At 64.8% G+C, this 272,137-nt stretch overlaps 14 protein-coding genes across 34 annotated transcripts in view; 5 read left to right on the plus strand and 9 right to left on the minus strand.

Annotated features, from left to right (window-relative positions):
* Positions 1–6,239: 6,239 nt before the first annotated feature.
* On the minus strand, positions 6,240–93,357 carry SBF1 (SET binding factor 1). 11 transcript variants are annotated; one of them, XM_071803579.1, is made up of 43 exons: positions 93,203–93,357; positions 51,438–51,523; positions 45,138–45,275; positions 44,842–44,994; positions 41,104–41,214; positions 37,071–37,176; positions 36,200–36,332; positions 34,189–34,297; positions 33,006–33,119; positions 32,393–32,470; positions 31,518–31,631; positions 29,156–29,284; positions 28,870–28,968; positions 27,866–28,070; positions 27,421–27,533; positions 26,814–26,963; positions 26,633–26,701; positions 25,584–25,742; positions 25,145–25,404; positions 24,236–24,408; positions 23,427–23,500; positions 23,132–23,327; positions 22,640–22,767; positions 21,349–21,524; positions 20,449–20,526; positions 18,053–18,189; positions 16,289–16,496; positions 15,557–15,753; positions 15,319–15,456; positions 14,150–14,242; positions 13,826–13,903; positions 13,110–13,294; positions 12,177–12,353; positions 11,404–11,505; positions 11,134–11,319; positions 10,369–10,495; positions 10,159–10,289; positions 9,371–9,604; positions 8,859–8,969; positions 8,471–8,682; positions 8,274–8,361; positions 8,048–8,179; positions 6,240–7,897 (listed from the first exon to the last, which is right to left on the minus strand). In XM_071803579.1, exons 1-43 carry the CDS (start codon positions 93,255–93,257, stop codon positions 7,799–7,801), a joined length of 5,841 nt encoding a protein of 1,946 aa, XP_071659680.1. In that variant the 5' UTR covers positions 93,258–93,357; the 3' UTR covers positions 6,240–7,798. The 11 variants fall into 11 exon arrangements, with proteins under 11 accessions (XP_071659680.1, XP_065695293.1, XP_071659684.1 ...); XM_065839221.2 differs by having other exon boundaries at positions 44,842–44,970; positions 93,203–93,354; XM_071803583.1 differs by lacking the exon at positions 33,006–33,119.
* Positions 93,358–101,850: 8,493 nt separating this feature from the next.
* On the plus strand, positions 101,851–107,988 carry ADM2 (adrenomedullin 2). Its single transcript, XM_065856061.2, has 3 exons — positions 101,851–102,039; positions 102,189–102,305; positions 105,507–107,988. Exons 2-3 carry the CDS (start codon positions 102,208–102,210, stop codon positions 106,117–106,119), a joined length of 711 nt encoding a protein of 236 aa, XP_065712133.1. The 5' UTR covers positions 101,851–102,039; positions 102,189–102,207; the 3' UTR covers positions 106,120–107,988.
* Positions 107,989–109,721: 1,733 nt separating this feature from the next.
* Positions 109,722–114,385, plus strand: MIOX (myo-inositol oxygenase). Its single transcript, XM_065855681.2, has 10 exons — positions 109,722–109,892; positions 111,041–111,103; positions 111,439–111,519; positions 112,411–112,573; positions 112,656–112,723; positions 112,792–112,901; positions 113,017–113,084; positions 113,240–113,289; positions 113,950–114,062; positions 114,136–114,385. Exons 1-10 carry the CDS (start codon positions 109,737–109,739, stop codon positions 114,242–114,244), a joined length of 981 nt encoding a protein of 326 aa, XP_065711753.2. The 5' UTR covers positions 109,722–109,736; the 3' UTR covers positions 114,245–114,385.
* A 136-nt stretch (positions 114,386–114,521) lies between these two features.
* Positions 114,522–124,432, minus strand: LMF2 (lipase maturation factor 2). Its single transcript, XM_065862098.1, has 14 exons — positions 124,301–124,432; positions 122,574–122,827; positions 120,639–120,667; positions 120,231–120,427; positions 119,842–120,020; positions 119,601–119,739; positions 118,988–119,122; positions 118,776–118,881; positions 118,050–118,146; positions 117,763–117,945; positions 116,657–116,825; positions 116,242–116,353; positions 115,928–116,036; positions 114,522–115,430 (listed from the first exon to the last, which is right to left on the minus strand). Exons 1-14 carry the CDS (start codon positions 124,395–124,397, stop codon positions 115,032–115,034), a joined length of 2,205 nt encoding a protein of 734 aa, XP_065718170.1. The 5' UTR covers positions 124,398–124,432; the 3' UTR covers positions 114,522–115,031.
* Positions 124,433–124,488: 56 nt separating this feature from the next.
* Positions 124,489–137,209, plus strand: NCAPH2 (non-SMC condensin II complex subunit H2). 4 transcript variants are annotated; one of them, XM_065843053.2, is made up of 21 exons: positions 124,489–124,563; positions 127,065–127,348; positions 127,514–127,615; positions 128,056–128,111; positions 130,388–130,463; positions 131,626–131,700; positions 131,900–131,979; positions 132,378–132,517; positions 132,713–132,796; positions 133,057–133,166; positions 133,287–133,343; positions 133,507–133,573; positions 134,159–134,266; positions 134,985–135,038; positions 135,794–135,864; positions 135,983–136,064; positions 136,174–136,248; positions 136,440–136,492; positions 136,612–136,713; positions 136,790–136,939; positions 137,019–137,209. In XM_065843053.2, the coding sequence occupies exons 2-21, from the start codon at positions 127,241–127,243 to the stop codon at positions 137,154–137,156; spliced, it is 1,788 nt and encodes a 595-aa protein (XP_065699125.1). In that variant the 5' UTR covers positions 124,489–124,563; positions 127,065–127,240; the 3' UTR covers positions 137,157–137,209. The 4 variants fall into 4 exon arrangements, with proteins under 4 accessions (XP_065699125.1, XP_071659694.1, XP_071659695.1 ...); XM_071803593.1 differs by having other exon boundaries at positions 136,177–136,248; XM_071803594.1 differs by having other exon boundaries at positions 131,629–131,700.
* Positions 137,210–137,962: 753 nt separating this feature from the next.
* On the minus strand, positions 137,963–139,418 carry SCO2 (synthesis of cytochrome C oxidase 2). 2 transcript variants are annotated; one of them, XM_065848911.2, is made up of 2 exons: positions 139,277–139,418; positions 137,963–138,727 (listed from the first exon to the last, which is right to left on the minus strand). In XM_065848911.2, the coding sequence occupies exons 1-2, from the start codon at positions 139,416–139,418 to the stop codon at positions 137,976–137,978; spliced, it is 894 nt and encodes a 297-aa protein (XP_065704983.1). In that variant the 3' UTR covers positions 137,963–137,975. The 2 variants fall into 2 exon arrangements, with proteins under 2 accessions (XP_065704983.1, XP_065704992.1); XM_065848920.2 differs by lacking the exon at positions 139,277–139,418 and adding an exon at positions 138,843–138,896 and having other exon boundaries at positions 137,963–138,796.
* Positions 139,419–139,509: 91 nt separating this feature from the next.
* On the minus strand, positions 139,510–145,555 carry TYMP (thymidine phosphorylase). Of its 2 annotated transcripts, XM_071803592.1 has the most exons (9): positions 145,354–145,555; positions 144,692–144,894; positions 144,521–144,619; positions 142,329–142,458; positions 141,891–142,009; positions 141,633–141,795; positions 140,969–141,199; positions 139,810–139,950; positions 139,510–139,709 (listed from the first exon to the last, which is right to left on the minus strand). In XM_071803592.1, the coding sequence occupies exons 1-9, from the start codon at positions 145,478–145,480 to the stop codon at positions 139,510–139,512; spliced, it is 1,413 nt and encodes a 470-aa protein (XP_071659693.1). In that variant the 5' UTR covers positions 145,481–145,555. The 2 variants fall into 2 exon arrangements, with proteins under 2 accessions (XP_071659693.1, XP_071659692.1); XM_071803591.1 differs by having other exon boundaries at positions 144,521–144,894.
* Positions 145,556–145,591: 36 nt separating this feature from the next.
* CIMAP1B (ciliary microtubule associated protein 1B) lies at positions 145,592–148,693 on the minus strand. 4 transcript variants are annotated; one of them, XM_065855544.2, is made up of 6 exons: positions 148,582–148,693; positions 148,277–148,480; positions 148,093–148,194; positions 147,376–147,497; positions 146,509–146,649; positions 146,236–146,432 (listed from the first exon to the last, which is right to left on the minus strand). In XM_065855544.2, the coding sequence occupies exons 1-6, from the start codon at positions 148,688–148,690 to the stop codon at positions 146,355–146,357; spliced, it is 756 nt and encodes a 251-aa protein (XP_065711616.1). In that variant the 5' UTR covers positions 148,691–148,693; the 3' UTR covers positions 146,236–146,354. The 4 variants fall into 4 exon arrangements, with proteins under 4 accessions (XP_071659697.1, XP_071659698.1, XP_065711616.1 ...); XM_071803597.1 differs by having other exon boundaries at positions 145,608–146,649; XM_071803598.1 differs by having other exon boundaries at positions 148,093–148,480.
* A 9,879-nt stretch (positions 148,694–158,572) lies between these two features.
* LOC136115400 (C-type Lectin CRL-like) lies at positions 158,573–161,637 on the plus strand. Of its 2 annotated transcripts, none has more exons than XM_065861510.2 (6): positions 158,573–158,673; positions 159,049–159,122; positions 159,885–160,015; positions 160,188–160,325; positions 161,066–161,180; positions 161,444–161,637. In XM_065861510.2, exons 1-6 carry the CDS (start codon positions 158,642–158,644, stop codon positions 161,509–161,511), a joined length of 558 nt encoding a protein of 185 aa, XP_065717582.1. In that variant the 5' UTR covers positions 158,573–158,641; the 3' UTR covers positions 161,512–161,637. The 2 variants fall into 2 exon arrangements, with proteins under 2 accessions (XP_065717582.1, XP_065717589.1); XM_065861517.2 differs by having other exon boundaries at positions 158,586–158,673; positions 159,052–159,122.
* A 1,447-nt stretch (positions 161,638–163,084) lies between these two features.
* On the minus strand, positions 163,085–165,211 carry LOC136100536 (dromaiocalcin-1-like). Its single transcript, XM_065835747.1, has 5 exons — positions 165,145–165,211; positions 164,328–164,422; positions 164,108–164,251; positions 163,268–163,379; positions 163,085–163,164 (listed from the first exon to the last, which is right to left on the minus strand). The coding sequence occupies exons 1-5, from the start codon at positions 165,209–165,211 to the stop codon at positions 163,085–163,087; spliced, it is 498 nt and encodes a 165-aa protein (XP_065691819.1).
* Positions 165,212–170,010: 4,799 nt separating this feature from the next.
* CPT1B (carnitine palmitoyltransferase 1B) lies at positions 170,011–183,855 on the minus strand. Its single transcript, XM_065856275.1, has 19 exons — positions 183,739–183,855; positions 181,612–181,771; positions 181,388–181,527; positions 180,528–180,699; positions 179,178–179,279; positions 178,964–179,101; positions 178,060–178,137; positions 177,871–177,978; positions 177,596–177,680; positions 177,311–177,506; positions 176,366–176,551; positions 176,193–176,298; positions 175,488–175,604; positions 174,727–174,891; positions 173,335–173,469; positions 172,495–172,647; positions 171,344–171,457; positions 171,053–171,145; positions 170,011–170,135 (listed from the first exon to the last, which is right to left on the minus strand). Exons 2-19 carry the CDS (start codon positions 181,750–181,752, stop codon positions 170,046–170,048), a joined length of 2,319 nt encoding a protein of 772 aa, XP_065712347.1. The 5' UTR covers positions 181,753–181,771; positions 183,739–183,855; the 3' UTR covers positions 170,011–170,045.
* A 1,888-nt stretch (positions 183,856–185,743) lies between these two features.
* On the minus strand, positions 185,744–189,816 carry CHKB (choline kinase beta). Its single transcript, XM_065858913.2, has 11 exons — positions 189,641–189,816; positions 188,749–188,857; positions 188,439–188,552; positions 188,161–188,294; positions 187,820–187,924; positions 187,452–187,510; positions 187,251–187,335; positions 187,068–187,176; positions 186,859–186,965; positions 186,642–186,723; positions 185,744–186,514 (listed from the first exon to the last, which is right to left on the minus strand). Exons 1-11 carry the CDS (start codon positions 189,799–189,801, stop codon positions 186,458–186,460), a joined length of 1,122 nt encoding a protein of 373 aa, XP_065714985.1. The 5' UTR covers positions 189,802–189,816; the 3' UTR covers positions 185,744–186,457.
* Positions 189,817–195,633: 5,817 nt separating this feature from the next.
* Positions 195,634–209,076, plus strand: MAPK8IP2 (mitogen-activated protein kinase 8 interacting protein 2). Its single transcript, XM_065858103.2, has 12 exons — positions 195,634–195,970; positions 200,893–200,998; positions 201,535–201,771; positions 203,392–203,488; positions 203,642–206,155; positions 206,648–206,723; positions 206,829–207,001; positions 207,094–207,203; positions 207,315–207,434; positions 207,572–207,642; positions 207,856–207,954; positions 208,276–209,076. The coding sequence occupies exons 1-12, from the start codon at positions 195,906–195,908 to the stop codon at positions 208,346–208,348; spliced, it is 3,741 nt and encodes a 1,246-aa protein (XP_065714175.1). The 5' UTR covers positions 195,634–195,905; the 3' UTR covers positions 208,349–209,076.
* A 14,172-nt stretch (positions 209,077–223,248) lies between these two features.
* Positions 223,249–272,137, minus strand: part of SHANK3 (SH3 and multiple ankyrin repeat domains 3) — a 410,126-nt gene continuing 361,237 nt past the window's right edge. For both annotated transcript variants that reach the window (XM_065860718.2, XM_065860710.2), the window contains exons 22-23: positions 251,927–254,252; positions 223,249–223,872 (exon numbers count right to left, since the gene is read on the minus strand). In XM_065860718.2, the coding sequence (XP_065716790.1) occupies positions 223,329–223,872; positions 251,927–254,252 (2,870 nt within the window). In that variant the 3' untranslated portion in view covers positions 223,249–223,328. The remainder of the gene's footprint in view (positions 223,873–251,926; positions 254,253–272,137) is intronic.

Raw genomic sequence — 272,137 nt, forward strand, 5'->3', positions numbered from 1 at the left:
GTGTTCTGTGCAGACAGGCGGGTGTGCGGTGCAGACAGGTGGGTGTTCCGTGCGGACGGGCAGGTGTGCAGTGCAGACGGGTGGGTTCGCCATGCGGGCGGGTGTGCTGTGCAGACGGGTGGGTGTGCCGTGCAGGCGGGTGTGCCGTGCAGGCGGGTGGGTGTGCCGTGCAGGCGGGTGTGCCATGCGGATGGGGGGGTGCTCTGTGCAGACGGGTGGGTGTGCTGTGTGGATGGGAGGGTTCACCATGCGGCCGGGCGGGTTGGTGCGCCGTGTGGCCGGGCGGTTGTGCCATGCAGACGGGCGAGTGTGCGGTGCGGATGGGTTCATCGTGCGGCTGGGCGGGTTGGTGTGCCGTGCAGACGGGTGGCTGTGCTGTGCGAGTTGGTTTGCTGTGCAGATGGTTGGGTTTGCTGTGCGAATGGGCAGGTGTGCCATGCGGATGGGCGGTTGTGCCATGCGGACGGGCGGTTGTGCCGTGTGGACGGGCGGTTGTGCCGTGTGGACGGGCAGGTTTGCCATGCGGACGGGCGGTTGTGCCATGCGGACGGGCGGTTGTGCCATGCGGACGGGCAGGTTTGCCATGCGGATGGGCGGTTGTGCCATGCGGACGGGCGGTTGTGCCGTGCGGACGGGCGGTTGTGCCGTGTGGACAGGCAGGTTTGCTGTGCGGATGGGCGGTTGTGCCATGCGGACGGGCGGTTGTGCCGTGTGGACGGGCAGGTTTGCCATGCGGATGGGCGGTTGTGCCATGCGGACGGGCGGTTGTGCCGTGTGGACGGGCAGGTTTGCCATGCGGATGGGCGGTTGTGCCGTGTGGACGGGTGGTTGTGCCGTGCGGACAGGCAGGTTTGCCATGCGGATGGGCGGTTGTGCCATGCGGACGGGCAGTTGTGCCATGCGGACGGGCAGGTTTGCCATGCGGACGGGCGGTTGTGCCATGCGGACGGGCAGGTTTGCCATGCGGACGGGCGGTTGTGCTGTGCGGACGGGCGGTTGTGCCGTGCGGACGGGCGGTTGTGCCATGCGGACGGGCGGTTGTGCCGTGCGGACGGGCAGGTTTGCCATGCGGACGGGCGGTTGTGCCATGCGGACGGGCGGTTGTGCCGTGCGGACGGGCAGGTTTGCCATGCGGATGGGCGGTTGTGCCGTGCGGACGGGTGGTTGTGCCGTGCGGACGGGCGGTTGTGCCGTGCGGATGGGCAGGTTTGCCATGCGGACGGGCGGGTGTGTGCATCGAACCAGGGGATGGTGGGCGCGGGTGAACCAGGGCAGCGCTGACCCGGCCTCACCGTGCGGCTGAGCGCCGCAGCTCGCCGGGCGTTCTGCGTTTCCACATCAAACACCGTTCTGTACCCATTGCTGGTTTCCCCAGGGAGGTAAAGCTGAGTTTTCAGATCCGAGGGTGTTGTTCATTTTGGCGTTTTTCTCATGGAAAACACAATCGTTGGTTTTTTCACTTTGTTCCTTGTCTGTCGTTGCCTTTTGTATCCAAACAGTTTGAAATTCAGGTGAGTGGCTTCACTTGAAATGCAAAGTTCTATAGGAACCTCTTCCTTGGTCTGATGTTCTGTAAAGCTTTTCTTTAACACAACCCAAGAACTGGCACTGGCCGGGTTTGGCAGCACTTCAGGCCATCGTCTCATATATATATATATATGTGTGTGTGTGTATGTGAACATGCACACATATATACACAGAGTGGCTGACGTACTATTGCACATGACAATATCCACGGGTCTGGTGTTTCCTAGCACAGGCTGTATCTGCTCAGACAACCAGAACCTTCCTTTCCAGGCTCAGCTCTTTCCCAGCTCGACCACCGCTGACCCGTTCCCTTGCGCTCAGCGCATTGAAAGCAATCAGAACCTTCTCTCGGTCCATGGTCTGAACCGGAGCTGCTGGAGTTGCCCTCGGGTGTCTGACCGGAGACGTTTGGCTTTTTGACTGTTAGTAAAACCACCCTAGAAAACCCACCGCCCGCGGCCGAGGGACCCCAAGTGCTGGTGTAGAAAGAAACTGAAACGGGGGGGTATTTTAAATACTTAGGATCTCCAGGAGCCCGTGGAGCGGCTGGTGCGGCCGCGGTGCTGGGAGCGGGGTTGAGCTGGAGCCGGGGACGTGGGGATGGGAGTGGGACGGGAGTGGGACCGGCCGGGCCCCGAGAACGGGAGGTCAGAGCCCCTGGGTTACACCAATAGGGTTACACCGCGGAGATGGGGTGTTTGTGTGTTACACCACGGAGATGGGGTGTTTGTGTGTTACACCACGGAGATGGGGTACTTGTGTGTTACACCATGGAGATGGGGTACTTGTGTGTTACACTGCGGAGATGGGGTGTTGGTGTGTTACACCCAGAGCTGGGGTGTTTGTTTGTTACACCACAGAGATGGGGTGTGTGTTACACTGCGGAGATGGGGTGTTAGTGTGTTACACCATGGAGATGGGGTGTGTGTTACACCGCGGAGATGGGGTATTTGTGTGTTACACCATGGAGATGGGGTGTGTGTTACACCGCAGAGATGGGGTGTTGGTGTGTTACACCCAGAGCTGGGGTGTTTGTTACACCACAGAGATGGTGTGTGTGTGACACCACGGAGATGGGGTGTTGGTTACACTGCAAAGATGGGGTGTGTGTTACACCATGGAGATGAGGTGTTTGTTACACCACGGAGATGGGGTGTGTGTTACACGGCGGAGATAGATAGGGTGTTGGTTACACCGCAGCCTTGGGGGGGGTGTGTGTGTTACACTGCGGCGATGGGGTGTGTGTTACACCATGGAGATGGGGTGTGTGTTACACCGTGGAGATGGGGTGTGTGTTACACCGTGGAGATGGGGTGTTGGTTACACCGCAGCCATGGGGGGGGTGTGTGTGTGTCACCCCACAGAGCCGGGTGTGCAGCGCTCGGTCCCAAAGCCCAGCTCCGATTCTCAGCAGAGCTCCGCTCCCCTCCTCCTCTCCTCTTCCAGTCGCAGCCGTTCTGTCGGGTGTCCCAGGGCCGTGTTTCCCGGACAATCCGCCCGTGCCCGTCGGGGGGTCCCGGGGTCGGGGGCTTGGGGGGGGTCATGTGAGCCGGGGCTGAATCTCTGCCTTTCAAACCCAATCCGGGGCGGCCGGGGTGCGACGCGCTCTGTATAGCAATAAGAAACTGCTGCCTGCACAGCGGGGTCGGGGCCGCGGTGACGCCGAGGGACGAGCGGGGCCACTGGGACCCCATCCCCCCACGGGGAGGGTTTGGGGGCGCCCGCCGGGGTCAGGAATCAGTGCAATGATAGGGGAGCCTTTTTCTCATGATGCCTACTGCCCTTAAATGTTGAAACCGGGTCTTTGTACGCGATGTCTGTGTATCTATGTGTATATACGAGGGACGGATTTTGAATTACTGCCTTTTTTTCCCTGTTTATTTTTCTGAGTGATTCCAGATGTACTTCAGTCTCTCTACTGTCAGAACTTTTATATTGTAAATCTGATGCTGGTGGCTTTGGGTTATTTTGGTTTTTGTTTTTGTAAAAAAGAAGGAAAAAAAACCAACAAAAAAGAGAAAGAACAAAAAGTCTGCACAGTCGGTTCAGTCTGCACAGTCTGCACAGTCGGCTCAGTCTGCACAGTCTGCTCAGTCTGCACAGTCTGCACAGTCGGCTCAGTCTGCACAGTCAGCTCAGTCTGTACAGTCTGCTCAGTCTGCTCAGTCTGCACAGTCTGCTCAGTGTGCACAGTCGGCTCAGTCTGTACAGTCTGCTCAATGTCCACAGTCTGCTCAGTGTGGACAGTCGGCTCAGTGTGCACAGTCGGCTCAGTCGGCTCAGTGGGCTCAGTCGGCTCAGTGTGCACAATCGGCTCAGTCTGCACAGTCGGCTCAGTCTGCTCAGTCTGCACAGTCTGCACAGTCGGCTCAGTGTGCACAGTCGGCTCAGTGTGCACAGTCGGCTCAATCTGCATCCGTGTCGTCAGCTCGGGGCTGTAAATTCCAACTATCAATAAAAGCTCAAAACTGACGTGCCGGTGGTGGATTCCTCCATCCTGCAGGACCCGCTCAGTCCCCTGAGCTGCATCCCCATCCTCCTGTCCTCCTGTCCCCCGTCCTCCTGTCCCCCATCCTCCTGTCCCCCGTCCTCCTGTCACCCATCCTCCTGTCCTTTCATCCTCCTGTCCCCCATCCTGTCCCCTGTCCTCTCATCCTCCTGTCCTCCCGTCCTGTCCCCCATCCTCCTGTCCTCTCATCCTCCTGTCCCCCATCCTGTCCCCTGTCCTCTCATCCTCCTGTCCCCCATCCTGTCCTCCCATCCTGCACCCTGGCCAGGACTCTGCCACCTCACCCTCCCCATGCCAGGCGCCTTCTGTTGGAGCGCGTTACCTGCATTCCAAGAAAAGGTCAGACCTGTGGCTTCTAGTGCCAAAATCTTCGCATCCTCACCCCGAAGAGAGCGGGTGGTGCCACTGAAGGCTGCAGGAGCTGGAGCGGGGCTGGGGTCCCACGCACTCCCACCCTGTTGGCATCTGCGCAGCTTGGGCCACGTTTTGGGGCTTGGTGCTGAGATGGGGGTTTCTGAGGGTCCCGGTCCTGGCGGCTGCAGCACCAGGAGCAGGTTTGGGACGCTGTGCAGCGGCAGCAGGGGGTGCCCGGGGGGGCTGGCCCAGGGGAAGCAGCCGCAGCGGGCAGGGGGCGCTGGGCACTGGCACTGCTGGGTTTGGTTTGCGTCCAGCTCTGCGCTGGTGCCCGTCCCTGCTGCAGACTGCGTGGTTTCCATGCGCGTTGCTCCGTGCAGCTCGGCAGGACCCGTCCTGCACCTGGGGGCTGGCGCTGGGACCATTGGTTTGCTCGGCAGGGACAGACACGGGGGAGCTGGGTCAAGGTCGCACTGCCTCCCCGGGGCCGTTCCGCTGCAGCACAGAGCCCGGGCAGGCACCAGCACACCCAGCAAACCTGGGCTGAGCCGCGGTGACACCGGGCTCGTCAGACCAGAGGGACCTGGGGACCAGCAAAACCTGCTGGAGCGACAGGAGCGGGTGGGACAGCGCAGGACAAGGGTCCATGTGTGTCCTGGGGAATGGGGGCTGTGCCGGCACGGGAGCTGAGACCCTGCAGTTCCCGAGCACCGGGATCGGCTCATAGCGGGATCGGTTCATCCCGGGAACAGCTCAGCCCAGGATCAGCTCAGCCCAGGATCAGCTCAGCCCAAGATCAGCTCAGCCCAGGATCAGCTCAGCCCAGGATCAGTTCAGCCCAGGACCAGCTCAGCCCAGGATCAGCTCAGCCCAGGATCAGCTCAGCCCAAGATCAGCTCAGCCCAGGATCAGCTCAGCCCAGGATCAGTTCAGCCCAGGACTAGCTCAGCCCAGGACCAGCTCAGCCCAGGATCAGCTCAGCCCAGGATCAGCTCAGCCCAAGATCAGCTCAGCCCAGGATCAGCTCAGCCCAGGATCAGTTCAGCCCAGGACCAGCTCAGCCCAGGACCAGCTCAGCCCAGGATCAGCTCAGCCCAGGATCAGCTCAGCCCAGGATCAGCTCAGCCCAGGACCAGCTCAACCCAGGACCAGCTCAGCCCAGGATCAGTTCAGCCCAGGACCAGCTCAGCCCAGGACCAGCTCAGCCCAGGATCAGCTCAGCCCAGGATCAGCTCAGCCCAGGACCAGCTCAGCCCAGGATCAGCTCAGCCCAGGACCAGCTCAGCCCAGGATCAGTTCAGCCCAGGACTAGCTCAGCCCAAGATCAGCTCAGCCCAGGACCAGCTCAGCCCAGGACCAGCTCAGCCCAAGATCAGCTCAGCCCAGGATCAGCTCAGCCCAGGACCAGCTCAGCCCAGGACCAGCTCAGCCCAGGACCAGCTCAGCGCAGGACCAGCTCAGCCCAGGACCAGCTCAGCGCAGGACCAGCTCAGCCCAGGACCAGCTCAGCGCAGGACCAGCTCAGCCCAGGACCAGCTCAGCCCAGGACCAGCTCAGCGCAGGACCAGCTCAGCGCAGGACCAGCTCAGCCCAGGACCAGCTCAGCCCAGGACCAGCTCAGCGCAGGATCAGTTCAGCCCAGGACCAGCTCAGCCCAGGACCAGCTCAGCGCAGGACCAGCTCATCCTGCGCACAGGGAGCCAGAAGGGCACGTCTTTTTTTTTTTTTTATTAAAGTCAGTTAGTTTTCTCTTTATATAATAACCTTTTCCTCTAGGCACAATACAATACAAGGACTCTGTATGTTTGACACAATGTACAGAAACGTCAATAATCTACAACTGCTCAGGTAAGTTACAAAAACCTCCATGTTACACCAGCTACCTGCCACAGCCATTATTGTACAATAAAACAAAGAGGGGGGCTGGGGGTTAAGACTGTACAAAGGGCTCTGCACTGAAATAAAACATTGTACTCCTTAAAAACAAGACAGGTAGACGAGCTGGCCGGGCGCGCGGAGGCGGCGCTGCCGGGGGTCCCGTCGGCAGCGGCTCCTGAGCCTCCTCGGGGCGCCGCTTTGGGCTTCCCGGGCGCGGGGCCACCGTCCCCCGCGGCCGCAGCAGCGCGGGGACGGCCAAGGCGCTGCAGGAGCCGTTTCTGTACCGAGCGTCCCCCTGCGCACCGACACCGTGACAGCGACAAGCGGGGGGGCAGCGGGATGTGCAGCCCCAGCGACACTGCGCTGCTGCACCGGGGCCGCGGGCAGAGCACGAGCACGGGGGACGGGACACAGGGCAGGGAGCCCCAGGGTGCGGGGACACGGGCAGCGCTGTGCGGAGCCCCCGGGTGCTGCCCCCTCCTTCCCGGGGGGCGGGAGGGCTCGGGGGTGACCTGTGCAAAGAGAGCGGGTGGCGCCTGCCAGCACCGCTGTGCCCAGCCCTGTCCCAGCCCCGGTGCCACAGCCCATGGGACCCGTGGCCACAGTGGCCACGACTGCAGCCCAGCGGGACCTCTGGTCCTAGAGCCCCTTGTCCCGCTCAACCTGGTCCCCCAACCACGCAAGGGGACAGAAGGAACCGAGGAGGCTGCAGCATTTGACACCTCCCTCGGGGAACGTGCTCCCACCCAACAGTGGAGGTAGCACCTGTGCCCAGGACAGGGAGCCCCTTTGTCACCGCCTAAGCAGGGACACAGAGGCCACATCCCCGTCCCCCCTGAGACACAGAGCCCAGCGCCTGCGGTGACAACCCCAGCGTCCCCAGGCAGCCGCGCTCGTTGCTACACGAGTGGGACACACACGCGAGGGCTGGGACGCCGTGCGCTGCTGGCGGGGGCAGCGGCCGAGCAGGACGGTCCCTCCACGAACACCCTGAGCTGCAGGTCCCGAGCCGGTAAGACACGATGGGAGCGAAGCGCAGGATGCGCGCGGGGCGGTGGCACCGGGGGGGAACGGGGCTGGTTCTCCACGCGGATGCTCGTGCAGATGTGAAGCCGTGGGGGAGACTCCAGCAGCACAGGGGGGTGGGAGGTTTGGGGCTGCCGACCCCCCCGCTGCCGCAGAGCCGGAGCGAGGCCGCCGGCGTGGGGGCTCAGAGGACACAGTAATTACAGGGCTCAGACAGCCGGGGAGGGCAGAGCAGGACAAGCTCCCGCCCGCGCCCCCGCCTGCTTCAACGCGCGGAATTGCTCACGCCACAGTCCTACCACAGTGCAACCCCCGTCCTGCCCCGCTGCCACCGGGGGTGCGTGGCCGGGCCCCCAGCGCCGCACACCCGCGGCAGAGGGGGAGGACGGCGCCTCCTCCGCTCCGTCAGTCCCAGCGCGGCTCAGACGTGAGCCCGGGCTCAGCTGCTGCTCCATGGGCCGCGGCTCTAACGCCGTGCCTGGAATCGGCTCTGCTGAGCCGGGCTCACGCGTCCGACAAGCAGCTCTGGATGCGGTCGATCCACTGCTGGGCCAGCTGCACGTCCTGGGCGCAGAAATTGTAAACTCGTTTTGTCGTCTTCAGCTGCAGGAGAAAAGCAGAAGGGGGTGAGGGGGCTGTGCCTGGGGGGCCAGCGGCACCGCGGCCCTGGTGCTGCCGGAGCAGCCGCCGAGCTCCGCGTGGGGCCACGGGTGCCCAGCGCCAGACACGGAGGCTCCGCTCGGCTCCACTCACATCGAAGAACGCTTTCTCGTCCACCGTCTTGGGGGCCCCCATGGTGGGGGTTCCTGGGGTGATGGACTCCACCTCGGCCAGGTCGATGACCCCTTTGCACTCCGTGTCCATCCGGCTGTCATAGTACCGCAGCTGTGGAGAGAGCGGCCGCGTCGGCGTCAGACAGACGGACAGACAGACAGACAGACGGACAGACAGACCCCGGGGCGCACCCGCCCCTCGGTACCTGGTGTTTGGTTTTATCCAGCACGAACCAGCGAGGCTTCCAGGGCTTCATGAAGGCTCCTTTCTTGTACAGCGACCCCTCGTAGGACCTGCCGGAGCCGGGCAGAGCGTCAGGGGGGCAGGAGAGCGATGGAGCCCTGCGCTCGGCACAACCCCCACGCCCCGCCCCCCGAGAGAGACCCCCGAGCCCCCGCCTGCCTGTTCTCGCTCTCCGACATCTGGAACTGGCTGTAGAGCGTGCTGGTGCTGCGGCGCCCGCCCTGCTTCCCGCTCGACGGGGTGGACGTGCTGCTGGTGTCGCTGTCCAGGCTGAGGTTGAGGGTCGAGCCCACCCCGCTCTCCTGCAGGTAAACGCCCAGCGAGCGCCGGTGGTGGGACAGACCGGAGGACATGAGCAGCGAGCTGGGGGTCTGTGGAGCACAGGGCACAGCGTGAGGAGAGGAGGGGACAGCACCCGGGGCACAGCACCAGCGCCCGGAGCCCAGCACCAGCGCCTCCTCACCCCAGGCTGCGGGAGCAAAGAACTGCATTGCTCAGGGCACCCTTGGCAAAGCCAAACCCCCCAGCCCCGCACAGCCCCACGTACCCGGCTGCCCTCCTGCCGCGCCTCGCTGCGCTGGGACGCCTTCACCTTGTCCCACGTGTCCTTCCAGCGCTCCGGGACCTGCCCCAGCTCCACCTCCAGGTTCTGCAGCTCCTGAGGAAGGTTCAAACTGCACATTAGGAAACGTTTCTTCCCCAAAGGGCTGTGGGGCATTGGAACAGGCTGCCCAGGGCAGTGCTGGAGTCACCATCCCTGGAGGGTTGGACAGACGGACAGGAGGTTCTCAGGACACGAGGTAGGGACAGGGCTGGGTTACAGTTGGACTCCATGAGCATGAGGGGCTTTTCCAACCCAAATGATTTCATGATTCTACGATTCAGGCATCACCCAGGAGGGGACAAGACCCCTGGGATCCCTGTCCCTGTCCCAGGGCTCAACCGACTGCAGCCCTGAGCGTACTGGGCAGTGTCCCCAGGGGACACAACGGGGAGCCCAGGCCAGGGCCAAACGCAGCGGGGACGCGCAGACGCCGCCGCTGCTGCCGCCACGCTCACCTCCAGCAGTTTGGAGATGGCGTCGGGCTCCACGCGGCTGCGGTTGTCGTAGCAGGGCCAGATGATCTTGCGCTTGGTCTGGGGCGCGCCGGCGTCCTGCCGATCCGCCTCCTCCACGTGCTCCGGCTGCCCCTGCGCCAGCTCCCAGTCGTAGGAGGGGCCCTCGGACAGCGTCTCCTCCGTGTAGTAGTCCCACACCTTCAGGTTGGAAATGTTGCTGTACGGCCTCAGCACCTGCGGAGGAACCAGCGGCGCTGGGTTCAGATGGGCAGGGGCTGCCTGTCCACACCGTGCAGCCACCACCACCCCATGAACCCCGCTGGAAACTGCGACCATAACGATACGTAAATCCTCGGTTTTAGGTCAGTCTGTTCCTCTAACAAAGAGAAGAGGGACTTGAAAAACTTGGAATCGCAAACTACAGCCACTGCTGCCCTTGCAGCTTTAGACATTTTGAAGCCCCACAATTAGTTGAGTCTTGCTTTAAAACATTATCTCAAGACTGCTGGGTAAAGTGTCCTTTAGCTGAATGTTGCTCATTATACACTAAAATGATTATATAACCAATACGCAAATGTGCAAGAATTGGCTCTTTAGGATCTGAATGTAGTGATAAGATTTTGTATAGCACGGCTGTTACTGTTATGCTGGCTTATTGCAGCATCCAGACTTGCCCAGCTCTGTAATAAACAACATCCCGTCTCTGTGTGCTACATTTGTCCCATCTGCATGCACGGCGGGGAGGAAGAACCTGCTCTGGGACCCTGGGGCAGCAGCGGAGCTCTCACCTCCCCGTCCTCGGGGGCGTACATGTAGTTGAAGAAGACGGGGGCTTTCTTGTTCAGCCGCTCTATGTAATCCCAGATGGACTTGTAGACCTGCTGGCTCTTGCGCTCGCCCTTCTCCTCATACAGGAGCCCTGCGGGGAGGAGGGGATGGGGCGTTACGGGGGCCCGGAGCTGGGCCGGGGTCCCCAGGCGCCCCCACGCCGCCCTCACCCAGCTCGATGCGCTCGTAGTCCGAGTCCAGCAGGAAGGTGCGGAACCGGTTGGAGATGTAGTGGTAGCTGAGGAACTTCAGGTAGTACTGGCTGAACTCGAACTCCATGGGGAACTGCAGGTGGATCTGCGAGGAGCAGCGGGTCAGAGCGGGACACACACCGGTGGTTCTCAGCACACGGCGCTGTGAACTATTGCCTCAAAGCTCCATGAAATAATATGAATTATGGTCCCCAAGCCTGCTTGCTCTGGGGAACTGGACAGGAACGTGCTCACTCGTGGTGCTGGCTCTTTGTGGAGAAAGCTTACGTGAACTCAGAAAACGCGTGATGGCTGTGAGTGGCTGAAACTCAGAAAATGCTTAAAGCTTGCGTAAGCTTCAGTGAAGCTCAAGCTGTATCAGCCACCGACATCTGGGACGAGACCGGAGGTTTGTCCAGGCAACGCCGGCCACCAACTGCATAAAAAGCCCCGTGATAACACGTTTGTGTGGTCACTCACCACTGGGACCTGGAACCTGAGGGACAGCAGACAGCGCTGGATCCAGGTGCTGCCTATCTCACGCTTACCTTCTTGAATACTTGCTTCATTTTCCTCCTGAATTTCATTACTCTCTCCCTCACTACATTCTGCGTAATTGTTGTATTGAATAAACCAGCTTGCTTGGTGGCGTTTAATCTCATTTGTGTCTTAATCTCACTCTTGGGATAATTTCAAAACCTTCCTGAACCCAAAACGGGACCCCACATGGTGCTCGGAGCTCACCTGATGGACACAGTCCAGGAACTGCAGGAAGATGGGGGCAAAGCCGCTGCTCTGGCCGGCCAGGGTCTGCGCCCCGCGGTGGCTGAAGCGGTGGCCGAAGGACAACCACTCCTTCTCCACCAGCAGCCGGAAGCCCTCCAGCGTGCGGTAATATGGGTCCGACAGCAGCTGCACCAGGGACACCACCTGTGGGGACAGGGGGGCTCGAGGTGCTCATGGGGGACAGACGGACGCGGCAAGCGCGGTGTTGGGTGGTCGTGGGGCTCCTACCTGCGTGGTGATGTCCCAGCCGTCCTCCAAGCTGACCAGCACCGAGGAGCCTGTGTCCAGGAGCTCCACCACCAACACCGAAATCTGCAGGATCTTATGGATCTGCCAACGGAAGGGCGCAGAGTCATGGGGGTGCAGGGAGCTATCAGGGTGCAGGGAACTCATCTGCTGGACGCTGTGCAAAACCGGGCTGAGAGAGCTGGGGGGTTCAGCTGGAGGAGAGAAGCTCCGGGGAGACCTCAGAGCCGCCTCTGGTACCTAAAGGGACCTGTGAGAAAGCTGGAGAGGGACTTCTATAAGGGCAGGGAGTGACAGGACAAGGGACAATGGCTTTGAACTGAAAGAGGGGAGATTTAGATCAGATCTAAGGAAGAAATTGTTCCCTGTGAGAATGGTGAGGTCCTGGCCCAGGTTCCCAGAGAGGTGGTGGATGAACCATCCCTGGAGACATCCCAGGCCAGGCTGGACGGGGCTCTGAGCACCCTGAGCTGCTGAAGATGTCCCTGTCATGGCAGGGGGGCACTGGATGGTATTTGAGGTCTCTTCCAACCCAAACCATCCCACGATGATTCTATGATTCTCCTGGAAGCAGCATTTGGGGCTATTTATCCTCATTCCTTACATTAACCTTGCTCCGTGCCAGTGATGCTCTGGAGGGGGCACCCAGACCCCCCTCGCACTTTGCCATTAGGTTAAAGCAGATGGCCTCGAGCGACAGCCACCGGCAAAGGCTCCTGCCATGGGGACGGACCAGGCCTTGGGTGACAACTGACCTGGGACAGCCACTCGGACTCCTCCAGGGACCGCAAATAGGCGACGCTGGGGTCAGTGGAGGGACAGCCCGGCACGCAGGCCTTCATCAGCTTCTTGAAGCTGGCCTTCACCTGCCGCACGTCGAACACCTCGATGGGAACCACCTCCCAGTGCTGCAGCGGGTCCGGCTTCACCCCCTGAGGGAGGAGAGCATCGCAGAATCATAGGATCGTTTTGGTTGGGAAAGAACCTCCAGATCCCTGAGTCCACCCATAACCCACCCTGTCCCTGCCCCATGTCCTGAGAACCTCACGTCCGTCTGTCCAGCCCTCCAGGGATGGTGACTCCAGCACTGCCCTGGGCAGCCTGTTCCAATGCCCCACAGCCCTTTGGGGAAGAAATTGTTCCCACATCCAACCTCAGCCTCCCCTGGTGCAACTTGAGGCCGTTTCCTCTGCTCCTGGTGCTTGTTCCTGGGGAGCAGAGCCCGACCCCCCTGGCTCCAAGCTCCTTTCAGGCAGTTCAGAGATCAGAAGGTCTCCCCTCAGCTCCTGTTCTCCAGCTGAACCCCCCAGCTCCCTCAGCCGCTCCCATCACACTTGTGCTCCAGCCCCTCACCAGCTCCGTTCCCTTCTCTCCACTCACTCCAGCACCTCAAGGCCTTTCTTGGCGTGAGGGGCCCAGCACTGCCCCCAGGATTGGCGGTTTGGCCTCCCCAGCTCCCAGCACAGGTTCGGTCACTGCCCTGGGCCTGCTGGCCACACCAGTGCTGGTCCCAGCCAGGATGCTGTGGCCTCTTGGCCACCTGGGCACACGCTGGCTCATGTTCAGCCGCTGGCACCAACACCCCCAGCTCCTTTTCCAGCCACTCGTCCCCAGCCCGTAGCAGTGCTTGGGCTCCATCCTGAGCTGCCCTGCACAGCCCCGCCACCACCCTGTCCCCCATGGGTCACCTTGAGCTGCGACTTGTCCCCGATGATGTAGAGCGAGGCGCGGTGCTGCCGCAGGAAGCTGGCCTCGGCGGGGGTGCCGTTGTGCTGGGTCCCCAGCAGGTCCTTCCCTGCCAGGCGCGACCCGATCTCCATGTTCAGGGCGTAGCTGCTCATGCGCCCGCTGGCGCGGATGCTGCCCCACTTCCCTGCGAGACACCCGGCGTCAGGGGGGGGTCCCGGCCGACTCGTGGGCTGCACCGGCACCCATGTCTGGGGACAGCTCGCCAGGAACGTGGTGGCCGAGCCGCCGTCACCCCCCAGCCCAGCGCCCCGGGAGCACATGCCAGGAGGGTGCTGGGAACCAGGTTTGCTTTTGCTCCTTCTCCTGGCTGGGTGCTGGGGGAATCTCCTGCCTGGGGAGTGTGGAGACCAACCCCGGTGGCTCCACGTCCCCTCACCGGGCTCCTGCGCCGTGACCTGCCCTGCCCTGCCAGCCCCGGCCACCGCCACCAGCACCAGCAGCCGCGCAAGGAGCCCAAAGCAAACCTGAGGGGACGCGGGGAGCAGCTGGGGACAGCCCGGTACTCACCGCTGGCACCGCGAGCCGGGCGGCCAAGTGGCGGAGGCGTTAGTGGGCGGACGTGGGTGTTACTGGGGCATTAGTGGTGTGAAGGGTGGGGGTGTGTGGGGTCAGTCGGGCAGGTTAGCACCCGTGTGGGGGGCAGGCGGTTCCGTACCTCGGGGCGTCTCGCGGCCCTTCGGCGACACGCACTTGGGGGTGGAGAGGGTGATGACCCGAGCTCTGTGAGCGAGCCCTGAGAGCACAGGACGGAACAAACCTCAGCGAGAGCCCGGGGAGCGGGATGAGCGACCGGAGCGATGATGGGGACGGGAGGATGAGGGCGAGATGGCTGTGGGGTGCTGCAGCGGGTCCCTCCCGCCCCCCTGCGGCTGCCCCGCGGCAGGAGCGAGCGGGGAGCTGGAAGTGTCTACTCTACGGCTGCTGCCCGAGCCGGGGCCCGGCGAGGCCCGTGGCGCAGTGCTCGCTCGCACGTCCTCACCTCCGCGGCTAACAGAACCGGGCCCTTCGTCCTTCCCTCCCATCACCTGCTTCATGAGCGATCCCAGCTTAGGCTGCCTCTTGTCGGAGAAATCTGTAGCACCAACACAACGTCAGCTCCGGGCATGGCTGGGCTGCTCCGGGGGGCCCTCCCGCCGTGTTCCCCCCGCCAGGTGCTCGGGAGGGAGGGGAAGGGGCCAGACGGCGGCAGCAAGCGGGAGACCAGGGCACCAGCGTGCGGGAAACACCTCCCAGCCACCGCAAAAAGGCACCTGGTGCGGCAGCGTGAGGGGGCTCGGCCCCCGCAGCTCTGCGCCGCGTGTTTGGCAGCAGGGGGCATCGCCCAGCAGCCCCGCAGCCCCTGCGGCTCTATGGACTCCACATGTTGGGTCATCGGCTGCTCTGACCCTCCCGCCTTCAGCCACAGCCCTGGGCACATCCCCTGACATCTGGGGAGAGGCCCTGGGGGCTTTCGGCAAGTCCTCTCCTCCCCAGGCTGGGGGGAGCCCCGGCTGGGACCCCCACGGTCCCTCTGGCCCTGGTCACCTCTGCAGCACCCACAGGGTGGAATGGCTGGGACAGATGATGGGTGACAGTGGGACATGGTGGGGCAGCCACAGGCGGCTCTGCCCAGAGAGCGAGGGAGGCAGAGACTTACCGAGGCGTCCTGGGACAGACTGCGGCACCGCTGGCACGGACAGTGCCGAGATCCCGGTTACCAGGGCCCGTCCCCCCAGCACCGGGGTCCCAGCTCAGCCGGGAGCTCCCAGCGCTCGCAGCTGCAGGGCTTCCCAAAACCCATCCCCACCACCAGCCACAGCGGCCCAGCTGGCACTGGGAGCTCTGGAGCGCGCGATGGGAGCTCCGCAGAGTGCACTGGGAGCTCTGGAGCGCATGGTGGGAGCTCTGGAGCGCATGGTGGGAGCTCCGGAAAGCGCACTGGGAGCTCCGGAGCGCATGGTGGGAGCTCCGGAGAGTGCAGTGGGAGCTCTGGAGCACATGGTGGGAGCTCCAGAGTGTGCACTGGGAAGGTTCTGCTGCTTCCTCCAGCGTGGGGGACGGGGACAGCAGCTCACCTGCCTGCCCTGGCTCCGAGAGGGCAGCAGGACTCACGGCTGAGCCCCACACACCAGCACCAGCCCCGTGACCCCCCGGGACCGCGCTCCTCACCTGAGCTGCTCATGTGCGCGGAGGTGAAGCCGCTGAGCGTGTTGCGCCCGCCGGCGTCGGCGTAGTGCGGCATGGAGTTGACCACGGCCTGCAGGTACTTCTCCTGCTCCAGACTGGTGGAGTCGGTCTGCGAGGGGCCTGCCAGCACAGCCACCAGCGTCACCGCGCTGCCACCGCCACCGGACCCGGGCAGGGGTCTGCACCCCCCGGCGCTGCTGGGGGTGGGGGCGACGGGCACCTGCGGTGGGAGCGTTCTGGGACTTGAAGAGCCCCACGACGCCCTTGCCGTGCAGCCCCCCCGAGCGCAGCAGCACGGCCTTGGTGCGCGAGTTGCGCCAGCAGACCACGGGGAAGCGGTTCTGGCGGTAGCAGCGGGAGATGCGCTGGATCGTGTTGTCCTGGATGCTCTGGGGCACGATGAGCAGCCCGGGGTAGCTGCGGAGAGAGCAGAGGCTCTGCAGAGCCTGGCGGGACCCAGCGCCAGCCCTCCCGCTGCTCCACAAATCAGGAACCACGGAGTCACAGCTGGTTTGGGTTGAAGGGACCATCCCAGCTCCCCCAGCCCCCCTGCCATGACAGGGACATCTTCAGCAGCTCAGGGTGCTCAGAGCCCCGTCCAGCCTGGCCTGGGATGTCTCCAGGGATGGTTCATCCACCACCTCTCTGGGAACCTGGGCCAGGCTCTCACCACCCTCAGGGCAACAATTCCTTCCTCATGTCCGGCCTGAATCTCCCTCCTTTAGTTTAAACCATCACCCCTTGTCCTGTCACAACAGGCCCTGCTCTAAAGTCTGTCCCCATCTTTCTTCTTGACCCCTTTTCAGTCCAGAAAGGCCGCACTAAGGTCTCCCCAGAGCTTCTGTTCTCCAGCTGAACAGCCCAGCTCTCTCAGCCTGTCCCCAGCAGAGCTGTTCCAGTCTCGGATCACCCTGGTGGCCCTGAGGACCCCCTGCTGTCCCCTGGTGCTCACCTCCGGCAAATGGCGTACATGCGGTTGACGGTGGAGATGCGGAAGGGCTCGTTCTTGGAGCGGGTGAGGCTGCTGCTGAGGGTGCCCAGCCCCAGGCGCTGGTAGTCGCGGCAGCAGGCTCGCTCCACCAAGTGGTTGATGGTCATCTTGTCCGAAGGTTTGATGGTGGTGGTGGGGGTCAAAGTGCTTCTGTCCATCTCTTCAGACACTGCGGGGACAAAGGGGGGTCTGGGTCTGTCCTGGGCACAGACGCGGTGTCCCCGTGCAGCCAGAGGGGACGGCTGGGCTGGAGGGACCTCCTGACGGCAGAGATGGGACAGGGCAGGGACCCCATCCCACCACTGCCACATGGTACGGGAGCGCTCGGCTGCCCCATCCAAGCGTTGGCACCAAGCTTTGGGGCTGGAGCCTCACTTGGGAGGTTAAAAACACCAAGCAAAGGCATTTGCCTTGGTAGTGATGCTAGAACGGGTTTATTTGGTGCTTTCACACCACTTGACCCCACTGAGAGATGAGGAAGAACCCAGCACAGGTCTGGCCCCAGCTGCTCCATCACACCGGTCCCAGCTCTGCCCTCGGGGGACAGCAACCTCCAGGAGAGGGGACAACATGGGCAAGGGCTCGGTCCCCACTAGGTGACACAGCCTGCAGGGACTGCCGTCCCCAGCCACTGCCCAACACTCCTGACGCATCCCCAACGCCAGAACCGGAGGAGAACAGCGGATCTCAAGCATCTCCAGGTCTGAACGCAGGTGATGCTTTTGCTGAGAAGTGAAACGAGGGGCAGAGCGGAGAGTCGCGGGTTTGGGGCAGATGTCGAGCTGCAAAGTGCTGCAAACAAACCGGGGAGCAAACAGGACGAGCAGAATCCAAAGTGTCTCAGTGCACAGAAGGCACAACATCAGCCGTGTCTGATGGACCAGCCCCATGCGCTGGAGCGAGGGGTCCCCACAGGCACCGCTGCCCAGTGACACCATAAACCCATCCACCACATCCTCTCCAACAGGCCAGCTGGGAAGGGTGACACCTGCAACGCGAGGACTCCTGTCCCCTCCAGTCCTGTGTGACTCTCAAACCAGTCAAGCTCTTCTCATATCTGACCTAACCTGCCTCGTGCAGCTCCAATCTGTGACTCCACCTGAGGAGCTGAATCACAGAATCGCCTTGGATGGAAAAGCCCCTCCAGATCACTGAGTCCACCCAAAACCCACCCTGTCCCTGCCTCGTGTCCTGAGAACCTCCTGTCCGTCTGTCCAGCCCTCCAGGGATGGTGACTCCAGCACTGCCCTGGGCAGCCTGTTCCAATGCCCCACAGCCCTTTGGGGAAGAAATTGTTCCCACATCCAACCTCAACCTCCCCTGGCGCAACTTGAGGCCGTTTCCTCTGCTCCTGGCGCTTGTTCCTGGGGAGCAGAGCCCGACCCCCCTGGCTCCAAGCTCCTTTAGGCAGTTCAAAGAGTGAGAAGCTGAGGCCGCAGAGCATGGAGCTCCCTCCTCTCCACCCGGTTCACCAGGTCTTGGGGCTACGTGGAGCTGCTGAGCAGCCACCAACAGCAGCCGAGAGCTGGCAGAGCATTGAGGACCAAGAGAGGGGACCATGGTGACAACCCCCTGCTCCAGGGACACTCCCACACCTGCTCCCTGCAGAGCGATGGCCGAGAGGTCTCCCTGCTGGAAGATGCTCCTGCTCCAACAAACACCTGTTCCCCATGGCTCCTGTCCCCGTTCCCCATGGCTCCTGTCCCCGCTCGGGGTGCTCCCAACCTGAGATCTCGTCCTCGTCCTCGGGGAAGTGCTGGCTGCTCCGCTGCTCCCACATGGGCGGTGTGTATTTCTTTCGCGTCACGTACTGGCGGCCGATGGTTTTCTTGGCGTTTTTCACCAGGTTTTTGGAGAGTGTCCTGGAAGCAGAGCAGCAGCTGAGGGCTGGGGACACCACCTCCGGTGACCACAGCCCAGCACGGCCAGCAGAGCAGCCCCTGAGGGGCAGAGACACCGAGAGTCCGTCACACCCAGAGCGAAGCAGAGACAGCAGCGTCCCCACCACCGGCTGCAGGCGCGGGGTCGAAGCCACTGTCACCACAGGAGAGAAGATGTCACCTGCGGCCTCCCCAGCAGGAGGAGGGGGCTCCTGGGCTGCAGGAGGGCACCGAGCCCACAGCACCTGCCCTCCCTGGGGGCACCGGGAGGCTGGACGGGGCACCCAGGGGTCCCCTCCCGACCCGAGGGGACAGCAGCCTTGTCCTGGGCTCTAACGCCATCACCTCCACATCGGGGCTCCCACAGGCATGTCCCTGAAAGAGGTGGGCTCTGGGTCACTGCAGGGACCAGGGATCCACCGCAGGGACCAGGGACCCGCTGCGGGGACCAGGGAGCCACTGTAGAGACCAGGGATCCACCACAGGGACCAGGGAGCCACTGTAGAGACCAGGGATCCACCACAGGGACCAGGGAGCCACTGTAGAGACCAGGGATCCACGACAGGGACCAGGGAGCCACTGCACGGACCAGGGATCCCACAGGGACCAGGGACCCACTGCAGGGACCAGAGGACCCACTGCAGGGACCAGAGGACCCACTGCAGGGACCGGGGATCAATCGCAGGGACCAGGGAGCCACCGCAGGGACCAGGGAGCCACTGTAGAGACCAGGGATCCCACAGGGACCAGGGATGCAGTGCAGGGACCAGGGACCCACTGCAGGGACCAGGGACCCACTGCAGGGACCAGGGACCCACTGCAGGGAAGCTGCCAGGCTGGCCGGACAGGGGGCGGCTGCTCCCCGGACAGAGGGGACCTGCCCCGTGCTGAGTAAGGGACAGGGACAGGGCAGCCCAGAGAACACAGGGAAGGGACCGTCCAAAACCCACGGGGGATTATCACAGAATCACAGAATGATCGGGCAGAACAGGCTGCGCAGGACGGAGCTGCGGAGAGAACTCCTGGGGGCAGGAACAGCCACCCGCACACAGCACCACCCGTCACCGCCCCGGTGACCCCGGGCTCCAAGGGGAACACATCACCCGTCACCCCTCCAGTGACCCCGGGCTCCAAGGGGAACACATCACCCGTCACCGCCCCGGTGACCCCGGGCTCCAAGGGGAACACATCACCCGTCACCCCTCCAGTGACCCCGGGCTCCAAGGGGAACACATCACCCGTCACTGCCCCGGTGACCCCGGGCTCCAAGGGGAACACATCACCCGTCCCCTCCAGTGACCCCAGGCTCCAAGGGGAACACATCACCTGTCACCCCTCCAGTGACCCCAGGCTCCAAGGGGAACACATCACCCGTCACCCCTCCAGTGACCCCAGGCTCCAAGGGGAACACATCACCTGTCACCACCCCGGTGACCCCAGGATCCAAGGGGAACACATCACCCGTCACCCCTCCAGTGACCCCAGGCTCCAAGGGGAACACATCACCCATCAGCAGCCTGGTGACCCCCGGGCTCCAAGGGGAACAAACCAAGGAGACATGGGAGATAGAGCAGCCAGGAAAGGGCCGCATCCAAGCAGGAGAACAGCTATGCTGATGCAGATTGTTAGGAATTCCCCATACCAGGATGGGGACAGCGAGCCCAGGAGGTGTCCTGTTCTGCTTTGCAAAGCCTATGGTGAGAAAATCCAACCCTCCCTACGTTTACCAGGGGAGGGAGAGCGTTGGGACCGAGGAAGAACAAACCCTGAGAACAAACGCTCAGGTCCGAGACTGGGAACAGGGGGAAATTCTACCCAGGGGAACAAGTTCTGCAGACACTGTGTGGCACTAAAAGCGGACGTGGAGGGGGTGACACAGCACATCTTGCAAGTTGGGACAGACTCCGTGACTGTCCCCAGGCCGGAGCTGGGCTCGGCAGCTCCAGGCTCTCTGGAGGTCAGCGGTACTGGCACAGCTCCCTCGCCATGTCCTGGGCTCCACGGAGTGCTGCGGAGCACCAGGATCACCCACCTGCAGTGCTGCGGTGCTGAGAACCCGCACCCCAAACCGGCCCAGCCGTCTGCAGCCCGGCACGGGCACCCTGGTGCCAGCCCAGCGCCCCGGTGACAGCCCAGCACCTGCGCATGCAGAGCCGGCGAGCAGCCGCCCCGGCAGCGGTGACGGTCACAGCTGCACCAACGCCACCGTGCAAGCCCCCGCCCAGGCTGAAGGCATCTTACGTGGTTGAATGGCCAAGGTGCCCGAGGGACATGACCCCCACTGTCAGGCCCTGGAAGATATCGGTGACCTGCTGGGAGCTGAGTCACAAACACACGGAGAGACGCTCAGTCGGGCACAGCAAGCACCAGCAGCCACCGCAGCGCCACAGCATCGCCGACCCCGAGCGCACAGCAGGGCCTGGCCAGGGCAGCACCACAGCTTCCCCGCGGCCCCCGGCACGGCACAGCCCGCCCGCCTGCCCGCTGGAGCTGCTCGTGCCATAAACATCTGCAGGGTGGGTGTTAGATGGAGCAGACTCTGTTCAGTGGTGCCCAGCGCCAGGGTGAGGGGCAATGGGCACAGACTGAACCACAGGAGGCTCCATGTGAACATGAGCAGAACCTTGTTTGCTGGGAGGTGCCAGAGCCTGGCCCAGGCTGCCCAGAGCGGGTGTGGAGTCTCCTTCTCTGAGCCATTCAAAGCCCTGGGATCCTGTGTGATCTGCTCTGGGACCCTGCGTGAGCAGTGGGGCTGGGGACCTGCAGAGCTCCTGCAGCACAAACAGCCTGGGGGCCGGGGTTCTGTGAACCTCTCCCTGAGCTGCCTCCTCGGCCCTGCGCTGGTTTGGCGTGGGCAGGGGGCAGGGAACACCACGGGAGCAAACACCCGGCTCTGAAGTTTCAGCAGGGGGTTCGGAAGCTGTGTCTGGCCCCGCAGCATGTCCCCTCCAAAACCAAGGGGAGATCTCACACAAGGAGAGGTCTGAGCCACGGGGGCTCAGGGACCCCCACCTCCTGCTCAGGAGCCTGTGCCCCAGCATGTCCCGGTGTCCCCCACTCTGCTGCTTGCTGCCGAGGGGGAAGAGGAGCCCCGTGGTGCCTGAAAGGTCAAGTGCATCCCAGGGCTGTTCCCCACGGTACCTGAGCGACGGGTTCTTCTCCTTGGCCTTGGGCTGCATGGCTTGCTTGGGGGACTGGCCCACGGTGAAGGCGAAGGTGCCGCGCACGTGCTGGGGGTAGCGCAGCTTGTGCAGGTGCTTCCTGAAGATCTCGGCGCTGTCCGAAGCCACCTCCTCGTCGAAGGCGATCTTCAGCAGCTGCGGGGACAGCAGGGACAGCCTGACGGGTCGGTCACGGCTGGGCCAGGGGATGGGGACAGGATTGTCCCACGGCACAGGGCAGAGCTCGGGTCCTGGTTGGGAGCAGGGACAGCACCGGGCACAGGCTGCCCTGTCCCTGCGTGCCAGCTCCTCCATCCAAGCTCCTTCCTCCTGGGCACAGCTCTGTACCCGGCACCGCGATGTCCCCAGAGCCCGGGCACTGCAGCTCTGAGCGGTGGTGCTTTAGGTGCTCTCCTCCGAGCGCTGCTCCATCCCCACACGTCCCTCAAGCATGCAAAACGCTTAAAACCCGCTCCCATTGACACCTCTCCCTGCTGTATTTCTCTCCCCAAAACCTGCTACAAGGTTTTGCAGAACCAGCGCCCAGGGTGACGCATGGGGACGTCTCAGCCCCTCGGGCTCCAGCCGACACTGGAGCAGATGGAAAGGAGCCTCCAGATATTGAGAGGGAACGTGCTCCTGCGTACAGCAGGACTGCGAGGGGAGCTGCTCTGCTGGGGGACGGGTTGAGAGTTGGGGTGTTCAAATGGGGGAGAGAAGCTCTGGGGAGACCTCAGAGCAGCCTCTGGTACCTAAAGGGACCTACAGGAAAGCTGGAGAGGGACTTTTACAAGGGCAGGGAGAGAAAGGACAAGGGACAATGGCTTTGAACTGAAAGAGGGAGATTTAGATCAGATCTAAGGAAGAAATTCTTCCCCCTGAGGGTGGTGAGAGCCTGGCCCAGGTTCCCAGAGAGGTGGTGGATGAACCATCCCTGGAGACATCCCAGGCCAGGCTGGACGGGGCTCTGAGCAACCTGAGCTGCTGAAGATGTCCCTGTCATGGCAGGGGGGCTGGGGGAGCTGGGCAGGTCCCTTCAACCCAAACCATCTGTGATCCTCAGACCAGAGCCTGCTCCTTCCTCTGCAAGGGGCCTCCAGCCCTGTCCCCTGGGGTGCACTGTCCCCTGCTGCACAGGTTGGCTTTGGTCCCCCCAGGAGAATCACCCCCAAACCTGGGTGACGGTGGCTGCCACGGCCACGTACCCGCTGTGTCCCACCACCAGCGTGCTCCTCAACCAAAGGAGCAGCCCCAGCCCCGGGGCGTCTCACCTGGAATGTGCAGGAGCGCAGCTGCAAGCCCTCCTGGATGAACTGATCCACCTGCGCCTGGACGTTGATCTTCTTCTCTTTGGTCAGCGAGGCGATGGGGAAGGACCGGATCACCACCTGCTCCCCCACTGGGGACAAGCATGGGGACAGGTCAGCCACGTCCTGCTGCCCAGCCCAGGCCAGCGGGACCATCTTGGTGGTCACGACCAGAGAGAGCCCGCGGAAGGAGGTGGCCAGGAACAGGCTGGACACGCTCCAGCCAGCCCATGGCGACTTGTAGGTGACAGCTGGGACAGGCACCAGTACTTCAGCAGCCTCCCCTTCTGCAGCACTGGGAGCAACCACCGAGCTCATGGTGGCTGCAGCAGCCCCAGCACAGCCCAGTGCTGCTCACTCCCCCAAGGCTGGAGCCATTGCCACCAACTCCTGCTCCCACCACCCTCGCAGGACCCCCGCCCTGAGCACGGGGACACACGCACACCAGCCGCTCACCCAGCGGGTCGGTGGGAGTGCCTTTGAAGATGATGCGGTACGTGGTGAGGAAGATGGCTCCTTCGGCAGGGAGGAGGGGGGGACCCCCGATATTCCCTCCGGCAGCTTCTTCCCGCCCGTCAGGCATGAGGTACACGCGCAGCCCCTCCATCACACACTCCTCACCCACCAGCAGGTTGGGGCGCAGCAGCTTTGGCTACGGGGAGGGACGAGAGGAGGTTGAGGTCCATGCAGCCCGCGGCAGGGGCCCCACACAGCACTGGAACCCCCCCAGTTGCCACGGGCCCATCTGTACCTTCTGGATGGGAGGAAGCCGCTTGCTCTCCCTGTGCACGGCATCCAGCGTCTCTATGTGCATCTGCACAATGTCTGCAGACAAATGACAGAGTCATTTTGGAGGGAAGAGACTCTCCAGATCACCGAGTCCAACTGTTCCCGACCCCTGGCCCTGCCCCATGTCCTGAGAACCTCACATCCGTCTGTCCAGCGCTCCAGGGATGGTGACTCCAGCACTGCCCTGGGCAGCCTGTTCCAATGCCCCACAGCCCTTTGGGGAAGAAATTGCTCCCACATCCAACCTCAACCTCCCCTGGTGCAACTTGAGGCCGTTTCCTCTGCTCCTGGCGCTTGTTCCCGGGGAGCAGAGCCCGACCCCCCTGGCTCCAAGCTCCTTTCAGGCAGTTCAGAGATCAGAAGGTCTCCCCTCAGCTCCTGTTCTCCAGTTGAACCCCCCAGGTCCCTCAGCCGCTCCCATCACACTTGTGCTCCAGCCCCTCACCAGCTCCGTTCCCTTCTCTCCACTCGCTCCAGCACCTCAAGCTCTTTCTTGGTGTGAGGGGCCCAGAACTGCCCCCAGGATTGGCGGTTTGGCTCCCCAGGTCCCAGCGCAGGGGGAATGTGAAGTCAGACACCACAAGCAAAGCCCCGTCCCACATGCTGCCCATCGGGCACTAACCCGTCCCATAGCACTGTGTGCACCTTCTCCTGGCATTCCCACCGCTTCCTTCCCACCCTCCTCCTGAGCAGCCCCCGTGCTGATCCCTAAGGATCCCCAGAGAGATCCCACAGCCGCCCACACCCCAGAGCTGACACATGGCGTCCTACCAGGGATCATGACATGCAGCCCCTTGAGGTGCTCGTTGGTGACTCCGCTCTCCGTGCAGACTTTGTCCACAAAGCGGTTGATGAATCGCACCACGTAGTTGGCCACGTCGGAGCTCTCGGCATCCTCAAAGCCGCTTTCTGTGTCGTAGCTCTCTGCCACGCTGCCCGCGATGCTGCCGACAGGAGCAGGGCTGTCAGCCCAGAACACCTCTGTGCTGGGTCCCACCCAGCAGAGCCCGGGGGACTTTCCACTCTCGGTATGAACCCCGAGGAGCTTCTACTCTTGATATACGACACCCCTGGTACTGCCACCTGCATTGGTCCTGAGGGCAGCTGGACACCCCGGGTACAGGAGCTCCTGTCCCCAGTTCAGGTTGCTCTGGTGTCCCTGTGGCATGGCCCTAGCAAGGGTTCCAGCCCTCACAGAACCACAGAGTGCCCTGAGCTGGAAGAACCCACAGGATCACGGAGTCCAACTGCTGTCCCTGCCCAGGACACCCCACAGGTCACCCCGTGTGTCTGAGGACGCTGTCCAGTCTCTGCTTGAACACTGTCAGGTTGGGCCGTGACACCTCCCTGGGAGCCTGTTCAGTGTCCAGCACCTCTGGGGAAGAACCTTTGCCTCATGTCCCACTGACCCTCCCTGGCACATCTGCTGCCGTTCCCTGGGCTCTGTCACTGTCACAGAGCAGAGCTCACCCTGCCCCTCCTGCTCCTGCTGAGGAACCTGCAGCCCATGGGCTCTGCCCTCAGTCTGCTCTGCTCCAGCTGAGCAAACCCAGGGACTGCAGCCGCTGCTCACACGGCTTCCCCTCCAAACCTTCACCAATTCATGGCCTCCCCTGGACACCCTCCAGCACTTTATCTCCTTTCTATCCTGTGTCCCCAGCCCCGCAGAGCCCTGCTCACCTGTTGGTGACGAAGCTGTTGCTGACGCTCTCCACGTCGCCCAGCCCCGAGCTGCGGAGCAGGCGGTTCTTGCTGGTGTCCAGCGGCAGCAGCAGGTAGCTCATGCGGTTGGCATAGTGGATGGCCTGGCTGAACACCGTGCTCTCCTCCTTCTGGATCAGCTCCTGCTGCTTCTCTCGGCTCATGGTGGGCCAGAGCCTCAGCTGCTCCGACGCGATCTCCAGGGCAGACTTGGCTTCCTGGGGGCCCTCCGTGCTCTCCTGAAGGAGCGTGAAGGAGATGTCAGTCTGCATGAGCAGGAGGCCACCAGCCTTCACCGCGCCGTTCCCACAGGCACCTCCCAGCACCAGCTACGCGGTTCAGCTCCGTTATCAGCCCGCGGACCTTCGGGCAGAGCTGCTTCTGCAGAGCTCCAGGGACGCCCCTGCCACCTCCTCACCTCGTCCGCGTGGTTCTCCTCGTTGTTGTCCAGGTACAAGGCTCGGATGTGGTTCTGCACGTCGCAGTAGAACATGGCCTCCCAGAACTGGATGTTGGTCCACACCACGTGCTCCTGCACGCAGCTGTAGGCGAACTGCGTGATGCCCGGGCTCAGTTTCTGAGGAAGCAGAAGGTGGAAAAGAGTTTCAGACAAACGTGGCCTCTGTGCCAAGCTCTCCCCTCCCGCTGGTCCTCGCTCTGGCCTCCTGCTGGGAAAGGTGACATTCCCTGGGGCAGGACGGAGGGACCTGGCGCCAGAGCTCCTGCACCAGTCCTTGCTCAGCACCCACCAGAGCCCCATGGGGCCTCACTGAATCACAGAATCACAGATGGTTTGGGTTGAAGGGACCTCCCCAGCTCCCCCAGCCCCCCTGCCATGACAGGGACATCTTCAGCAGCTCAGGTTGCTCAGAGCCCGTCCAGCCTGGCCTGGGATGTCTCCAGGGATGGTTCATCCACCACCTCTCTGGGAACCTGGGCCAGGCTCTCACCACCCTCAGGGACAATGATTCTTCCTTCCTAGTTTGAACCTCCCTCCTTTAGTTTAAACCATCACCCCTTGTCCTGTCACAACAGGCCCTGCTCTAAAGTCTGTCCCCATCTTTCTTGTCGGCCCTTTCCAGTCCAGAAAGGCTGCACTAAGGTCTCCCCAGAGCTTCTCTTCTCCAGGTTGAACAACTTCACACTACAGGCACTTTTGGGAGGCAGAATCTTCTCTCAGCCCGGCTTGACCAACAGATCAAACCGGCACTTGAGAGCAGCCCCCATTTCCGAGCACCCTCCGCAAGGGTGTTCCAGCCACCTGGGGAGCCCAGAGACCAGCACAGCCAGCCTGGCCACGCTGCCAGGGGCTGGGGGCTACTGGGCAGGACCCCGTCACTCTGAGGAGCACCGAGGGGACAACCTGCCCCAGCCCGGCCGCCGTGCCGGCTCTCAGCCTCCGTGGCCTCCAGGGAGCCCCGAGTTGGCGAGGGCCGTACAGGGGGTGGGGACGGCGTGGGGACTCACTCGGCAGAACGCGGTGACCAGCGGCAGGAGCGCGGCTGCGATCCCGTGCTCGTCCATGGCCGTGCAGTCCTGCGGAAGGGAGCGGAGGTCACGGGAGGATCCACCGCAACACCCCAAATCCCGCTGCGGTCCCACGCGGGGACACGCGCTCCTTCCCAAGGGACGCCCCGGCCCCTCCTACCTGCAAGCAGCAGTTCATCATGCGGATGATGAAGTCAAACTGCTGGTGGTCCAGCACGGCCCGGTTCTGCTGCACGTGCAGGTTCAGCTCCTGGGTCAGGCAGTGCCGCGCCGCCCGGCCCTTCATGGCGCGCAGCACCGCGGGGAACAGCTGCCGGGGACAGGGGACGTCACCGCGCGGAACAACGCGGCCCCGCGGAGCTCCGTCCAGACGGCGAGGTCAAGGGCGGCCCAGCGAGGGGGTGCGGCAGGAGCTACACGTGCTGGCTGACCCCAGGGTGTTCCCAGGACAGGGCAAACCAGCGCAAAGCCCCGTCTGGGCAGCTGGAGCTGAGCCCTGCGGTCCCAGGGAGGTCCCCGGCCCGGTCACCTCCGCGGGACAGACCCCGAGGGGCAGCGGGAAGTGCAGAATAGTGCTAAGCTGGCACAGCGGGGCCACCAGCCAAAAGCCCAGGGACACACAAGGAGAAACAGCAAACGTGAACATGTGGGAATGGAGCTGGTGAGCACAGACCGGGACACGGGGGGTGTCCCCTCCAGCCTGTCACAGCAGCAGAGCAACCCCCTGCTCCTCCCCCCAACCACCAACTCCTCAGGACCCCCCTCACCTTTTTGGCTTCTAACATCTTGTTCTCGAAGACGTAGGAGATGCAGTTCCTGACGACCTCCAGGCGCCGGGCGCTGTTGGCCAGGGCGTTGCCGTTGCGCTCCATGATGGCAGCTGGGGAGAGAAGCGCCCGTCAGATCAGCCAGGGCAGGACAGACGGGTGTCCCCATCCCCGCTCCGCGTGGGCAGGGCTCGGGGCTCCAGGAGCTCATGCTGGAAGGAAGGACACTTTGGGGGCTCCAGCTATCCCCTTGTGCTGGCTGGTGGGCTCCAGGGAGCTCTAAGCAGCCCAAGGGGCAGAAGCTCATGGAGACAGAGCTGCTGCTTCTCCAGGGCAGCAGCACGACCCACACTTTGCTCACACGGACCCTGGGATGTGAGAAAGAGCCCGCACCGCCACGGTAAGGCTCCCCCCAGCAGCGTTTCCCACCGCAGGGCACACCTACCGATGGGGGGTCCCGATGGCACCATGCATTTCTTCTCCGCCTTCACAGCCGGAGGAGCCGTCTGCAGCTTGGCGGTGGCCTGGTCGATGATCCACTGCACCATCCCCTCATCCAGACGGGGAAAAGGCTTCTGGTGGAGGCGCAGGTGACAGCCTTCCGTGGGCTTCTGCACCTTGTGCATGGTCACGGCGGGGTACGGGTTCTCCTGGAGCGGCGGGAGGTTGTGTTCAGTCTCAGGGCCATCACGCGTGCCCTCCCAGCCACGTCCTGCGGCAACCGCTGCTGCTCCGAGGGCCAAGGCTCCCCCAGCCCGCACCTACAACCCCTGGGACCCGCAGCCCCGCGTGCTGTCCGGGAGCAGCGCCAGCACCATCCGCTCCCAGCAGCCACGAGGACTGGGAGATGGGCCAGAGGAGGCCATGAAAATGATCTGAGGCTGGAACAGCTCTGCTGGGGACAGGTTGAGAGTTGGGCTGTTCAGCTGGAGAACAGAACTCCAGGGAGACCTTATGGTGGTCTTTCTGTACTTAAAAGGGCCCATAAGAAAGATGGGGACAGACTTTTGAGCAGGGCCTGTTGTGACAGGACAAGGGGTGATGGTTTAAACTAAAGGAGGGAGATTCAGGACAGACATGAGGAAGAAATTGTTGCCCTGAGGGTGGTGAGAGCCTGGCCCAGGTTCCCAGAGAGGTGGTGGATGAACCATCCCTGGAGACATCCCAGGCCAGGCTGGACGGGCTCTGAGCACCCTGAGCTGCTGAAGATGTCCCTGTCATGGCAGGGGGGCTGGGGGAGCTGGGAAGGTCCTTCAGCACAAACCATCTGTGATTCTGTGCTTCTATGAACCCTGCTCCTGGGAACAGCTCACGCCAGCCCAGACACTTTCTGGAGCATCAGCAGGTGCCCCACCGCACCCAGCAGCGTGGGTGGGATGGGATCGTGCACCATGAGTGTCAGCTCCAGCCAGAGTGTCCCCATCCCGCACGTGGTTCCCCCGGACTCACGTTTTTGTAGAGTTTCTCCGCCAGCTCCTTGATGTGCCGCAGTATTTTCTGCTTGTTCCCCTCCTCGGCGCGCATCCGCTTCACCTCGTAAGCCACGAGCTGGGGGAGAAGAGCCGGCTGAGAGCGGCACCTGGGCAGGATGCGGCCACCCTCCCGTACCCCAGCTGCTCCCCAGGCACAACGCAGCGTCGCAGCAGGTCCCCAGCTCCGTCCCTCGGGGGGACGGGCGAGCTCAGCAGAGCAAAGGGACAACAGGACAGGGGATGGCTCCCAAACGGTCGCTCACCTCATCGAACAGGTCGATGGAGCGGTACGGGGCCCCTCGCTCGGTCACGAAGCCGGCGAACGCCATCCCCTCCAGCACCTTGGTGAGGAAGTCGTCCTCCGTCAGCCCCCGCTGCCCCAGGAAGGCTGCCTGCAAGGGGGGAGCAAACCGTCAGCAGCCATGGCCTGCGTCCTGCTGAGCCGGCAGCGCAGGTGACACTGATACCGCAGCAAGGGACAGCACCCGCGCAGCAGGGGCACCGCGGCACCTCCTTCCCCGTCCTGTGCAAGTGCAGGGACAGGGTTTGTGCAGAAACCTGCAGCTCCGGCCCGCGGCAGAGACAACGTCTGCAGCAGGGACCAGCAGCGGCCAGCGAGGAGCTTCAGCACCCGCCCCGGTGCACACAGGGACACAGCGGCCACAGGACTGTGCTGGCACCTGTGACAGGGACCTGAGGGGCCAGAGCAGCCCCAGGAATGACCCGAGGCTGGAGCAGCTCTGCTGGGGACAGGTGAGAGAGCTGGGCTGTTCAGCTGGAGAAGAGAAGCTCCAGGGAGACATTAGTGCGGCCTTTCTGGACTTAAAAGGCGTTGATAAGAAAGATGGGGACAGACTTTAGAGCAGGGCCTGTTGTGACAGGACAAGGGGTGATGGTTTTAAACTAAAGGAGGGAGATTCAGGCTGGACATGAGGAAGGAATTGTTGCCCTGAGGGTGGTGAGAGCCTGGCCCAGGTTCCCAGAGAGGTGGTGGATGAACCATCCCTGGAGACATCCCAGGCCAGGCTGGACGGGGCTCTGAGCAACCTGAGCTGCTGAAGAACTCCCTGTCATGGCAGGGGGCTGGGGGAGCTGGTCCTTTCAACCCAAGCCATTCTCTGATTCTATGATCCCGAACAACACTTGTTTATCCCATTTCTTCCCCAAATTCGGTTTTCAAGGAGCCTCTCACCAACACCACAAAGGGAGCACCAGGTTTCTTGTGTTGGCAGAAAACCCACAGGCCCTTCCCCTTGGCCGATGAGCTGGGGGCGCCTTCAGGAGCAGCTGTCCTGCCTGTTCTGAGCAACCTGGCGGTGCTGTGGCCACGCTGAGCTGCAGCGCTCAGGTCCCTCTGCTCCCCACGTGCCGCCTTCTCTGCTCCCCAGGAACAAGCGCCAGGAGCAGAGGAAACGGCCTCAAGTTGCGCCAGGGGAGGTTGAGGTTGGATGTGGGAACAATTTCTTCCCCAAAGGGCTGTGGGGCATTGGAACAGGCTGCCCAGGGCAGTGCTGGAGTCACCATCCCTGGAGGGCTGGACAGACGGACAGGAGGTTCTCAGGACATGGGGCAGGGACAGGGTGGGTTATGGTTGGACTCCATGAGCTCGAGGGGCTTTTCCAACCAACGTGATTCTGTGATTCTCCTGTGTGGAGTCTCCTCCATGGACATCCAAAAACTCCAAGGTTCTCCCCGCTCCCCCTGCCCTGCCAGCCTTTCTGCTGCACCAAACACTCCAGACATGTTGGGGAAGCCTGGTCCTGCCTTTTCTCTCTTCCAAGATCTTCAGACAATTCCCAGCTTCAGGCCAGGCCATGTGGACACCTCATGTGAGCCCCAGAGGCTGCTGCCAGCACACGGGACAGCAGCTGTGCTGCATCGAGACACACACGGGCACGAAGAGGGAAGAGACATCTGACCCACCAGACCTCGGGATGGTCAGAGACAAACAAGGGATGCAGGGGGACCCGGGAGTGGAGCAGGAGAGGTCCCAGAAGCCCCCCGGGCTGTTTGTGCTGCAGGAGCTCTGCAGGTCCCCAGCCCCACTGCTCACGCAGGGTCCCAGAGCAGATCACACAGGATCCCAGGGCTTTGAATGGCTCAGAGAAGGAGACTCCACACCCGCTCTGGGCAGCCTGGGCCAGGCTCTGGCACCTCCCAGCAAACAAGGTTCTGCTCATGTTCACATGGAGCCTCCTGTGGTTCAGTCTGTGCCCGTTGCCCCTCACCCTGGCGCTGGGCACCACTGAACAGAGTCTGCTCCATCCTCTGACACCCCCCCTGACATATTGACCATTGATCACATCCCTCTCAGCTTCTCTTCTCCAGCTCAGCAGCCCCAGCTCTCCCAGCCTTTCCTCACACAAAGATGCTCCAGACCCCTCAGCATCTTCCTGTCCCTCCCTGGACTCTCTGCAGTGACTCCTTGTCCTTCTGGAACCGGGGAGCCCAGCACTGGGCCCAGTTCTGCAGGTGGGGAGGAACAACCTCCCTGAGCTGCTGCCCGCACTCTTCCTCATGCAGCTCCCACCGCTCCAGCAGCACCGTTTTCCCTGGCACTGCCTCCCCTGCTCAGAGCCCCGCGGTGCCCCCGCCCCGCACACCGGGGCCGTGCCGGTGCCTCACCTTGTGGAACCGGATGACGGGCTCGGGATGGATGCGGATGATGTGCAGACACCAGCGGTAACCCTGCAGCAGCTGTGCAAACAAGCGGAGGAAGACGGCGCGGATCTCCTTGTCCTGACAAGAGAAGGACAGCACGGTCACAGCGCAGTCACGGCATGGTCACGGCGCGGTCACGGCGTGGTCATGGCATGGTCACGGCGCGGTCACGGCATGGTCACAACGTGGTCACGGCATGGCCACAGCGTGGTCACAAGTGTGGTCACAGTGCGGTCACGGCATGGTCACGGCGTGCTCAGGCAGAGGGTGCAGTCGAGCCAGCACACAGGGACACGGGTTAGTCCCAGGTTTAGGTTACGGTTGGACCCGATGATGTTAAAGGTCTCTTCCAACCAAAATGATTCTGTGATTCTATGACTCTACGCCCAGCACAGAGGTGAGGGGATCAAACCACGTGTTGGGGGCAGCATCTGCTGAGCAGGGCAAAGATTCCAGGGAGAAGGGGTCGTGGCAGCCGGGGTTCCCTGCTGTGTCCCCCTCCCCAGCAGCCTTGATGGGGACATGGGATCTCACAGTCCCCAGGTTTGCTCAAGCCCTCAAACATTCGGTGTTTGCCCCCAGCACGGCAGCAAACCCACAGCCCCATCCATGGGCCGGCCCCTGCCAGGCCCTGCCGGCCGCCAGGCCCCGGTGTCCCGGCAGGGACGCCTCTGCCTCTTCACCTCAGCAGCACCGAGATGGACACAGGCCTGGAACCACACCGCCATGCCCAAGGAACGGGGTGTCTGGCCGGGACTGGATGGGCTTTTGAGGTCCCTTCCAACCCGTAACATTCTGTGACTCCGTGAGGGGCTCCCCTTCCTCCCCACTCCACTCACCTGCATTTTGAGAGAAGAGGCGGAAATGGTCGAAGGGGGGAACGCGAGATCCGCCACCTCCAGCTCGGGGTCCAGGACCTGCACAGATAACGCACAAAGCTCCCTCAGCCTGGGCTGGGGGTCTCTGTGCTCACAGCTGGAAAAGGGGAAGCAGCATCCCCAGTGGGGAGGGGGAGCTGCTCCTATGGGGACCTGGGGGCTCAGCACCATGGGGCTGCGGCAGAACCAGCCCCACCGCTCACCACAGCCAAGGAGCAGAACCCAAGCTGTACAGGGTTGGTTTGGCACGGCCGCCCTGGGCCTGCTTTGCACAGTCGGTGACCTCCAGGAACAAGCGAGGGGCCAGAAAAAAGCCCCAGGGATGCAGCTGCTTCCTGCGCATGGGCCGGGAGCCAGCGCTGGGTTCCCAGAAACCGCAGGAAGAACCAGCCCCTCCGGCACCGCCACGGCCAGAGGCCACCAGGATCAGGAAGGGTGTCCTGCGAGCGGCGAGTGGGACCACGACACACGGACCTCCGCTACCAGAGGAGCCCCCAGCGCTCCGTTCTCACGGGAGCGTGCGTCTCTCCCGAGGTGTTCACGCCACGGGACAGGGACAGGCGGTGGCACTCACCATGGAGAGGGCTTCCCGCGTCTGCTGGAGCAGCGGCTCGGGGAGCAGGGAGATGTGCACGCACTCGGGCACGTTCACCGTCCCGCCGTCCAGGTCTGCGATAACAACATCGAGCTGGAAGCGGCAGGACAGGCGTGAGGCGAGGCCGGGCTCCCGACACCCTCCCACAGCTCCCGGGGCGCGGGGCAGCGCGTTTGGGAACGGCAAGGCTCCTCTCCTCCTCTGGGAGTCCTCAGTAGTTATTTTCCCCCATCCACTGTCACCAAACCCAAGCTATGAGGGATCCCATCGCTCCCGCAGCGAAGGTCGGGGTGGGCCAGCCCGGCAGGAGGGACTTTGTGGCATCCAGGCCCTCGCACCTCACCAGCCCAGCTCTCAGGGAGAGCACAAATCTGGCCCGGCACGGAGCCCGTCCTGCCCAACCACCACGGCACGGAGCAGGGGGTGCAGGGGGCTGCACCGAACCCCGTTCCAGTTCACATCGCACTCATTTAGGGCAAAAAAGTTGGTGAAGGTTTGGAGGGGAAGCCGTGTGAGCAGCGGCTGCAGTCCCTGGGTTTGCTCAGCTGGAGCAGAGCAGACTGAGGGCAGAGCCCATGGGCTGCAGGTTCCTCAGCTGGAGCAGGAGGGGCAGGGTGAGCTCTGCTCTGTGACAGTGACAGAGCCCAGGGAACGGCAGCAGATGTGCCAGGGAGGGTCAGTGGGACATGAGGCAAAGGTTCTTCCCCAGAGGTGCTGGACACTGAACAGGCTCCCAGGGAGGTGTCACGGCCCAACCTGACAGTGTTCAAGCAGAGACTGGACAGCATGGTCAGACACACGGGGTGACCTGTGGGGTGTCCTGTGCAGGGACAGCACTTGGACTCTGATCCCTGTGGGTCCTTCCAGCCCAGGACATTCTATGATTCATTACACTTTGATTTAAATCACTTTCTGAACTGATGCCAGCAAGGCTCCAAACCCCATCGCGGGTGCACCCCGGGGGTTCTGTGCCAGCTCTGCAGCCCCGGCACCGCGGCCTGGCCAGCCCTGCGTGGCCCGAGTGGCACACGAGGATCACAGCCCGGGTTGGTGTGCTCAGCCCGCGGCCCTGGGCACCCCCTGGACAACGTCTGCCACTCAGAGGGCCGGAATGGCCCTGGTGTCACCTCGCACCGCCCCTGCCCCGGCACACGCGTCTCACCAGCTCCTGCGTCTCCGACTGGAAGATGGAGTGGACGCCGATGATGAAGGGCGTTGGGGTGCTCAGGACCTCCAGCAGCTGCGCGGGCAGGATGGGCACGTACGTGAAACTGCAACCGAGACAGAGCATCGCTGCAGGTGGCCGAGCCCCGTCCCGCTGCGGGGGACCGTCCCAGGACGTCCGGCCTCCTGCGGGCACCCTCGGCCCCTCACAGTTCGTGCCCTGCAGCTGAGCAGTTCCTGAGTGCTCGGGGACAGTGACTGCGATAACCTTCTGGCCCTGGAGCTACAACCCGAGCCTGCCTGAGGGAAAGGTTTCCAGCAGAGCCATTTAACTCCAAAAAGAGCTTTCTGCGGAATACAAACAGCCTTTCTGCAGCCTGGGGCATGGAAGGCCACGTGGAAGCAGCGCAACAGGATCCAGCAGTAACAAGGGCCCGTCTATCCCTGCCGTCCCACTCAGATGTGCAAACAGTCTGTGACCAGTGTCCCCTCCCTGGCCCAGCTACTCACAGCGTCCCCAGGTCCCTGACACTGGGGCGAGTGGGGTGACAGGGCCCCACAGGAGTCACCACGGTGGCTTGGCCACCAGCAGCCCCCAACAAAAGCCCTGTACGTGTGTGGCCCTTTCCAGGGTGGGCAGAATTCACAGCATCACTTCCTGGAACGCTCCCAGTGTCCAGCATCCCCGTTCAGTGGGACTCTGTGCCCGAGGTGGGATGCAGGGCTGCTGGGGGACACGGTGCGCCCAGGCTGGGATGGGGAGATGCCGGCAGACACGGTGCGCCCGGGCTGGGATGGGGAGATGCCGGCAGACACGGTGCGCCCAGGCCGGGATGGGGAGATGCCGGCAGACACGGTGCGCCCGGGCTGGGATGGGGAGATGCCGGCAGACACGGTGCGCCCAGGCTGGGATGGGGAGATGCCAGCAGACACGGTGCGCCCAGGCCGGGATGGGGAGATGCCGGCAGACACGGTGCGCCCAGGCTGGGATGGGGCGATGCCAGCAGACACGGTGCGCCCAGGCCGGGATGGGGAGATGCCGGCAGACACGGTGCGCCCAGGCCGGGATGGGGCGATGCCGGCAGACACGGTGCGCCCAGGCCGGGATGGGGAGATGCCGGCAGACACGGTGCGCCCAGGCCGGGATGGGGAGATGCCGGCAGACACGGTGCGCCCAGGCTGGGATGGGGAGATGCCGGCAGACGCGGTGCGCCCAGGCTGGGATGGGGAGATGCCGGCAGACACGGTGCGCCCAGGCTGGGATGGGGAGATGCCGGCAGACACGGTGCGCCCAGGCTGGGATGGGGAGATGCCGGCAGACGCGGTGCGCCCAGGCTGGGATGGGGAGATGCCGGCAGACACGGTGCGCCCAGGCTGGGATGGGGAGATGCCGGCAGACACAGTGCGCCCAGGTTGGGATGGGGAGATGCCGGCAGACACAGTGCACCCAGGCTCTGTGCTCTGTACAGGCTGCAGCGCAGCTGAGAGAAGGGAAAGGGGATGGATTCTGGATAGAAAAGCACCTCTGGCATCTCCCCCACACACCATCGGACCATGTGCCATAGCCTGACGGGTTTGTGTCCCTCTGCCAAAGGCCACTGTGGTTAGAAACTGTGTGTGCCAGTGGCTCCCGGAGCCACAGCCACTGCTAAGGCCTCGCTCCCTGCTCCAAGTGCCAGAGCCCGGCTTTGCCCTGGGGAGGAGGGAGGCGGGGGAGGAAGGTTCACAGCCCTTAGCTGCTGGGGACACTCTGGAATTACGTTGCTGTGCGTACCAAAGGCTTCAGAAAAGGGGATTTCAGCACCACCAAGGCCTGTGGGCATTCATCCACCTGTACCTGCACCAGCAGCACCAAAACCACAGCTCCTTACCAGGAACATGGCCATGAAACCAGGAGGCAGTGAGGACATGGGACAAGGGGCGGGCAGGACGGGCAGGACGGGCTCAGTGGGCAGCTCCAGGCTGCTGTAGGGGGCTGTGGGACTCGGGGAGCCCTGAGGTTCCCTCACCTGTACTTGAGGGGGAACATCAGCGCCAGGAGAGCCCGGCAGGCGTCAGTGAGCCGCTGGTAACTGCTGGAGAGAAACAGGATCTTGTGCTCGGTGAGCGCCGCGCAGAACAGATACAGCACATTGGTGATGCCTGGGAGAGGGGGAGAGAGTGCTCAGAAATGGGGGTTCCCCTCCACACCCCGCCAGAGACTGTGAATTCCCCCCCAGGCTGGATCCCACTCCCCACCCACAGGTTCTGCACAACCGAAGAGCTCAACATCCCCCAAAGAGCCACTCTGGGGTCACCCAGGTACGTCCTCCCCAAGGAACCCCCTTTCAGAGAGGTGTCAGCAGTTCGGTTGAGCACCAGTGTCCTTCAGTTGGGGGCACAAGGGCAAGGGTAGCACCTCATAGAACAGTTTGGGTTGAAGGGACCTTCCCAGCTCCCCCAGTGCCCCCCCTGCCATGACAGGGACATCTTCAGCAGCTCAGGGTGCTCAGAGCCCCGTCCAGCCTGGCCTGGGATGTCTCCAGGGATGGTTCATCCACCACCTCTCTGGGAACCTGGGCCAGGCTCTCACCACCCTCAGGGCAACAATTCCTTCCTCATGTCCAGCCTGGATCTCCCTCCTTCCTCCAGGCACCCTCTCCCACCACCCGGACTGCTCCCCATGAGACGTGGCCACATCCCTGTGTCCGTGTGGGCAGAGCTGCCCATCTCCTGCCCTCCTGGGGAAGGCAAAGCGGGGCCGGGGGGGTCGATCCGAGGCGGCCGCGGCTGGAGCAGAGCCCTGAGCTGGGAGGCGGCGTGCAGGGAACCCAAGCCCAGCAGCCGCCAGCTGGCTCGGGGAGCGCCCCGGTGGGGAGGGGACGTGGGGACGAGTCTCACCGAGCTGGCGGAAGAGCAGGGCCACGCTGCAGCTGCTGACGGGGAGCGAGTCGTTGATGGGGGTCTGGATCACCTGCCTGTCCCCGGCTCCCAGAGAGATCGTCCTCTGCAAGAGAACACACACCCGGTTGCTGGGTGTCTGCACGAGCGAGGGCTGAGCACCAGCACCCAGGGGAAGGCAGTCACCTCGCCGAGCCAGTGACACCCCCAGTGCCCCCGGTACACAGGGACAGGGTGACCATGTCCTCGGCACAACCCTTGTACCCATCACGGCAGCGTGTCCGGCCGCGGCACAGAGGCACGGCTGCTGCAGCACGAGGAGTGAGAGCATCCTGCACCAACACACATCGTGCGCTTGGCTGGGGCCGGGGGCTGCGGGCAAGAACGAGACCTGACCAAAAAATGGTGGTCCCGGCCAGCACAGGCAGCTCCTTCACAGCTGATAGAGTCACAGAATCATGTTGGCTGGAAAAAACCCTCCAGATCATGGAGTCCAACTGTTCCCCAGCCCTGTCCCTGCCCCATGTCCTGAGAACCTCCTGTCCGTCTGTCCAGCCCTCCAGGGATGGTGACTCCAGCACTGCCCTGGGCAGCCTGTTCCAATGCCCCACAGCCCTTTGGGGAAGAAATTGTTCCCACATCCAACCTCAACCTCCCCTGGTGCAACTTGAGGCCGTTTCCTCTGCTCCTGGCGCTTGTTCCTGGGGAGCAGAGCCCGACCCCCCTGGCTCCAAGCTCCTTTCAGGCAGTTCAGAGATCAGAAGGTCTCCCCTCAGCTCCTGTTCTCCAGCTGAACCCCCAGGTCCCTCAGCCGCTCCCATCGCACTTGTGCTCCAGCCCCTCACCAGCTCCGTTCCCTCCTCTCCACTCGCTCCAGCACCTCAAGGCCTTTCTTGGCGTGAGCGGCCCCGAGCTGCCCCCAGGTGGCACAAGCCCCCAGCACAGTGGACCCCACAGCCGGGGGGAACTGCCCTCTGTGCCACTAAAGGAGCAGCCCCAGTGCTGCAGCTGCTCCCATGGTCCAGGCAGCGTGCACGGGCCCTGACGGCTCCTGGGAAGGACAGAACGGGCACAGTCTCCCTGCTTCTTTCCAGTACAATCTTTCCTTAGATCTAAGCTCATTCCCATTGGCACAGGGAAGCCTGGATGTCCCCAGTCTCTCCAGGCTGCAGAGTTTGGAACGACCTGATCACCACCCCTCTTCTCCTCTTGCTGCACCTCTCTAGGGAAAACCCTCCCGGCCCCCCAGGCTGTTTGTGCTGCAGGAGCTCTGCAGGTCCCCAGCCCCACTGCTCACGCAGGGTCCCAGAGCAGATCACACAGGATCCCAGGGCTTTGAATGGCTCAGAGAAGGAGACTCCACACCCGCTCTGGGCAGCCTGGGCCAGGCTCTGGCACCTCCCAGCACACAAGGTTCTGCTCATGTTCACATGGAGCCTCCTGTGGTTCAGTCTGTGCCCGTTGCCCCTCACCCTGGTGCTGGGCACCACTGAACAGAGTCTGCTCCATCCTCTGACACCCCCCTGACATATTGATCATTGATCACATCCCTCTCAGCTTCTCTTCTCCAGCTCAGCAGCCCCAGCTCTCCCAGCCTTTCCTCACACAAAGATGCTCCAGACCCCTCAGCACCTCCCTGTCCCTCCCTGGACTCCTCCTCTGCAACCTCAGGTTTCACCACAACCCCCTCCCCGCTCAGCCCCCGCAGCCACAAGAGCCAAGGCCCCTGTATCCACCAGAAATCCGCTCCTCAATGTTCCATCCTGCACTGCAGAACCGACACCCTGAGCAAGGTGTCCCCGCAGGGGCCACCGTGTTGTCACAGCCCCAGGGCAGCGCTCGTGGGGACGCAGAGTGCAGGGATGGGGGATCCCACCCTGCCCAGGCCTGGGGACACGTCCCCCCTGTCCCCCTGTGCCACACGCAGACACACGGACACCCCGGGGTGCCCCTGAGCAGCCGTGCCCGGGCCCCGCCGCTGCACCTCGCGCCACCTTTGGGGACAATAAAAGCGTGGTGGCTAATGAGACAGACCCAAGGAAAGAAAAGGTGTGCGTACCGCTGCTTCGTCCTCCGCGTCAGGCTGAGATAGAGACAGACAGAGACAGCACAGTCAGTTAGAGACACACAGGGACAGCGGGAGCGACAACACGGGCTGAGGCCAGCGACAAGCAGGGACCGGCACGGCGGGGAGGAGAAACGCACACACACACATACATGGGGCAGGAGCAAGAGCTACGACACTGGGAAAGAGCGGTGGGACACAGTGGGAGGACAGGTAGAGCATGGCGAGGGAAGTGCCACCAAACTGTCCTCCCTGGAGCACGCTGCTCGTTCCCACAGCGCAGAGCCACCCTGCCACAACCGGGAGGTGACCACCAACTGTGCCCCAAAGCGCTGTTCGGCGAGGCACAGCGGCTCGAGGCTGTCCTGGTGCCAACAGCCTCTCCTGGCCCGTGCTGCCGCGTGCGTGTCCCCCGGGAGGGACCAGCTGCGGTGGGACAGGCCCGGGAGATCCACAGGGACGCTCCCGCGCTCGCCTGGGACAGAGCAAACCCGGGACACCCGGCCCGGAGCCACAGCCCTGGGTGCGGGCAGCACCCGATCTCTGCTCCAGAGGACGGGACATGACGGCACCGTCCTGCTCCTGCAAACATGGGGAGCGCTGCGGGCCCTCCCGGGGATGCGTCGCTCTGGGTTATCAGGGGAAGCACCAAACCTTTCACAGAATCACAGGAGGGTTTGGGTGGGAAGGGACCATGATGAGCAATGAGCAGGGACATCTTCAGCAGCTCAGGTTGCTCAGACCCCGTCCAGCCTGGCCTGGGATGTCTCCAGGGATGGTTCAGCCACCACCTCTCTGGGAACCTGGGCCAGGCTCTCACCACCCTCAGGGACAACGGTTTCTTCTTTTCCCTCTGACGCCCGTGACGCAGCTCAAGGGGCAGAAAGCGCCTGCAAGCAGCCTGCGCAGAGACACGGGTTCAAGGCAGCACCTTCCGCAGGGTCACGGCTGCGGTGGGGGCAGAAACCTCTGTCTGCAGGGACCTGTGGTGCTGCCCGGCCCTGCAAAGGTTCCTGAGAGAAGGAGATGGTATGTTTTGGCGAGGAAAGCAGAGCTCAGCTGAAGGGGAAGAGCCCCTGGAGGAGACAAGCGCCCGTCCATGGCTGCGCTCCACGCATTAGTGCAGCACAAGGCTCCAGGACGTTTCGCTGCCTCCTGTCCCCGGGTCCAGCCGGGCTCCCTCCACTCCTGCCAGCTCCACCAGCCCGTCCTCACCCGTCTGTGGTCACACGAGGGGACAGGGCCTGGCTGGAGGCACCCACGGCTCCGAGGGACAACGGGAGGGTTTTCTGACAGACCCAGCCCTGGGCGCACGTGAGGCCGCTGCTCCTCAAGCCCCATCCATGGGAGATGGAGGCCACGCCAAGCACCGGCCAGGGTTGTGAGGACAGAGCTCCAGGCTGCTCAGCCGGCACAGGCCGGCCTGGCCTGGCCAGTGTCCCCAGAGCTGCCCCGTCCTCGCTCTCACAAGTGGCCCGTGACCACTCCTGAGCAGCTCCCCGGGCAATGGGACAGGCGTGAGCGGAGCAGCGGGACCTCCCCGAGCAGGAGTGACCAGAGACCGTGGCGATTGTTTGCACAGACCCATCGGTGACCACGTAAAGCAGCTGCTGGTCAAATCCCCCCACGCTCCCTCCTGGAGGGGACGAGGGCCCAGACCACGCTGCCCGGTCACAGCAAGCTGCAGCGAAGCGAAGCAGCAAGATCTCAGCTGATGTGGTGCTGAGCGGCTCCAAACCCCAGAAGAGGTCTGTTGTTTCTACTCTTCAGCGCTTGGGAAGGCACTGCCTGCGCAGCCATGCAGCCGTGCCCTGCGGCGGCTCCTCCGGCAGCGCCGCGGTGAGCCGGGCTCTGCCATGGCCAAACAGCCCTGCCCTGCTCCCCCAGCGCAGCAGAACCAGACAGAGCCCAGCAAACACCCCGCTCGGGGGCAGCAGCAGCGGGGGGGGGAAGGGGCCGGGCACCCACCTGCGCTCCCCCGGTGATGGGGATGGTGCACGTCAGCAGGTTCCCGATGACGTTCTCCAGGGACACGCTCAGGCCGTCCACGTAGATGGTGTAGATCAAGCCCAGGCTGTTCTGGAGAGGGGAGCACAGCGCAGCTGAGCACCGGGGTGCGGCTGAGGAGCCCCACTGCACGAGTGGCTCCCAGGGCTTGTCACCAGGCTGTGACAGCCACCTCTGCACAGAAACACGATGTGAGGGATCGGAAGGGCCCTGGAAAGCTCATCCAGTGCAATCCCCTCATGGAGCAGGAACACCCAGCTGAGGTTCCACAGGAAGGGGTCCAGGCGGGTTTGAATGTCTGCAGAGAAGGAGACTCCACAACCTCCCTGGGCAGCCTGGGCCAGGCTCTGACACCCTCACCCCCAACAAGTTGCTTCTCATATTCAAGTGGAACCTCCTGTGTTCCAGTTTGCACCCATTGCCCCTTGTCCTGTCACTGGTTGTCACCCAGCAGAGCCTGGCTCCATCCTCCTGACACTGCCCCTTTCCATATTGATCCCCAGGAATGAGTCCCCCCTCAGTCTCCTCTTCTCCAGCTCCAGAGCCCCAGCTCCCTCAGCCTTTCCTCCCACGGGAGATGCTCCACTCCCTCCAGCATCTTGGTGGCTGCGCTGGACTCTCTCCAGCAGTTCCCTGTCCTTCTGGAGCTGAGGGGCCACAACTGGACACAATATTCCAGGTGTGGTCTCCCCAGGGCAGAGCAGAGGGGCAGGAGAACCTCTCTGACCTACTGACCGCCCCCTTCTAACCCACCCCAGGTCCCATTGGCCTTCCTGGCCACAAGGGCCCAGTGCTGGCTCATGCTCACCCTGCTGTCCCCAGGACCCCCAGGTCCCTTTTCAGCGCTCTCCAACAGGACACTCCCCATCTTATAATGGTACCTAGGGTTGTTCTTGCCCAGATACAAGACCCTACACTTGTCCCCCTCTTGGTTCCAGTGCTCAAGGTCTTCCCCCCAGACCTGCCGTGGTGACTCCTCATCAGCAGGACAGGATAATTAATCAGCCAGCGCTCAGTTTGCCACCAGCCAGCAGCACCGAGCCCACCAGCGCCATCCCAAACGTGTCCCTGGGCCAGAGCTGAGCAGGAGCAGCAGGGGGTTCAAAACCTCCTGGTCAGAGGTGCCTGAGAACAGATGGGTTTCCCCGCACCCCTGAGCACCCCGCTCCCTGCGGGTTCACATCGAGTCTCACAAAAACCCCATGCGAGGGATGGGAAGGAGCCCAGGGCTCCACCGAGGCTGGGCCCGCTCTGCTCGGACAGGGCCCTTCACAACACCCTTAGCTGCTGGTTAACAAGCCGGGTGGTCAGCGTAGGGCCCTTCCAACTGAAATAGCCCATTCTGCTCTGTTTGGGAAGCAAGACCAGCTCCAGCACAGAGGCTTTGGAGAGAATGGGCCGGGCAGCTCCTGCTCACTGGAGTAACGGAGTGAGGAGGAAGGTCATGAAGAGAAGGAGAAGGAGAAGGAGAAGGAGAAGGAGAAGGAGAAGGAGAAGGAGAAGGAGAAGGAGAAGGAGAAGGAGAAGGAGGAGGAGGAGGAGAAGGAGAAGGAGAAGGAGAAGGAGGAGGAGGAGGAGGAGGAGGAGGAGGAGGAGGAGAAGGAGAAGGAGGAGGGGAAGGAGGAGGGGAAGGAGGAGGAGGAGGAGGAGGAGAAGGAGGAGGAGAAGGAGAAGGAGAAGGAGAAGGAGAAGGAGAAGGAGAAGGAGAAGGAGAAGGAGAAGGAGAAGGAGAAGGAGAAGGAGAAGGAGAAGGAGAAGGAGAAGGAGAAGGAGAAGGAGAAGGAGAAGGAGAAGGAGGAGGAGAAGAAGAAGGAGAAGGAGAAGGAGGAGGAGGAGGAGAAGGAGGAGGAGGAGGAGAAGGAGGAGGAGGAGGAGGAGAAGGAGGAGGAGGGGGAGGAGGAGGAGGAGGAGAAGGAGGAGGAGGAGGAGGAGGAGGAGGAGGAGGAAGAGAAGGAGGAAAAGAAGGAGAAGGAGGAAGAGAAGGAGGAGGAGGAGGAGGAGAAGGAGAAGATAGAAGAAAGGAGAAAGGAGAAAGGAGACAGGAGAAGGAGAAAGGAAGAGAAGCTCCATGCTCAGAGACCTCCTGGGGACACCCAGTGACATTCTGGGGTTTGTGTCACAGCTAAGGGAGAAGTGGCCCAGATCACCAGGCCTGTAGAGCTCTTGTCGCTCGCCTGTTCCTCAGAACTCACTGAGGTGAATCACTCAAGCAACCGAGCGCTGCAATCAGGCAGCCAAATGCGCAGTGCCAACGTGACCGGGCCTCCTCAGGAACCAGCCAGGGAGGATGAGCCGTCCCTCCCTGGACTCTCTGCAGTGACTCCTTGTCCTTCTGGAACCGGGGAGCCCAGCACTGGGCCCAGTTTTGCAGATGGGGAGGAACAACCTCCCTGAGCTGCTGCCCACACTCTTCCTCACCCCCCAGGTACCACTAGTCTCTGGGCACATCGCTGGCTCGTGTCACCCTGTTGTCACCCTGTTGTCCCCAGAGCCAGCAGCTCAACCAGCTTTGGCCCAGCAGGAGAGCGGCCCGGCCGACCTCGCTCTGCTGGAGACGACGAGCAGCTCCTGCGATGTAGGGAATTCCAACTCCACGAAGGCCATCCAAGACGGGAGGACAACTACACGATCAACGGTTTGCAACGAGGGAAATGTGGTGGTGATCCAGGCTCATTTCTACTCGTATGCACCTGTGCTGTTAAAAGCCACCGCCAGACACAGAGCTTGACCCCATCTCAGGCAGCTTTCCCCACAGAACACCCCGGCTTTCTTCCTGGGAGGGTGGGTGAACACTGGCACCGGTTCCCCATGAGCTGTGCAGCCACCATCCTCAGAAATGACTCAAACCCCACGTGGACGGTCTCCAGGACACCCTGCTCGAGCAGGGCTGGAGCAGGTACCTCCAGAGCCGCCTCCAGCCTCCATGACCTGCTTTGGGGTGTGAGTCCGCAAGGCCCCAAGTTTGTGCTGTTTGAAGCGGCTCCAGGCCAGAGAACAGAGCGATACAGTGATATTTCCACCCTGACAGTTATTAATGCCTGGAGCCCGCTGCGGCTGAACGCCCCGAGGGAACAGCATGTGCTCCCATTCACGGAGCTGGCTGCGAACAGGAGGTTCAAGAACAGAAGGGAGCCCAGAGGCGACGTCCTCGCCGCGGGAGGGAACAGGAGGGACACGGGCTGGCCCGCTGGAGAACGCTGCCCTCTCGTGAGCCCAGCGCCCGGGCGAGCTCAGGAGAGACTCCCGCCCTGCCCGGGACCGGGGGAGCAGCCGGGGGGGCCCACACGTCCCCCTGCAGAGCCGCGGACACAATGCGCACCGAGGCCGTTTGTAAAGACGCCAGCTCACAGCCCGGGCCCTCACCAACCCTTTACAGCCACATAACGCAGCGCGTGTAAAGAAAACAGAGATGGCCAAGATAAACGCCCCGGCAGGAACGGGCTGTTCTCCACAGGTTTGCCGTGAACAAAACCGGGTCGAGGCCGCCAGCTGCCGCGTCCCGGTTTGCCACCCGGGTTCACTGCGCAGCCGCTGACCTGGCTCGGGGGGCTGGCTGGGGATGGGGGCCGGGCAGCTCTCCCCACGGGTGCTGTGCCAGGCGGCTCCTGCTCCTGGCAGCCACTGCGCAGCTCCTGGTCGCTCCCAGAACCCGAAAATCTCCACTAACGTTGCTCCCCCAGCCCCAGCGCCCACACTCACCCGGAACACCTCGGCGTGGTCCAGCCGTGACACCAGCACCAAGCTCTTGGGAGCAAAGAGCTGTGCGGGTTGAACAGGAGACGATGGCTCCTCTTCCTCCTCCTCGCCATTCCTGGGGTGGCTCTGAGGCTGGGGAGACACGTCAGCCAGGTCCTGGGGTCACAAACAGGCTGATCCTCTCTCTCCCAAACCTCTGACATGGGGGCCAGGGTTCCCCCGACACGGGGAGAGCAGGAACCACCGGCCCACGCCAAGGGCAGCCCCGTGCCGCTGCCCAGCCCGCCCGGCGCCGGTACCTGTGCGCTCTCCACGGCCTCCCAGAAGGTGAAGCAGGCGCAGTAGTGCCGCTCCGAGTTGATGTCGGTCAGCACGGCCACGAAGAAGGTGGGGGGGTTCCTCTTGGTGAAGAGCTGCCAGCCGCTGGGCTGGCAGAACTGCAAGAGACGGCAGGGATGGTGCTCAGGGGGCTGAGCTGCCCCTCGTCCCCCGGCATCGCCGTGGGGCCGGGGGTTCCGCGGGCTGGACGGTGAGAACACAAATCACTGGGTACCGACAGCGCTCAGTACCGGCTGCGGGGACAGGGAGCTCAGGGTGGCAGCACCTCACCTATGGAGGACTGAGGGAGATGGAGCCGGGCACCCTCTCCGGCACCCGTGGCTCCCAGGGCGTGGGGGGAGCGCCGGCCAGAGGCTCTACCCTGCTTTTGGCTGGGGTAATGTTAATTTTGTTCTCAGTACAGTTAGTGCTGCGTTTGGATTTCTATTGAGAGTGATGTTGATAACGCGCTGATTTAGCTGCTGCTGAGCAGTCAAGGACTTTTCAGCTCCTCACGTTGTGCCAGGGGCACAAGGAGCTGGGAGGGGACACGCTGGGACAGCTGACCCCAGGGACGCCCCACACCATCGACGTCACGCTCAGTATGGGTATGGGGAAGGAGCAGGAAGGGGACATTCAGAGTGACGGTGTCTGCCTTCCCAAGTCACCGTCACCTGTGACGCATCCCCACTGTCCTGGGGACGGCTGAACGCGCCCGCCATGGGAAGCGGGGCACGAATTCCTCATTTTGCTTTGCTTGCGTGTGCAGCTTCTGCTTTACTTACTACATGGGCTATAACTCAACCCACGAGTTTCTCACTTTTACCCTTCCGATTCTCGCCCGTCCCACCGGCGGGCAGTGAGCGAGCGGCTGCGTGGGCTCAGCTGTCAGTTGGGGTTAAACCACCCCAGGCTCCTGGTCCCTCTCGGTGGGGACAGCAGGACAGGTGACGGGTGACAGGACACGGGCGCTGCCCCGGGAGGTGACACCGCTCCCTGGGGCCGGCCGTGGCTGCACCAACACCCACTTCAGGCAGCTCCGAACACGGCTGTACGGGTTTCTGGGGACTTTCCAAACGCCCTCCCCGGGCTGGTGGGTAATTCCAGCCAGCGGCCCGAGGACTCCCCCTGGGTTTCGAAGCCTCAAGGGATTTTTCTCTATTTCCTCAGTGTCTGCATGTGGCTGGTAGAATCACAGAACCACAGGATGTCCTGGGCTGAAGGACCCACAGGATCATCAGTTCAACTGCTGTCCCTGCACAGGACACCCCACAGGTCACCCCGTGTGTCTGAGGACGCTGTCCAGTCTCTGCTTGAACACTGTCAGGTTGGGCCGTGACCCCTCCCTGGGAGCCTGTTCAGTGTCCAGCACCTCTGGGGAAGAACCTTTGCCTCATGTCCCACTGACCCTCCCGGCACATCTGCTGCCGTTCCCTGGGCTCTGTCACTGTCACAGAGCAGAGCTCACCCTGCCCCTCCTGCTCCTGCTGCGGAACCTGCAGCCCATGAGCTCTGCCCTCAGTCTGCTCTGCTCCAGCTGAGCAAACCCAGGGACTGCAGCCGCTGCTCACACGGCTTCCCCTCCAAACCTTCACCACTTCATGGCCTCCTCTGGACACCCTCCAGCAGCTTTTTATCCTTTCCATCCTGTGTCCCCAGCCCTGCACACAGTGAATGCCCCAGGTGAGGCCGCAGCAGTGCGGAGCAGAGCGGGACAGTCCCTGCCACATCCGCCCCTGCAAACCTGCGTCCCGGGGCCTCTCCCTCCTGCTGCCGCTGTCACATGTCACCCCGCGCTGTCCCCTGCCTGCTCCCCAGGTGAGTGCACAGCGCTCTCTGCCAACACCAGAGCTCCTCTCCCCCTGGGCTCCAGAGTGAGCCCACAGCTCTGTGCAAACACCCCCAGAGCCGGCAGGAAGCAGAGCACAGCACACCAAGCGCTGCCTGCGGGACATGGGGTCCAGCGCCTCCTGCTGCTGAGAGGGATGGACGGACGGACGGAGCGGCCGCAGCTCCAAGCCTTCCCGGCGGGGACTGTCACATACAGGCCAGAGTCGGGGCCAGGGGTGCTCATCCACAGGCCTGAGCCATGAAGTGTGGACCCCCGGGGCTGCTCCTCCAGCAGAGAACCCCGGGAGGACATCGGCAGGCACTGGAACAGGCTGCCCAGCGAGTGTGGAGTCACCATCCCTGGAGGGGCTTAAAAGGCATTGAGATGAGGTTCTCAGGGACGTGGGTTAGTGCCAGAGTGAGGTTATGGTTGGACTCGATGATCCTGAGCGTCTCTTCCAACTGAAATGATTCTGATTCTCTAACACCATCGCTCTCTGCTCCGCTCTCCGGTCACACCAAGGAGCCGCAGCCCATTCCACAGGCAATTACACCACCGTTAAATGGGCGCAGGGAAACGATGGCACAACACAACCACGGACACACCAGCACCTCTTCACTCGGGTCACAGCTGCCCAGCCGAGGCACGGCTCTGTCACCCCCTGCCCTGGGCCCAGCGGGACCATCGCAGCCCTCGGTCCCCCACGGGACGGACAGGAGCTCCAAGCAGCCAGCGCTCTGCCATGGACACAGGGAGATCCATCAGCTCCCTAAACCAGCGCTGCGGAGAGGACAGGTGACTGCGAACCACAGCAGGGGACACCCGGATCGGTCACAGCGCTGGGGCAGGCGGCTCTGCCCGTCTGTGCCCTGGAGCCGCTTCAGCCCCGTCTGATTGCACCCGCTGCTCCCTGAGCCATTTATCGCGCAGCAGGCACACAAAGCAGCCACCTGTTCATACAGCAGGAGGCACTCGCATGTCTGACCGCCCCAGCCGCTGCCCGTTCAAACCAGATCCTCTAGGAAGGACAAACGTCCCCCGTGACAGACGGGCGCACATTGGCTGAAACAAGAGCCCTCCAGAAGCAACCCGACCATGGTCGATGGTGGTACCGTGGCGCCCTGCAACACTGCGGGTGACACAGGTAAAGCAGACTGAACGATGGACCCCATGCAGAGCTGAAGATCTGTGTGTGCAAGAGGGAGCTCGTCACCCACCCCTGCCCAAAATCAGCCCCGGGGTGGGAGGATGCTCACCCTGCACCCCTGGGGAGCGACTGTCCCCTGGGATGGGGACCTCGGATCCTGGGGCAGTTCTGGGCCCCTCACGCCAAGAAAGGCCTTGAGGTGCTGGAGTGAGTGGAGAGAAGGGAACGGAGCTGGTGAGGGGCTGGAGCACAAGTGTGATGGGAGCGGCTGAGGGAGCTGGGGGGTTCAGCTGGAGAACAGGAGCTGAGGGGAGACCTTCTGATCTCTGAACTGCCTGAAAGGAGCTTGGAGCCAGGGGGGTCGGGCTCTGCTCCCCAGGAACAAGCGCCAGGAGCAGAGGAAACGGCCTCAAGTTGCGCCAGGGGAGGTTGAGGTTGGATCTGGGAACAATTTCTTCCCCAAAGGGCTGTGGGGCATTGGAACAGGCTGCCCAGGGCAGTGCTGGAGTCACCAGCCCTGGAGGGCTGGACAGACGGACAGGAGGTTCTCAGGACATGGGGCAGTGCTGGGGTGCGTTATGGTTGGACTCAGTGATCTGGAGGGGCTTTCCCAACCAAAATGATTCTGTGATTCTGTGATTCTATCCTATGACACAACCACCCACGAGCAGCCTGAAGACCTGGGCACCCTCATGCTGTGTCACACAGATCGGTGGCACTGTGGGACAGGGGGACATGAGGACCAACCCAAACAACACTGTGACCAGCACAGGGGTGGGATCCAGACAGGGAAGGGGGATCCACCAGCCCTCAGTGGAGCACAGAAACCAGCACAACCCACGGGCCCCAGTTTGCGCTGGGATCTCCGTCCCACCGCACGCCCCTCAGCCGGCGCCACCGCGGGCACTGCAAGCAGTGACCCTGGACGTGAGAGCCGCCGGTCACAGCCCGAAGCGGGGTCCCTGCCTCGGTTTCCCTGCAGTAACACCCAGCTCTCCCAGTGCCCCAAGGCCTGGAGACCCCCAGCGTGTGGGGCTCGGGGCTGTGCGAGGGGAGGACGCTGCAGCAGAGTCACGTTCACACCCCATGTCTCTCCGCAGGAACTTCCACCCACTAAAATGGGCTATTTTGTTTGGAAACGCTGTCAGACTGCGCAAGGGCAGAAGCTACAAATTCCTGCTCCCTGCACGCACCAGAGAACCTTCTCCCCCAAAAAGCCACTAAAAGGAACAGAGCGGTGACCGCAGTGTGATGTGCAACCCAAACCCCCGGGGCAGGCTCTGCCCGATTTTCAGAAGCTGCTGTGGCCTGGGCGCAGTCCTGCTCAGCCCGGACCCTCCGGACAGCCCCCGGCTCCCAACGGGACACGCTCCCATTGCTGGAATTCCAGAGATTTTTTGGCTGGACAGTTTGACCCTTGGGAAAAGAGCAGCTTTCCTCTTTCCTTGGGACAGCTCCCAAGTCCCCTGCAGACAGGCGGGAACACTAACCAGACCTAGAGTATGTGCTTCTGCCTCAGCCAAGACAGCGCAGAGCAGTCCCAGATTGCGCCGGCGTCAGGGTGAGCACGCGATGGGGAGGTGAACCGGCCACGCTCACCCGCGGGCACGCGGCACGATTTGGTGGCCACGGCGGTGACTGCCGAGGCCACGGCCCTGGGACGGGGCAGAGGGATGAGATGGGGACCAGGGACGTGTCCAGCTTGACACCCTCCGCTCCTGCCACCATTTAAGGCAGGGTTTTGGTGAAGCCCGACACGAGAGCTTTGGATGGCACACGGCACGGTGCTGCTCAGCCTCCAACAGGCACGGCTCGCGTGGGAGCGCCCCGCACCGAAGGTGGGGTGACACCAGCTGGGGACAAGGCCACAGAACGGGGCAGGAGCTGAGAGTCCGGACGGGCAATGGGGGTGGCCGCAGATCCACCACTTGGGAAACCAGCACTACATCACTCAGGGAACTTGCCCAGGCCACAAAATGAGTGGCCACTGGGCCACCACCCCTTGGCTACCCAGAGACTGCCCAGGCCAGCGATCCCAACGCTCGGTGACATGTTCTAGGAACACAAGCTGCCAAGGCCACTCTCCCAGCTGGACGTGATGACCCTCACAGGTCCCCTCCAACCTGAGCGACTCTGTGATCCTGTCCTGTGATGCACAAAGCCCCAGGGACGTGCAGGGACCTGGAACGCCCTTTGCTGCACCAGGCACCCCGGGCTCCCTCGCCAAAACACCCCTGGCCAGGGCTGATGCTCGGACGCCCTTGGGTGAGCCTTCCTGGCCGGTGGCTCGGGCTGGCCTGTCCCAGCGGGAGGTGACACCTCCGGGGGCACGGGGGCTCTCGGCTCTCCCTGACTGTCACACTCCGGCCCCGCAGCACCGGCACCTCCCGGCACAGCAACGGCACCCGCGAGGCCGTGGGGAGCAGCGTGGGGAGAGCCCCAGTGCGGCACGGACGGGACTCCTGAAGCCTCGTCCCTCTCTGGTTTTGTCCTCTGCTGTACTTCAGCTGGAAGCAGGGGTGGAGGAGGAGAGAAGCCTGAAGGGGGCTCAGTTAAGGAGTGCAAAGGGTCTGGAGAAGCAGCAGCCTGAGTCACTCGCCCTGGCCGCAGCGCAGCAGCAGCTCGACTCCTTCAGAGCTCCCGGCAGCACCACGGCGGCAGGGACGGTCCGAGAGGAGCTTCTGCTCAAATTTAGCAACGAGAACAATCCCTTGATCCTCGATCAGCTAAAAAGCTGGTTTGTGAAGAACCCACAGCATGACCAGTTCCACTGGGTGTGTCGCTTCACGGGCACGACCCGGCAGCATCGCAGCCTCCGAGGGCTCCCGGCAGCTGGGGAGCGTCTCCCGAGGGCTGGGGAAGGGACACGGGGCCGGCGGCTCCTCATGGGTGGATGCAAACAGAGCACACCCAGCCCTGCGAGGGTGGGGAGGGCAAGGAGGGCGAGGAGGGCGAGGAGGGCAAACTGCTGCCGCCAGCCCGGGGAGCAGAGCGGTTTGCTGTGTGGACAGGTCGGACAACAGCAGAGCCCTGCTTCTTGTGATGGGGACATTTACACTGATGCTCTCGGAGCGCTCCAGCTTCCGCCGGTCCCCGAGGAGGGGAGCACAGCGGGCAGGAGAGCAGCAAGCGCCGGGCAGGGCGAGCGGCAGCGACCGTCTGGGTCCAAACGTGTTCAGAGCTGTGCTGGGGGCAGGTGGGAACCCCCGTCTCATGAGGGTCAGACCCCGTGGTGCCCAGCAGGATGTGTGCACACAGTGTCACCATCCCCGCGGTCCCGGTCCCGAGGGACAGCACACTCACCAGCTCGATGCCCTGGGGAAAGGGGTTGTCCTCCCAGTCCTTCTCCGGGAACCGCTGCAGGATCTGGCCCTGGCCATCCCCGCTCCCTGCGGAGACAAGAGCGGGTCAGCGGGAGCAGCACCGGCAGCACCACAGCCCCGACGCGCTGGCACGCGTCACCGCGTCACCTCCACGGGTACGGCAGCGCAGAGCGACCCCGGCCCCTTCCGCAAACACGGCTGGGTGGCAGCGCTGCCCACGCCAGCGGGAAAAGCGGCGATTTCCATCCAGTCACGAGCAAACAGCTCGCAAACCCCTTATCTCGAGCTGCGTCAGAGGCAAAGCAGAAGTGCAGCTGATCGCAGGTCGTAGGCTTCGTTCCTCGCGTTGCTAACGCACATCACACACACAGATTTGGAGCCACGTTCACTGCTCGTTATCTACAAGCTGGCACTTGACCTTTTCTCCAAACAATGGCACGGCGCTGCTCGGCGTTATTTTCGGGCTCCCCTGGAGCTGCCGTTTCCCTGCGGTTTCACGGCGGCTGGAGCGGCGGCGCTGCTGGGGGCTCCCACCCACGCCTGGCACCAGCCCCAACACAAACCTGCTGTGCACCGGACCCGGCCCGAGCCAGCCGGCTCTCCTGGAGCCACCAGCTCACGGGACAGCCTGAAGTGACGGTCAAACCAGCCCTGGAGCTCAGGTCGCTCTGGTTGCACTCACAGAGCCTGCAAGGGGGAAAAGCTTCTACATCAGCCACATCCCATCAGCGACAAAGCTGCTCACGGTAAAACCTGCCCCGGTGCAGGAGGCTGCGAACTGGGAGTGCTGAGAAGGGTTGAGCTTGGAGCCAGGCTGGGCACAGCCGGGAAGGCAGTGGCCCCAGGAAGCGGGACCTCAGTCCCCACAGAGCTGCCAAAGGACGGCTGTGACCACCCAACGTCCCGGGGGACGACGGCCTCTGATCATCCAACCACAGGATGGGGTGGAAGGAACCTTGAAGTTCTTCCAGTCCCCCTGCCATGACAGGGACATCTTCAGCAGCTCAGGTTGCTCAGAGCCCCGTCCAGCCTGGCCTGGGATGTCTCCAGGGATGGTTCAGCCACCACCTCTCTGGGAACCTGGGCCAGGCTCTCACCACCCTCAGGGACAACAATTCCTTCCTCATGTCCGGCCTGAATCTCCCTCCTTTAGTTTAAAACCATCACCCCTTGTCCTGTCACAACAGCCCCTGCTCTAAAGTCTGTCCCCATCTTTCTTCTTGGCCCCGTTTCAGTCCAGAAAGGCCACTCTAAGGTCTCCCTGGAGCTTCTGTTCTCCAGCTGAACACCCCAGCTCTCTCACCTGTCCCCAGCAGAGCTGTTCCAGCCTCGGGTCATTCCTGGGGCTCCTCTGGCCCCTCTCCAGCAGGTCCATGTGTGTCCTGTGCTGAGGACCCAGAGCTGGACCAGCACTGCAGGGGGGTCTCAGCAGAGCGGGGCAGAGGGGCAGGATCCCCCACACCCGCTGCCCATGGGGTTGGTGACACAGCCAGGACACTGGTCCCTCACAGCAACACCTGCTGCCTGCGGGAGCACCAGGACTCCGCTCCCCCTGCGGCACAGCCGGATTTCGGCCCTGGGGGGCAGGAGGAGCCTCCCCAGAAGCGGCACCACCACGGGGCTATTTTGGGCACCCAGCCCTATTTCCAGCGCCTCGCTCACCACCAGCCGGCCACAGCTGAATTTAGCAGAACAAGGCATCAGAAAAAATGCCACTTATAGTCTGCAGCCCAAAATGGAAAGGTCAGTGCCAAGAAAACACTGTCAGGTGTTGGGTTAACCAAATCCCCCCCCGTGCCCGGGCAGGTCCCACGTGCTGCTGACAGCGTCGGTCACCGCACGGCGCTCACAGCCAAACCTGCCTTCCCCAAGCACCATGGCCTGGCTCAAGTGTCACGGACAGGGAAATCCTTTCAGACACACGTCAGACCTGTGGCTCGCTGGGCGCCCGCGACACCGGAGCCCCGTCCTGAGCGCACGTCTGCACCCGCTCGCAGGGGAAACAGATACGAGGTCATGTACTGTGATTATTTAATGGCTGGACTCGATGGTGAAGGTCCCAGAACCGCGGCCCCCAGGCTGTTTGTGCTGCAGGAGCTCTGCAGGTCCCCAGCCCCACTGCTCACGCAGGGTCCCAGAGCAGATCACACAGGATCCCAGGGCTTTGAATGGCTCAGAGAAGGAGACTCCACACCCGCTCTGGGCAGCCTGGGCCAGGCTCTGGCACCTCCCAGCAAACAAGGTTCTGCTCATGTTCACATGGAGCCTCCTGTGGTTCAGTCTGTGCCCGTTGCCCCTCACCCTGGCGCTGGGCACCACTGAACAGAGTCTGCTCCATCCTCTGACACCCCCCCTGACATATTGATCATTGATCACATCCCTCTCAGCTTCTCTTCTCCAGCTCAGGAGCCCCAGCTCTCCCAGCCTTTCCTCACACAAAGATGCTCCAGAGCCCTCAGCATCTTCCTGTCCCTCCCTGGACTTTCTGCAGTGACTCCTTGTCCTTCTGGCACTGGGGAGCCCAGAACAAAGCTGACTCCTCACCGTCCCAGCCTGGGAACACACGTGTCCCTGTCCCCCGCCGCCCCAGCCTTCCTTCCTGCCCCCTGTCCCCCAGCGCACCGACCCACGGCGACACCTGCCCACCGCTCCGGGGCAGCCGGTCACCATCTGCATTAGCGCTCAGCTATATTTGGACGTTTATGAGATGTTATCACCATACAGGAAACTCTAAATAAGCAAAAAGTTAAACACTCAGCTGACACCAGCCAAGCAGGCGACCTTAACCCCAGGCAGGCCGGTGTGGGGAGCGCGGCCATGCTGGGAACAGCCGGTGCTTGGGCTGGGGGGTACGGCCAAGCCAGAGACTCCCCATCACCCTCCCGTCCTGGTGCCACAGGCCATGCCGGTCTGTGCCGAACCACTGGGACACCACTGGGTCCGGCCAGCGAGGAACCAACCGTGCAGTGGCTCAGCTGGAGAACAGGAGCTGAGGGGAGACCTTCTGATCTCTGAACTGCCTGAAAGGAGCTTGGAGCCAGGGGGGTCGGGCTCTGCTCCCCAGGAACAAGCGCCAGGAGCAGAGGAAACGGCCTCAAGTTGCGCCAGGGGAGGTTGAGGTTGGATGTGGGAACAATTTCTTCCCCAAAGGGCTGTGGGGCATTGGAACAGGCTGCCCAGGGCAGTGCTGGAGTCACCATCCCTGGAGGGCCGGACAGACGGACAGGAGGTTCTCAGGACACGGGGCAGGGACAGGGGTGGGGAATGGTTGGACTCCATGATCTGGAGGGGCTCTTCCAACCAACGTGATTCTGTGATTCTGTGATTCTGTGACTGTCCAGCACCTCAGGAGCTGGATCATCTCTGTGGAGCTGCTGCGACAATGGAGGGAGGAGAGGTTTTTTCGGCAAAGCACCTTGTTCAGAACAAGCCCCTTCCCAGCCCTCCCAGTCGAACCGCTCTGCTCTCCGGTTACCGGAACACGGGGGTGTTTCACCACGCCACACGGCACAACCTGTGCTGTCAGTGTCAAGAAACGAGCGCTCCTGCGGGTCTGACACAGCCCCATGGCCCCAAACCTCGACCATTTGCCGTGACGAAGTTCAGGGGAACGTGGGGCTCGCGAGTCCTCAGCACAGGAACACGAGCTCCAGCACTGACAGATCGCGGAGTCCTCAGCACCGGAGCGCAAGGAGCTCCAGCACTGACAGATCGCTGAGTCCTCAGCACCGCAGCGCGAGGAGCTCCAGCACTGACAGATTGCGGAGTCCTCAGCACCGGAGCGCGAGGAGCTCCAGCACTGACAGATTGCGGAGTCCTCAGCACCGGAGCGCGAGGAGCTCCAGCACTGACAGATCGCGGAGTCCTCAGCACCGCAGCACGAGGAGCTCCAGCACTGACAGATTGCGGAGTCCTCAGCACCGCAGCGCGAGGAGCTCCAGCACTGACAGATCGCGGAGTCCTCAGCACCGGAGCGCGAGGAGCTCCAGCACTGACAGATCGCGGAGTCCTCAGCACCGGAGCGCGAGGAGCTCCAGCACTGACAGATCGCGGAGTCCTCAGCACCGGAGCGCGAGGAGCTCCAGCACTGACAGATCGCGGAGTCCTCAGCACCGGAGCGCGAGGAGCTCCAGCACTGACAGATCGCGGAGTCCTCAGCACCGGAGCGCGAGGAGCTCCAGCACTGACAGATCGCTGAGTCCTCAGCACCGCAGCGCGAGGAGCTCCAGCACTGACAGATCGCGGAGTCCTCAGCACCGGAGCGCGAGGAGCTCCAGCACTGACAGATCGCGGAGTCCTCAGCACCGGAGCGCGAGGAGCTCCAGCACTGACAGATCGCGGAGTCCTCAGCACCGGAGCGCGAGGAGCTCCAGCACTGACAGATCGCGGAGTCCTCAGCACCGGAGCGCGAGGAGCTCCAGCACTGACAGATCGCGGAGTCCTCAGCACCGGAGCGCGAGGAGCTCCAGCACTGACAGATCGCGGAGTCCTCAGCACCGGAACGCGAGGAGCTCCAGCACTGACAGATCGCGGAGTCCTCAGCACCGGAGCGCGAGGAGCTCCAGCACTGACAGATCGCGGAGTCCTCAGCACCGGAGCGCGAGGAGCTCCAGCACTGACAGATCGCGGAGTCCTCAGCACCGGAGCGCGAGGAGCTCCAGCACTGACAGATCGCGGAGTCCTCAGCACCGGAGCGCGAGGAGCTCCAGCACTGACAGATCGCGGAGTCCTCAGCACCGGAGCGCGAGGAGCTCCAGCACTGACAGATCGCGGAGTCCTCAGCACCGGAGCGCGAGGAGCTCCAGCACTGACAGATCGCGGAGTCCTCAGCACCGGAACGCGAGGAGCTCCAGCACTGACAGATCGCGGAGTCCTCAGCACCGGAACGCGAGGAGCTCCAGCACTGACAGATCGCGGAGTCCTCAGCACCGGAACGCGAGGAGCTCCAGCACTGACAGATCGCGGAGTCCTCAGCACCGCAGCGCGAGGAGCTCCAGCACTGACAGATCGCGGAGTCCTCAGCACCGCAGCGCGAGGAGCTCCAGCACTGACAGATCGCGGAGTCCTCAGCACCGGAGCGCGAGGAGCTCCAGCACTGACAGATCGCGGAGTCCTCAGCACCGGAACGCGAGGAGCTCCAGCACTGACAGATCGCGGAGTCCTCAGCACCGCAGCGCGAGGAGCTCCAGCACTGACAGATCGCGGAGTCCTCAGCACCGGAGCGCGAGGAGCTCCAGCACTGACAGATCGCGGAGTCCTCAGCACCGGAACGCGAGGAGCTCCAGCACTGACAGATCGCGGAGTCCTCAGCACCGGAGCGCGAGGAGCTCCAGCACTGACAGATCGTTGAGTCCTCAGCACCGGAGCGCGAGGAGCTCCAGCACTGACAGATCGCGGAGTCCTCAGCACCGGAACGCGAGGAGCTCCAGCACTGACAGATCGCGGAGTCCTCAGCACCAGAGCGTGAGGAGCTCCAGCACTGACAGATCGCGGAGTCCTCAGCACCAGAGCGTGAGGAGTTCCAGCACTGACAGATCGCGGAGTCCTCAGCACCGGAGCGCGAGGAGCTCCAGCACTGACAGATCGCGGAGTCCTCAGCACCGGAGCGTGAGGAGCTCCAGCACTGACAGATCGCGGAGTCCTCAGCACCAGAGCGTGAGGAGCTCCAGCACTGACAGATCGCGGAGTCCTCAGCACCAGAGCGTGAGGAGTTCCAGCACTGACAGACCATTTCAAACCCAGGTGTCCTGCCAGTTCACCCCAGGCACCCACACACGGGTCTCAGCTTCACGGCTGCTGCGAGTGCTGGTGGCAGAGGCTTCCACGAGCTGCTTGGCATCTCAAAGCACAAATTATTTAACAAGTTTAGCTGCTTTAAAGCATCATAAAATACTTTATGCTGCAAAGCAAAACAGTATTAACCCAAAAAGCACCAAGGCATGAAACGCAACCTTCACGGGGACCTGAAGCTCCTGCCGAGAGTGCTGCGGTGAGCGATGGGCACACCGAAGCACATCAAGGCACACTGAGGCACACCAAGGCACACCAAGGCACACCAAGGCACACCGAAGCACACCAAAGCACACCAAGGCACACCAAGGCACACCAAGGCACACCAAGGCACACCAAGGCACACCAAGGCACACCAAGGCACACCAAAGCACACCGAAGCACACCCAAGCACACCCAAGCACACCCAAGCACACTGAAGCACACCAAAGCACACCAAAGCACACCAAAGCACACCGAGGCACACTGAGGCACAGCGAGGCACACCGAAGCACACCCAAGCACACCAAAGCACACCCAAGCACACTGAAGCCTGCGCCATGGGCTGGGAGCAGCCCTGGCCCTGCAGTGGGTCACTGATGGTGCTCATGGAATGACCCGTGTCACCCCGGCAGGATTGCAAGGGCTCAGCACCCGCTCCAGAGCCGCGGGAGTGCCGCATGGACCACGGTCTGACCACGGCCTGACCACGGCCTGAACCACGGCCTGACCCACGGCCTGACCACGGCCTGACCACGGCCTGACCACGGCCTGACCACCCACCGGCACCGCGGGGACGGGAAACGGGCGGCAGCAAGGAACGGGCACTGCGGAGCCTGCGGGAAACAAGCGATCCGACCAGAGACCGTGACAGAGATCCTTGTATCTATGACAAAGCAGGACCCGACTACCCAGGATGGCTGGAATTCAAATCAAATGAAATAGATAAAATAAAATCCCACAAACAATGACCCACCAGCACCACATGCAGCTGCTGTGACAAACTGAGGAGTCACAGAATCACAGCTGGTTTGGGTTGAAGGGACCGCCCCAGCTCCCCCAGCCCCCCTGCCATGACAGGGACATCTTCACCAGCTCAGGGTGCTCAGAACCCCGTCCAGCCTGGCCTGGGATGTCTCCAGGGATGGTTCATCCACCACCTCTCTGGGAACCTGGGCCAGGCTCTCACCACCCTCAGGGCAACAATTCCTTCCTCATGTCCGGCCTGAATCTCCCTCCTTTAGTTTAAACCATCACCCCTTGTCCTGTCACAACAGGCCCTGCTCTAAAGTCTGTCCCCATCTTTCTTATGGGCCCCTTTTCAGTCCAGAAAGGCCGCACTAAGATCTCCCCAGAGCTTCTGTTCTCCAGCTGAACAGCCCAGCTCTCTCACCTGTCCCCAGCAGAGCTGCTCCAGCCTCGGGTCATTCCTGGGGCTCCTCTGGCCCCTCTCAGGCAGGTCCAGGAGATGTTGTTGGGCCCACATTGATGTGCAGGGTGAGGTTGGGGGTCAGGTCCCCACGTTACCCCTAGTGCTGCAGTGCTGGGGTGCAGCACAGCCCCGCACCCGCCGTGGCCGAACCACAGCCAGATCCCGTTGATCCCACCAACGGTGACAGAATGAAGGGTGATGGTTTTAAACTAAAGGAGGGAGATCCAGGCCGGACATGAGGAAGGAATTGTTGCCCTGAGGGTGCTGAGAGCCTGGCCCAGGTTCCCAGAGAGGTGGTGGATGAACCATCCCTGGAGACATCCCAGGCCAGGCTGGACGGGGCTCTGAGCAACCTGAGCTGCTGAAGATGTCCCTGTCATGGCAGGGGGGCCGGGGGAGCTGGGAAGGTCCCTCCAACACAAACCATCTGTGGTTCCAGACCCCGCCTGGCCCGAGCAGACCCGCTCACGGGACGGACCGGGCCCAGCAGGGCTCTCCCCTCCACACGCCAACCAGGAAACACAATTTTATTGTCCGCTCTAAACCCACAGCTGCTGTTTCGCTTTCAGATCTCAGCACTCCAGCCAAGTCCGTGTGTCTCTCCCCGCTCTTCCCGTCACGCCTCTCCCAGGCAGCGCTTTCCCAGCAAACCCCTTGTCCCGCTCCTTTCTCCCATTCCCAGTGCGAGAGAAGCACCTTTGAGATCTTCCCCGGTTGTGTGATCTTCTGTGTTCATCCCACTGGCCTCCAGGTTTCCTACGGGAAGCCTGGTGATGGGAAGGGCGGGAGCACCACTGCGCACCCGTTAACTGGGGCTCAGTTAACTGGGGTCAGCACCGGCAGGACGGGAAGCTGGGATACTGGGATATTCCAGCTCCTCCTGCCCGGCGAGCAGCGGGAAGCTCTGGGGGTTATAGAACAAGAGAGAGAATAAGGCAGAAAGAGGGATTGAGAACCGCGGCAGCCCCATCCCCAGCCTGCCGTCCTCCCCCCCACAACCCCAGCGCACCGGGGGGCACGGCCGCCCCAGAACAACAGCCGAGTGTCTGCCGGGGGACAATGGCCGCACTGTTCGCTCATGACATATTTATGAACGGAGCACCAAGAATGGCTTTTCTATGGGGAAAACAAAAGGGCTGTGTGTGGGGCTGGCCCGCTGCTCCCGGCCACCGCCGCAGCCCCACGGCTGCCACCGGCCCCAGCCCTCCCTGGGGACCCCCGGCTCCGAACCCCCAGTGTGGCGGCATGGTGCCCGCCCCTGTGACACCGGGGGACACGAGCAAGAGTCACTGTGCTGCCATGGGGATGGGAGGTGGCACTGACCGGGCTGCCACTGTCCCCCAGGAGACCAAGTCCCTGCTGCGGGCACAGGGGCCAGCGAGCCAGGGGAGTAAACAATCCAGACACACAAATAACCCAGGCAAACACAGAATCCAGGCAAACACAGAATCCAGACAAACACAGAATCCAGACAAACACAGAATTCACACCTTCTCCTCCACTTCATGCTTCAGTGCAACTTCACACAAGTTGGGGAGGAGCCGGAGCTCGACGTTCGGGGACACGGGCCCAGCAGCCAAACCCGCGGCACCGGGGATTGAACCAGACACAGAACCCGCACCTGCAGCGCGTCTGTGGGACGGCACGGACACCTTCGGCTCTTAAAAACACCCCTTTGAGGCAAAAATCCCTACAAACAGTCCAAGTTGCACTCAACGCCAATTCCTGTCCCGAGCACATTAAAAAAGAAAGGGAAAAAATGAACTCATTCTGTGTTTAACGATCGCCTTGGTGATGTTTTGAGGACGTGTTTGGCTTTCTGTAAACACGAGATGATAACGATCAGAAGGACAAACAGTTTGGGATGGGAGCGAACGCAGAACTGGGAGGCAAAGCAAACTGTTCACATGCAACTCCCGTCAGAACGCGACCAGCGGCGTCCCCATCGGAACACGGACAACGGCGTCCACATCGGAACACGACCAACGGCGTCCACATCGGAACACGACCAACGGCATCCACATCGGAACACAACCAACGGCGTCCACATCGGAACACGGCCAATGGCGTCCACATCGAAACACGACCAACGGCGTCCACATCAAAACACGACCAATGGCGTCCACATCGGAACACGACCAACGGCATCCCCATCGGAACACGGCCAACACCATCCACATCGGAACATGGTCAACGGCGTCCACATCGGAACACGACCAACGGCGTCCACATTGGAACACGGCCAACGGTGTCCACATCGGAACACGACCAACGGCGTCCACATTGGAACACGGCCAACGGCGTCCACATCGGAACACGGCCAACGGTGTCCACATCGAAACACGACCAACGGTGTCCACATCGGAACAAGACCAACGGCATCCCCATCGGAACACGACCAACGGCGTCCACATCAAAACATGACCAACGGTGTCCACATCGGAACACGGCCAACGGTGTCCACATCGGAACACGGCCAACGGTGTCCACATCGGAACACGGCCAACAGTGTCCACATCAAAACATGACCAACGGTGTCCACATCGGAACACGACCAACGGCGTCCACATCGGAACACGGCCAACGGTGTCCACATCGGAACACGGCCAACGGCGTCCCCATCGGAACACGACCAACGGCGTCCACATCGGAACACGGCCAACGGCGTCCCCATCGGAACACGACCAACGGCGTCCCCATTGAAACACGACCAACGGCGTCCACATCACAACATGACCAACGGCGTCCACATCAAAACACAACCAACAGCGTCCCTATCGAAACACGACCAACGGCGTCCCCATCGAAACACGACCAACAGCGTCCACATCGAAACACGACCAACGGCGTCCCCATCGGAACATGACCACCAGTGTCCTCATGGAAACATGACCAACGGCATCCCCATTGAAACACGACCAGCTCTTGTTGGGAAATTCCTTCCAATGGCCGAGGCAGGCAAACCCTGCACTTCGGGTCACCCATCCTGCAGCTGGGGGTCAGTGCCTGGCCAGCGCAGGGTGACAAGGACCTGCTTGTGTGTCCCCAACACCGCGATTCCACGCAGTGTCCCAAGCGGAGTTCGCTCCAGATGGGCCGCTCAGCAGTGAGGTGTTTACAGAAGAGCTAAAATTAACCCCCGGAGAAGCAGCCGGCGCTGCTCTCGCAGAGCTTGCCACCGTTCTATTTTCACCCCGCTCATCCCCAGGCCCGGCGCCCATCCCGAGCTGTCATTACCTGCCTAAACCTGCTCTTACTCTCAAATTAAGTGTCTCAGCACCCACCCCAGAGCAAACAGCTCAATGGGGAAGGAAAGACCCTGGGACCGGGTGGCGAAGGAGCGGCCAGCCCAGCAGGACCCCCCGGTCAATACCCCACCCCAGGCAGGGAGCTGGAGAGGAGGATTCAGCACTGTCTGCCGAACAAACCGCAGATGTGGAGCCCAGGCACGGGACACGCGGACACGGAGCATCGCTGCGCTGTAAAGCTGTGCTGTTTCTTGAGCAGATGCCAAGGGGCGAGCTGTATTTATCTTTAGAAACATTAAGGCATAAGAGGAAGTAATTAAACATAAAAAAACCCCGTCTGTTTCCGAGAGCCCGTCCCAGGAAAGCGCTGCTGGGGCCCGGAGGTTCCTGGCAGGGGACAGAGATAAGGGTTTACAGCCACTCGTGCACCCGCGGCCTTTGCTGGAAACGCTGCTGCCGCTGCGTCACGGGAAGCTTTTCAGCAATGCCCCGGGCTTGGCGTGACCGGCAAACACAACCCACCGCACACACCGTCCTCGGCCACCGGGAGAGCAGCCGAGCCCAGCACCGCACCAGAGCAGCGCCGAGCACAGTCCAGAGCCGCCGCGGGGCACGGGCACGGCAAAACCAGCCGGCCACACAAGCGCTGGGGTGAAGGGACCGTCCTGGCTCCCCCAGTGCCACCCCTGCCATGACAGGGACATCTTCAGCAGCTCAGGTTGCTCAGAGCCCCGTCCAGCCTGGCCTGGGATGTCTCCAGGGATGGTTCAGCCACCACCTCTCTGGGAACCTGGGTCAGGCTCTCACCATTCTCAGGGACAACAATTTCTTATATCCAGCCTGAATCTCCCTCCTTTAGTTCAAAACCATCACCCCTTGTCCTGCCACAACAGTGCCGGGTGCTTAGAGGGAGAGGACGCGATGGTGTCCGGGGTTCCTGCACAAGCAGAGTCCCAGGAGCAGCACTGGGAGCGGTGTCCTCTGTGCGGCACCACCGACCGAAATCGCTCACGTGAACTGTGGCTCTTCTCCTCTCCCGAGGGAGGAGCTGGTTCCCAAGAGCTGGTCCTGGCTGCTCGGGCTGGGTGTTCCACCTGTGCAGGTGACAGCCGCACCCCCAGGGACGGGGCAATGGGACACAGACCTCCCTAGAATCACAGAATCATGTTGGTTGGGAAAGCCCCTCCAGATCATGGAGTCCAAGCATAACCCACCCCAGCACTGCCCCATGTCCTGAGAACCTCCTGTCCGTCTGTCCAGCCCTCCAGGGATGGTGGCTCCAGCACTGCCCTGGGCAGCCTGTTCCAATGCCCCACAGCCCTTTGGGGAAGAAATTGTTCCCACATCCAACCTCAACCTCCCCTGGCGCAACCTGAGGCCGTTTCCTCTGCTCCTGGAACACAGCGAGACTCCCCAGCCCCCCCACTGCAAACGGCCCTGCCCGGCCCTTCCTTTGCAGGCTGCTCAGATCTGCACCCGAGCTCCCAATCTCCACAATCCAGAACCCAAACCCCACCGTTTCAGTGAAAGGACAGGGAGACACGGCTGCAGCAGGGGCACAGGGACACGGGGGCTGGAGGGCAGACACCTTCTCCAACTATTTACCATAACAGGTATTTTCGCTGAATTGCTGACGTTTGGAGCAGACGAATGCCGTGATTTGCCTGTGTTCCTGATCCAACACTCCAGGATCCTCCTCAAGCAGAGCTGCCTCACTGCCACCCCTCAGGGACACTGGTGCCTGGACCCCGTCTGCCCAAAACCTACACCCGCTTTCAGTGGGAATCATTCCAAAATCCACCAACGAGCCTCATTAGCACAGCGTTCAGTCTGACCCCCACCCCTCCCGGCGCAGAGCAGCGCCCACCCAGACAGAGGAAGCGATGGGACGTGCCAGTGGCACCTGAGCCGCCTGGTTCTGTTTCACTTCCTCCTCGGCCCAGAGAGGCTGCAGAGCGATGCTCGGTGATGCTCAGTGATGCTTGGTGATACTCAGCCATGTTTGGTGATGCTCAGTGATACCTGGTGATACTCAGTGATGCTCGGTGACACTCAGCCATGTTTGGTGATCCTCAGTGATGCTCAGTGATGCTCAGTGATACAGAGCCATGTTTGGTGATACTCGATGACGCCCAGTGATTCTCAGTGATGCTCAGCAATCCTCCACGATGCTCAGCAATGCTCAGTGATACTCAGCCATATTTGGTGATGCTCAGTGATGCTTAGTGATGCTCAGCGATGCTCAGTGATACTCAGCAATGTTTGGTGATGCTCAGTGATGCTTGTTGATGCTCAGCCATGTTTGGTGATGCTCGACCATGCCTGGTGATTCTCTGATGCTCAGCAATGCTCCACGATGCTCAGCAATGCTTGATGATGCTCAGCAATGTTTGGTGATGCTCAGTGATGCTCAGCAATCCTCCACGATGCTCAGCAATGCTCGGTGATATTCAGCCATGTTTGGTGATACTCAGCCATGTTTGGCAATACTCAGTGATGCTTGGTGATGCTTGGCAATGTTTAGTGATGCTCAGCAATGTTTGGTGATGCTCAACCATACCTGGTGATTCTCAGTGATGCTCAGCAATCCTCCACGATGCTCAGTGATACTCAGCAATGTTTGGTGATGCTCGGCACCGCTCAGTGATCTTAGGTAATGCTTGACAATGCCCAGCGATTATCAGTGATGCTCAGCGATGCTCAGTGATACTCAGCGATGTTTGGCAATGCTCAGCGATCCTTGGCGATGCTCAGCGATCCTTGGCGATGCTCAGCGATCCTTGGTGACGCTCAGTAATCCTTGGTGATACTCAGCAATCCTTGGCAATTCTCAGCAATGCTCAGCAATCCCTGGTGATGCTCCACAATGCTCAGTGATCCCTGGTGATGCTCGCAGCATCCAGACGAGCTCAGTAGAGCTGCGGGGCTGCTTCGCGATGCAGGACGCTCCGTCCATGCCCCTCCCTGCCCTCGCGGTGCCCGCAGAGTGCCGGAGCGGTGCTCAGAGCTGGGGCTGCACGTTCGTGCTCCTGCTCACACCCTCGCCGTGGAAGCTGCAGCTGAAGTTGCAATATGGGAGCAGCATGAGAGTCAAAATGGGTCACAAAAGGCTGCGCTAGACAGATCGCTCTGTCTGGAGGTCATGGGCAGCCCAGTAGACGCAGGGTTACCTACATGAAACTGGCCCAAAACACCGCTCTCCTTTGCAATACAGGAATCCAAGGAGATTTTCGGGCGGACGCACCAGCACACATGGCTCCCGAGCCCATCAGTGTCTAATTACACCGGGTCACAAGCACGAGAAGACCTCGCTGTGTATAACCCAGGTCAGTCCTTCCACACTCACGGCAGCACACGGTTTGCAAAGCCCGGTGTCTGAACTGGCATCGGATCCCACAACAACCCAAAGGTTTCTCTGCGGAACCGAGGTGCTGGTTGGATTTACCGCAGGGCTCCGGCTGAGCCGGGCGGCACCGCGGCTGCACCCATAGGGGCCCACGGCACAGGACCCACAGCCCGGACTGCCCTCCTGCAGCAAACACCGCCTTGCTGAGGGCGACGTGATGGAGCCGGGGCAGCGCCAGGCGGCCGCTGCTGCTCGACCCCCCGAGCAGGGACCCAGCGCCTGCCGGGAGCTCTGCCCCGGAACGCGGCTCTGGATGCAGGACAGAGCTGCTTTCCTTTGCCCCAATTTTAGCACCCGCGGCGATCCCCGGCCATCGCACGGGGCACACAGCAAACAGCGCGGCCCACGCGCGGCTCGGCGGGCACAGAGAGCTGCTAAAAGTGTCCTGGGGAGGAACCTCTTCTATTTTTACCCTGTCCCGATAATTACAGGGCCACGCCACCAACATTTACCCAAGGCCTAAAAACAGCCGGCGCTGCGCCGATGGCTCCTGCTGCCCCGCCACAGCCCGGCAGCGCCGGGGACCCGCCGGTCCCTCCGCAGAGCCGCACCGGCGGGACACGGCCGCTGGGCACCTCCGGCTCATGGGGCAGACGGGGGACACGCGGCACGTCCGTCACCCACCATTACGTGCAGTGTGAGGCTTTGGGACGTCACAGCCCCGCTGGCAGCGCGGGACGACCCAGCACTCCCTGCACAGGGGCCTGGGAAGAGTCCCAGAAAACAGCGTGTTCGCCTCCAAAACTGCACCGGAGCCGTTCTGCTCCCAGGGAACAAGCACCAGGAGCAGAGGAAACGGCCTCAAGTTGCCCAGGGGAGGTTGAGGTTGGATGTGGGAACAATTTCTTCCCCAAAGGGCTGTGGGGCATTGGAACAGGCTGCCCAGGGCAGTGCTGGAGCCACCATCCCTGGAGGGCTGGACAGACGGACAGGAGGTTCTCAGGACATGGGGCAGGGACAGGGTGGGTTATGGTTGGACTCCATCAGTTTGAGGGGCTTTTCCAACCAAAATGATTCTGTGATTCTATGACCAGGGGCTCTGCAGAGTCCAGGACAGCGATGGGGAGCGCAGGACAGGGCAGACGCCGCCTGCCGCGCTGGGCCAGGACAGAACCGCTGTCCTGCTGCAGCTCCTGCAGGGGACGCAGGACCGAGCTCACCTGTGCCAGCCCCACTGAGAGCGACCCAGGACTGCGCTCCTCCCTAAACTGGAATTCATTTCATTGATCCAGTTCTTCCCCTGTCCCGAGTCACACCCCATCCCCGGGGGCTGAATCACCCCCAGGCGCCCCAAGCAGCGGTAGCAAGATGGAGGGAGCCGGGCACAGTGCAGGGTTCAGGGGCAAAGCCGGGGTACGGCACAGGGTTCAGGAGCGAAGCCGGGGCTCAGCGCAGGGTTCAGGAGTGAAGCTAGGGCACGGCACAGGGTTCAGGAGCGAAGCCGGGACACAGCACAGGGTTCAGGAGCGAAGACAGGGCTCGGCACAGGGTTCAGGAGCGAAGCCGGGGCACGGCGCAGGGTTCAGAAGTGAAGCCCGGGCATGGCGCAGGAGTCAGGAGTGAAGCCAAGGCACAGCGCAGGGGTCAGGAGGGGCGAAGCCAGAGCATGGCGCAGGGTTCAGAAGTGAAGCCAGGGCATGACGCAGGGTTCGGAAGTGAAGCCAGGGCACAGCGCAGGGGTCAGGAGGGGCAAAGCTGGGGCTCAGCGCAGGGTTCAGAAGTGAAGCCGGAGCACGGCACAGGGGTCAGGAGGGGCAAAGCTGGGGTTCAGTGCAGGGTTCAGAAGTGAAGCCAGGGCACGGCACAGGGGTCAGGAGGGGCAAAGCTGGGGCTCAGCGCAGGGTTCAGAAGTGAAGCCGGAGCACGGCACAGGGGTCAGGAGGGGCGAAGCCGGGGCTCAGCGCAGGGTTCAGAAGTGAAGCCGGGGCACAGCGCAGGGGTCAGGGGCGAAGCCCGGGCACAGCACAGGGGTCGGAAGGAGCGAAGCCGCGCGGTTCTGCAGGAACCTCTTGGTATGAGCCCCGAGGGGGAAGGGGCTGATGCTAAAGAGAACTGAAAACACCGTCAATTCCAGACTGCTCGAGGATGGAGAACTAACATTTCCCTGAGCCTCTCGCTTCCTCCCCAACAGTTCCGCAGCGAGGCAGGAACGCCCTGTGAGCAGCAGAGCCCTCCCAGGAGCAGCTCCTGCCCCACGGACCCTGCAGCCTCACGGAGCAAGAATGGTTGGAACAGGAGGAGAAGGCCCGCGGAGGGGCTGAACCACAGCGGGAAGCCTGGAGGAACGGCCGCAAAGCCACCTCAGCTCCCGGGATCCAGGTCACAGATCCCCTGCCCTCTGTCCCACACTGTCCCACCAAGGCCGCCTGCCTCCCCACACCACTTTCCCATCCATTTCTCCTCACTAAGCCCATCCCACCGCTCCAGACAAGGATTGCCATGGGGGTAACGAAATGCAAACCACAAGTGATATCCTCTGAAGCCCTTCCACCAATGCTCCATAAAGCACCGAACACCTGGGCACACTCAGTTACCCTCTCCAACAGCATCAGGTTCACTACCAGCTGTTAGTTAAGGGGGTTTTGTCCTGCTTGTAAAGTACCATCTAGGTTCTATTCTACCCAAATCAAAGTTATTTTTTAAAAGGAAAATGTGATCCCAACCTGTTAACAATGCAATGGCTAAACTGGCATTAACATTTAACATTAACTGTTTAAGTTACAGCAGTTGTGCCATTGCTCTATATGCTCTATAGGCAAGGTTGCACTCCCTGGCAGCTCCCCTCCTGCACCCACTGTAACACCCATTTTCGGAGCCATCGGGGCCTTTAGGTCACTGGCACAAACTCCCAGAGCTGAGATGGGTGAGGGGAGCTGGAGGCACTGAGCACCGGACCGTTCCTGCCCATTTTTAGCAACGCAAATGAAAAATGACAGCACTGAGTCGCCGATCTGGACTGCCCAACCGTTCATGGGGTCTAACGGTGCCACCCACCCCCAGCCCCAGGCACCCCAGCTTCATTTAGAGCCTCTGGTGGCCAAGAGTCTGTGTAGAGTCTGGAATCTGGGCAAGAACAACCCCAGGTTCCAGTGTAAGTTGGGGAATGAGCTATTAGAGAGCAGTGTAGGGGAAAGGGAGCTGGGGGTCCTGGGGACAGCAGGGTGAGCATGAGCCAGCACTGGGCCCTTGTGGCCAGGAAGCCAATGGGACCTGGGGTGGGTTAGAAGGGGGTGGTCAGTAGGTCAGAGAGGTTCTCCTGCCCCTCTGCTCTGCCCTGGGGAGACCACACCTGGAATATCGTGTCCAGTTGTGGCCCCTCAGCTCCAGAAGGACAGGGAACTGCTGCAGAGAGTCCAGCGCAGCCACCAAGATGCTGGAGGGAGTGGAGCATCTCCCGTGTGAGGAAAGGCTGAGGGAGCTGGGGCTCTGGAGCTGGAGAAGAGGAGACTGAGGGGGGACTCATTCCTGGGGATCAATATGGAAAGGGGCAGTGTCAGGAGGATGGAGCCAGGCTCTTCTGGGTGACACCCAGTGACAGGACAAGGGGCAATGGGTGCAAACTGGAACACAGGAGGTTCCACTTGAATATGAGAAGCAACTTGTTGGGGGTGAGGGTGTCAGAGCCTGGCCCAGGCTGCCCAGGGAGGTTGTGGAGTCTCCTTCTCTGCAGACATTCAAACCCGCCTGGACCCCTTCCTGTGGAACCTCAGCTGGGTGTTCCTGCTCCGGGGGGATTGCACTGGATGAGCTTTCCAGGGCCCTTCAACCCCTGACATTCCAGGATTCTGTGACAGCGAACGAACAGAAGAAATGCAACGGCACAGAGCGAGAACTGTGCGCTGCGATGATCTACGGTCCCTTTCCCTCAGCTGAGAGCCCATGTGGAGCCGCACGCTGACACCAACAGAGTACAAACTGCAGAGAGGCCGAGGCCCTTCCACCGCTCTGGACCTCCCGAGCTCAGCACCGCGCAGAAAAGACTTCCCAGCTATGAGATAAGCTTAAGGTGACAGACCGAGCTTGGTTTAATCCAGCCCATACAGCCGCAACATGCGTGGGCCCAGAGACAAATCCCGCAGGCAGCCTGCTGTGCCAGTAACCTGTTCAGTGTGCTGGTAACCTGTTGGTGTGCCGGTAACCTGTTCAGTGTGCTGGTAACCTGTTGGTGTGCCGGTAACCTGTTTGGTGTGCCGGTAACCTGTTTGGTGTGCCGGTAACCTGTTTGGTGTGCCGGTAACCTGTTTGGTGTGCCGGTAACCTGTTCGGTGTGCCGGTAACCTGTTCAGTGTGTTGGTAACCTGTTGGTGTGCCGGTAACCTGTTCAGTGTGCCAGTAACCTGTTGGTGTGCCAGTAACCTGCCCGCTGTGCTGGTAACCTGCTCAGTGCGCTGGTAACCTACCCGCTGTGCCGGTAACCTACCCGCTGTGCCGGTAACCTGCCCGCTGTGCTGGCAACCTGCCCGCTGTGCCCAGCGAAGCCGGAGCAGGGAGCTCACCCGCCTTGCAGGGCCGGCGTTAACAGCACCCAGCGGTGCTCAAAACAAGGCGGAGAGTTGGTGCGAAAAGCCCAGGGAACGGGCAACGCGCTCGGCTGACGGCGCGGGCTGCACCCGCACCCAGGGGCGCCGCCGACACCCCGACCACGTCTGCTCCCTAACGCCGGTTTCCCAGTTCACCCCGAGGAAACAAACCGTCCCGGGAGGACTTCAGTGGGGATGGGCCATGGAGGGGTTCAGCTCCCCACAGAACCAACAGCCCCACGTTCGAGTCTTTTCCGGCTGTTCACAGAGACTCTCACGCTGACGGGGCCCAGAGTCCCATAACAGAGAACATTCCCATCAACTGCAAAGTCACCAGGGGGGAAAACGCCCCAAAATCAGAACTGAATCTGTCTAAAAGAAGAGATGAAGTGGAGGAGCTCCCCAGGGAGGAAAAGGTCCTGCAGCAGCCCCTGGAGACAGACCCCTGCCCACCACCCCTGTCCCGCGCCCAGCCGCGTTCGGGCTTTGTTTTGTCACCGTCAGCGCAGAAACACCCCCAGCACACAGGGACAGACAGAAACATCCCCCAGCACACAGGGACAGACAGAAACACCCCCAGCACACAGGGACAGACAGAAACATCCCCCAGCACACAGGGACAGACAGAAACACCCCCCAGCACACAGGGACAGACCGGCGGGTCTCAGCCCCTTCCTCTGACACATCTCAGGGGCTCTGTGCACAGAGGAATTTCCCCGGAGCCGGCTCAGCAGCGGCCGCAGCGGAACTGCAGCAGGATCTCCGTGTGCAGCCCAGGTCACTGGTTGTCCCCCCTCCTCCTGCTCCTTGTCCCCCGTCCTCACCCCGCCCAGCGCAGGAGCCGGGACCAAACCCCAGCTCCCTGTCCCTCCCTACGGACCCAGATTATCCAGCAAGCGGTTCTGGGAAGCAGCCCAAGGGCAGCGCCCAACACCCCCGCTTCCCTCCCTCGCCCCCTCCTGCCCGATGCCAGCACGAGGAGATGGGTTTTGCATTGGAGGCCGTGTGATGTGAGATCCACGAGGGTTTGGACCCTGTTGGCAGGCACCGCGGGGCCGGGAGCTCCTTTCCAGCCACCCCAGCGCTTGGAAAATCCCCTGAACCCCAAAGCAGCGGAGCCAAGCAAAATAATCACATTGCGCATGATTTCAGCGGTGGAGAAACGGAGGAGGAAGGGAGGAGGAACGGAGGAGGAAGGGAGGAGGAAGGGAGGAGGAAGGGAGGAGGAAGGGAGGGCTGCGATGGGACACGGCCTCAGCGGGGTCGGTGTGCCGGCACGGCTCCCGGCGTTTCCCAAACCCAACATGACAGGCAAGGCCACCAGACCAGGTAACCGACAATGCCGGGCGATGTGAGATGCAGCAATGCCCAGTAACCCCAGTAATGTAACCAGCGGATCTCTCCCGGATCCCAGAACTCCCTTGTCAGCACCAGAATTGCTCCATCGCAGTCTGGGCTCTGACCCACGCTCGAGCCGGGGCTGCCCCAGCACTCACACACCTTGGACTTCTCTTCTCCATCAGCAGCACCCATGGGTGCGGGGGAAACTGAGGCAAACGCAGCCACACTGACACCAGACTAAGGAAAAGAGCGAGGGCAAAACAGCCTTTGTCCTTAATACAAGAAAGCAAGAGTGAAAGGTTTATGCTGCAAGAAAACAAAACAACCAAAGGACAAAAAATACCACCACACAAAATAAACCAACAAACCAACCGCCCTCTAGTCCCACATCAACCCTTCAGCAGCCGCTGCAAGCACCGCACACCCGGCACGGCCACGGCCACGGCCCAAACACGCCAAGCGCAGGAGCGAACGGCGGTTTTGAGAGAGCGTGAGAAGCGGCTCTGCCTGTCCTGTCACCGAGCGGCACGGCTGGGGACAGCACGGCCGCCGCGGTCACAGCCACCCGGCAAACCCCGCGGCATCGGCGGCTCCGCTGCTCCACTCGCATCACCCTCTGAACGCTGCGGGTTCCCCACGCTCTGCGGCTCAGGAATTGGCTGTGAGCAGATGAGGGGCTGGAGGGCTTTGCCCCGATGGAAACTGCAGCAGAGAGGGGCTGAGGGCAGGAGGGGGAGATGAAAGATGGGGCCAGACTTGTGAGCAGGGTCTGTTGTGACAGGACAAGGGGTGATGGTTTTAAACTAAAGGAGGGAGATCCAGGCCGGACATGAGGAAGGAATTGTTGGCCCTGAGGGTGGTGAGAGCCTGGCCCAGGTTCCCAGAGAGGTGGTGGCTGAACCATCCCTGGAGACATCCCAGGCCAGGCTGGACGGGCTCTGAGCAACCTGAGCTGGTGCAGATGTCCCTGTCATGGCAGGGGACTGGGGGAGCTTTAAGGTCCCCCCAACACCAACCACCTGTGAACTTGCACAGCAGGGACCCACAGGCCCCCAGCACCACACAGCACAGCACAGACCTGCCCATTCCCCTCCCAGTGCTCCCAGTTCGGCTGAGGATCCAGGGTCACCCACAGTCACCAGGCTGGGAACCAGCACCAAGTCCTGTGCTGCTGCACCCGCCTTCCTGAGACGCTGCCAAACTCAGGGGACAGGGGACATGTACACGAGGACACCAGGATCCTCCGCTGCTTACAGTAAAGGAAAGTGCTGTGCAGTTCCCTCTGCTGCTGGGAGAAGCACAGAAACTAGATTGCTGTGTTCTCTGTGGCTTTGGCCAGAGCTGACACGGGTGCCCTTACTGCAGTCGTTCTCAGCCGAGCTCTAAATGGTCCAGCAGAGCTCACCTCAGGGTATGGGGAACGCCCTGCATGCCGTGGTGCCACGGGAACGTTTCCGTGCATCGCGCTGGAGACCCGCACGGCCCCGCGCCCCTCCCGGACCGACACAGCGCCTCCCGGACACGGCGGGGACACCGCGCAGTGCATGGACATCTGAGGTCCGCCAATAAAAGATCTTGGGAAATGCAATGGACTAAACCCGAATCACGACTGGAACGCAGATTCAGACATCTCACCATCACAGGGACGCGGCTCAGCGGCACCGAGCCAGCCAGGCAGGGACGGGGAGCCCGGCCAGGGGCTGCGGGACACGCTGTGGGGTGCAGGCACTGGGGGCATGAACCAGAGGTGCTATGGGGGGCTGGGGGGGAACCAAGGGAGGGGAAAGGGAACAGCTCTGGGGAGGAGGGAGCGCAGGGAACGCGAATGAGATGGGGGCACCAGCTGCTGCTGAGCAAGCACCAACGCGGGCAGAACCACAGGATGCCCTGGGCTGAAGGACCCACAGGGATCAGAGTCCAACTGCTGTCCCTGCCCAGGACACCCCACAGGTCACCCCGTGTGTCTGAGCACGCTGTCCAGTCTCTTCTTGAACACTGTCAGGTTGGGCCGTGACACCTCCCTGGGAGCCTGTTCAGTGTCCAGCACCTCTGGGGAAGAACCTTTGCCTCATGTCCCACTGACCCTCCCAGCACATCTGCTGCCGTTCCCTGGGCTCTGAGATCACGGCAGAGCAGCCGGTGCTTGGAGAGGCCGGTACCCGCGTGCCCCCCGGCGAGACAAACAGGGATCCAGGTCAGCTGAGACCGCAAGACGTGGGGCCACAGCAGAGCCTTTGCACACGCGTGTGCCCGCGGGCGGGAGGCAGCGGGCAGGGCCGGGACTGGCTGTGCGGACAGACGTGTGTCCATGGGCGCGGCACCCGAAGAGCCGGCGTCCCGCCCCGGCGCCGCTCTCACATCCCCGCTCGCACCACCGCAATCTTCACCCCATCAGGTGCGCGCCCGGCTCGTGTCTATATAAGGGCAAACAGCCCAGGGGCTGCAGGCTGCTCAGAAAACCCCAGCTTCCCGTTCGCTCCCCTGCAACCCACAACAGCTCTTTCTTTAGAGCAACAACAGCAAACAATACCAGGAACACACCTATAGTCACCACCGAGACAGACAGGGGCAGGGCAGGAGCAGCGCTCGAGCCCAGCACGTCCCCCAGCCCAGCGCGTCCCCCGAGCCAAATGTGTCCCCCAGCCCACTGTGTCCCCCGAGCGCCAGTGGCACCACAGGAGGGTCCGGGCTCCTCTCCCCCAGCAAATAGAGAACACGTCCTGCAGTCTTCCCAGACACCTCCCCACTCCTTGATTCTTCACCGTGAGCCTTGGGATGGGTGAGGTGGGTAAATCCCCACGCCAGGGACCCAGTGGCCATGGCAAGGTGGCATTGCTGCTCAGAGGCTCGTGTGTGAGCACAAGGGAACGAGCTGCTACGATGGCTGTTCATCATCCGGTAGGTGGAAAACAGGAGGAATAACGCCTAGTCACCCCCCCTTTACGTTTATGTTCTGAAGCACAACAATGCAGGGTGCTGCTTATCTCTTCTCAGGAGAGACGCCAACTTTACCCTGTTTGGAAAGCGTCTTTTTTGCTTGAGCAAGCTCCATCCCGGAGCAGGAGGAGCTGCTGTAGCGCGCACTGGCACAACCACCACGAAACGCAGTGGTTCGGAATCCCCAGGGACCGGAGCAACACCTGCCAGGACCCCGAGGAGAGGGAGAAGCCATGGACGGGGAGCTCCAGGAGCGAGAGGGCCCCACCACGTTCTACCCCACGGCAAAGAGCGGCCGGAGTGCCGACAGCTTCAGCGCAGAACCGTCTGCAAACGGGAACGCCGCGGTGCGCAGAGCGCGCCTGCTGTCGTCTTCGGCAAACGCAGCGTTCCACCGCGGAGTGCCGGTGCTGCCGCTGGAAACGTCCCCGGGTGCAGGGCAGCCACCTCCAGCCCGATGGCACCGACGGGAGGGACCTCTGGAGCCCGGCAGCCCAGCTGCTCCGGGGCCACCTCACCAGGACGTGCGACCCACCCGCTCCACGGTGCTCGGACAACAGGTCCATGTCTGGCACTGACATGGCGGGGAGGGGGGATCCTCGGGGATCCTCAGCACCAGTGTGTTCACCCACAATCTGCTCCTGCAGGGCTCCAAGCCCTGCGGACACAGGCACCAACAGCACCCTTTGGTCACCAATCTGCTGGTTTTTCTACAGCACCAACTCAAAAGCCCTTCAGAGATGAAAGATTCAGAGCCCGTTCTCTTCATAAATGCTCTTGACCCGGTCGTGTTGTTCCCAGACAGGGAACCCTGTGAGCCAGGACACGCTGTTTCCTGTCCACTTATCCTCTCTTTTCACCCCAAACTGGGCCCGCGTTTCCAAGCAGGGATGCGCACCAGTAACTCCAGTTTAACCGCCCTGTCCCTGCAACGGGCTGGTCAGCACAGGGCTGCTCAGAGGAGCCGGGCTGGGGAGGGTCCGACCCTGAGACCCTCAGTCACTGGTTCTGCTGGGGCTGAACCCAGAACCCCGGCCCCCAGGCTGTTTGTGCTGCAGGAGCTCTGCAGGTCCCCAGCCCCACTGCTCACGCAGGGTCCCAGAGCAGATCACACAGGATCCCAGGGCTTTGAATGGCTCAGAGAAGGAGACTCCACACCCGCTCTGGGCAGCCTGGGCCAGGCTCTGGCACCTCCCAGCACACAAGGTTCTGCTCATGTTCACATGGAGCCTCCTGTGGTTCAGTCTGTGCCCATTGCCCCTCACCCTGGCGCTGGGCACCACTGAACAGAGTCTGCTCCATCCTCTGACACCCCCCCTGACATATTGATCATTGATCACATCCCTCTCAGCTTCTCTTCTCCAGCTCAGCAGCCCCAGCTCTCCCAGCCTTTCCTCACACAAAGATGCTCCAGACCCCTCAGCATCTTCCTGTCCCTCCCTGGACTCTCTGCAGTGACTCCTTGTCCTTCTGGCACTGGGGAGCCCAGCACTGGGCCCAGTTATGCAGATGGGGAGGAACAACCTCCCTGAGCTGCTGCCCACACTCTTCCTCACAGCCCAGGTACCACTGGCCACCGGGCACAGCGCTGGCTCGTGTCACCCTGTTGTCCCCAGGACTCCAGGTCCTGCAGGGCTGTGCTGTGCCGGGGCTGTTCCTCCCCAGGGCAGGACCCCGCGCTGCTCTCGGTTGCAGTTCCTCGGGTTCCTCTGGCCCGAGGCAGAGGGGCTGTGCCCACGGTGGGGCTGCCGGGCCCCCCGCTCCCCTCCCAGGCTCAGGCTCCCGCCCAGGGCCGGTGCTGGGCTGCGTGGTTCCAGCACGGAGCTCACAGCGCTCCCTCCCACGCGGCCTCCACGCCACGGCCCATCGGTCTCAGCCGGCGGAAGCGCCGAGCACCGCGCCACGCTGCACTGCCGGAAAGCACCAGTAAATCCCACGATTTACCTTAACGCCTCAGTCTCCATCTGGCAGGAGATCTGCAAATCCCAGCCTGGCCCTGCCCTCTCCATCTAAGCCTAAAGTGCACAGGACGGGTCCCCTGAGCTGTCACTGCAGCTGGGGACGCACCCACAAGGTCCCCCGATGCTGCTGCCTCAAGGAGCCCACGTCCCTCCTCTTCCTCGGCTCTGTGTGTTCACGCTTTCTGCCCACCCTGCCAGCTTTATCCTCGGCTCGCCATCCATCCTCCCCTACCCGTTTTGGGTTCCCTGCCGTCGTTTTCAGCGCAGGGCGGTGTTTCTCACGCAGCCCGTCCACCCGCCCACGGCACGACAGCCGCTCACGCCTCCGACACACGAGACGCCTGCCCGACCCGCGGGACCTGCGCCCACGCTCCCCGACCCACACCTGGCGCACGAGGACACCACCTGTGCCACCTGCTGCGTGAGGTCATCACTTGTGCCACCTGGCGCACAAGGACACCACCTGTGCCACCTGGCGCACAAGGACATCTACCTGTGCCACCTGACACATGACATCATCACCTGTGTCACCTGCTGCACGAGGACATTACCTGTGCCACCTGACACATGACATCATCACCTGTGCCACCTGCTGCACGAGGACACCACCTGTGCCACCTGGTGCCAGGAGGACACCACCTGTGTCACCTGCTGCCTGAGGACACTGCCTGTGCCACCTGGCGCATGAGGACACCACCTGTGCCACGGGGTCACCACCTGTGCCACCTGCTGCATGAGGACATCACCCGTGCCACCTGGTGCCACAAGGACACCATCTGTGCCACGAGGTCATCATCTGTGCCACCTGCTGCACAAGGACAGCACCTGTGCAACCTGCTGCACGACGTCAGCACCTGTGCCACCTGGTGCCAGGAGGACATCACCTGTGCCACCTGCTGCACGACGTCATCACCTGTGCCACCTGGTGCCAGGAGGACATCACCTGTGCCACCTGCTGCACGACGTCATCACCTGTGCCACCTGGTGCCAGGAGGACATCACCCGTGCCACCTGCTGCATGAGGACACCACCTGTGCCCCCTGGTGCACCCGGTCACCATGTGGCTGCCCGCATCCCTCAGGTCACACTTCTCGGGGTGATGACAAAGGCAGCACAACCACTGGTGTCCACCCGGAGTGGAGCTCTGGCGCTTGCTCTGGGAGCGCCCTGGGCTCGCAGCTTTGCCTCCCGGAGAAGGTCCGGCGGTCACGGCCAGTGCTGCTCCGCGCCCACACGCACCGGGAAACGCCGGCAACGAGCACCGTCTGGGACCAGACCTGCAATATGTGCTCTGAGCCCAGCACACACTGAAGGGAAGCAATGCAAATACCCTATTTTAATATCAACTGAAACCTGTAAAGAAGATCAAAAGTGTTAAAGTCGCGTCCCATTTGTCCCTCGCTGCATTCCCGTGGCGCACAGCACAGTGCGCTCTGTGACCTGGGTGAGCGGCCCCGCCGGCCAACGTCCCTCCCCAGGGAATAAATCACACCTACCCCTCCTACGGCAATTCTGCAGCTTATCACGTGTCATCAACACTGGATGTGCCACTTACATTTTATAACGTATATCCAAAGGCTTTCTTATTTGGGATTTCCACACAGCTACCTATGAACAATAGCATTCAACCAGTATATACATATATACTATGAACAATAGCGTTCAACCAGTATATACATATATACTATGAACAATAGCATTCAACCAGTATATACATATATACTATGAACAATAGCGTTCAACCAGTATCTACATATATACTATGAACAATAGCGTTCAACCAGTATATATATATATACTATGAACAATAGCGTTCAACCAGTATATACATATATACTATGAACAATAGCGTTCAACCAGTATATACATATATACTATGAACAATAGCGTTCAACCAGTATATACATACATACACACACACACGCACATTTACATATAAATGACGCCTTCCTCAAGCCCAGCAGGATTGGTTCCACCAACGTGGAGATGATTATTGAACTTTGATCTCTTGAGAGTATTTTGGGGCTCATACAAGAGCCAGCACGTGTCCAGGTGTTTGATTTCAACCTGTCTGGTGTCAGGCAGCCGGTGTCACACAGGACAGCTGGAGCACAAGCTGAGAGCACCACCAGAACCAGCCCAGGGACAGGGCCACCAGAACCAGCCCAGGGACGGCAGCACCAGAACCAGCCCAGGGACGGCAGCACCAGGACCAGCCCAGGGACGGCAGCACCAGGACCAGCCCAGGGACGGCAGCACCAGGACCAGCCCATCGCCCGCAGAACAGCCACGTGCTGGGCTGCAGGCTGACTAATGCTGGGATCTATTAGGATCCAGCTGGTAGATACCGCCCACCCCCTGGAATCCATTCCCTAAGCTATCGGGACTGCTTTCCTCGGAGGAGCTGCATTACCCATCTTCTCCACTTGTACAGCTAAAAATACATAGAACTGGACAGAAAACTGGGCCAACAGCTGAACACGGAATCCCAGGATGTCAGGGGTTGAAGGGCCCTGGAAAGCTCATCCAGTGCAACCCCCTCATGGAGCAGGAACACCCAGCTGAGGTTCCACAGGAAGGGGTCCAGGCGGGTTTGAATGTCTGCAGAGAAGGAGACTCCACAGCCTCCCTGGGCAGCCTGGGCCAGGCTCTGACACCCTCACTATGAAGAAGTTTCTTCTCAATTTAAGTGGAACCTCCTGTGTTCCCGTTTGCACCCATTGCCCCTTGTCCTGTCACTGGTTGTCACCCAGAAGAGCCTGGCTCCATCCTCCTGACACTGCCCCTTTCCATATTGATCCCCAGGAATGAGTCCCCCCTCAGTCTCCTCTTCTCCAGCTCCAGAGCCCCAGCTCCCTCAGCCTTTCCTCACACGGGAGATGCTCCACTCCCTCCAGCACCTTGGTGGCTGCGCTGGACTCTCTCCAGCAGTTCCCTGTCCTTCTGGAGGTGAGGGGCCACAACTGGACACAATATTCCAGGGGTGGTCTCAAAGGGAACGGAACAGAACGGCTGCAGACAGACACCCGGGACGGAATCACGCACGCTGCTCTTGCGGTGCAGCAGCTCTGACCCCGGGCACAATGCACAGCCCAGGGCACTGTGTGTTTTCTCCCTGTACCCGTTCTCAGCTCCTGCAGCACAGCCCTGCGCAGCCACTGCTGCTCTTCAGCTGACAGATAATTTTCCTGGTCCCCTGAGCATGTTCCTCAACCCCAGTGACCCCGGAGCGCTGCAGGGAGATCCGGGAACCTGGGAGAGAGACGCAGGATCCGGGGATCGAGCAAACGGTGAGCGGGGCACTGAAGGGACAAAGCACCAAAAATACTGTCATCTCCACCCCTGAACCACACACGTTGTCCAAGGAGGAGAATACGGGAAACTCCTCCATTTGAACCGGAGCGCTCTGGACCCGCAGCACTCCAGTGCCAAACCGGGGCTCAGAGGACATTAAATACCATCATCACCCTTTAACTGCTTTCTGCGGGCTGGCAAAACCCGGGCAGAACTTGGGACCGGTTTTGGGGGAGCTGTGGTTGGTTGAGGGTTTTGGTTTGGGGGGTTTGGTGTTTGTTTCACTAACTCCACAGGGGCACCTGCCCCCTGGGTACACCCACTGCTCCCGCCCGACCCTGCAGCTCCCAACCCCAAACCTGTCTCGGTCACACCCCCGGCTCCAGGATGTCACACCGCTTCCTACACCTTCATTCCCAGGACGTTTCTTCTCACCTTCCACTTCGTACGGACTCACAAGCACTTTATAAACCCACAAGCTGTGAAAGAGAACGGCGCGTCTGACGGTGAAAGCTGCAGCAGCCTGGCTGGAGGAGCCCAGGCAGCACCAACACCAAGAGCATCACCACCTCCACATACCCGCTGGACCATCATCACCACCATCCCTCGTGCCACAGGACAGGACTGCACCGCCCCCGGCCGCTCCGTGTCTGAGCCGCTCCGTGACTGAGCCGCCCCGGCTTTCACAGCACCTCCGACCACGTCCTTGGCTGGAACAGATTCCTCCCAGCAAATGACTCAGGACCGAAGCCCCTGCGCTTCCATGAGACGCTCGTCTCGTGACTTTCCCGTCAACCAGCCCACAGCACCCGAATTTCTAGAGAAACGGCGCTGGCGGTGCCGTCTGTTCGTCCCAGTGCATCAGATGATAAACCGTCTGTATTCTCCTCAGCCTGATGCCACCCGGGATTTTCCATGCCCAGAAGAAAGGGCGGGGATATGCCCATGGATGCTTCTATGAAAAAGTAGCAGCCTTTTCTTGGGCAAAACCATATCTGAAAAGGCCAAGACTGTAATTAAATAGAGACTGCAACACCCATCTTGCAGAAGTCTGCCCACCTTCTGTATTGAGCCGGATAACCTTACCATTGGAGCCGTCACTGCGCCTCTGAGCAGGTCACACAGTAGCTGCACACCCTCGAGTGGTGTTTTACAACACTCAGGACATTCTTGCCAAAAATCGGTTCTCTCGGTTTATTTTCCCTTGCTGTGTGGTGCAACTCTCCTCTCCTCTCCTCTCCTCTCCTCTCCTCTCCTCTCCTCTCCTCTCCTCTCCTCTCCTCTCCTCTCCTCTCCTCTCCTCTCCTCTCCTCTCCTCTCCTCTCCTCTCCTCTCCTCTCCTCTCCTCCAGGTCCGGGAGCCGCGTTGGCCAGGTCTGCACCCCATCCGAGGCTGAACTGACCAGCGCGAACCCCAAAATGCAGTCGTGTCCCTCTGGGAGGGGGTGAGGGTGGCAGAGCCTGGCCCAGGCTGCCCAGGGAGGCTGTGGAGTCTCCTTCTCTGCAGACATTCAAACCCGCCTGGACCCCTTCCTGTGGAACCTCAGCTGGGTGTTCCTGCTCCATGGGGGGATTGCACTGGATGAGCTTTCCAGGGCCCTTGAACCCCTGACATTGTGATCCTGTGACTCTATGACAGCAGGATCCCCCTGCCTGCAGGTCACAGACAGCCCCACCACAGCCACCTCCACAGCCGGTGCTGCAGGATCACAGCAGCTTAACCCCCTCCGCTGTCCCCACGCGTCACGTTGAACCGGGGCCGCACGCTGGTGCCGGGGCAGCTCTGGGGACCAAGCAGCTCTGGTGCCGGGGCAGCTCTGGGGACCAAGCAGCTCGGGCAGCAGCTGCAGCTGCTCTGCAAACAGCTCGGTCTGAAGAAATGAGGCCAAACCATACGGCAAACCTTCAGTTCACACATCGGCCTTTTAAAAGACATGAAAGCTCCTGCCATCCTCCAGGGAGAGGATTTCCAAAGGACACAATGTTTTTAAAAGGTATTTCTGTAAAAGGAATGTTGTGAAGATTAATAAAGGTTAAAAGAAGAGGATCACCATTCCCATCCTCTGTGTTAGATGTTAGAGTGGCCTGGACTTAGAGGAGAAAACAAACCAGGGATGTAAAAGAAAGATGGCAAGGTTAACACAGCGAGGATGCAGCTCATGATGTGTAACGAGCAGAGCAGCCTTCAAACCCAGCCAGAAACCAGCCCAAACGGGGAAGAGAACACCATGGGAACACAGGGACCAGAGTGAAGGGCTCAGAGGAGCCTGGAGCCACAGACACAAGGACAAGAAGCGTGACGTGCAGAAGCGGCAGCAGAGATCCCGGCGCAGGGCGCGGGACAGGACAGACGGGTCCGGCCAGCGCGGCCGCGGCTTTACCAACGTTGTCGAGGAAATCCTCAGACCGAACCTCACGTTTCCCCGTCCGCAGAGACGCGCTCGTCGTGCTGAGCTAAGGGAAGCAGCACCAGAATGGACTGGAAAATTAACAATGCGTGCAGCGACCAGAACCAGCCAGGGTTTATCCCAGAGCTGAAGCAACAACACATGAAAGGTCTGCCTGATGCCTCAGGAGTGCTTTTCATTGCCATCTCCTTTCCAAATAAACGCAATTACAAGTAAAGGTGTTGCTCTGACTCAAAACCACAGGGCAATCCAGGAGATGACACTGACAAATGAGCAGTGGCTGCGGAACACAGAGAGACAGCTCATAGCATCATTTTGGTTGGAGGAGAATCCCAAGGTCATGGAGTCCAACCATACCCCACCCCAGCACTGCCCCATGTCCTGAGAACCTCCTGTCCGTCTGTCCAGCCCTCCAGGGATGGTGACTCCAGCACTGCCCTGGGCAGCCTGTTCCAATGCCCCACAGCCCTTTGGGGAAGGAATTGTTCCCACATCCAACCTCAACCTCCCCTGGGCAACTTGAGGCCGTTTCCTCTGCTCCTGGCGCTTGTTCCTGGGGAGCAGAGCCCGACCCCCCTGGCTCCAAGCTCCTTTCAGGCAGTTCAGAGATCAGAAGGTCTCCCCTCAGCTCCTGTTCTCCAGCTGAACCCCCAGCTCCCTCAGCCGCTCCCATCACACTTGTGCTCCAGCCCCTCACCAGTTTCCTTACCCAATTTAACATCTCAAATGAACAGGCACCATCACCCTAAGCCCGGGTTTAACCTCCCGCCTGGGCCCAGCAGGATGAACATCCACAGCCTGCACAGCAGCTCCCTGCAAACATCACCACAGGCACTGTCATCCACAGAAACACCTAACACATCATTAGACACAGTGTTTAGGCTCCTTGCCTCGTTGATAACTCATAGGAGCAGATAATTACTGCATAAATCAACACGGGCTGCACTCTGCTCATCAGGAAGGTAAACTGGAGCAGTCTGTGCTCAGTACGCCACACTTCACCATGCACAGTCTGACCTCCTTCCTAACCAGCAGCTGAGTTCCCGTTTCTCTCATCCAGGAGCCCGTCTCTCCTGGTTCCTGATCGCCTGCCTTTGCCAGGGAGCCCCTGCCGCGCCGGCCCGGCTGCCGGCAAAGCCAAAGCGCCACCGGCAGCACCGCGTGCCAGCCACGAGAGCCGCGTTTCACTCATCTCCAAATACAAACTCCTCGCTGGCAGCCCGGCTGCCACCACAATGCTCCCGAAGAGTACTTAAAAATACTTAAAAGTACTTAAAAGGGCCCATAAGAAAGATGGGGACAGATTTTAGAGCAGGGGCTGTTGTGACAGGACAAGGGGTGATGGTTTAAACTAAAGGAGGGAGATCCAGGCTGGACATGAGGAAGGAATTGTTGCCCTGAGGGTGGTGAGAGCCTGGCCCAGGTTCCCAGAGACGTGGTGGATGAACCATTCCTGGAGACATCCCAGGCCAGGCTGGACGGGGCTCTGAGCAACCTGAGCTGCTGAAGATGTCCCTGTCATGGCAGGGGGGCTGGGGGAGTTTTAATGGTCCCTTCAACCCAAACCATCTGTGACTGTAAGAAGCTGAAGCAAACAATTGTCCTCTGGCTTTGCCTCGTCTGGCACTGAACAGAGATGTTGTGTTTGGAGGCAAGTGCGGGACAGCGGGACAGGGGGACAGGATCCCTGCTCTGTGCGGCAGCAGCCGTGCTGGCCGATTCTGCCACCCTGGTGCTCCTGCAGCCCCTGGGGGTGTCCCCAGCCACACCGGAGGGCCGGCAGCCCCGGGCTGATGGCACCGGGCAGCAGGACAAGCTGCCGGCACCAGCAGAGGTACAGGTGGTGAGGGGAGACATGAACGCCCGTGTCACCTCCCCTGGGCTGACGCTGCTCTCGCTCCCCTTGAGAGGAGCAGTTCCCAGTTCAGCACTGGGACAAGACAGCTGGACACCCGGCAGATGAGGAGGGGGACAACCGGCACCAGCACCATGCTCGTGCGCTGCCCCGGGACACGCACCCGTGCGGGAGCAGCACACGTCACCGCGGCTGACGCTGCAACAACCGTCGGGATGTTACAGCCACAGGACCCCGCACCGCGACCCGAAAACACCGGCGGGTTCTCCCTGTACCCAGCACCCCCCAGTACCCTGAGCAGCAACTGCGGATTGTCATTTACTGCAGGAGGTTCCAGGTCTCAAGTAACAGACACACATCTCAGTTCTCAAAACTTTAGATGCATGACTGCAGGTGTCTATAACAAACCCAAAAGGAGAAACGTTACGATAAGGTCCCTAAAACACAGGCAGAAGTCTTTTCCCACTCTAAAAGAATAAGATTTGTTGAATCACAGAATCATTTTGCTTGGAAGAGACACTCAAGATCATGGAGTCCAACCATACCCCATCCCAGCACTGCCCCATGTCCTGAGAACCTCATGTCCGTCTGTCCAGCCCTCCAGGGATGGTGACTCCAGCACTGCCCTGGGCAGCCTGTTCCAATGCCCCACAGCCCTTTGGGGAAGAAATTGTTCCCACATCCAACCTCAACCTCCCCTGGGCAACTTGAGGCCGTTTCCTCTGCTCCTGGCGCTTGTTCCTGGGGAGCAGAGCCCGACCCCCCTGGCTCCAAGCTCCTTTCAGGCAGTTCAGAGATCAGAAGGTCTCCCCTCAGCTCCTGTTCTCCAGCTGAACCCCCCAGGTCCCTCAGCCACTCCCATCACACTTGTGCTCCAGCCCCTCACCAGCTCCATTCCCTTCTCTCCACTCGCTCCAGCACCTCAAGCTCTTTCTTGGCATGAGGGGCCCAAAGTGCCCCCAGGATTGGTGGTTTGGCCTCCCGAGGTCCCAGCACAGGGACGGTCCTGCTGGCCACACTGGTGCTGATCTGTTACCGCAGTACTGGAGCGGCATTAACTCAGATGCTGCCAAGAGCCACCCGGTCCCAGCCCGGGGTCTGCAGGAGATGCTCCTCCAAGCTGCAGAGCCCAGACCCCGTGGGACACCACGGCCATGCCCCCGGGACAGAAGGTGTCCACGTCTGCAGGGGGGTGAACTGCACCTCCAAAGGGCACGGGTCCCTCGTCCCCCGCTCCCATATCATTTGCAGACAGCCTGCGACTCTGCAGACTAAAAAGCGGGGTTATCTGGGCAAGCGGCACATTTCTGAGAGCTCTGGTTGGGGAGGAGGATGCTGTTCTGAGATGAGATGAGATAAGCAGCCTGCCGAGTTTTCTGCTCCACTTCCTCCAGCTACCCACAACATACAAACACGGCTCACGAACAGAGACAGCGCAGCTCCGTCCTCTTCCTCCCCAAAAAACTTCCTGCTGCATCATCCTGACCAAAAAGCATTCAGAAACATAAAAATAACGCGCAAGACTACCCAAATCTCAGCTACAAGGCGGCGGCAGCTGCCAAACGCAGACTGTTCCCTGCAAGCCGACACGTGGCACGTTCGAGCCGCACCACAAACACACCGCCATTGGAAGTGGCGCACAGGCCTGTGCCCTGGGGACGCAGGGACCGTGCGCTGCTCCTGCTGCTCCTCCTGCCCCGGCCCAGCAGTGACCGCTGCCGCGGCACCCAGCCCTCCCTTCATTCTCCCAGTTGCCAAACTGGGAGGGATGAGCAGGCTCTGGGAACTGTGGGCAGCAGGACCATCCCTGCCCCGAGGCGCCTGCGGGCTCCCGGTGTCTGCTTTGCCATATTAGTGGTATTTAGCGGTAAAAGCTCTGCAGCCGCAGAGAGGAACGGACGAGCGGTCGGCCCAGGAAGCTCCGCGCCACCATTGGCGAGCGGTGCAGAGGAAAGGTCCCCGGGCTGTCCCCCCTGCACCCAACCAAAGGGGTTTTCAGGGTGAACTTGTCCCCGGGACACAGCGGGGCAGCCCCAGGGCACGTGGCTCATTCGGGCCAAGTCGCCTTTGTTCGTGTTTTCAGCACCCACCAAACCGCAGCTGCTTCCCAAGCCTCGCAGCCCAGCACCAAACGGGAGCGCGACGCTCGCTGCAAACAAAGGCTTCACATTCCTGCTCACACCGAGATAAATATGAGAAGCAAAAAACAAATCTGCAACATTCTCAGTGGCGGTAAACAAACACTAACAGTTAAAGAATCCGGTTACAACATCTGGTTTAGACTGATCTTCCTCCTCGGGTTCACCCACCTTCCCGAAACCATGACACAGGTGTGACGCAGCCGCACGGGCACCAGCCGCCCTCTTGGTGACAGTCACAACAACATGGGTTTCTGGCAATTAAATGCAGCCGGTGACAGGAGAGCCTCCTCCAAAGGGAGACAGGACTAGAGCAGAGCGCTAATGCCGTTGTGCCAATTGATCCTGCGCAGGTATCGCTCCAGGCCCAAAATGACTCATCCCGCGCTGACAGAAAACACATTTATTCCCCCATGAAAAACAAGGATCACCCAAGATGAGGTAGAGAGAATTTTCCATCTCATCTTAAGCAACACCGCAGGTTCACAACGCGCGGAGGCGGGCCCGTGGAAAGCTTTACACCCAGATGCTTCTTGTGCCATATTTAGACCATTTCAAAGCGTCATCCCACTCAGCGACCTTTGGGAAACGCAGCTGCCAACCGCACAACACAACCACGGGCAGGGGCTCCGGCCACCCCGGCACCGCGGGACAGGCTGCGGGGAGCGTGGACCCAACCCAGCGCCAGCAGCCATGGGGAAAACCGTGCAACCAGAGCATGTGGTGGGAGCCGCATGAGGAAGAGTGTGGGCAGCAGCTCAGGGAGGTTGTTCCTCCCCACCTGCAGAACTGGGCCCAGTGCTGGGCTCCCCAGTGCCAGAAGGACAAGGAGTCACTGCAGAGAGTCCAGGGAGGGACAGGAAGATGCTGAGGGCTCTGGAGCATCTTTGTGTGAGGAAAGGCTGGGAGAGCTGGGGCTGCTGAGCTGGAGAAGAGAAGCTGAGAGGGATGTGATCAATGATCAATATGTCAGGGGGGGTGTCAGAGGATGGAGCAGACTCTGTTCAGTGGTGCCCAGTGCCAGGGTGAGGGGCAACGGGCACAGACTGAACCACAGGAGGCTCCATGTGAACATGAGCAGAACCTTGTTTGCTGGGAGGTGCCAGAGCCTGGCCCAGGCTGCCCAGAGCGGGTGTGGAGTCTCCTTCTCTGAGCCATTCAAAGCCCTGGGATCCTGTGTGATCTGCTCTGGGACCCTGCGTGAGCAGTGGGGCTGGGGACCTGCAGAGCTCCTGCAGCACAAACAGCCTGGGGGGCTGTGAAACTGGAAGCACTGAGACCTCCTAGAAACAGGACCAACCCCACCACCCTGTCCGCTGGTCCTGGCTGAGGGAAGCTCAGATCCCACGCTCCTGTCAAGCACCTGACTCCCTGGTGCTTGATGTGCAGCACACAGAGTTTCTCTTCCTGAGCAAAGGCTCAAAGAGAACGACACAAGCATTAACCGAGCACCTGGGATCGGGGAGCTGCGGTTCCCAATGCCCCGGTGTGACCGGGATGCTGTGGCATGGGGCTGGTCCCTGCTGGGGACAGGGTGACCCTTGGACAGGCACCCACACCTGGCTGCAGCGTTCCCTCGCACGCAGCCACGCAGCCGCACGGCAGATAAGGCAGCTTTGCACGTGGCGTTTACACGGGTTAATCACATCCCCTCCTTCCCAGTCCCCTCTGCAAGTATTTATCCAGCAAACAGAGCCTGCTGTTAGCAACCACCGGCAGCATTTCGGCGCATGGGGTTTTTTCGCAGATGCGCGCGTTGCAAGAAGCAGCCTGAGTCAGAGCGATGAGTCACTTGGCCGGGTCTGCGCACAGCCCAGCAAAGCGCATTTCTACTGCCAGTTCGAAAGGCGCCCGCCCGCCAGAGCGGCACGGACGGCGCGCAGCTCCGGGGCTGGAGATCACTCAGAACAGAGGTGGGACGCTGAGGAGGGGCTGCGAGAGCCCTGCCCGGCCCGGCGGACTGAACCGCAGCTCCTCTGGCTTCCAGCGTCACCCATCAGCTCCTCGCACGGGCTGCAGGGGAAGCTGGAGGGGCAGAGGCTGCGAGCGGCTCGGGGAGCGCAGGCCCCGTCGCGCCTGCGTCCTCCTCCCTCCCACCATCTGCAAAGCTGCTTCAAAGGCTTCACAGAAAGAGACAACCTGGGGGGGAGGCAGCTTCCTCAACACCCACCCCTCCCTGCACACAAGCTCCAACCCAGAAGAACGCACCCAGAGCCCGGCGGGGTGAGGAGCAGCGGGGCGTTCAGAGGGTGAGCAGGCAGCGCGGCGCCCCGTCCACGAGACCCACGGGACACTGCGGCCTCGCCAGCCCCCCCGGGCTGCCCACCCCGGGAGCAGCAGCAATCCAAGTCCGGATGAGAGACGCCGGGGCTGGGAGGGCCGGACAGCTGCGCTCGGACACAGCCACGAACCGGAGCACATCATCAATGGCTCATTCAGAAACGCCTGTATTCTAAACCTCCTCTTTTCGCTTGTTTGTTGTCCAGATCCCCACAGAAGGGCCCATGGCTCATTCGGTGCTCCCCAGAGAAAATGCTAAGATGAGCTCTTCATCAGCACTAACCGTGGTTTGGAACTGAGCTGTTCTGCACTCTGAGACAGAGAAAAACCTCTGGGATCCGAGGCAAAAAGCAGCCAGCAGTCCCGGCTTTGCAAAGCGGTCATTTGTCTGCACCCGTGCTGAGAGCCAAGAGGTTTTCTAACACCCATTTACAGCGAACAACATGAGCAATCACGACACAATATGACAAACTCTCACGTATGAAAAGACCCAATTCTCACTGCTGGGGCGCATTTAGCTCCAAGCGTTGACCCTGAAACACGCAGCCCCTCTCCCGAGCAGCCACGGCTGCAACCACAAGTGGCCAGGACACACGGACAGTAGGGTCGGACAGTGGGGTTGGACACACGGACAGCGGGGTCGGACACACGGACAGCGGGGTCGGACACACGGACAGCGGGGTCGGACAGCTGCAGCTCCTCCCGGCGGTGTGGGTGCTCTGCTTTCCCAGACACGACCCCTCGCACACCTCGAGAACCAGGAGGAGAAGCGCTGGACACCGGCACAGCCCTTGGTCACGGCGGCCGGCCAGAGGGTCCCACGCTGAACCGCAATGACACCGGTTTCGCAGCAACACAACACGTTTCTGGAAAGTTAAGGGTCTTTTCTCTCGTCTTTCCAGACTGGCAGAGCCGCTGCTCCAGCACTCACGGTGGCTCGGCAGCACCAGCCCGCAGGTGACGGGCAGGACAGGGCTCCGCACCAGGAGCGGGTGCCAACCGAGAACCCCGGCAAACCCCGCGGACACGCCAGGTTCCACCACCACAGCACCAGCGAGACCCAGAGCGGCTCTGCCAACACCACTTGCTCCGGCCGCGCTCTCCCGCTTTCAGTTGCTGAGCTATGTTAGCACCTTGTGGGGACAGGCTGAGAGCTGGGGTGTGCAGCTGGAGATGAGAGGGCTCTGGGGAGACCTTAGTGCGGCCTTTCCAGACTTAAAAGAGGCTGAGAAGAAAGATGGGGACAGACTTGTGAGCAGGGCCTGTTGTGACAGGACAAGCGGTCATGGTTTTAAACTAAAAGAGGGAGATTCAGGCTGGATATGGGGAAGGAATTGTTGTTTCTGAGGGTGGTGAGAGCCTGGCCCAGGTTCCCAGAGAGGTGGTGGATGAACCATCCCTGGAGACATCCCAGGCCAGGCTGGACGGGGCTCTGAGCAACCTGAGCTGCTGAAGATGTCCCTGTCATGGCAGGGGGGACTGGGGGAGCTTTAAGGTCCCTTCCAACTCAAACTATTCTACCATTCCACCTCTGGACATGGTGCAGAGCGTCCCAGCACCCCAGCAGATATTGCCCTTTCACTGTTCCCAGCCGCAAACCCATCCCTGCCCAACCATTAACCCCGGCAGCCGTGGGCAGAGCAGGGCCCCCTGCCCGTCCACACAAAGGGTCCCATCCAGCCCCATGCAGCCGAGCCCCCCGGGCCGCTGGGCTGTCCTGACCCCCGCAGCGCCAGCCCCGGTTGGGTTGCGCTGGCAGGGAGGCGCCGGCACGGCACAGCGGCCCGCCGCCCAGCTACGGCGCTCACACCAACCCAACCTGTCAAGCAATTAGTCACCGGCAGATGAGAGCGGCGTGCCCTGCCTCCAAACATTATCTCAGCTCCCTGCAGGGAGGGGAACGCCAAAACAGGACAGGAACAGAACATGGGGAGTAAGCGTTAACATATTGATCGCAAAAATCAAATAACCGCTATCAATCGTCGCATCCCTAGCGGAGGGATGCTCGGGGTGCTCAGCAGGGCCTGGCACGTCACTCGGACACGAGTCTTGCTCCAAACCGCCTGGCACACAGCCCAGGGCGCTCAGCACCCGCAGACTGGGGGGTGAAGGGGTTTGCTTTAGCTGTCACTGGCTGGATGAGGGTGCCCTGACCCCCGGTACCTCAGCACCACCTGTGCAGCCGTTATCGCAGCAGCAGGGACAAGTGGCTCTGCAGTGGAAGGTCCCCAGGGTGCCCTGGACACCCCTCCCCACCTCATAGCTTTGCCACGCTGCAGGACAACAGCCACATGTCTTCTGTCGACCACCCAATTTTCCGCCGTTCCTGCAGCCAGAAGCCCACCCGAGCTGTCAACAGCGGAGCCGATCACAGCAAAGCACCCTCGGCTGCAGAGCAACCCCGCAGGTACCGAAGCAGCACCCAGGTCCCATCCGTCCCCAGGGATGGGGAAGTGGCGGCCCCGTCGACCTCAGGCAGCTCTTTCCAGCCAAAACACAACCCAGGGCAGTCCTGCAACCGCCACCCACATCACTAATTGGAACCACTTTGCTGGGAGCAGAGCTAATGACACCGTGCCTTTGCCTCCTGCGTCGAGGGCTCTCGAAGCCGAGGCCAGCGGCTGAGGCCGGGCAGGCTCGGGCTGGATGTTACCCACGCTTTTACCAGGACAGGCGCCGCCGGACACGTGCCGCAGCTGCTGGCGGCTCTTTACACTACCACAACCTGCCCCTGGATCTCCGGTCGCAGCGGGATGTCTTGCCGAGGTCTGTACCAGCCTCAACACACGCCCGTTCAGCTCAGTTCTGTCGCGGGCATGCTACAGATGAGATTTTAAACATTTAAAGTCAGTCAAATGCAATTAATTACTTGCGAGCTCTTTCCTTTCTAATGTCCCACAGCAATTGACCACCTCAGAACACTGTCCATCTCCTCCAAACGAGTCTCAGACAACACCGGGAAGTTGTGCGGCATTTACTGTTCCCTTCTGAAAGTCAGGTTTCCGAGTCTCAAGACGAGGAATGTGAGACTAAAGCACTCACCTGCGCCGTAAGCCCCCCCAGTCACCCACCACTACAAACCACCCCCGGACTGATGCCGCAAACATCAGCTGCAGCCCCACGAGGGAGGCCGAGGAGAGCAAGGCGATGCAGAAAGAGATGCTCAGAGGCCCTGGAGAGGCACTCAGAAGAGAGGCACAGACAACACAACTAAAAGCATCACCAAGGTGCTCCCGAGAGGCCACTACACCTGCTGCAGGGCCAGCAGCCCAGGGCAGCTCCCGCAGGCGGCTCCCGTTCCATGCTACGCTGGGACACCAGGGACAGACACCTACAATAATGGCAATAAACCACCCCACCTTCCCCCGCCTTCGCAGGGGAGCCCCGGTCTGCTGAGGAGCCAGAGAGACTGCGGAGCAGCAGAGGGATCTGCACCGAGCAGCACAACCGCTCGCATCCCAGTGACCCTGAAGCCGCTTCGAACGTTAATGGAGCTCTGCGGCTCAGCAGCCGCTCCGAGCATTAACGGAGCTCTGGGGCTCCGTGGCCGCTCCGAGCATTAACAGAGCTCTGGGGCCCAGCAGCCACTCTGAGCATTAACGGAGTTCTGCGGCTCAGCAGCCGCTGTGAACGTTAACGGAGCTCTGGGGCCTGGCGGCCGTTCCGAGCGTTAACGGAGCTCTGGGGCTTAGCAGCTGTTTCGAGCATTTACGGAGCTCTGGGGCTCGGTGGCCCCTGTGAACGTTAATGGAGCTCTGGGGCTCAGCGGCCGCTCCGAGCGTTAACGGAGCTCCAGGGCCCGGTGGCCACTCCGAGCATTAACGGACCTCTGGGGCTCAGCAGCCGTTGTGAACGTTAACAGAGCTCTGGGGCCTGGTGGCCGTTCCGAGCGTTAACGGCGCTCTGGGGCCCAGCGGCCGCTCTGAGTGTTAACGGAGCTCTGGGGCTCAGTGGCCGCTGTGAAAGCTAACGGACCTTTGGGGCTCAGCAGCTGCTCCGAGCATTAACGGAGCTCTGGGGCTCAGCAGCCACTCCGAGCGTTAACGGAGCTCTGGGGCTCAGCAGCCGCTCCGAGCGTTAACGGAGCTCTGGGGCCCGGCAGCCGCTCTGAGTGTTAACAGAACTCTCTCTCAGCCTCAGCACCTTCCCATCACAAGCAGCCCCGTGGCTCCGCAGGCGCTGCGTGGAAAGGGATTCCCCTCCTCGGTTCCCAGCGCAGTTACACAATTCCAGCCAACAGCTGCTTCCGTGAATGTGCGATTTGGGAACAGATGCTCTTGGTGTGCACTCTGCAAGAAAGTCCTTACTTTAGGTGAACTTAATGTCATTTATAATGCCGACAAAGCTCGTTTTGACCACAACCAGTGGAGCGCAAGGGGGTAGAAGAAAACACCGCAGAAAGAGCCCCCAGACAAACCGAACCCCATGACCAGGACAAGCAACCCCAGCAGGTGAAGACAGCAGCAGACGTGGGTGAGGACAGAGGGACAGGCTCTCTGGACAGACACACGGACACAGTACACCCCGTCCCGGGGGGAGCCGGGTGCAGGGCAGCCCGGAGAGCAGAACCCCCGGCCCGGCGGTGTCGGCTCCACGGTGGCTGAGGGGGCCGGGGCGGGGGGAGCAGCCGCTAAAACGCCAGAAACGGTAATTTGGCAGAACCGCACACGGACGCTTCTGGCTGCCGCTGACCGGGCACACGCCCGTGAGCCCCGGGCCGGGGCAGCGGGAGCTGCGCACACCCAGCGCCGGGGCTTCTGTCCCGGCCCGGCTGCGAGGGGCTGCCCGGGGGGTCACCGGCCCGAGGGCAGCGACCGGCCCGAGGGCAGCGGCCTGCCCGGGGCTGCCCGGGTCCCGAGCCGCCTCACGGGGCACGCAGGGAGCCCCGGCCGGCTGAAGGGGCTCCCACGGCCGCCGTTGGGCCGCAGCCCCCGGCACCGGCCGCGGTCCCGCCCGCCGGCCCAGCCGGGCGCCCGCCACGTCGTGCGGGCGCGGCCCGAACCCCAGCCCGGCCCCGCACCCGACCCGACCCCGCACCCCGGCCCGGCCCCGCGTGGGCCCGTCCGTCCCCCTGCCCCGCGGCCCCACGCACGGCGCCGCCCGCGCCCCTCCCCCGCGGCGGGTGACAGCGGCCGCGCCCCCCGCGCCGCCACTCACCGCGCTTGCCGGGGTCGTAGCCCACCAGGACGAAGTAGTCGGCCAGGCGGGCCATGGCGGGGCGGCCCCGCTGCGCCGCGTTCACAGCCCCGCCGCGCCGCCCGCCCGCCCGCGCCGACCGCGCACCGCCGCCATCTTGGCCCCGAGCGCGGCCGGCCCGGCCCGCCCGCACTGCGCCTGCGCAGCCGCCGCCGCGGGGGGCGGGACCCCGCTCCCCATTGGGTCACCGGGAGGGGCGGGGCGGGGCGAGAGGGGGCGGGGCTGCGGAACGGGGATCCCCGGGCGGGGCGGGTGTGCGGGGACTCGGGTGGGCGCGGACACGGGTGTGCGGGATCCCCGGGTGGGCACGGACACGGGTCTGCGGGATCCCCGGGTGTTCGGGAACTCGGGTGGGCACGGACATGGGTGGGCACGGACACGGGTGTGCGGGGATCCCCGGGTGGGCACGGACACGGGCGGGCACGGACACGGGTGTGCTGGACCCGGGGGTGGGCACGGACACGGGTGTGCGGGATCCCCGAGACACACCAACCCCTGGGTGCCCACGGACACGCGTGTGTGGGATCCCCGGGACACCCCGACCCCAGGTCGGCACGCACACGGGTGTGCAGGGACCCCGGGTGTGCACGAACACGGGTGTGCGGGGATCCCCAGTGTGCACGAATCCCCCCCGGGTGTGCATTAACACGCGTGTGCAGGGACCTCCCCGGCGTGTGCAGACGCCCCAGCTGCGCTCTGACGCGCATGTGCAGGGTCCCCCCCGGTGTGCACAGACCCCTCGGGTGGACAAGGGCACAGGTGTGCAGGGACCTCCGGTGGGCACTGACCCCTCGGGTGGGCACTGACACGCGTGTGCGGGGTCCCCGGTGTGCACGCCCCCCGCCGTGTGCGCAGTTCCCCTGGGGCACATGTGTCCCCCCCGGTGTGCACAGCCCCGGTGCACACACAGCCCTCGGGTGTACAAGCCCCCCCCGGCTCACACGCACCCCATGCTTGGCACAGCCCCCTCCGCTGTGCACAGCCCCACGGGGAGAGCAGCCCCCAGCGTACCTGGGTGCACATGGCCCCCCCAGGTGTGCACGGCCCCCCCCCACGCATGGCCCCCACTGGCGTGCACCCCCCAGCAGGACGGGATCCTGGGGTGCAGTGACCCTGTCCCTCACAGCCGCCCGTGGGGCCGGGACACACGCAGGGGTCCGTGCAGCCCCCCGTCCCCGCAGGGTTTGAGGCTCCATCACGATGCAGTGCCGGGTCCACACCGGCCAGGATCGGGCCCTCAGGGGCCAGTGTCAGCCCCACAGCCATGCGGGCAGCATGTGGCCAGCAGCTGGGCCACGGTGCTGGTCCCTCCAAGGTTCTCAGTCCGTCGTGGGCATCCCTGGCCCCAGCAGATCCCACAGGCACCAGGGCCCATGTCCTTTTGCAGCTGCCCCAGCATGCGGCCACCTGTGGGGACAGGGACAGGGGACACAGCATGCCAGAGGTACCAGCGTGCCCTGGCACGGCCCCATGGTGCCACCGGCCCCACAGCTAAAGCACTTGCCAAAGCAGCAGCCCCTACCTGCAAGTGACCGTCCCGTCCCGTCCCGTGGCAGCAGCCACCACCGCGCCCTGGGGTGCTGGGGTGTGTGGCCGGGGGACCCGGGGCAGGACCCGCCGCACGGCTGCCCGTGGCCGTGACCGTCCCGTGGTGAGCGGGGTCAGCAGGCACATGCCCCGGCACGGCCGCTGCCGGAGCGGGGGATGATTCATCCAGGAAAATCCCCATTCCCACTCCCACACTGGAGCAGGACGTGGGGTGCGTGTGGGATGGGGGGGCAGCTCGGCACCGCGCGGCCTTGGCCCCTGAGCCGGGCACACGCTGCCCATGGGCAGGAGCACGTCAGCCCTGCCTGCAGGCAGCCGCCAGCCCCAGAGCCAGCTGCGCCAAACCTGGCGGGTGGCAGCAGCCGCGGGAGCTCCCCAGCCCCCGGGGGTCCCCCAGCCCCCCGGCTGGACAGCAGCAGCAGCGGCAGGACACGGGGAGCACCCGAGGGCAGAGGGGACGGAAGCAGCACAGGGCAGGGGGGAGCAGGGAGGTGGGAAACCGCCCCGCTGCTCCCTTTGGGCAGGGGGTGCCAGGACTGGGCCAGAACCTGCAGAACCCTGCGGGCAGGGGGTGCTGGGGCTGGGTGGGCTGGGCAGATTTTGGCAAGTGGTCTCTCCCCACCTCCCCGGTACCCCTGGGGTTCCCCTGGGCTGGGAGGGGTGCGCGGGGTGGAAAGCACAACCGGCCCCAGCAGCCCCCATGCAGTGGGGTCCCCTCCACACCCCCAGTCCCCGGATGGCACGAGCATGATGCAACCCTGCCCGGCCCTTGCACCTCCCGCACCCCGGCGCCACTGGCCACCGCGTGCCGGGGCACGCGCCGCTCCGTGCCACAGGCCAGGCCCCCACCTGCCTGCCCTGCTCGCCGCGGGGGGGTCCTGCCAGAGCCCCACTGCCAGGACAGGCATTCCCAGTGTCCCCACCACTCCCCCCAGCATTCACACTGTGCTGTGACAACTGATGCTGGTCGCACCATGGGGGGCAGTGGATGGTGACACCCACCCTAAGGGCAAATCAAGATGAACACTGGTTTATAATGGGGGTTTCTGTGATTTCCTCCCCTTCCCCATGAATTCCTTGTCAGCTTTGCTGTTCGGTGGCACCAGTTTGCCATTGCTCCCTGGCACCACACTGCACCGCAGGACATGGGGGCAGAGAGAGCTGGGCACCCCAGGGCTGTGAGCCCCAAGTCCAAGGTTCTGGGGCACCCCCAGGTGCCAGCCTGGCATGGGGTGCTGCCTGCCCCGAGTTGTGCCATGATGGGAAAGGTTCCCCACACTGGGCCAGCGCCTGCTCCTGCTGCCACATGGACCCCATCCCGGGTCAGGGACACGGTCCCACAGCATGAGGACATGGGATATCACAATAGCGGGGCAGTGGGTGCCCCATGGCATCAAAATCACAGGTGTCCCCGTGCCACCCAGCTCAGTCCACCCGTGCCGTGGGTCGTGCTGGTGTTGCTCAGCCCTTGGCCTCTTTCAAGGATTTGTGCTGGATCTCCCAGCCCCAGGGCTCCAACACCACCATGCTCATGGTGGCCTCCCAGTGACCCACAGGGTCGGCTGTGGGTCTGGCACCAGGGTGACCATCCCCTATCCCTGTGTCCCTATGTCCCCACACAAGGCAAGGTGTCGCCATGGGCAAATCCTCCTGCTCCAGCAAGGTGCCCACTCTACCGGGGCTGTGGGCCGGTGGGCACCTGGTGCTGGAGCCATGGCTGGGTCCCAGCCCAGACCCGGCTCAGGCGCAGTGAGGTCACCCCTGCAGCAGCCGCCACAGAAGGAGGGGACACAGGTCAGACCAGACCTGACAGGGATGAGGCTCCGGGTGCAATCCTGTGGGACAGTGACATGGGGTCAGGGGATGTGCCAAGGTGGCTGTGTCGCCGCTGGCAGCGTGGCAGCCTGGGGACTGTCCTGGAGACAGGCAGCAGGAAGCTCCCTGCAGAGGGTGACAGCAGGGACATGGGGCCAGAGCGGTGCCAGAGGGTGGGGACGGGGAAACCAGACTGAGCTACCGTGGCAGCGCCAGAGGGTGAGATGTGTGTGGGGTGCATCTTGTCTTGCGGCAGGGTGAAGGGGCTGTCTGAGGTGCCCCCAGTGACAGCCACAGCCGCAGGTCCCTGCCTGCCATGTCCCCAGAGATGGCCACAGCCCCCGGTCCCTGCCTGCAGTGTCCGCAGGGACAGCCACAGCCCCAGGTCCCCAGGACAGGGCCAGCCACAGCCCCACAGCTCCCCACCCTGACACCCCAAGCCACCCGCGTTGGGTTGGATCCTGCGGTGGGGCACAGTCAGCTGCGGGACCACCGTGGTGTGGGTGATGCCAGGCTCATGCCCCGCACCGTGCTGTGAGTCCCCAGCCCCGCCGCACCCATGAGTGCCACATTGCCATGGGCTCCCTGTGGCCCCATGGCCACTGCGGCTGGAGGGAGTCCCAGTCCCACCTGGAGTGTGGGTGACAGGGTTTGTGCTGGGGTCCCCATCCCTGTGGTGGAGGGCAGGGGGTCCCAGGCCGCACACCTACCTGGGGATCTGGGTCCCAGAGCTGCCCCCCACAGCCCCCCATGGGGAACCACATAAACGGGAGCAGGGCTGGGAGCAGATGGATCTGTCCACAGCCCCCGGCAACCTGTTGCCCACAGCCTTGGCCAGAGCCTGCGCCCACATCCCCGAGCCCACGTGCAGTGGGACCCCCAGCACACGGGCGAGTGTCCCACCACTCCCTGCCCCGCATCCCATGGCCGGCTCTCGTCCCACCAGCAGTGCTTTGTGCCCCTCTCCCCGCTGTCCCCAGGGCTGGTCCCTTCTGTGGGGACACGGGGAATGCTTGGGACTCTGAGGATGCTGGGGATACTGGCGATATTGAGGATGCTGGGGACGCTGGTTATGGTGGGGATGCTGAGGACCCTAGGGATGTTCTGCCGCCGTTTTCCTGCCACAGAGCTGATCCGGGGCCCGCACCGTGAGCGAGCAGCGTCCCCCCAGCACCCAGCACCCCCCGTAGACCCCAGCAGGGATCCAGCCTGACAGTCTCGTCCACCCCCAGCACCCTGCGCTCCTCCGGCCGCCCCCCACGAACCCCCGCACCCCCTTCCCACCCCGCGCCCCGGCGGTGGGGCAGGGAGGCTCTGGCACTAGCGGGGGGGGTCTGCCCTGTACCCCCTTGTCAGCTACCAGCTCACAAACCCTTCGTTTGGGTTTAACCCCCGCGGGAAGCGCGGGGCGGTGGCGGGTAAGGATGTCCCTGTGCCCCGGCCCTGCCGTTCCCAGCCCCGAGCGGCTTGGACAGCCGGGCCGGGGGAGCTGGGGCTGTTGCCCGGGGTGGGACACGGGTGACAGGGCACCCGCTGTGCCCCCAGGCAGCGGGAGAGCAGCCCCGCGTGTCCGTGTCCGTGGAGCGTTCTGGGAACGCTGTTGGGACACAGCAGCCGCGGGTACCTCGGGGCCGGGCACCCCCCGCGTCCTCGGGGGCCTCAGCATCTCCCCCAGCCCCATTGCGGGGGGACTGATGGGCCGGGGGTCCCGGCCATGCTCGGCCCCGCAGTCCCCGGAGTGCGGTTGCAGGCAGGGGCGGGCAGGGCGCAGGCAGCGGAGCAGGTGGGACAGTGGGAACGGAGCCGGGAGCGGAGCTGAGATGCTGCGGATGGTGACACGAGCTTTCGGGGTGCTCGGAGGCGTTTGGCTCCGTGGGTGGGCAGAGCCCTCACCCCGGGGCATCTCTGTCTGCACCGGGCGATGCGGCCGGGTTTCGGGGACGCGTTCGCCGGTCCCCTCCCCGGCAGAGCCGCTGGCGGGTGGCCATGGGGCTCCTGGGGACAACTCCCCAGATTCCCTGCTCGGCGGGGGATTCCCCAGCGGCGCCCCCAGCGCATCCCCCGCGCCCGCACAGCTCCGCCCCGCTGCCTCCCGTGGGGGCTCAGCCACGATGTGATGGGGGGTTCGCCATGGTGGGGGGCTCTACCGTGGGGAGGGGGAGGCTACGACGTGGGGGAAGCGCAACATCCAGGTGGGGACCAGGAGAAGCCCCGGGTGAATCGGCGCCCGGGCGGCGTGGCCGGGGCAGGTGCTGCCCCTTCCCGCACCCATCGCTCCTGGCCCGGCAGGTGCGGGTAAAGCGTTCACCCTCCTGCTCCCCCGCATCACGCGTGGCCGTGGCCCGGGAACGGGCTCTGCGGTTCAGACCTCCTACCCCGGACAGTCCCCATCGCTCCACGCTCTGCTAACCCCCAAGCAATGCTGCTGCCCTGGAGAACTGGGGGTGCCCACGGGACACGGCCGTGAGGGCCCCAGGGGGACTTGGGGATGGGGTACCGGCCCCTCAGCGTGCAGCCCCTGCCCGGGGACCGCTGGGCAGGGACCTCGCTCTGCCTCTCCCCTCATTCCTCCCGAGGGTGCCCTTGGGCCGTGCCGGGGGCGCAGCGCACCCCGCTCCTTTTCCTTTTCCCGGTCCCGCTTTTTGGCGAGCGGGAGAGCGGAGCGGGGCTGCGGCCGCTGCTCTCGGCCCCCCACCCTCCCCCGGGGCCTCAGCCAGGAGGCAATTAAGCTAATTGAAACTTAGCAATTGATTCCCACGGCTGGAAGCCAGACTGCCCCTGAGGAGCAGAGGGAGAGGGCGAGCGCTGCCTGTCCCCAGAATTGCCGGGGTGGTGGCAGCTCCCGGTGCGGGTCGGCGGTGGCGCGGCCCCGGGCGCGGGGCTAGCCCGGACGCCGGTTGCCGCCGCGGCGGTGGGCGCTGCCGGGATGGCTGCGGGCGGTGGAGCAGGACCCGGGGGCTTTCCCGGCGCCCAGGAGCGGTGATTCCCGAGCAGGGCAGGGATCCCGGTTCTGCCCTTGCTGCAGGACCGCGGGGGCTCAGCCTGGGGCGGGGGCTGGTGGAGAGACCTTCTGCTGCTGCTTCTCTGCGTCAGCGCCTGGAACTGCAGAACCGAGACGGCCGGGGGTCCCAGTTGAGCCTCGGCCTCCCGCTCCTGTCCTCCCTGTGTGGGAAGGGGTGATGGGACCCCGAGGGCTGCTCCCCCCTCAGAACCTGCGTTAAGCAAACGCTGATTATGCAGAGCCCCCTCCTGCCACACAGGCTTGTGTCGGTGCTGCTGACTCCGGTGGCCCTGGTTTGTCCCCGGGGTGGCAGTGGCTGGCACTGCCCTGGATGGGGACCCACACAGGGTCCCGGGCAGGCCTGGGGGTGAGCCCCAGCCCGGACCCCTGGCACGGCACAGCACGGCCATGGCTGAGTGCCGGCACCGTGACGGAGCCGTGCCAGGACTCAGCCCCGGAGGCCGCAGGGTGACATCCCACCGGGGAGCGGCGCGTGGGGGTGCCACGGTGGCCATGAGCTCTGGGCAGGGGCTCGGTGCGTTGTTCTCCACGGCAACATGTGCCGTGCCAAGGCCATGCCGAGTGCTCAGCCCCATGCGGCACTGCCCGCGGCTCTGCCGTGTTGTTTTCGTGCCGGGTTTCTCCCTTACTGGGATAATCCAGCAACAAACAAGCGGAAGAGCCCGACACGCCGCAGAAATTCCCCCCGGGACATGCGTGGGGAAGCGGGGGCCACAGTGCTGGGGAAAGGCTGTGCCGCTTCGGGCCAGGGCTGGACCCGCAGCCCTGCTCAGGGGGGTGTCCCTGTCCCCCCCCACCCCGTCCCAGTCACCCCACGATCAGGTGCTGCCGCAAATCCCCCTGCACGAGAACCGGGTGTTTGAAGCCTTTGTGTCCTGATAATGCGGAAGAATCCCAGCGATTTGGAGCATGCGGAGGCCCCCGGCCCCTCGGCCTGGGGAGGCTGCAGTGGGGGGAGCAGCAGGGGAGGAGGTGCGGGCACCCCCGCCCTCGTGCCCGGACCCCGTCCCGAACGTGCTGGGGTGCTGGGGGCTCCTCGCCCTGTCCCAGCAGCATGGGCACCGGGGACACCCAGACCCCATCCCAGAGCAAGAGGCGGGAACCCAGAGAGGGGGACTAGTGGGGACCCCTCCCCTGCTGAGCTCTGGCTGCCCGGCTCGGGGAGCAGCGCCCCAGGAGCCCCCAGCAGTGGCTCCGCACAGCCCCGGCTCCGGCGAGCTGCTTCCTCGCAGGGGAACGCCGGGACTGGTCTGAGCTCTGCGGATCGCATTCCTTAATTGTTTTAAAAGGCCCCATGTGATATTTAAAAACATTAACCTGACTTAGCCCCGGGAGAAGGTGCGTGCAGACACACGTCCCGGCGAGCAGCTCCAGCCCCGCTGGGGGCTGTCAGGGTGCTGCCCCCCAGGGGACAGGGCTCCCAGGCATCATGGGGCAGAGGAGGGGCTGGCTGAACTGGAGATACTGGGCTGCACTGGGTTTCCCGCAGCCCGGGGAAGGGAGGCAGGATGCGGCCCTGGCCCTCCAGCCTGGATTTGCCACTCAAGCATGAGGAGCAGCGAGTGGAGCTGGGGGGATCTGTCCCCCCCCGAGCTCCCCAGTATGGCAGTGGGAGGCAGAGTGTGGGATGAGGAGTGTCGGGGAGCCCCTGGGGATGGGCTCTGCGCCCCGGAGCTGGGCAGGAGGCACCCAGCGGGGCTCGGCAGGGCTGAGTGCAACACGACGTGGCACAGGACGGCTCATGGGGCCTGGCAGGGGCCGGCGCTGCGTACCGTGGGCCCGCTGCCATGGCTGGCCACAGGCACCGGGGCGCAGGTGCTGAGGAGGGGGCTGGCGGGGGGCCTGGGGGTGCCCCACCCCGCACCAACCCCGGCTCGGATTCCCTGGATGGCTCCCCAAGCTCCATCTTGTTCCCTCCAGAGGGTTCCCCAAGCCCATCCCATCCCAGCCCCCTGGACAGCTCTCCCAATCACTCCCCAGTCCCATCCCAGTACACCCGGACCCCTCCCCAGTCCCATCCCGGTACACCCGGACCCCTCCCCAGTCCCATCGCGGTATCCCTGGAATCCGCCCCAGTCCCATCCTGGTACCCCCGGGCCCCTCCCCAATCCCATCCTGGTACCCCCGGACCCCTCCCCAGTCCCATCCTGGTACACCCGGACCCCTCCCCAGTTCCATCCCGGCCCCGCTCCGCAGCGCTGGGGGAGCGGCGGGGCCGGGAAGCGGGCCCCGGGGAGTGTGCGGGGTCCGGAGGGGTGTGCGGGGCCGATGCGGGGCTGCCCCCACCCGTGGCTCCTCCCGCGCCGCTCGGCTCCTCCTCGCCCGTCGCGCCGGGCCCGGCGATATTTAACCTGGGCCGGGGCGGGGAGCGGCAGCGCCGAGCGGGCACCGAGCGGAGTCGGAGCCAGCGCAGGTACAGCCGGGACCCCCGGGGACCCCGCACCGCCCCCCCGGGGCTGCGGGACGGGCGGGGGGCAGCGGGGGCACCGGGCGTGCTGGAGCCGAGCCCAGCCCCGAGCCCAGCCCCGAGCCCAGCCCCGAGCCCGACTCTTCTCCCCGCAGCCGCTGTCCCGGCCCCGCCATGAGAGCCCCGGCGCTGGGTTGCATCAGCTTGGTGCTGTGTCTGCTGGAGCTGCCCGCCTGCCTGCCCCTGCCCGACGGCCGCGCGCCCAAGCGCAGGTGAGCCCGCACCCTGACCCCCCCGGGACCCCACACCCCTGTGTGGGGCGGCTCCGAGACCCCCTGCCCGCACCCGTGTATGGGGTAGATCCAAGACCCCCTGCTCACATCTGTGTATGGGGCAGATCTGAGACCCCTTGCCCGCACCCGTGTATGGGGCAGATCTGAGACCCCCTGCCCACATTTGTGTATGGGGCAGATCTGAGACCCCTTGCCCACACCCGTGTATGGGGTGGCTCTGTGCCCCCCTGCCTGCTCCCCAGTGCCAGGCAGCTCCGTGCCCCTGCCCAGGACACAACCCTGGACCCTCTGATGGGGCCCGGCTGCTCCGAGCCCCCCTGAGCCCAGCCCCTGTTCCCAAAGGGCTCCGTGCCCCCTGCCCGGCCCTGCCCGAGGGCTGACTCCTGCCCCAGGCTCTGCTGGACAGCCCCGTGTCCGTCTGTCCCACTGCTGCACAGCCCTGGCTGCTCTCCCTTGGTCCCACGGGGTTCAGGCAGGGCCCAGCCTGGCAGCGTGTCTGTGTGTCCTGCTGTCCCCACGACTGGAGGGGACACGGCCCCTCACTGAAGCCCCTTGCACTAGTCGCAGGTTCTGGGCAGGTTCCCTGGGGTGACAATGCTCCAGGGAATGGGGACAGGTGGGTGCTCCAGGAGCTGTGGGGAGGGTGTGGGGTCCCCTGAGCACCCTCTTCCACCCGGACCCCCACCCTGTCCCTGCAGCACTTGTGGGGACCCAGGGGGACAAGGTGTTGGGAACAGGGTGAAGGGTCCCTGACACCCTGCATCCCGCTGGGGATGGGGGAGCAGTGCTGGGCGGGGGCAGGATGCGGCCAGGGCGGTGGGCGTGCAGCGTGCCAGGGTGGTGGGGCTGGTCTGCGGGTTTGGGAGCGGGCAGGGGCCGGATCTGTGTGTGCACTGCGTGGGCAGGGTGTGCGGGTGTGCAAGGGTGGCTGAGCTCTCGGTTCACATCATGATGGAGAGGGCGTGTGTGCCGGAACCCCCGGTGTGCGTGTGCCAGGGTGTCTGTGCAGGGCGAGGGGCTGTGGGGGTATGGGGGGCCAGGGTCCCCCGGGTCTCCTGCCTGGGCCTCATGTGGCGAGAGGCACCTTGGGTTGGGGCCGAACGTCCCGTGGATCGGTGTGTTTGCACGGGTGTGCGTGCGGGTGTGCGCGCGTGCGGGTGTGCACGCACGGGCTCTGCGGGTGTGTGCGAGTGTGCGTGCGGGTGTGCGTGTTGCTGCTTGCGGAGCGGGTTTGGGCTGTGCCAGCGCTGGGGGAAGCCCGTGTCTGGCTCCGGAGGGATCTGCAGCGGCTCCTGCCCGGCGCTGTGCGCAGCGGCTCCCAGGGGCGCAGGAGGGGGCCGCGCCTGGGCCGTGCGTGGGACCACGTCCCGCTGCAGGGATGGACAGAGGGACTGGGGCACCCAACACCGGGCACGGGCTGTGCGGCTCCTGCCGTGTCCGCGGGACGGCACGGCCACGGCGTGTCTGCCATAGGCTGGGGCATGGGGGTCCCTGGGATCGGGCCCTGAGACATGGGAGTCCCGGGGGGGAGTTCTGTGCTGCTTTGAGGGGCTCTTGGGCTGGACCCCCTGGACAGGTGCCCAGGGCCCAGGCGCGGGTGCCCGTAGCCAAGGAGCGTGGGTGCCGGCTCCGTGCCAGCGCAACGGCCGTGGGAACGGGGTGGGCAGCAGTGCGGGGGGGCAGAGCTGTGTGGGAACCACTGGGGGGGCTGCGGGGAGGTGCTGGTGCCAGTGCAGCCAGCAGCAGCGCCAGGGTCGGTGGGTGCCCTGTGGCGGGTCTGGCGATGCTCCCGAAGCCCCGGAGCGGCAGCGATCCCATGGGACCCCACGCGCAGCCGGATGTGCCGGGAGCTCGGCCGGCGCGGGCGCACGCGGTGCCGGGGCAGCCGGGGCCAAGCCGGGGCAGGAGCCAAGCGCGGGAGGGAGGGGAACTCCAGACCGGCAGCCGAACCGCGGGATGCGCACGGGGCCGTTTGGCTGGGGGGGCTCGCAGGGCTGGAGCACCGGAGTTGGCACCGAGCCGGCTGGGAAAGTCCCGTGTGCCACGGCTGCCGGTGTTTCCGGGCACCGGGCGCCTCCTGTAAACACGTCCTGGGACGGGAAGGGGCAGCAGGCGCTCGCCGGCCCCCCCGGTGCTTCCCGTCTCTGCAGGGCCAGAGGAATTTGGCCTCTGTCCCCGCTCCCGCGGCTGGTGGCCAAGTGGCGTCTGGCCTCCACCCAGCTGTGTCGTGCCAGGACGAGCCCTCCGGCACACCCGGTGGTGGCAATGGGGGGCAGGGGGTCGGTGGAGTGCGAGTCGGGGCTGCGTGTGCAACCCGGGGCACGCGGGTGCTGGCGTGGGTGCTGCCGTACGTGCCCGTGCGCAGGCAGGGCGGGGGCGGGCAGCAGAAGGGTCGTGGGCAGCGCTACCTGGGCCACGTGCCACCCCAAAGCCACATGCCACCCCAAAGCCACACGCCACCCCAAAGCCACGTGCCACTTCCGCCGCCACCGGGCACTGCCGATTCCTGCCGGGCAGTGACCCAGGGTGGCTGTGGATGACACCGCGCGGGTCCCCTGCCAGTGCAGGGTCACCGGTTCCTCTGCGGGGTGAGGCCAACCTGGGCTGTACTGGAGCCGGCAGCACTGTGGTGTCCCCGTTTGTGCGCCCCGGGGAGGGGGCAGCAGGGTCATCCCCCTGGGAGCTTGGGGACCCCAGGTACCCCCATGGCCCTGGCAGTGCCTGTGGTTGTGGGGGGTGAGCAGCAACGGTCACACGGTGCCATGAGAGGCCATGGGGAGCCCATGGGAGGACCGGGGGTGTCCCACCCTGCTGGTGGGGCTGTGGCCGCAGCCCTGCCCGTGTCAGGCAGCTCCCGCTGGCCCTGCCACCGCGGCATGACGCCGGGGCATGGAGTACGTGTGCGGCTGCAGGTAGCCGCTGCCCGTCCTTGGCTGCCACCTCCTCTTCCCAGCTTGGCAGGTCCTGGGCAGAGCGGCCGGGGGGGCCGGCGAGGTGCCCCAGCCTGTGGCCGGGCTGGGGGGCTGCCTGCCTGGCCCACCACGGCACCCCCGACACAGCACGGCCACCTGCCCTGTACCCTCTGTCCCGGTGTGGCGCGGCCGCCCTGCCCGCGGTGCCACGGCTCTGCCCACACCCGGCGCCGGCGCTCCCCCTGACCGCGCTGCCGCTCTCTTGCAGGGAGCCCCCGGACCGGAGACCCTCGCCGGCCTCGCTCCTCGGGGAGCAGCCAGGACCGCAGCCCCCCGCCCCGCCTCAGCCCGCCGGCCCGCGGCACAAACCGCTGCTCCCTTCACGCAGACCCTCGGGCCCTCGGCACAAACTGCTGCTCCCGAAGCTCAGCCCGAAGCTCAGCCCTCGGCACAGACCAAAGCTCAGCCCTCGGCACAGGCCCCCGCTCCCGCGGCACAGCCCGAAGCTCGGCCCACGCCATGAGCCCCCGTTTTCCCCCCGGCACGGTGCCCGCCTGGCCCCCCGGCACAGACTGCTCATCCCGCGGCACCACCCGAAACTCATCCCGCGGCACCACCCGAAACTCATCCCGCGGCACCACCCGAAGCTCCCGCCGCACCGGGAGCCCCCGTTCGGCCCCCGGCCCAGTGCCCCCGTGGCCCCCCAGCACCCGCGGGGCCGCCGGCACGTGCTGGGGCGGCCGCAGCTGCTGCGGGTGGGCTGCGTGCTGGGCACCTGCCAGGTGCAGAACCTGAGCCACCGCCTCTGGCAGCTCATGGGCCAGTCGGGGCGCCAGGACTCGTCCCCCATGAACCCCAACAGCCCCCACAGCTACGGGTGAGGGGGGGCGGCCGCACCGGACTGCCTGGCCCCGTGCCCCCTGCGGAACCCCCCACTAAAGCACTTCCAGACTCAGACGTGCCTGAGCTCCCTCTGCACTGTTCGGGGGGCGCAGGGACCCCACCAGGGACTTGGGGACCATGGGAGTGTCCCCGCGGAGGGGCCCCTGCGCTGTCACCAACCGGAGCCCCATGGAGCGGAGAGCACCATGGCCATGGGCCGGGGAGCCGGTGGCCCGTGGTGGCCGGCGGTGGCCCGTGGTGGCCCATCCGGCCGGGACTGGCGGTGGCGGGTCCAAGGGGCGGCGGGGGATCCTGCTGACCGCAGCAGCGCCGGCGCCTTGTGCAAGAGCCGGGTCCCGGCCACGCTCCCCTGACTCAGCAGCCCGGCAGCTGCCACGGCACGCACGGCCAGGGCTGGAGCGAGCCCGCTGCACCCCACAGCGCCCCACTGTGCCCCACAGCGCCCCACAGCACCCCTCTGCGCCCCCTCCCGTGCCCACCCAGCGCTGTTCCATGGGTGGGAGTCCTGCAAGGACAGGGTGGGAGGACCCCGCTCCAGCCCCCAGCCAGGTTGGGGGCACAGGGCAACCCCCCACACCTTCCCATTGGGGTCCCTTCCAAGGCTGGGGAGCCTTGCGGGGTCCCTGTCCTCCCCGGAGAGGGTGCTGTTCCCTTCCCCTGTCCCCCCGGGTACCACTCACAACCCTGCAGTGACACAGGGGCCGGGTGCTGGTGGGTGCCAGGGGATGGGAACCACCCCCAAGCGTGGGGGCAGAGGAAGGACCGGGTCCTGCACCCCGCTCCTGCTCCATCCCCTCCCTGTCTCTGTCCCCTCTCCTGTCCCTGTCCCCTCCAGGCCCCGCTCTCCTGGCACAGTGTGGGCAGGCTGGGGACAGCCCCTGTCCCCACTGGTGACAAGTTGTGCCCCCACAGGCTCAGGGGGAATGGAACAGGTACCTGTAGAGGGGGACAAGGGGACCCCAAGTATCCCTGTCACGCCATGATGTGACACCCCAGGAGTGCCACTGTCACCTGGCAGAGCTGTCACCCCTGTGGCCCGGCAGGACGGGGATATACAGCCCCTGGCACCGGCCTGTGGGGGTGCCCGGCCCCCTCTGCACCCTTGTGCCCTCACCCCTGCCCTCCAGAGATCCCCAGGAGCACCCCTGTCCCTCTCAGGAGCACCCCCATCCTCAGACCCCCCATCCCAGAGCCCCCCATCCCAGAGCCCCCATCCCCAGAGCCCCCATCCCCAGAGCCCCCCATCCCAGAGCCCCCATCCCCAGAGCCCCCATCCCCAGAGCCCCCCATCCCAGAGTCCCCATCTCCAAAGACCCCCATCCCCAGAGCCCCCCATCCCCAGAGTCCCCATCCCCAGAGCCCACATCCCCAGAGCCCCTAGGAGCACCCAGCCCGCAGCAGCCCTGGGTGAGGGTGGGGGGCACCCATGGGTGCTGCTCCTGGCCCGTCTCTCCTCCCTCCCGGGGGTCCTGCCCCTCGCTCGAGCCGGCTGACGGGGCAGGACGGGGACAGGACCATGACGAGGTGTCCCGTGGGTGTCACAGCAAGTTCCAGGGCCAGGGTCCCTCCTGGTGCAGGTAGGGACCACCCCTGGGACCCCCGGAGCCCTGGGCAGCCCCCAGACCTGGCACGGTGCTGCCGGGGGACATGGGGACACCAGCACAGCCCCTCTGGCCAAGGCCATCACCCCCCATCTCTTGGGTGGCTCCCAGGCTGCAGAGGGGCCGTGCTGAGCCCCGCGGGGCCCGAGCCGGATCCTGCGCCACAGCAGCACCGGTGCTGGGCACTGCACGTCCCTCTTCGGGGGACAATCTGGTTTTGTCAGAATAAAGCGTGCGAGGAGGGGACACGTCTGGTGCCGGGGCCACAGTAATGGGCATGGAATGGGGGTGAGGGGCTGCCCCGGGCAGGGCACGGGCACCCGGCTCTGTCACACAGGGCACCGGCACCACCTGTCCCCTCGGCAGGGACAGCCATGCGGGGGACAGCGGAGCAGTGGGGACAGCGGAGCAGTGGGGACAGTCATGCGAGGGACAGCAGCACAGTGGGGACAATCACGCAGGGGACAGTGGAGCAGTGGAGACAGCCATGCAGGGGACAGCGGAGCAGTGGGGACAGCTGTGCAGGGGACAGCCATGCAGGGGACAGCAGCACAGTGGGGACAGTCACGCAGGGGACAGTGGAGCAGTGGGGACAGCCGTGTAGGGGACAGCAACACAGTGGGGACAACCATGCAGGGGACAGCCATGCAGGGGACAGCAGCACAGTGGGGACAGTCACGCAGGGGACAGTGGAGCAGCGGGGACAGCCGTGTAGGGGACAGCAACACAGTGGGGACAACCATGCAGGGGACAGCCATGCAGGGGACAGCAGCGCGGTGGGGACACCCATGCAGTGGGGACAGCAGCACAGTGCCCGTCCCAGTGGCAGCAGCGCTGCCCATCTGGCACCCACAGCGGGCACAAGGCCAGTGGGTCCGGGCAGGAGCCAGAGAGGAGGAGGAGGGTGAGGAGGAAGCAAATGAGGCCGCACGTGTTGGGGCTCCCACGGGAGGGTGCAGGATGGTGCCGGGGGCTGCACCCCCGTGCCTGTGAGCATGGGGCCGCTGCTGCCTGTCCTGCCTGTGCACAGGCACACAGGGACTGACCTGGCCATGGCGTGGCATGGGACGGCACAGCGTGGCATGGCACAGCATGGCAGAGCATGGCACAGTGTGGCACAGCATGGCACAGTATAGTGCGGCATGGCACAGCATGGCAGAGCATGGCAGAGCATGGCATGGCAGGGCATGGTAGGGTACAGCACAGCCCCACTGTGGGACACACGATTGTGCACCCCCCCACAGATGTGTACCCCCCCCCACAGATATGCACCTCCTTGTACACAGGTGTGCATCCCCTGCACACGGTTCTGCACCCCCTGCACACAGATGTGCACGCCCTGCACATGGTTCTGCACCCCCCCGAACACAGATGTGCACCCCCCTGCACACAGATGTGCACACCCTGTACACAGTTCTGCACCCCCCCTGCACACAGATGTGCACTCCCGTGCACACGGTTCTGCACCCCCCAGAACACAGATGTGCACCCCCCTGCACACAGATGTGCACGCCCTGCACACAGTTCTGCACCCCCCTGCACACGGTTCTGCACCCCCCCGCACACAGATGTGCACCCCTGCCCACAGCCCTGCCCCACCAGCCCCCCACCCCATCTCTGGCTCCCCAACGCTGCCCGCAGCCCCTCACCGTGCTGGGGGCGCCTGCTCCGGCCCCTCTCCCCATATCCCCACGGGGATCACGCCATGGCCCCTTCCCACAGGGTCACCACGGCTGGGTGGGCAGCGGGGGGGATCCCCTTTTGCCCTCACAAGGGGCCCAGTAGCCTGGGGCCACCGTCAGCCCCTGGCAGGGCCACCCATGGCCGGGACCCCCAGCTCAGGGGTTGGGGGTCCCAGTTTGGGGCTGTGATGTGGGGACCCCCAGCTCAGGGCCGGGCTCCCCGCCAGCCCCCGCGCCCCTCGGGGAGCAGCGTCCCCCGCGCCCGGTGCCGCGGGCTCAAACATTAACCGGGGGCAGGTCAGCCGGTGACCCATGGCCCCCGCGCCGGCTGGCGCAGGCTGGGCCGCCCCCGCGCCGCCCCCGGGGATAAAACCGGGGGTCCCGTGGCCGCCCCACAGCCCGCAGCCCAGCGCCCCCCGGCACGGCCCAGCGCCCCCCAGCACAGGCAGCATGAAGAGCCTCGGCGTGGTGAGTATGGGCGAGACCCAGCGCCCCACACCTGGGGGTCAGACCCACCCGCATTGCCCCACACCTGGGGGTCAGACCCCACTCGTGGGGGTGCAGGTCCTCCCAGGCACATCCAGACGGCCCGTGCAGCCCCCAGCCCCACAAGCATCACCCCCGCGTGGGGTCGGTGCCCTTGGGACCCCCCAGCCCTGCAGCTCTGCACGGGGGGGCCTCACACAGCTCAGCATGGGGGCTGTCGCCTTTTGGGGGGGTCAGGGATCACCTGGGACCCCCAGTGATGCCATCCCTGCAGTGGGGGTGTCAGCCCCACAGGGGACCCAGCCCCACAGGGAGCGCCGTGCCGTGGGGGGGGGCGGATCCCGCAGCTCCAGCGAGGAGGGGGGGCTGCCCTCCCCCATCCCCGGGGCTGTGGGGTGGGGGGGGGGGTGTCTGCAGCAGCCCTGGGCCTCACTGCGGGGGCTGTGGGGGGGCTCCCAAAACCAGGGACACCCCGGGCCAGGCCCCCCCATGCAGAGTGGGCAGCTCCCCCCACCCTCTCTGCACCCCAATGGAACAGATGCCCCACACCAGCAGCGGGGCAGCAGCGAGTGATACGGTGTGCAGTGCCCTGCTGTGCTCTGCAGTGCTGTGCAGTGCCCTGCAGTGCCCCGCAGTGCCGTGCTGTGCCGTGCTGTGCAGTGCTGTGCAGTGCCCTGCAGTGCCCCGCAGTGCTGTGCAATGATGTGCAGTGCTGTGCTGTGAAGTGCCCTGCAGTGCCGTGCAATGGTGTGCAGTGCTGTGCAGTGCCCCGCAGTGCTGTGCAATGGTGTGCAGTGCTGTGCAGTGCCACGCAGTGCTGAGCAGCTCTGTGTGATATTGTATGATGCTCTGCGGGGTGTGCAGTGCTGTACAGTGCTGTGCAGTGCTGCACGGTGCTGTATGATGTTGTGCGGTGCTGTGCGGTGCTGTGCAATGCTGTGCAGTGCTGTGCAAGCAATGCTGTGCGGTGCTGTGCAAAGCTGCACATTCAACGTTTCTTTTGGCCACGTCCTGGTCTCCATGTCCCCCAAGACACCTGCTGTCCTTGGGGGCTTCCTCTCCGCCCCACGGCTGCTGGGCCCCCTGCAGGATCGGGCCCCGCTGACCCCGCCCGGCCCCTCTCCCCACAGGACCCCGACCCCTGTGAGGGGCCCGAGCCCAGCAAAGCCAAGGCCGAGTACCGGAACTACACGGTGAGCCGGGGGGGTCGTGCTGCTGCCTGGGGGGCTGTGACCCCGGGGCACTGAGGGGTCCCCTGCACCGGGGGCGGTACCGGGGGGCTCCCCTGCACTGGGGGGATGGGGGGAGATCGCCTGCACTGGGAAGGGGTATGGGGGGGATCCCCTGCACCAGGTGGTGTGGGGGGTCCCGTAGTACCAGGCTGTGCCGGGGGGTCCAGCCGCACAGCGCTGGCCATGCTGGGGGGTCTGATCCTGCCTGTAGGGGGGCCCGGGGGGCTCTGCTGCCCCAGGCTGGGAGGGGCGTTGGGGGTCCCCCTGGAGCCCCCGGGCCTGACGCTGTGCCGCAGGACGGGAAGCTGCTGGACCGCGTCTACAACACCTACCTGCAGATGCACACCCACCAGACCGTGGACTTCGTCCGCAAGAAGGTGTGAGCCCCCCCGGGGTCCACCCACAGCGGGGGGACACCACAGACCCCCCCAGCACTGCAGCGCCCACCCCAATGCCCCCTCCCAGCCTGCCTGTGGGGCACCCGCTCCCCACGCAGCTCCAGGGGGTCCCGTGGGGCTCAGGGGGGAGGCACCTGCTCCTCCTGCAGCTCCGGGGGTCCCGTGGGGTCCGGGGGGGCGGCACCCGCTCCCCACGCAGCTCCGGGGCGTCCCGTGGGGTCCAGAGGGGCAGCACCCGCCCCCCCCGCAGCTTAGCGGGTCCCGTGGGGTCCAGGGGGGCGGCACCCGCTTCCCACGCAGTTCCGGGGGGTCCCGGTGGGTCCAGGGGGACAGCACCCGCTCCCCCCGCAGCTCGGGGTGTCCCATGGGGTCCAGGGGGACAGCACCCGCTCCCCCCGCAGCTCGGGGTGTCCCATGGGGTCCAGGGGGCAGCATCCGCTCCCCACGCAGCTCCGGGGAGTCCCGTGGGGTCCAGAGAGGCAGCACCCACTCTCTACGCAGCTCCGTGGACTCCCGTGGGGTCCGGGGGGTGGCACTCGCTCTCCCTGCAGCTTGGGGGGTCCCGTGGGGTGCAGGATGGCGGCACCCGCTCCCCATGCAGCTCCGGGGGGGTCCCGTGGGGCTCAGGGGGGCAGCACCCGCTTCCCACACAGCTCGGGGGGTCCCGTGGGGTCCAGGGGGTCAGCACCCGCTCCCCACGCAGCTCTGGGGCGTCCCGTGGGGTCCAGAGGGGCAGCACCTGCTCCCCACGCAGCTCCGGGGGTCCCGTGGGGTCCAGGGGGGCGGCACCCGCTTCCCACGCAGCTCCGGGGGTCCCGTGGGGTCCGGGGGGGCGCACGGGGGTCGCGGTCCCAGCCCCCCCGCCCGCAGAACGCGCAGTACGGGAGCTGCTCGCTGCGCACCATGGGCGCCATGGAGGCCCTGGACCTGCTGGACCAGCTGGTGGACGAGTCGGACCCCGACGTGGATTTCCCCAACTCGTTCCACGCGTACCAAACCGCCGAGGGCATCCGCCGCGCGCACCCCGACAAAGGTGGGGCCGCTGTCCCCCCCCGCCATGCGGAGCCCCCGCTGGGGTCACATCCCGCGGGGGTGACGGTGCCGCTCGCCCCCAGACTGGTTCCACCTGGTGGGGCTGCTGCACGACCTGGGGAAGGTGCTGGCGCTCTTTGGGGAGCCCCAGGTGAGTTGGGGGGCAGGCGGGGGTACAGGGACCCCCCCGGGCTGGCGGGACACCTGTGACCCCCGCAGTGGGCCGTGGTGGGGGACACCTTCCCCGTGGGCTGCAAGGTGCAGAAGTCGGTGGTTTTCGGCGATTCCACCTTCCACAACAACCCCGACACCAGGGACCCCCGGTACAGGTGAGACCCCCGGGATGGGGCGCCCCGAGGGTTGTGCCCCCCAGACCGCAGCACAGCTGGGGAAGGGGCTGGGTGTGGGGGGGTCCGGCCCTGACCCCCACTGGCTCCCCTCCAGCACTGAGTTCGGGATGTACCAGCCCCACTGCGGCCTGGAGAACGTCCTCATGTCCTGGGGACACGATGGTAAGGGGGTGCGGGGGGTGGACAGGGCTCTGTACCCCTGAACTGATGCACCCGGGGGGGCTGTGCCCGAGCTCCCCCACCCGCCCTATGCTGGGCCCTGGAGCCCCCAGTGTGGGGACCACAGCAGGGTCCCACATGCAACGTGTCCCCCCCAGAGTACATGTACAAGGTCATGAAGTTCAACCGCTTTGCGCTGCCCAAGGAGGTGAGGGCTGGGGCGGGGGCGTGACCCTTGGGGGCTGTGGGGACCCCGGGCTGGGCTGGCACATCCCCCTCCCTGTGATCCCATATCCCTACTCTGTCCTCATGTCCCCACATCCCCATCCCCATGTTCCCATATCCCTACCCTGTCCTCATGTCCCCACATCCCCCTCCCTGTGATCCCATATCCCTGCCCTGTCCTCATGCCCCCACGTCCCCATCCCTGTGTCCCCACCCACATATCCCTACCCCAGTCCTCATCCATGTCCCTGTGTCCCCACCCCCATGTCCCTACCCCTACCCTCGTGTCCCCATCCCTGTCCTCATCCATGTCCTTGTGTCCCCACCCCCATGTCCCTACCCCACCCCATCCATGTCCCTGTGTCCCCACCCCCATGTCCCTACCCTGTCCTCATCCCCATCCCTGTGTCCTCACCCCCATGTCCCTACCCCACCCCATCCATGTCCCCATGTCCCCATTCCCATCCCCATATCCCTACCCATCCCCAGCCACAACCCAGCATCCCCATCCCCACAGCCCCATCCCTGTGTCCAATCCCTGTACCCCTGTCCCCATCCCCATATCCCCACCCTTATGTTCCCAGCCCTGTCCCTGTATCCGCACGTCTGTCCCCATGTCCCCAGCCTGGTCCCGTGTCCCCAGGCGTTCTACATGGTGCGCTTCCACTCCTTCTACCCCTGGCACGCGCACGGGGATTACCGGCACCTCTGCTCCGAGCAGGACCTGCAGATGCTGCCCTGGGTGCAGGAGCTCAAGTGGGTGCTGGGGAGGCCAGGGGGGCCTGCGGGGGCTCTGCAGCCCCCAGCACTGACCCCCTTGCTCCCACAGCAAGTTCGACCTCTACACCAAGCAGGAGGAGCTGCCGGACGTGCAGCAGCTCCGAAGCTACTACCAGGGCCTGATCGACAAGTACTGCCCGGGGCAGCTCTGCTGGTGAGCAGGGACCCCCACCCCGAGGGGACCCCCCCTGCCCCACGGCACCGCACCCGGACCCCGACCCGCGGCACCAACACAGCATCCCCTGCTCAGCCCCTCGCCGTGGAGGCACCAGGCTCTACAATAAACCCACTGTCATGCACCCCTGTGCCAGTCGTACCCCATGGGGGTTGGGGTCACCCCAGGGATGCGCAGGGGATGGGCAATGTCCCTGTCACCTCTCCTGGGGGGCCACGGGCCAGGGCAGGACACCCCTCTTCGGGGTGAGCCGGGGGGGCTGGAATGTCAAAGGCTTTATTTAGAAAATTATAGGAAAGCTCTGTGCTCAGTGCCGAGCTGAGGGAAGCACAGGGCAGCAGAGCCCCCCCCGGGACTGGGGGGCAGCAGAGCCACCCCCGGGCTGGGGGGCAGCAGCAGAGGCCCCCCAGGCAAGGAATGGGGGGCTGCCCAAAGCTGGGGCTGCCTGTGCAGAGCGCAGTGCAATCACCCCAGTGCAGCAGAACCCCCCTGGCACAGAGTGTCCCCCCCAAGCACAGAGCATCCCTCCTAAGCACAGAGCCCCCCCGGCACGGCCCTGGGGGAGCCGGGAGGGGGGCAGAAGGCTCTGCTGGCGCTGCTGCCTGCGCGGTGCAGGAAGGCACGGGCAGGAGCACGCCCCGGACAGGCAGCTGGGGGGGAGCTGCCGCCTCCTCGCCATGACCCCCCCGGCAAGGGGAAGGGGCAGGAGGGGGCTGCAGGCAAGGCTGTCAGTCCATGGGGGGAAGATGGGGCTGGGCCAGCTCCAGGCGCTACTTCTTCTTCTTGGAGCCGCGGGGGCCGTCACTGTGGCCATCGGTGCCCCCCCGGGCGCGGCCGTCGTTGTGGCCATCGGTGCCCCCCCGGGCCTGGCCATCGGTGCCCCCCCGGGCGCGGCCCTCGCCCCTCTCCTCCTCCTTCCTCCGCACCTGCCCGTTCTTCTCGCCACCCCCCCGGTCCGCAGGCTCCCCCCGGCGGGGCCCTTTGTGGCGGGCAGGGGGTGAGCCCCCCCGGGGCCTGCGGCGCAGGGCGCGCAGGACACAGGCGGTGGCGGCCACCAGGTAGAGGGACCAGAGCAGGATGGGGCCGGAGCAGGGCTGGCTGAGCTGGCGCAGGGACCGCAGCAGCCAGGGCAGGATGGCATCTGCTGGGCGCGACAGCGGCGGCTTGTCCTGGGGGAGAAGGGGGGGTCAGGGCTGCCCCATGGCCCACAGCGTGGCACTGGGGGAGTGAGGGCTGCCCCATGGCCCACAGCGTGGCACAGGGGGGTCAGGGCCACATCCTGGCTAGGAGCAGGGTGAGGCCATGGCACAAGGAGAAGGGGGGCTGCCCCACAGCTGGGAGTATGGCATGGCGGGGGCACAGCTGCCCCATTGCTGTGACAGAAGCTGGGGGTCACAGCTGCCCTGTGGCAGGGAGTACAGTGGGGCCACGGCATGGGGGGGGTCAGGGCTACCGCACAGGTGGGAGACTGGGGTGGCTGTGGCACAACGAGGGGGTCAGGGGTGGCACGGGGGGTCAGGGCTGCCCCACGGCTGGGAGCACAACAGCATGGCCATGGCACAGGGGTGTGGGGGTGTTGGGGATGACCCTTGGCAGGGGCTCAGGCCTGGCCGTGGCACAGGGGGTACGGGGGGGGCCAGGGCTGCCCCCTGGTGCAGGGCCCTACCTTCAGGCCGTGCTGGCTGAGCAGACTCTCCAGCGCAGGGTCCCCCAGGGACACGGGGGGGAAGAACTCCTGGACATGCTGCCGTCGCCACCACTGCGCTGGGCCCGGGCTGTGGGATGGGGGGGGGCTCAGCAACAAACCCTGTGCCCCCCAGGAGCGGGACAGTGCCCCCACCTTCCCCCGCAGCTCCCAAATCCAGCCCCCACCCCATGAGTCTGCAGGTTGATGGTGTCACAGCAGCTCAGGAGAGCAGAGGGGCTCTTGGGGAGAGGGGGGGGACAGGTGCTGGCAGCCCCCCACCCAAATCTGCTCACCTGCCCTCGGCGCTGCTAGTGAACCAGTACTTGTAGAGGCGGGCGCGGATGAAGAGGGGGGGCCGGGCGCTGAAGGGGTACAGGGACTCTTCCACCTGCACCAGGCGGATCACTGCCAGAGACAGAATGTCACCCTGCGCCCCGTACCGCAGGGACACCCCAAACTGTCGTGGGGACACCCCAAAGTGCCGTGGGGACACCCCAACCCACTGCAGAGACACCCCGAACCACTGTGGGGACACCCCGAGCTCCTGCAAGGAGACCCCAACCCACTGCAGGGACACCCCAAAGTACTGTGGGGACACTCCAAACTGCCACAGGGACACCCTAAACCCCTGCAAGGACACCCCAAACTGCTGTAGGGCTGGAACCCAGCACCCCCTACCCCCCAGGGAAGGAGCTGCCCCCCACTCACCATCACGCTGGCCCTGCAGCAGCCGGTGCACGAAGCTGGTGAACCAGGGGCTGCTGGTGTGGGGGCCCAGTGCTGCAAACCACATCTGCCAGTCCAGACGCGGCTGGTGAGGGATCACCACGGGGGGGGCCCTGCTGACATTCCCCGGCTTGTACATGAACTCGATCTCCTGCAAGGGGGAGCAGAGGGCGCTGGGGGAGCAGCCAGCACCCCCAGACCAGCCTCCCCTACCTGGGCTACCAGCTCCTGGCAGTGAGACAAAGGCCATGGGGGACAGAGCCAGCAGGACAGGGACGTTTGGCTCCACTGCCTGTCCCCAGTCATGGTTCAGCCCTTTGGCACCAAATGTGATTGTTGAACTTGACCTGAGAGCAGGACCTGGCACTCGGCCTGGTTGGGTCACAACAACCCCATGAACGCTGCAGGCTGGGGAAGAGCGGCTGGAAAAGGAGCTGGGGGTGTTGGTGCCAGCGGCTGAACATGAGCCAGTGTGTGCCCAGGTGGCCAAGAGGCCACCAGCATCCTGGCTGGGACCAGCACTGGTGTGGCCAGCAGGCCCAGGGCAGTGACCGTCCCTGTGCTGGGACCTGGGGAGGCCAAACCGCCAATCCTGGGGGCAGTGCTGGGCCCCTCACGCCAAGAAAGGCCTTGAGGTGCTGGAGCGAGTGGAGAGAAGGGAACGCAGCTGGGGAGGGGCTGGAGCACAAGTGTGATGGGAGCGGCTGAGGGACCTGGGGGGTTCAGCTGGAGAACAGGAGCTGAGGGGAGACCTTCTGATCTCTGAACTGCCTGAAAGGAGCTTGGAGCCAGGGGGGTCGGGCTCTGCTCCCCAGGAACAAGCGCCAGGAGCAGAGGAAACGGCCTCAAGTTGCGCCAGGGGAGGTTGAGGTTGGATGTGGGAACAATTTCTTCCCCAAAGGGCTGTGGGGCATTGGAACAGGCTGCCCAGGGCAGTGCTGGAGTCACCATCCCTGGAGGGTTGGACAGACGGACATGAGGTTCCCAGGACATGGGGAAGGGACAGGGTGGGTTATGGGCAGACTCCATAACCTGGAGGGTCTCTTCCAACCCAAACGACCCTGCGATCCTCCCAAACAGGGACTCACCGTCCAGCTCTGCCGGTCGTAGCTGCCCTCCAGCACCACCTCGGGCCGCCCCCCCACGCCCGTCATCCTGCGGAACAGCCCGTAGGAATTCACCACCTGGAACCGCTCGACCGCGTTGAACATCTGGTGGATGCCGGGCCACAGTTTGCCGTTGGACTCGTAGTCAATGTAGGTGAACGGCACCTGGGAGGGCAGAGAGTGACTTTGTCATGGCTGGGGGTACCGAGTCTCCCAAGACAAACACAGTGCTGCTCCGCCACCCCCTCAGACACTCTCCAGCCGCTCACCAGGCTGATGGCGAACATCCCCAGGGTGGCTGTGGCGAACACGGCCCACTGCAGCGCGGCCCACAGCTTCCAGAAGCATCCGCGGACACAGGCACACCTGTTGGGGGTGGAAAGGGCTCAGAGCTGCGCAGCCCCCTGAGCCGGGGCTCCAGCTGCCAACTGCGGGGTTCAGAGCTGCTGGGGCAGAGGGCTCAGCCCCACAGCAACACCACAGAGGAGAATCCCCCCAACTCATCCAGCACCCCCAGCTCAACGGTCCAGACGCCTGGTGTCCTTGCAGCACGAATCACAGAATCATGTTGGTTGGAAAAGCCCCTCAAGTTCAACCACAACCCACCCTGTCCCTGCCCCATGTCCTGAGAACCTCATGTCCGTTTGTCCAGCCCTCCAGGGATGGTGACTCCAGCACTGCCCTGGGCAGCCTGTTCCAGTGCCCCACAGCCCTTTGGGGAAGAAATTGTTCCCACATCCAACCTCAACCTCCCCTGGCGCAACTTGAGGCCGTTTCCTCTGCTCCTGGTGCTTGTTCCTGGGGAGCAGAGCCCGATCCCCCTGGCTCCAAGCTCCTTTCAGACAGTTCAGAGATCAGAAGGTCTCCCCTCAGCTCCTGTTCTCCAGCTGAACCCCCCAGGTCCCTCAGCCACTCCCCACAATAATCACACCCTCAGGGACAGCACCAGCCGCCCCTCCCACCCAGCTGTGGGGCCCCGGTGTCCCTGTCCCCACCTGTACATGGCCACCAGGATCTCCCAGGACAGCGAGAGGAAGCCCAGTCCCACCAGCGGCAGCGTCACCGTCCGCAGCCACGTCGTGAATTCGTGGTAGGTGAAGGCTGGAGCAGAGGAAACCCCACAGGGTCAGAAAGGAGGCCCAGGGGGCACGGGGGGCCCAGCCGCTGGGCCAGGGGGGGCCAAGGGGCCATCAGCCCCGTGACGCACCTACTTTGGAGTCCAGCAGCCTCTTCTCCCAGTTGATCTCCAGGCCAAAGCAGCGGATGCTCCCGTAGAGCAGGAGCCCGTAGGCGCTGAGCTCGAGCAGGGCGGAGAGCAGGGAGTGCAGGCTGGGGGGCCAGGCTGTGCACAGGGGGGCTGCTCAATGCTGGGGGGCTGCAGAGGGCCCAGTGAGCCCGACCCACCCCTGCCAGTGGGTGCAACTACACCCTGAGAATGTGGGCAGGGAGGTGGCAGCACCGGGGACACCCCCACACTGGGAGCAAACAGGCTGCTGTGCTTTGGGCCAAGCACCCCAGGGGCACAGAACACCCCTGCCAGGGGCACACGCACTGCCCCCCAGGAGCACAGACCCACCCCCAGGGCCACAGAGACCCCCATGGGGAACAGACACCGTCCCCCCGGGGGCACACCCTCTCTACCCCAAGGCACAGACACCCCCCAGGGGCTGGCAAAGCAACTGGGGGTACAGCCAGAACGACCCCTCTTGCTGTCACATCCAGACTGAGTGGTCAATGACAGTGACCTGTCCCCTCCCTGCCCTGGGGACAGCAGAAACAGGGCCCCATCCCCACGAAGTGGGGTGCGGGGGGGGCCTCACCGTTGCTGTGTCTCCTCCTAGTGCGGCCCAGCCAGCGCCCCATGTGCTCCTCGTCCAGCAGCGAGAAGGCCAAGATGATGGTGAGTGCGTTGAAGAAGTTGTAGTTACCCGTGAGGATGATGAGGAGCTGCAGCAGCACCTAGGGGGGAACAGAGGCAGTGCTGGGGGGCTCCTGTCCCCCTGCCCAGGTGAGCCCCACGGCCACTGGTGCGGAACAGGGGTCCTGGCTCTGCCCCCACACCTGGCAGTAGAAGGCGAAGAGGCGGAGGCGGCGCGCAGGCGCGAAGAAGAGTACAGGCACGGCGATCTCGATGATGTAGGTGGCCACCACGCTGAACTTCTGGAACCAGACGGGCAGCTGGTGGGCGAACCAGGCGCCCGGTGTGGGAATGCACTGCGTCTCGTAGTGGTAGGTGAGAGCTGGGGGGAGTAAGGGGGTCAGGGCAGCAGAAAGGGGCGTGGGGACGCGGCTCAGAGCAGGCAGAGCCAGCACAGAGCCGTGTGGGACACCAGAGGTGTCAGCAGCTGCCCAGAGCCCCCCAGCTGCCCACGGGCATGGAAAAACCCTCAGGGCAATGTGTCCCCCTCCCACTGCCTGTGGGGTGTCCCAAAGCCCGCGACGCTCCTCACCTGTGAGCCCCCACCATGTGGGGCAGCGGCTGGTCAGCTTCACCACCCCCGAGGCGAACATCAGCCGGAAGAGCAGCCAGCGCACCAGCCAGAAGGTGACGCCGTCGTGGGGACGCCAGGCTGCCGAGCCCCCCCGCAGCAGGCGCAGGGGGGCCACCAGCACCGCCAGGAACCCCGCTTCCAGAAGCAGGCTGTCCCTGCGGGGGAGCACCGCTGTCCCCACTGCCACCCGGGGCCACGGACCCCCTGAGGCAGCAGCGCCCGCCCCGCCTGTGTCGGTACCGAGTGCCCGGGGTGCCAGGGGGTGGCTGCTGTCACCCCTGTCCGTCACTGCTGTCTGAGGGTCCCCCTGCACAGAGCCCCCCACCCAGGAGCCCCTCTGGAAGGGCCACAGTGGGGCTGACTTACCACTGGAAGTAGAGGAAAACCTGCCCCACCTGTGGAGAGAGGAGCAGAGCGTGAGTGGGGTGGAATCATCACATCACAGAGTTGTTTGGGTTGGGAAAGCCCCTCAAGATCATGGAGTCCACCCATAACCCACCCTGTCCCTGCCCCATGTCCTGAGAACCTCATGTCCGTCTGTCCAACCCTCCAGGGCTGGTGACTCCAGCACTGCCCTGGGCAGCCTGTTCCAATGCCCCACAGCCCTTTGGGGAAGAAATTGTTCCCACATCCAACCTCAACCTCCCCTGGTGCAACTTGAGGCCGTTTCCTCTGCTCCTGGCACTTGTTCCTGGGGAGCAGAGCCCGACCCCCCTGGCTCCAAGCTCCTTTCAGGCAGTTCAGAGATCAGAAGGTCTCCCCTCAGCTCCTGTTCTCCAGCTGAACCCCCCAGGTCCCTCAGCCGCTCCCATCACACTGGAGCTCCAGCCCCTCACCAGCTCTGTTTCCTGCTTTGAACTCCCTCTAACACCTCTATACCACGTGTAAACTGGGTCCCCCAGGCCCCTTCCCCACAGTCACCCTGCTGAGAGAGGGCAGAGGGGCTGGCGGTGGCTGCAGACCCCTATGAGGCCCAGAGCTGCAGTGCCAGCCTGTGGGAGAGCAGAAGAGGAGGAGGAGGAGAAGGAGGGATCTTCCTCCAGCATCACCGTAAAAGGGAGCGAGGAGAGGGAGGCCGGGAGCAGGCAGAGCTGGGCACACCCTCGGCACCGCAGCCACATCAGCCGCAGCCACATCAGGCGTGTCCCTGTGGGCAGGAGTCACCCAGGGCCCCCCAGGGGCGCTGCCTCCCCTCCCTGCCGAGGCAGCGGGTTACTGTGGAGCCCCAGCTCCCTTCCTGCCCCTCCTGGGCCCAAAACACAGGCCCCACAGCTCAGCGGGGTTGGGCAGAGAGGACAGGGTAACTGTGCTGCAGGGCAGCCCCCGGACTGGGGGGAACCCATTGCCAGGGCTGCTACCTCACTTTGCAGCCCCCCAACAGAGGTCCCTGCAGCCACCGGCACCACCTGAGCACCAGTGGGAGGGAACGGTGGGGGCTGCTGGTGTGGTGGGGGGTGCTGGTGCTGCCGTCCAGCGGGGCAGGATTGTACCTCCCAGGGCAAGAGCCGCCAGCCAGAAGGGGTTTTAAAGCACAACTGTTTTTTTTCTCTCTTTACTTCCCCTGGTTTCAGAGTGAAACCTCCTCTCACTGCGCCAGCGGACTCTGACTCACCGGGGCTCCTCTGCCTGAAGACGCAGCCCCAACAGCGAGCACAGACAGCTCAGGAGGGTGGATTTGTGGCTGGGGGGCAACAGAGCTCTCATGGGACACAGGCAAAGGGCCTGGGGAGGCCACAAGCGGGTAGGGGACAGAGCTGGAGTGGGAGGAAGTGCAGGAATCAGCCACGCAGGCAAGTCCAGGAGGGTTTTACCCCAGGGAAGGCACAGAGAACAGAATCCCAGAATGTCAGGGGTTGGAGGGACCTGGAAAGCTCATGCAGTGCAATCCCCCCGGAGCAGGAACACCCAGCTGAGGTTCCACAGGAAGGGGTCCAGGCGGGTTTGAATGTCTGCAGAGAAGGAGACTCCACAGCCTCCCTGGGCAGCCTGGGCCAGGCTCTGCCACCCTCACCCCCAACAAGTTGCTTCTCGTATTCAAGTGGAACCTCCTGTGTTCCAGTTTGCACCCACTGCCCCTTGTCCTGTCACTGGTTGTCACCCAGAAGAGCTTGGCTCCATCCTCCTGATGCTCCCCCTTTTCAAACTGATCACTATTAATGAGAACCAGCACAAGGATGGAGTCATCCCCATCAGGGAGCTGCCTGCACCTTCCCCTGCTCCATGAGGAGAGCTGAGCATGCCAGCACAACGCTAACACAAGAATGTCACCCCCCTGCCCCCCCAGGGTACCGTAACCCCTACCTGGTAGAGCGAGAGGTAGAGCAGCCAGAGCAGGGCGAAGAGCAGGCTGTCCCGCAGCGCCTCGAACAGCAGCGCGCCGAGGGAGCCGAGCGCTCCCAGCACGCACAGCAGCTCCATCCCCTGCTCCGTGTCCAGCCCCAGGCGGGGCCCCAGCCACAGCACGGTGGGCATGTCCCGAAACTGCTCCCACAGTCCCTTCCCGCTCAGGCGCAGCACCTTGCGGGCGGGCAGGATGCCATCCTTGCCGTAGAGCCCTGCAAAGGGATGGTGACAGTGGGGACAAAGCCACGCCAAAACTCGGAGCCCCCCTGCCAGCCCCTGAGCGAGCCGGGTTCCAGCAAACCCCCCAGTTTCCCCATTAAACTGGGAAGGCAGCAGCAATGGGAAGAGCCCGATGGTTGCCAGAGCCAGCCTGGCCACGTGGAAGGGAGAGGGACGCCCTGCCTGCTGCGGGCAGGGGAGCTTTGTACAGTCAGAGGTCTGCCGTGGGGCCCTGGGGAGGGGGTGTAAGGGGCTGGTGCAGCCCCTGTCCCCCTCCCCATTCTTGTGTCCCCATCCCTGTGTCCATATTGCTCAACCTGTCCCCCTCCTCATCCTGTACCCCCATCCCTGTTCCCAGAAGCCTCACCCCATCCCCATATCCCACCCCATATTCCTGTGTCCCCGTATTCCTCACCCCACCTCTGTCTCCATACCCATGTCCCCCTCCCCATTCCTGTGTCCCCTTCCCTGTCTACGCATTCTTCACCTCATTCCCCTATCCCCATATTCCTCACCCCCTCCCCATCTTTTGTCCCCATCCTTGTCTACATATTCCTCACCCCATCCCCATGTCCCCCTCCCCATTCCTATGTCCCTATATTCCTCACCTCATCCCCATGTCCGAATCCTCATCTTGTTTCCCCACTCCCCTGTCCCCCTCCCCATTCTTATGTCCCCATATTCCTCACCCTGTCCCCCTCCCTAGTCCTATGTCCCCATATTCCTCACCCTGTCTCCCTCCCCATTCCTATGTCCCCATATTCCTCACTCCATCCTCATGTCCCCCTCCCCATTCCTGTGTCCCCATGTTCCTCACCCTGTCCCCCTCCCCATTCCTATGTCCCCATATTCCTCACTTCATCCACATTCCTGTGTCGCCATATTCCTCACCCCATCCCCATTCCTGTGTCCCCATATTCCTCACCCCATCCCCATTCCTGTGTCCCCATATTCCTCACCCCATCCCCATGTCCCCCTCCCCATATTCCTCATCTCACCCCCCTGTCCCCCTCCCCACTCCTGTGTCCCCATATTCCCCACCGCATCCCCATGTCCCCCTCCTCATTCTGTATCCCTGGACATCCCGGCGGTGTGGAGAGGACAGCAGACCCTCTCCCCATGGAGGGGGCCCGGTGCTCAGCTCGGCCCCTCGCCAGCCCCCGGGAAGCTGGAGACCACGGGCACGGGACGAACCGGTACCGAGGACCAGGGGAGCACGATGTGGAACCCCCGGGGGAGCCGCAGAAGGGTCAGCCCCGCACCCCGGGCACGCAGAGACAGGGGCCGCGGCTCCAGAGGGGCGTGGCGGCTCCGGGCCGGCCTCAGCCCCGCCCCGAGCATCTCCCGGCCCCGCTGCCGCCGCGGGGCCTCTGCGGCCTGTCCCGGCGGGGCCCACCCGCCCTCCAGCCCCCCGCAGCACGGGGTCAGGCGAACCCCGCTCCCCGCCCGCGTCCCCCGCGCCGTACCGGGGATCTGCACGTAGAGCGAGGCGAAGGCAGCCAGGTAGGCGGCGGCCAGCCCGGCCAGGAACAGCGAGCGCGGCCGGCGCGGTGGGTCCCCCATGGCGGCACCGGCGGCTGCCCTGCCCGGCCCGGCCCGGCCCCGCGCCCACCGCGCGGCGTCAGCACGCCCGGGGCGTTAACGTCGGCACGCACGGCCCCGCCCCGCGCGTCACGGCGGGCGGGAAACACGAAATGGCGGCGGGGAGCGGGCCCTGAGGTGGGGGTTGGTGAGTGGGGGTCTGGGTAGGGCTCGTGGGGCCTCGGTCGCGGGTGGGTGAGGAGCTGAGTGCCGGTGTTAGTGGCGGAGCGGCTCGGCTGTCGGGGGTTTGCTGCCGTTTGCCGTGTCAGGTGTTGAAAGATGCTGTTGGTTTCCCGGTTGCGGGTTCTCGGGGGCTGCTCCGCGGGTTCTGTTTTTCCGTGAGGCGGAGAGACACGATCGCTCTGCGACTGCCCGGGGCAGTGACGGCCCTGCGCCGGGCACCGGGGAGGCCAAACCGCCAATCCTGGGGGCAGTTTGGGCCCCTCACGCCAAGAAAGGCCTTGAGGTGCTGGAGCGAGTGGAGAGAAGGGAACGGAGCTGGGGAGGGGCTGGAGCACAAGTGTGATGGGAGCGGCTGAGGGAGCTGGGGGTTCAGCTGGAGAACAGGAGCTGAGGGGAGACCTTCTGATCTCTGAACTGCCTGAAAGGAGCTTGGAGCCAGGGGGGTCGGGCTCTGCTCCCCAGGAACAAGCGCCAGGAGCAGAGGAAACGGCCTCAAGTTGCACCAGGGGAGGTTGAGGTTGGATGTGGGAACAATTTCTTCCCCAAAGGGCTGTGGGGCATTGGAACAGGCTGCCCAGGGCAGTGCTGGAGTCACCATCCCTGGAGGGCTGGACAGACGGACAGGAGGTTCTCAGGACATGGGGAAGGGAGTGTATGGGTCAGGTTCAAGAGACAGGCTGGCAGGGGTGATACGGTTGTAGGTGTCTATTATAGACCACCAGATCAGGCTGTCTACTCCGCTGGAGGCTGTTCTGGGGAGCCCTGTACCCCTGAGACCCCGGATGAAGCCAGGTCAGTGGAGGAGTTTGCTTTAGTCGATGAGGACTGGGTTAGGGAGCAATTAAATAGTCTGGACGTCCATAAATCCATGGGTCCAGATGGGATGCATCCGCGGGTGCTGAGGGAGCTGGCTGAAGTCATTGCTAGGCCGCTCTCCATCATTTTTGCCAAGTCTTGGGAAACGGGAGAGGTGCCCAAGGATTGGAGGAAAGCAAATGTCACTGCAGCCTTCAAAAAGGGCAAGAAGGAGGACCTGAGTAATTATAGACCGGTCAGCATCACCTCTGTCCCTGGGAAAGTAATGGAACAGCTTATCCTTGGTGCCATCTCAAGGCACATCAGGGATAAGAGGGTCATTAGGGGCAGTCAGCATGGCTTTACCAAGGGTAAGTCATGCTTGACCAACCTCATAACCTTTTATGAGAATGTAACAAGGTGGATGGATGATGGCAGAGCGGTGGATGTGGTCTACCTTGACTTCAGTAAAGCCTTTGACACAGTCTGCACAGCATCCTCACAGCTAAATTGAGGAGGTGTGGTCTAGACAATAGAGTAGTGAGGTGGGTTGCAAACTGGCTTAAAGAGAGAAGCCAGAGAGTGGTGGTCAATGGTGCAGAGTCCAGTTGGAGGCCAGTATCTAGTGCAGTGCCTCAGGGGTCAGTACTGGGGCCAATACTATTCAATATATTCATTAACGATCTGGATGAGGGAATTGAGTGTACCATCAGCAAGTTTGCTGATGACACCAAGCTGGGAGGAGTGGCTGACACGCCAGAAGGCTGTGCTGCCATCCAGAGACCTGGACAGGCTGGAGAGTTGGGCGGGGAATAACCTGATGAAATTTAACAAGGGAAAGTGTAGAGTCCTGCATCTGGGCAGGAACAACCCCAGGTTCCAGTATAGGTTGGGGAATTACATATTAGAGAGCAGTGTAGGGGAAAGGGACCTGGGGGTCCTGGTGGACAGCAGGGTGACCATGAGCCAGCACTGGGCCCTTGTGGCCAGGAAGGCCAATGGCATCCTCAGGTGTATTACAAGAGGGGTGGTCAGTAGGTCAGAGAGGTTCTCCTTCCCCTCTACTCTGCCCTGGTGAGACCCCATCTGGAATATTGTGTCCAGTTCTGGGCCCCTCAGTTCCAGAAGGACAGGGAACTGCTGGAGAGGGTCCAGCGTAGGGCAACAAGGATGATTAAGGGAGTGGAGCACCTCCCTTATGAAGAAAGACTGAGGGAGCTGGGTCTCTTTAGTTTGGAGAAGAGGAGACTGAGGGGTGACCTTATTAACGTTTGTAAATATAGAAAGGGTGAGTGTCATGAGGATGGAGCCAGGCTCTTCTCAGTGGCAAACAATGATAGGACAAGGAGTAATGGGATCAAGCTGGAACACAAGAGGTTCCACTTAAATTTGAGAAAAAACTTCTTCTCAGTGAGGGTGACAGAGCACTGGACCAGGCTGGCCTGGGAGGTTGTGGAGTCTCCTTCCCTGGAGACATTCAAGGCCTGTCTGGACACCTTCCTGTGCGACCTCTCCTAGGCGTTCCTGCTCCAGCAGGGGGATTGGACTAGATGATCTTTTTAGGTCCCTTCCAATCCCAAACATACTGTGATATTGTGACGGGGATGGGGGAATGGGTGGACTTCATGAGCTTGAGGGTCTTTTCCAACCAAAATGATTCTGTGATTCTAGTTTGTTGAAGCTTTGCGATCCTATTGCCACGCCGCTGGTCCCTGCACCACCCGGCTGTCACAAGATGTCAGCTGCGCCTGGCTCCAGGTGACTCGTGACCCTCAGCCACCCCCACAGGATCACCTGTCCTGAAACAAGTGGTTTAACCCCATTTACCGGCCCCGGGAGCAGCTGCCATGGCAGACGTGGAGTTGCGCTTCCAGCACCTGCTGCAGCCCATCCGCGACCTCACCAAGAACTGGGAGGTGGACGTGGCCTCGCAGCTCGAGGAGTACCTGGAGGAGGTGAGGGGGTCCTGTGCCCTGCACTGGGGACGTTGGGGTGACACCTGTGGGCCCTGTCTGCGCGAGGGTTCTGTCTGCACCCCCAGCTCGTTCCCCTCCCTGTGCTGTCCCCCAACCCACCCTGCGGATCAGCGTTTCACTTTCCTTCCCCTGCGCCTTTCGCAGCTGGAACACGTTTGCGTTTCCTTTGACAATGGCAAAACCACCATGAACTTCACCGAAGCGGCAATGCTGATCCAGGGCTCCGCCTGCATCTACAGCAGGAAGGTGAGGGGGCTCCTCAGGTCCTGTTCCCCGGGGCTGAGCTCTGTGGAGGCTGCTCTGGGGGTGCCAAAGACCTGAACGTAACAATGACTAATGGAAATAAAGGAATGTGATTTTATAATTCCTAAATTCAGGTCCTTTATATGCGTTGGGGCTGGCAGCTGGGAAAAGTGCAAGAATTTTGCTGGGCAGTACTTTCTTCTCTAGAGTGTGGGACACAAAACCTCTAGAATACAAAGACCTCTAGAGGGCGGAGTACAAACCCTGCTTCCCCGGATCTGATCTCAGAGTGGCTTAAACAGCAAAAAGAACAATGAGATTGTAGGGAAGCTGCACTCCAGCAGGTGGGGATGAGGGGAAGGTGGGTGTCACCCCGGCAGCAGCTGGAGCAGCGGTTCTGGGAGCTGCTTTTCCTTCTCTGAGGCTCCGTTGCTGTTTTGCAGGTGGAACATCTCTACTTGCTGGTCTACCAGGTGCTCGACCTCTTCTCCAACAAGAAGTGAGTGAAGCTGCCCCCACTGAGGGGGCCCAGGGCTGCCGCCTGCCTCCCACCTGCCCCACCGTGTGCTGTTCTGCCGCACTGCCCTCACCCTCTGTGCTGAGATTGGGCCTGAGCCCTTCCCCGCTCTGCCCTGCCCAGGTTGGGCAGATTCTGCCCCAGAGTGTGAGCTGAGCCTCAACTTCTAGAGGTGAAACTGATCCCCGCCCCCAGCAATGATGTACTGGAGTGAGTTGAGAGAAGGGAACAGAGCTGGGGAGGGGCTGGAGCACAAGTGTGATGGGAGCAGCTGAGGGACCTGTGAGGTTCAGCTGGAGAACAGGAGCTGAGGGGAGACCTTCTGATCTCTGAACTGCCTGAAAGGAGCTTGGAGCCAGGGGGGTCGGGCTCTGCTCCCCAGGAACAAGCGCCAGGAGCAGAGGAAACGGCCTCAAGTTGTGCCAGGGGAGGTTGAGATTGGATGTGGGGAACAATTTCTTCCCCAAAGGGCTGTAGGGCATTGGAACAGGCTGCCCAGGTCAGTGCTGGAGTCACCATCCCTGGAGGGCTGGACAGATGAACATGAGATTCTCAGGACATGGGGCAGGGACAGGGTGGGTTATGGGTGGACTCCATGATCTGGAGGGGCTTTCCCAGCCCGAATGATTCTCTGATGAGGGAGCTCAGGGGAAGGTCCAGGACCCTGCACTGAGTTTTGCTTCTGCTGCTGCTGACCTGGGCAAGTGTCACTGTAAAAAACCCAAACACGCCTGTTGTGGTGTTGGTCTCCAGCCCATCAAACATTCTCCAAGCAGAAGGACTCCTGCTGCAGGAAAGGGCCCTGGCTGGGCTGATTTCTGCCCAGGGGCCAGGGCAATGCTCACCCTGCGGTTTTCCTGCTGCGGCCCTTTGCTGTGGTGTCTGGCCAGGGCAGCACCCAACACCCCACAGAGTCAGCTCAACAGCAGGAACCCGCCCTGGGGGGCACAGCGGGCCGTGGTTTATTCTTCCCTGTGTGCTGAGAGCCGAGCTCTGCTGCTGCTGTTCTCTCTGAACAGGCTTCTCGCCGGGGAGGGCTCGGCCAGCAGGTCCCTCCCCTCTGCCCTCCGCTCTCAGAGCGGGTATTTGGCGACAAACGAGGTTTTTGTGCCTCCAACCACACAAATGAGGTTCCTGAAGGGCCTGTCCTTGCTTAGCCCAGCCACGAGGTCTGCTTGTAGGAAATCCTGCTGGTTATTTAGGGAGGGTCGATGCAGAGGAACTGCAAGAGGCTCTGCTGGGGCTGCAGCAACGTGACGCTGCTGCGGGCGTTTCTGAAAATCCCCGATTATTTCCGTGCTGCGGGACTGCAGTGAAACGTTTCCTTACGTCTGTACTGGAGCTCCTGAGCTGGCATCAGCCGGGCACATTTGTTCACGAGGGTGTTTGTCACACAGTCTGGATCCCCGATTCACACCAGCCCCCCTTTCTTTGCAGCCCCCCGCCCTTCCAGGAGCACCTTGAGCGCGGTGGCTCATGCTGGTGGCACTGCTGGTGTCACAGAGGGACCCCAAAGTCAGTTTTAGGCAGCAAACCAGACTTTATTCTGGCTGGAAAAGTACAGGCAATGAACTGACCAAAACAGGGTTTATACAATTAGTTATCACTCCGATAACATAAGATGAAGGTTCAGATATCAGTTGAGGAGTTTATTGGGGTGCAGCAAATGAGAATAATGAGGATCCACGGTGTGCATGCACGCACTCACAAGAAACAAAACCAGAGCCCTCTGCCGCAAATACCCATAGGAAATAAACACTCGCCTGGTTCGGCAAGGACTTATGCTCACCCAAACGAGGAGGTGAGGTGCTCCCAGTCCCGGAGAGTTTCCTTAGATGCCTGAGGGGAGGGTTCTGGCACAGACCCACTGCTCCGAGACCACGCAAGGGGAATCTTCGGTGAGAACCCCGTTTTATAGTCTGATTAGGTCTGGCTGTGGGCATTCCAGAAGCTTCTGACTTCTCTGGGCCCCTCCTCCTCAGCTAATGACCCTGTCCAAAGGCCTCGGGGTCCCACAATAGAGCCATTAACTGCCCCATGGAAGGAGAGTGGGATGGACAGCTGCCACAGCAGTTCCCAGAGGGGGAAATACAACTGCCACAGCTGGTCACATTGTCACCTCTCTATGCTGTCTGTTGCAGGACGGGATGCTCCTGCTCAGAGATGCTGCAGCAGGGCAGGGGGAATCTGCAGTGGGGTGGGGGGAACCTGCGGCAGCCCCAGGCAGCCCCTGACCATGTGTTTTTCCCCCGGTGCAGGCGGGAGAAGCTGCCCAGCTCTCTGCGGCCGGACGGCACCGATGCTGACGCAACCTTTGGGGAGCAGCAGCAGGAGGTGAGGGAGTGTCTGTGCTGCAGCATGGGGCGCAGCGTGTGCAGCAGAGCTGGGTTTGGCTGCAGGGGTACGGGGAGGGCTGCAGACAGCGGGGAGCCCCCAGCGATCCCCCCTGCTCTGGTTAAGTGCTGTGGGTGCTGCCGCTTGCCTGTGCTGACTTGCTTGCCTGTCACAAGGGACCTTCACCCCATGTCTCCCTGCATCCACCCCTGGGCATGGCGGGAGCTTTCTGCAAGTTTTGTGTCACGGCAGGGCTGGGCTGGTCTCCCAGGGACAAGACCAGACAAGTAACAGCCCCCCTGGGATGAGCCATCCCCGTGTAGTGACAGGGACCCCCCTCCATCTACCCGGGGCTTTGCTATTTTCTCAGTCCTAGCCCTGGGCTGTCCCTTGGGCTGTGTCACCAACCCCATGGGCAGCAGGTTTGGGGGGATCCTGCCTCTCTGCCCCGCTCTGCTGAGACCCCCCTGCAGTGCTGGTCCAGCTCTGGGTCCTCAGCACAGGACACACATGGAGCTGCTGGAGAGGGGCCAGAGGAGCCCCAGGAATGACCCGAGGCTGGAGCGGCGCTGCTGGGGACAGGCTGAGAGAGTTGGGGTGTTCAGCTGGAGAACAGAAGCTCTGGGGAGACCTTAGTGCGGCCTTTCTGTACTGAAAAGGGGCCCATAAGAAAGATGGGGACAGACTTTAGAGCAGGGGCTGTTGTGACAGGACAAGGGGTGATGGTTTTAAACTAAAGGAGGGAGATCCAGGCTGGACATGAGGAAGAAATTGTTGTCCCTGAGGGTGGTGAGAGCCTGGCCCAGGTTCCCAGAGAGATGGTGGATGAACCATCCCTGGAGACATCCCAGGCCAGGCTGGACAGGTCTCTGAGCAACCTGAGCTGGTGAAGATGTCCCTGTCATGGCAGGGGGCGCTGGGGGAGCTGGGAAAGTCCCTTTAACCCAAGCCAGTCTGTGATTTGATGACTCTGTCCGCCGAGTGTCACCTCCGTCCCTTCCCCACTCCTGTCCCACCCTAGTGGCTGTGCAGCCGCAGCCCTGCTCACCGCTGCTGTCTCCGTCCTGCCCGCGTGGTGCAGCTGTGGGAGCACCCTGTGTCTGTCCCCCTCGCCCCGGGTGGGGTCCCTCAGACCGAGGGTGACAGCTGGGGGTTCTCTCAGCAGTTTCTCTCACTGGATGACATCAAGGACAGCAGCCAGGCCAGCACGGACATGAGGAAGGACCATCAGCCCAATGTAAGAGACACTGTTCTCCCTCTGCTCTGTCCCAGCCTGTGTTGGGGTCTCCCCGCATGGATCCCACAGGTGGCTGGTCCACCTGCTCTCCCAGCCAGGCCCTGTGGGGCCAGTGGCTCCCGGGCAGTGCTGTGTTGTGCTGTGCTGGGTGCTCCCCCAGGGGGTGAGCGCCCTTCTGACCTGTCCTGTTCCCCGGCAGTCCGTGAACATTGTGCCCTTGACCCCCATGTCCCTAGTGCCCCCAGAAGATGTGGAGAAGAAGGACAACCCGCTGTTCAGGTGAGTTCTCCTTGGCCATCCCCACAGGTTTAACTGATCCTCCCCAGTTACTGTAATGGGGTTGGGCTCTCCTAGTTCCCCAGTGCAGGAAGTGGCACCTTTCTAGTTCAAACTTGGTGGCAAGAAGGATAATCCTGGGGGTGTGTGGGTCCTGCTGGAGCTGAACATGGGGAGGGGTCCCAGGGAGGGATGAGCTGGGGCCATGCTGGGAAATCTGGGATTGTACTGGGAAATCTGAGATTGTACTGGGCCAGAGAATCTGAGCAGGGCCAGTGGGATGGTAGGGTTGATACCCCCCAGAGCAGGGGTTCTGGCTTTGGGGACACCCCAGCAGTTCCCTCCCAGAGGCACAGGGCAGCGCCTGCTCTGGGGGTGCCCTGACTGGTGTTCCCCCCCAGCCGCACCAGGGAGCTCCTGGCCAGCCGGCGGGATTTCCGGATGAACGCCTGCACCCCCCACGCCACCGGCACCTGCCTGCTGGAGCTGTCGGGGCTGCCCCCCGCCCACCCGTGCTCCGGGAATCCCCGCGGAGCTGCAGGTATGGGGGGGATCGGGGTGGGCACCACCGTGGGGCTGGGTGGCACCCTGGGCGGCTCCGCTGTCCACGGGGACAGCGCTGAGGCTGCTCGGTGTCTGCGCTGGTGGCAGGAACTCCCGTGGGGACCTGCCTGCTGGAGCGGCCACTGACCCCCTGCCTCTGTTGCCCCGCTTGTCGCCTCTGTCCCCGCCCCAGGAGCACAGCCCTGTGTCCCCGGCAGTGAGCACGGCAGCATCAGCGAGGACCCCGTCCGGGCACTGAACTTCTCTGAAGACGAAGGTGAGCTGTGCGCAGTTGGTGGGCTGGGGAGAGGTCTGCTTGCTTGTCCTGCCTGTCTGTCTGTCTTTCTTTCGTGCCTGTTTGTCCGTCCTTATGGGCTGTGTGTGTCCATCCTGCATGGGATGCTCCTGCCCTGTCATATCGGGCAGTCGGGTCCTCCCAGCAGGTTCAGCTGGTGCCTTGGCCACGACACAGGGACCCCCCCGGGGTGGGAACTGGGGGATCCCAGAGGCTTTTACAGCGTTTTGTTCCCCTGCCAGGTGCTGCAGCACTAGATGGTGACATCGGCGGCGGGGACGACGCGCCCGGAGCCCTGGAGGACGACATGGAAATGCCTGCAGTTGCTGAGGAGCACGTGGAGGCACAGAAGGTGGGTGTGGGCAGGGTGCTGGGGGCATGCTGCCCCCAAGCCCCCTCCCCGAGACCCCCTGAGCCCCGCGTGTCACTGCTGGTGCCACCAGGAGCTCACCACCTTGTTCCCCATCTGCAGCGTGTGCCCCGGGCACGGGAGCGAGCACCAGTGGAGGACCCCAACGCCCACATCAAGGTGGGAGCCCAGGGGCAGGGGGAGCCTCTCTGAGGCTGTGTGGGACACGCTTGGACACCCAAGGACATCCCTGCCCACCCCCCACGCTGATTCCATTGTGGGGGTGATTCCTGGGGTGTCAGTGGGAGCTCTGTGGATCTCACCTGTGCTTGCTCTGCTGTAGGAGCTGCTGGATCCGTGGCAAAGCCTCGACCCCTTTGGCGACTCCGAGGACAAGCCCTTCAGGAAGGGTATTTTGGGAGAGGTGGGAAGGGGGGGCTGCTCCATAGATTCAGTTTGCCCTGGCCAGGCCAGGCCTGGCTGTGCAGGGGAGTGAGGCTCCATTTCACAGCCATTTGTCCCTCAGCATCCCCAGAGCCACGGCGGGTCTGTCCCAGCCCCACGGGGTGCAGAGGGGCCTGAGGGGGGGTCAGCTGTCCTGGCCAGACCCTCGGTGTGGGGTGGTGAGCTCTGTTTAGAGCTGTGACACAGGACTGTCCCTGCAGTGTCAGTGCCCTGTGCGCCTGGTGCCAGGCAGGGCCACTCCTGTCTGCTCCCCAGGAACAAGCACCAGGAGCAGAGGAAACGGCCTCAAGTTGCGCCAGGGGAGGCTGAGGTTGGATCTGGGGAGCAATTTCTTCCCCAAAGGGCTGTGGGGCATTGGAACAGGCTGCCCAGGGCAGTGCTGGAGCCACCATCCCTGGAGGGCTGGACAGACGGACATGAGATTCTCAGGACATGGGGCAGGGACAGGGATGGGTGAATGACTGGGCTCCATAAGCTCGAGGGCTTTTTACCAACCCAAATGATTCTCTGATCTATCTCTGCCCGCACAGGGAGGCCCTTCCTGGTGCCACATGGCCTGGACGATGTGGTGGGTGGCAAGAGGAAGAGGAAGGGCCCGAGGAAGCTCCAGGACTTCATGAAGTGGTTCTCTGCCTCCTGTGAGTGTTGCGGCCAGGGTGTTGATCCCAGCAGCTCTGGGCAGGCTCGTGGGGGGACCGGTCTCTCTGGGAAGGGCCTCCCCAAAGCCCACCCAGGGGGCTCTGGTTCCCCAGTGACTCTGTTTCCTTCACTGGGTGGGACGTGGGTCACCTCTAATTTGGGATCTCCTCACCTGGCCTTGGCCCAGGCCCTGAGGAGGATGAAGGGGCAAGTTATCTGAGATAGAACAAAGGAGCCAGGGCTCCCCACCTTGGCAGGACGGCGCTATAGTGAGAGCAGGAGGAGTGTCAAGTAACAGCAGCCATGAAGCTGTGCTGTGAAGGGGAAGAAGTCCAGGCAGGTGTCCCCATGCCACAGAAGTGGCCACGCTCCGCTGTGACCCTCACCTTCCCCCCCACCAAACTGGGGCTGTGCCCCTCACTGCCCCCCAGACAGGCTGTGCGGCTCCCAGGGGGATGGGCTGCATCAGACTCAGGAGCTGCTGCCCTGGGGCTGTTGGTGACTGTCCTGGATGGGCCAGGATGCCTCTGGGAAGGGAGGTGGCTCTGGAGATGACAACAGGCTCATTGCTTGCTGTGATGGCAGCAGGTGTCCCTCACTGGGGCGCTGTGGCTGCTGCCAGGCCCCGCACGCTGCTGTTCCTGTAGTGTCCCCAGGTGTGCTCCTGGTGCCCGCACCTTCCGCCGTTGTGACTTTAATTCTCTCCAATTCCCCCAGACACCGATGGTGCCGGCAGCCGGAAACCCAAGAGCAAAGGGCCGACGTTTGCGGGTGAGGGGTTGTGGCAGAGGCTGGTGGGGAGGTGACAGATTCCTCCAGCCTGTGGCTCCTGTGGGGGGGCTCTGGGCAGCAAGTCGGGCACTGGGAGGCAAGGGTGACATACAGAGGGCGAGTGGAGAGAAGGGAACGGAGCTGGTGAGGGGCTGGAGCACAAGTGTGAGGGGAGCGGCTGAGGGACCTGGGGGGTTCAGCTGGAGAACAGGAGCTGAGGGGAGACCTTCTGATCTCTGAACTGCCTGAAAGGAGCTTGGAGCCAGGGGGGTCGGGCTCTGCTCCCCAGGAACAAGCGCCAGGAGCAGAGGAAACGGCCTCAAGTTGCGCCAGGGGAGGTTGAGGTTGGATGTGGGAACAATTTCTTCCCCAAAGGGCTGTGGGGCATTGGAACAGGCTGCCCAGGGCAGTGCTGGAGTCACCATCCCTGGAGGGCTGGACAGACGGACATGAGGTTCTCAGGACATGGGGCAGTGCTGGGGTGGGTTATGGTTGGACTCCATGACCTTGAGAGGCTTTTCCAGCCAAAATGGTTCTATGACTTTCAGTCCTCGGGGACATGGGCTGGGGGGACATGGGGCTGCTTCCCACACAGTGGAGGCCACAGAGGCCTCCATGCTGTCCCGTAGCCCCAAACCTGGGCGAGGGGAGTGTGGAAGGGCACCTGACAGCCTCGGTGTGCTGGGGGGTGGGCTGGAGGGGCTGAGACCAGCCCGGGGAGCACAGGGCCCCCTGTCACCCCCCATCTCTTGCAGACCTGGAGATGCTGTACTGGAAGCAGCTGAAGCAGCGGGTGGTGGCACAGAGGAAGCTGCAGTGCCAGGAGGTGAGCGGGCATGGCCCTAGGACAGCAAACTGGGTTCGCTGAAACCCCCCCTCCACCCCATGGGGTGTGGAGCCCCTTTTTGGGGGCTCAGGGGGATTTTGGGGCTGTTCTCTGCCAGAGGTCCCTGTGGCCACCACTGTGTGAGGAGAAGCCGGACCCGCTGGAGGAATTGCTGAGGGGCGACAGCGAGGATGGGGCAGGTATGTGGGCACCTGGGTCTCCCCGTCCCCCTCCCGAGCTGGGGATGCCCTTCTGTCTCTCCTGTGGCACCGGTGCCCTTATAGAGATGGGGCTGGTGTCCCCTCCCAGCAGATGACTTCCTGGAGCACGATGACATCCTGGCTGAGGGCCCAGAGGAGCTGGGGGACAGGGACGTGGCCCTGGGTGAGTACTGGAGGGGCTGGGCATGTGCCCGCACCTCGGCACAAGCCCTGCAGCTGGAACGTGCTGCAAGGCAGCAGTGCTGCACCCCCCCATCCCAAACTCCCCACTCTGTCCATCCCCGGGGCTGTCCCCGCTCAGCAGAGGGGTGGCTGTGCTGTGTCACTGCTGGTGACACCCTGCCCCCCCCATAGACTCCTCCGTCCCGGGCTCGCTGTGCTACGCCGACCTGGTTCGCAGGAACGTGGTAGGTGCCCGCAGTGGGGGGGCACAGGGCCAGGGGTCGGCAGTGGGACCTCAAGCCCTGTGGGGGCAGCAGGAGCATGGGGGTGTCCTCGCTGCCCTCCCCCCTGTTTCGCCCCCCAGGAGCTGTTCATCGCCAGCTCGCAGCAGTTTGCGCAGGAGACGGAGCTGTCGCAGCGTGTGCGGCGCTGGGAGGAGCAGATGGAGCCACTGCTGCAGCAACAGGCAGGGCCGGGGAGGCACAGGGTGGGGGCTGGGGGGTCACAGCCCCCTCCTCTCACTGATCCCACTGTCACCGCAGGAGGAACGAGCGTCCTTTGACATCCACGGCTACGGGGAGGCGCTGGCGGAGGGCTGTGGCGCACCGGGGGCATGGCACCCCTTCTCCGCGCTGGTGGCGGGGCAGCCCCCCTTCGAGGTGTGCCGCTACATGCTGGCCGCGCTGCAGCTGGTGAGTGTGGGGGACATGGGGGGCTCCTCCGGGCTCTGCGGGGACCCCCTCACTGCTGTCCCCTCCCTGTCCCCCCTAGGCCAACGACACGGTGGTGGAGCTGGCGCAGGAGGTGGGGCTGGAGCAGGCGGTGGACACGATGCGGCTGCGGCTCCTCGCGCCCCCGCAGCCCCACGACCGCTTCCAGGCCCTGCAGCCTTCCCTGGGTGGCCCCTGAGACGGACCCCCATATACAGCCCCCCCTTGGCAATAAACCCCACCTTGGCCCCAGCTCTGCTGTCCTGGGGCCTCAGGGAGGGAAAAGCTCTTTCTTTGGGGCTGGCACCCCCTTCCTCATGGGGACAGCTCTGGGGGGGCCCTGAAGGGCAGGTGGGGGTGGCAGAGGCCTCCCTGTGCCCCCACCCAGGGCCTCCCTTAGCACAGGAGGGTGGTGGCGGGGGTCCCTCTGTGCACCTGTTGGGGGTCACCCTCACCTGGGTGAATCCTAGGAGCTGGGGAGGGGGTGTCACTCCACCCCCTACCCAGAACCTCACTCCTTGTGGGACAGTCTTGAGGGGCTGTGGGAGTCCCTCTTTTCCCCCCATGGACAGTCCTGGGGGGCAGCAGGGAGTGTGGGGAGTGACAGGGGTCCCTGTGCCCATTTCCCCAGGGCCACCTTCCCCCTGGGCTGGTCTTGGGGGGTGGTGGGTGTCCCTCTGTACCTGGGGCCTCCCTCCTTGTGGGATGGTCCTGGGGAGTGAGGGGGACCCTCTCCTAGCCTACCTGGGGTCTCCCTCCCAGGGGGACAGTCCTGGGGACCACGGGGGTCACTCTGCGCCCCCCCCTACCCCAAGCCTTCCTCCTCATGGGATGGTTCTGAATGGTCTTGGGGGGATCTCTCCACCTGCCTCCTTCTTCCCCGGGGGACAGTCCTGAGGGCTGGCAAGTGTCCCTCTGTCTGCCTGGGCCCCACCACCTTCTGGGGACAGTCATGGCGCTGGTGGGGGTCCCTCCCCCGCCCCCCAAGGCCACAGGAAGCCCCTGTCGCACACGCGGTTTATTCGCCCTCCTGGAGCACGGGCTCGTAGGTCTCCATGTGCCGGCGCACGCTCTGCGCGATCTGCGCGTCCGTCTTGGCGCGGCCGTAGCAGTCGAGCAGGAGCCCGTCGGGGCCCAGCAGGTAGATGAACACGCTGTGGTCCACGATGTAGTCGCCGTCCTCGTCCCGCGGCCCCGCCGCCGCGTACACGCCGTACGCCCGCGCGGCCGCCCGCACCTCCTCGGCGCCGCCCGTGAGCCCCAGCAGCCGCGGGTGGAAGTCCCGCACGAACCGCGCCAGCGCCGCCGCGTCGTCGCGCTCGGGGTCCAGCGTCACGAACAGCGGCTGCAGCGGCGGCAGCGCCGGGTCGCGCTCCAGCAGCTCCGCCACCCGGCCCAGCTTCTCCAGCTCCTCGGGGCAGACGTCGGGGCAGTGCGTGAACCCGAAGTACAGCAGCACCCAGCGCCCGCGGAAGTCGCCCATGCGCCGCGGCCGCCCGGCGTGGTCCTGCAGCCGGAACTCGCCGCGGCCCAGCGCCAGCGCCCCCAGCTCCGCGCGCCGCCGCTCCCGCCGGCGCCGCTCCCGCTCGGCGCGCAGGTACAGCCACCCCGCGCCCGCCGCCGCGCCCACGCCCGCCACCACGCCCAGCCGTGCTCCCACGCCCAGCCGCGCCGGGGGGCTCGGGGCCGACAGGGGGCGGCGTGGTGGGGGGCGCGGGCAGCGGCACAGGCAGCGCAGGCAGCGGGCGGGCAGCAGCGCCGGGAACATGGCTGGGGGGGAACAGACCCTGTGGCCTCTGACCCTCACCTGGCCCCCCTCTGACCTCTCGACCCTGTGACCTCTGACCCTCACCCGGCCCCCCCTCTGACCCCTCGACCCTGTGACCTCTGACCCTCACCCGGCCCCCTCTGATCCCTCGACCCTGTGACCTCTGACTCCTCAACCCTGTGACCTCTGACCCTCACCCCCGCCCCCCTCTGACCCCTCGACCCTGTGATCTCTGACCCTCACCCAGCCCCCCTCTGACCCCTCGACCCTGTGGCCTCTGACCCTCACCCAGCCCCCTCTGACCCCTTGATCTCTGACCCCTTGACCCTGTGACCTCTGACCTCCTAGCCCTGACCCCCAGGTGCCCTTTGACCCCTTACCCCTGTCACTGCCCCATATCCCCCAGCCATGCCACCCTGTGACCTCTGACCCCTCACCCCACCGCTGCTCTCTGACCCCCACCCTGTCCCCTGCTGTCCTCTCACCCCGGCCCTGCCCCCCCGTGCCCTTTGACCCCTGCCATCGCGCCGGTGCCCTGTGACCCCACTGACCTTTGCCCTCTGCCCCCGAGCCCCGCGCCGCCCGCCGGTGCCCGCCGCGCCGGTTCCCCGGAGCCGGAAGTACCGGGGCGGGAGGCGGGCGGAGCGGGCGCATGCGCACTGAGCACGCCCGTGAGGGGCCGCCTTTGCGCATGCGCGCCCTCCGCCTCCGCCAGGGGGCGCTGCCCCGACGGCGGGGCCGTGACCGTGACCGTGACCCCGGGCCGGGCGGGCAGGACGCGGTTTCACCGCCCGTCCCCCGCCGATGCGGGGAGCTCGGGGGTGCCGGGGGGCCCCGGGGGGGTCCCGGGTCCCAGGACGGTCTCCGCCAGGCGGGGCGGGGGCGCGGGGGGCGGGGCGGGCCCCAGGCACAGCGCCCCCTGCAGGGCCCGGCGCGCCGCGCCGCTCAGCGCCCCCTCGTGGTGCAGCCGCAGCCAGGGCTCCCCTGCGGGCAGCGCGGGGTGGGCGGGGGCTCCGGGGGGGGGCGGGGCTTGTTCCCCCCCCACTCCTCCATCCCCCGCAGCCCCCCCGCCCGGTGCCGGTACCTGCCCGCACGCGCTGCCCCGCGGCCACCAGCAGCTCCGCCCCCACGCGGGGCTTCACGGCGTCCCCGGCGCGCGCGCGGCCGGTCCCCAGCTCCTGCAGCACCCGCGCCAGCGGCAGCGCCGCCACCCGCTGCACCCAGCCTGGGGGACACGGAACGGGGAGCCCCGGCACCCCCAGTGGGCAGGGGCTGGGGGACCCCAGGGACAGGGCATGGGGAGTGAGGGGGTGGGCAGGATCTGGGGTGTTGGGGAGCCCCAGGGACAGGGCATGGGGAGGGGGAAGATGGGCAGGATCTGGGGTGTTGGGGAGCACCAGGGACAGGGGACACAGGGACCACGGGGGAACGGGGAGCCCCGGGGCTCCCAGTGGGCAGGGGCTGGGGGACCCCAGGGACAGGGCATGGGGAGTGAGGGGGTGGGCAGGATCTGGGGTGTTGAGGAGCCCCAGGGACAGGGCATGGGAAGGCGGGGGGGATGGGCAGGATCTGGGGTGTTGGGGAGCCCCAGGGACAGCGGGTGGGGGGCAGGGGGACACAGGGACCACGGAGGTTGGGGAGTCCTAAGTCCCCGAAGGGTTCAGGGACTGGTGGATTGGGGGACCCAAGGGACAGGGGATGGGGGGGTGGGCAGGGATCTGGGGGGACTGGGGTGCCCAAGGCAGGGCAGGGTCTGGGGGGTGTGGGGGACCCCAGGGACAGGGCATGGGAAGGGGGGGGGATGGGCAGGATCTGGGGTGTTGGGGAGCCCCAGGGACAGCGGGTGGGGGGCAGGGGGACACAGGGACCACGGGGCTTGGGGAGCCACAAGTCCCCGAGGGGTTCAGGGACTGGTGGATTGGGGGGCCCCAGGGACAGGGGATGGGGGGGTGGGCAGGGATGTGGGGGGACTGGGGTGCCCAAGGCGGGGCAGGGTCTGGGGGGTGTGCGGAACCCCAGGGACAAGGGATGTGGAGAGGGGGGCACAAACAGGGGCTGTATGGGGGGTGAGGAATAAGCCAGGGGAGCCCTGAGCACCCCGGGTGGGAATGAAGCAGAGGGCAGGGGGTGCAGGGTGGGGGGAGCATGGGGTGAGGGCAGGGTGGGTGTGTGGGGATGGGGAGGGCAGCGCGGTCCCCGAGCCCCTGTCCCCCCTGTGCCCCCTGCCCCCTGTCCCCGCTCACCCCCCTGCAGCACCGGCAGCTCCTCGACGATGCTGGCCTGGCCCAGGACTCCGCGCCGCTGCTCGGGGGTCCCGGTGCACAGGCGGTGGGCGGTGTCGGGGGGCACCCCCTGCGCCCCCAGCATGGCCTCGAAGGCGCACAGGGCCGAACCGTCATCCAGCGCCCGGCCCAGCCGCTCCTGGCCCTGAGGGACCCCCCCGGCCAGCCCGCAGTGCCACAGCAGCAGCCCACCTGTGGGGGGGGCACGGTGGGGACCTCACAACCCCCCCGGCCCCCCGGGGGTGAAACACCAGCTCTGGGGAATGGCCTGTGGGGTGGGCTGGGGGTGATGGGTGGGCCAGTGTGGGGGCTCAAGGGGCAGGGGGATGAGTTGGGGTGTTAAAAGGAAGGGGGGCAAGTCGGGGGGAAGGGGACAGGGCCACAGGACAGGACCCTGGAGTGCGCAGGCAGGGGGACAGGGCAGGGACAGTCCCCAAGGCTGGGGGGCTGCAGTGCGGGGGAAGACCCAGGGAAGGTCCCCATGGCCATGGGGGGGGGCAGGGCTGGGAGTGAGGAGACCCCTGGGCTGCGGGGTGGCAGGGCTGGGGCAGGGACTCGTGTGGGCGCCCAGGCCATGCCCACCCCGTCCCCCCTGTCCCCACGTCCCCCTGTCCCCGCGGCTGACCCAGGGCGGTGACCAGCTCCCGCAGGTCGGGGGGGCCGCCCCCCTCCAGGCACTCCAGGGCCTCCAGCACCTCCAGCGAGTTGCCCACGCAGCGGCCCAGCGGCTCGTCCATGCGGCTCAGCACGGCCGCCGTGCGGATGCCCAGCCGCTCGCCCACCCACACCTGCGGCAGGAGCAGGGCGGGGGGCTCACAGGGGGTAAGGGCCTCATGGGGGGCTCACAGGGGGCAGTGGGGCTCACAGGGGGCCGGGGGCTCACCAGGCTCTGGGCCAGCTCCCGTGCACTGTCCTGTGTGGGGCACAGGGCTGCGCTCCCGAACTTGACATCCAGCACCAGCGCCGAGAGCTGCTCTGCTGCCTTCTTGCTCAGGATGGAGGCTGGGGGGGGAAGCTTCGCTGGGCTGCTGCCCCCGTCCTGCCTGCCCCTGCCCGCCTCTGCCTGCCCCTGCCTGCCCCTGCCTGTCCCTGCCTGCCCCTGCCTGTCCCTGCCTGTCCCTGCCTGTCCCTGCCCACCGCTGCCTGCCCCTCCCTGCCCCTGCCCGCCCCTGCCTGTTGCTGCCTGTCCCTACCTGCCCCTGCTCGTCCCTGCCCGCCCCTGCCTATCCCTGCCCGTCCCTGCCTGCCCTGCCTGTCCCTGCCCGTCCCTGCCCGCCCCTGCCCGCCGGGCACGGCGCCAGCCGCCTGTCCCTGCCCGTACCGGTGACAAGGGGCGGGCTGTCCACGGTGGCGGTGACGTCCCGCAGCCCGTACAGCACCCGGTCGGCCGGCGCCAGCTCCTCGCTCTGCCCCACGATGCAGCAGCCCACGCGCTCCAGGATGCTCCGCATCTGCGGGGACGGGTGTCAGCGCGGGTCCTCACAGCACCCCGTGTCCCATCGGTGTCCCACGTCCCATCAGTGTCCCATGTCCCATCAGTGTCCCGTGTCCCATCAGTCTCTCATCTTGTCAGTACCCTACATCCACTGTCCCATCAGCGTCCCATGTCCCATCAGTGTCCCATGTCCCATCACTGTCCCGTGTCCCATCAGTGTCCCATGTCCCGTTGGTGTCCCTCATCCTGTCAGTACCCTACATCCCCTGTCCCATCAGCGTCCCATGCCCCATCAGTGTCCCATGTCCCATCAGCGTCCCATGTCCCATCAGCGTCCCATGTCCCATCAGTGTCCCGTGTCCCATCAGTGTCCCTCATCTTGTCAGTACCCTACATCCCCTGTCCCATCAGCGTCCCGTGCCCCATCAGTGTCCCATGTCCCATCGGTGTCCCATGTCCCATCAGTGTCCCTCATCATGTCAGTACCCTACATACCCTGTCCCATCAGCGTCCTGTGCCCCATCAGTGTCCCATGTCCCATCGGTGTCCCGTGTCCCATCAGTGTCCCGTGTCCCATCAGTGTCCCTCATCTTGTCAGTACCCTACATCCCCTGTCCCATCAGCGTCCCGTGCCCCATCAGTGTCCCATGTCCCATCGGTGTCCCATGTCCCATCAGTGTCCCGTGTCCCATCGGTGTCCCATGCCCCATTGGTGTCCCGTGTCCCATCGGTGTCCCATGTCCCATCAGCATCCCATGTCCCATCAGCATCCCATGTCCCATCAGTGTCCCGTGTCCCATCAGCGTCCCATGTCCCATCAGTGTCCCATATCCCATCAGTGTCCCTCATCCTGTCAGTACCCTGCATCCCCTGTCCCATCAGTGTCCCATGTCCCATCAGTGTCCCTCATCCTGTCAATACCCTGCATCCCCTGTCCCATCAGTGTCCCATGTCCCATCAGTGTCCCTCATCCTGTCAGTACCCTGCATCCCCTGTCCCATCAGTGTCCCATGTCCCATCAGTGTCCCTCATCCTGTCAGTACCCTGCATCCCCTGTCCCATCAGTGTCCCATGTCCCATCAGTGTCCCTCATCCTGTCAGTACCCTGCATCCCCTGTCCCATCAGTGTCCCGAGTTCCTTGACATCCCACATCCCATTGGAGCTCTATTGTCCCATCAGTATCCCACGTCACATCAGCATCTGTGTCCTATGGGCATCGCGTGTCCCATCAGGATCTCACACCGTGTCAGCATCCCGTGTCCCTTTGACATCTTGTGTCCCTTTGACATCCTGCATCCCCTCAGCATCCTGTGTCCCATCAGCATCCCCCATCCTGTCAGCATCCTGTGTCCCATCAGCACCCCACATCGTGTCAGCATCCTGCATCCCATGTCCCCTCAGCATCCTGTGTCCCCTCAGCATCCCCCATCCTGTCAGCATCCTGCATCCCATGTCCCCTCAGCATCCTCTGTCCCCTCAGCATCCCCCATCCTGTCAGCATCCTGTATCCCATGTCCCCTCAGCATCCTCTGTCCCCTCAGCATCCCCCATCCTGTCAGCATCCCATGTCCCCTCAGCATCCCCCATCCTGTCAGCATCCTGTATCCCATGTCTCCTCAGCATCCTATGTCCTCTCAGCATCCCCCATCCTGTCAGCATCCCATGTCCCCTCAGCATCCCCCATCCTGTCAGCATCCTGTATCCCATGTCCCCTCAGCATCCTGTGTCCTCTCAGCATCCCCTGTCCCCTCAGCATCCCATGTCCCCTTAGCATTCCACGTCCCCTCAGCATCCCATGTCCCCTCAGCATTCCCTGTCCCCTCAGCATCCCCCATCCTGTCAGCATCCTGTATCCCATGTCCCCTCAGCATCCTCTGTCCCCTCAGCATCCCCTGTCCCCTCAGCATCCTGTATCCTGTTGGCATCTGTGTCTCATCAGCATCCTGTGTCCCACTGGCATCCCGCATCCCACCGGAGCTCTGTGTCCCATCACCATCCCATGTCCCATGGGAGTCCCGTCCAGGCCGCTGTCCCCGCAGGGTGAGGGTGCAACGGTGGCCGTGTCCCTGTCCCTCACCTGCTCGGGGGTCTGGGTGACGCGGAAGCCGGGAATGGCCTCCAGCTTGTCCAGTGTGCCCCCGGTGTGGCCCAGGCCCCGGCCGCTGATCATGGGCACCTGAGGGCGCAGGCGGGTGGGCACAGGGGGACACAGGGGACACAGGGACCCCGCTCGGTGCCCCCCACTCACCTTGCAGCCACAGGCAGCCAGGGCGGGGGCCAGGGCCAGGCTGACCTTGTCCCCCACGCCGCCCGTCGAGTGCTTGTCCACCAGCAGCCCGCGCCAGGCTTGGGGCCAGGCCAGCGCGCGCCCCGAGCCCGCCATGGCCCGCGCCAGCGCCAGCGTCTCCCCCCCGTCCATGCCCCGCAGCCGGATGGCCATCAGCATGGCACCTGGGGACACGGGGGCACGGTGACCCCCGCTGCCTCCCCGAGACCCCAGGGCACTGCAGCCCCCGGCTCTGACGCCCCCGTGCCACCCTGAGGGTCTCTCTTGTCCCCTCAGGGGGATCCCCAGATGTGTCCCTTGGTCATGACCCCCCTGCCATGTCCCAGCAGTGCCCCATGGCTGCCCTGCGCCCCCCCACCCACCCGTTGTCGGGGACCCCCACCCTGCCCTGGCCACGTCCCCCATGTGTCCCACTGCGCTGGCCTTTGCTGTGTCCCTGTGCCAGGTCCCCTGGCGATGTCCCCCCATGTCCCTCCTGGCCGCGTCTCCCCCGTGTTCCCCTGTGCCATGTTCCCCCCCGTGCCCCCAGCTGTGTCCCCTGCCGCCTCCCATTGCCACAAGCCCCCTCCTGTCCCCCTGTCCCCTCAGCGTGCCTCCCGGCTGTGTCCCCCCCGCGCCCCCACCAATCTGTCCCTCCTGCGCGGTGCCCTCGGTGACGCCGCGCACGAAGCTCCGGATCTCGTCCTCCTCCAGCCGCTCCCCGTCCCGCTTCTTGCGGATGAGGGTGGGGAGCGAGGCCTGGGCGGCCATCGCTGTCCCCCCGCCGGCACCCCGACCCCCCCGGCTGGCACCCCGGTCCCCCCGCTGGCACCGGCTGCTGCCCGGTCTGCCCGGCCTGCCCAGCCTGGCCCCGTGCCCGCGCCGAGGAGGCGTCTCCGGCCTGGACTCTGTCCCCAGGGCGAGGGTTGGGCAGGCGGGGGGGTGCAGCGGGTGGGTGACAGGGCTGGACCCCCAGTGCCCAGGGGACACCCCCAGGCGATGCCCGAGGGCTCTGCACGGCCACCCCCCCGGACCCGCACGGCGCTCAGCGTCCCCATCTGCAGCACCCCCGGCACCCACGTGTCCCGTGGTACCCATGGCACCCACAGCACCCATAGTATCTGTGGCACCCATGGCACCTGTGACACCCGTGGCACCTGTGACACCTGGTAGGTGCAGCACCCACTGTGCTCTCAGCATGGGGGGTGTCCCACAGCACTTTGCTGACAAGTGTCCCCTCCCTGGCTGGAACCCCAGTGCCACCCCACACCCCGTGGTCCTCTATGGGATCGGGGTGACCGTGTGTGTCCCCCCCAGACGCTGGGGTGACTCGGAGCCCATGGGGACAGAGCAGGGCGCTGAGTGGGTGGGGGGCTGAGTGGGTGCCGAGGGGGCACCAAGGGAGAAGGGGGCGGCCGGTCCCTTCCCAGCCATGGGGCTGTGGGGCCATCCATGGCCCCTCCAGGGGACAGCAGGACACGGGCTGGGGAAGGGGCAGCTCGGGGGGGCCGGTGCTCCCACCCCCCCGGGATGGCCACGGCGGAGCGGGGACAGTCCCGGCTGGACACGGCGACACACGGGCAGAGCCACGGGCTGGTGCATCCATCGGTCTTTGGGGCGCTCCACCCCCGCGGCCCCGCGGCCCCTACTCGGGCACGTCCACGATGAGCGGAGCCACGTAGTCCGAGTGCCGGATCCCGAACGTCAGCCCCTCCGGCCGGCGCTGCGGGACGGGGGGACACACGGTGACGCCGGGGGTGTCCCGGCCGCCCCCGCCCGCCCCCCGGCCCTGCCCGCACCTGCTCGGGGCTGTAGCTGGCGGGGCCGGGTTTCTGGGTGTTGTCCCCGGGGAGCGCGGTGCGCGCCAGCATGGAGTAGTGCGGGGCGCGGCGCTTGTACACGTCGGCGCTCACCACGCGGTACCCGCACGGCCCCGGCGTCTGCGGGCAGAGCCTGCGGGGTCGTGTCCCAGGCACACGGACCCCAGCCCCGCGGCACCACAGACCCCCCAGTCCCACGGCACCCAGACCCCCAGACCCCAGACCCCCAGCACCCAGACCCCCCAGAACCCAGACCCCTGGCACCACAGACCCCCCAGCCCCATGGCACCACAGACCCCCGGCACCCAAACCCCCAGATCCCCCAGTCCCACGGCATCACAGACCCCCAGCACCCAGAGCCCTGGCACCCAGACCTCCAGACCCCCCAGCCCCACGGCACCACAGACCCCCAGCACCCAGACCCCCCAGACCCCCCAGACCCCCAGCCCCACGGCACCACAGACCCCCGGCACCCAGACACCCAGACCCCCCAGTCCCACAGCACCACAGACCCCCAGCACCCAGACCCCCCCAGACCTCCAGCCCCACAGCATCACAGACTCGTGGCACCCAGACTCCCAGCACAGTGACCCCTTGCATCCAGACCCCACAGCACCCCAGCCCCACAGCACCCTAGCCCCACAGCACCCCAGGCCCCCAGCACCCCAGACTCCTGTTCCCCTGGCAGCCCAGCACCCCAGACTCCTGGCACCTCAGACTTGCAGCACCCAGACCCCTAACCCCCTGGCACCCCAGATCCTGACAGCCCAGTCCCCCAGCACCCCATCCCCCTGACACCCCATCCCCCCGACACCCCAGCCCCCTGGTACCCCAGCCCCCCGGCACCTTGCACAGATCCTCGTAGAAGGCGCCGTGGGTGCTGCGCCCCGGGATGGAGTAGTTGGGGGCTGAGCTCTTGTTCACCACGCGTGGCCCCAGCATGGGGGGCAGCCGGTAGGCAGCGGGGCCTGGGGAAACGGGTGCAGGGGGCTCTGCCGGGGGCTGGGGGGCCCCCCTTGGGGAGGGAGGGCTCAGCCCACGGGTGATCGGGGGCTCAGCATGGGGATGATCGGGGGCTCAGCCCAGGGAGGATTGGGTGCTCACGATGGGGGTCCCAGCCCAGCCCAGGGAGGACATTGGGGGTCCCAACCCATCTCAGGGGGGATGTTGGGGAGCCCAACCCAGCCGAGGTGGGATACTGGGGGTCCCAATCCATCCTGGGGGGGATGTTGGGGGTCCCAGCCCAGGGAGGATGCTGGGGGTTCCAATCCATCCTGGGGGGGATGTTGGGGGTCCCAGCTCAGGGAGGATGCTGGGGGTCCCAGCCCAGGGAGGACATTGGGGGTCCCAGCCCATCTCAGGGGGGATGTTGGGGAGCCCAACCCAGCCGAGGCGGGATTCTGGGGGTCCCAACCCATCCCAGGGGGGATGTTGGGGGTCCCAGCCCAAGGATGATGAGGGGATCATGATGGGCATCCCAGCCTGGCCTGCGGTGGATGTTGGGGGTCCCAGCCCAGCCCAGGGACGACGCTGGGGGCCCATCCCGGCCCCCGTGTCTCCTACCCGGTGTCTGTTGGATGCTGAGCTGCCGGGTGCGGGAGGCCAGAGAGAACTCGGGCGCCGAGGGAAAAGCCAACGCGTTGGCCTTCTCGGGGGCGTAGCGGGCTGGGGGCAGAGCGGGGGGCTCGGCACGGGCACGGCCGGGGTCCCCAGCCCCGCCACCCCCCCAGGGCTCCTGCCCCCTCACCTGGCCCGGGGGTGTCCATGGGCCGCAGGTCGCGGGGGCGGCTGTAGATGGAGTAGGCGGGGGTCCCGTCCTTGCCGCGGACCGTGAGCCCCTTGGCCAGCCCGTACACGGGCCCGGGGGAGCGCTCCTGCAGCCGCCCCTCCGTGCGCACCCCGAAGCTGTAGGCGGGCGCGCGCCAGCGCGAGGGGTCGTGCAGACGGTAGCCTGGGCGGGCGGGGGGCTCGGTGGGCGGCGGGACCCCCGGTGCCCGTCCCCCAGCTTCACCGCCGGCACCGCGCCCCCCGCCTCCCGCCGCCCCCACTCACCGACGTTGGTGGGGAGCCCATACTTGGGCCCAGGGCCTTTGAAGAGAGCGGCGATGGGGCCGCGGGGGCGGTGGGGCCTCCAGCTGCCCACCCACCCATCGTTCGACATGGTCCCTGCGGAGAGCAACGCGGCCCCTCAGCCCCAGAGCCTGAGCCCCCAGCCCAGGACGAGCCGGGTCCGGAACGGTCCCCAGCGGCACCGCGTCACAATGGCCGGGGGCTCCGGGGCCCTGCACCCCCCCAGCCCCCGCTGGGCATCCCCAGGGTGACAGCTGTGACATCTGGGGGATCCCCAGCACCCGGGTGCACCCCAGCATCCCAGGGGGAACCACAACAGCCCTTCCGTGAAGATTCCAACACCCCAGGGAAGAAACCCCGGTACCTCGGGTGCAGCTGCTGAAACACCAGGGATGGAGCCCCAGCACCCCATAGATACAGCCCCAGCACCCCTTAGATACAGCCCCAGCACCCCAAGGATGCAAACCCCAGCACCCCATAGATACAGCCCCAGCACCCCATAGATACAGCCCCAGCACCCCAAGGATGCAAACCCCAGCACCCCATAGATACAGCCCCAGCACCCCAAGGATGCAAACCCCAGCACCCCATAGATACAGCCCCAGCACCCCAAGGATGCAAACCCCAGCACCCCATAGATACAGCCCCTGCTCCCCAAGGATGCAAACCCCAGCACCCCGTAGATACAGCCCCTGCTCCCCAAGGATGCAAACCCCAGCACCCCATAGATACAGCCCCTGCTCCCCAAGGATGCAAACCCCAGCACCCCGTAGATACAGCCCCTGCTCCCCAAGGATGCAAACCCCAGCACCCCATAGATACAGCCCCTGCTCCCCAAGGATGCAAACCCCAGCACCCCGTAGATACAGCCCCTGCTCCACAGGGAAACAGCCTCCAGCACCCCAGGGGTGCAGCCTCTGCTCCCCAGGGGTGAAGCCCCTGGCACCCCATATATACAGCCCCTTGCAACCTGTATATACAGCCCCTGGCACCCCATATATACAGCCCCCCACACCCTGTATATACAGCCCCTGGCACCCCACATATACAGCCTCCAGCACCCATATATACACCTCCTGGCATCCCAGGGATGCAGCCCCAGCACCCCAGGAGTGAAATCCCCCCAGCACCCCAAATACGCAGCCCCAGCACCCCATATATACAGCCCCCAGTATGCCATATGTATGATCCCTGGGGGCCCATATATCCAGCCCGCACCACTCCATATATACAGCCCCTGGGGCCTCATATGTCCAGCCCCCACCACTCCATATATACAGCCTCTGCGACCACGCATGTCCAGCCCCCAGTGCCCCATACATCCAGCCCCTGGGACCCTGTATATCCAGCCCCAGCACCCAGGGATGCAGCCCCGGCCTCGGGGGGCTGCGGGTCCCCTTACCCCTTACCCCTTACCCGCACTTCGGCCAGGTTCTCCTCCCCCAGTTACTATGGCACCTGCACAACAAACGGCACCGAGCAGCCTGGGATGGGGACACGGGGACACGGGGACACGGGGACATGAGGACGGGGACAAGGACACACAGGCAGGTCATGGGTGCATGGGGGCCGCAGGCAGTCACGGCCATGGGGCTGCCCCACTGCAGGAGTCATCCCTGGGAGAGGCTGGTCCTTGGGGCACAGGGGTCCCATAGGGTGTCAGTGGGGCTGGCTGAGGGCCATGGGGAATGCATGGGGCCATAGTGGGTCAGTGGGGCTGGCTGGGGGCCATGGGGGACCCACAGGGCAACAGGGGGTCAGTGGGGCTGACTGGGGTCTATGGGGGACTCATGGGGCCATAGGGGTCAGTGGGGCTGGCTGGGGGCCATGGGCAATGCATGGGGCCATAGGGGATCAGTGGGGCTGGCTGGAGGCCATGGGGGACCCACAGGGCCATAAGGGGTCAGTGGGGCTGACTGGGGGCCATGAGGGACCCATGGGGCCATAGGGGATCAGTGGGGCTGGCTGGGGGCCATGGGGGACCCACAGGGCCATAGGGGGTCAGTGGGGCTGACTGGGGGCCATGAGGGACCCATGAGGCCATAGGGGGTCAGTGGGGCTGACTGGGGGCCATGGGGGTCCCACGGGGGCCATAGGTCTCCCTAAGGCCGTGGGGGACCCTTGGGGATCACAGGGGTCCCACATGGGCCATGGGGTCGTGGGGGTGTCCCAGAGGCTGTGGATGTCCCTGTGGATGCTGGGGGGGGCTGTGAGGGTCCGTTGGGCTATGGGAGTCCATGGGGGCTGTGGGGGTTCATGGGGGCTATGGAGGTACTGTGGGGGCTATGGGGGGGTCCATGGGGTCTACAGAGGTCTGTGTGGGCTGTGAGGGTCCTGTGGGGGCTCTGGGGGATCCTTGGGGGTTATGGGAGTCCACAGGGACTATGGGGGTCCATGGGGGTCTGTGGGGTGAGCTGTGGGGTCCATGGGGTCCGTGGGGTGAGCTGTGGGGGTCTGTGGGGGTCCATGGGGTCCGTGGGGTGAGCTGTGGGCATCTGTGGGGCCTGTGGGGTGAGCTGTGGGGGTCCATGGGGTCTGTGGGGCCTGTGGGGTGAGCTGTGGGGGTCCATGGGGTCTGTGGGGTGAGCTGTGGGGGTCCATGGGGTCTGTGGGGTCTGTGGGGTGAGCTGTGGGGGTCCATGGGGTCTGTGGGGCCTGTGGGGTGAGCTGTGGGGGTCCATGGGGTCCGTGGGGTCCATGGGGTGAGCTGTGGGGCTCTGCCAGCCCAGCTGTGCCTCGAGCAGTGTTTCCCTGCCCTGGGCTGCCCAGACACGGTCCCTGTGCTGTCCCTGTGCTGTCCCTGTGCTGTCCCTGTTCCCGTCCCTGTCCCCGTCCCCACACCCTGTGGTTGGTGACCCTGGTGGGTCCCGGTGGGATCCCCCCCAGTCCCACGGTACTGGGTGCTGTGGGGCCCGATCCGGCAACCGGGCCCCAGGTGCACCGGGTGGTGGATCAAAGAATCACAGCCTGGTTTAGTAAAGCTGTTGAGAACAGTTAAACCCCAAAACCTGTAACCCTGTTTGTTCCAGAACCTGTAACCCTGTTTGTTCCAGAACTTACAACCCCATTTGTTTCAGAACTTACAACCCTGTTTGTTCCAGAACTTGTAACCCTGTTTGTTCCAGAACCTATAACCCTGTTTGTTCCAGAACTTGTAACCCTGTTTGTTCCAGAACCTATAACCCTGTTTGTTCCAGAACTTACAACCCCGTTTGTTCCAGAACCTATAACCCTGTTTGTTCCAGAACCTGTAACCCTGTTTGTTCTGTTATCGTCACCCTCTTTACACATACAAAGCATCACAAAACCGCTCACGCTAGTATTTCTATATGAACACGTTGTTCTGTGTTACACTTTGCAGCAGCACTTCCAGAGGTGAGTGAGTGAGCTGTGAACTCACCCGCCCAGGTGTCTATGGCCCTGACCCAGGTGTGCGAAACCCCTGACCCATACAGAGCAAGGAGTTAGGATAATCTCCATTTTCCTGTCTACAAGTGCCCTCGCTGCTCTCACATCTGCATGAGAACCAAGCAATAGTTGCTCGAGAAGCGCAGCGTGGTTTGTGCTCGATGGCGGGTGAGCAGCGCGGGCACCTCCGAGGAGGAGGCTCCATGTCTGTTGTGGGGCCTTGAGAACATTGATGGCTTCCATTTCTCACCCTGGTCACCATCCAGCACCCAATAGATCTGCACAAGGCTTTGTATTTGTCTCATACAGCATGACCGCTTCCCTTTGCGGTTCTCTTCATGGTGGCAGGGAGGTGGCAGGGGAGGTGGCAGGGATGGTGGCAGGGAGGGTGGCAGGGAGGTGGCAGGGAGGTGGCAGGGAATTGACAGGGATGGTGGCAGGGAGGTGGCAGGGGAGGGTGACTGGGAGGTGGCAGGGAGGTGGCAGAGAGGGTGGCAGGGAGGTGGCAGGGGAGGTGGCAGGGGTGGGGGGTGTGTGTGTGCAAGGGGCATCTGTGTGCCCATGCTGCATATGTGTCTATGTGTGCCTGTGCATGTGTGTGTGTGTGTGTGTGTGCGCGCGTGCACCTGTCTATGTGTGCCTGTGCATGTGTGTGTGCGCGTGCACCTGTCTATGTGTGCCTGTGCATGTGTGTGTGTGTGTGCACCTGTCTATGTGTGCCTGTGCATGTGTGTGTGCGCGTGCACCTGTCTATGTGTGCCTGTGCATGTGTGTGTGCGTGTGCACCTGTCTATGTGTGCCTGTGCATGTGTGTGTGCGCGTGCACCTGTCTATGTGTGCCTGTGCATGTGTGTGTGCGCGTGCACCTGTCTATGTGTGCCTGTGCATGTGTGTGTGTGTGTGCACCTGTCCGTGTGCTCAGGGTGGGGGTGACTCTGTGACCCCCGGCTGATGCCCCTGGCCCAGCCAGGTGTGCCAGCTGTAGAGTGCGGGGATGCCGGGGTGCGGGGTGTGAGGAACAGGGAATGTGGGTACGGGAGTCAGGGTGCAGAGGTGTGGGGTGCAGGTTACAGGGGTGCAGGATGTGGCGTGCAGGAGGTAGGGGTGCAGCATGTGCGGGTGCATGGTTACAGGGATATGCAGAATGCAGAGCACTGGGTGCAGGGTTCATGATGCGCAGTGTATCGGTGCTGGAGTGCAGGGGTGCAGGGTGTGGGGTGCAGTAGGCAGGGGCACAGGGTTGCAAGGTGCAGGGTGCAATGAACAGGATAGGGGTACAGGGTGCAGGGGTGCGGAGCACAGACGTGCAAGGTGACGGATGCAGGGTGCAGAGGTGCAGGTTGCAGGGTGCAGGGTGCAGGGATGCAGGGTGCACAGGTGCAGGACACAGGGGTGCAGGGTGCAGGGGTACAGGTTGTAGGGTGCAGAGGTGCAGGTTGCAGGGTGCAGGGTGCACGGATGCAGGGTGCAGGAGCACAGGGGTGCAGGTTACAGGGATGCAGGGTGCACAGGTGCAGGATGCACGGGTGCACGGGTGCAGGGTTTCAGGGTGCAGGGCAGCGGGATGCAGGGCACGGGGGTGCAGGGTTTCAGGGCACAGGGGTGCAGGGTGCAGGGGTGCAGGGTTTCAGGGTGCAGGGCACAGTGGTGCAGGCTTTCAGGGTGGCAGAGCACAGAGGTGCAGAGCACAGAGGTGCAGGGCACGGGGGTGCAGGGTTTCAGGGTGCAGGGCACAGTGGTGCAGGGGTGCAGGGTTTCGGGATGCAGGGTTTCAGGGTGCAGAGCACAGGGGTGCAGGGCACAGTGGTGCAGGGCACGGGGGTGCAGGGTTTCAGGGTTTCGGGGTGCAGGGTTTCAGGGTGCAGGGGTGCAGGGTTTCAGGGTGCAGGGGTGCAGGGTTTCAGGGTGCAGGGCACAGGGGTGCAGGGGTGCAGGGTTTCAGGGTGCAGGGCACAGGGGTGCAGGGCTCTGGGCTCCCGGGCTGCCGTGTCTGCAGGTTGGGCAGGGGATGCCCTGTATCCGGGACACCCCGATGCGGGGGTGCAGCCCCCCTGCTGGGGTTGTAGGACTCGCCCGCATCCCCGCGGGCGCTCAGCACAACCCGGGCCCCGGCTCGGCCCGCCGGGAGCCGGGGGTTTATCCTGAGCGCGTGGGGAGGTGGGGGCGCACCCGTGAGCCACCCGGAATGTCACCCCTGCCCTCAGCAAGTGGGGCTGACGCAGCCGGCGCCCACGGACGCAGACGCTCGGTGGCCCGTGTCCCGCCGCTCCTTTGATGGCCCCGCGGCGGGGACGCGCCGTCATCGCCCCGCGGAGGGGCGGCCGCGCTCAGCTGCCGGTGACGGAGCCGGGGAGCGCCTGGGCAGGATGAAAGAGCCTCCCCGGCCCCGCGCGTCCGGCGGACTCGCGGACTCGCGTGGCCCTGACACCATCCTGCCACGTGTCCCCGCGCTGGCGCCTGGGCAGCGACAGCACCCAGTGACAGGGGAGCTGGGGGGCCTGTCCTGCTGGGAAACGGGGCTCGTCGGGGCCCCTCACACCTCGGGATGGGGCGCAGGGGGTGCCCAGCTCCATACTGGGATGGGGCACACGGGCTGCCCAGCTCCATACTGGGATGGGGGGCGGGGGGGTGCCCAGCTCTATACTGAAATGGGGCACAGGGGATACTCAGCTCCATACTGTGATGGAGAGCAGAGGATGCACAGCTCTATACTGGGATGGGGGAACAGGGGATGCCCAGCACCATACTGGGACAAAGAACAGGGGGTGTCCACCTCTATACTGGGACAGAGGCTGCCCAGCTTCATACTGGGATGGGGCACAGGGGATGCCCAGCTCCATACTGGGATGGAGAGCAGAGGATGCTCAGCTCTATAATGGGACAAAGAGCAGGGGTGCCCAGCTCTATACTGGGACAGGACACCCAGCTCCATACTGGGGTGGAGGGCAGAGGATGCCCAGCTCCATACTGGGACAAAGGGCAGGGGTACCCAGCTCCATACTGGGATGGAGGGTGGGGGGTGCCCATCTCCATACTGGGATGGGGGGCAGAGGATGCTCAGCTCTATAATGGGACAAAGGGCAGGGGTGCCCAGCTCTATACTGGGACAGGACACCCAGCTCCATACTGGGACAGGGGGCAGGGGGTGTCCAGCTCCATACTGGGATGGAAGGCAGGGGGTGCCCAGCTCCATACTGTGATGGAGGGTGGGGGATGCCCGGCTCCATACTGGACAGGGGATGCTTTGCATTGGAGGTGGTGTTGGGGTGTGTGAGCCCGTCTGCAGCCCCAGCCCCTCACCCCAGCAATGGGGCTGGGGGCTCCTCCAGCTCTGTGGCACCGGGGCCACAACCCGCAGTGCCATCCCGTGCCAGTGTCCCCGCAGCACGTCACACCCGAGATCAAATGCTCTGGCACCAAACTGGGCACGGGCCCCACGCCAAGGTGGCCAGCATGGCAGGGACAGCACCGGCACAGCCTCCTGGGGGTCCAGCGCCTGGGCAGGGGGTTCAGCAGCCTGTCGGGGGGGTTGGTACCCAGCTACAGGGCTCAGACATGGGGTTTGGCACTTGGTTGTGTCCCTTGGCACCCAACTGTGGAGCTTGGCACCTGGTCATGGGCCTCGGCACCTGGCCATGGGGCTTGGCACCCAGCTCTGGTGTCCGTGGGGCTTGGAGCTCGTCTGGGGGGTGCGGCACCCAGCCGTGACGTCCCCCACCAGACCACGGGGCTCAGCACCCAGGTGCGGGGTTTGGCACCCACTGTGGGGTTTGGCACCCGTCTTTGGCGCTGCCGGAGCAGCGGAAGGGCGAGCTGGGTGTAATGGAAACTCTGGTGAGGAAGGGTCAATCCTTATCGGGAGGCAGCGGCGGTTTTGATAAGAGCAGCAGAACCGCTGATAAGGAACGGCCCTTTGGGGAAAGGAGAAGTTGGTAACGGCTGCAGCAGCACCCGGTGACCCTCCCGGCAGGACATTAACCACGATCGGGGGGGACTCTGCATGTACAGGGGGTGCTTGCAGGGGGGCACCACACAGAGGTGGTCACAGAACAAGGGATGGAAAACACCTGGGGATGGGAATGGGGTCACTGGAAGTGGTGGTGGAGGGGAGGGATGGGGTGAGATAACAGAATCACAGAACATTTTGGGCTGAAGGACCTTCCAGCCCCCCCAGTGCCCCCCCTGCCATGACAGGGCCATCTTCAGCAGCTCAGGGTGCTCAGAGCCCCGTCCAGCCTGGCCTGGGATGTCTCCAGGGATGGTTCAGCCACCACCTCTCTGGGAACCTGGGCCAGGCTCTCACCACCCTCAGGGACAACAATTCCTTCCTCATGTCCGGCCTGGATCTCCCTCCTTTAGTTTAAACCATCACCCCTTGTCCTGTCACAACAGCCCCTGCTCTAAAGTCTGTCCCCATCTTTCTTCTTGGCCCCTTTTCAGTCCAGAAAGGCCACTCTAAGATCTCCCCAGAGCTTCTGTTCTCCAGCTGAACACCCCAGCTCTCTCACCTGTCCCCAGCAGAGCTGTTCCAGCCTCGGGTCATTCCTGGGGCTCCCCTGGCCCCTCTGCAGCAGCTCCATGTGTGTCCTGTGCTGAGGACCCAGAGCTGGACCAGCACTGCAGGGGGGATGGGACCCAGGGGTGCGGGGGAGACCCAGAGATGTGGGGGGACCCAGGGGTGGGGTGGGTGCGCAGCCGCCTTTGGGGCTACAACGGTCAGAACCGGCCCCAGCCACAGGCTTGTGAAAGGGGGAGATGATGGGGCTGATAACGCCCCGGGCGTTGGGGTGGGGGGGACCCGGGTTTGGAGTTGGGATGGGGGACCCCGTTTTTGGTTATGGTAATGGGTCCTTGCCCCACCAGTCACGTTGCTGGGGGCCTGGTGCTGGAGCAGGGATGGGGTGTCCATGGGGGCAATGGGGGTGTCGGGGTGACTGCAGTCGCCCCCCCGGCACCCCAAACATGAAAGGCAGCGAGAACAGAGTGCTGGCTGCCCCATGGGCCCTGCACAGCCTGTACAGACACCTACGCAACATGTACAGACACCTACACAACCTCTACAGGCACCTACACAACGTATACAGACACCTACACAACGTGTACAGACACCTGCACAGCCTGTACAGGCACCTACACAACCTGTACAGACACCTACACAATGTATACAGGCACCTACACAACACATATGGGGTCCTATGCAACACAGATGGACACCTACAGAAGATAGATGGGCTCCTATGCAACACATACAGACTCCTCCACAACACGTATGGACTCCTACACAACACATATGGGCTACTGTTCAGCATACACGGGCTCCTACACAACATACACAGGCACTCACACAACATATAAAGGCTCCTCCACAACATATACGGGCACCTACACAGCATGTACGGGCTCTTACACAACATGTACAGGCCCCTACACAACGTACGCAGCCTCCTACATGACATGGATGGGCTTATGTCCAATACTCATGGGCTCCTAAACAGCATACCTGAGCTCAGACACAGCATATGCAGGCTCCTACACAGCATACGGAGGCTCCTACACAACATTACAGGCTCCTACACAGCGTATGTAGGTTCCTACACAGCATATACAGGCTCTACATAACATTACAGGCTCCTACACAGCGTATGCAGGCTCCTACACAGCATACGGAGGCTCCTACACATCACATCCTGGTCCCACCTCGCTCCTGGTTGCCCTGTGGTCCGGACACCATCGCGGGCAGCGGGAGCACCAGAGTGAGGATGGGTTTGGGGGAAACTCCCCTAATTGCCTTTCCCTCTTATAGTTATTATTTTTATATATGTCTGTAATTCATATATAAAAAGAATAATTACATATCATTATATCAATATTATATCATGTTACTGTGTAACCTCATCTAGGGATGCTGGTGTCCCCAGGGATGCTGGTGTCCCTGGGGATGTTGCTGCCCCAGGGATGCTGGTGTCCCCAGGGGTGCCACTGCCCCAGGGATGCTGGTGTCCCCAGGGATGCTGGTGTCCCCAGGGGTGCCACTGCCCCAGGGATGCTGGTGTCCCCGGGGATGCTGGTGTCCCCAGGGATGCTACTGCCCCATGGATGCTGCTGCCCCAGGGATGCTGCTGCCCCATGGATGCTGATGCCCCAGGGATGCTGCTGCCCCAGGGATGTTGGTGTCCCCAGGGATGCTGCTGCCCCAGGGATGTTGGTGTCCCCAGGGATGCTGCTGCCCCAGAGATGCTGCTGCCCCAGGGATGCTGGTGTCCCCGGGGATGTTGGTGTCCCCAGGGATGCTGGTGTCCCCAAGGATGCCACTGCCCCAGTGATGCTACTGCCCCAGGGATGCTGCTGCCTCAGAGGTGTCTGTGGGCTGAGCGGGGTGTGGGAGCAGCCGGGAGACCATGCTGGTCTCACTGGGAGCACTGGGAACCCCTGCTCAGGGAAGGGCAGAGAAGTTGTGATAACGACCATTCCAGGAAAGCAGAAGTGGCCGGGTGTCCCAATGTCGTGTCCCAATGTCCTGTCCCGCGCCACAGACATAAAAGCAGCGGGTGCCCGACCTGGGGAGGTCCTGCTAGCGCAGCCCTCGCCTGACAGACAGACTGACCCCTGGGACGTGGGTCGCTCAGTTGGAGACATGTCAGCCACCCTGCGCCTCGGAGCCGGCTGGTGAGTGTCCCCTGTCCCCCGTCCCAGCATGGAGCTGGGCACCTCCTGCCCTCCATCCCAGTGTGGAGCTGGGCACCCCCTGCCCTCCATCCCAATATGGAACTGAGCATCCCCTGCCCTCCATCCCAGTATGGAGCTGGACACCCCCTGCCCTCCATCCCAGTATGGAGCTGAGCGTCCCCTGCCCTCCATCCCAGTATGGAGCTGGACACCACCTGCCCCCCCATCCCAGTATGGAGCTGGGCACGCCCTGCCCCCCATTCTGGGGGGATAGATGGTCCCCGTGTCCCCGTCTCCCAGTGGGCAGGCGCCCCCGAGCAGCCAGTGCTGCGAGCACCCCTCCCCGCTCAGTCCGTGTCCCCCTCTCTCCCACAGCAGCAGGATGACCAGGGGGTCCCTGCTGTCCCCACTCCTGCTGGGCTGCGTGCTCCTCGCTGCCGGGCTGCCAGGTGAGTCCCTGCGTGGGGACAGGGGGACAATGCCCACCCTGGGCAGCAGCGCTCAGCCCAGCACAGCCCCAGCCCTGACCCTGCTGCCTCCTCCCCAGGCCCTGATCCCTGAACCCCAATCCCTAATCCCAAACCCCTGATCCCCAATTCCTGATCCCCGATCCCTGATCCCAGATCCCTGATCCTCAGTCCCTGATCCCCCATCTCTGATCCCCCATCCTCAGTCACTGACCCCAAACCCCTGATCCTCAATCCCTGATCCCCGACCCCCCATCCCCAGCCACTGATCCCAAACCCCCGATCCCAAACCCCTGATCCCTGATCCTTGATCCCTGATTCCCAATTCCCAATCCCTGACCCACAGCCCCTGATCCCCGATCTTGGTCTCCTTGACCCCTCACTCCCACTCCCCACCCCATGGCAGCCCCCCTGTGCCCAGACCCGTCTGTGTGCCCCCCGCACCCTGCCCAGGGCATGGCACAGCCTGGGGGGGCATTGTTGGGGGTCCCTCTGGGTGGGATCCCCCTGGGTGGGGGTGCCCGTGGGTGGGAGTTCCCCTGGCTGGGGTCCCCCTGGGTGGGGGCGCCCCTGGTGGGGTTCCCAGGGTGTGGGTGGTGCCGGGTGGGTGCTGGGGGGCCGATGGCCCCACACCCAGCAGGCAGCTGGGCTCCCCCCATGGCGGGGCCACAGGCTGTGGGTTGGTGGCGGGTGTCCGCTCCCGTGGGACCGTGACCCGGTGACAGCTCTGCCCGTGTGCGGAAGGTGCCCTGGCTGCCAGCCCCAACTCTGCCCCTGCACGGAAGGGGGCCTCCCAATGCCCCCCCAGCTGGCGGTACCACCGCGGCTTCTGCTACGGGTACTTCGTCCACAGGAAGACCTGGTACGACGCTGAGGTGGGTGCTGGCACCGGGGGTCTCCGGGGCTCCCCTGGAGGGATCACCCGGCCAGGAGCAGGACCCCGCGCAGGGGCTGCGGCCTGGGGGGCTCTGCTGCGCTCCCCCCGCCCGGCGGTGTGTGCGGGGGTGCGGGTGCAGGCGCTGGGTGCTGACGGCCCGTGCCCCCCAGGCGGAATGCAAGCGCTACGGCCCCAAGGGGCACCTGGCCTCCATCCACGACCAAGGGTCCACCAGGGTCCTCGCCACGTTTGTCTCCAGCCAAAGGGACAGGGACAACACGTGGATCGGGCTGCACGACGAGGAGCACGTGAGTGTCGGGGGATGCACCTCTGCCTGGGGGCTGCCCTGGGCCCTGTCCCGGGCACCCCGTGATCCCGCTGGGCACCCCCTGACCCCACCCCGGGCACCCCCTGACCCAGCTGGGTACCCACTGACCCCAACCTGGGCACCCCCTGACCCCCATTCCTTGGCAACCACTGAACCCATCACCGGGCACCCACTGACCCCAACCTGGGCACCCCCTGACCCCCCTGGGTACCCACTGACCCCAACCTGGGCACCCTCTGACCCCCATTCCTTGGCACCCACTGACCCCACCCCGGGCACCCCCTGACCCCCCTGGGTACCCACTGACCCCAACCTGGGCAACCCCTGACCCCAACCTGGGCACCCACTGACCCCCCTGGGCACCCACTGACCCCACCCCAGGCACCCACTGACCCCAACCTGACCCCACTGAGGCACCCCCTGATCCCCATTACTTGGCAACCACTGACCCCACCCCTGGGTACCCATTGACCTCATCCCTTGGCACCCACTGAAGCCATCACCGGGCAGCCCCTGACCCCAACCTGGGCATGCCCTGACCCCCCTGGGCACCCCCTGACCCCACCCCGGGCACCCCCTGACCCCCATTGCTTGGCAACCACTGACCCCACCCCTGGGCACCCACTGAACCCATCACTGGGCACCCCCTGACCCCAACCTGGGTACCCCCTGACCCCCCTGGGCACCCACTGACCCCACCCCGGTCACCCCATCCCGCAGAACCGCGGCTGGAAGTGGTCCGATGATTCGGCCCTGGACTACACCAGCTGGGCACGGGGACAGCCCAACAACCTGTGGAACCAGGAGGACTGCGTGGTGCTGGACGCCCTCTCGGGTGAGCCGGGGCGGGGGGCACCTCTGCACCCCCAGCACCCCCGCCACTGCGGGACAGTGGGGTGTCCAGTGGTAAAGGGGGGTGATGGAGGTGGGGATGATGGGGCTAAAAGGGGTGGTGGGGGTGTGGTGGAGCTGGGGATGGTGTATGGGGGTTTGATGGAGGTAAGAGGGGTGATGGAGTTGGGGTGGTGGGAGGGTGACGGAGGTACAGGGTCAGTGTGGGGGGGTGACAGGCTCGGGGTGACCCACTGCCCCCCCCAGGTTTCACGCTCTGGCATGACTACCCCTGCAACATCAGGTTCCCCTTCCTGTGCCGCTACGAGCTCTGAGGGGCGGCCGGGCCCCCGGCCCCGGGGGGGTCCCCGCGCCCCTCCCTGCCCGTCACCCTGTGGGGCCCCCGGTCTGTCCCCACCCGCACGCCTGGCAGAAATAAACCTTGGCTTGAACACCCAGCACCCACCCGTGCCCGTCTGCTCCCTCCACGCGTGGGCACGGGGACACCACCTGCGCTGGGGGCACCCACTGCCTTGGGGACACCCACTGCCCTGGGGACACCTCCTGCCCTGGGGACACTTTCTGCCCTGGGGACACCCACTGCCCTGGGGACACCTCCTGCCCTGGGGACACCTTCTGCCTTGGGGACACCCACTGCCCTGGGGACACCTTCTGCCCTGGGGACACCAACTGCTTTGGGGACACCTCCAGCCCTGGGGACACCTCCTGCCCTGGGGACACCAACTGCCTTGGGGACACCTCCTGCCCTGGGGACACCCACTGCCTTGGGGACACCTCCTGCCCTGGGGACACCTTCTGACTTGGGGACACCCACTGCCCTGGGGACACCTCCTGCCTTGGGGACACCTTCTGCCCTGTGGACACCAACTGCCTTGGGGACACCCACTGCCCTGGGGACACCTCCTGCCCTGGGGACACCTCCAGCCCTGGGGACACCAACTGCCTTGGGGTCACCCACTGTTGTGAGGACACTCACTGCCCTGGGGACACCTCTTGTCTTGGGGACACCCACTGCTCTGGGGACACCTGCTGCTGTGGGGACATGTCCTGAGATGAGGACACCTCCTGCCACTGGGGACACCTCCTGCCCTGGGGGACATTTCCTCCTGCCTTGGGGACACCCGGGCAGCACGGTGCCAGCACCTGTCCCCCCTCCCCGTCGAAGGCAGCGGCGGAACCGTCCCGGCCTTTATTTTGACCATAAATGGAGAAAAACCGGTACAAAACCGGCGCGGGGGGGCGGCTGGGACATCGGGGTCCCTGCTGCGGGTTTGCGTCCCCCACACACCGGGGCACGGCCCCACGGGAACGCCCCCGCGGTCACCGCGCTCCCCACGCTGTTCCTGCGTGCGGGGGGCGCTGACCCCCCCGTCCGTGGGGTGAAGGGCCGGGGTGTCCCTGCCTTGGGCTGTGTCCCGCCCCGCTTTGTCCCCTTCCCCGGGCCGGGCCGGTGGGGACCCCGGGGACACGCGGTGCTGCCGTGTCCCCTCCCCCGCGGTGTCCCCTGGGTGGGCCGTTGTGCGGGGTGGGCAGCGCGGAGGCCACGGACACGGCGGAGGAACACGCGGGGCCACAGTGCTTCGAGGCACTTTATTGTGGGGTCCCTCCGCGGCCAGGGAGGGGGGGCCGGGGGAGGTGTCTGGGGGCAACCCGACAGCGGGGTTTGGGGGTTGGGGGACTGGGAGGGGTGCAGTGGGGCAGAGGAGTTTGGGGGGCTGTGAGGGGTGCAGTGGGGCAGGGGGTTGTGGGGGGTTGTGGGGGGTGCAGTGGGGCAGGGGTCTGGGGGCCCGGGCCGGGGTGTGCTGCACGCCGCAATGGGGTGCAGGGTCGGGGGATTTAGGGTGGGTCGCAGGGGGACACGGGGTGAGGGCGCATCCGGGCGCTGCCTCAGGGCCGCCCCTGGGCGCTGTATTTGCAGACGAAGGGTTTCCTCTCGCTGCAGGATTCGTCCTCCCAGGACATGAAACCTGCGGGGAAGCGGAGGCTGCGCTGGGGGGGCCGGGGGAGCCTCTCCCGTCCCCTCCGCGCCCCCTGGCGGTGCCGCCCCCCTGGCCCGCGGTCCCCGCTCACCCGCAGAGTCCTCCAGCGCCGCGCACAGCCGCCCCCGCGGGAAATCGTCCCCCTCCCAGGCCGAGTAGCGCTTGGGGGACCCGTCCACCCACATCCAGGCCTGGCTCTGGGGCTGGACACGGGGGACATGAGCGGCACAGGGGACACGGGGGACACGGGGGACGCGGGGCTGGGCGGCGGTGCGGGGGCTGCCGAGGCGGGGAGGTGCAAACGGGGACAGAACGGACGGACGGACACGGGCAGTGCAGGAACACGGGTAGATGCCCGCAGGGACGGGCAGGGACAGGGGCGGGCAGGGCGGGGACAGGGGCGGGCAGGGCAGGGACAGGCATGGCAGCGATGGGACGGGCAGCTCTGTGGGACGGGGGGCACGGACGCGCGTGGGATGGGCCCGGGGCAGAGCGTTGGGGTGGTGACCCCCAGGAACACCGGGTGAGTTGCAGGCAGCGGTGCAGGCAGCAGGGCAGGCAGCAGGACAGGCAGTGGTGCAGGCAGCGGGGCAGGCAGCAGGGCAGGCAGTGGGGCAGGCAGCGGGGCAGGCAGCGGGGCAGGCAGCAGGGCAGGCAGCGGTGCAGGCAGCGGTGCAGGCAGCGGGGCAGGCAGCGGGGCAGGCAGCAGGGCAGGCAGCAGGACAGGCAGCGGTGCGGGCAGCGGGGCAGGCAGCAGGGCAGGCAGCAGGGCAGGCAGCGGGGCAGGCAGCGGTGCAGGCAGCAGGGCAGGCAGCGGGGCAGGCAGCGGTGCAGGCAGCAGGGCAGGCAGCAGGGCAGGCAGCAGGGCAGGCAGCAGGACAGACAGCGGTGCTGGCAGCGGTGCAGGCAGCGGCGGGCAGGGGCCGCTCACGCGGTGGTAGAGGCCGATCCAGACGCTCTCCTCCTCCTCGTCGCGGTGCTGGCGCTGGGCGATGAAGGCCGCCAGGGCGCGGTGCTCCTCGGGGGTGTGCAGCGAGGCCAGGTGACACCCCCCGCGGGTGGCCTTGCACCAGCCCTGCCCGGGACAGGCGGGTCGGGGGGGCCCGGCAGCGCTGCCCGCGCAGCGGGGCCCGGGACCCCCCAGCACCTACCTCTGCCTTCCTCCAGCTGAGCTCCCGCCCGAAGTACCCGTAGCAGTGTCCCCTGAAGTCCAGCCAGCCCCGGGGACATTTGTTGGCCTGTGCCCCTGCGGGGGGGCGGGGCGTGGGGTGAGGGGCTGCACCGGGACCCCCCGCAGCAGCACCAGCCACAGCCGCCACCCGGGGGGGCTCAGGACACCCCCGGCCTCCGCCTAGGGGGGCTACTCCAGAGCCACCGCGCTTCGGGGAGCCCCTGGTGCCCCCCTGTGCACCCCCGGGTTGCACAGGGAGCTGTGGAGGGCAGGGCAGGGAGGGCAGGGAGGGCGGGCGGCGCAGGCAGGGCAGGGAGGACAGGCAGGGTGGGCAGGACGGGCAGGCAGGGCAGGACAGGCAGGGAGGGCAGGCAGCGTGGGCAGGGCAGGGAGGGCAGGCAGGGCATGCAGGGCAGGGAGGGCAGGGCAGGGAGGGTGGGCAGGGAGGGCAGGCAGGGCAGGTAGGGCGGGCAGGGAGGGCAGGCAGGGCAGACAAGGCAGGGAGGGCGGGCAGGGAGGGTGGGCAGGCAGGGCAGGGAGGGCAGGCAGGGCAGACAGGGCAGGGAGGGCGGGCAGGGAGGGTGGGCAGGCAGGGCAGGGAGGGCAGGCAGGGCAGACAGGGCAGGGAGGGCAGGCAGGGCAGACAGGGCAGGTAGGGCGGGCAGGGAGGGCAGGCAGGGCAGGGCAGGGCAGGGAGGGCAGGCAGGCAGTGAGACAGGGTCTGCCCAGGGAGGGGAAGCGGGGGCAAAAGGCCCAGGACAGGGGTCGGGCAGGGCAGGGTGCGGGCAGGGGGTCACCTGGCAGCGAGGGGTGCAGGGCCAGGCAGCCGAGCAGGCAGAGCCCCAGGACAGCAGCTGCTCCCATCCTCTCCCTTCCCTGCAGAGAAAGGGGTGGCTGGAGTGGGGTGTGGGGCTGACCAGGGCACCCACCGCCTGCCCCAGCACCCACTCACCATCCCAGAGCCCATCACCCCAGAACCCACCACCCCAGCACCCACCACCTGCCCCAGCATCCACTCACCACCCCAGAACCCACCACCCCAGCACCCACCATCCGCCCCAGGACCCACCCACCATCCCAGCACCCACCACCCCAGCACCCACCGCTTACCCCAGCACCCACCACCCCAGAACCCACCACCTGCCCCAGCACCCACCATCCCCAAGCACCCCCACCACCTGCCCCAGCACCCACCACCTGTCCCAGCACCCACCACCCCAGCGCCCATCATCCTCAAGCACCCCCAGCACCTGTGAGAGCAGCGACGTGGCGATGTGCCCGGCTGGAGCAGCCGCAGCCACCCCGGTGCATTTATAGGCGCTGCGGCCGGGGCGTCGGGCAGCGCGGGGGACGGGGCGAGTGGCACCCGCTCCTGGCAGCCACATCAAAGGCGAGGTGGCCGCCCCATGGCTCCGCATCACCACGCACGAGCAGCAGTCCTGGAGCGGGCACAGCCCCAGCCAGACCCCCCGCCCAGACCTCTCCTTGTCTGAACACCCCGAGACACCAGACCCCGGATGGATGTCTCCATGGTCCCCATCAGTGCCAGCAGCCGATGCCACCCAGGACCCCATGGCAGAGCCCCCCATCCCAGGGCCACCTCAGCACCCCCAGCAGCAAGTCCCATTGTCACCCGCTGTGGACGGTGCTCCCAAACACATCAGGAGCTCCCAGCCCCGTGCCCAGCCAAGCCCCACGGTCCTGGCCCCACCGACCAAGCCATCAGACACCCTGGGGTGCTGACTCCTCTCTGCACCCCTGGGTGCTGCCCCCTCCCTTCACCCCCAGGGAAGCAACACCGACTGGCACAGGGAGCGGGGCTGCGCTGGATGCAGCATCAGTCTGGCCGCACCACCAGCCCTGGCCCCACTCACTGTCCCCAGGTGTCACAGGGACCATCCCGGCAGAGCCCTGCTCATGTCTGTGCGTCTGGTACTGAGCCAAACGATGGTGCACAGCCCTGGGCTGCACCTCACCGCGCTGTCCCCTCTGTGCTGGGCACTGCCCAGCACCGCCTGGGGTGTCCTGTGGGACGTACTGTGTTGGTGTGAGCACCCACGGCTGTGGTGTGAGCACCCACGGCTCCGGTGTGAGCACCCACAGCTCTGGTGTGAGCACCCATGGCTCCAGTGTGAGCACTCATAGCTCTGGTGTGAGCACCCACAGCTGTGGTGTGAGCACCCACGGCTCCAGTGTGAGCACCCATGGCTCTGGTGTGAGCACCCACAGCTGTGGTGTGAGCACCCACGGCTCCAGTGTAAGCACCCATAGCTCTGGTGTGAGCACCCATGGCTGTGGTGTGAGCACCCACGGCTCCAGTGTGAGCACCCATAGCTCTGGTGTGAGCACCCACGGCTGTGGTGTGAGCACCCACGGCTCCAGTGTGAGCACCCATGGCTCTGGTGTGAGCAGCCACGGCTCCAGTGTGAGCACCCACGGCTCCAGTATGAGGACCCATGGCTCCAGTGTGAGGACCCATGGCTCCGGTGTAAGCACCCATGGCTCTGGTGTGAGCACCCACGGCTGTGGTGTGAGCACCCACGGCTCCAGTGTGAGCACCCATAGCTCCCGTGTGAGCACCCACCACAGCAGTGTGAGCTCCCATGGCTCCAGTGTGAGCACCCATGGCTCCAGTGTGAGCACCCACGGCTCCAGTGTGAGCATCCACGGCTCCGGTGTGAGCACCCATAGCTCCCGTGTGAGCACCCACCACAGCAGTGTGAGCTCCCATGGCTCCCGTGTGAGCACCCACCACACCGGAGTGAGCACCCATAGCTCTGATGTGAGCACCCACCACAGCAGTGTGAGCTCCCATGGCTCTGATGTGCGCACCCACAGCTCCTGTGTGAGCTCCCGTGGCTCTGAAGTGAGCACCCCCAGCTCCCGTGTGAGCACGCACAGCTCCTGCATTGTGCTCCGGCCAGCATGGGGGTCCGGTTGCTACCTTGGCACCCCCAGGTGGTGCCACACCTCACCATGACACAACACAAGGGCCAAATGATGGCAGAGGATGGGCCCATGGGGGAAGCAGGGCGATGGGGACCCCTGGGGGAGCAGGGGGTGCTGGGAAGGAGCACCCTGTCACGGCGCTGTCCCCTGGGCACGCAGCCCTCGAGCAGGGCTGGGCCGGGGGTGCAGGTGCTGCAGGTTCGGGGAGCGGCGCAGGGTCGGGGCTGAGCTCGCTGACCGTGGCGGGATCAGATAAGGGAGCAGGAACCAGCAGCTCCTGGCGCAGCTCTAGACATGGATCGCGGCTCCAGACACTGATCGCGGCTCCAGACACGCTCCAGCAGCTCCTGTTGCCCCCGGGGACCTGGCACAGCCACCTGTGGCCTCCGGGGTCCCCACTGCACTCAGGGGGGCTCTAGGGGACCCCTGGCTGTGGGGCTGGGCTAGGCTGTGGGGCTGGACCATGGGGCCCAGGTGCAGGACACGGCCCAAGTGCAGGGTCAGGGTGCAGGATGTGACCCAGCACCAGGTCCAGGGCAGGGGGTGGCAGGTGCTCACCCAAGCGGACAGGTGCCAGCGTGGGCAGGTGGCTGTTGGTGCCCAGTGTCCCCAGGGTTCTCAGGCCCCTTCTGGGCTGAGTTGGGGTGCACGGCTGGGGGGTCACTGCCCCTCCTTGGGGGATCCCGCTCAGCACCCCATGGTGGGGCAGAGCCTGTGCCAGCTCCAGGGAGTTCACTGCGGTGTCACCTCCTCACCGTGTCCCTCTGCACTGGGGACATTGGGCAGTTCTGGCAGCGCAGGAGGGGAAGCAGGCAGGGTGTGCACAAGGTGTGCAGGCAGGGGTGTGTGCGCAGGGTGTGCGCATGGGGTGTGCACGTGGGGTGTGCACAGGGCATGCAGGCAGGGGTTTGGGTGTACGATGTGCAGGCAGGGGTGTGCAGGCAGCAGGCAGGGTGTACAGGCAGGGTGTGCAGGCAGAATGTGCAGGCAGGGTGTGCAGGCAGCAGGCAGGGTGTGCAGACAGGGTGTGCAGGCAGAATGTGCAGGCAGGGTGCACAGGCAGCAGGTGTGCAGGCAGCAGGTGTGCAGGCAGGGTGTGCAGGTAGCAGGTGTGCAGGCAGGGGTTTGGGTGTACAATGTGTAGGCAGGGTGTGCAGGCAGGGATATGCAGGCAGCAGGCAGGGCGTGCAGGCAGGGTGTGCGGGCAGGGTGTGCAGGCAGCAGGCAGGGCATGCAGGCAGGGCGTGCAGGCAGGGTGTGCAGGCAGGGTGTGCAGGCAGCAGGCAGGGCGTGCAGGCAGGGCGTGCAGGCAGGGTGTGCAGGCAGGGTGTGCAGGCAGCAGGCAGGGCGTGCAGGCAGGGCGTGCAGGCAGGGTGTGCAGGCAGGGTGTGCAGGCAGCAGGCAGGGCGTGCAGGCAGGGCGTGCAGGCAGGGTGTGCAGGCAGGGTGTGCAGGCAGCAGGCAGGGCGTGCAGGCAGGGTGTGCAAGGCAGGGCGTGCAGGCAGCAGGCAGGGTGTGCAGGCAGGGTATGCAGGCAGGCAGGTGCAGGCAGGGTGTGCAGGCAGGGCGTGCAGGCAGCAGGCAGGGTGTGTAGGCAGGGTGTGCAGGCAGGCAGGTGCAGGCAGGGTGTGCAGGCAGCAGGTAGGGTGTGCAGGCAGGCAGGTGCAGGCAGGGTGTGCAGGCAGGGTATGCAGGCAGGCAGGTGCAGGCAGGGTGTGCAGGCAGGGCGTGCAGGCAGCAGGCAGGGTGTGTAGGCAGGGTGTGCAGGCAGGCAGGTGCAGGCAGGGTGTGCAGGCAGCAGGCAGGGTGTGCAGGCAGGCAGGTGCAGGCAGGGTGTGCAGGCAGCAGGTAGGGTGTGCAGGCAGGGCGTGCAGGCAGCGCTGGCTGGACCCCCCACACCCCCGCAGCCACCCGCGGGTGCTGCCGGGCTGGGGGTGCGGGCACAGGGTGAGGTGTCCCACCGGACACGGCCCAGGGGTTCTGTGCAGCGTGTCCCCGAGCGTGTCCTTGCCACCGTGTTCCTGAGCCGTGTCCCTGCCGCCACGCCCCGCTGCACGCTCCCGTCACGGCCACGCAGGCACCGGTGGGCGCGGCTCACGGGGGAGACGGCTGAGCAGGGACACGGCTGAGCAGGGACACGGCTGAGCAGGGACACCATTCACCGGGGACACGGTTCACCGGGCACACGGCTGACCGGGGACACGGCTGACCAAGGACACAGCTGACCGGGGACACGACTCACCGGGGACAGGGCTCACCAGGGACAGGGCTCACCGGGGACACAGCTGACCGGGGACACGGCTCCCTGGGGACTCAGCTCACCGAGGACACCGCTGACCAGGGACAGGGCTGACCAGGGACAGGGTTGACCAGGGACACGGCTCACCGGGGACACGGCTCACCGGGGACACGGGTGACCGGGGACAGGGGTGACCGGGGACAGGGGTGACCAGGGACAGGGGTGACCGAGGACACGGGTGACCGGGGACACGGGTGACCGGGGACACGGCTCCGCGGTCCCAGTTCCCCGCCTCTCGCACGTTTCATCCGGCGCTGACGTTCCGATCCCGCCGGGACCCCACGGGTGCGGAGGGCGAGGGGACCCCGGCCCGGCTGCGGGCACGGAGCGGTGGTTTCACACCAACAGCCTTTATTGAAAACATGTACAGAACAACCACGTCCCCGCTGCCCCCCCGTCCCCCAAAACCCGCACCGGGGCTCAGCGCGGCCCCCGCCGGCCCGGGTCCCCCTCACTTCCCCCCCGCGTCGGCCGGCTTGTCGAACAGCTCGGCGATGTCCAGCATGGCCTGGCGGATGTTCCTCCCGAAGCGCTTCGAGTCCTGCGGGCGGCACCCGGGAGACCTCGAGAGCGGGACCCGGGCCCCTCCCTCCCCTGGGGACCCCCTGCACCCCGGGACCCCCGGCACAGCCTGCGCGGGCAGCACCGCCGGCCGGGAGGGACGTGGGGGTCCCACCGGAGGGGCTGGGGCACGGGAGAGGGGCTGGGACACGATGGGGCGAGGGTCCCACAGAAGGGACTGGAACACAAGGTGGGGATCCCACCAGAGGGGCTGGGACACGATGGGGTGAGGGTCCCACAGAAGGGGCTGGGACACAGGCTGGGGGTCTCACCAGAGGGGCTGAGACGCAGGAGAGGGTCTGGGACGCAATGGGGTGGGGGTCCCACAGAAGGGGCTGGGACGCGGGAGAGGGACTGGGACACGATGGGGTGGGGGTCCCACAGAAGGGGTTGGGACACGGGAGAGGGGCTGGGACACGATGGGGTGAGGGTCCCACAGGAGGGGCTGGGACACGGGAGAGGGGCTGGGACATGATGGAGTGAGGGTCTGACAGAAGGGACTTGGACATAGGGTGGGGGTCCCACCAGAGTGGCTGGGACGGCAGAAGAGGGGCTGGGACGCAATGGAGTGGGGGTCCCACAGAAGGGGCTGGGACACAGGGCGGCGATCTCACCAGAGGGTCTGGGACACAGGAGAGGGCCTGGGACGTGATGGGGTGGGGATCCCACAGAAGGGGCTGGGAAACGATGGGGTGGGGGTCCCACCAGAGGGGCTGGGATGTGGGTTCATGGTCAGGGTCGGGGGGCTGCCCCAGGCCCTTGGGGTCCCCACGGGAGACTCCACAGCATGGATGGCAACTGCAGCACCAGGGGAGCCCCCACTGCCTGTCCTGCCCTGGCCGGGGGTCCCCAGCTCCCGTTTGGGGGACCCCCCCGGCTGTCCCCTGGGATTCTCACCGTCTCGGAGCTGGAGAACTTGCTGGAGATGTGGAAGTTGATGAGGTTCTCGCCCGCAATGATGTAGGAGACGCCGTAGCCATCGTCTGCCACCTGGGCGGGGGGATGAGTGGAGCCATGGCACCCAGCGGGGGCACCCGAGGGAGCCGTGGGGCTGGGGTACCTGGGGTACCCGCTGCCCCAGAGCCGCGGCGGGGCTGTGCTACAGACCCACACCCCTGCCCATTGCACACCCTGCCGTGTTCCCCCCCACACCCCCTCCCCGCGCCCCCGGGACCCCCGGATGCTCACGGGGCCGAAGCCGCCGCCGGTGGAGACGTGGTCGGGGTACTTGTCCAGGTCGAACATCTTGAGCTGCAGCTGCGGGGTCTGGCTGGTGGAGAGGCGCCAGGGCTCCGACAGTACCTGCGGGGGGGCTGCGCTGGGCACCCTGCTGTGCCCCACTGCCCCCCGCTGTGCCCCAAGCACCCCGCTGTGCCCTACTGCCTCCCGCTGTGCCCCACTGCGTCCCACTGCACCCTGCTGTGCCCCACTGCCCCCCGCTGTGCCCCAAGCACCCCGCTGTGCCCCACTGCCCCCCGCTGTGTCCCAAGCACCCCGCTGTGCCCCACTGCCTCCCGCTGTGCCCCAAGCACCCCGCTGCCCCCCGCTGCCCCCCGCTGTGCCCCACTGCGTCCCACTGCACCCTGCTGTGCCCCATTGCGTCCCACTGCACCCTGCTGTGCCCCGCTGCCCCCCGCTGTGCTCCACTGTACCCCACTGGACCCCGCTGTGCTCCAAGCACCCCGCTGTGTCCCACTGCCCCCCGCTGTGCCCCACTGCCCCTCGCTGTGTCCCACTGCACCCCCTTGTGTTCCACTGCACCCTGCTGCATCCTGCTGTGCCCTGCTGTGCCCCACTGCACCCCACTGCACCCTGCTGTGCCCCACTGTGTCCCACTCCACCCCACTGCACCCCCGCTGTGCCCCACTGCACCCCGCTGTGCCCCACTGCACCCCGCTGTGCCCCAAGCACCCCCTGTGCCCCACTGCACCCTGCTGTGCCTCACTGCGCCCCACTGCACCCCGCTGTGCCCCACTGCACCCCGCTGCGTTCTGCTGTGCCCCAATGCACCCCACTGTGCCGCACTGCACCCCGCTGTCCCCACACACAGCCCGTGGCAGTGCCCGCTGGCTGTGCCATGCACAGTGACAGCCGCAGGGTGCCAAGCGCGGGGTGAAACGCACAGGTGACACGCACAAGGTGACACACGCAGGGTGCCGTTGCTGTGGCACAGGGTGGCACGCTGGTGACGGCAGCTGGACACGTGCCTGGACCGCGTGCGGTGTGCGCAGCCCTTGCACACGCGTGTGCTACTGACATACAGAACGGGGGGTGGCTTTTCCCCCTTGTGCCATGTGTCACCGTCACCGCGCGGTGCTGTCCCCGCGCCCCAGGCTCACCTGTTGCAGGAAAGGGGACTCCACGCCCAGGTAACGCGACACCACGTAGAGGCAGAAGAGGTGGCGGTCGATGCCGGCGCCGGTCATGGCCATGCGGTACATGTGCTGGTGCTTCTCGGCCGCCAGCTTGAAGAGCCGCTGGCGCTCGGAGCGCTGGGGGGAGCGGGCTCAGCGCGGGGGTCGGGGGTCCTGGCGCCCTAACCCGGCCACCCCGGGGGCTCTGGGTGACGGGAGTCACCCCGGTCCTGTCCAGGGGGACAGCAGCTGCGCAGTTTGGGGGGAGACAGCGCAGAGGAATGGGGATGGGGTGTCCCCAAGGAATGGGCCTTTTCTCCAGGGACAGGGACATTGCCAAGGACTTTGACATCGGCCAGAGATGGGGACCTCCCCAAGGAACAGGGACCCCCCGGAGGAACAGAGACCTCCCCAAGGACCCCCCGAGGAACAGAGACCTCCCCAAGGAATCGGGGACCCCCCGGAGGAACAGAGACCTCCCCAAGGACCCCCCGAGGAACAGAGACCTCCCCAAGGAATAGGGACCCCCCCGGAGGAACAGGGACCTCCCCAAGGAACGGGGACCCCCTGGAGGAACAGAGGCCTCCCCAAGGAACAGGGACCCCCCCCCGGAGGAACAGAGACCTCCCTGAGGGACAGGGACCCCCGGAGGAACAGAGACCTCCCTGAGGGACAGGGAAGTCCCCAAGGATCGTGACCACCGGACAGGGGGGCGCTGGCTGAGACGAGCTGTGCAGGGACAGCCCCGGCCCGTCTGGGGACAGCGGCTGGAGCGAGGGCTCGGGGAGCCCTGGTGCTGGGGACGCGCAGCCCCGCGTCACTCACGCTCTGGCGGGGGTCGGACATGCTGCGCACGAAGGCGGTGGACTCGGAGGTGCAGGAGCGCACGGTCTCGGTCCGGCCCTCGCGGAACAGCCGCGTCATGGAGGCCTCGTACGTCAGGCAGAAGCAGCCCTTGTCCTGCCGGGGGGCTGGGTGAGACGGGTCGGCCGGGATGCTGTTCCGTCCCTGTCCCCATCCCTGTCCCCATCTCCATGGCCCCAACCCCAGCCCCATCTCTGTCCTCATCCTCATCCTCATCCTCATCTTCATCCTCATCCCTGTCCCTGTCACCATCTCCATGTCCCCAGCCCCATCCCTATCCTTATCCTTATCCTTATCCTTATCCTTATCCTTATCCTTATCCTTATCCTTATCCTTATCCTTATCCTTATCCTTATCCTTATCCTTATCCTTATCCCCCTCCCCATCCCCATCTCCATGTCCCTAACCCCAGTGCTATCCCCATCCCCATCCTCATCCTGATGTCCCCATCCTCATGCCCATGTCCCTGTCTCCATGTCCACAACCCCATCCTTATCCCACTCCCTGTCTTCATCCCCATCCTCATGTCCCGATCCCTGACCCCATCATCATCCTCATGTCCCTATCCATGTCCTCGTGTCCCATTTCCATCCTCATGTCCCCATCCCAGTTCCCAACCCCATCCTCATCCATGTTCCCGTCCCCATCTTCATGTCCCCATCCCTGTTCCGATGTTCCCACGTCCCCATATCTGTGTCCCCATCACCATGTCCCCATGCCCATGTCCCCATCCCTGTGTTCCCATCCCCATCCCCATGTCCCCATCCCTGTTCCGATGTTCCCACGTTCCCCTATCTGTGTCCCCATCACCATGTCCCCATGCCCATGTCCCCATCCCTGTGTCCCCATCCCCATGTCCCTGTGTCTGTGTCCCCGTCCCCATGCCCATTTCCCCATGCCCATGTCCCCATCCCTGTGTCCATGTCCCCATCCCTGTGTCCCCATGCCCATGTCCCTATGCCCATGTCCCCGTCCCCATGTCCCCATCCCCATGCCTATGTCCCCATGCCCATGTCCCCATCCCTGTGTCCCCATCCCCCTGTCCATGTCCCCATCCCTGTGTCCCCATGCCCATGTCCCTATGCCCATGTCCCCGTCCCCATGTCCATGTCCCCATCCCTGTATCCCCATGCCCATGTCCCTAAGCCCATGTCCCCGTCCCCATGTCCCCATCCCCATGCCCATGTCCCCATGCCCATGTCCCCATCCCTGTGTCCCCATCCCCGTGTCCATGTCCCCATCCCCGTGTCCATGTCCCCATCCCTGTGTCCCCATCCCTGTGTCCCCATCCCCATGCCTATGTCCCCATCCCTGTGTCCCCGTCCCCGTGTCCCCATCCCCGCGGCGGCTCACGCGGAAGTGTGCGAGCTGCAGGGAGATCTGGATGAAGGCGTCGGGGCTGGTGCGGCACTTCTTGATGAGCCCCTTGCCGAAGTTGGAGAACTGGAAGCAGCAGAAGTCCACGTCGTCGGCCAGCGCCTTGGCCAGCCGGTACGAGCTCTCGATGGCCGCGCAGCACTGCGGGGACAGCGTGGGATGGGGCACACAGCGCCGGCCCCCAACACCCCACCCAGGGACAGTCGGGACATGGGGACACCGGGGGGACAATGGGACCCTGGTGCGCTGACACTGTGGCATGTCGCATGCTCCGGCACGGGGATTGGACTAATGATCTTTTGAGGTCCCTTCTGATCCCTAACATTCTGTGATTCTGTGGGGCGTCTGCGGTGCAGAGCCCACCCTGGTGCTGTGGGGATTGGGAGTGCCTGGGGTGCAGAGCCCACCCTGATGTTGTGGGGATTGGGAGTGCCTGGGGTGCAGAGCCCACCCTGGTGCTGTGGGGTTTGGGGGTGTCTGGGGTGCAGAGCCCACCCTGGTGCTGTGGGGATTGGGAGTGCCTGGGGTGCAGAGCCCACCCTGGTGCTGTGGGGTTTGGGGGTGTCTGGGGTGCAGAGCCCACCCTGGTGCTGTGGGGTTTGGGGGTGTCTGGGGTGCAGAGCCCACCCTGGTGCTGTGGGGATTGGGGGTGTCTGGGGTGCAGAGCCCACCCTGGTGCTGTGGGGTTTGGGGGTGTCTGGGGTGTAGCTCCCCCGGCACTTGGGGGTCAGACCCACCTCCGGGGGGATGTCCCACTGCAGGCGCTGGGGGGGGGCCAGCATGGTGTCGGGCTCCCCCCGGCAGTGCCCATCCTGGGTGTAGCCCAGCTGGAATTTGTCTGTCGCCAGCATGAACTGGGGGGACAGGTGCCCCTGAGTGGGGGGCACCGGCCCCTCTGAGCCCCCTAGTTTCTCCTCATCACCCCAATCCACCCCCCCAGTGGCCCCACTCCCCCTAGTGTGGCCCCACACCCCCACTGCCCCACTCAGCCCAGTTTGCCCCAGGGAGCCCCCTGGAGCAGCCCCCTCGGACCCTCCCACCCCCAGGAGGGGGTGCCCAGTTTGGGGGTGACCAACTGGGGGTCTCCAGTCCGGGGGTCCTCAATAGGCATGCCCAACTGGGGAGGTCAATTGGGGTGCACGGAAGGGGTGCCCAGTTTGGGGGTCTCCGGTCTGGGGGTCCCCAGTAGGGGTGCCCAACTGGGAAGGCCAATCAGGGTGCACGGAAGGGGTGCCCTGTTTGGGGGTGACCAACTGGGGGTCTCCAGTCTGGGGGTCCTCAATAAGGGTGCCCAACTGGGGAGGCCAATTGGGGTGCACGGAAGGAGTGCCCAGTTTGGAGGTCTCCAGTTTGGGAGTCCCCAATAGGGGTGCCCAACTGGGGAGGCCAACTGGGGTGCACAGAAGGGGTGCCCAGTGGGGTGCCCACGTGCCCCCTGTTACCTCCCAGAGGTGCCCGATGATGGGCGCGTCGGCCCAGGAGTGCTCAGCGTTGCACCCCAGCTTCCCGTTCTTGTAGACCACCAGGGTGAAGGACTTGTCGAACCACCTGGGGGGGCACGGGGGGTGAGGACGGGGCGGGCACTGGGGGGGCCGGGGGGTCCCCGGGTGCCCACCGGTCGTAGCAGTGGCCGTGCAGCAGGGACTTGGCGTAGGCGTCCATGCAGCCCTCCTGGCCCGCGACGTAGCCGTGCTCGTCCTCGTCCAGCGTCAGGAAGAACGCCGCGCGCTCGATGGCGTCCAGGGACACCTTGTTCTTCCCGTGGCTGAAGAACCGCGCTCGCGCCTCGGCCCAGGGCACCCTGCGGGGGACACGGGGGTGACACCCAGAGCCCACCGCCCCACCTGCCCCATGGCTCCAGGAGCACACGGGGAAGCTGTGGCCCCCCAGGCCCCCCACCTCACCCCACACCGCAGCCTCCACTGTGGCCCCCCAGGCCCAGCTCAGGGAGCCATGAGGGTGCAGGGCTGGTGATGCCCCCTGAGGCCCCCAACCCCACATCCCAACCCACACTGCAGATGCCACCACCCAGGGGTGACCCCAGGGTCCCCGTCCTGGAGCATCCCCTCCATCTCCCTGTGCCCCAGGCAGCACCCCCAGCATCCCAGCACCTTCGGAGTCCCCAGGATCCCCAGAATCTGCAGCACCCCAGCATCCCTGGAGTCCCCAGGATCCCCAGAATCTGCAGCACCCCAGCATCCCAGCACCCACAGAGTCCCCAGGATCCCCAGAATCTGCAGCACCCCAGCACCTCCAGCATCCATCCCCAGAATCCACAGCATCCCCAGCATCCCAGCACCCCAGCACCTCCAGCATCCATCCCCAGAATCCACAGCATCCCCAGCATCCCAGCACCCCCAGCATCCATCTCCAGAATTCACAGCATCCCCAGCATCCCAGCACCCCCAGCATCCATCTCCAGCATGCCCAGTACCCCCAGTACCCCCAGTAACTCCAGTGTCTCCAGCACGTCAGTACTCCCCACACCCCCAGCATCCACCCCAGCACCCCCGACACCCCAACATCCCCAGCACCCCCAGCACCCCGGGCTGGTGCCCACCTCTCTCCGGCGGTGAGTGCCGCCAGCCGCTCCTCACCGGGCTGGGGGGGCGAGGGGTCGTCCAGGATGCGCTGGAACTGCTGCTCCAGGTCGCGGGGGCGCAGGTGCTGCCCCCCATAGTACAGCCACACCTTGTAGAAGCGGCCCTTGTGGTACACGGCCAGGTGCTTGCTCTCCATCAGGTGCAGCAGCGTGTCTGGGGGGACACAGTGGTCACAGCTGCCCCACAGCACCGGGACCCCCGTAGGCTGGGGGCTGGGTTTGGGGCACCCCCGGACCCCGTACCCGTGTCCTTGCCCGGGATGCGCGTGGTGTTGAACATCCGTTCCAGCTGGTAGGAGCACATGGGCACGATGCCCAGCGCCATCACCTGCGCGGGGCAGCGATGAGGGGGGGCCAGGGCACCTGTGCCCCCATCTCCACCTCCTGAAACTCAAAGCCCAGCCCCCCTGAGCCCCCCAGTCCCCCTGCAGCCCCAGGACCTTGTGCCAGCCCCACAGCAACTCTGCCGTGCCTCTGCCCCCCTGCTCTCCCCACCGCCCCCCGCGCCCCACGCTCACGGGGGGGATCTCCCCGCGGTCCAGCTTGCGGCGGTACAGCAGGATGGCGTGCACCGCGTTGGCCGCCCGGGCGGCCTGGATGTGGCTGGGGGTCACGTAGAGGAAATCCTGGGGACAAGGGACAGCTGAGGATGCCAGGGGTCCCGGTGGGGGTCCTGGCCACACCGGTGGTTCCCCCCTCCACCTTACCATGGCGTAGTAGTTGCTGTTGACCATGAGCGGGCCGCGGCCACGCAGGTAGATGTACTGCTCCCACCAGTCACTCACCTGCAGGGAGAGGGGAGGGGATGGGGATGGGGACAGGGACGGGGACGGGGATGGGGACGGGGACGGGAATGGGGATGGGGATGGGGATGGGGATGGCGATGGGGATGGGGACAGGGACGGGGATGGGGACGGGGACGGGAATGGGGATGGGGATGGGGACGGGGACAGGGATGGGGATGGGGGTGAGGATGGGGATAGGGATGGGGATGGGGAAGGGGATGGGGATGGGGATGAGGATGGGGATGGAGATGGGGATGGGGATGGGGATGGGGATGAGGATGAGGATGGGACGGGGATGGGGACGAGGATGAGGATGGGGATGGGGATGGGGATGGGGATGGGGATGAGCATGGGGACGGGGATGGGGATGGGGACGGGGACGGGGATGGGGACAGGGATGGGGATGGGGATGGGGATAGGGATGGGGATGGGGATGGAGATGAGCACAGGGATGGGGACAGAGATGGGGATGGGGACGGGGATGGGGATGGGGATAGGGATGGGGACGAGGACAGGAATGGGGACGGGAGTGGGGATGGGGATGGGGATGAGGACAGGGATGGGGATGGGGATGGGGATGGGGATGGGGATGGGGATGGTGATGGGGATGGGGATAGGGATGGGGATGGGGATGGGGATGGGGACAGGGATGGGGATGGGGTGCAGAACCCCCTGCCCAATCCCTAACGACCCAAGCCCCCCTTCCCATGATCACAGGGGGACCACAGGGCCATGGGCTCGGGTCAGGGTCCCCATCCCTGGTGCTGGAGAGGGGGAGCACCGCTGCGTCCCCCACTCCAGCACTGGAGGAGCTCAGGGAACTCACGTAGTTGGTTGTCCACCAGGACTTGAGGATCAGGTACTTCTGCAGCCGCGGGGCCGTCTTCTCCTTGAACTCCTTGGCCAGCGCCTCCATCCTGCTGTACTTCTCGTCGTCCATCAGCGGCCGCACCGACTCCAGGTACTGTGGGGAGGGGGCTCGCTGTGACCCCCGTCCCTGTCCCACCGCGGAGGGCCCTCCTGTCCCCCCCAGCCCTTACCCGGGTGATGGTGGCGTGCACGGGGGGCACGGGCAGCTTGGGGAGGGACGTCTGGAAGCTGTAGAGCAGGGGCTTGCGGATGGACAGCACCTTCATCAGCGCCTGCGGGACGCGGAGGGGATGGAGGGGACAGGGTGGAGCAGCAGGACCGCGGTGCAGCCGCGCATCACCGCATGCCGGCTCCTGCCGCTGGCACCGGCAGTTCTGCATGTGCCCGCGGCACCGCAGCAGGTCCCAGATCTGCACCACAGCCGGGTTCCAGATCTGCACCACAGCCAGGTCCAGATCTGCACCACAGCTGGGTTCCAGATCTGCACCATAGTTGGGTTCCAGATCTGCACCACAGCCAGGTCCAGATCTGCACCACAGCTGGGTTCCAGATCTGCATCACAGCTGGGTTCCAGATCTGCACCACAGCTGGGTTCCAGATCTGCACCGCAGCCAGGTCCCAGATCTGCACCACAGCCAGGTTCCAGATGTGCACCGCAGCCGTGTTCCAGATCTGTACTGCAGCTGGGTTCCAGATCTGCGTCACAGCCGGGTTCTAGATCTGTACTGCAGCTGGTTTCTAGATCTGCGCCACAGCTGAGTTCCAGATCTGTACTGCAGCCAGGTTCTAGATCTGCACCACAGCCAGGTTCTAGATTTGCACTGCAGCCAGGTTCTAGATTTGCACTGCAGGTGGGTTCAAGATCTGCACCGCAGCTGGATTTCAGATCTGCACCATAGCCGGATTCTAGATCTGTGCCACAGCTGGTTCCAGATCTGCACCACAGCTGGGTTCCAGATCTGACCACAGCAGGTCCCAGATCTGTACCGCAGCTGGTTCCAGCCCAGCGTGCTGTCCCTGTCCCTGTCCCTGTCCCTGTCCCTGTCCCTGTCCCTGTCCCTGTCCCTGTCCCTGTCCCAGTCCTGCACACTTCCCTGCACCATGGCTGGTCCCAGTCCCACACCACAGCTGATCCCAGCTCTGCATGTTGCTACTGTCCCAGTCCTGCACACTGTCCCTGTCCCATGCCTGAACGTTCTCCCTGCACACTCCTGCACGTTCTCCCTGCACACTCCTGCACGTTCTCCCTGCACACTCCTGCACACTTCCCTGTACACCGTCCCTGTCCCAGCCCTGCACGCCGTCCCCCACCCCCCCTCCGTGCGCTGTCCCCTCCTCTGGGCCACTGCCACCCTCCACTCCCAGCCACGGGGCAGGGGCAGCTCGTCCCCCGCCAGCAGCTCTGCAGCCCCCAGCACTCTCCATACTGCACACACACACACACACACGTGCACACACGCATGCACACGCGTGCACACACAGACGCTCTGCACCCTATGCCGGGTGTCGGTGCCACTCACCACCCAGATTTTGGTGGTGCGGCTCATTTTGCCGTGAGGCTCGAACATCCAGCCGTGGTAGCAGAGGAGCAGCTTGAGCGTCTGCCGGAACAGCAGCACGGCCGAGAGCCAGACGCCGGTGGAGAACAGCACGGTGCTCACCACCGTCCGGCCCTCCGTGCCCAGCAAGCGGCTGTGGGGACAGACGGGTCGCAGGGGACATCGAGGGCAGGACCCCCATGGGGGTGTCCCCATGCAGGGTCATGCCCGTGGTGTTAAGGGATGTGTAGTGAGACCCCCTGGGGTATGTCCCTAAGAGGGGCCATGCCCGTGGGGTAGGGACATGTAGTGGGACCCCTGGGGGACGTCCCCAAGAAGGTCTGTGGCCATGGAGTAGAGACATGTAGTGGGACCCCTGGGGGACGTCCCCAAGAAGGTCTGTGGCCATGGAGTAGAGACATGTAGTGGGACCCCTGGGGGACGTCCCCAAGAAGGTCTGTGGCCATGGGGTAGGGACATGTAGTGGGACCCCTGGGGGACGTCCCCAAGAAGGTCTGAGGCCATGGGGTAGGGACATGTAGCCAGGACCCTTACAGGATGTCCCCAGGTGAGGCTGTGCCCATGGGGTAGGGATGTGTAGGATGGGACCCCCTGGGAGGTGCTGCGGGTCCCCATGGCCATGCTGGGGGGTTGAGGAGCATGTGGGGTGACTCCCCCTCCAGGGGATGTGGCTGGTGGGGCCGTGCCCATGGGTTGGGGGGTGTGGGGTGACCCCCAGGGATGTGACTGGGGGGCTGTGCCCATGGGCTGGGGGGTGTGGGGTGACCCCCTGGGGATGTGGCTTGTGGGACCGTGCCCATGGGGTCCCCGGCCGCGCTCACCTCTCGGGCAGGTGGCGGCTGATGCGGGAGATCAAGCCCAGGGAAGGGTCCACCTGGCAGTAGAAGGAGCCGGCGGTGGCCATCACCACCACCATCCAGCTGGAGGGGGACGCGGGGTACACACCGGTCAGGAAGCTGTTCTGTGGGCACAGCGGGGTCAGGCTGGTGGGGACAGCGGGGACAGCGGGGACAGGGACAACGGTGGGGATGGGGGGTCCAACCACCTTGGCGCAGATCAAGCGCTTCTTCCAGGAGTAGACGCCGGTGAGGTAGAACTGCTTGACGGCCTCGCGGCTCAGGTGGAAGTCCAAGCCCTCGGGGGTGACGGTGAACTGGAAGGCCACGGCCTGGTGAGCCTCCGCCATCTTGGGGCTCTGCCGGCACCTGGGGGGACACGGGGGTGCTGAGCGTGGGACGGTCACCCCGGTTCACGCTGCCCGGGACACAGCGGGGACCCCCGCCCGGCCCCGTCGCCGCAGCTCGGGGAGCGATGCCGGGGGTGCCCGCCCGCGGTGGCTGCCGTGGCGCTGCGTAGGTGCCCCGGTGACAGCGTGACAGCCGCGGTGCCAGCACGGCCGTGTCCCCGGGGAGCCTGCCAGCCGGTGTGCGTGCTGCGGCCCAGTCACGCGGTGCTGGCCGGGCGCCCACTGAGCAAAGGGTCAGCGCCGTCTGCGTCCCGTCACCGTCCCGGGGAGAGGGGACAGGGGACGGTGGCGCGGACACACCCCCGCTCGCCCGCAGCTGCCCGCGGTGAACCCTCGGGGGACACGGCAGCACCTGCCCCTGCGCTGGCACACGCTGTCCCCGCACAGGCTGCGGCAGCTGCGCCAGAGCTGGGGGGCAGGGGACAGCCTGGGGACCCATTGGTGTCCCTGCCCGGGGCTGCTGCACCCATGGGTGCTGCTGCGGCCCGGTCTCGGGGCGGGGGAGCCCACAGGGGTGTCCCTGGGGTGAGGGATCCCCAGGGGTGTCCCCGGGGAAGGGGAACACCCAGGGGTGTCCTCGGGACAGGGGGAGCCCCGGGGTGTCCTTGGGACAGGGGGCGCTCCAGGGGTGACCCTGGGGCAGGGGGAGCCCCAGGGGTGCTCCAAGGGCGGCTGTGCTGAGGGTGCCCTCGCACAAGGGCGTCCTTGGGTTGAAAGGAAACAGCAGCAGCTCGGCAAGAGCCAAGTCACACTGCTACCACTGCAGCGCACTGCACCACACTGCACCGCACAGCTACACAGCACCGTGCTGCACTGCACCAAATAGCTACACGGCACTGCACCACACCGTACCACATGCTTATGCTGCACTGCACTGTACTGCACTGCACTACACTGCATGGGTATGCTGTAGTGCATGGTTATGGTGCACTGCACGGCTACGCTACAATGCACCACACAGCACTGCATGGCTACACTGCACTGCACTGCACAGCTATGCAGCACTGTACCACACTGCATTGAACTGCATTGCTCTGTGCTGCACCACACTGCACCATATGGCACTGCACAGCACTGCCTTGTACTGCACCGCACTGCACAACACTGCGTTAAACCGCATCACCCTGTGCTGAACTGCACCACAGTGTGTGGCACTGCCCGGCTGCTGGCTGCACTGCACTGCACTACACTGCAGGGCATGACACGGCATAGAATCACAGGATCACAGGATCACAGAATCATATTGGTTGGAAAAGCCCCTCAAGCTCATGGAGTCCACCCATAACCCACCCCTGTCCCTGCCCCATGTCCTGAGAACCTCATGTCCGTCTGTCCAACCCTCCAGGGATGGTGACTCCAGCACTGCCCTGGGCAGCCTGTTCCAATGCCCCACAGCCCTTTGGGGAGAAGTTGTTCCCCAACCTCAACCTCCCCTGTCGCAACTCGAGGCCATGGCACAAGCCCGCACCGCACGTCACCGCAGTGTCACCGCGGTGTCACCGCAGGCTCCCGGGGGCCCCGCAGGGTCCGTGCCCACGGGTGGGACGAGCCCCCGTGGGGCCGGCCCCCCCTCCGCCCGCAGCCGGTACCACAAGGTCACCGGGACCGGCCCGCGGAGCCCCCGGCGCCCCGGGACGAGCGGCCCCGCCCGAAGCCGCCGCCCGGCCCGCGGAGCCTCCGCCCCGCCCGGGGCCTCGGGGCGCTGCGGGCGCTGCGGGCGGGGGCGGGAGGGCCGGGACCCACCGCAGGACCGGCAGCCGCGGAGCGGGCGCAGCGGCTCTGCGGGACGTTCCCAACGGCCACGGGGAACCCGCGGCGGGCGGGTGCGGGGCCGTTGGGTCCCCGCGCCGGGGGCGTCCGGCCGGTGCGGCTCCCGTTCCGGGATCCCCCACGCGTGGCTCCCCCCGCCCGCCCGGTGCCCGGTACCTGCTCGGGGGCGCGGACGGCGGGCGGCAGCCCCGGGGACGGCGGCTCCTGCGCCCGCTGCGCCCCGGTAACCGGACACCGGCGGCGGGCGGGACCCGCTACATGGCCCGAAATGGCAGCGACGGCCGCCGCTCCTCCCCCGCGCCGCCCGCGGCCTCCCCCGGGAGGGACCGACACCCGGCAGGGACCGACCGACACCCGGCAGGGACCGACACCCGGCAGGGACCGACCGACACCCGGGAGGGGCCGACTGTCAACCAGCCAGGGACCGACTGACAGCCAGCCAGGGACCGACTGACATCCAGGCAGGGATCGACACCCTGGGAGGGACTGACACCCGGCAGGGACCGTCCAGCACCCGGCAGGGACCGACCGACACCCCCGGAGGGACTGACTGACACCCAGGCCGGTCCCCCGTGCCGTGTCCCCCGTGCGCAGTGTAGCCGTGGGTCTGCCCCGGTCCCTGCCCAGGGCTGTGCCGGGCCCATCCCGAGGGGCCCGATCCTGGGCAGCGCCAGGCAGGGATGGGCAGAGGAGCAGTCGCTGCCTGCAGGTCCTGACCTTCCCCTCACCGCTCCGGAGCAGAACGGGGGCAGCTGCACACACTGCTGGCTCGGCTGGAGGCGTCTGGAGGAGCTTCATTGAATCACAGATGGTTTGTGTTGAAGGGACCTTCCAGCTCCCCCAGCCCCCCTGCCATGACAGGGACATCTTCAGCAGCTCAGGTTGCTCAGAGCCCCGTCCAGCCTGGCCTGGGATGTCTCCAGGGATGGTTCATCCACCACCTCTCTGGCAACCTGGGCCAGGCTCTCACCACCCTCAGGGCAACAATTCCTTCCTCATGTCCGGCCTGGATCTCCCTCCTTTAGTTTAAACCATCACCCCTTGTCCTGTCACAACAGGCCCTGCTCTAAAGTCTGTCCCCATCTTTCTTCTTGGCCCCGTTTCAGTCCAGAAAGGCCGCACTAAGGTCTCCCTGGAGCTTCTGTTCTCCAGCTGAACAGCCCAGCTCTCTCACCTGTCCCCAGCAGAGCTGCTCCAGCCTCGGGTCATTCCTGGGGCTCCTCTGGCCCCTCTCCAGCAGCTCCATGTGTGTCCTGTGCTGAGGACCCAGAGCTGGACCAGCACTGCAGGGGGGTCTCAGCAGAGTGGGGCAGAGGGGCAGGATCCCCCAAACCTGCTGCCCATGGGGCTGGTGACACAGCCAGGACTCTGTTGGTTTCCAGGCTGTGAGCGCACATTGCTGGGTCTTTTGAGCTTCTCATCAACTGACACCCCCAAGTCGTCTCCTGGGGGCTGCTCCATCCCAGCCTACACTGCCAACCCCTGTGCAGGACCTTGCACTTGGCCTTGTTGAACCTCATGAGGTTCACACGGTCCCACTTCTCCAGCTCGTCCCAGTCCAGCAGAACCACAGCAGCATGATCCCCCCGGGGCCCCATCCTGGGGCAAGGTCTGACCCCCAGTGCTGGGAGGGGGCTCATGGGGCACGTGTGCACACAGGCTGTTCACCCACACATGCACACGTGCCTGGGTGTGTGCCCAGTGTCACCACGGCCAAGGCATGTCCCCTGCGAGACCCCCGGGCTTCTGTGTCCTCCTGGGGCTGGGTGGGTGGCGATGGAGCCCCCAGTGCCCTGCAGAGCTGCTGGGCAGCTGCAGGCTGTACGTAGCCAGTGTGTGGGTGAAAGAGGGGTTGGGTGAGTGCTGAGGTGGGGGGGGCTGCGGGCCCTGACCCCCAGTAGCCCCACGCTTGGCCCCACACGTGCTGGGGGGGCAGCTCCTGAGCGCAAGCCCCTGTTGAACCCCCAGGGGCTGGCTGATGGGACTGGGGTAGGGTCTGGGGAGAGGGTTAGACCACGCATGCTGCTGTGGGGCAGCCCCCCACCCGCTGTGACAGCCCAGCAGTGGGAGGCAGGAGGGACGGGGAGGGTCTGGACACCCCGGGGCTGGGGACAAGCAGGGAGGAGGTGGCGGTCGCGGGGACAGGATGAGGAGCAGGCAGTGCCATGCGCCACCGCAGCGTTTATTGGTCTGACAGTTACATTCTGCTGTCGGGAGGGGAGGGAAGGGGCAGCCCCGGCCTGGCCGTGCAGGGGGGGACGCCCTGGGGGGCCAGGGGGCGGCTGCAGCTCCTGCCCTGGCCCCAGAGCTCTGGGGGGCACGGGGGGGAATGAACCACAAGGGCAGGTCCCCCGCACCCCTCTGCCCCCAGCGGTGCCCCGGGACCTCCCAGCGTCCCTGCCTGGACCCCTCGCAGCAGGCAGGAGCGGGCAAGGGGTGCCAGGATGGCCGAGCCCCCGCCCCACCATGGTCACCAGCCAGGTCCCACTGCTCCAAACCCACTTGGTGCCAGCAGTGCAGACGTAAGGGCTGTGCCAGGGCCGGGGGGCTGTGCCAGAGGCAGTGGGAGCCGGCCGTGGGCAGCACCGCGGGCGCCGGCAGGGGCAGGCAGGGCAGGGGCACAGCCACAGCCCCACAGCCACCGCTGAAGGATGTCCCTTTCCCAGGGGGCATGGACCGGGCAGACCCATTTCTCTCACTGGGGACACCAGCCCCCCAACCGTTACAGCTCCCCCGGGCAGCCCAGGCTGCGGGGCAGCCCCACAGCCCCCCGGCAGGGACAGTGCTGCATCCCTGGCCTGCCCCACGGCACAGGCGCTGCCGGGGCGGGTGGGGGGCTGCGGGGTTGGGGTGCAGGCAGGGCTGGGGGCTGCTCTCAGCAGCACTGTGCCTTGTGCTGGAAATACGCCTCGAAGCGGCTCTGTGCATAGTCCTGGGGGGGAAGGGGGAGTCAGGGATGGCCCCTTGACCCCCCCCAGCCCCCCAACTACCCCATTTGAGAGGGGGGTGAGATGCAAGGGACCCCCACGGCCTCCCCAGCGCCTGCGGGCAGCGCTCACCAGGTACCCGAACTTGATGGTGGAGATCTTGGCCTGCAGGATGGACCACAGGCCCCAGAAGAAGTGAGAGGCCAAGGCGAACCTGTGGGACGGGGAGCAGCCGTCAGCCCTGCCGGCCCCCCAGCCCTGCCCCACGGAGGGAGCGGGGACCAGAGGATGTACCCCAGGACAGCCCCCAGGGCCACAGGGACCCCCGCCGCCCCGGCGCGTCGCTCACCGGTTGATCTCGGTGAGCATCTCCTCCTCGATGCGCGCCTGCTCCTCGTGCGTGGTGTCCCCGCGCCGCCCCGAGTCCTCCGAGAGGTAGTGCCGGATGAAATGCAGCTGGAGGGGGACAGAGCGGGCAGGGACGTCCAGCACAGCCCCCCCACCTCACCCGCACCCCAGGAGCACCGCTGCCTGCTGCCAGGGCCAGGGCAGCTGTACCTGCTGCTGCCGGCTGGGGTAGTTCTCCGGGGACGCCTTGAAGAAGGGCCAGGAGTCGTGGGTGTAGTTGTAAACCCACTCGCAGAAGTGGTTGCCGATGTCGAAGCCCCTGGGGAAAGAGGGGGTGAGCAGAGCCGCCCCCCCGCAGGTCCCAGCCCAGCCCCCCGCAGCCCCCAGACCCACCGGTAGTTGTAGCTGCTGTACTCGAAGTCGATGAGCATCAGCTTGTCGGGGGAGTCCTCGTGCCCGGCCAGCAGCAGGATGTTCCCTGCGCACACACGGGGCTGGCTCAGGGCCCCTCCAGCCCTCCCGGAGCCAGGGGGCTATGGGGACAGGAGGCCCAGCCCGTACCCCTGCGAGGGGCCGCCCGCCCGCCGCACTCACCCTCCTGCACGTCATTGTGGCAGAAGACGACGGGCGAGGGGGTGGCCTCCAGCAGCTGCCTGCGGGACAGGGGACAGGGACAGACACCTCAGCGGGGTGAGCTGCAGGGACACGGGGCGACCGCTGCATGCAGGCGGACAGAGCTACAGACACAGCTGGGACACAGAGCACAATGAACCTGGCGGGAACCCTGCCCTGGGGGCACAGGGACCCCCCCCGAGCACTGTCCTCAGGGCCTGATGGCACCTGCTGAGGACGCAGGACAGAAGGGACAAGTTTCCAGAGAAGCCGCATCCGCAGGCTCCCTGCGAGGAGGCTGCGATGCAGCAGGGTCGGCTCCCCATGTCGTGCTGTGACGGGGGGGTCACCTGAGGCTCTTCATCTCTTCCTGCAGGTTGTAAGTCTTGAGGTGGTTGAACTTCGCCAGCTGCGCTTCCTCGGGGAAGGTGAGCTCCGAAATCTGCTCCAGGTACCTGCGGCACAGGACACGGTGCTGCGGCGGGACGGACACCCCCGCGTGCTGCCACCCCCCACGTCACCTCTCCCCACCGCGCTGCAGAGCCGGGGACACCACGGAGCTGCCGCCGACCCGCTCTGTGCCCTGTCCCCATGGCCCCCAGCAGCCGGCCGGGAAACCCCCCTGTTCTCCAGCCCCCGGGATGTCGGGGATTGAGGTGACCCGGGAGCCCGTGCCAGCGGCCGCCCTCACCACTCCATGGTCCCAAACAGCCACTTGGGCTCCTTGTTGAAGGGCATCACCATGCCGTGGAAGCGCGACATCTTCACCGCGATCTCCTTGGAGATGTCGGGGTCCCGCAGGTCCTCGGTCCGCAGGCGCCGGCTCTGGGGGGATGCGGAGCCACATGAGCAGCCCCAGGAGCCGGCTCAGCCCTCGGTGCCACGGGAAGCCCCGTGGGGCGTCTGGCCAGAGCCGGGACCCCCCAGTGGGTCCTCCAGGACGGGGAGGGGGGACAGCCCGTCCCGTACCGGGATGTACTGCTCCAGCCGCCCCTGCGGAAACACCCCGTAGAGCCGCGGCCCCAGCGCCCGCTCGGCCAGGATGGCAAACATCACGCTCTCCAGCACCAGCGAGTCCACGCCCTGCGGACACGAGTGGCCCCGTGGCAGTGACACCCCACAGCCCCCCGGCAGCCCCGCAGAGACACGGGGCAGCCGCCAGGTCCAGGCCGGGAGGAAGATGCCGGCAGAGCCCCGAGCCCTGTGGCTGCCCGGGGCTGCTGGTTGGGGGGCCGTCGGTGGGGGGGGCGTTTGGGGGGCCGTGGCTGCCCGCACTTACCTGCAGGATGGCCCCATAGACGCGCAGCAGCACCTGCCGCGGCTCGTCCCCCACGCTGAGGATGTGCTCGGGCAGCGCACACTTGAACAGCAGGTTGCTGAGCCCCCCGCTGCAGGCACAGGGGGGTCACCGGGGTCACAGGGCGGGGGGGAATGATGGGGGGGCAATGGGGCAGCTAGACGGGGGACATAACTGAGGGAGTGACTGTGGCACCAGCAGGGACAACCGGGGTACCTGGCAGGAGACAGGGACTCCAGTGGGGGTGGGACAACTGGAGAGCACTGGGAGGGCACTGGGTCACCAGTTGGTGGGTAACAGGGACACTGCGGGGGGACACGACTTGGGGGAACAACACAACTGGGTCACCCGATGGGGGATCTGGGGGGAGGACTGGGGTACCGGGGGGGGACAACTAGGGCACCTGGCAGGACACAGGGTCACCAGCTGGGTGGCACTGGGAGAGTATCGGGGGGAAACAGGTAGGCACTGGGGGGGGGACCGGGCCACTGGTTGGGGGGGAACAGAGGCACCGGGAAGGACACGACTTGGGGACAGACTGGGGCACCCGATGGGGGAACTGGGGGGAGTGACTGGGACACCGGGGAGGGACAACTAGGGCACCTGGCAGGACACAGGGTCACCGGCCCTGGGGGGCAACCGGGGGGCACTGGGAGGGGACTGAGCCCCGGTCGGGAACAGGGACACGGCGGGGACACAACTAGGACAGAGGCTGGAGCACGCAACGGGGGACCCGGGAGGGGCACTGGGCCACCGGGGCGGGAGGGACACGGCCGGGGACACCGGGATGGCGCCGCGTCCCCCGGGGCGATGACACCGGCGGGGCGGAGCCCGGTCACCGCCTCCGGCTGCGTCTTCCGCGATCAGCTCGTACCTGACAAGCCCGATCCCGAACTCTTCGGGCCCGATGAGCTTCCAGGAACCGGCGAGGAACTCCCGGCACCAGGCGTACGCCTGCAGGCGGGTGGCGGCGGGCACGTCCCCGTCCCCATCCCCATCCCCGGCGCCGCTCCCGTCCGCCGCCGCAGCCGCCATGGCCGCCCCGCCCGCCCGTCGCGGCGCAGGGGGCGGGGCTGAGCGCTCGCTGGTCCAATGGGGAAGCGCCCCGGCGATGATGTGGCGAAGCGCGCCCAATGGGCGGGAGCGGCGGGGATGCGGCGGAACGTGGAGGTGAAGGCGCGGCTGCGGGACCGGGCGGCGGCGCGGAGCGCGGCGGAGCGGCGGGGCGGGCCGGGCCGGGCCCTGGCGCACACCGACACCTTCTTCCGCGTCCCGCGGGGCCGCCTCAAGCTGCGCCGCACCCCGGTGAGCGCGGGGCCTGCGGGGGAGCCCGGGCCATGAGGAACGGGGTGTGGGGGGGGCTGAGCCTGAGCACCGGGCCTGGAGCACAAGTGTGATGGGAGCGGCTGAGGGACCTGGGGGTTCAGCTGGAGAACAGGAGCTGAGGGGAGACCTTCTGATCTCTGAACTGCCTGAAAGGAGCTTGGAGCCAGGGGGGTCGGGCTCTGCTCCCCAGGAACAAGCGCCAGGAGCAGAGGAAACGGCCTCAAGTTGCGCCAGGGGAGGCTGAGGTTGGATCTGGGGAGCAATTTCTTCCCCAAAGGGCTGTGGGGCATTGGAACAGGCTGCCCAGGGCAGTGCTGGAGTCACCATCCCTGGAGGGCTGGACAGACGGACAGGAGGTTCTCAGGACATGGGGCAGGGACAGGATGGGTTATGGGTGGACTCCATGAGCTTGAGGGGCTTTCCCAACCAAAACTACTCTGCGATTCTGTGGCCCTGACCCTTCCTGGCCCTGGTGCCTTCCCAGGACGGCCGGGGGGAGCTGATCTTCTACGAGCGCCCTGACACCACCGGCCCCAAGCTCTCCCGCTTCACCATCACCCCCACGGACGACCCCGATGGCCTGGAGGTGAGCGCTGGGGGTCCCCGGGACAGGGTGCCCAGGGGTACTGGGTGCTCCCCGCCACGGGGCTGGGTGGGACACCCGGCACCCGCGGCCTGGCCAGGACCCGCCGGGGGCTTGTGCCGTCGGCTTTGCCACCCGGCACATCCCGGCGCTGCGGCTGCCGCTGCCCGGCATGGCCGCAGGCAGCTCCTCTCCCGTGCGCAGGCGGTGCTGGGGCAGGCGCTGGGCGTGCTGGGTGTGGTGAGGAAGGAGCGTCTCCTCTTCCTCGTGGGACAGACACGGGTGCACCTGGACAGCGTGGAGGGACTGGGGGACTTCCTGGAGCTGGAGGTGAGTGGGCACGGCCGGGGTGCGTGTGCCGGCCCCGCTGTGCCGCAGGGTCACCGTGCCTGTGCCCGCAGGTGGTGCTGAGCGAGGAGCAGAGCGTGGAGGACGGCGAGCGTGTGGCCCATGAGCTGATGAAGGAGCTGGGGGTCGAGGAGGAGGACCTGATCTCTGGGGCCTACCTGGACCTTCTCCTGGCCAAGGGGGAGTTGGGCTTGTGAGGGCTCGCTGGTGTCCCCACCCCAGGGATGGAGCCCCCTCACTGGGCTGTGACAAGCGCTGAGAGCAGCGGGAGCACGGCCCCCCCGTGGTGACTGCTGCCCCCTACCCACCCCATGGGCACCTGCTGTCCCTCCCTCTGCTGCACAATAAAAGCTGGGGACAAGTGACATGTGTGACTGGCTGTTCCAGTGGGTGCTGGGGCCTCGATGCCAAGGTCAGGACACACGGTCACCCCTTGGCTCCCCACTGTGCCGGCAGAGAGGGGGTGCCAGCCCCAGGGGGCTCCCAGCTCTGCTCCCGTGGGGCACGGGGCTGTGGGGATGGGGCATGGAGGGGCTGGGGTGGGCAGCAGCGCCCAGCCCTGAGCTGGGATTACATCCCCTCCCCACACTCGGGCTGCGCCGGGAGCGGAGCCCAGCGGTGCCGGGGGGGCAGAGCGGGGTCCGCGCTGCTGCGGCAGCAGATGGGTCAGCGGGGGCGGGGGGCTGGAGGCAGCTGTGCTGCTGTGCCATCTGCCCGCTGCCAGCTAAGCCGATGTTGTGGCTGCCTGATCCTGTCTGGGGGGACAGTCAGGGCTGGGGGGGCTGGAGGGTCTGCGGGGCAGCATGGCTGGGCAGGGGGGCAGGGCTCACTCCTGGGGCCAGTGTGGGGCAGGGGCTGCTGGGGGGGCTGCTGCTCCTCTGCAGAGGAGCCTGTCAGACATGGGGACACCACGGACACGCCAGGGGACACCAGGAGAGGAAAACCCTGTGGGAGCCACAGGCAGAGGAGCTGTGCCTGGGGACACGCAGGAGGGAACAGCCCTGGACCCTGCTCTGCCGGGGGCTCTGTGACCCTGTCCCCGAGCCCGCCCTGCTCGCGGGGTGACCTTGCTCATGGAGTGACCCTGTTCACGGGGTGACCCTGCTGCAAGGGGGGGCATCTCCCCTGTGACCCCCTCCCCAGGAGCCCCCATCCTGGGGTGCTGAAAGGGCCGTGCCGTGGTGTTGGTGGGACGGGAGTCGGTGCAGGAGTCACCTGTTGGTGACAGAAGGGTGGCGGTGGCTGCCTCATGTCCCTCTGCTTGGACTTTAAGCTTGGATTTTGAGGTTCTTTTGCAGCCTAAATGATTCCGTGCAGTGCCGGGTCTGATGGGGAAACCATTCCCTGAGCTCTGCCTGTGAGCTGGGGGTTTGTCTGCACAGACACCCGGGGGGGCTGTTCCCTGCACCCCGAGCGCACCCAGGGGGGCTGGGTGGGGAGGCAGGGCCAGTGCTGCTCCGAGGGCTGTGGCGTGGGGGTGTCACCTGGACACCTGTCCCCTTGCGCAAATGTGGCCTTGGTCTCCCTGGGGCTCCATCCATCGGGGGGGCAAAGGGGACACCAAGGTCCCCCATTGCACGGATGCCCCCACTGCCTCGGGGTCCTCATGGGCCCTTGCAGCCTCTCTGACCCCCCCCACACCCAGTGCCCTCAGCAGCTTCTGCCCCCATAATTGCATCCTGTCACCCACCGCATTGCCCGCAGCCACACTGACACCTGGGGCCTGTTGTCCCCTTTGGCCCCCTGTGCCCCTCCCCTGGCACAGATTGTCCTCACTGCCCCTGAGCCCGCCCCACTGTATCGTCCTGCTCCCAGCGCAGTGTCCCCCCACCCCCAAGGCCTGTAGGGCCCCTTGCAGCTTCTAGAACCCACTCACTCCCTCTCGACCCCCCCATTTCACCCTGTCCCCTCACTGCACAGACCCCCCCAAAGCCTCCTGAGCATCTCGTCCCTGTGCATGTACCCCCATTCCTCCTGGGCACCCCACTGCACCCCTCTCCCCAAAGCACAGACCCCCACTCCTCCTGGGCACCCCACTGCACCCCCCTCCCTAAAGCACAGACCCCCCACTCCTCCTGGGCACCCCACTGCACCCCCCTCCCCAAAACTCGAACCCCCACTCCTCCTGGGCACCCCACTACACCCGCCTCCCTAAAGCACAGACCCCCACTCCTCCTGGACACCCCACTGCACCCCCCTCCCCAAAGCACAGACCCCCACTCCTCCTGGCCCCCCATTGTGTCTCCATCCCAAACGCACCCTCCCCCGTTGACCTCCACCATCTCTATTTCCCCTCCCTCGTTTCTCTCTGCCCCCAAAGCAGGAACCCCCATCACCTCCTGGATCCCACATTGCCCCTGCCTGCCCCCCCGCTGTACCATCAGCACTGGCACCGGACAGCCCTGATCCATCAGCACCAGCACCGGACAGCCCTGATCCATCAGCACCAGCACCGGACAGCCCTGATCTGTCAGCACTGGACAGCCCTGATCTGTCAGCACCGGGCACCGGACAGCCCTGATCCGTCAGCACCGGGCACCGGACAGCCCTGGTCCGTCAGCACCGGACAGCCCTGATCCGTCAGCACCGGGCAGCCTGGGCCATTCAGCACCAAGCACCGGACAGCCCTGGGCCATCAGCCCTGGCCCATTCAGCACCGGCAACAGACAGCCCTGATCTGTCAGCACTGGACACCAGACAGCCCCGGTCCATCAGCACCGGACATCAAACAACTCGGCCTGTTCAGCACCGGGCAATCCGGCCCGTTCAGCACCAGACAGCCCCGGTCCATCAGCACCGGACATCAAACAACTCGGCCTGTTCAGCACCGGGCAATCCGGCCCGTTCAGCACCAGACAGCCCCGGTCCATCAGCACCAGACGGTCCTGATCCGTCAGCACCGGGCACTGGACAGCCCTGGGCTATTCAGTACCGGACAGCCCTGATCCGTCAGCACCGGACCGCGGACAGCCCGGCCCGTTCAGCACCGGGGCCCGGACAGCCCGGCCCGTTCAGCACCGGACCCCGGACAGCCCGGCCCGTTCAGCACCGGACAGCTTGGCCCGTTCAGCACCGGGGCCCGGACAGCCCGGCCCGTTCAGCACCGGGGCCCGGACAGCTCCCGCCGCACCGCCCCGGGGCCGCCTCTGCCCGCCCAGGCCGGGCTGGCGCCGCCTCCACCTCCCCAAACGGCTTCTGCCCCCTCTTACAGCTCCATCTACAGCCCCTGCACCCCCCTATAGACCTCCTGCCATTCTCATACAGCCCCCGCACACCCCTATAGACCCCCTGCCCTTCTCATACAGCCCCTGCATGACCCTATATACCCCCTACCCCTCTCACACAGCCCCTGCACCTCCCTATAGACCCCCTGCCCCTCTCTTACAGCCCTGCACCCCCCTATAGACCCCCTGCCCTTCTCATACGGCCCTGCACCTCCCTATAGACCCCCTGTCCCTCTCATACAGTCCCTGCCGCTCCCCTATAGACCCCCTGCCCCTCTCATACAGCCCCTGCAGCTCCCTATAGACACCCTGTCCTTCCCTATAGACTCTCTACATCTCCCTATAGACCCCATGCCACTCCCTATAGACCCCTGTCCCTCTAATACAGCCCTCTGATCCTCCCTATACGGCCCCCGCATCGCCCTGCTCCTCCCCTATAGCCCCCTGTGACCCCCGCACTTCCCTGTACAGCCCCCTGAATCTCCCCTATACATCCCCCCACACGTCCCTATAGGGTCCCCCGCAGAGCCCCCCCTGCAGCTCTGCCCGCCCCCTGCACAGCCCTGCGCCCCCCAGCCCTCTGCACTTCCCTGCATCGTACCCCATGTACCCCCACTCCCTGGCCCCCCTTATACAGCCCCCTCTCTGTCAGCCCTCTTTTCCCCTATAGAACCCCAGCTCCCTTCCACAGGGAACTGCCACCACCTTCCCCTCTATACAGCCTCCTGGCCCTCTCCTTACACAGCCCCTCACTCCCCTCCCTATAGAGCCCCCAGCCCCTCACCCCTCCCTAAACCGCCCCCTCCCCTCCTTAGAGACCCCCCCTGCTCCCTGTTTGCTCATCAGCCCCTTCCCGCTCCTCCCCAGCCTCCCCCCCGAGAGCCCCCAGCCCCTCCACATTTCCCTCTAGACAGCCCCCCTGTGCCATGCCCCGATCCCCTCCCCATAGCGACCACCCGCCCCGTCCCCGGCTCCCCTCCCTGTACCCACCGCCTATAGCCCCACTCCTCTTCCTATAGCACCACCCACTCCCCTCCCTATACTCACTGCCTATAGCCCCTCTCCCCTTTCTATAGCACCACCCGCTCCCCTCCCTATACCCCCTTCCTATAGCCCCACTCCTCTTCCTACAGCACCACCCACTCCCCTCCCCTCCCTATACCCACTGCCTATAGCCCCTCTCACCTTTCTATAGCACCACCCGCTCCCCTCCCTATACCCACTGCCTATAGCCCCACTCCTCTTCCTATAGCACCACCCGCTCCGCTCCCTATACCCCCTTCCTATAGCCCCACTCCTCTTCCTGTAGCACCACCCGCTCCCCTCCCTATACCCCCTCCCCTTCTATAGCCCCACTACCCTTCCTATAGCACCACCCACTCCCCTCCCCTTCCTATAGCACCACCTGCTCCCCTCCCTATACCCCTACTCCCCTTCTATAGCACCACCCGCACCCCTCCGTATGCGCTCCTCCCCACAACCACCGCCCGCCCCCCCATACCTTCTCCCTATACCCTGCGCCGCTCGCCCCGGCAGCCCCCGCCCCTGCCGGCTCCTCCCTCGCCCGGAGCCCCCATCCCCCGCTCCCGCCCCCGCGCCCCGCCCGGCCGCGCTCCCCGCGCAGCTCCGCAGTCCGGCGCAGCCCCGGCCGGGAGAAGATGGCGGATCGCGCCGAGATGTTCTCGCTCTCCACCTTCCACTCGCTCTCCCCGCCCGGCTGCAGGTGAGCCCGGCGCGGGGCTGGGGGGACGCGGTGCGTGATGCCCGCGGGGCCGGGGCACTGCGGCGGTGCGGGGCTGCCCCTCCCGCCGCACCGCCCTTGGCAGCGCCGGGGGGTCCCGGGCCGCGCGGGGCTGCACGGGGCCCGGTGCGGGGGGCCGGGCCGGGCCCCCCCCGCGGCGCCTCCCGTCCGCTCCCCCGCCCGTTCACCTTGGGCTGCCGGGCCGGGGCCGCCGCCGCTCGGGGCCGCGCAGGCCGCCCGCCCGGGCAGCGCTTCCCGCTGCGGCCCCGGGATTAACGCAGCAGCCGCCGGCCGCAGCCCCCCCGGAGCAGCCCCGGCCGCTCCCTACCGGGCGGGGGGTGCTGGGGCTCGGGGTCCGCTCTGCCCCCCTCCACCCGCCGAGTCCCTCCGGGCTCAGGCCCCCCCGGCTCGGCCGTGCCCGGGGCCGCCGCACCCCGGCGCTGCGGGGGGAGCCGCCGCCTCTTTGTCTCTCCCGCAGCGGCCCCGGCCGGGGATGCGGGATGATGCTGGTGCCGGGAACGGGCCCTCGGGGCCCCGCAGGGCCTAGTGCCGGCGGGCACGGAGCGGGGGGCGCCTGGCGCCGGGTGACAGACCCCGGAGCTGGCGGGTCCGGGCTCTGCGGGGGCTCCGGTGCTCCCGAAAGCCCTGAAGCCGCGGCCCCCGCGGGAGCAGCGCCAGGCCCGGTGGCGCCCGTGGCGGGTCACCTTAACGGGTCCTGCGGGAGCTGGGGACACAGGGCCGTGGCGTGTCCCGGGGGTCCCTCACACTGCTGCGCCCTCACCCCCTCCCCGCACCTCAACTGACCTTGGCAGGGCCCTTCTGGGTTGGGGTCTCCGGGTGAGTGATGGGTGCAGGATGGGTGGGCTCGGTGTGGGGCCATGGGATCCCGGCAGTGAGATGGGGAAGGGCGGGAGACAGGAGTGGGGAGCCCTGGGGGTGCAAAAGCTGTGGACAGCGGGAGCTGGGGTCCCGTGGGGATGTGGGTGTGCCCTCAGTTGGTTCTGACCTGTGCTGCCAGGTCTCATGGCTGTCCCCTTCCCCGGGCTGTCCCCCTTCCCCGGGCTGTCCCCCTTCCCCGGGCTGTCCCCCTTCCCCGGGGCTGTCCCCTTCCCCAGGCCGTCCCTTCCCCAGCCGCGCTGCGCAGCAGGGCCCGGGCGTCCCCGGTCGCAGCGGTGCAGGAGGGGAGGACACGGGCTCTGCCGTGGCTGCTTGGCCCCTTCCTGCCTCTTGCCAGGGACCTGTGCCCTGAGCAGTTCCCTGGGGGTCTCGGCGGTGTCCCGCTCACAGGGGTCCCTGTGCAGCCCCTGACCCACATGCTGCCGTGCGGGGTCAGGGCTGCCTCAGCGCATCCCTGCCCTTGGCTGTCGGGAGGCCTGGGCCAGGGATGTGTCTTGGCTGGGGCCGTGAGGGGTGGATGAGGATGGAGCCCCCGAGCCCCCCAGCCCTGCTCCTCTCCCCGCAAGGGGGTTCGATCCCCCAGGACTGACCTCGCTGCCCCTCCATGTCTCCCCTTGCTCTCTGCGAGGGGGGGGCCGTGGCAGCGCTGGCCACGTCTGCTGCCCCCCCCATGGACCATCCATGGCCCCTCCAGCTCCTGAGGGAGCATTTGGCCCCAAGCCCTGGGCAGCACCGTGGGCAGCACGAAGCCCCTTTGCGGGTGCGGAGGGGCTGGAGCCGTGACCGTGACCGCTGGCCCGTGCTGTTCCCACCGGGAGGACGGGCCAGGGGGGAGCGGGCGCTGCCCCCCACAACAGCTGGGGAACCGGTTCAGATCCCCGGGGATGCCGTGGTGGCAAATGCACCCGCGAGTCCCCAGAGCCTGGCGGGGCCCGGTGAGGGGGGTGAGGCCCCGGCTATCGCCAGCACCGGGGGCTGCGCCGGTTCAGCCGGGCCCTGCCAGGGCCTCATCCGGCTTGTGCCCTTTCCAAGGAGGCCCCTGGGGAGGTTGCGGCTGGTGGGTGGGATCCGCGGATGGGATGGGAAGGAGAAGCCGGTGGTGCGGAGGGATCGGCGTGGGGGTCTGTGGCGCACACGCGGCGGGGCCTTGGCAGCGCTCCTGCGGGACGGCTCCTGCCTCCCGGTCCTGCACCAGCCCCGGTGAGGCCATGGGAGCCCTGGGTGCGGGTCACAGGATTGGGGTGGGGGACACCAGCCCCCTGGGGGTCAGCACCGACCCCCCTGCCACCTCTTCCCTGCGCTGGGAGCAGCCGGGGCCGGCGGGAGGGCGGGGAGCGGTGGCACATCTGCCATCGCAGTCCTGGCCCGTCCCTGCGGGAGCAGCCATTGCGGGAGAGCCGCTGCCAGGGCGAACTGTCCAGGGAGCTGAGCTGAAAATAATGAGGAAATTCAATCTTCCCAAGGCCTGCTCGGGCGCCACTCGCTCCGCGGCAAGCCCGGCCCCCGGCAGCTCCGGTGCAAACACCGGTGTGCTGCTGTGCCCCGCTCCAGGTCCTGCTCCCTGTCCCTGCGCGGCTCCGCTCTGCGCCCCAGGGCTGCAGGATGGATGCCGGGTCCCCTTAGGGACCCCGTGCAGCCCCACTCCCCAGCTCAGGACGTGCCAAGCAGAGGCAGCGCGGCTGGCCCGGGGTGCGCAGTGGGGCGCCGGGTCCCTGCACACCCCATGGGGGGGTGTCCCGCTGCCCCCCGTGTGTGGGGCTGGGGCGAGCTCCCTCCTCCCCGAAACGCAGCTGCGGCTCCACGTCAGCCCCAGACCCTCGCTCGGGCGTTCCCCACCTGCACCTTGGCCCCGGCACCAGCCGTGGAGTCCTGTGCAGCCATGGCAGGGACGGGCGCTGTCCTTCCGCCTGCCGCTCCTCACCAGTGCAGCCAAGGTGCCACTGCTGCGTCCCTGCGGTCATGGTGCCGCCTCTGCTCCAGCTGCAGCGGGGCCATGGCCACGGTCCCCTTGGGAGGCTGCAGGTCCGGGCTGGCTCTCGCTGGTGGCCCCATCCCGCCATGGTGGCCCCATCCCGCCATGGTGGCCCCATCCCGCCATGGTGGCCCCATCCTGCCATGGTGGCCCCATCCGCCCTGCTCACCCCAGCTGGGGAGTGGTGTGACCTAGAAACTTCAGCCAGGGTTTGTCACAGCGGTCGGTCCCCGCTGAGCGGGAATGGCCTCCCCGGGCAGCCGGGGCTCAGCCGCGGGTGGGCAGGAGCCCCGTGTGGGCCGGGGCAGGGCAGCCATGCCGTGCCAGGCCACGCTGTGCCATGGTGTGCCACGCTGTGCCATGGTGTGCCACGCTGGCCCGATGTGTGTCCCCTTGGCCAGGATGGGGGCTGCTGGAGGAGTTGGTCCCCAGCTGAGGAGGGTCCAGGGGTGCGGGAGCAGAACCAGGCGGGGGGTTTGCAGGACCCCTGCCGGTCCCCATCCCACGAGGACTCCTGGCCGCACTGTCCCTGCCCTCCCGCCTGCCTCCCCCTGGGTGACCGAGGGACCCCTGAGAGCCCTGCTCACCCCCAGGGAGCACAGTGGCTCCCAGCAGCTGGAGGGCTCTGTCCCCACCCTGCTGCCTGTGGGAGAGCAGCCACCCGCGTCCCCTGGCGCTGGGGACACGAGCTCGACCACCGCTGTCCCAAGGGCCCTGGTCCCCCCCATCCCCGGGACTCCCTGGCTCTGGCGCAGCCCGTGTCCCGCTGCAGGCCGAGGCTGCGGCTGCACCGCCGGCTCTGACGCTTCCGCCACAAATCTGCGGATATTTGCTGCTGCCTCCATGGCCTACTTCTGGGAATTATCTGATTTGGGGAGATCTCGCTCCCTGTGAGGCGGGAGCGAGCGCCTGGCCAGCAAGTCCTGGGGCGAAGGGCTGGAAAAGGGCAGTTTGTGGCAAAAGTGGGGGGGCAGCTCGGGGGCAACTGTGGCCGTGCGGGCTGTGACCCCCCACTGTGTGTGGGGCTGCTCCTGCTGCCGGCGGGGTCCTGGGACTGGGACCCAGCGAGGTCCCAACAAGACCGAGTGAGGTCCCAACAAGACCGAGTGAGGTCCCAACAAGACCGAGCGAGGTCCCAGCCAGGCCCCAGACCCGTCCCCACTGCGGGGGCTCCGTGTGCCCTGTCCCCCAGGAGCTGCCGGGTGCCCTCGGCTCGGGGGGCCCTGGGTGTCTCCGTGGGGCCAGGATGGGCAGAGGGTCCCCGCCGGTGCCCGAATGCTGCCGCACCTCCCACCCCACACAGCTGCCAGAAACGTTTCATTTCCGCTTTTCGACACCGAATCCTGCCAAGAGTTGTCATCGTTTTCCTTTTTTTTTTCCTTTTTATTTTTCTTTCTCGTTTCCCTGCAGAAACCACTGGTTTCCATGGCACCCCCGTTCCTGACGGAACGCCTTGGCTCCATCTCCCTGGCTGCCCTCACCGCAGGCAGGGCGGCCCTGTCAGGGTGCTGGGGTCGGGGTGTCAGGGTGTCATGGTGTCAGGGTGTGATGGTGTCGGGGTGTCAGGGCTTCCCTCCTCCCTCGCCGCCCCATCCCTGCCTGTGCGGGCAGGGCCTGTGTGCGGGCAGCACTGCGGGATGGGCGCTGCTCTGCTTTGGGTTCAACCTGAGTGAACCCCTGGAGAGCGGCCCCTGGGGGGCAGGTGACCCCGAAGCCTTTGCCAGCAGTGACTGTCCCCTCCCGGCCATCGCCGACCCCAGGCTGCGGCTCGGGGTGCCCGTGCCATGTTGGCTTGGCTGGCGCTACCGCGCCGGTGCCCGGTGGTGGTGGTGTCACGCCAGCGCGTCCCCGCGGTGCTGGCACCCAGGGCGATGGCACTGTGATGCCGGCACATGCTGGTGGTGCCGCTCAGCAATCCGGACCCGTGTGGTGTGGCGGGGGGGACGGGAGGCGTTTCCCTGAGGTTTGTCATCCTGGCCCTGGTGTTCCCAGCCCTGGTGTCCCTGGCCCTGACGTCCCCGGCTCCTCTCCCCAGGCCGCCCCAGGACATCAGCCTGGAGGAGTTCGATGATGAGGACCTGTCGGAGATCACGGACGACTGCGGCATCGGGCTGAACTACGACTCGGACCACTATGAGAAGGTGCATGAGCTGTGCAGGATGAGCCCCCTGGGGACATGGCGGCTGTGCAGAGCCTCGGTGGGGACGGGGTGGGGACACGGTCTGGCAAAGCCCATCCAGGGCACTGAGGGGCCACGCTGCAGGGCGCAGGCAGGTTCTGAGCCCGGGGACCCCCACCATGGCCAGGCACCCAGGGGCTGCCCCCACCGCTGGCTGAGCCCCGTGGGGTGGTCGTGGGGAACACGGGCGGCTCAGCAGCCAACCCCATGTTGTCCCTGCCTTCCAGTGGCTCCCGCTCAGCTCTTCCCCAGCTCTGCCGGGCACGCAGGGGGACACTGCTGGGGACACGGGCAGGGGACACAGGCAGGGGCCAGGCAGGCACACAGGAGGGGTGAAGCACTGGGACAGGCAGGAGGGGCAGGCAGGGTGCTGGCAGAGCTGGGGCGCCCTGCTCCCCAACCCAGAGCGCTTTCCTCTTGGAGACCCCTGTCCTGGAGCCCCCTGAGCGGGGACATGCCGTGCTGGCCGTGGCCGCTGACCCAGTGCCGCATCCCCAGGACTGCCTGGTGCTGGAGCGCGGGGAGCAGCCGCACCCCGTCTGCACCTTCCAGGACGACTTCCAGGAGTTTGAGATGATTGACGACAACGAGGAGGAGGAAGAGGAAGAGGAGGAGGAGGGCAATGAGCTGGAGGCTCCACCATCCCCTTCGGCTTCACCCATCCCCTCGCCCGCTCTGGAGGAGACGCAGAAGCACCGACCCACCACCCTCAACCTGACGGCCCCGGGCACCCAGGTGAGGGGGGGCTGGGAAGGGTGTCATGTCCCCCCTGCCGTGGTCTCTGCCCCCAGGGCCAGTGGAGGAGCAGCGGGGCCCTGTGGGCTGTGGGGTGGTAGGGGGCCCTCCAGAGGGGGCTCTGCCCCGATGCCTCACCCACCTGGGATGGGGGGCACTGGGGGCACAGGGGACAGAGGTGACACCGGCTCCAGCTCCGCAGCGGTGTGGCAAAGCTGGGGGCGTTGGGGATGGGTCTGTGTGGTGCCCAGGGGGGCCCTGCCAGACCCAGTCTGGGGGACCCCATCCCCACGTGTGGGGCTGCAGGAGACTGGGGTGCTGGGGTGTCTGGGGCGGGCTCTGAGGTTCTGTGGGCACAGCGGGTGCCGTGTGCCAGCCCCGTGCATTGCACGCGCGTGTGCGTGGGTGCTCGCACACCCCCTGTCCCTGTTCCGTCGCTGGAGCTGGGCTCAGGGGCTCTCCCGGGGAGGAGGGGGGGTCCCCGCAGACGTGGCGCTGCCGGGGTGTCCCTGTGTCCCCATGCGCACGCGGTGCTGCCGCGCCACCGCAGTGTGTGGGAAGGCGCGTGCGGCGCTGCCTGCATCCGGCTGCGTTGCCATGGTTCCGGGGGCTTGGGGATGCTCAGCCCCTCTCGGTGGGCACCACGGGGGCTGCTGGGGGGCTGGGGGTTGGCACAGGAGGGTGACAAAGCCGCAGGGCTCTCTCCCAGAGCCCACCAGCCCTGACCCACCCCAGTGGGGTGAGCGGGGGATCCCACCGGCCACCCTGGTCCCTTGTCCCTCAGGGTGTGAGCGGAGCCCCCAGCGATGGCCGGATCCGGCCTCATTGGTGTGCCAGGGGTGCCAATCCCAGTAACCCCTGCTCCAGCTTGTTTGCACCAGCTGGGGAGGAGGCGAGACCCTCGTGCTGGGGCGCCAAACCCCTGGCACCCATCCCTATCCCCCCAGCACCCGCAGCCCCTCTGACGCCCCCTCCCCGCCGTCCTGCGTCCTCCCGCCGCCACGCTGGTGCGTGCCCCGTGCCCCGTGGCGCCGGCCCCGCTCGCTAATCTCCTGCTCGGTGGGATTACCGCTGCCCGCGCTTCCCGCCAGGACTAATCCGCAGCTGCCGCCGCGCCGCACGGGGCAGCGTGGCCCTGCCGGCTCCGGCCGCACCGCTGGGCTGCGGCTCTCCGGGGACACAGCGGGTCCCGCTGACCGCGGTCTGGCTCTCGGGGACACAGGGCACAGCGGGGCCTTGTGCCGGCGTCCCACGGGGTCAGCACTGGTGCCAGCGTGTCCCCGTGGGGTGTTGTCCCTGGGGCGTGCAGGACACGCGGGGTGTCCCTCGGTCCTGCTCACAGTGTCTGGCCGGGCAGGGGAGCTGGGGACGTGGTGGCCCTAATCTGGATAAGCCCCTGGCATGTGGCCCAGGCGCTGCCAGGCCGGCGGGGGCACCGCGCTGTGCCGAGGGCACCCCTGGCCTGGCCGTGTTCGGAGCCCCTGGGCCCTTGCGCAGCCCCCGCTGGGCACCCCGCTCCCCCCATTACCGGGTCCCCAGACACCCCTCAGGTCCTGTGCTCAGGCTCGGCCACCCGCGCCCCCTCCCTGCGGTCACCCCCTGGCTCTGCTCTCCCCCCAGGACTCCCTAAACAACAACGGCGGCTTCGCGCCCGCGCACCGCACCACCTGGCAGGACGCCCTTCTCCACTCCTCCTCCTCCTCTCCCTCACACACCGGTGAGTGCAGGATGGGGACGGGGTCCTGGTCCGGAGCGGGGCCGAGGGGTGGGGGCTGGCACGGGGGCTCCTGCCCGGGGGTCCCGCCGCCATCCCCCTTTGGTTAGAGCCTGGTGCGTTCCGGGGCTGATGCGGCGCTGCCTTCCCTTGCAGGACACTCGTCCCCCCACGCCTGCATCCAAGACGGACCCTGCCTGGAGAGCCCGAAGGGGCCGAGCCCCGGGGGGGCCACGCAGGCCCCCGCCCCACTGCAGCCCTCCCCCTTTGACTCGCAAGGCAACAGCCACGAGTCGCTGGCACATGGTAACCCATCGCCCCCGAGAGCCGGGGAGGATTATAACATGAATATCATCTCCTCTGCGCTCCGAGCTCCGCACTCCCCGTCGCGCCTCCACCAGCCGCCCCCTAAACCACCTCTCTCTCCAACAGGGCCTGCGGCTCCCCCCGGCCCCAACGCGGCCTCGCCACCCGCGGCCCCCGCCGGCCGCTGCGCCCCCCCAAAGCACGAAGTGGCCGGCAACCGGGAGAGGCCGGTGCCTGGCGAAGGGGGTGGCCGGGGCGCCGGGAGCCCGGGGTCCCCCGCAGCCCCCCGCGAGCAGCCCGGCTCCCCGCGGCCCCAGGAGGAGCCGGTGGCCATGGCCGAGCGGCAGGATGCGCAGGGCGGGCGGCTGGCGGGCGCCTACGTGCGCCCCGCGGAGCCACTCAGCTCCGACGGCGAGGGCCCCCAGCCCGGGCGGGCGGCCAGCGTGCGCGGGCACCCCTCGGGCTCCTCGGAGACCACGTCGCCCTCCTCGGACCCCGGCATCGAGGCCGACCTCACCAGCAGGACCGCCAAGCCCTTCCTGCCCGGCGGCCGGCACAGCGAAGACCTCAGCTCGCCCGGCTCCGACTCAGACGTGGAGGGGGAGATCGAGGCGGCTTTCGCCAGCGGGCGCCTGGTCAGCAACATGATCTCCTCCATCTCAGAGACGGAGCTGGACCTGAGCAGCGACAGCAGCAGCGGCCGGTCCTCCCACCTCACCAACTCCATCGAGGAGGCCAGCTCGCCCACCTCGGAGGCCGAGCTGGAGACCGAGCTGGAGGCCCCTGGCCTGATGGGCATAAAAGACTCGCTGCTACTTGACAAGGGCAAGGAGGAGGAGGAGGAGATGCTGGAGAGGGAGCTCCCAGAGCGCGGCGTGGTGCGGCGGGAGAGCCTGGTGGAGCTGAAGACGGAGGGCTACTACGACAGCCTGAACCCGGCGGACTCCTCTGCGCCCGCGGGCCAGACGGACCTCTCCACCTCCGGCCCCCTGGACCTGAAGATCGACCCGGACCACAGCCTGGAGAGCATCCGCCGCTCCTTCTACCTGCCTGTGGGGCCCAAGCTGATGCCCGAGGCGGACGAGGAGGACAACAGCGAGTACGACTCCGACTCCGAGTCAGAGCCCGACCTGAGCGAGGACTCGGACTCGCCCTGGCTGCTCAGCAACCTCGTCAACAAGATGATCTCGGAGGGTTCCTACCCCATCAAGTGCCCGGACGAGTGCTTCCAGCAGACCCACTCGCTCTGCGACACCATCTCCCCGGCCTCCGACCTGGAGCCCGAGCTGCTGAGCGAGGCGCTGGATGGGGACCCCGGCTCACGGGGCTCGCCGGTGGGCGCGGGGGAGCCGGCGGCCGTGCCGCGCTGCCAGCGTGCCATCGAGCTGGTGGACATGGAGACGCTGCGCAGCTCCCTCCAGCGCGCCGAGGACGAGCGGGCGCTGGGTGCTGGGGCTGAGCCGGTGCCGGAGCTGCCCGTGGACGAGCCAGGCCCCTTCCTCTTCATGAGCAACCCCACCAACGACACCATCGCACCCGTGTTCCCGGGCCGCCCCGTGGCCCTCGACAGGCTGGGTGCCTCCGAGGTCCTGGCCACCCTGGGCTGCCGCCCCGCGCCAGCCCGCGCTCCCACCCGCGCCTCCCCGGGCACCGAGCCTGCCGCCGGGGAGCACCGCGCCGCCGGGGAGCACCGCGCCGCCGGGGAGCACCGCGCCGCCGGGGAGCACCGCGCCGCCGGGGAGCACCGAGCCGCCGGGGAGCACCGCACCGCCGGGGAGCACCGCACCGCCGCGGCATCGCCGGCCGCCGGCCCGGAGGACTGGGCCGTCAACGGGAACCTGGACTCGGGTGTCCTGGAGGCCGATGACATGATCGATGATGTCCGGTTAGCGCCCCAGGGGCAGGACCCCGATGCCGGCCCGCCCGCCATGGATGTCTCCACCGCCAAGACCAACCGCGGCTTCACCATGGCCTACTCCACGGACGAGGACGAGGCGCCCTGCCTGAAGGGCTCCCCCTTCGCCGAGGATGCGCTGCGCGGGAGCTTTGGGGAGCAGCTGCCGGCGGCCCCCGGCGCGCTGGACGAGTCCCTGGCGTACGACTCGGTGAAGTACACGCTGGTGGTGGACGAGCACACGCAGCTGGAGCTGGTGAGCCTGCGGCGCTGCACCTCGGTGCTGAGCGACGACAGCGACCTGCTCCGCGCCTGCGACCGCTGCGACCTGGAGGACGAGGTGGCCTTTGGCGACGGGCTGGTGGCCCCCGACGCCCACAGCTCCTCCGAGGACTCGTCCCCTGAGGCCGACCTGCAGTTCTCCAAGAAGTTCCTCAATGTCTTTGTCAACAGCACCTCCCGCTCCTCCAGTAAGTGGCTGGTGCCATGCCATGCGGTGCCGTGCCATGCGGTGCCGTGCCATGCGGTGCCGTGCCATGCGGTGCCACGCTGTCCCAGGCGCTCGGTGTGCTGCCAACAGTCTGGGTGCTGGCACAGCTCTGCCATCCTGCCTCAGCTGTCACCGTCCCCCCATGGCATGGCATGGCACAGGAGGTGGGGCAGGGGGCTGCAGGGCCCATGGGGATGGACCCCAAGGCCATGGGCTGTCCCTGTGGGGCTGCGAGGTTTTACTGGGGAGGGCTGGTCCCAACATGCTGTCACATCTGAGGGGTCCTAGGCCACTGCCTGGGGGGCTCAGCAGGGAACCCCCAGGAGGGGCCGGAGCCCACAGTGATGCCATCTGCCCCCCGCTCCCCTCGCCACGAGGGTCCCGCAGCCCCTGGGTGGGCAGAGGTGGGGGGTGCCCCCCACGTGGTGGGGTGGGAGCTGCCCCCCGCCCCACAGCAGCCTCTGGTCCGCAGGCACAGAGTCCTTCGGGCTGTTCTCCTGCATGGTGAACGGGGAGGAGCGGGAGCAGACCCACCGCGCCGTCTTCAGGTGAGCAGCCAGCCCGGCTGTGCCGAGCCGGCCACGGCCACCTCGGGGGGCCCCGTTCCCACCCCTCTGTCCCTCCTGCCCACGTCCTCCTGTCCATCCCCCCAGGTTCATCCCTCGCCACGAGGACGAGCTGGAGCTGGACGTGGACGACCCCATCCTGGTGGAGCTGGAGGAGGACGACTACTGGTACCGGGGCTACAACATGCGGACGGGGGAGCGCGGCATCTTCCCCGCCTTCTACGCACACGAGGTGGTTGGCCAGGCCAGGGACGCTGTCGGTAGGAGCCTGTGGGGTCCCTGGGGGCCATGGGGGGTGATGGGGACACGGGGGGGCTCTGGGCACCGTCTCCTTGTCCCTGTTCCCGCGCAGGCCTGAAGAGGAACCCGTGCTGGGTGGAGCGGTTCAACGTGCAGTTCCTGGGCTCGGTGGAGGTTCCGTACCACCAAGGCAACGGCATCCTCTGCGCCGCCATGCAGAAGGTGAGCCCGAGCCGGGGGGCGGCGCGGCGTGACCCCCTCCTCCCTGTGCCGCCGTGACCCCCTCCTCCCTGTGCCGCCGTGACCCCCTCACCCCCTGCCCCGCACCCCCAGATCGCCACCACCAGGAAGCTGACGGTGCACCTGCGCCCCCCGGCCAGCTGCGACCTGGAGATCACGCTGCAGGGCATCAAGCTCATCCTGACCGTGGCCGAGTACAGCCGGGACGAGGAGGTGGGGAGCGCGGGGCGCGGACCCCGGGGGTGGGCGCGGACCCCGGGGGTGGGCGCGGACCCCGGGGGTGGGCGCGGACCCTGGGGGTGGGCGCCTGCCCTGCCACCAGCCCACATCTCCTGGCTCTTCTCTTCCAGTTCGAGCGCTGCAGCCACTTCTTCCAGATGAAGAACATCTCCTTCTGCGGGTGCCACCCCCGGAACAGCTGGTGAGTCCCCCCCGCCATCCCCACGCCCCTGCAGTGCCACGCCAGCCCCCCCTGCTCTGTCCCCATCCTGGCGCGGCTGCCCCGGCCCTGGGGGTGTCCCCTCTGCAGAGCCCCCACGGCCACCGGACCCCCACGGGACAGGAGCGGGGTGTCCCCCCTCACCCACGGGACAGGAGTGGGGTGTCCCCCCCTCACCCTGCCCGCCCCCCGCAGCTACTTCGGGTTCATCACCAAGCACCCGGTGCTGAGCCGCTTCGCCTGCCACGTCTTCGTCTCGCAGGAGTCCATGCGGCACGTGGCCGAGTGCGTCGGGTACGATGGGGACGGGGACAAGGCGGCTGCGGGGGGGCACAGTGCGGGGGGCTGGGGGCTGGGTGCGGGCGGCATGGCCACGCTGCTGTGGCAGGGTTGTGGTGCTGGGGATGGCTGTGCCGGGGCTGGGGGGTTGTGGTGCTGGGGGGTTGTGGTGCTGGGGCTGGGGGGGCTGGGGTTGCAGTGCAGGGGTCCGGCCCCTGGCCCAGCCCTGAACCTCCCCCCTTGTGCCCCACCCTTGTACCCCCTCCTTGTTCCCCTCCTTGTGCCCCCCCTCCTTGTTCCCCCCCTTGTGCCCGCCCCTTGTGCCCCCCCTCGCAGCCGAGCGTTTCAGGAATATTACCAGGAGCACCTGGAGTACGCCTGCCCCACAGAGGACATTTACCTGGAGTAAGGGGGCAGCCACTGTGTCTCCTGCTTCTGCACCCCCCTCCAGCCCCACATGGCCAGAGACTCTGTCTGACCCCCCAAACCAGCCGGCTTGCCCCCCCGCACACGCTCCAGCCCGCACCCCATGGACTCCCCGCACATCCTCGCTGCTTCTTGGGGGGCTCCGGGCCGCAGACACGGTGGGTATTGGGGTATCGGGGGGTGCCCGGCACCGCCCCAGCCCCGTGCCCTGGAGTCCCGGCCACGGGGACGGCACCGCAGAGCCTCGGCGCCGGGGGAGACGCTGCCCCCCTGCATGAGCAGAGCCAGCCCGGGGGCACGGGAGCCGGGAGCAGCCGCGGCCCCCGCTGCACCGCGCGGAGATGCCGGGGGTGAGCGGGGTCGGGGGAGTGTGTGGGCAAATGCTCCCGTGGGGGCTCAAAGGGGTGAATGGGGTGGGGGGTGGCTGTACGGGGCTGGTGGGGCATGGGGAGGTGGGGGTGCTGGGGTGAGCCCCCCAGCCCGTGCTGGATCCCTGCACAGCGGCAGCGCCACCCTCCCAGCCCCCCGGGGCCCCCCCGCCGCTGCTCCCCCAGGAACAGCCCCGCACCCGGGCAGCGCCTTGGCCTGGACCCCCGCACCCCCGGCCCCCCAGCCGCCACCAGCGTCCCGTGCCCCCCCACCCCTCCTGCCCCGGGACCGCGTCCCCCGCGGGGCCGTGCTGGCCGTGGGGCGCAGGACACGCGCTCGGGGTGGGGGCGATGCCGCTGGCCCGCGGGAGCCCCCCGGCCTGGATGGATTTGCCCTGCGAGCGGGAAACCCGCGCGGGGCGGCCGTGGGGGCAGCGGGCAGGGCCGCCCCGTCCCCCGCGCCCGGGCGGTGCTGCTCCCCGCCTCTCCGCCCAGTGCTAGTTTAGTGACGATAACACACGCGCTCGATGTACCGATATTTATCTCGTGACAAACAGAACAGGAGGAGTCCTGAGCACCCCACACTTGTACAAACCCGGCTCCAGGTCCTCCCTCACCGCCCTGTCATCCACTTGGTCTTTCAATAAAATATATGCTTGGTGTGACCGCGAGGCCGGGGCCCCTGTCGGTGCCATGGGGCAGACGGGACCCCAGGGCTGTGGGGGGTGTGTGGGGGGCACTGGTGCGTGCAGGGAACCCCGGCCCCCAGGCTGTTTGTGCTGCAGGAGCTCTGCAGGTCCCCAGCCCCACTGCTCACGCAGGGTCCCAGAGCAGATCACACAGGATCCCAGGGCTTTGAATGGCTCAGAGGAGGAGACTCCACACCCGCTCTGGGCAGCCTGGGCCAGGCTCTGGCACCTCCCAGCAAACAAGGTTCTGCTCATGTTCCCATGGAGCCTCCTGTGGTTCAGTCTGTGCCCGTTGCCCCTCACCCTGGCGCTGGGCACCACTGAACAGAGTCTGCTCCATCCTCTGACACCCCCCCTGACATATTGATCATTGATCACATCCCTCTCAGCTTCTCTTCCCCAGCTCAGCAGCCCCAGCTCTCCCAGCCTTTCCTCACACAAAGATGCTCAGACCCGCTGGGTCCTGCCCGGGGCTTCAAGAGGACGAGGGGACAGTGTCACTGAAACAGGCAGCACTGACATGACACAGGGACAGGAGCATCCAATGTGGGGACAGCTGGACTTGGGGACAGAGGAGATGCCAGGCTCAGGAGGGACATTGTGGGGACAGCTGGGTACCAGCACCTTGGGGTGTGGGCACAGTGTGGCTGGGCAGGCAGCAGGGCTGGGGGACACGGGGACTGCGACATGGTGGCAGCAGGGCTGGGGGACATGGGGACTGTGCCAGGGGTGGGACGTGGTGGCAGCAGGGCTGTGGGACATGGGGACTGTGTGGGGGGTGGGATGCAGTGACAGCAGGGCTGGGGGACATGGGGACAGTGCGGGGGGTGGGATGCAGGGACAGCAGGGCTGGGGGACATGGGGACAGTGCGGGGAGTGGGATGCAGTGACAGCAGGGCTGGGGGACATGGGGACAGTGTGGGGGGTGGGATGCAGTGACAGCAGGGCTGGGGTACATGGGGACAGTGCGGGGGGTGGGATGCAGTGACAGCAGGGCTGGGGGACATGGGGAGAGTGTGGGGGGTGGGATGCAGTGACAGCAGGGCTGGGGTACATGGGGACAGTGCGGGGGGTGGGATGCAGTGACAACAGGGCTGGGGGACATGGGGACAGTGCGGGGGGTGGGATGCAGTGACAGCAGGGCTGGGGGACATGAGAACAGTGCCGGGGGTGGGATGCAGTGACAGCAGGGCTGGGAGACATGGGGATAGTGCGGGGGGTGGGATGCAGGGACAGCAGGGCTGGGGGACATGGGGACAGTGCGGGGGGTGGGATGCAGGGACAGCAGGGCTGGGGGACATGGGGACAGTGTGGGGGGTGGGATGCAGTGACAGCAGGGCTGGGGGACATGGGGACAGTGCGGGGGGTGGGATGCAGGGACAGCAGGGCTGGGGGACATGGGGACAGTGTGGGGGGTGGGATGCAGTGACAGCAGGGCTGGGAGACATGGGGATAGTGCGGGGGGTGGGATGCAGTGACAGCAGGGCTGGGGGACATGGGGACAGTGCGGGGGGTGGGATGCAGTGACAGCAGGGCTGGGGGACATGGGGACAGTGTGGGGGGTGGGATGCAGTGACAGCAGGGCTGGGGGACATGGGGACAGTGCGGGGGGTGGGATGCAGTGACAGCAGGGCTGGGGGACATGGGGACAGTGCGGGGGGTGGGATGCAGTGACAGCAGGGCTGGGGGACATGGGGACAGTGCCGGGGGTGGGATGCAGTGACAGCAGGGCTGGGGGACATAGGGACAGTGCGGGGGGTGGGATGCAGTGACAGCAGGGCTGGGGGGACATGGGGACAGTGCGGGGGGTGGGATGCAGGGACAGCAGGGCTGGGGGACATGGGGACTCTGCGGGGGGTGGGATGCAGTGACAGCAGGGCTGGGGGACATGGGGACAGTGTGGGGGGTGGGATGCAGTGACAGCAGGGCTGGGGGACATGGGGACAGTGCGGGGGGTGGGATGCAGTGACAACAGGGCTGGGGGACATGGGGACAGTGCGGGGGGTGGGATGCAGTGACAACAGGGCTGGGGGACATGGGGACAGTGTGGGGGGTGGGATGCAGTGACAGCAGGGCTGTGGGGACATGGGGACAGTGTGGGGGGTGGGATGCAGTGACAGCAGGGCTGGGGGACATGGGGACAGTGCGGGGGGTGGGATGCAGTGACAACAGGGCTGGGGGACATGGGGACAGTGTGGGGGGTGGGATGCAGTGACAGCAGGGCTGGGGGACATGGGGACTCTGCGGGGGGTGGGATGCAGGGACAGCAGGGCTGGGGGACATGAGAACAGTGCGGGGGGTGGGATGCAGTGACAGCAGGGCTGGGGGACATAGGGACAGTGCGGGGGGTGGGATGCAGTGACAGCAGGGCTGGGGGACATGGGGACAGTGCGGGGGGTGGGATGCAGTGACAGCAGGGCTGGGGGACATAGGGACAGTGCGGGGGGTGGGATGCAGTGACAGCAGGGCTGGGGGACATAGGGACAGTGCGGGGGGTGGGATGCAGTGACAGCAGGGCTGGGGGACATGGGGACAGTGCGGGGGGTGGGATGCAGTGACAGCAGGGCTGGGGGACATGGGGACAGTGCGGGGGGTGGGATGCAGTGACAGCAGGGCTGGGGGACATAGGGACAGTGCGGGGGGTGGGATGCAGTGACAGCAGGGCTGGGGGACATAGGGACAGTGCGGGGGGTGGGATGCAGTGACAGCAGGGCTGGGGGACATGGGGACAGTGCGGGGGGTGGGATGCAGTGACAGCAGGGCTGGGGGACATGGGGACAGTGCGGGGGGTGGGATGCAGTGACAGCAGGGCTGGGGGGACATGGGGACAGTGCGGGGGGTGGGATGCAGTGACAGCAGGGCTGGGGGACATGGGGACAGTGCGAGGGGTGGGATGCAGTGACAGCAGGGCTGGGGGACATGGGGACAGTGCGAGGGGTGGGATGCAGTGACAGCAGGGCTGGGGGACATGGGGACAGTGGGGGGGGTGGGATGCAGTGACAGCAGGGCTGGGGGACATGGGGACAGTGCGGGGGGTGGGATGCAGTGACAGCAGGGCTGGGGGGACATGGGGACAGTGCGGGGGGTGGGATGCAGTGACAGCAGGGCTGGGGGACATGGGGACAGTGCGGGGGGTGGGATGCAGTGACAGAAGGGCTGGGGGACATGGGGACAGTGCGGGGGGTGGGATGCAGTGACAGCAGGGCTGGGGGACATGGGGACAGTGCGGGGGGTGGGATGCAGTGACAGCAGGGCTGGGGGACATGGGGACTGTGTGGGGGGTGGGATGCAGTTACAGCAGGGCTGGGGGGACATGGGGACAGTGCGGGGGGTGGGATGCAGTGACAGCAGGGCTGGGGGACATAGGGACAGTGCGGGGGGTGGGATGCAGTGACAGCAGGGCTCGGGGACATGGGGACTGTGTGGGGGGTGCAATGCAGTGACAGCAGGGCTGGGGGGACATGGGGACTGTGCGGGGAGTGGGACGTGGTGCCAGTCCCGTCACCCCCGTGCTGGCTGCAAGGGACAGCGGGAACGGCTGTGGGGGTGGGTGTGAGGGATCGACCCCCTGGTCCCGGAGCCCCCCTTGTGCCAGCCCCATGGGCTGTGTGGGGCAGGGGGTCTCTCGGGTGGGGCCATGGTGGGGGGGACCCTGGCCTGGCTGCGCTTGGCTCAGGGTCACGGGGGGCAGGGGCAGCGGGGAGGGGGTGGGGGCCGCGCTGGCCGCCCCAAACACGTCCTGACAGAATGGGAGGGACACGGAGAAGGTGCCAGCGAGGTGGGACAGGGTGGCAGCTCCTCCAGCCCCTCAGCTGCTGCTGCCAGCAGGGACAAGTGAATGATGGCCACTTTGTCACCGCTGAATCTCCCCGGGTGTTCCATGTGCACCCGCCATTCTGCAGCGTTTGCATCCCGTTAAGTGAATCCCAACCAGCGCCGGTGACCCCGACCCTGGTGAGCAGCTGGTGGGGGTGACGGTCCTGAAGGAACCCGGGGGTCACGGGGGTGACCGTGGCTCCTCCTGCCCCGGGGTGCTCAGCTGAGCCCCCAGGACCCCGCACGCCCCTCCTGCCTCGTGTGTGCCCAGCCCCTCGGCTCCTGGCACATGGGACCCCCGGTGCCACGTGGCTGGGACCCGGCAGCTGCTGTCACTGCCCCGTGGCTCTGTCCCCACTGCCAGCCTCGCTCCGGCTGGGGACGGCGATGCTGTGCCAAGGCTGGGGATGGTGACACCGAGCCATGGCGGGGGATGGTGACACTGAGCCATGGCGGGGGATGGTGACACTGAGCCATGGCTGGGGATGGTGATGCTGTGCCGAGGCTGGGGATCATGACACCAAGCCATGGCTGGGGACGGTGACGCTGTGCCGTGGTGGGGGACAGTGACACTGAGCCATGGCTGGGGATGGTGACACCGGGTCATGGCTGGGGACAGTGACATCAAGCCATGGCCGGGGACAGTGACACTGAGCTGTGGCTGGGGACGGTGATGCTGTGCCATGGCTGGGGACGGTGACGCTGCGCCATGGCTGGGGACAGTGACACTGAGCCGTGGCTGGGGACGGTGACACCGAGCCATGCCTGGGAATAGTGACACTGAGCCATGGCTGGGGACAGTGATGCTGTGCCATGGCTGGGGATGGTGGCACCGAGCCATGGCTGGGGATGGTGACGCTGCGCCATGTCTGGGGACAGTGACACTGAGCCGTGGCTGGGGACAGTGACGCTGTGCTGTGACTGGGGATGGTGGCACCGAGCCATGTCTGGGGATGGTGACACTGAGCCATGGCTGGGGACGGTGACACCGAGCCATGTCTGGGGATGGTGGCACCAAGCCATGGCTGGGGACAGTGATGCTGTGCCATGACTTGGGACAGTGATGCTGTGCTGTGGCTGGGGACGGTGGCACCGAGCCATGACTTGGGACAGTGATGCTGTGCCATGGCTGGGGACAGTGATGCTGTGCCGTGGCTGGGGACGGTGACACCGAGCCCAGGTGGCTGTGCCATGGCTGGGTGCTGTGTCCGGGTGCCGTCTGCAGAGGTGCACACACAATATGACAGAAGGTGTGACAGAGGAAGTCACAGAGACCGTCGGTGAGCTTCCGTCCCCTCTGTGCCCCGCTCCAGATGCTCTCCAGTGACATTCTGCGGGTGTTCTCAGTGCCACCGGGGTCCCACTGCCTGCCGAGCTGCCCGTACAGCAACGGTGAACTCGCACAGGTGCTTCAGTGCTCTGAACCGCAGGCATTTTCAAGTTGAAACCATGTGTTTCTGGGCTTGGTATCAACAGAGTCCACTTTCCGTGCTCTCTGCCCCCGCCAGTCCGACTCCTGCTCTGTGATTTCAGACAAGGGCGGCAGGGCTCCTGTGTCTCTGCACTCGTGGCCGCTCGCGCCAGAAAAATGGACTTAATTGGCTTTTCTGGAGCACAGCGGCAGCGGGGAAACTTTCGCCTGCCCGATGCCAGGTTTTTTTTTGGCTGCTTCTTAAAGCTTTACGTTATACAACTGAACTCTAAACCAAAGTGGTGTCTCTGCCGCGGCGCGGTGGGGCTGTGGCCGGTGCTGGTCTGTCGGGATGTGGCGGTGCCAGCACCGGCAGCCAGACACGGGCAGGGAGGGCAGCAGAGCACGTGGAATATTGTGTCCAGTTGTGGCCCCTCAGCTCCAGAAGGACAGGGAACTGCTGCAGAGAGTCCAGCGCAGCCACCAAGATGCCGGAGGGAGTGGAGCATCTCCCGTGTGAGGAAAGGCTGAGGGAGCTGGGGCTCTGGAGCTGGAGAAGAGGAGACTGAGGGGGGACTCATTGCTGGGGATCAATATGGAAAGGGGCAGTGTCAGGAGGATGGAGCCAGGCTCTTCTGGGTGACAAGCAGTGACAGGACAAGGGGCAATGGGTGCAAACTGGAACACAGGAGGTTCCACTTGAATATGAGAAGCAACTTGTTGGGGGTGAGGGTGGCAGAGCCTGGCCCAGGCTGCCCAGGGAGGTTGTGGAGTCTCCTTCTCTGCAGACATTCAAACCCGCCTGGACCCCTTCCTGTGGAACCTCAGCTGGGTGTTCCTGCTCCATGGGGGGATTGCACTGGATGAGCTTTCCAGGGCCCTTCCAATCCCTGAATTCTGTGATTCTGTGATCCTGTGGCTCTGGGGAGGGACACGGGCAGAGGTGTCAGGTGGGGTGGGGGTTCTCCCGCAGTCACATCTGCAGTCACCATGCCTCTGAGTTCCCGACGCTGAACCTCTCTACCTACGGGGTTCCACTCGACCCTGGCCCCATGTGGGGTGAGCCGAGAGGTCAGGGCAGGGCAGGGGACAGGTCAGCACGGGGGGGACAGTGGTGGCACTGATCACTGCAGGGCTGGGAGCACTGGAGTGTCCTGAGCTCTGCACCCACTCCAGGGCTGCGCTCCCCGCAAAGCCAACCCCAGAGAGCCCGGCTCCCCCCAGCCCTGGGGAGCTGCGTCCCCGCACCCCTAGCCAGGGACCCCCGGGGTGCCCATCGGTCCTGCACCCCCAGCCAGGGACCCCCGGGGTGCCCATCAGTCCTGCACCCCCAACCAGGGAGCCCCAGGGTGTCCGTCAGTCCTGTACCCCCTGCACCCCCAGCCAGGGACCCCCAGGGTGTCCGTCAGTCCTGCACCCCCTGCACCCCCAGCCAGGGACCCCCAGGGTGTCCGTCAGTCCTGCACCCCCTGCACCCCCAGCCAGGGACCCCCGGGGTGCCCGTCAGTCCTGCACCCCCTGCACCCCCAGCAAGTGGCCCTGGCCCCCCAAGTGCAGTGGGACGTCACCCCTGCCCAGCCCCGCTCCCCTCACTGACCCGGCCGCTGTCCTGGCCGGGGGAGCACAGGACCCCCATGGGCAGGGGGCTGGCTCCCTGTGCTGCCCCCCGTCCTGCACCCCCTCCCGCAATGCGTTCCCAATGAGGGGGACCCCGAACGGCAGCTGGGTCTGGAGCCGACAGACACCACGGACCAAAGCGGAGCTTTCTTATAAATTTATTACATAATAATAATAATAATTAATAATAATATAATATAAGAAACATAGATCTCTGTGGGGTATGTGTATCACAACGTCAAGGGCGGGAGGCGAATGGCCACACCTCCATGACTCTGGAGAAGGAGAAATCTCCTCCAAAAATCCATACAAAATAAGGGTGAAGTCAAACTGACCCTGTCAAATTAAAAACAGAACAAAAACCCACAGGTGAGTCCGTCGGGGTGAGAACCGAGAGCGTGATGCGGGCGCCGCGGGGCCGGTGCGCGGTGCACATGCGGTGGTGGCGCCGGGCGCGGTGACACATGCATGCGGCGGCGGGGCCGCCGGCGCAGAGCAAACCGCGCCGCACTTTGTGGCTGGTCGCAAACGCGCTCGGCTGGCGACGCTCTTCACCGCCAGGAACAAAGTGCTGTGGGGTTTGTTTTCTCTTCTTTTACGGTCAGAATTACAGACAGGAGCTGATGGAGAACAGGGAATGGATGGCGTTAGTCTGGACAAAGGAAAAATACCAACGACTTCTTTAAAAAAACCAAAAACGAACCAAAAAGAAGTGTATCCCTTTGTACAGAAGAGAACCCAAGTCATTGAGAAGCCATGAGAATCACAGTAACTGCCGCGCGTGGCCGGGCCCGGCGCGGCCGAGGGTGCGACGCTCGCCGGCGGCACCGCGGGCTCCGGGTCGGCTCCTCGCCCGCTACCGCTCTGCCTTCTCCTGGATGGCTTTTCAACGGGAAATGTCTCACTGGTCGGGAGGTGTCGGAGCGGAGATGCCAATGCAGCCGGGATAGATACAGAGTCAGGAAAGCGCTATCTACACCTGGGGAAAATCCTCTCTGCTTCCGCTGGGAAAAGAAAAGTAAAGGAGCAGCAGCTGCGTTAGCGGGGGTGGCGGTTCTGCCGGGGGCTGTGGTTCTGCCGGGGGCTGTGGTTCTGCCGGGGGTTGTGGTTCTGCCGGGGGTTGTGGTTCTGCTGGGGGCTGTGGTTCTGCCGGGGGCTGTGGTTCTGCCGGGGGCTGTGGTTCTGCCGGGGGTTGTGGTTCTGCTGGGGGCTGTGGTTCTGCCGGGGGCTGTGGTTCTGCCGGGGGTTGTGGTTCTGCCGGGGGCTGTGGTTCTGCCGGGGGTTGTGGTTCTGCTGGGGGCTGTGGTTCTGCCGGGGGCTGTGGTTCTGCCGGGGGTTGTGGTTCTGCTGGGGGTTGTGGTTCTGCCAGGGGTTGTGGTTCTGCCGGGGGCTGTGGTTCTGCTAGGGGGTTGTGGTTGTGCTGAGGGTTGTGGTTCTGCTAGGGGGTTGTGGTTCTGCCAGGGGTTGTGGTTGTGCCGGGGGGTTGTGGTTGTGCTGGGGGTTGTGGTTCTGCCAGGGGTTGTGGTTCTGCTGGGGGCTCTGGTTGTGCTGGGGGTTGTGGTTGTGCTGGGGGGTTGTGGTTGTGCTGGGGGTTGTGCTGAGGGGTTGTGGTTCTGCTGGGGCTGTGGTTCTGCTGGGGGTTGTGATTGTGCCGGGGGTTGTGGTTGTGCCGGGGGTTGTGATTCTGCCAGGGGGGAAATGGCCACAGGACAAGACCTTTGCCCTGTGGCAACCCGGCTGCCGTGGCCAAGGCACCGCCGAGCACCGCGCCGCTGGGGCGTGGGGGTGCTGGGGACAGGGCTGTCCCCAGACCGGTGGCACCGTGCAGCGGACGCCGCGCAGACGGGCACGGGGAGCGGGGTCTGAGCGGGGAGGAACAGGCGGGATGGCCAAAGGGACTTTGGCACCTGGAACAAAACCAGCCCCAAAGCGAAGCCCCTTCGCGCGGTGACTGCTGCTGCTGCCCGGGGACAGCGCTGTCCCCAGAGCCCCGTTCGCCTGGCTCTGCCACGCGTGCGGCCGTGGCGGGTGCAGGGGACGGGGGCGATGAGGAGGATGAATGCGGCTGCGGGGAGCAGGGCTGCGCAGACCCGGGCAGCCCCGGCGCGGCGGCGGGTGGGAGGTCGCCTTCTCTGGTGTTACGCCTGACTGGGACGAGCCGTGGTGTCCCCGGGGGGATCACGCAGTGTTTGCCAACACAGGTACGGCTGCAGCTGCTTGCTGGCGGAAGCTGGGGTGCACGGCAGGGCGGCGCGGCCGCCGGCTCCGCCACGGCAGAGCGGTGCATCCACCATCGCAAGAGGATCAGGGGCAGGGGGAAGTGGGGAGTGGAGGAGGAGGAGGGCTCCTCAGAAATGGCAAGAAGGCGTCCAGCTTTCCTGGTCCCAGACCGAACTTTCTGCAGAAAAGTTACGCTCTGCAGACTTCTGGCCTCTCGCGGCAAGAGGCGGGTGCAGGCGGGTCTCTCGGTCGCCCCAGAAACAGCTGCGGAAGGGGCAGAGACCCGGGGTGCGCTCGGCGTGAACCGAGCGGCCTGCACTCAGGGTAACACGTCACGCTCCCACCTGCGGCGCCGAGGGGCAGCGCTCGGCACAGCCGCCACCGCCCCCGGGGGACACGGGGCAGCTCTGCCGGCCACGGGGCTGCGCTGGGCTCAAGGGCCACCGGGGCTTCCAAGGGCCACCGGGGCTTCCAAGGGCCACCGGGGTCTCCAAGGGCCACCGGGGGTCTCCAGGGGCTGCCAGGGTCTCCGTTACCTGCGGGTGCGATGGGGAAGGAGCCGGCAGTGCGATGGGAATGAAGCGCAGCAGTGGCAGAGGTGACAGAAGCGGCAGCGGGACAAACTGGCCAGGTGGGCAGGGGTGGCAGGGCTGGCAGCAGGGGGCATGCGGGGGGCACGCGGGGGGTCCGCGGGGCAGCGCCAAGCAGGGCGGGGGCAGCACCAAGCAGGGCGGGGGCCGCGCAGCCAGGGCCGAGCCAGCAGCGGTGCAGAGGTTTGGCCGAGCCGCGGCGTGCAGCTGGGTGCCCAGCGGCTCCAGCGGATGCTGCTCCGCGGGGCCACTGTCACCCTGGGTCACCCTGGGGACCCAGGGGATGGAGCCCAAGCGGGGACAGCCGGGGTCTGCAAACATGCAGCACTGGGGGCCAAAGCCAGCCAGGCAATGGGCACAGGTCCCCGTGGCACAGGTCCCCGTGGCACAGGTCTCCGTGGCACAGGTATGTGTGGCACAGGTCCCCGTGGCACCGCGCAGCTGCAAACGCGCGTGTCCACATCGGCAGGAGGCTCCAGAGCAGCCTCGTCAGAGCAGCAGAGGAACAAGCAGCCAAATGAATTCCCAGGCAGTCCCAGTGCTCTCCAGTTTGGGAAAGGGGCTGCGCAACAATGACCCCGGGATGTGCCCAGGCCCGTGTGCGCAGTGGGGGCTGCGCGGGGGCACCCAGCGTGCGGCGTCCCGAGGGATGCCGAGGGGCTGGGTGCTCGCCGACACCCCGGGACGTGCCGGTGCTGCTTTGCCAGGCACGGAGCTGGAGAAGCAGCACCAGCTGGAGAGCCAAGCTCTGGTGCGGGTGAGCCCGGCTCCAGGCGCAGGGGACAAGCGGTGAGCTCGGCTTGCAGTCGGGTGCTGTGGGTGCAGGGGCTGCGGAGAGTGCAGGAGCTGGCGCAGGGACAGGGCGAGGGGACGGCTGGAGCTGGGGGCTCTGGAGGGAGCACATGCTGGGCCGGGGGCTGTTAGAGCAGCAGCAGCTGTGTGGGCGGCACGGGACACGTCTGGTGCGGGACCGGCCCTGCCTGCGCAGGCAGCGGGGGAGCCGGGGTGCAGGGTGCTGAGCCGGCGGCTGCATGCGGCTGCACATGCTGTGGGCTGCGGGCGAGGCGTGCGGGGCTGGGGTCCCAGGGGCCGAGGCGGAGATGAGATGTGCGGGAGGGTGGAGGGGGAGATGAGATGTGCGGGAGGGTGGAGGGGGAGATGAGATGTGCGGGAGGGTGGAGGGGGAGATGAGATGTGCGGGAGGGTGGAGGGGGAGATGATGTGCGGGAGGGATGAAGGCGAGAGGAGCACAGCAGGGTGGAGGTGCTGGGAAGGCAGAGGACACACGGTGGGTCCAGCGGCACACGGTGGAGGGGGGGGGCGGCAGAGGGACGACGGCCGGGCTGCGGCCGCGGGGCAGCGAGGCGGGAGGGGCAGGAGCTGGTCTGCGGCGTCCCGCCGCAGGTGACACGGGACGGCAGCAGCGTTGGCACAGACAGGGCTGGGGACGCCTGATGGGGTGCGATGGCACACCTGGCAACCAGGCGGCGGGGTCAGGCAGACGTCATGGCTGCTATCGCGGTTCGGGCGCCGCGCGGCTCACCAGGTCACGGGCGCGGGGCCCGGGGTGCCCTGGGGCGCGGGGCGCAGGCTGTTTGCTCCCGGCTCCGGCTCGAGGGCCCTCGCGCCGTCTCCGGGTGCCGTCCCCAGCCAGGAGCAGCGGGACGGCGCCCGGGGAGGGGGAGAGGCCACGAGCCCCAGGGCCCGGTGGCTTCCGGAAGCCTCGGGATGGAGCTGATGGGCACGTGCCCAGCAAGAGCTCAGGGAAAAGGACACGGCACCGGGGTGTGCCAGGATCCGTCCCGGGGAGGGCTGGTGTGCCGGCACACGTCAGGATCCGTCCCGGGGAGGGCTGGTGTGCCGGCACACGTCAGGATCCGTCCCGGGAAGGGCTGGTGTGCCGGCACACGTCAGGATCCGTCCCGGGAAGGGCTGGTGTGCCGGCACACGTCAGGATCCGTCCCGGGGAGGGCTGGTGTGCCGGCACACGTCAGGATCCGTCCCGGGGAGGGTTGGTGTGCCGGCACACGTCAGGATCCGTCCCGGGGAGGGCCGGTGTGCCGGCACACGTCAGGATCCGTCCCGGGGAGGGCCGGTGTGCCGGCACACGTCAGGATCCGTCCCGGGGAGGGCCGGTGTGCCGGCACACGTCAGGATCCGTCCCGGGGAGGGCTGGTGTGCCGGCACACGTCAGGATCCGTCCCGGGGAGGGCTGGTGTGCCGGCACACGTCAGGATCCGTCCCGGGGAGGGCTGGTGTGCCGGAGGAACTGCCCCCACCCCAGTTCGGGGCCTTTTCCCTGGCTGAGGGTTGTAAAGGTTCAGAGATGTGTGAGGGTCAGAAGGAACCTCCTTGTCCTTCCCTCTAGCACCAGAAGAGTTAATGCCTTTGTGGGGGACTCGGCTTTTTGGGAACACCGGTCACCAAGCCACCCCCTCCTGAGCTGCTGGCGGTGGCAGGAGGGGGCCCGCGGGCACTGGGCACCACGGGGGACAGGGACAGCCCTCCCAGCGCCGGGGCTCACGGGTCGCTCCGGCTCCCGCCGAGCCCCAGTGGCCCCCGTGGCGCAGCGGGAGCCGGCACGGCCAGCCCCGCGCACCGGCCCCCCGCTGCCCACGGCCGCCCGCAGCAGCCCCAGCGGCTCCCCGGCCGGGCCGGCGGTGCCACGGGGCTGCGGCGGTGCCGTGCGAGCGGGGCGTGCCGGCGGCGACGGCTCCGGGACGGGGGCCGGTGCCCGACGCCTGCCAGAGGCGCCGGGTCTGCGGGTGGTGGAAGCACCAGCTCCGTGGGTCTCTGCCGGGGGGGTGGAAGACTCGGTGTGTCCCAAAAAACAGGTTTCGTCTTGTGTTTCTCGATCTTTAAAATCCAGAGTGTTCGGAAGGAGCTGTTGGGATAGGTTTTTGTGTTTTTTTTTTAAAAAAAAGACTTTAACATTCATTCAGTCGCTAAAAAGCCCCATGAGCCATGGGCGTCCCGGGGGAGCGGTGCAGGCACCGCCTCGCCAGCATCTCAGCAAGTCTAGAGATATAGAGATTTAGGAAAACTATAACAAAATCAGGTGGTTATAGCTATAGATATAGATATATAGATATTTGTTCTCTCTTTTCAAATATATAGCTGATTAAAAAGATGCAAAATAAGGATGACTAGGATGGAGTGGGGATCCTGTAGTTCAATATCATCTCTTGTAGATCATCAGCTGCTCTCTATATAAATGCACGGAGATTATATATTATCCATCAACGCGTCCCCCTTGGAAACAAGACCCTAAACCAAGAGGAAATAAAACATCTCCCTCCTCCCTCCCCCCCCGAAAACATTGGCAAAGCGTTTTCTGCTGGATTCCCCACCAGCCTCCCTCCGCCATCCCCAAACATGCTTCTGTCCATGCGGTTTCGGTCCCTCTCGGGTGCCAGGCAGCGCAGCGGCAGCAGCCGGGGGGAGCCGCTGTCCCGGCTGCGCCGGCGGCTCCCGGGACGGCTCGGACCGGGGGAGCTGGTCTGGGGGTCACCGCGGGTGTCCCCCCAGCCGCCGCACCCGTCCCCAGAGCCCCTGCCGCCGGAGCCCGCCCCTCCGAGCACCGGCACGGCTCAACCACCGCCGACCCCGGCAGACACGGCCCGCGCGGGGCCAGGGCCACCACCGCGGCGCCTCCCGCCGACGCGGCCGAGCGCCGGCGCCGCCCGTCCCCTGCCCTGCCGCACTCGCACCGCGGCTCGGAGCGGCTCGGGGTGTCCACGCCGTGGGCCGCCCCGGCCTGTCCGAGCCGCGGCGGGGGGCACGCAGCCGTCCCTGTCACCTGTCGCCGCCGGGCGCCGCGGCCAGCGCCGGGCCGACGGCACAGCCCTGTCCCGAGCCGGCTCGGCTCTCCCTGCACCGCTGGCCCTGCCGCTCCCGCCCCGACCAGGCGCTGCCGCGGCCACGGGACCCGCGCCGGCGGCACACGGAGCCCTGGCCCCGCCGGCCCCGCGACGCCCCGGGAAGAGCACACAAGCGATATACAGGCCAGACTCTCCGAGGAGCAGAAACGAGGATGTATTTCATGCAACATTCCCTGTCCCGAAGGCGTCGCGGGGCCGGCGGGGCCGAGCGTGCGTGGCACGCCGGGGCGGCGGGGAGCGGGCGGGAGCCCCTGGGCTCCGCGCCCTTCAGTGCAGTGCTCAGAGTAGAAAGAGAATCAAAGTGGGCTTTATTAGTCTAGTAGAAACGCCCCCGCGGTGGCTCTGGAAGAGGCCAGCGCTGCCGGGGCCGGTCAGCTGTCTACCAGCTGCTTGAGCGCCCGCTCAATGTTCATGCGGTGCCCCACACGGGTCACCCCCAACTCCACAAAGTCCTCCTTGGTGAGGGCGGGCAGGTGCGTGCCCTCGATTTCATGGTCCTCAAACTTGTCTCGGTGCTCCACCAAATTGATGCTTTCCAGCCAGTCCCCGACGTCGTACTTGTTCCACAGGTGGAGGGGTTTCTGCATGAAGGGCCGAGGCGGGTGGAGGGTGTGCAGGGGCGGCCCTGGCGAGGGGGACGGGGACGGGGAGCGGCTCCGGGCGCTCACGCTCCTCACCACAAAGCGCACCTCCTTGGGCTCGTGTGGGATGGAGAGGCTGGAAGATTTGAGGATGGTGGGAGGGGTGAGACCGTAGGGCCGGACGGTGCTGAGGGGCTCTGTCCGATCCAGAGCCGGCTTCACGGGGCTGGGGGTACGTCGGGTTACGGGGTAGCGACTGCCAGGTCGGACTGTGTAGGTGGTCCCGGAGCTCCGCTGGGAAATGGTGCTGAGTTCTCCTAAACTACTGAAAAGTCTGCAGAAAGAACGGTACAGCGAGAGAGAGAGGAGAGAGCAGAGGGCAGGGGTGAGGCCGAGGTCCCCAGACACAGCACACACACAAAACACACGGGGCTGGGGAGCTGGGCCAGCCGGGCGGGGAGGGGGCACCGCGGTGCCGCAGCCGAGGCCGCCCCGGCCGGGGCGCTCCCGGGGCACAGCACGCTCGAGCAGGTGTCTTCAGTACAGGATCACAGCATCACCTTGGTTGGAAAAGCCCCGCCAGCTCATCAGGTCCAACCACAACCCAGCCTGTCCCTGCCCCATGTCCTGAGAACCCCATGTCCATCTGTCCAACCCTCCAGGGATGGTGACTCCAGCACTGCCCTGGGCAGCCTGTTCCAGTGCCCCACAGCCCTTTCCTCGGCTCCTGCTCTGGCTGCCGCGGCTCTGCAGGTCACCGAGCCCGGCCATGGCGGATGGCGGCCCCGCTGGCCACACATGAGCCGTGCTGTGGCCCGAGAGCCTGCGCCTCACCAGCTGCTCAGCAAGAAGCCGCGGCAGAGCTGACCCTAATCCCGCCGGGGACCCCCATGTCCCCTCGCTAACCCATCAGTGAGCTCTCGGTCCTGCCACGGCCCCAGAGCAACCAGCGCTCCCAAGCACATCGGCCCCTCCTGGGACAAGACGGAACCTTCCGGCACCTCCCCGGGAGCGGTGTGGGGACGGGAGGAGCGTCCCGCCGCCCCGAGGATGGAGGCAGCGGGTCTGATCGTCACCCATTGCAGCCTGGAGGCGCCTGGATGGGCGTCCCCCTTGCACTGCGCCATGTCCCGCTCCTGCCCCCTGTGCCGTGGTGGCACCTGCCATGGCGCTGGGCAGGGGACAGGGACAGCCCCTCCTGCAGCGCTAACTGCTGCCAGAGCCTCTGGCGGGGACACCCCGGCGCAGGCACGTCTGCCTCCTGCCATCGCCTCTCGCCTCCATTGCGGCCCCCAGCACGAGCAATGGCTCCAGGTACGCAGAAACAGCTCTAAAGCCTGCCAGGGCAAGAGCCCGGAGGACGAGTCCTTCAGGTGCTATGCCTGGCGAAGTCCCGCTGCGGGGCCGGCTCTGCTCGCGCCGTGCTGTGCTGTGGGGTCTCCTTCCGCGAGCACCCACGGCGACTGCGCTGGGGCCGGGGCTCTGAGCGGGAGGGACCTGGGGCTCCCACCCGCCCGCTGTCCTGGCACCACCCTGAGCCCACGGGGCTTTGGTCGCGTCTCCGGGGTGGGCTCAGGGGGTCTCAGCTCCCAGCAGGGCTCTCAGCAGGGCCCGGGTCACGCGGTGGCTCGGGGGTGGTCCCACGGGCCTGGGACGGGTCCCCTGCACGCACGGCGTCACCACGCTGCACCGGTTCTCTCACCACTGACCGGGCCGTGACCGCTGGTTGGGTCGGCAACGTCAGCCTGCGCGTCCTCCAAACCGGCCGATCCAACACGAGGAACCACAGCCCCCGGCTCCTGGTGACCAAACCAGTAGCGCCCCAGTGCAGCCCAGCCCTGCACGGCACCTCTGCTCCTCTGCCAGCCCCGGGCCCTGCCCCATGGAACGGACTGACCCTCTGGAAAGCTGCGGCTGGCAAGAGGAGCCCAGAGCTGCAGCGACTGCTGCCACCAGCGCACACACCGCACCGGCCCCGCACCGCGCCAGGTTAATCACCGCTCATCATTTCCCAGCGAGACGGCTCCAAGATCGGCTGAACATTAATACCAGGGGCTGCTCATAGTCTGTGGGCTTAGACACATTTCCTCTCATTCTTATTTCCCTGCCACCTTGGCGCAGAAAGCAAGAGGCTGTGAAGAAGCACGGGGATGAGTCACGTCTGGGAAGCTCCGTCAGTACAGAGGAGGAAGAGCTGAACGACCTTGCTCAAGAGTCAGAACGAGAAGTGACAGCACAAAATCCCATGTCCCGCTTGGAGGGCTGGCAAGGGACCCCTGCTCTGCTGGGAGTGATGGAGAGAAAGTTCTGGGTCTGCCGGGAGCCAGGAGGGGTGACCGGGAGCCAGGAGGGGTGGCCGGGAGGGACGGCCGTGGCACGGCCGTGGGACGGCGAAGGAAGCGCCGCGGGACCTCCGGTCCGTGCTTCCCACAGACACAAGGATGCGCTGATGTCGCCATGGGAGACACCGCAACACTCACTGGAAATTCCGAGCACAGTTCTGGCCACTCGTGTTCACCAAAGGCAAACGTGAACAGAAACGGCCGCAGACAGAGTGGGCCAAGGGCTTGCTGAACCTGCCCAGGGTGGGACAGAGGGACAGTGACCTCCAGGTCTGTGGGAGGACAGACTGGAGCGGGAGGGTACCGAGGGCTCTGCGTCACCAGGACGTGCTCGCTGGGTGGCAGGAGGACGCTTGGCTGTGAGTCCCACAGCTCCGCTGGGGCAGCTGGAGCCCGCAAGGCATTTTAGAATCACAGAATCATTCTGGTTGGAAAAGCCCCTCCAGATCACTGAGTCCAACCACAACCCACCCCGGCACTGCCCCGTGTCCCGAGAACCTCACGTCCGTCTGTCCAGCCCTCCAGGGATGGTGACTCCAGCACTGCCCTGGGCAGCCTGTTCCAGTGCTCCACAGCCCTTTGGGGAAGAAATTGTCCCCAGATCCAACCTCAACCTCCCCTGGCGCAACTTGAGGCCATTTTGGGTGGTACCGATGAACGAGGATGTGCTTTGGGCACAGTGCGGGTGACAGAGGGGACAAAGCCACGGCCCTGCCTCCGAGTCACAGGGTCAACTGTACAGTTATTGCTGGAAGATTCCTCTTCCCTATAGTTGGGAAAGCACATAAAAACCCGTGCATGAGCCTTGTTGCAGGATGCATGGTGGTGGCTGCAGCGGCAATTTCTGAGGGTGGTGACACACTCCATGTCCACGGCTCCAGAGCCCTCCTGCACAGCTCTGCACCGCGTCCGCCAGCTCCTGGCGCAAGGCTCCGCATGGTGCGTGGTGAGAGCCCTTCTGCACCACGGAGGATTCGTACACGAGCTCGGGCAGCAGGGTCTTGCCCCACAGGTGCTTCGGTTTGCCCTGAGCATTTCCGAGGTTCAGCTGCAAGTCGAAGGGTTCACGAACGCCAGGTGTCGTTTGGGGACGTGGAAAGCTCCGGCTGCAGCCAGGCAGCACGGGCGGCCCGCCGCGGGATGCTGCTGCCGAGGACTGGGGTCTGCCGGGTTTTGGGAGCGCTACGGTGCCGTCCACTTCTCCATCAGGCAACAACGAGTCAGTGGCACCGGGAGCTTCATAAGAGAAATGAAATGATTCATTTTCTGCTTCTGGCGGTGCTCCCGCCGGGGTCAGGAGGCAGCAGTCCTGAGACTGGGGCACTGCTGGTGGCCAGGGTGTCCCTGCGAGCTGGGACGTGGCGGCTCTGGCGCTGCCTTCAGGCTTCTCCTCTGAGCTGGTCGGATGCGGAGTGGTGCAGCACCAGCAGCGGGTGGGATGAGGAGCAGTGCAGCAGCAGCAGCGGGTGAGATGCAGCACCAGCAGCGGGTGGGATGTGGGATGCGGAGCGGTGCAGCACCAGCAGTGGGTGGGATGCAGCAGCAGCAGCGGGTGGGATGCAGCACCAGCAGCGGGTGGGATGAGGAGCGATGCAGCAGCAGCAGCGGGTGGGATGCAGCAGCAGCAGCGGGTGGGATGCAGCAGCAGCAGTGGGTGGGATGCAGCAGAAGCAGCGGGTGGGATGCAGCAGCAGCAGCAGCGGGTGCGATGAGGGGCGGTGCAGCAGCCGCAGCGGGTGGGATGCAGCAGCAGCAGTGGGTGGGATGCAGCAGCAGCAGCGGGTGGGATGTGGGATGTGGAGCGGTGCAGCAGCAGCAGCGGGTGGGATGCAGCAGCAGCAGCGGGTGGGATGCAGCAGCAGCAGTGGGTGGGATGCAGCAGAAGCAGCGGGTGGGATGCAGCAGCAGCAGCAGCGGGTGCGATGAGGGGCGGTGCAGCAGCCGCAGCGGGTGGGATGCAGCAGCAGCAGTGGGTGGGATGCAGCAGCAGCAGCGGGTGGGATGTGGGATGTGGAGCGGTGCAGCAGCAGCAGCGGGTGGGATGCAGCAGAAGCAGCGGGTGGGATGCAGCAGCAGCAGCGGGTGGGACGCAGCAGCAGCAGCGGGTGGGATGCAGCAGCAGCAGCAGTGGGTGGGATGCAGCAGCCAGGGCCCGACCTGCACACGCAGGGCCCAGCTGGAATCAGCGGAGGGAGGACGGGTCTCACGGGAGGCGTCTCACAAGCAGAGAGACACCGGCTGGATGAAAACCTAAGTTCTAACCAAGGAAAAGAGGGATTACGTGTTTGTAGGACAGCTAATTAAGCCTTCTGGGAATACTTTTACTGAAGATATTAAAAAGCAGATTTCTTGACTGAGTCCCGAATGGATGACGATTCCTCCTTTGAACTCTGTATCTCAGTCTGAGTTTCTTCAAGGCGAGGGCAGATTCGGCAACAGCGGTAACGCGCTTCTCACGCTCCACAGAGAAACGCTTGGCTTTTGCTCAGCAAACCTGTTGTGTTTGGTTTGCAGGTGTTTTCAATCCAGCCTTCAGAGCTTCCCCATCGCTCCCCGCTAGAGCTGCGGGTAGGACTCTCCTCCCGCGATGGCCGTCGGGTGACACGAGGCTGCTTTGGGGACTGCACCGGCGCTCGGTGACCCGGAGCAGAGCGCGGTGCTGTGACCACGGCCAGGCTGGGCTTGGGGCAGAGCTGGACACTAATCCCCTCTTTGCTTGAAACGCAGGAGGATGCTTGGAGGCTTCCTGCCCAGAATGGTGCCTGTCCCGGAGAGACGCAGCACACCTACGGTTCCCATTCCGAAAGGACTTTGTGTTCCAGAACTGTCTCACGACACCCATCCCTGACAAGGGAGGACGAAGGCAGGAGTGCAGACAGGACAGGCTCTGGAGGCCCCGGTGACGCTCCGGCAGTGAAGGACCGAGTGCAGACAGGACAGGCTCTGGAAGCCTTGGTGACACTCCGGCAGTGACGGACCGAGTGCAGACAGGACAGGCTCTGGAAGCCCCGGTGACGCTCCGGCAGTGAAGGACCGAGTGCAGACAGGACAGGCTCTGGAGGCCCCGGTGACGCTCCAGCAGTGACGGACCGAGTGCAGACAGGACAGGCTCTGGAAGCCTCGGTGACGCTCCGGCAGTGACAGACCGAGTGCAGACAGGACAGGCTCTGGAAGCCTCGGTGACGCTCCGGCAGTGACGGACCGAGTGCAGACAGGACAGGCTCTGGAAGCCTCGGTGACGCTCCGGCAGTGACGGACCGAGTGCAGACAGGACAGGCTCTGGAAGCCTCGGTGACGCTCCGGCAGTGACAGACCGAGTGCAGACAGGACAGGCTCTGGAAGCCCCGGTGACGCTCCGGCAGTGACGGACCGAGTGCAGACAGGACAGGCTCTGGAAGCCCCGGTGACGCTCCGGCAGTGACGGACCGAGTGCAGACAGGACAGGCTCTGGAAGCCCCGGTGACGCTCCGGCAGTGACGGACCGAGTGCAGACAGGACAGGCTCTGGAAGCCCCGGTGACGCTCCGGCAGTGACGGACCGAGTGCAGACAGGACAGGCTCTGGAAGCCTCGGTGACGCTCCGGCAGTGACGGACCGAGTGCAGACAGGACAGGCTCTGGAAGCCTTGGTGACGCTCCGGCAGTGACGGACCGAGTGCAGACAGGACAGGCTCTGGAAGCCTCGGTGACGCTCCGGCAGTGACGGACCGAGTGCAGACAGGACAGGCTCTGGAAGCCTCGGTGACGCTCCGGCAGTGAAGGACCGAGTGCAGACAGGACAGGCTCTGGAGGCCCCGGTGACGCTCCGGCAGTGACGGACCGAGTGCAGACAGGACAGGCTCTGGAGGCCCCGGTGACGCTCCGGCAGTGACGGACCGAGTGCAGACAGGACAGGCTCTGGAAGCCTCGGTGACGCTCCGGCAGTGACGGACCGAGTGCAGACAGGACAGGCTCTGGAAGCCTCGGTGACGCTCCGGCAGTGACGGACCGAGTGCAGACAGGACAGGCTCTGGAAGCCCCGGTGACGCTCCGGCAGTGACGGACCGAGTGCAGACAGGACAGGCTCTGGAAGCCCCGGTGACGCTCCGGCAGTGACGGACCGAGTGCAGACAGGACAGGCTCTGGAGGCCCCGGTGACGCTCCGGCAGTGACGGACCGAGTGCAGACAGGACAGGCTCTGGAAGCCTCGGTGACGCTCCGGCAGTGAAGGACCGAGTGCAGACAGGACAGGCTCTGGAAGCCTCGGTGACGCTCCGGCAGTGACGGACCGAGTGCAGACAGGACAGGCTCTGGAAGCCTCGGTGACACTCCGGCAGTGACGGACCGAGTGCAGACAGGACAGGCTCTGGAAGCCTCGGTGACGCTCCGGCAGTGAAGGACCGAGTGCAGACAGGACAGGCTCTGGAAGCCCCGGTGACGCTCCGGCAGTGACGGACCGAGTGCAGACAGGACAGGCTCTGGAAGCCCCGGTGACGCTCCGGCAGTGACGGACCGAGTGCAGACAGGACAGGCTCTGGAAGCCTTGGTGACGCTCCGGCAGTGACGGACCGAGTGCAGACAGGACAGGCTCTGGAAGCCCCGGTGACACTCCGGCAGTGACGGACCGAGTGCAGACAGGACAGGCTCTGGAAGCCTTGGTGACGCTCCGGCAGTGACGGACCGAGTGCAGACAGGACAGGCTCTGGAAGCCTCGGTGACGCTCCGGCAGTGACGGACCGAGTGCAGACAGGACAGGCTCTGGAAGCCTTGGTGACGCTCCGGCAGTGACGGACCGAGTGCAGACAGGACAGGCTCTGGAAGCCCCGGTGACGCTCCGGCAGTGACGGACCGAGTGCAGACAGGACAGGCTCTGGAAGCCTCGGTGACGCTCCGGCAGTGACGGACCGAGTGCAGACAGGACAGGCTCTGGAAGCCCCGGTGACGCTCCGGCAGTGACGGACCGAGCTGCATCGCCGCCAGACTGATGAGCTGTGCGCAGGGGCCCTCTGCCAACCCACCGCTCCTCCTTCACTGCTCAATTTTGGCAAGAAATGCCCTCCTGGCTCCCAGCAGAATAATGCAAAGAGAGGATAAGCTCATCCTCGTAAAGCCAGCCCAGAGGGAAAAGGTGCCCAACAGTGCGAGGCTGATCTGAAGAACCACCGAGAAGGTTTTACACTGAAGGCGATCGAGCTTCCTGCTGTCATTTGTTCTCGGGACTCCACTCGTGCAGCCAGCACTTTCATCAGGGAAGATCAATCTGGCACTTCTGAGCGCTTCTCCCTCACAGCAGGAACGCAAAGGGATGCTGCAAGGGAGCACCTGCAACACTGACACAGCCTAGCGGGGTTAACTGTACCCGATCCCGATGTCCTGTCCCCCCGAACATGATGCGGTAACTCCATGGGTGTCTGGGGGGCTGAGGATGCTGAAGAAGCACTGGAAGGGTTCTTCACATGAACACCAGAACGAGCAAAGCAGGAGAGAACTGTTGAATTCTGTGGCTCTAGGGGCTCCCGCGCTCCCGCACGGCGTCTCCGGGGCAGGAGTAAATGGGGCAGCACTTGTGCACAAAGTCCTGCAGCCCAGGCAGCCCGGTGCTGTGGATCGTGGGCTGCACAGATCCCTCACCTCGGGCACAGCTTGTGCGTTCCTGTCAGTGCTGAACACCACGACTGGTCTAAAGCTTCATAAGGAGCTTTCAGAGGGGTCAGAGACTTTGTGAAGGGGCCCAGCACCCGCCCTGCGCATGAGCAGTAAAGCTCGTGCTCTCCAAGAGCAGCGGAGGAGCCGCACAAGCGCGGGACGATCGCCCTGTGCCTCCCGCACGACGCGGCTCCGCGGCAGCAGCCGTACCGCGGCTCAGGGCAGCAGGACCGGGGTGCAGCCGCTCACCCTCGCGGCAGCCCCGGGGAGGCGACGGAGCAAATCATCCCGCAAACCGTTCCCAAACACACCGAGGAGGAGAACACGGCCGGGAGCAGCCAGCACGGCTTCCCAAAGGGGAAAGGAGCCTGAGCCACCTGGCAGCCTCCCGCCACCAAACAGGGTGGGGTGAGGGATGAGCAGGGGACCTTGTTTAGTCTGGCTTAGTAAGACCTCCTGAAGCGTCTCCCATAGCAGCCTCACGAGCAGGCTGGGGAAGGACACGCGGCACAAGCAGAGGGGAGGCTGGTTGGGCTGGTTGGGACCCGGCTGAGTGGCCGAGCCCACGGGCCATGGTCAGCGGCACAAGGTCCAGCTGGAGCCTCGTGACTCCCGTGGGCACAACCCGCGGCTGCTGTGCGGCCAGTTCCTCTCAGTGTCTCCATCAAACACCTGGATGGCCGGGCAGCCAGTGGAGGTGGCACACACTTTGTGTGGGTGACACACACTTTGTGTGGGTGACACACATTTTGTGCGGGTGACACACAGTGTGTGCAGGTGACACACATTTTGTGCGGGTGACACACAGTGTGTGCAGGTGACACACCACAGAGGAGCAGCCGATGAACCAAATGGGTCTGTGGCCCCTCAGAGCATCCCCGATCCACCGGATGGACGGTCCAAGAGCGGCCTCGTGAAGTTCAGCCGCAGGAACCGCGAGGTCCCCCACCCGAGGAGCTGGGAACGGCCTCATCCAGCAGAGCATGCTGGGCTGAGCAGCTGCAGGAGCTGGGGTGCTGGGACACCAAGCTGAACATGAACCGCCTACGTGTCCCTGCAGGAAAAGATGCGGGGGTCCCGGGCTGCGGGAGGCCCAGGGGTGCTGCAGGTCGGGGGTGACCCTTCCTCTGGGCCCAGCAGCGGTGGAGCACCCCTGGAGCAGTGTCCAGTGAAGGTCACAGAGATGATGAAGGTACTGGAGCATCTGACACAGAAGGGGAGATGAGAGAGCTGGGACTGTTCAGCCTGGAGAAGAGAAATTTGGAGGGGACCTCCCCAGCTTGTACAAATATCAGCTCTCCAGTTGTGGCCCCTCAGCTCCAGAAGGACAGGGAACTGCTGCAGAGAGTCCAGTGCAGCCACCAAGATGCTGGAGGGAGTGGAGCATCTCCCGTGGGAGGAAAGGCTGAGGGAGCTGGGGCTCTGGAGCTGGAGAAGAGGAGACTGAGGGGGGACTCATTCATGGGGATCAATATGGAAAGGGGCAGTGTCAGGAGGATGGAGCCAGGCTCTTCTGGGTGACAACCAGTGACAAGACAAGGGGCAATGGGTGCAAACTGGAACACAGGAGGTTCCACTTGAATATGAGAAGCAACTTGTTGGGGGTGAGGGTGTCAGAGCCTGGCCCAGGCTGCCCAGGGAGGTTGTGGAGTCTCCTTCTCTGCAGACATTCAAACCCGCCTGGACACCTTCCTGTGGAACCTCAGCTGGGTGTTCCTGCTCCGGGGGGATTGCACTGGATGAGCTTTCCAGGGCCCTTCAACCCCTGACATCCCCTGATTCTGTGATTCTATGAAATACCTGGCGGGGGAGTGAAGAAGACGCAGCCAGACCCTGCCCAGCAGCGCCCGCGGTGGCACAAGAGGCGCACAGTGAAACACAGGGAATTCTGTCTGAACACACAAGATCCTGTGTTCGCCGTGACGTGACCGAGCACGGGCACAGGGTGCCCAGAGAGGTGCTGGAGCCTCCACCCCTGGAGACACAAACACCCGACGGGACAATGTCCTGCGCACACAGCTCCGGGTGCACCTGCTGAGCAGAGGGAGGATCGGGGATCTCCAGAGGTCCCTTCCCACCTCCACCGCTCAGCGAGTCTGTGGTCGGGCTCTGGAGGAGCAGCACAGACCTGGGGAAGCCTGGCAGACCTGCGATCAGCTCCACGACGTGCAGGAGCCGTCACCGCGGGTCATGTGCCCGGGGCAGAGCCCTGCGCGGGCTCTGTGCAGAGTGCTCGAGCTCACAGCCCTTCCCTGGGGTCCTCAGCCTCATCTGGCACCCGCACCAGGCAATGGCAACTCATTCCTGCAGCACCACCAGCTCAGTGCCAGCTTCTGCTCCTCACACGCTGCCTGTGGGCCACTGGAGCCATGAGGGGCGTTGCCACCATCAGATGGCCGCAGTTCATGGGGACGGTGCCCTTGGGCTGGAAGAACCAGCTTTTGCTCTCCTGTGTCCGCACCGAGCCCCCTGCTCCCGCGCAGGTCGCTCACTGGGCTCGGCTGGTTTCCTCTGCGCTGTTCTATGTCCCCCAAAACTCCATGTGTTCTGCGAATCACGAATCCTCATTCGTAATGCCGGTTTTCATACAGTAAATACATCTATTAAATGAAATGGGACTCTACTACAAAATACCTGCCTGCTATCAGCCTTCTTCCACAATGCAAACCAACAAGGTACTTCTTACTCTTCCCTTCTGGTGGGTGTTTTTTCTCTGCAAAACACGTCCAGACTGAAGTCTTACCGCTTGCTCTGAAATAATTCCTCAGGATTTATGATCCTCCTCCTAAACCAAGGCCCAGCTCCGAGCTGCAGGTCGGAGCGCGAGGGGACACGTCCCAGCCCAGCAGGGACCCCTGCGACGCCTCGAGCGTGGGACGCACACAGATCCCTCCAGCCAAGTCCCTGGAGCCGAGCTCGCTGCGTGCAGCCCGGGTCCCACCGCAGCGGCCACCGCCGACAGCACAACAAACCACGACCGACCCACGCGCAGTTTTCTGCCAGAACGCCAAGGAACCCAAAGCACGGTGACGCGTGGCTCCAGGCAGCCAGCGTGCCGAGACTCGGTCCCCGCCGGGCACAGCCCTGCCAGCGCCGCCGGAGCGGGAGATGCTGCGGGAAATGGAGCAGCCGGGAGAGGACCAAGCTCTGGGCACAAGGGCACGTGAGCCATGGACCCAGCTCTGCGCTGGGAACGGCTGCAGCCAGTGTCCCCGGCCCCTCGCACCGTGACACCAGCAAATCTCTTCTGGCAGAGAAAGGAGGGGAGAACGTTAGTTTCTGCAGCTAAGAACTGGAGTCCTTAGTCCGGATCTCCTCAGTCTGCCTGGGACACGACTTGAGCTCAGTGCAAGGGCAGCCAAGGGCAGGAGTCCTGGAACTGGCACACTCGGCGCCTGCCGTGACACCGGGGGTGACACGGAGCTGGGAAAGCCGGTCCCTGCAGCTTCGGCAGCACGTGAGCACGGAGCAGCCACAGGGGGGTCAGGCGGGCTCTGTGTGCTACGGGAACGCTCAGCAAGGGAGCCGCGCTCAGCAAGGGACCCGCACTCAGCAGGGGACCCTCAGCCAGCAAGGGACCCTCACTCAGCAAGGGACCTTCACTCAGAAAGGGACCCTCACTCAGCAAGGGACCCTCACTCAGCAGGGGACCCTCACTCAGCAGGGGACCCTCAATCACCTCAGTCAGCAGGGGACCCGCACTCAGCAAGGGACCCTCACTCAGCAGGAGACCCTCACTCAGCAGGGGACCCTCACTCAGCAGGGGACCCTCACTCAGCAGGGGACCCTCACTTTGCCATGCCAGGTTTAACAAGCCCAAAGCCAGACAGTGCAGGAGCAGCGAAGGTCGCAGCCGACACCTGGGGCTGCAGGACAGGGCTGCGGCGATGGGCCCAGCAGCTCCATGAGCACGGGGGACACGGGGAGGCGGCTTCGCAGCCTGGCTGGAGATAACGGCTCTAAGACACCGGAGTGACACGAATCGCTCAAGCCGTGGTTTCCTACACACCGTGGTTTCCTACAGGCCGTGATTTCCGACAGACTGTGATTTCCTACATGCTGTGGTTTCCTACACACCATGAATTTCTACACACCATAACATGGGGTGATGGCTCCTGAGCTGCCGTGGGGCTGAGCTGCTCGGCCACGCTGCCCATGTGTCACCATGTGTGCCAGGAGAACAGCACCGCAGCACAACAGAAGTGCACCGGGGCAGAAGAGAACAGCACCGCAGCAGAACAGAACGGCACCACGGCACAACAGAACGGCACCATGGCACAACAGAACAGCACCGCGGCACAACAGAACTGCACCGGGGCAGAACTGAACAGCACCGCGGCAGAGCAGAATAAACAGCCACCATGGCAGAACAGAACTCTCAGTGCAGTAGAACAGCCAGCAGGGCAGAAGACCCACCACAGCAGAACAGCCACTGCCGCAGAACAAACACCCACCGCCGCAGAACAGTCACTGCGGCAGAACAGTCACCGCGGTACAACAGTCACCACGGCAGAACACCCATGGCAGCAGAACACCCACTGTGTCAGAACACCCACTGCGTCAGAACAGTCACCGCAGCACAACAGTCACCGCAGCAGAACACTCATGGCAGCAGAACACCCACTGCGTCAGAACAACCACTGCAGCAGAACACCCACCACAGCAGAACAAACACCCACCACGGCAGCACAGCCCCACGGCAGAACAGCCCCACGGCAGAACAGCCCCATGGCAGAACAGCCCCACGGCAGAACAGCCCCACGGCAGGCCCTGCTGTGACCGCAGCGGCTCAGCTGGCACCCGGCAGAGGACGCTGGGGACAGGGGACACCAGCACGCACAGAAGACGCCGAGCACGGGACACGCTGCACAGCCCAGCGGGACGGGCACATGGACGGGTGTGGAGGGCTGAGCAAGCAGAGATGGATGGAAGGAGGGGTGCAGGGGACGCGGAGCTGCCTGTCCCAGCTCTGGGGCTCAGCTGGGAAGGGTCTGGCGACAACCGGGGTCCCTGAAGCTTTCTGACCTGAGCAGCATCTCTGAGCTGGAGGAAGACGCGCGAGGTTTAACGAGCAATGGCCTGGAGTCCTGTCTAATCACTTGAAGCAGAGTATGACAACCCACTCCAGAAAGCCGTGGTGATCGTCACCGTTTTACCTCGCGACGGGAGGACAAAGCTGAAGATCAAACAACTGTATGGTATCACTGATGGAACCCAAACTGTTGCTCCTGCTGCTGTTCATTTACCTTCTCATTACAAGTAAGGGTTTTTCTTCACTCTACATAACATGATGTCCTCCATGTGGGAACAGGGATGATGGAAAAGGAGCAAGAACTGTGCCTTGTCCTTGTGCTGAGGTGGGGAAGCTGCTGGGGACGCGACACAAGCCGGGACCCCCGGCTTCTCAGTGTAATGTCTCCTTGTCTCAAAACTGCCTTTTTTCCCTCTTCCACCCCAGAACTCCCCTGGTCTCTCTGCTCACGCCTGCAGCAGCACAGGCCCCATTCTTGCTGTTCGCTGCTTGAGCACCTTTCCCATCCCCAAAAAGACTGCGGGACCTTCCCGGCTCAGGACACTGTCCCACGGACCCCGGCAGAGCCGGCCTTGGCTCACAGCAGCCTGGCCCGTGTCCCCGAGCACAGCGGAGCTGTCACCCACTGGGCCCCTGGCAGCGCCCAACGGCTCAGCAGTGACGTCCCAGCCCGGAACGGGCCCAGAAGAGGACTCGGGACAACTCCTGGTCACGGTTCCCTGGTGTCGCGGGTGAGCTGGGGAGGGCCCGCTCGGGTTTGCTGTCAGTTCCTGATTCCCGGCACTGAGCTCTGACGGTCAACACCTGCTCCTGTCACCCTGACAGTGCCATGAGCCCTGCGGACACCACTGCGTGCACTGGGGACACCACTGTGTGCACTGGGGACAACCACTGCGTGCACTGGGGACACCACCGGGAGCCCTGGGGACACCACCAGGAGCCCCGGGGACACCACTGCTTGCACTGGGGACATCACTGTGTGCACTGGGGACACCACTGTGTGCACTGGGGACACCACCGGGAGCCCTGGGGACACCACCAGGAGCCCCGGGGACACCACTGCGTGCACTGGGGACACCACTGGGAGCCGGGGGGACACCACTGTGTGCACTGGGGACACCACTGCGTGCACTGGGGACACTACCGGGAGCCCCAGGGACACCACTGCGTGCACTGAGGACACCACTGCGTGCACTGGGGACACCCACTGTGTGCACTGGGGACATCACCGGGAGCCCTGAGGACACCACTGCGTGCACTGGGGACATCACTGTGTGCACTGGGGACATCACCGGGAGCTGCGGGGACACCACTGGGAGCTGTGGGGACACCACTGTGTGCACTGGGGACACCATCGGGAGCCCTGGGGACACCACTGCGTGCACTGGGGACATCACTGAGAGCCCCGGGGACACCACTGTGTGCACTGGGGACACCACTGTGTGCACTGGGGACACCACCGGGAGCCCTGCAGACACCACTGCGTGCACTGGGGACACCACTGCGTGCACTGGGGACACCACTGGGAGCCCTGCAGACATCACCGGGAGCCCTGGGGACACCACTGTGTGCACTGGGGACATCACCGGGAGCCCTGCAGACACCTCTGGGAGCCCTGGGGACAGCACCATGAGCCCTTGGGGACATCACCGGGAGCCCTCAGGACACCACTGGGAGCCCTGGGGACACCACTGGGAGCCCTGGGGACAATGCGCCTTCACATTTTGGGTGACAAATTTTGTTGCAGGGGAAAACGACCCCAGCGCACAGTGATGCCGGCCCATCAGTGTTTCAACCGATGACACAGAAGGTTAATTAGGGTCAGCAATCAGCTAATTACCCACACAGAGCTGACCCCACACCTCCAACCAGCAGCAAGCACTTGTGCATCCGGCCCGAGGGTGCCGCAGGTCTGCTGTGGAACTGAGTCTCCTCGCCTGTGCACCCTGAACCCCCCGCGCTCCCAGCGCCCCTCGCTACCCGGAACTAACAGCAAAACCTGTGCCAAGAACATGGGAAAGGCGCTGGCACCTGGGAACGCCAGCCTGGATTGGTGTCTGAGCCTTTTGGGCCCAGACAGCAGCTGACCCTGACCCTGCCCCTGCCCCTGCCCCTGCCCCTGACCTTGACTGTGACCCTGCCCCTGCCCCGACCCTAAGCCTGCTCCTGCCCCTCGGTAATGCTGGGCTCCGGCAGTGCCCACTGTCCCTCTCCTGCTCGCGTTCCCGCAGCCGCTTGCGCTGAGCTGGGCTCCAGGCCAGGGCTCCCCTGCAGAGCAGCTCATGGGGAGCTCAGGGCTGGCAGCCCCCCCAGCACCCTCAACAGGGGCTGCAGCTGCAGGGAAGCACCAGCTGAGGCTCCGACACCTTCAGGCCCACCCGGTTGGAGATGAGCTACAGCCCGTCTGCGGCCATGGGACCTTCGCTGGGCTGTGCTCGGGGTCTGGGGGCTGTGCTCGGGATTTGGGGGCTGTGCTCAGGGTCCGTGCTTGGGGTGCAGGAGCTGTGCTCGGGGGCTGTGCTCAGGGTTTGGGGGCTGTGCTCAGGGTTTGGGATCCATGCTCGGGGTCCATGCTCGGGGTGCAGGAGTTGTGCTCGGGGGCTGTGCTTGGGATTTGGGGGCTGTGCTCAGGGTTTGGGGGCTGTGCTCGAGGTCCATGGTCGGGGTGCAGGAGCTGTGCTCAGTGGCTGTGCTCGGGATTTGGGGGCTGTGCTCAGGGTTTGGGGGCTGTGCTCAGGGTCTGTGCTCAGGGCTTGGGGTCTGTGCTCAGGGCTTGGGGGCTGTGCTCGGGGTTTGGGGGCTGTGCTCGGGGTCCATGCTCGGGGCGCAGGAGCTGTGCTCGGGGCGGCTGCAGCTCACCCCAGGAGCCGGGCAGGGATGCCGGGTGCGGGCGAAACAATGTCCAAAGCTTTCACACAGACAGGGCTGTGCAGCAGAGGGGAAACATCAGCTGACGGTCACGGTCAGTCAGCCGGTGCCGACGGGAGCCGGCGCTGCCATTGTCTGAAGCGCCAGCTCAGCGGAACCGGGACGCGCCGGCTCTCGCTCAGCGCAGCCACCGAGCCCACCGCTTTCCGACCGGCTGGCACCGTCACCGGGGCTGCTGCGCCGCGTCCCAACGCCGTGGAGCTGAAGACAGACCAGGCAGAGCAAACTCGCTCCGTCCCGCATCACGGAGCCCAGGGGCGAGGCGGGTGCGACCGCGGGCGGCAGATCCCGAGCACTCAGACGCGCTGTGACACCGGCGGCAGGACGGGGTGCGTGAAGCCACGTGCAGATGCGATGGCACGAGCGCCCTCCCACCGCCGACCACGCGCCAGCGAAGCGCCACGCGCCGCGCAGAACCGGCGGCACGGATCTCTGCCCAGCAACGGCGGCCCCGCAGCCCTCGGCCCCACCAGCAGGACCAGAGGCAGCCGGACGGCTCCCGAATGTCCCCGCTCTGCCCAGAGCAGCCGCGCGGCACAGCCGGGCCTGCGGCAGCGCTGGTCGCTGGGGACGGCACCGGCGCGGCACCACTGGTGCGTGTGGCAGAGGGACGTCCCAGCGCCGCGGGACCAGCCCGGCCGGCACCGCCGGGGATGCCGCAGGGGTTGCCGTCGGCAGCTCAGCGCTTGGCAGAAAATGACAGGTAACATCAAACGTGAGTGTGCCCAGAGCTCTGCGCGGGCTCCGGGGCTGCGATCGCACGTGAGGCAACACAGATGTAGGGAGCTACTTCCACACACGCTACGGCTAAGAACACCAGGACAGACAGACAGACACGGAGGAAGCACAACCAAGAGCACACAGCTGGCCATGCACACTGCGGAAATTCACCTGGGGACACCTGGATCAGGGACAAGTGCCACAGCTTGAGCCACCAGAGCTGCCCAGGCCCTGGGGCACCTCCTGCATGGGGACAGGGACCCTTTCCTAGGGCACCTCCTGGATGGGGACAGGGACCCTGCCCTGGGTCACCTCCTGGACGGGGACAGGGACCCTGCCCTGGGTCACCTCCTGGATGGGGACAGGGATCTGGCCCTGGGGCACTTCCTGGACAGGGACAGGGACCCTGCCCTGGGTCACCTCCTGGATGGGGACAGGGATCTGGCCCTGGGGCACTTCCTGGACAGGGACAGGGACCCTGCCCTGGGTCACCTCCTGGATGGGGACAGGGATCTGGCCCTGGGGCACTTCCTGGATGGGGACAGGGACCCTGCCCTGGGTCACCTCCTGGACAGGGACTTGGCCCTGGGTCACCTCCTGGAGAGGGACAGGGACCCTGCCCTGGGTCACCTCTGGGACGGGGACAGGGACCCTGCCCTGGGTCACCTCCTGGACAGGGACAGGGACCCTGCCACGCACCCAGGTGACCTGGTGAGTGCACACGAGTCAGCAGCCACGGGGTTGCGAAGGGACTCCAGCAGCTCTGGTGACAACCCAGACCAGCTGGGGACATGGTGGAGGAGCTCTGCCAGCAGGGACCCTCCAGCACACTCACTAACCAGTCTGGGAGAAGGGGGGCAGTTTTCTGCACCCCAGTTTCCCTAGCGCTGTCCCAGGTTCAAGTTCGTGCCAGCAGTGATGTCCCTGGGACCCTGTGCGGCACCTGCGCTCGGGGGTGGCTGCTGGAGGCAGCGCTGCCCTCCCGGCCCCTTCCAGCCCCCTCCCCGCTGACCCCACCTGGGGAGCAGGAGTGCAAGCTGCTGTCCCCTCTGTCTGGTGGCACTTTGCTCCAGAAGGTGACCCAGGGACACCCAGGGCTGGGAAGTCATGGCTCTGTGGGGAAGGGGAGCCCTGTGCACCAGCAGCATGGGGGGAGCTGCTGGGGGCAGAAATGGGATGCTGTGTCCTGGGGGGCAGTGACCCAGCTCCATGGGGCTGGGGTCTCTCCCTATAGCGCTGGAGTCCCTTCTCATAGCACTGGGATCCCTCCTCATTGGGCTGGGGTTCCTCTCCATAGCACTGGGGTCCCTCCTCATTGGGCTGGGGTTCCTCCCCATAGCACTGGGGTCCCTCCCCATGGCGCTGGGGTCCCTCCTCATTGGGCTGGGGTTCCTCCTCATTGGGCTGGGGTTCCTCCCCATAGTACTGGGGTCCCTCCCCATGGGGCTGGGGTCCCTCCTCATATGGCTGGGATTCCTCCCCATAGCACTGGGGTTCCTCCCCATAGCGCTGGGGTCCCTCCCCATGGGGCTGAGTCGCTCCAAGGGAACCCTGGCCCTGCAGAGCCCTTGCTGGACGTGCCCCGGGCAGCCATGCCGGGGGCACAGGGTCTCATCTGGGCCCGGTAAGAACCCCACGGAAGCCCAAGGGAATTTCCTCAGTCACCACCTACGAGCATCAGCACACGACACCACGGCACGGGGACGCGGACATGCTGGGGGCACAGGGGCCAAGGACACGCACATGCCGGAGCGAGCGCCGCTGCCCGCTCTCGGGGGGGAGCGGGGAGCGGGGCCGCGGGCGGGGGCCGGGAGGCTGGCTATGGGATGAGAACATGCTCACTTACACAACTCGCCCACCCGCCGGAGGCCAGAGGCGGTTCTAGACAGAGCAGCGCGGACATGCAGATGGAGAGCAGGAAGAGAGGCAATGAGAGAGATGTTAGCTCCGGTCCGGCAGCAACGAGGTGAAGAGCGAACGGGCTTCGTCTGGCGGCACCGCGCGCCTCGGTGGCTCCTGCGCCGTGCGGGGCTGGGGCTCCGGTGGTGTGGGGGACGGGGACGGGACAGACCCTGCGGTGTGTGTGGCACAGTGGGGATGGGGATGGGACAGACCCTGCGGTGTGTGTGGCACAGTGGGGAGGGGATGGGACAGACCCTGCGGTGTGTGTGGCACAGTGGGGAGGGGATGGGACAGACCCTGCGGTGTGTGTGGCACAGTGGGGAGGGGATGGGACAGACCCTGCGGTGTGTGTGGCACAGTGGGGACAGGGATGGGACAGACCCTGCGGTGTGTGTGGCACAGTGGGGACGGGGACGGGACAGACCCTGCGGTGTGTGTGGCACAGTGGGGATGGGGACGGGACAGACCCTGCGGTGTGTGTGGCACAGTGGGGACGGGGACGGGACAGACCCTGCGGTGTGTGTGGCACAGTGGGGACGGGGACGGGACAGACCCTGCGGTGTGTGTGGCACAGTGGGGACGGGGACGGGACAGACCCTGCGGTGTGTGTGGCACAGTGGGGACGGGGATGGGACAGACCCTGCGGTGTGTGTGGCACAGTGGGGAGGGGATGGGACAGACCCTGCGGTGTGTGTGGCACAGTGGGGACGGGGATGGGACAGACCCTGCGGTGTGTGTGGCACAGTGGGGATGGGGATGGGACAGACCCTGCGGTGTGTGTGGCACAGTGGGGAGGGGATGGGACAGACCCTGCGGTGTGTGTGGCACAGTGGGGATGGGGATGGGACAGACCCTGCGGTGTGTGTGGCACAGTGGGGAGGGGATGGGACAGACCCTGCGGTGTGTGTGGCACAGTGGGGATGGGGATGGGACAGACCCTGCGGTGTGTGTGGCACAGTGGGGATGGGGATGGGACAGACCCTGCGGTGTGTGTGGCACAGTGGGGAGGGGATGGGACAGACCCTGCGGTGTGTGTGGCACAGTGGGGATGGGACAGACCCTGCGGTGTGTGTGGCACAGTGGGGAGGGGATGGGACAGACCCTGCGGTGTGTGTGGCACAGTGGGGTCCAGGGTTGGGACAGACCCTGCGGTGTGTGTGGCACAGTGGGGATGGGGATGGGACAGACCCTGCGGTGTGTGTGGCACAGTGGGGATGGGGATGGGACAGACCCTGCGGTGTGTGTGGCACAGTGGGGATGGGGATGGGACAGACCCTGCGGTGTGTGTGGCACAGTGGGGATGGGGATGGGACAGACCCTGCGGTGTGTGTGGCACAGTGGGGAGGGGATGGGACAGACCCTGCGGTGTGTGTGGCACAGTGGGGATGGGGATGGGACAGACCCTGCGGTGTGTGTGGCACAGTGGGGATGGGGACGGGACAGACTCTGCGGTGTGTGTGGCACAGTGGGGAGGGGACAGACCCTGCGGTGTGTGTGGCACAGTGGGGATGGGGATGGGACAGACCCTGCGGTGTGTGTGGCACAGTGGGGAGGGGATGGGACAGACCCTGCGGTGTGTGTGGCACAGTGGGGTCCAGGGTTGGGACAGACCCTGCGGTGTGTGTGGCACAGCAGGGCCCAGGGTTGGGACAGACCCTGCGGTGTGCACGGCACAGTGGGGATGGGGACAGGTGGCACTGGGCGCAGAAGGTCTCTGGCACTGGGGTGCTCTGGGCAGCGCTGGGGACAGGGTGATCCCGGGGCAGCGAGGGGACCCGGGGAACAGCCAACACGGGGCTTTGGGGCCGGGGAAGGTCGGGACATCCCACAGCAGCCGGGGTACATTCGTGTGTTCACTGAAGGAAATGGGACATTGATAACTGCGTGAATTCGACAGCCAAAGCCTGGAGGATTCCACAGAGCTACTTGTGACGGCTGGGAGGGAGGAGGAGGGATGGATGGGGAAGGGACAGGACAGAGGTGGGGAAGGGACAGGACAGAGGTGGGGAAGGGAGAAGAGGGAGGGGAGGAAACAACATATGCATGAGAAAAATGCCCCACAGCAAGAACAAGAGCGGCAAATACAATTCACATTGTTGTGACTTCACCCCATGGCTGCGTTAGGTTTGCGTTCATGGTTCTGAGTAACAGCTACAGGTTGTTATCAGGGCCTCGCAAGGGCGTTAGTGCTTCCTGGGGGGGTAATCACAGTCCCTCTGGTTCGGAGCTCGGCTGAACCCCTCGCTGAGCCCTGAGCTGCGCCTAAGGACCCCCCCGGGTTGCTGGGGAGAACCCAGCACCTGCTCTGCGGTGAGCGGGGGACGTGTCGCGTCTCCTCGCAGGGGCGAGGGGGACCCCGCACCGCTGCCGGGGTGCTGGGCTGTTCAGTGAGCCTCCTAAACCTCTTGTGCCTCGCGAAACCCCTCGGCTGTGGCTGCTGGGAGAGAGGGAGAGGCCGCGTCTCACCTCGGTGACACAGCCGCCTCCTGCTTGTCCCCCTGCCCGCACCGCCAGGGCCCTGGCTGTACCGGGGCCTCCAGCGACGGTTGGGTTTGGCACAGGGCTACAAACACCAAGTGATCGCTGCTTCCGTTCAGGGTTTGATCCCTTTTCTGCAGGCAGAATGGGCAGAACTGGCCGGGAGCCGTGCAGAGCCCGTGCCTGTCCCAGGGAGCCGTGCAGAGCCCGTGCCTGTCCCAGGGAGCCATGCAGAGCCCGTGCCTGTCCCAGGGAGCCGTGCAGAGCCCGTGCCTGTCCCAGGCCGCCGTGCTGCTGGCGCGGGCTCTGCAGGCTGAGTGGGACAATGGGACGTGCCACCAGGAGCTGCTGGGCCCCCCACAGCGGGTCCAGCGCAGACCGAGCTGTGCCAGGGCCCAGTGGGTCCAGCGCAGACCGAGCTGTGCCAGGGCCCAGCGGGTCCAGCGCAGACTGAGCTGTGCCAGGGTCCAGTGGGTCCAGCGCAGACCGAGCTGTGCCAGGGCCCAGCGGGTCCAGTGCAGACTGAGCTGTGCCAGGGCCCAGCGGGTCCAGCACAGACCAAGCTGTGCCAGGACGCAGTGGGTCCAGCGCAGACTGAGCTGTGCCAGGGTCCAGTGGGTCCAGCGCAGACTGAGCTGTGCCGGGGTCCAGCACAGACCGAGCTGTGCCCAGGTCCAGCCGGCGCCGCTCAGCTTGTGGCCAGAGGGACGCGGTTACGCCCCAGGGAACGCAGCGCCGCCGGGGCCGTGTCCCCGCTGGGTCACGGTGCCCGACCCGCGGCGCTGGAGGAGTGATGTAGAAGAGCAAGAGGACTCCTGAACGCACCGCGGACGCTCTCCCTCTCATGCTTCTCCATACGGGGGGGCCCGACCTCCAGCTGTGGCTTTTCCTGGGCAGCTCACAGCTGCAGCAGTAACCAGCCTGGAGTCTTCCAGCCGCCAGCTCCCTTCAGCCTGACCTCCACCACGGAGTGGGAGACCTGGGCGCAACCCGGCTGTCTGCAAACCTCTAATACAGCAAGGGCCCGGGGGGCAGGGCATTACGGACCTAAAAACTGCTTATGCCTTAACTACTCCCAGTGCAGCGAGCCTGCTTGGTACCCCTCTGACCTTCATAGGAAGAGGACATTCAGCGCTGGTATCCATAGGACACCTCTGTCTCCTGTGCTGGCCCTGGGTGTCCCCAGGCTCTTGCTGCAGAGCGGGTGGAACCAGCGGCCCCGCAGACCTCCCGAGGTCCCCGGGGCCACGCGCCTGCTCCATCTCCCGCTTGTTGGCAGAAGAACTGGGATTTGAAAGGGTCCCTTCGTATTTCTCTGTACAAGAGGAAAAGCCCTTTTCCTGAGACTCGCACTTGTAGTTCGCTAAAGCTCCGAAAGGAACAGGACTTACAGCTCTCCTCCTGCACTCGGGATCAAACCCCTGCACCGCGGGCCCTGCCCCGGGCTGAACCCTCGGGTCCACTCCTCCTCTCCCAGCTGCTCCGGCACCGACGCAGCCCCGGTGGGACCCGGGGCTCTCCCCGCGGCCCGGACAGCCCCTCACTGCTCTTCCCACGTCTCGCTCTGGACAAGCATGAGGCAGAGTCACCGACAGCTCTTCTGCTCACGGGGCGGGATGCGCGGATGAGCTGTGATCAGTAGATGTTAGTGACCAGATGAGGCGAAGCGGCTGTGCTTGCTGTGACATGGACACATGCTGAGCCTTGCCACCCGCAGCGTCCCTGTCTCCTTGTAGGCAACGCACACCAGTGTCAAAACCAGACCCGTGGCGGGGGGCGCCGGGTCCCCTCCGACCCGGGGAGCGTTTCCTGCCGTGGGTGTGCTCTCAATTCCTCATTTCCACAGCAGCCCCAGGACTCCTGCTTCTCGCAACACTCAGCCTCCTCCAGCCTGCCTCTGAGCAGCCCCGTTCGCTCCGTGCCGGCGGCAGAGCCACGTCTACGTGGACAAGCCGCAGCGGCGGCCCGGGCCCCGGAGAGCCCCGTCCTCGGCCTGGTGTCCTGCGGGAGCGCTGGGACAACGCCATGGCAACCAGGAGCCAGGAGCATCCTCGGCACGGCTGAGCTGCCTCCGCAGCGGGGGGGCCGCGGGGTGCGGGCTCAGTTACCTACACAGGTGCATTAAGCATCTCGGAGCCCAGCTGCGGGGAGGATGCAGAGCTGCCAGTCTCCCGCAGCTTTACGTCCCCTTCGGTGGGTGCTGGGGGGGCCGGGGGGAGCTCGGGGGGACTTTGTGGCCCTCGGCAGCCTGGGCAGGGGACGCTGTGCTTGGTGTCACCAAAGGACCCGCTGTCACCACCCGAGGGGCTCCAGCCTGTCGGGGACCCTGCGGCTGGGCTGGGGCCACCTCCTGTCACCAGCGCCCTCCCGCGTGGCCCCAGCTCCCCCGGCAGTGCCAGCCTCCCCATGGCTCTCCAGACAGGTCCCTTGGCGCTGGAAAGCAAGCTCAGCTCCGCTTTGTGTGCGACTTTAGGCCCCATGAAGAGACAAGAAGCCTACAAGGAAACAGGGGGCTGTGTCTGCAGCGGCTGGAAGCTTGCGCCAGAAATGTTACACCATTAACCGAAACAGAATTAATTGATGAGTTTATATAGAAAGAGGTAGCTTTACCCTAGGAGCTAAATGCCTAAAGGGCTTATTTTTCTTCTGTCTCTCTTTCAGATCTGTAGAGATACAAAGCAGTTGTGGGTTTCCAGAACAGCACCTGAAAAGCTTCATTTTGCATCTACAATTCTGCTTCACGTGATACAGTCGGCACGTTCAGCTGTTGCTTAAAGATAAACAGACAAGCAAACAAACAAACAACCAAACGCGCTTTGCACGGCAGCCGTGAACCCCGGTTCTCGGTGCGTGTGCGGGAGCCGTGGCTGGAACCGCGCGGCACCGAGTCCCCCGAGCTCCGCGGTGTTTGGGGCGCACGCGTGGCCCCGGCAGCAGGGCTGGGAGGTCGAACCTGCATCGTGCCCGTGCGCAGTGAGGGGGACGCCCTGGTGAGGCTGGGGGGCCACGGCCAGTCACAGGACAAGGGGACACAGACAGGACGGCATCTCCACACAGGGCTGGACGCTGCACACTGAACATGAGCCACCCCGAAGCGCGCGAGCTCAGCCCTGGCGCTAATGCAGCTCCTGAGCTGGCGTGTGCATCGCTGGCTCTGACTCACTGGTCGCTAATCAGAAACCAGCATCTCGCGCTCGTTAGCGTCAGTTTTATTGTGGGAATGGCTGCACACGCTGGGCCCGTCCCGGGGCTGGGCAGCGGCTCTGGGCTGAGTCCTCGCACTGCACCTGCTCGGGGAAGGATGCTCAGTACCTGCTCCAGCTCTGGCCAGGACTGGGACGGGCAGGGCAGAGGTGCTGGGACGGCCGATCAGCTCCTGCAGCTCAAAGGCTGTGCTGGGCCACGGATCTTCGAGGATCCCACTGGTGTTCACCACGGAACGGCCAGGGAGCTCCGCCGCAGCACGGGTCCTGTCCCCAGTCAAGGGTCATCGCTTACTCCCGTGGCACAGTACGAATGGAAGTTGCCACTCTGCTGCCACTGTCACCGCCCAGCCCGGACACTCTGCCAGGGTATGGAGCTTGGGGACACTCTGCCAGGACGCCAGAGCTTGGGGACACTCTGCCAGGACACCGGAGCTTGGGGACACTCTGCCAGGGTATGGAGCTTGGGGACACTCTGCCTGGACACCAGAGCTCGGGGACACTCTGCCAGGACAATGGAGCTTGGGGACACTCTGCCAGGATATGGGAGCCTGGGGACACTCTGTTAAGGTATGGGAGCTTGGGGACACTCTGCCAGGACACTGGAGCTTGGGGACACTCTGCCTGGGTATGGAGCTTGGGGACACTCTGCCTGGACACCAGAGCTCGGGGACACTCTGCCAGGACAATGGAGCTTGGGGACACTCTGCCAGGATATGGGAGCCTGGGGACACTCTGTTAAGGTATGGGAGCTTGGGGACACTCTGCCAGGACACTGGAGCTTGGGGACACTCTGCTAGGACACCAGAGCTTGGAGACATTCTGCCAGGATATGGAAGCTCGGGGACACTCTGTTAAGGTATGGGAGCTCAGGGACACTCTGTTAAGGTACGGGAGCTTGGGGACACTCTGCCAGGACACCGTATCATCCCCAGCTCCCAGGGGACTCAGGACACCCCGAGGTGGGAGCTCTGGTTTGGCTCCCGGCCGTTTCTAGGAGCTGCGGAAAGGCCGCGGCAGCGCCAGGCGCAGCCGTCAGTGCCACCGGAGCGGGGCTGGGGGCTCTGGGGCAGCACCGCCCGGGCTCTGGGGATGCCTGGCCAGGGGTGCAGGACCCGCCACCCCCAAGGGACACCCAGGGCCACCCCTGCAGCTGCGGCCACCGCGCCGGCACCGTCCCCCCGCCGGCAGCACTGCGGTGTCTGGGGAGGTTTAGGTAATGCTGCTGCTCTCAGGACAGGCCCAGGGACTGGAAAATGCGTCCTGAAATGGGTCATCTGAGCTTATCTAACTGCTCTTTACATTATTTTCTGAATTTACAGCCATTTCATAAAAGAGAGACATTTTCGGAGTGAAGGAGAGCAGGTGACATCATTCAATATCCTATTTACAGCTGACTTGCTGGGCAATATTTCAAGTCTTTGACATAACCGGGAGCACACAGATCTCAGAGATGAAAGGCCAGGACTTCAGCGCGAGGACCGAGAACGTTAACTCTGCGGGACAGGGGATGTGCCAGCACTCGGTGGCACAGTGGCCATGGCCAGGAGGACCCACCGGGCCGCCCGGTGAAGGAGGACAGGGCTCTCAGGGGACAGACGGCTCCCTGCAGGGGGGACACGAGGGGTCCCTGCAGGGGTGACATACAGGCGGTGTCCCTGCAGAGGTGACACACGGCTCCCTGCAGGGGGGACACGAGGGGTCTCTGCAGAGGGGACGCACGGCTCCCTGCAGGGGACACACATGGGGTCTCTGCAGGGGTGACACATGGGATCCCTGCGGAGGTGATACATGGGGTCTCTGCAGACGTGATATATGGGGTCCCTGCAGAAGTGACACATGGGGTCCCTGCAGGGGTGACATACAGGGAGTGACCCTGCAGAGGTGACACAGAGGGTGCCTACAGGGGTGACATATGGGGATGGGTCCCTGCAGAGGTGACACATGGGGTCTCTGCAGAGATGATATACAGATTCCCTGCAGGGGTGACACACGGGGTCCCTGCAGAGGTGACACATGGAGTCCCTGCAGGAGTGACATACAGGGTGCCTACAGGGGTGACATATGGGGGGTGGGTCCCTGCAGGGGTGACACACGGGGTCCCTGCAGGGGTGACATATGGAGGGGGGTCCCTGCAGGGGTGACATGCAGCAGGATCACGTCACCGAGCCGGAGCTCAGGCAGGGGCTGCTGCTCCCAGAGGGACGGGGCGAGGGATGCCAGCGGGAGCCCGGGGACCAAGGGGACGTGCTGGTGGTCCTGGAGCCATGAAGGACGGGACGGGTAGAACGGGGGCAGAGGATGGACAGGGGTATCCCTGTGAAACGGACAAGGGGCATCCCCGTGCAATGGGGGTACCCCCCGTGCAATGGGGGTACGTGCAGGTCCCTGCCAGGAGCTGCGTGAGGGACGGATCAGCCGGGCGCGGTGATCCGGGTGGACAGGGGCTGCGCTGTGACACCGCCTGGGGCACGGAGCTGCTGGCTCCGGGACACCAAAGCGGGCTGAGGGAGGTGACTCCCCAGACCTCCGGCAAAGGGCGAGCTGTGAGAGCTGCCCGGCTGCCACGGAAACCCCGGACACCCAAGTTCTCCAGCGTCACCAAAGATACGTCCAGCCAGCACGACCTAGGGACACGAGGCATGTGCCTGATTTCGGAAGGGTCCCCAAATGCAACCAGACTCAGGGCACCCAGCACAGGACCCCACGGCTCCCCACGGAGCAGTGACCACGAGAGGGACACGGGTCTCCAGGGAACAGCCGTAACGTGCCCGTGGGCACGCGCGGCACGGCCGCAGCCGGGGATTTGTACCTGCCAAGAGGTGGGTGAGCAGCGCGGCCAGGCTGGCACCGCCAACACGGCGCTGGCAGGGACAGGGCTACCGGGACACTCTCTGGGGACAGGACACTTTGTCCCCCGTGATACAGCTTGAAATGTCACCAGCCGGGTTTGTACCTGTCACTGCCATGATTTGGTTAGAAAAGCCTTCCCAAGAGAAGGTTCCCTTAGCGCAGAGCTCCCTGCTGAGCTGGCCCCTCGCTGACCCCGCAGCCACCCACTGGTGACACCGGTGGGACCTGCTGACCGTGGGCGGTGTCGTGTGGCCATGTCCCCAAGGGGCAGAGCAACACATTCTGGGTCACTTCCTGCTGTAACTTCAGATTCCAAAGCCCTGTAAGGGTTTGCTCTCAAATCTCGAGCTCTAGTTTGGAGTTTTTTGGTTTAGTTTCAGTGCAGCGGGGATGCTGGGGAAGGTGTGGGGCGGAGGGGCCGCTGCTGCCATGGGCCAGCAGGTCAGAGCCCAGGCCGGGGCTGGCAGGGACACGGAGAGCCCGCGCCGCTCCAGCGTGGCAGAGGGAACCGGCGCCTCCCGTGGCTGGGAGGGACAATGAACCCGGGTGACCGTCACAGAAAGAGGCTCCTGGTGTCCCAGTCGCTCCGCTGTGAGCTGTCGGCTCTCCTGGGCTCACGCTGGGGCTGGAGCCGCGCGTGACACCCCGGCTGCGCCCGGCCAGAGCTCCCCGAGGTCACCAGAGCTGCCTGCGCCGGGAACGTGCCGAGCTCTGCCCCGGCCAACACAGCCGGTGCTGCTGGGACCTCTCTAGGGGCTGTGACAGAGCAGCTGGTGACAGCAGGGACTGTGACAGCAGCCGGTGACGGCCCCGCGCGGCAGGACTGTGACAGCAGCCGGTGACGGCCCCGCGCGGCAGGGACTGTGACAGCAGCCGGTGATGGCCCTGCGTGGCAGGGATTGCCCGGGGCTGGGACACTCAGCCTGACAACATTTGGAGCTCCTCGGGGATGAGAAGCGCTGGAGGAACACACATCGGCGTTAACCGTGCGGGAGCAAACATGGAGAAGTGAAACCCAGCACCCAGCACAGCGGCTTCACAGGAGCATCGAGACAGGAGGAACATGGAACAATGGGAGGGCAGGGTGAGGGGAGAAAGCAACAGTGCGAGCTCATACGTGTGCGGGGGCCGAGAGGAGCCACAACAAATCACGCCCGCCTGGAAGCGCGTCCCGGCATCGCCTCTCCCCGCAGCTCCGTCCCGAGCTCTCGGAGACCGCCTCAAAGCCCGCGCGGCGCGCCGGCACAGCTCCGTTCTGCTCGCGCCCCCGTCCCCGTCCCCGGCCTGGCCAGGCACCGGCGTCTTACCGTGCTGCGACCACCGGCGACTTCTTCCCGGGGTCTAGGGCGGACCCGGCCGGTTCCTCCCCCAGTGATCGAGTATCCTTGTTCAGCTGCTGTAGTCGGGAACTTAGCTCACTGATCACAGTTGGCTTGTCATCGTCAGCCCCATGGATCGGCCTGCTCTCCATGGGGTCCCCCCATAGCTTGGACCTTCTCTGAAAGAGGTAGCGTGGCCGGCCGATGCTGGCTGATGCCAGCGTGGCCGCATGTTGCTGGGAGATGAGCTCGCTGTCCGAAGACTGCTTCAAAAGTGGGTCCCTGAAAGTAACTGGCCCCTTGCTGAGCTGGGACTTGAGTTTTGGCTTTGGAGGCACTGGTGGCTTCTCGAGTATAAAAGTTTGTCCATCCGCAAAGGAAGTGTATGTGTCAGTAGGCTCCCCGCTTTCTGAGGACAACGTGGACATGCTGGAGACCGTCGAGATGGTGCTTGTGGTCTCCAGGTGATGGTCACTTGAACTTCTGGTGTCCACCTCTTCCACTCCCGAGTCTGCCGCAGACTCCGGGGCTACGGGGGCATCAGAGGGCTTCCCTGAGGGTGTTCCGCCAGTGGTAGAAGGTGCTACTGCTGCCGCTGGTATGGATGGCGTGCTCGGCGTAGCCAGGTGGCTGACCGGGGTGCCGGGGGTGGTGACCAGTACCCCGTTCGCAAACTCATCTGGTGGAGGCACCAGCCCTATCTTGGCCAGCTCCTCCCTGGTCTCCTCGTCGCTCGAGGACAGCTGGGCTGGCGGGAGGGTCACGGTGTAGGGCTCCACTTCCTCCTCCGAGCTGCCCTGGCCCAGCGTCTTGTCGGAGGCCGGGCTGGCCGGGGGCTTCCCCACGGGACTGGGCTGGGGCTCTGCCTGGGGGGGCTCGGCCGGCTCCGCGCACGCTTCGGGGACAGCTGCTTGCTCCTCCTTCATCTCCAGTCCTATCTCGTCTTGGCCATTACTTGTGGCGTGAACCATGATGAGGCCAGCGGTCTTCTGCTGCGATGTGTCCACTATGCTAATAATCATGGACTTCTTGTCTTCTTGTTTCTTCTCCTCCTTCCCAGGCGTTTCTGCTCGTGCCTCGGTCTCTTTTCTCAGCGTGGACGGAGTCCCCCACTGGCTCTTGGCAGGGGCCGAAGTCCCAGAGTCCGTCGGGATGGCCCCTTTGCCTCCGGGCGAGTAGGCAGGGGACACCAAGCTCTCCAGCTCCCCCCTCTCGGGTTCTTTGGTTTGGATGTCCACGAACAGGGGTGCTGCTCTGTCGGAGTCCGGGCTGTGGATGGGGGTGGGCGACCGGGATGGGACTTGCGTGGACAGGGCCCGTTCCCTTGCGGCCAGCGCAAGCGCCAGTGGAGAGTTCGGATCCAGGGGCTTGCCCGTCAGCGGGTGGATGAACGTCGAGGAGGAGCTGCTGATTAATGGCTTTAAAGCTGAGACGGGGGAAGGCAGTAGTACATCTCGGCTTCCTAACAACCGCTCGTCGATGGACCGGGACTGCTGCAAGGACGGCATGTCGCTGCTGGGGGGCGTCCCTTCGATGGCCCCGACCGAGAGGAAGACAGTGGATTTCCGCCTCTCATCCAGGCGACGGTCCCGGTCCTTCATGACTCCGGCGATGGCAGTGGCGAAGGGGATGCTCGTGGCTTCGACCTGAGCGATGCCGGCGTGGTGCTGGTACTCCACCCCGCTCAGGCGGTGGCTCCTGCGCGTGGGAGAGGGCTCTCTGGCGAAGCCCCCGGTGATGGACAGAGCCGCTCTCTCCTGCGCGTCCTCCACCTGCAGCTGCTTCACCAGGGGACTCTTCTTCCTCTGGGGCTTGGTGGGGGCGAACAGGCTGACGTTGAACTGCCCCATGTTGGCGTAGGGGTTGTCGATCACTCTCCCCTTCCTCTTCAGCTTCTCGGGAGGGGTCGCGGAGGGGCCGGGCCGGGGGATCTCCGTTGGTTCCACGGGAAGATGGGAGGAGTCCTGCAGGATGATCATGGAGCGCGCCCTCTTCTGCCGTTCCGGGTACGGGATGGAGGTCCTCGCCTGGTCGTACACCTCAGCCGCGCTGATCACCTGCGGGAGCCCGTGCAGTTTAGCCTCCAGGCTTGGCTTAAAGCTCGACCTTATGGTATCATAAGCTCTTCCTGGGGGCGGAGGTGGCGAGAAGGATGGAGGGGGGCCTGTGTCGAAGTAATATGGAGAAGGAGGCGGGGGCGGGGCTGTCTGAGGCGGCGGTGGAATCCCATGTCCTTCCCTGACAGTGTCCTGCATCGATGTGCTCCGGGGAAACTTCCCATCCAGTAACGAAGCTGCGAGTTTCTCGTCTTCACCTGGAACACAAGAGGAGCGGTGAAGTCAGGGAGGACGTCTCGAGAGAACCCGGAGCGCGACAGTCGACGCAAACTGGATCTACGACGTCCCTCTGTCCCCCGCCCCACTGTCCGTCTGCAGTGACCTCCCGCCGCACCTCCCGTTCGCCTGGCGCAGGCGTTTGCAGTTCGGCCCTGTGCTCCCGTTCCCTTGGCACGGGAGGGCGGCCGCAGACCCCCACAAAGTCTGACGCCGGGTTAAATCCGTCGGACGGCGGTGCCCGACGCTTCCCAGCCCGCCGAGCGCTCTGCAGCCGGCGGCAGAGCCAGCACCCGAACCCGGCAGCCCCGAGCGCAACCCGCCGTGCCACGCGCGGCTCTCGCGGTTCTCCTGCCACCCTGTCCCCGAGGGTGACGTGTGCTCCATGTGCCAGACAGAACGCAGACGCTGCGTCTGGCAGGGACTGAAGCTGCGTGTCTCAAGGATCACAAGGACCCGAGGAAGCCGCATTCTGTCATTCTGGCTGTTCCCTCACTACCTGTGCACACAGTGAGAGCTTTTTCAGGCACTTGGAATAGTGAAAGAGTATGAGAGTCTTGCTAAGCGAAACAGCAGGAGGAAAAGACCATTAATACAGCAAGTGCTGTGCAAGCCCTTGCATGGGTGAGGGGAGAGGGACCCGGGGGTCCTGGGGACAGCAGGGTGAGCATGAGCCAGCACTGGGCCCTTGTGGCCAGGAAGCCAATGGGACCTGGGGTGGGTTAGAAGGGGGTGGTCAGTAGGTCAGAGAGGTTCTCCTGCCCCTCTGCTCTGCCCTGGGGAGACCACACCTGGAATGTTGTGTCCAGTTGTGGCCCCTCAGCTCCAGAAGGACAGGGAACTGCTGGAGAGAGTCCAGCGCAGCCACCAAGATGCTGGAGGGAGTGGAGCATCTCCCGTGTGAGGAAAGGCTGAGGGAGCTGGGGCTCTGGAGCTGGAGAAGAGGAGACTGAGGGGGGACTCATTCATGGGGATCAATATGGAAAGGGGCAGTGTCAGGAGGATGGAGCCAGGCTCTTCTGGGTGACAACCAGTGACAGGACAAGGGGCAATGGGTGCAAACTGGAACACAGGAGGTTCCACTTGAATATGAGAAGCAACTTGTTGGGGGTGAGGGTGTCAGAGCCTGGCCCAGGCTGCCCAGGGAGGTTGTGGAGTCTCCTTCTCTGCAGACATTCAAACCCGCCTGGACCCCTTCCTGTGGAACCTCAGCTGGGTGTTCCTGCTCCGGGGGGATTGCACTGGATGAGCTTTCCAGGGCCCCTCAACCCCTGACATTCTATGATTCTGTGATTAACCAGCCGAGCCCCGCCGGCCCCGCTCTGCTCCCACCCCCAGCTCCGGCACCGCCGCACCGCCACCACCCGCCTGCTTGGCGCTGACGCTTTTCTGTCATGTCCACCTGCATCCAAAGCGCTTTGGCAAGGGCGCCCTGTGTTACATTAGCAATCGCACCAACTGCAGGGTCTGCTGGGAAAAGGGAATATTTTGGCCACTGAGCAGCGAACTTCAGGTCTCAGCGCACGGATCAGCCTATGGCTGTGTCCAAAGCTGCGCTATTTCTGCTGAACACGGTTCGGGGATTTTTAGTACCGAGGCAGCACAATGAACTGGAAGCACACAACAAGTTCAAAGAGCGCGGACAAAGCCGCGGAGGATGCGCTTTTTGTGGGCACAGAAACGCCCGAACTGAAGGCAGGAGCTGCCTGGGTGAGTGTTGAGGAGAACACCACATCCTTGTCCTGCTTTCCCTCTTCCCTGCGCATCTGCCGAACAGCAACGCGTACGGGAGGATCCTGCTCTCGACGGAGCCACGGTTTGATCAGTACAGACACCGTCTTGTTCTGAAGAGCAGGAAGAGCCGAAACACCAGTCGTGCCTTTATGCTGATTTCTGCTTCCACCTGGGAATGGCCAGGAGTTGAAACTTGTGCAGCGCTGGGCTCTGTGACCGTGCCCGGATTGTTCCAGAACACGCGCTGGTCTGTGCAGGGCTCAGCGCTGCGCTGAGCACCCCGCAGCAGGGACTACATGTCAGGACAGAGCTGTTTCAGGAACACGACTGGGAAGTTGGTTCGTCCTGCTCCCATGTCCTGATCTGCAAAGAGCACCTGGCCAGGTGGCCGCCAGCCCGGGGGGGATGCTGGTCCCGGAGCCAGCAGCTCAGCGAGCGCGGGCTGTGCTGTGACCAGCGCTGCTGGTGGCCGCCAGCCTGGGGGGACGCTGGCCCCGGAGCCAGCGACTCGGCGAGCGCGGGCTGTGCTGTGACCAGCGCTGCTGGTGGCCGCCAGCCCGGGGGGACACTCACCCCGGGGCCAGCGGCTCAGCGAGCGCGGGCTGTGCTGTGACCAGCGCTGCTGGTGGCCGCCAGCCCAGGGGACACTCATCCCGGAGCCAGCGGCTCGGCGAGCGCGGGCTGTGCTGTGACCAGCGCTGCTGGTGGCCGCCAGCCCAGGGGACACTCATCCCGGAGCCAGCGGCTCGGCGAGCGCGGGCTGTGCTGTGACTAGCGCAGCTGGTGGCCACCAGCCCAGGGGGACGCTGGCCCCGGAGCCAGCGGCTCGGCGAGCGCAGGCTGTGCTGTGACCAGCGTGGCTCTTGGCCCCGTCCCACCTGCGCTCTGCAGTCCCTGCTGGGAACATCTTTTAACATGTTGAAAACAAAGTGAAGGTGACAATCAGATAGTCTAAATGTATCCCTGGTGTGGTTTTTGGTGTATTTTACACACCTGCTTCTACAATTCCTCATCTCATTCTCTCTGCTCCCACTTGCTATTTCTCTCTGCCATAAGCATCTCTGCCGTGTAGTTAAGCATGAGACTCTGGACTCTGCACAGAGAGATGCCACAAGCATCTCTCTCAAAGCATCTCTCATAAGCATCTCTCTCCTCCACTTTTTCTTACACGAGGAGGTGTCACTATGGAAAGTGACACCTGAAGCCCCAGCGAGCTCAAGGACCAGCTGGACATCTCCAGAGGACCCAGCCGGGCCGGATGAATGGGCTGGCACCAGCCCCAGGGATCTCAGTGAGCTCCAGAAGATAACAGCAGGCTTTTCCAACACCCAGTGAGAGGACAAGGGGCAATGGGTGCAAACTGGAACACAGGAGGTTCCACTTGAATATGAGAAGCAACTTGTTGGGGGTGAGGGTGGCAGAGCCTGGCCCAGGCTGCCCAGGGAGGCTGTGGAGTCTCCTTCTCTGCAGACATTCAAACCCGCCTGGACACCTTCCTGTGGAACCTCAGCTGGGTGTTCCTGCTCCATGGGGGGATTGCACTGGATGAGCTTTCCAGGGCCCTTCAACCCCTGACATCCTGGGGTTCTGTGATTCCCAGTGGAGCATGGCGGGAAGACAAGAGGCAACGGGCAAAACTGAAACGCGAGGTTCTGGCTGGACAGAAGGGGCTTTATGCAAACAGTCGGGCAGTGGAACAGGGTGTGCAACCACCACCCTCACAGGCTGTGCAACCTCCATCCTCACAGGCTGTGCAACCTCCATCCTCACAGGGTGTGCAACCTCCATCCTCACAGGGTTGTGCAACCTCCATCCTCACAGGGTGTGCAACCTCCATCCTCACAGGGTGTGCAACCTCCATCCTCACAGGGTTGTGCAACCTCCATCCTCACAGGGTTGTGCAACCTCCATCCTCACAGGGTGTGCAACCTCCATCCTCACAGGCTGTGCAACCTCCATCCTCACAGGGTGTGCAACCTCCATCCTCACAGGGTTGTGCAACCTCCATCCTCACAGGCTGTGCAACCTCCATCCTCACAGGTTGTGCATTCCAGCCTGGGTGAAGCCCTGAGCAGTGTGATGTGAGCTCGGGTGACCCCACCTGCAGCTGGAGGCTGGACAGACAGACAGCTCCTGCTCCAGCTGGGACTGTCCTCGCGTCCCGTGACGGAGGGTGAGCGGTTTCGCTCCAGTTCTGCCTCCCAAGTGACCGTCTCTGCAACCCCGTTCCCTGGAACAGCAGCAGTAATGCCTGTTCCCTGTGGAAATCAACTGCTCCTCAGCACGAACAGCGACACCCGGGAGAGATCGCTGGTGGGAGAGGTGGGAGGAAAGGAGACTCTGGCAGGCGCTTTCTTCACCACCCGCACTGCCCGCTTGGACACAGCCCCTCGGCCACCGAGTCCCACAGCCCCTCGGCCACCGAGTCCCACAGCCCCTCGGCCACCAAGTCCCACAGCCCCTCGGTCACCGAGTCCCACAAGCCCTCGGCCACCAAGTCCCACAGCCCCGCGCTCCTGACTGCCCTGGGCGCAGCTTGTTGTGCGCTGCCCACAATGCTCCAGCTCTCCTGAGGGTGCTTCAGCCCTCCTGAGGGTGCTCCAGCTCTCCTGAGGGTGCTCCAGCTCTCCTGAGGGTGCTTCAGCCCTCCTGAGGGTGCTCCTGCTCTCCTGAGGACGCTCCAGCTCTCCTGAGGATGCTCCAGCTCTCCTGAGGATGCTCCTGCTCTCCTGAGGATGCTCCAGCTCTCCTGAGGGTGCTCCAGCCCTCCTGAGGATGTTCCTGCTCTCCTGAGGGTGCTCCAGGTCTCCTGAGGGTGCTCCAGCCCTCCTGAGGGTGCTCCAGCCCTCCTGAGGATGTTCCTGCTCTCCTGAGGGTGCTCCAGCTCTCCTGAGGGTGCTCCAGCCCTCCTGAGGGTGCTCCAGCCCTCCTGAGGGTGCTCCAGCTCTCCTGAGGATGCTCCAGCCCTCCTGAGGATGTTCCTGCTCTCCTGAGGATGCTCCAGCTCTCCTGAGGGTGCTCCAGCTCTCCTGAGGATGCTCCAGCCCTCCTGAGGGTGCTCCAGCTCTCCTGAGGATGCTCCAGCCCTCCTGAGGATGTTCCTGCTCTCCTGAGGATGCTCCAGCTCTCCTGAGGGTGCTCCAGCCCTCCTGAGGATGTTCCTGCTCTCCTGAGGATGCTCCAGCTCTCCTGAGGGTGCTCCAGCCCTCCTGAGGGTGCTCCAGCTCTCCTGAGGATGCTCCAGCCCTCCTGAGGATGTTCCTGCTCTCCTGAGGGTGCTCCAGCTCTCCTGAGGGTGCTCCAGCTCTCCTGAGGATGCTCCAGCCCTCCTGAGTGTGCTCCAGCTCTCCTGAGGATGCTCCAGCTCTCCTGAGGGTGCTCCAGCCCTCCTGAGGATGTTCCTGCTCTCCTGAGGATGTTCCAGCTCTCCTGAGGGTGCTCCAGCTCTCCTGAGGATGCTCCAGCCCTCCTGAGGGTGCTCCAGCCCTCCTGAGGATGCTCCAGCTCTCCTGAGGGTGCTCCAGCTCTCCTGAGGATGTTCCTGCTCTCCTGAGGATGTTCCAGCTCTCCTGAGGATGTTCCTGCTCTCCTGAGGATGCTCCAGCTCTCCTGAGGATGTTCCTGCTCTCCTGAGGATGCTCCAGCTCTCCTGAGGGTGCTCCAGCTCTCCTGAGGATGCTCCAGCTCTCCTGAGGGTGCTCCAGCTCTCCTGAGAGTGCTCCAGCCCTCCTGAGGGTGCTCCAGCTCTCCTGAGGATGTTTCAGCTCTCCTGAGGATGTTTCAGCTCTCCTGAGGATGCTCCAGCTCTCCTGAGGATGTTTCAGCTCTCCTGAGGGTGCTCCAGCTCTCCTGAGGATGCTCCAGCCCTCCTGAGGATGCTCCAGCTCTCCTGAGGATGTTCCAGCTCTCCTGAGGGTGCTCCAGGTCTCCTGAGGGTGCTCCAGCTCCCGTCCCTCCACCAGCCGTGCAGACCTGAGGTCACCCAGCTCTGGTGCTGCCCAGCAGAGCCAGCAGCCAGCACCAAGGAACTGGGTCAGGACATGGCGGGTGCTACAGCTTTGCCCCAACTGGCCGCTCTGCCGGCTCCGGCACTTGCTGATCGGGGCTGGCCAGGTGAGACAGCTCCGTGTCGAGCCCTCGGAGGATGCTCCTCACCCTTGGCAGTGTCCTTGGAACTCATGCAGACCCCTCAGCAGATGTTCCTCACCCTCAGCAGATGTTCCTCACCCTTGGTGGATGTTCCTCACCCTCGCAGATGTTCCTCACCCTCAGTGGATGTTCCTCACCCTCGCAGATGTTCCTCACCCTCAGCAGATGTTCCTCACCCTCAGCGGATGTTCCTCACCCTTGGTGGATGTTCCTCACCCTCGCAGATGTTCCTCACCCTCAGTGGATGTTCCTCACCCTCGCAGATGTTCCTCACCCTCGGCAGATGTTCCTCACACTCGCAGATGTTCCTCACCCACAGCAGATGTTCCTCACCCTCAGCAGATGTTCCTCACCCTCAGTGGATGTTCCTCACCCTCAGTGGATGTTCCTCACCCTCGGCGGATGTTCCTCACCCTCAGCAGATGTTCCTCACCCTCGGCGGATGTTCCTCACCCTCAGCAGATGTTCCTCACCCTCGGTGGCTGTTCCTCACCCTCAGCAGATGTTCCTCACCCTCAGTGGATGTTCCTCACCCTCGGCAGATGTTCCTCACCCTCAGCGGATGTTCCTCACCCTCAGCGGATGTTCCTCACCCTTGGCGGATGTTCCTCACCCTCGGCAGATGTTCCTCGCCCTTGATGGATGTTCCTCGCCCTCAGTAGATGTTCATCACCCTCGGCAGATGTTCCTCACCCTCGGTGGATGTTCCTCACCCTCGCAGATGTTCCTCACCTTCAGCGGATGTTCCTCACCCTCGGCAGATGTTCCTCATCCTCGGCAGATGTTCCTCACCCTTGATGGATGTTCCTCACCCTTGGCGGATGTTCCTCACCCTCGGCAGATGTTCCTCGCCCTCGGTGGATGTTCCTCACCCTCGGCAGATGTTCCTCACCCTCGGTGGATGTTCCTCACCCTCGCAGATGTTCCTCACCCTCGGCAGATGTTCCTCACCCTCAGCGGATGTTCCTCACCCTTGGTGGATGTTCCTCACCCTTGGCAGATGTTCCTCACCCTCAGTGGATGTTCCTCACCCTCGGCGGATGTTCCTCACCCTCAGTGGATGTTCCTCACCCTCGGCGGATGTTCCTCACCCTCGGCGGATGTTCCTCACCCTCAGTGGATGTTCCTCACCCTCAGTGGATGTTCCTCACCCTCGGCGGATGTTCCTCACCCTCAGTGGATGTTCCTCACCCTCAGTGGATGTTCCTCACACTCTCAGATGTTCCTCACCCTTGGCGGATGTTCCTCACCCTCGGTAGATGTTCCTCATCCTCAGCAGATGTTCCTCACCCTCAGCAGATGTTCCTCACCCTCGGTGGATGTTCCTCACCCTCGACGGATGTTCCTCACCCTCAGTGGATGTTCCTCACCCTCGGCGGATGTTCCTCACCCTCGGCGGATGTTCCTCACCCTCAGTGGATGTTCCTCACCCTCAGTGGATGTTCCTCACCCTCAGTGGATGTTCCTCACCCTCAGTGGATGTTCCTCACACTCTCAGATGTTCCTCACCCTTGGCGGATGTTCCTCACCCTCGGTAGATGTTCCTCATCCTCAGCAGATGTTCCTCACCCTCAGCAGATGTTCCTCACCCTCAGCGGATGTTCCTCACCCTCGACGGATGTTCCTCACCCTTGCAGGTGTTCCTCACCCTCGGTGCATGTTCCTCACCCTTGGCGGATGTTCCTCACCCTCGGCAGATGCTCCTCACCCTCGCAGATGTTCCTCACCCTCAGCGGATGTTCCTCACCCTCGGTGGATGTTCCTCACCCTCAGTGGATGTTCCTCACCCTCGGTGGATGTTCCTCACCCTTGGCGGATGTTCCTCACCCTCAGTGGATGTTCCTCACCCTTGGCGGATGTTCCTCACCCTCAGTGGATGTTCCTCACCCTCGGCGGATGTTCCTCACCCTCAGCAGATGTTCCTCACACTCTCAGATGTTCCTCACCCTCGGCAGATGTTCCTCACCCTCAGCAGATGTTCCTCACCCTCGCAGATGTTCCTCACCCTCAGTGGATGTTCCTCACACTCTCAGATGTTCCTCACCCTCGGTAGATGTTCCTCACCCTCAGCAGATGTTCCTCACCCTCGGCGGATGTTCCTCACCCTCAGTGGATGTTCCTCACCCTCGGTGGCTGTTCCTCACCCTCGGCAGATGTTCCTCACCCTCGGTAGATGCTCCTCATCCTCAGCAGATGTTCCTCACCCTCGGCAGATGTTCCTCACCCTTGATGGATGTTCCTCACCCTTGATGGATGTTCCTCACCCTTGGCGGATGTTCCTCGCCCTCGGCAGATGTTCCTCGCCCTTGATGGATGTTCCTCGCCCTCAGCAGACGTTCCTTGCCCTCGGCGGATGTTCCTCACCCTCGGCAGATGTTCCTCACCCTCGGCGGATGTTCCTCACCCTCAGTGGATGTTCCTCACCCTCGCAGATGTTCCTCACACTCAGTGGATGTTCCTCACCCTCGCAGATGTTCCTCACCCTCAGCAGATGTTCCTCACCCTCAGCGGATGTTCCTCACCCTCGGTGGATGTTCCTCACCCTCGCAGATGTTCCTCACCCTCAGTGGATGTTCCTCACCCTCGCAGATGTTCCTCACCCTCGGCAGATGTTCCTCACACTCGCAGATGTTCCTCACCCACAGCAGATGTTCCTCACCCACAGCAGATGTTCCTCACCCTCAGCAGATGTTCCTCACCCTCAGTGGATGTTCCTCACCCTCAGTGGATGTTCCTCACCCTTGGCAGATGTTCCTCACCCTCAGCAGATGTTCCTCACCCTCAGCAGATGTTCCTCACCCTCGGCGGATGTTCCTCACCCTCGGTGGATGTTCCTCACCCTCAGTGGATGTTCCTCACCCTCAGTGGATGTTCCTCACCCTCGGCGGATGTTCCTCACCCTCAGTGGATGTTCCTCACACTCTCAGATGTTCCTCACCCTTGGCGGATGTTCCTCACCCTCGGTAGATGTTCCTCATCCTCAGCAGATGTTCCTCACCCTCGGCAGATGTTCCTCACCCTCAGTGGATGTTCCTCACCCTCGGCGGATGTTCCTCACCCTCAGTGGATGTTCCTCACACTCTCAGATGTTCCTCATCCTCGGCAGATGTTCCTCACCCTCGGTGGATGTTCCTCACCCTCGACGGATGTTCCTCACACTTGCAGGTGTTCCTCACCCTCGGTGCATGTTCCTCACCCTTGGCGGATGTTCCTCACCCTCGGTAGATGTTCCTCATCCTCGGCAGATGTTCCTCACCCTCGGCAGATGTTCCTCATCCTCGGCAGATGTTCCTCACCCTCGGTGGATGTTCCTCACCCTCGACGGATGTTCCTCACCCTCGACGGATGTTCCTCACCCTTGCAGGTGTTCCTCACCCTCGGTGGATGTTCCTCATCCTCAGCGGATGTTCCTCACCCTCGGTGCATGTTCCTCACCCTTGGCGGATGTTCCTCACCCTTGGCAGATGTTCCTCACCCTTGATGGATGTTCCTCACCCTCGGCGGATGTTCCTCACCCTTGGCAGATGTTCCTCACCCTTGGCAGATGTTCCTCACCCTTGATGGATGTTCCTCACCCTCGGCGGATGTTCCTCACCCTCGGCGGATGTTCCTCACCCTTGGCAGATGTTCCTCACCCTTGGCAGATGTTCCTCACCCTCGGCAGCGCCCCTGGAACCCGTGCGGGCCCCTCGCTGCCCCACGCTCTGTGGAATCCCCGCCTTTGCTTCTCTCTGGAACTCCGTCCATCGGCTCAATTTGGTGCTCAGCTGGTACGCAAGGACCTTTAACAAGGTGTTCTCTGAACTGTGCTGCTGTGCTATTGTGCTCTCCTACCCAAACCTTCCGCTACTCGTTCCTACAGCGACAGCGAGTTCTGTGCACTACAGTCTTTGTGACACAAATCTCCTCGCTGACGTTTAAACGTGATCACACAGGCAAAACGAAACCTCTCCCCGAACAGGGAGAAGCAGCTGTTTGTAGTTAAGCAGGAGAATAATCATTGCTGAGTTTTATTTACTGTCTGTGCAGGACGTGGTTCTGCTCAGGGAGTCTCTGAATCCGAACCAAGGCAACCAGGAGTCCCCGGGAGCAGCCGACACCTGATGTCCTGCTGAAGCACTCAATGTACGGACGGGGAGCGGCTGGACCCTGCACAGACCCCCAAAGCACAGGAGCACAGCCGCACAGAGACCCGAGTGACAGCGGCCACAGGGACAAGCGTCCTCTGCGAGGGGACGGACCGGCTACGAGACCAGTGAAACCGTCCTGGCAGCTTGGAAACGTGGAGAGAGACGCTATGTGAGTTCATCTAAAACACACGGTGCTCCTTCAGCCAGTTCCACTCCTACCGGCTGAAATGTTAACAGTTAATTACTTGTCGTAAAGACGTTCATTCTTCACTTCTATCCGAACACTTGCTGGTTGCTAAATGCTGCGGTGGGTGATGGATGGACAGACCTGGGCCCAGGGGATGGACAGACCTGGGCCCAGGGGATGGACAGACCTCAGCCCTGGGGATGGACAGACCTGGGCCCAGGGGATGGACAGACCTCAGCCTCAGGGATGGACAGACCTCAGCCCCAGGGATGGACAGACCTTGGCCCAGAGGATGGACAGACCTCGGCCCAGGGGATGGACAGACCTCAGCCCAGCGGATGGACAGACCTCAGCCCAGCGGATGGACAGACCTTGGCCCAGAGGATGGACAGACCTCGGCCCAGGGGATGGACAGACCTGGGCCCAGGGGATGGACAGACCTCAGCCTCAGGGATGGACAGACCTGGGCCCAGGGGACGGACAGACCTCAGCCCCAGGGATGGACAGATGCGGTCCCAGGGCAGGATCAGCCCAGGGCCCAGGGCACGCTCAGGCTGCAGAGGAGCCCGACCAGCTCCTGCGGCACGTGGAGCCGTTCTCCACCATGCAGAGGCAGCTGAGGACGCCGAGCAGCTCTGCCCAACGCGCACTGCACATGGAAAGTGTCGGGGGACGCGCCGCGGCCAGGCTGACACAGCACAGCACGGAGAAGGCGGCTCCTTGGGCCCGCAGCACCTCGGCGAGATCGACAACCCAGCACCTGCCGCTCCGCGTCGCAGGAACACGCACAGCGGCCGCCCTGGGGCTGCCCGACCAACCTGGAACCCCGTGCGCTGCTCCAGGTTCCGCAGAGCGCCGGGGACGAGGGGCTGAGCGGGGAGAAGAGGGGGCACCGCCTGTCACCCACGGCACGGCAGCTGCTGTGACCCCGCTGTGCCTGCTCCGTCCCGCACGTGCGCACCTGGAAGACTGAACCTCAATGACAAATAACCAGACGCGTCCCTTTGCCGCCTGCCGTGCAGATCTTGTCTCAGCTTTGTTCAAGCAGCGTGAACTGCGTCTCCATCGCAGTGGGGCATGTGTGCTTCCTACAAAGAGCAACGAGGCCTCACCAGGATAAACCACAGAGGCGGGCACAGGCAGGAATAAAGAGTTTGAGCCGCAGTGGAGCCTCCAGTGACCAGCAAGGACCAGTAAGAACCCATCTCTGAGCGCCTGGCGTCGCGGCTCTGCAACGGGAGCAGCTCTGGCGCGTGCCCGGAGCGCGGCTGGCGATGCCACAGCCTCATGGCAACCCCGGCCACCCACGGCGAGCACCGCGCTGTTCATCACCGGGGAAACGCAAAAACGCTCCGTGACGCTTTTGTGCTTCTGGGCCTGTTGCCATAACAGCCTGAATCCCCGTGAGAATCTAACTCTGTGCGTTAATTTGGGCTGGCTAACGAGGCGGCTCCTCCAGAGCACACCCGGCCGTTCCCAACCTCACTGTCCCCACACGGGGATGGCAGAGCAGCTCCCAAAGCCACCCTGAGTCATTGCACAAATGTGCAAGGGAGTCGAAAGCGGGTGAGCATCAGTGTCCTTGGGTTCCAGGAGCACAAAGCAGGTGAGCATCACATCCTTGGGTTCCAGGAGCACAAAGTGGGTGAGCATCACACCCTTCGGTTCCAGAAAGCAGGTGAGCATCACATCCTGGAGTTCCAGGAGCACAAGGTAGGTGAGCATCACATCCTTGGGTTCCAGGACCACAAAGCAGGTGAGCATCACACCCTTGGGTTCCAGGAGCACAAAGTGGGAGAGCACCACATCCTTGGGTTCCAGGAGCAGCCAGCAGAGCGTGTGCCACCCACAGCCCACGTGGTTCCCATGCACACCAGGACACGCCACGACAGCCCGCGTGGTTCCCACGCACACCAGGACACGCCACGACAGCCCGCGTGGTTCCCACGCACACCAGGACACGCCACGACAGCCCGCGTGGTTCCAATGCACACCAGGACACGCCACGACAGCCCGCGTGGTTCCCACGCACACCAGGACACGCCACGACAGCCCACGGGGTTCCAATGCACACCAGGACACGCCACGACAGCCCGCGTGGTTCCAATGCACACCAGGACACGCCACGACAGCCCGCGTGGTTCCAATGCACACCAGGACACGCCACGACAGCCCATGGGGTTCCAATGCACACCAGGACACGCCACGACAGCCCGTGCGGTTCCAATGCACACCAGGACACGCCACGACAGCCCGCGTGGTTCCCACGCACACCAGGACACGCCACGACAGCCCGCGTGGTTCCAATGCACACCAGGACACGCCACGACAGCCCGCGTGGTTCCAATGCACACCAGGACACGCCACGACAGCCCGCGTGGTTCCCACGCACACCAGGACACGCCACGACAGCCCGCGTGGTTCCAATGCACACCAGGACACGCCACGACAGCCCGCGTGGTTCCAATGCACACCAGGACACGCCACGACAGCCCGCGTGGTTCCCACGCACACCAGGACACGCCACGACAGCCCGCGTGGTTCCAATGCACACCAGGACACGCCACGACAGCCCGCGTGGTTCCAATGCACACCAGGACACGCCACGACAGCCCGCGTGGTTCCCACGCACACCAGGACACGCCACGACAGCCCGCGGGGTTCCAATGCACACCAGGACACGCCACGACAGCCCGGTGTGGTTCCAACGCACACCAGGACACGCCACGACAGCCCGCGTGGTTCCCACGCACACCAGGACACGCCACGACAGCCCGCATGGTTCCAATGCACACCAGGACACGCCACGACAGCCCGCGCGGTTCCCATGCACACCAGGACATGCCACGACAGCCCGCGTGGTTCCAATGCACACCAGGACACGCCACGACAGCCCGCCTGGTACCAATGTGCACCAGGACACACCACGACAGCCCGCATGGTTCCAATGCACACCAGGACACGCCACGACAGCCCGCCTGGTACCAATGTGCACCAGGACACGCCACGACAGCCCGCGTGGTTCCAATGCACACCAGGACACGCCATGACAGCCCGCGTGGTTCCAATGCACACCAGGACACGCCACGACAGCCCGCCTGGTACCAATGCGCACCAGGACACGCCACGACAGCCCGCGTGGTTCCCACGCACACCAGGACACGCCACGACAGCCCGCGTGGTTCCCACGCACACCAGGACACGCCACGACAGCCCGCGTGGTTCCAATGCACACCAGGACACGCCACGACAGCCCGCCTGGTACCAATGTGCACCAGGACACGCCACGACAGCCCGTGTGGTTCCAATGCACACCAGGACACGCCACGACAGCCCGCGTGGTTCCCATGCACACCAGGACACGCCATGACAGCCCGCGTGGTTCCAATGCACACCAGGACACGCCAGGACAGCCCGCGTGGTTCTAATGCACACCAGGACACGCCACGACAGCCCGCGCGGTTCCAACGCACACCAGGACACGCCACGACAGCCCGCGCGGTTCCAATGCACACCAGGACACGCCATGACAGCCCGCGTGGTTCCAACGCACACCAGGACACGCCATGACAGCCCGGCGTGGTTCCAATGCACACCAGGACACGCCATGACAGCTCGGCGTGGTTCCCACGCACACCAGGACACGCCACGACAGCCCGCACGGGCTCGGGAGGGCCGCGCTGGGGACCGTGGTGGCTCTGCAGGCTCACACGTGTTTTGAGCTTGCAAGGCTGAGCAGATGGCGCAGCAGCGATCTTGGAAGCCTGACAGAGGTTTCCTTTCCGTCAGCCTCCCCACCGCAATGCATCTCTTCTCTTCACATTTTGCTGGAAATATTTCTGCCGTCCTGCTCTTTGGAGCCGGCTGAGGGTTCATCACCTTTGTCTCAAGAAATCTTCAGATGCAAACACGAAATGCTTTGACCTTTCGTCACAAGCCTCTGGGAGTGCAAACCAGCTGTGGAACATGCGAATTGCTCAGAGGATTTCTTCACCAAGAACCCAAGCCAAGCAGCCAACCCCTGTTTATTTTTCATCTAGTTCCTTGCTTTTAGTAGTGGTTTTTATCACGGAGTCAACTGATGTATGCAAGCGTGTGAGCCTGTCGCTGTGGGTGTGAAACGACAGCTCAAGAAGGGCTTCTAAAACAAGCCAATTGCAACCCAGTTTCTCCCGTTGGGCTGTTTTCTATTCCAGCTCCTCTGGAACGGCACAGAAAGGAGCTGTTTCCAAGAGTGCTGCTGCACGGCTCCTGGTGCGCGCTGCGGCCGGGGAACTGGGAACAGGACCCGCTGTGCCCCCTGCGCCCGGAGCCGCTCCCGCTGGGTGCGGACAGACACACGTCACCTGGGACTGAGCACAACCAACAGCTACGTGGGATTCGTTCCTGTATTTATTGTGGGGTTGTTCCTGGATGCTGCGCTTGCGGCAGCTGCAGCCGCTTCTGCTCAGAACAGAGCAGCTCCGGGTCGGCTCATCCTCCCCGGTGCACATTAAATCTGTTTCTGGTCCCCGTGCGGCTGTAACGCTGGGAATCGCGTGCTGAACAGAACAGGCGTACACGGGACATCACAGCCCCGCGAGCAGATAAACCCTGCACACAACAACCAAGTGTGCAGGTGTTGAAAGCCTGCGAACCGCACAGCCCCTGCGCGCAGCTCTGCACAGAGGCTTCTCAGGGAATGGCACGAGTGTCGCACAACGGGCATCGCACAACGAGCATTGCACAATGGGCATCGCACAATAGGCATCGCACAATGGGCGTCACACAATGGGTATCACCAAACAAGCATCGCACAACGAGCATCGCACAACGGGCACCGCACAACGAGCATCGCACAACGAACATCACACAATGGGCATCGCACAATGGGCATCACAAAATGAGCATCACACAATGAGCATCGCACAATGGGCACTGCACAACGAGCATCGCACAATGAGCATCGCACAACGGGCATTGCACAACAGGCATTGCACAATGGGCATCGCACAACGAGCATCGCACAATGGGCATTGCACAAGGAGCATCGCACAATGGGCACTGCACAATGGGCATCGCACAACGGGCATCGCACAACAAGGTGCAGGTTTAGAGGGACTTCCCAAGTCGCTGACTCCGCTTTCGCCAGCCAAAGGAGCTCCTCACGCACAGGTGTGTCGTTTTTAGTGAATGTTTCCAGTTTCTGATCTGCTACGGGTGAAAATGCTCTTTCACACTACAGATCCCCTCCGATATGATTTCCAGCTGTTCGTGGCTTGACTGAACCTCAACAACTTCTGCTCAGCAGCATTTTCCAACCGCCCTCAGGCACGAAGCGCAGGTCCAGGGCGCAGTCTGCACCACGAGCGGGCAGCGGGGCGCCCGGCGGTCACTGCCGCTCCCCACGGCAACGGCACCCGCGCAGGACTCGCCTCTCAGACCCAGACATCACACACACCGCGGTCCAAGCGCCCGTTTCCCCTGCTCGCTGCGGAGGGTTCATACAATCATAGAATGCCAGGGGTTGAAGGGCCCTGGAAAGCTCATCCAGTGCAATCCCCCCGGAGCAGGAACACCCAGCTGAGGTTCCACAGGAAGGGGTCCAGGCGGGTTTGAATGTCTGCAGAGAAGGAGACTCCACAACCTCCCTGGGCAGCCTGGGCCAGGCTCTGACACCCTCACCCCCAACAAGTTGCTTCTCATATTCAAGTGGAACCTCCTGTGTTCCAGTTTGCACCATTGCCCCTTGTCCTGTCACTGGTTGTCACCCAGCAGAGCCTGGCTCCATCCTCCTGACACTGCCCCTTTCCATATTGATCCCCAGGAATGAGTCCCCCCTCAGTCTCCTCTTCTCCAGCTCCAGAGCCCCAGCTCCCTCAGCCTTTCCTCATACGGGAGATGCTCCACTCCCTCCAGCATCTTGGTGGCTGCGCTGGACTCTCTGCAGCAGTTCCCTGTCCTTCTGGAGCTGAGGGGCCACAACTGGACACAATATTCCAGGTGTGGTCTCCCCAGGGCAGAGCAGAGGGGCAGGAGAACCTCTCTGACCTACTGACCACCCCCTTCTAACCCACCCCAGGTACCATTGGCTTCCTGGCCACAAGGGCCCAGTGCTGGCTCATGCTCACCCTGCTGTCCCCAGGACCCCCAGGTCCCTTTCCCCTACACTGCTCTCTAATAGCTCATTCCCCAACTTACACTGGAACCTGGGGTTGTTCCTGCCCAGATTCCAGACTCTACACTTGCCCTTGTTCTATTTCATTGAATTTTCCCTACCCAGCTCTCAGCCTGTCCAGGTCTCTGATGGCAGCACAGCTTCCAGTGTCACCACTGCTCCCAGCTTGGTGTCACCAGCAAACTTGCTGACAGTCACTCTCTTCCCTCATCCAAGTCATTGACGAACATATCGAGCAGTACTGTCCCCAGCACTGCCCCGTGGGGCACTGCACTGGATCCAGGCCTCAACTGGACTCTGCCTCATTGACCACGACTCTCTGGCTCCTTCCCTTCAGCCAGTTCGCAGTCCAGTTTGTGGCACCTCAGTGCGATGGAGACGCCTGCGCTGTCACCACGTGTGGCAGGGTGAGAGGAATCCCCCCCTGCACGCGCTGCTGAGCCCTTTGTCCACATTGGACCGTCCCGCGGGCCCTTCTGCTCCGTCCGGCCCGCGGCGGGTGCTGCTGCGCCCCCCGGCCCCCGGCAGCAGCTCCGCTCCCTCCCCGCCACGTACGTCCACAGCCTCGCCAGGGATGAGCAACCAACTCCTGCCCACGTTCGCCTCCAACGCGGCGCGCGGCGCCTCATCAGCTGCCGGGCCCCGGCTCTATTTCGGTTCCGCAGTCACGGGAGCTGCTGCCCGCGGGTTCGGGGTGGGACGGCAGCTCTACCAACGCGCGGTGCGAGCCCCTCCGGCGCCCACTCGCTGCTCGTGTTCCTAGGATCAGCTCTCCGAGTTTGTTTTGCGGATCGATCGCACACACACGTCTGATCATCTCTCGCTCTCTGCCGCTCAGCGCAGCCTCGGTGGGACCAGGGCTGCCAGCTGCCCCCGTGCAAACACAAACGCGAGGCACGCACACAGCAATTCTGTGGCTCTGTACGCTGAAAAGCACATTTTGCATACTAACCCTTGCACTTTTCAACCGGTTTTTACATCCTTGCTAGGACTGTGCTGCTCTCAGCTGCAGCCTGAAGCAGAACTTACTTTCTATTCATTTATTTTGTGTGTTAACCACACAATTTGTTTTGGCATCGCCATTGCTATCAAATGGTGCCTGGGGATTGCCTACAGTGAACACTTGTCACACGGCACACGGCTTTTGTCCCCACTCCCCTTCCTCCTGCCCTCAGCCCCTCCATGTGAGTGACAACGCGCTCACCCAGCTCCGACCCGCACGCCCTCAGACCCGCTGCCACCACGGCTCCGTGCCACCACTGCTCAGAGTCACCAGGCTCGGTGTCACCATGGCTCAGTGTCACCATGGTTCGGTGTCACCAGGCTCAGTGTCACCACTGCTCCGTGTCACCACGGCTCGGTGTCACCCCTGCTCAATGTCACCAGGCTCGGTGTCACCACGGCTTGGTGTCACCACTGCTCAGTGTCACCAGGCTTGGTGTTACCATGGCTCAGTGTCACCACAGCTCGGTGTCACCAGGCTCAGTGTCACCACTGCTCCGTGTCACC

Source organism: Patagioenas fasciata, chromosome 1, assembly GCF_037038585.1.
Source record: "Patagioenas fasciata isolate bPatFas1 chromosome 1, bPatFas1.hap1, whole genome shotgun sequence".
Lineage (NCBI taxonomy): Eukaryota > Metazoa > Chordata > Aves > Columbiformes > Columbidae > Patagioenas > Patagioenas fasciata.

Bases quoted from the DNA above. Each gene is read 5' to 3' on its own strand.
- CHKB (XM_065858913.2), bottom strand. From the start codon at position 189,801: ATGGCGGCTGCGGCGGCGGACGGGAGCGGCGCCGGGGATGGGGATGGG. The intron at 187,336-187,451 runs GTGAGTGCGGCG...GTGTGTGCGCAG, and splicing joins CCACAATGACGTGCAGGAGG to GGAACATCCTGCTGCTGGCC. The intron at 186,966-187,067 runs GTACAGCTGCCC...GTCCCCCTCCAG, and splicing joins ACCCCAGCCGGCAGCAGCAG to CTGCATTTCATCCGGCACTA.
- CPT1B (XM_065856275.1), bottom strand. From the start codon at position 181,752: ATGGCGGAGGCTCACCAGGCCGTGGCCTTCCAGTTCACCGTCACCCCC. The intron at 178,138-178,963 runs GTGAGTTCCCTG...CTCTCCCTGCAG, and splicing joins CCTGGTGGACAACCAACTAC to GTGAGTGACTGGTGGGAGCA. The intron at 170,136-171,052 runs GTGAGAATCCCA...TGCCGCCCGCAG, and splicing joins AGTTCTCCAGCTCCGAGACG to GACTCGAAGCGCTTCGGGAG.
- MIOX (XM_065855681.2), top strand. From the start codon at position 109,737: ATGGCCCCCGCGCCGGCTGGCGCAGGCTGGGCCGCCCCCGCGCCGCCC. The intron at 109,893-111,040 runs GTGAGTATGGGC...CTCTCCCCACAG, and splicing joins GCATGAAGAGCCTCGGCGTG to GACCCCGACCCCTGTGAGGG. The intron at 113,290-113,949 runs GTGAGGGCTGGG...CCGTGTCCCCAG, and splicing joins GCTTTGCGCTGCCCAAGGAG to GCGTTCTACATGGTGCGCTT.
- LOC136100536 (XM_065835747.1), bottom strand. From the start codon at position 165,211: ATGGGAGCAGCTGCTGTCCTGGGGCTCTGCCTGCTCGGCTGCCTGGCC. The intron at 164,252-164,327 runs GTAGGTGCTGGG...TGTCCCGGGCAG, and splicing joins TCAGCTGGAGGAAGGCAGAG to GGCTGGTGCAAGGCCACCCG. The intron at 163,165-163,267 runs GTGAGCGGGGAC...GCTTCCCCGCAG, and splicing joins GGCGCTGGAGGACTCTGCGG to GTTTCATGTCCTGGGAGGAC.
- TYMP (XM_071803591.1), bottom strand. From the start codon at position 145,480: ATGGCCGCCCAGGCCTCGCTCCCCACCCTCATCCGCAAGAAGCGGGAC. The intron at 144,895-145,353 runs GTGGGGGCGCGG...CCGTGTCCCCAG, and splicing joins CGCGCAGGAGGGACAGATTG to GTGCCATGCTGATGGCCATC. The intron at 141,796-141,890 runs GTGAGCCCCCGG...CTCCTGCCGCAG, and splicing joins GGGAGCTGGCCCAGAGCCTG to GTGTGGGTGGGCGAGCGGCT.
- MAPK8IP2 (XM_065858103.2), top strand. From the start codon at position 195,906: ATGGCGGATCGCGCCGAGATGTTCTCGCTCTCCACCTTCCACTCGCTC. The intron at 195,971-200,892 runs GTGAGCCCGGCG...TCCTCTCCCCAG, and splicing joins CTCTCCCCGCCCGGCTGCAG to GCCGCCCCAGGACATCAGCC. The intron at 207,643-207,855 runs GTGAGTCCCCCC...CGCCCCCCGCAG, and splicing joins TGCCACCCCCGGAACAGCTG to CTACTTCGGGTTCATCACCA.
- SBF1 (XM_071803579.1), bottom strand. From the start codon at position 93,257: ATGGCCCGCCTGGCCGACTACTTCGTCCTGGTGGGCTACGACCCCGGC. The intron at 44,995-45,137 runs GTACCGGCGCCG...TTGTGACCCCAG, and splicing joins AGGCCGTGGAGAGCGCACAG to GACCTGGCTGACGTGTCTCC. The intron at 8,683-8,858 runs GTACGTGGGGCT...TGTGCTCCACAG, and splicing joins CGCGGCAGGAGGGCAGCCGG to ACCCCCAGCTCGCTGCTCAT.
- LMF2 (XM_065862098.1), bottom strand. From the start codon at position 124,397: ATGGGGGACCCACCGCGCCGGCCGCGCTCGCTGTTCCTGGCCGGGCTG. The intron at 119,740-119,841 runs GTGTGGGGGCAG...GTTCCCCCCTAG, and splicing joins TCTTCGCCTTCTACTGCCAG to GTGCTGCTGCAGCTCCTCAT. The intron at 118,147-118,775 runs GTGGGGACAGGG...CACCCCCAACAG, and splicing joins ATCCTGGTGGCCATGTACAG to GTGTGCCTGTGTCCGCGGAT.
- SCO2 (XM_065848911.2), bottom strand. From the start codon at position 139,418: ATGCGCAAAGGCGGCCCCTCACGGGCGTGCTCAGTGCGCATGCGCCCG. The intron at 138,728-139,276 runs GTCAGTGGGGTC...GTTCCCCCCCAG, and splicing joins CTCGGGGGCAGAGGGCAAAG to CCATGTTCCCGGCGCTGCTG.
- ADM2 (XM_065856061.2), top strand. From the start codon at position 102,208: ATGAGAGCCCCGGCGCTGGGTTGCATCAGCTTGGTGCTGTGTCTGCTG. The intron at 102,306-105,506 runs GTGAGCCCGCAC...GCTCTCTTGCAG, and splicing joins GGCCGCGCGCCCAAGCGCAG to GGAGCCCCCGGACCGGAGAC.
- NCAPH2 (XM_065843053.2), top strand. From the start codon at position 127,241: ATGGCAGACGTGGAGTTGCGCTTCCAGCACCTGCTGCAGCCCATCCGC. The intron at 131,701-131,899 runs GTAAGAGACACT...GTTCCCCGGCAG, and splicing joins GGAAGGACCATCAGCCCAAT to TCCGTGAACATTGTGCCCTT. The intron at 136,249-136,439 runs GTGAGTACTGGA...CCCCCCCCATAG, and splicing joins GGACAGGGACGTGGCCCTGG to ACTCCTCCGTCCCGGGCTCG.
- LOC136115400 (XM_065861510.2), top strand. From the start codon at position 158,642: ATGTCAGCCACCCTGCGCCTCGGAGCCGGCTG. The intron at 158,674-159,048 runs GTGAGTGTCCCC...TCTCTCCCACAG, and splicing joins CTGCGCCTCGGAGCCGGCTG to CAGCAGGATGACCAGGGGGT. The intron at 160,326-161,065 runs GTGAGTGTCGGG...CCCATCCCGCAG, and splicing joins GGCTGCACGACGAGGAGCAC to AACCGCGGCTGGAAGTGGTC.
- CIMAP1B (XM_071803596.1), bottom strand. From the start codon at position 148,680: ATGGGTGGGTGGGCAGCTGGAGGCCCCACCGCCCCCGCGGCCCCATCG. The intron at 148,481-148,581 runs GTGAGTGGGGGC...CCGCCCGCCCAG, and splicing joins TGGGCTCCCCACCAACGTCG to GCTACCGTCTGCACGACCCC. The intron at 146,650-147,375 runs GTGCCGGGGGGC...CTCTGCCCGCAG, and splicing joins TCTACGAGGATCTGTGCAAG to ACGCCGGGGCCGTGCGGGTA.